At 49.9% G+C, this 254,015-nt stretch overlaps 15 protein-coding genes and 2 long non-coding RNA genes across 25 annotated transcripts; 8 read left to right on the forward strand and 9 right to left on the reverse strand.

Annotated features, from left to right (window-relative positions):
- Positions 1 to 3,608: 3,608 nt before the first annotated feature.
- Positions 3,609 to 11,374, reverse strand: BLCAP (BLCAP apoptosis inducing factor). Of its 2 annotated transcripts, none has more exons than XM_053958840.1 (2): positions 11,201 to 11,374; positions 3,609 to 5,236 (listed from the first exon to the last, which is right to left on the reverse strand). In XM_053958840.1, the coding sequence occupies exon 2, from the start codon at positions 5,149 to 5,151 to the stop codon at positions 4,888 to 4,890; it is 264 nt and encodes an 87-aa protein (XP_053814815.1). In that variant the 5' UTR covers positions 5,152 to 5,236; positions 11,201 to 11,374; the 3' UTR covers positions 3,609 to 4,887. The 2 variants fall into 2 exon arrangements, with proteins under 2 accessions (XP_053814815.1, XP_053814816.1); XM_053958841.1 differs by lacking the exon at positions 11,201 to 11,374 and adding an exon at positions 10,731 to 11,012.
- Positions 11,375 to 14,076: 2,702 nt separating this feature from the next.
- Positions 14,077 to 19,548, reverse strand: PIGT (phosphatidylinositol glycan anchor biosynthesis class T). Of its 2 annotated transcripts, none has more exons than XM_053958164.1 (12): positions 19,344 to 19,548; positions 18,778 to 18,955; positions 17,731 to 17,858; positions 17,147 to 17,247; positions 16,903 to 16,989; positions 16,564 to 16,651; positions 16,392 to 16,489; positions 15,950 to 16,115; positions 15,660 to 15,828; positions 14,958 to 15,224; positions 14,756 to 14,839; positions 14,077 to 14,623 (listed from the first exon to the last, which is right to left on the reverse strand). In XM_053958164.1, the coding sequence occupies exons 1-12, from the start codon at positions 19,531 to 19,533 to the stop codon at positions 14,371 to 14,373; spliced, it is 1,809 nt and encodes a 602-aa protein (XP_053814139.1). In that variant the 5' UTR covers positions 19,534 to 19,548; the 3' UTR covers positions 14,077 to 14,370. The 2 variants fall into 2 exon arrangements, with proteins under 2 accessions (XP_053814139.1, XP_053814138.1); XM_053958163.1 differs by having other exon boundaries at positions 14,958 to 15,123; positions 15,660 to 15,860.
- A 1,841-nt stretch (positions 19,549 to 21,389) lies between these two features.
- On the reverse strand, positions 21,390 to 28,294 carry DBNDD2 (dysbindin domain containing 2). The gene is made up of 4 exons (XM_053958165.1): positions 28,152 to 28,294; positions 23,299 to 23,454; positions 22,765 to 22,908; positions 21,390 to 21,984 (listed from the first exon to the last, which is right to left on the reverse strand). The coding sequence occupies exons 1-4, from the start codon at positions 28,192 to 28,194 to the stop codon at positions 21,776 to 21,778; spliced, it is 552 nt and encodes a 183-aa protein (XP_053814140.1). The 5' UTR covers positions 28,195 to 28,294; the 3' UTR covers positions 21,390 to 21,775.
- Positions 23,377 to 31,485, forward strand: LOC128796486 (uncharacterized). The gene is made up of 3 exons (XR_008433824.1): positions 23,377 to 23,467; positions 30,036 to 30,113; positions 30,201 to 31,485. It is a non-coding gene; the product is annotated as an uncharacterized LOC128796486 (long non-coding RNA).
- Positions 31,486 to 32,489: 1,004 nt separating this feature from the next.
- On the forward strand, positions 32,490 to 37,719 carry LOC128796485 (neuritin-like). Its single transcript, XM_053958168.1, has 3 exons — positions 32,490 to 32,615; positions 33,038 to 33,185; positions 35,667 to 37,719. The coding sequence occupies exons 1-3, from the start codon at positions 32,573 to 32,575 to the stop codon at positions 35,890 to 35,892; spliced, it is 417 nt and encodes a 138-aa protein (XP_053814143.1). The 5' UTR covers positions 32,490 to 32,572; the 3' UTR covers positions 35,893 to 37,719.
- Positions 37,720 to 39,718: 1,999 nt separating this feature from the next.
- SYS1 (SYS1 golgi trafficking protein) lies at positions 39,719 to 42,228 on the reverse strand. The gene is made up of 3 exons (XM_053958167.1): positions 42,041 to 42,228; positions 41,337 to 41,404; positions 39,719 to 40,764 (listed from the first exon to the last, which is right to left on the reverse strand). Exons 1-3 carry the CDS (start codon positions 42,200 to 42,202, stop codon positions 40,524 to 40,526), a joined length of 471 nt encoding a protein of 156 aa, XP_053814142.1. The 5' UTR covers positions 42,203 to 42,228; the 3' UTR covers positions 39,719 to 40,523.
- A 6,037-nt stretch (positions 42,229 to 48,265) lies between these two features.
- Positions 48,266 to 65,597, forward strand: SDC4 (syndecan 4). The gene is made up of 5 exons (XM_053958884.1): positions 48,266 to 48,405; positions 61,922 to 62,063; positions 62,931 to 62,983; positions 63,225 to 63,408; positions 64,655 to 65,597. The coding sequence occupies exons 1-5, from the start codon at positions 48,331 to 48,333 to the stop codon at positions 64,804 to 64,806; spliced, it is 606 nt and encodes a 201-aa protein (XP_053814859.1). The 5' UTR covers positions 48,266 to 48,330; the 3' UTR covers positions 64,807 to 65,597.
- Positions 65,598 to 76,618: 11,021 nt separating this feature from the next.
- On the reverse strand, positions 76,619 to 90,361 carry RBPJL (recombination signal binding protein for immunoglobulin kappa J region like). Its single transcript, XM_053958927.1, has 12 exons — positions 90,308 to 90,361; positions 89,902 to 90,194; positions 83,871 to 83,996; positions 81,890 to 81,960; positions 81,531 to 81,646; positions 80,521 to 80,695; positions 80,021 to 80,158; positions 79,412 to 79,521; positions 78,279 to 78,419; positions 77,814 to 77,969; positions 77,515 to 77,618; positions 76,619 to 77,112 (listed from the first exon to the last, which is right to left on the reverse strand). The coding sequence occupies exons 1-12, from the start codon at positions 90,359 to 90,361 to the stop codon at positions 76,839 to 76,841; spliced, it is 1,758 nt and encodes a 585-aa protein (XP_053814902.1). The 3' UTR covers positions 76,619 to 76,838.
- Positions 89,881 to 105,479, forward strand: MATN4 (matrilin 4). The gene is made up of 11 exons (XM_053958885.1): positions 89,881 to 89,945; positions 99,110 to 99,226; positions 100,141 to 100,710; positions 101,055 to 101,177; positions 101,652 to 101,774; positions 101,875 to 101,997; positions 102,133 to 102,255; positions 102,715 to 103,128; positions 103,473 to 103,625; positions 104,415 to 104,519; positions 104,687 to 105,479. The coding sequence occupies exons 2-11, from the start codon at positions 99,154 to 99,156 to the stop codon at positions 104,743 to 104,745; spliced, it is 1,866 nt and encodes a 621-aa protein (XP_053814860.1). The 5' UTR covers positions 89,881 to 89,945; positions 99,110 to 99,153; the 3' UTR covers positions 104,746 to 105,479.
- Positions 105,480 to 106,942: 1,463 nt separating this feature from the next.
- Positions 106,943 to 110,970, forward strand: LOC128796879 (veswaprin-c-like). Its single transcript, XM_053958928.1, has 4 exons — positions 106,943 to 107,050; positions 110,246 to 110,321; positions 110,475 to 110,636; positions 110,811 to 110,970. Exons 1-4 carry the CDS (start codon positions 106,943 to 106,945, stop codon positions 110,813 to 110,815), a joined length of 351 nt encoding a protein of 116 aa, XP_053814903.1. The 3' UTR covers positions 110,816 to 110,970.
- Positions 110,971 to 121,755: 10,785 nt separating this feature from the next.
- On the forward strand, positions 121,756 to 134,928 carry KCNS1 (potassium voltage-gated channel modifier subfamily S member 1). Of its 2 annotated transcripts, none has more exons than XM_053958947.1 (3): positions 121,756 to 122,108; positions 127,041 to 128,033; positions 132,631 to 134,928. In XM_053958947.1, the coding sequence occupies exons 2-3, from the start codon at positions 127,068 to 127,070 to the stop codon at positions 133,084 to 133,086; spliced, it is 1,422 nt and encodes a 473-aa protein (XP_053814922.1). In that variant the 5' UTR covers positions 121,756 to 122,108; positions 127,041 to 127,067; the 3' UTR covers positions 133,087 to 134,928. The 2 variants fall into 2 exon arrangements, with proteins under 2 accessions (XP_053814922.1, XP_053814921.1); XM_053958946.1 differs by lacking the exon at positions 121,756 to 122,108 and adding an exon at positions 123,590 to 123,850.
- LOC128796880 (basic proline-rich protein-like) lies at positions 122,227 to 123,001 on the reverse strand. The gene is made up of 2 exons (XM_053958929.1): positions 122,862 to 123,001; positions 122,227 to 122,815 (listed from the first exon to the last, which is right to left on the reverse strand). Exons 1-2 carry the CDS (start codon positions 122,999 to 123,001, stop codon positions 122,227 to 122,229), a joined length of 729 nt encoding a protein of 242 aa, XP_053814904.1.
- A 3,536-nt stretch (positions 134,929 to 138,464) lies between the features above and the next one.
- STK4 (serine/threonine kinase 4) lies at positions 138,465 to 184,216 on the reverse strand. 2 transcript variants are annotated; one of them, XM_053958691.1, is made up of 11 exons: positions 184,138 to 184,216; positions 181,516 to 181,596; positions 180,513 to 180,641; positions 178,549 to 178,663; positions 177,856 to 178,020; positions 177,423 to 177,590; positions 176,729 to 176,866; positions 175,923 to 176,051; positions 173,429 to 173,615; positions 161,105 to 161,262; positions 138,465 to 141,559 (listed from the first exon to the last, which is right to left on the reverse strand). In XM_053958691.1, exons 1-11 carry the CDS (start codon positions 184,167 to 184,169, stop codon positions 141,401 to 141,403), a joined length of 1,461 nt encoding a protein of 486 aa, XP_053814666.1. In that variant the 5' UTR covers positions 184,170 to 184,216; the 3' UTR covers positions 138,465 to 141,400. The 2 variants fall into 2 exon arrangements, with proteins under 2 accessions (XP_053814666.1, XP_053814667.1); XM_053958692.1 differs by lacking the exon at positions 184,138 to 184,216 and adding an exon at positions 181,740 to 181,791.
- Positions 184,217 to 184,286: 70 nt separating this feature from the next.
- TOMM34 (translocase of outer mitochondrial membrane 34) lies at positions 184,287 to 188,596 on the forward strand. Its single transcript, XM_053958955.1, has 7 exons — positions 184,287 to 184,427; positions 184,502 to 184,601; positions 184,731 to 184,883; positions 185,500 to 185,660; positions 185,905 to 186,049; positions 186,678 to 186,804; positions 187,546 to 188,596. Exons 1-7 carry the CDS (start codon positions 184,313 to 184,315, stop codon positions 187,642 to 187,644), a joined length of 900 nt encoding a protein of 299 aa, XP_053814930.1. The 5' UTR covers positions 184,287 to 184,312; the 3' UTR covers positions 187,645 to 188,596.
- Positions 188,597 to 191,442: 2,846 nt separating this feature from the next.
- On the reverse strand, positions 191,443 to 201,877 carry PABPC1L (poly(A) binding protein cytoplasmic 1 like). Its single transcript, XM_053958565.1, has 15 exons — positions 201,685 to 201,877; positions 200,815 to 201,008; positions 200,260 to 200,375; positions 199,376 to 199,515; positions 198,533 to 198,627; positions 198,147 to 198,284; positions 197,564 to 197,659; positions 196,519 to 196,785; positions 195,962 to 196,052; positions 195,479 to 195,673; positions 194,428 to 194,567; positions 194,010 to 194,103; positions 193,101 to 193,231; positions 192,202 to 192,291; positions 191,443 to 191,636 (listed from the first exon to the last, which is right to left on the reverse strand). The coding sequence occupies exons 1-14, from the start codon at positions 201,875 to 201,877 to the stop codon at positions 192,208 to 192,210; spliced, it is 1,974 nt and encodes a 657-aa protein (XP_053814540.1). The 3' UTR covers positions 191,443 to 191,636; positions 192,202 to 192,207.
- A 3,160-nt stretch (positions 201,878 to 205,037) lies between these two features.
- Positions 205,038 to 220,587, reverse strand: YWHAB (tyrosine 3-monooxygenase/tryptophan 5-monooxygenase activation protein beta). 3 transcript variants are annotated; one of them, XM_053958490.1, is made up of 6 exons: positions 220,522 to 220,587; positions 211,089 to 211,389; positions 209,949 to 210,072; positions 208,814 to 208,977; positions 207,382 to 207,477; positions 205,038 to 206,919 (listed from the first exon to the last, which is right to left on the reverse strand). In XM_053958490.1, exons 2-6 carry the CDS (start codon positions 211,380 to 211,382, stop codon positions 206,863 to 206,865), a joined length of 735 nt encoding a protein of 244 aa, XP_053814465.1. In that variant the 5' UTR covers positions 211,383 to 211,389; positions 220,522 to 220,587; the 3' UTR covers positions 205,038 to 206,862. The 3 variants fall into 3 exon arrangements, with proteins under 3 accessions (XP_053814465.1, XP_053814464.1, XP_053814463.1); XM_053958489.1 differs by having other exon boundaries at positions 220,457 to 220,545; XM_053958488.1 differs by lacking the exon at positions 220,522 to 220,587 and adding an exon at positions 218,871 to 218,976.
- Positions 220,588 to 220,685: 98 nt separating this feature from the next.
- On the forward strand, positions 220,686 to 224,791 carry LOC128796630 (uncharacterized). 3 transcript variants are annotated; one of them, XR_008433853.1, is made up of 3 exons: positions 220,686 to 221,641; positions 221,790 to 223,569; positions 224,644 to 224,791. It is a non-coding gene; the product is annotated as an uncharacterized LOC128796630 (long non-coding RNA). The 3 variants fall into 3 exon arrangements; XR_008433854.1 differs by having other exon boundaries at positions 221,790 to 223,213; positions 223,404 to 224,791; XR_008433855.1 differs by having other exon boundaries at positions 221,790 to 222,255; positions 223,056 to 224,791.
- The last annotated feature ends 29,224 nt before the right edge of the window (positions 224,792 to 254,015 follow it).

The following is a 254,015-nucleotide window of genomic DNA, read 5'->3' on the forward strand; positions in this document are numbered from 1 at the left end:
TGGCTGCTCCCTCTTCCTCAGACTGGTAAGTGACTCAGTCTTATCTCCTTAAAAGTTTAATGCTTTATGTTTTGTTTGTCTTTAAAACAATTAAGTGAATGAGGGATTATCTCGTGTGTGCAGGTCCCTTGGTCTCCGTGCAATGTGGCCGTGGCTCCTCCAGCCCTCAGATCTGCACCTTTGGTGTTGCTGTTTGGGAATGGGATGGCCATGGGGGGTGAAATGGATGAGGAGATGGGTGCTGGGGGAGGCCAGGGTGCTGCTGTCCAGCCTGACGCTCGGGAGGTGCAGGGGAACTGAGGTGGTTTGTGTGCAGGGGATGAGGGGACTGGATTCAGGACTTCCAAGCCCTGGAAGCCCTTCCTATGGCACTGTTTGCTTCCTCTTCTCTCTGTCCTGTCCTCAGCCTCAGTGGCAGCATCTTAAGAGGGTATTGGGGTGGGGCTGTGGCTGCCCCTGAGCAGCCCTAGTGAGGAGGCAGGGGTCCTGTGCTGTGCAGTTTGTGTTGGCAAAGGGCTCTAAAATGGCGAGGAGGAGTTGTTTGACTTGAGCATCCCCTTCACTTACCCAAAGCTCAGTGGTAGCACTCCCCAAGAATGTGGACTCCTGGCTCCCACAGGATAAATGCTTTTGAGTACACAGGGTCAGCCCTGAACTGCAAATTCCAAGTGGTGCTGAGGGTCTGGGGTCTCTCCCACAGCCTAAATGCAGCAGAAGATCTCCTGGGGCAGGAGCAGGGTGCTGTATGTTAAAGGTTTGGCTCACAGCAGGACTGTCCCCCTGTGTCAGGCTCTCAGGTTTTGCTGGCACTGCCACCAGAGCTCCCACAGTGCCTGTTACTCACTGGTAACAAGGGGTGGACAGGAGGCTGCCAGCATGTGTTCACTCGGAGGACACAGCTGTTGTCACTTGGATCTCATCTGGGTGGCACCTGAGCCATCTGTCCTCCCTTGCCCTACTACCAGAGGATTTGCCTTTGCTGGAAGAGTAGCAAAACCCTGTTGCCAAGGGGTAATCTTCAGGCTCTGGGGGAGGGCTAAAGTCCTTACCTGACTGTAGCTTACCTCCCACGGCTGGGAAACCACCTGGTGTCAGAGAAAAGCTGTAGGGCAGGGCTACCTGTGACCCCCAGTGATGTTTGTGGTCTGCCTGGCTCAGGAGATTGGCTGGACCAGCCTGGGTGACAGGATGAGGGGACAAGGCTGGTGCTATTGTCAGTGGGACTGTGCCTCCAGACTTGGCTGCCTCCCTGAGCCCACTGGTGGGTGCTTCCAGCCCAAATGGCTCCTCCATGGGATCAGTCTCTTTCCTCTGGCTGCTGCTGTTTGTAAGGCCACATTGTGGGCTTGTCTCAGGGTGAGCAGGAAGAGAATTCCAGGCAGGAGGCACTAATCACCCAGCAAGATCCCTGGATGAGAGGCAGATGCTGGGAGAGCAGGCTGATTCCTACCTGCACCCTGAGCAGTGCTGGGCAGCTCAACTGCCAAGTATCAGATCCTAAGATGATGGGCTATCATGGATATCAGCCAGATCTAAAGCTTAAAAAAAAAAAAAAAAAAGCAAGCCTTGTGGTATTCCAGCTGCTCATCCTGGGGATGCTCCCTCTCCCTGAGAAGGGTTGAGGAGGAGTATGAAAAGCCCCTGGACCCTAAAGCTGTACTGAGGAGTCCAAGGACTGCCTCAGCCAAGCTGCATCTCTGTTTCTAAGGATTGGAACCTGGGCTGGCTTTTGGGTTTTTTTTTTTTTTTTTTCCTTTATTGACCCTGCTGTGTCACTGTTCTGTTATGTGACCTAGAAAATTATCTCTCCCTCATACAGAAAGACAAAGGAACAGCTTAAGGCTCCAGCTCTCTGTATCCAGGGAGCATGAGGCAGATGGACACTCTGTAATTCAGCAAGGTGATGACACTCACTCAGTGCCAAAGTGTCAAGTGACACTTGCGGGCAGTGTCCAGGCTCAGTGGGGCTGTGCACAGCAGTGGTTGTGCTCTACATCCCACTGCTTTAAGCCACTGGTGCAGCTGCCCACCTGTGTGGTCCCCACACAGAGACACCACGGTGCCCCCAGGATACCCAGGGACAGAGCCACCCCACTGTTCATGTGGCAGAGAAGGGCAGAACATCTCGTGTGAGCATTTTTCCATGTGGCTGGCAAACGCCTGGCTGAGCACTCTGGCTGTGTCTGTCCTGGCTCAGCCCCATCTGTGGTGCACAGACAGGGAAGCTGTGATGCTGCTTTTCAGAAGCCATCGGGTTTGACCTGTTCTGCAGTCACAGGCTGGTTTTTCAGTCTCTTTATGGAGGATGAACCAGGCATTAGCATGGGATGTGAGACTTGGTTGGGTTCCTCCTTCTGCCCGAGGCTTTCTGTCTGACCATGACAAGTTGCTTTACTTTTCTATCTTTACAATGAAGATGGTATCTCAGGGCCCTAAGGAGGGTAAGAGAGTGTGCTGGAGAGTGCTGTGTGCACATCAAAGAGTGCTCCTTCTCTGCAGTAGGGGTGGGAGGCTTCTAACCCATTGAAAGCCGTCCTGCAGCCTCCCTCTTTTGAAGTGCTTTTTATGAGCTGGGTTTCATACAAGGCAAGAGCCCGCAGCTGTACCTTGTCTTGAACCCCACATACAAAGCCAGGGCTTCCTCTCATCCAAAGCATAGTCTGGCTTCGTGGCTAGCATTTATTTAAATTGCTGTGAAGTGCAACTTGGCTAGTGAGCAACAGAAGTGTTCTCTTGACAGAACAGGATGCATTAGTTTAACTACATTAAAACTTAGAAGTTGCTCAGAGCACAGCTGGCCATGGGTGCCCTCCCCTCTCCTTTCCATTTGTTATTTATGCCTGAGTTGATGTGACAGCTACTGGGGTTTCCCTCAGCCTGACAGGTGACAGAGCTGTCACATCTATTTTTGATGTGGCACATGGTTTTCTTTAATCATGTAAACAATAATATGCCCTGAACTCTTTCCAGCTTGGACCTGGTCTTCAGAGCAAGGGATAAAGCCAGTCTCAGTGCCAGCAACATAGCTCCCACACCCTTTAACACTCTCAGGTGCTTCTGGGCACTGTTGGATCCCAGTCGGTCTCTTCCCACTCTACACAGGGGCATGGCCAAGGCTGGGGAAGGGCTCACACCAGCACGTGTGCCCTCCTGGATGGCTGGTGGCAGCTGGGCTGCCCTGAGCAGAGGGACAGGCTGGGGTGATGTGGTGTCATGGGATGGGCTTACACCACGTGGGCACCCAGCAGACACTTTTACTGTCGGCGCTGGGGATTAGCGGCTTCCAGGACACAGCTCAGGGGTTTAATTTCCTAAGCAGCAAGAAAAAGGGGAATCTGTCACATAAGTGCAGACACGACACAGGAGGTGCTTCTGGTTATGATGAGGCTGTTTAGGAATTGCCAGTCTGGCTCCCAGTCAGCCCCATGGTGAACCTAAACAGTCAAGAGGAGTCAGTACTGGGAGCTACAGGGCAAACAGGCTGTGCCTCTTGCTGGAGACTGTTGGGGGTTGCTGTGCTGGGAACAGAACAATGCAGGGACACGTGATTGCTGGGCTAAGGCATCCACAATGAGCAGCCAATGCATCATGCTGGGCAGGAGGCCATAGACCAAAGTTTATAAAGCTTTATTAAACATTTTGAACAGCTGTGCAATGAACAAACAATACTCTGGAAGTTTCACAACCTCATAGCTTGAACTGCCTCAGGACAGCAACAACCACTTCTGCTGCTCTCCACCAGAAGACTGAAGGAAAGACAAACAGATGGCAAAGGGGAGGGAAACCTTCAAAGTTTAGAGGTAAGTGTTTTGTGTCAACCTCTAAGGCTTCTCACAAACCAACCTCTGCCCCAGGCTGTAGGCCTGACCCACCAGCACCTTGGATTCTTGACATCCTTCTGCCAGGGAAGCTGGAGACACCAGGCATTTTTCAGCCTCTGCCCTTCTCTAGTCAGTAGCACCAGCACCTTCTGTCACCTCTGGCCCAAAACCATTATCTCTGAAAATGGCTGAAGCATTTACTGCTTCAAGCCATGCCTCCACCTCATGGATCCTCTCCTGCCCTGCCCACACCCAGCCTTTCAGGCTAGCATGAGTTTTGTAGGGTAAAGTTCACAGTGGCTTCCAAAACTCTGTGTCTTGCAGCATGCTGGTTCTTTCTCCCAACAGTCAATACCTTGGTAAACCTGGGACATATAGGAGGAGGGGAAGAGAGAGTCTCTACTGCCTGTCAGGCTTTATAAAAGCAGCAGCATAACGCATAACTGAGGCTTTCAGGCTGGGATCTTGGAGCAAAGAGTTCAGAAAGCACTTCGGCAGTGCACACATCTCTTTGGCAGGCTGAGCAGGAGGAGATGACTCAATTGCCTCTGGCTCCAGCAGCTTTTGGCCAAGTCCATTTGTGAGCTGTTGCACTCGCCCTTGATCAGCAAGGTGGGAAGGCTGGCTCCCCACAAAGAGAGACTGAGAGAATCTTGTAGCTATTCAAGCAGGATCAGTGGGCCAAGAGCCCTGAGTTAGACCACCATGGCCTAATGCAGACAAGTGACACACAACCCCAGCACTCCCAGCTGGGCAGGGGCCAGCAGCTCAGGCTTCCAGCAGTTCTCAGTTGAGAGGGCTGGTGTCTGCTCCCGGTGATACGGGAAAGGAAAAAAAAAGACTTCTGCTTCTAAAAAAGCAGGTGGTGCTGCCAGAGTTCACACAGTAAACGAGCTGAATTTCACAGGCAGAGTGGGAAGAATTTGCCACTCCAGTCCACGCACAGTTACAGGAAATAGGTTGTCCTTACTCCAGTCCCACACCCAACACCCCCCTCCTCCCCAGCCCCACCCCTTTTTTAAAAAGCAAAATAAGAGCCCTCAGCAGACTGGAAGATTATGATTTTCTAGGTGCCCACTATATTGGGATCATGAGCTGATTCTGGCAACTGGGATCCTGTGCAGTGATACAAGAAGCAGTTCCCCCAGCAGCTGTAGCAGATGAGGAATAGAGCTGCCAGGAAGACCAAGGCACAAATTGTGCAAGGTTTCCGTTCCAGGAGAAAACTGAGCAGGTAGAATCCCATGAACATTGAGTGACTGAACCACAATGCTGGGTTGAGGGGCTTGGGTATGAGCAGGACAGGTAGTAACCACTGAAGGCAGTACATCGTGGCTGGCTGGGGCCTCGCTGGCAGTAGCAGTCAGAAGTGCTCCAGAACAGGCTCCAGCAACTCTTCCGGAGGGCAGGCTGCTCTGTAGGGACGAGAAAATGTCAGACTCTCAGAGAAATGCAGGGAAAAAAATCAAGTGACATTCTTCTAAAGCTTCATTTGTTCCAAGCATCATATGCTGATGGTTGAACTCCCAATACTAAATTCTAGTGTGTCTTGGAGCTGGTAGAAAGCTTCCTGCTTTCTGAACCACCCAGCTGGGGACAGGATCAGCTAATGCTGGTATGGAAGTGTATCCTGTGTCCTCTGTTCCTCAGGCCTTCATCCAGGCTAACAAGTGAGACCTTTTTAGCACAGCGCAGGAACAGAAAGGGAGAGGTGGAAATGGGAAACAAGCTGCCACAGCCTTCCCTACACACATCAATCCAACACAGTCCAAAGGCTTGAGAGATGATATAAAGAAATGCAGTTGAAGGGTAATCATTATTTGGTGCTACAGAGAAATGCTAAGGAAGCATTAGTATAAGGAATTGTTCTGCACACAAACAATAAAGTCTTCCAGCTACACATCAAGCTACCCAGGAAAGCCCTAGCAGCATCCAGGCTGTAAAACAAAGGGGAGGACAGTCCCAGCTTAAAGATTTATAATCCTTGCCAAACAGCTAAAGTCAGATAAGATAAAGTATGTGAATAGACCAAATGGGGGGACAGGCTCAAAATGGCAATTTCCATAAGTGCTGTAAGCACAGGATTTCCTCACTTGGATTATTATAAAACCCTCTGGAAACTGAGCTTTAAGGGCTTTCCTAGGCAGAGATGGCAGCTCACTACAAGTCCAGAAAACCTGCTCCTACCTTTAGCAATGACATTAAGTGTGTGCTTCGTTTTTTCCTTTGAAGCACTACAAACCCCTTCAAGAATTTCAAATGGCTTTAAAAACAATAAATGCCTCACCCCCAAGAAAAGTCTGGTGGGGACAGCTCCTTGCAGAAAGCCTCGTATCTGCAATTACTCAATGGAGCAGTGCTCCCTCAGAAGGATGAAAGGCTCAGCCGAGCCTGTTAGGATTACAGCTGGGGGGTGGGAAGGTTAGTAGGATGAAGGAGTGAGAATGTAAACAAACAGCACATTCCACTGGCTCCTGTCGGCAGGAGAAGGGATTTCCTGGCAAAGGGAGGGAGAATGAGGGATCGCAGGGAAAAGCCAAGAGAAAACCACACGAGATTCTCTTCCAAAAGAACACTGAGGTCAGACTTGTCTCGCAGGTAGCAATGGGCTCTGCTGTCAGCAGCAGGAAATGCTGCCATCCTGAGCAGCACGATCTATTTTACTTTAATGTTAGCAGGAAAATGCAGGCAAACATCCCCACCAGCACAAACATTATGTGGGGAAGTACATTGTGCTGGTGCTCCTGCAAGGGAGTGTTCTCCAGCAGAGAGAGCAGCTGGAGTTCAATTAGTAAAACTAAGCTACAGCTCAGTAGCCAAAGAGTAAGGAAAAAGTTATTTTATGCTGCAATACAGATAAAGGCAAGTCATAGGAATAAAACCCCCAGTGTTAGTCCTGTTTTAGGTAGGTCACTCACTTGTTTCTTTAAGGTCAAGTCTAGTCCCAAGCCTTTTCCCCATCTGTAAACTGGAATTAGCTATTACTCATTTCATAACAAAACATGCTGTCTGCTTGCCTTTGTGAATTGCTCAGATGTCTCTGGAGTAAACAATACCACAGAAGTACTAGAGAACTTTTTTCCAGGGGAAGAGCGGAGAGAAAAAGATCTAACAACAAATATTTGAACAGGAAGGGAATTAAACCCCATCACCCAACTTTCCAGTTCAGATTGCTTTGAATGCAGCAAGTTTTACTAAATCAATGATCTGCGGCTGCCTTAATCCTCCTGAAATGTTCCCTTCTTGAAGTTTCCTGCATTTTTTTTCTCACAAGTGCTCCAAACACCGAGCATTAAAAATCACTGCTTAAATATCATGTTATGTTTTTGCTAGATCCAGCCCTAAGTTGCATCAGCTCGACTTCTGTGGCAATTTGTGTCACCTGTTCTCGAAACTTTAGTTTAAAGTGCCTACTTTGCTTTGGGTTTTCTGTCTCTAGAGTAAAGAAATGGGTAAAGAATGTGTCTGTTAAGTAGCACAAGGTTGAAACAAAGAACTAGAATTTTTCAGAACTAATGTCACAAATCTCTCAGCTTTAATAGGGTCATGTGTCACTATTGAGCCTTTAACCCCCAACTTTACAACTGACTACAGTTAGAAAATAATTATAATTTGTGTTTTAGCTACACTTTGTATTTCATAGTCTGGCCTCCTCGCTCCTACAATGCTCTTAACAATAACACTAAATACTGAGTTGATTTTAAGTGTCTAAGCTTTACTTGTGCAGTTCCTACAAACACAAAGCCATCTCACAACAAGTTACTCATTTTTAAATACTAGTATTTCCTGCAAGAACCAGTTGTTTGTAGCAATCAATACAACCACTGCAGAATAAAGAACCATTTAATAGTAGTTATTTTTACTATGAAGTTTCAATGCCAATGCCCTTCAACCTACAAACCTCTTGGATTTCTGCCAAATGCAGCCATTCAAACAGCTGCTCTTTGTATCCGTAGTCAGCTTGCTTTTATTCTCACGTCTCCCTTCACTACCAACCAGTTAAAGGCTGAGGACCCTTTGCTGTATCCCACAGCTGATCCTAGACCAAGTACTTACTACTGGAGGCTGCTACAGCTCTGTGTCCCTCAAGGGACTTTCCACCAGTAAGATATGTGCTCTTCACTAGAGACTCTCTGTAGAGCTGGCATTGAGGCTGAGTTCTCTTTACACTCTATTGATCCAAGAGAAACAGCACCTCCTGCTATCAGCTCTTCACTGAGCAGGGAACATTCTCCTTCATGCCCAGGACAGGCAGATCCTTCTGAAAGCCACAACAATATTTGGTTTTGCCTAGTTTCTCAAGCAAGGTGAAAATTACAAATTAAAGGTTCCTACCTAGTTTTCTTTGTCCCCTCGTCACAATCCAAGCCAAATGTTCCAGAGCAAATAATAACCTGTCACCCAACAGAACTGGTTTCACAACTGCATCCTGTTTTCCCTCAACTAGCTGCTCATGTTCTCCCCTGCCTGACTCACCTCCTGCCTCAGCCAGCCCAGTGTCCTGCTATCCCCAAACCTGCTCCTGTGCTGCTCCTCATGTCACCTGATTCGGTGGCCACTCATGTTTACCTGATAGCTCCTTCCCACTTCCTCCTTTCAGCTCACCACAGCTCCTGGAGCCACTTGAACTCACTTCAGACCCCTCAGCAGCAGAGCTGGTGATGCTCCCACTGTGGCCCAGCCTGATCTCCACGTGCTGCCAGAGCCTCCTCCTACCAGTTCCTGCAGGCAGAGGAGCAGCCAGGGGAGGTTCACTGCACACCCCCTTAATAAGCAAGCACCAATGCTTTTCCACATGTTATTAGCTGGCTTCCATTGCATTCCCAGCCCTCCTGGCTGTCATCTTCCCTCCCAAAAACATTCAGGTCCTACTGGTGTATGTTTGTGCAAAGGATTTTGGAATTCCAGTGCAAAGGCAGCAGCAGACCTTTCCCAAGCAGAAACAAAATTTCAATTATGACAGGTCTAGAGTGAGTAGCACAGTGCACTGCTTTGCAATGGATCAGTCACGTTTTGGAATAAATCCATCTGAGGAGCTAGCAAGCTGTTCCTTCATATTCTACAAACTAAGTCAGCAATTAACACACTGAGAGATGTTCCTACACCACAGGTTTGACACATCAGTATGTCAATACCAAGTCTGTATCTTTCTCAAGAACATTTGAATTCTTTAACAGTCCATTTACCCTGGAAGGGGAGAATAATCAGCCAGATTTCCCTAAGCACTTCCAGGGTAAGCTTGCTCAGACCTTACAAAGGCAGCCTTTAAGCCAGTGCTGTCCACAAAGAACTCCCCCAGCAGATGCTACAGAAAGACTTTCCCAGGCTGAGAGCTGAAAGGTCTGCAATAAAACACTGAGTAACCTTTTTGTTGGGGTGTGCTGGTATCATCCTCCCCCTTTCCCAAAAGCTGAGGTCTCTGCTTGTGATGAAAAGCCACACTGGTTAGATAAAAGTCTCTCAAGTTATCCAGTGCACATACACCAAATAGGAAGCCTCAGGGATGTGTTTCTTACCTACAATGCTCACCTGTCTGCTCAAAATGGTTTCAATCAAAAACCCTGCCACAAATACTAACTGATGTGTGTGGGCAGTCCTTCACACTGCCAGCGTGTGTTCAAAACCAACTCAAGTATCACACAGCACCCAAAACAGCTGCTGAAAAATACACATCTAAAGCACTGGGACAAAAAGAGACGTGAAGAACTATCAAGTGACAAGTTTGAAGAGTTCAGCTAAGAAAAGCAACAGCAGACCAGCTTCCCAGATGCCAACCCTCTGTCGTAAACCCAAGAACTGCTCAAACTTTAAGACCTAAATTTGCAGCAGGGATTAACTTCTCTAGGGTTTTTTTTAGCCTTGCCACTATTATTTCAATTTTTTTAAAAGCTTTATCTGCTGGTATGACTCAGCTGGAAAGAGTGAGTCTATACTTTTTGGCAAAGGCCTTACCCTAGTCTTGGATCATGCCTTGGACACTTGATGTAGACTCAGAAATGGTGCAATGTAATCACAACAGTTTCCAAAAAGAGCAACAAATCCTTTCCTAACCAAGACTTGGGGTTAGTGCTGATTTCTCAAGCTAGACACAAGCCAAAGCAATTCACTTGGTGAAAAGTGGAAGCTGTCTGTTGAACCACTCTTTTCAGCACTTCCAAAGCTGCCCTCTGAGCTTCATTCCTGATGGGGGATGGATGAGCTTTTGTCCAGAGGCATGTCCACTCCATTTGGACTGCAATGCCCTCACAGCACCAGAGTGAATCCTTTTCCACCGATGAACAGGAAGGCACAGGAGAGATCCCAACTAAAACTAATTGTTTTTCTCAGAGTGCTTGGAATGGGCCTGGAAATCATCAGGAATCAGAGAAGCAGAAGCTTAAGTCAGCCAGCTCTGTGATGGGAAGAGATGTCAGCAGTCACAGTTGTCATCTGAAGTATTACTACTTTCATTTGTACTAATTCATTAATTTTAGAGGTCCTCATTCCCACCTTCTACCTTTAACTGCCAAAGATCACAACTTCCAGGCCCATTCCAAGCACCCTGAGAAAAGTAGCTTTAATTTGGACCTCTTATCTACCTTTTGTGCCTTCAGCAGGCTTCAGAGGTCCAAATACAGCCTGATAAAGGTGAGTTTTCTGCATCTCAGATCAGGAAAGGCAAAAATGCTGTTTGAGCAGCTGTGAGGAGTTATGACCTACAGTTTGGAAAGACAAAGGTTACTGCACTACGACAGTATGACAGTATTTGCAAGGTCCATTGAAATGTTTCGGTACCAGGGAAGTATGGGAGAGTTCAGCATGAGCATGTTGTGAACTGCGTTCAAGAGCTTGTTTTTCCTCTTCTCTTGCACTTGCACGTTTGGGATGTCACGAGCAATGTTCGTATGACAGAACAGCTTGTAAACTCACTTTGTAGCTGGCTCAAAGCATGTACGGGTGCCCGGGGAGGATGCCTGGCCGGGCACAACAGCGCTGCAGAGCGCTGTATTCATAAACTATCACAGAATATCCCGGGCTGGAAGGGACCCACAAGGCCCATCCCAGTCCAGCTGCCTGGACAAAAGCTCGTCAGAGCATTGTGCTGCCCTGGGGAGAAACGGGCCCGGGTTTCCTTTCAGAAGGCGCTAACGAGAGCTACGAGAGGTTCGTGGCCGAGAGCAGAAGGAAGGGAGGGGAGGGCACACACAGTGCTGTTATTTCCATGCTGGCACCGAGCTCAGGGTCGGTTGAAGCCTGTTCCATCCCGGCGCACGCAGGGCTACGAGCGCGGGGCTCCTCGGCGGCAGGGAAACCTCCCGCTTTTCCCCCCGACCCCCGAAGCTCGCAGCGTTCCCCCGCTCCGCCGGCTGGGCCCCGGCTGCTCTCCGGCCCGTACTCACCGCGCGGTGCCGCCGCCTCACGCCGCCCTGCCGGGGCCGCCCTTAGGAAGGAGGGAGAGGCCTCCCGGGAGCCGGGGGACGCCCCGCTGCCCAGGCGGCCGGGCGGCTGTCCCCGGGAGCGCTGCCGGCCCCGGTGCGCTGCGGCTCCGCCGGCGGGGCGGGGGCGCGGGCAGCGGCCGCTCCTCAGGCGGGTCCGGGCAGCCCCGCGCGGCGGGAGCGGAGCGCGGCGGGTGCTGCGCCTGCGCGGACGGCGCTGCGCCTGCGCACGGGAGGGCGGCGCTGGGAGCCGGCCTCGGCCGGATTCTCGTTTTGTGAAAAGATTTTTGTCTTTATGGGTTCTTGTAGTGAGCCACGCTTGGGCTGTTCAGCCTGGAGAAGGGGAGACTAAGGGGGAGACCTCAGCGCGCTGCTTACAGCTTCCTCACGAGGGGCAGCTCCGATCGCTTGGGGCTCTCATGACCAGTGACAGGAGCGAGGGAATGGCCTGAAGCTGTCAGGGGAGGGTTAGGCTGGATACTAGAAAAGGATTTTCACCCAGAGCGTGGTTGGGCACTGGAACAGGCTCCCCAGGGCAGTGGTCACAGCTCTGAGCCTCTCTGAGTTCTAGGAGCGTTTGGACACCGCTCTCAGGCACAGGGTGGGACTGCTGGGGTGTCCTGTGCAGGGCCAGGAGCTGGACTCAGGCATCCTGAGGGGGCCCTTCCAACGCAGCATATTCTGTGGTTATTATTAAATTGTGTTTGCACGCTCCACTGCACCTTGTGCTGCGCTGCCTCAGAGCCACGGAGGACAGCGGGGCTGGGCAGGGCAGGGAGCACTGCAGGCCATCCCTGCGCCCCCCTGCCCCGCTGGGTCCCCTCGAGCACAGTGCTCTGCATCGTGTCCAGGGGCACGGGGATATCTCCGTGGCAGCCTGTTCCAGTCACCCATGCAGTAAAGGTCTTCATGTTCAGGTGGGACCTGATGTTACCTCATCCCACTGTTCAGCACCACCGGGGAGAGCCTGGCTCCATGCTCAGAACACCCTTCCTGCAGCTGCTCACAGGCATTGATAAGCTCCCCCCTCAATCGTCTCTCCTCCAGCCTCAACAGCCCCAGCTCCCTCAGCTTTTCCTTATAAGAGAGATGTCATCTTCACAGCCCTCCCCTGACTTGCCTCGGGGAGCTCCATGTCTGTCCTGCACTGAGTAACCCAAGGGAAAGAAAAAAAAATAGTCCAGGAAAAACAAAAACCCCAAAGAACAAGATCTGGCATTTTCACAACCATTTAAAACCCACCCAGCCACAGTTGCAGGGCCACCCACATTTCCCACAGTTTTCCACTTGGCTGGCCTGTGCATTTCTGATAGTTATGATAAGATCTGCTCTCCCAATGGCCCAACAAGAGTGTATCCAGCCCAGCATAGTTTCCCTCTGCTCTGCCATTATTCTGGGCTGACCTCTTTATGGGGTGTTTAAAATTCCTGGTTTATGGCACTGCATAGGAGTGGCCCTAAAGCCTTTGGCTGATGCCAGCTCTGATGGTTCATAGTAAAAATAACTACTAGATGCCAGCTGATGATTCCCATGGCACTCAGGGGACTTTCAGGACCCCACCCAACACCAGCAGCAAGCAGGCTTCACCCGGGGAACTGGGCTGCTCTGAGCTGCTCCAGCACATGCTGCTGGTTGCAGTCTGCAGGATTGATACTGGATCCAACCTGACACAACTTGAGGTCTGCAAATCCTTTTGCAAACTGCAATGTGAACCCTCATGCCTCAGACTGCTGTGGGAGCTGTCTGCTCGCTTGGGTTTTGCTTGTAGTTCTGGCTTTCTATAAAGAAATTTCATTTTGCACTTGAAGCCTGGCTGGCAGGGCTGTGAGCTCCCAGCCCCGTGGCATCTTTTTCAGCAGGCAGGAACAGAGAGGGATGGTCCAAAACTCGTATTTCAGCAGGCTTTGCAGGCTGCATGGAGCCATCCAGTGGAGTGGATCTGTAAGGAGCTGCAGAGTAAAAAGCACCTCTGGCATGGAAGGGAAAGGTAATCCCAGGCTAGTGGGAACAGCTTGTTCTGTGCAGGACAGGAGGCCATGGGGGTTTTATGGCCTTTCTGTTCAAGCAGAAGCTTTTAAAGGACCTCTGGCTGTGCTCTGCTTTGGTTCTGGGGAGTATTTCTTCCAGTGATTTCCCTGTCCTTTGTTTAGCTGGCTGTAAGCAGTGTCTGTTGCAATCACAAAAGCCACATCTGAGATGAAGAGGGCATACCCCTGAAAGCAGCACTGTCAGAGGCCAAGCAGCACCACCACTGACCTCCCGCTGCCCTGTGTGAACCACAAGGTGGTAATTTGTATTTTGAGAAAATAACTGAGAAACACAGTGGTGCCAGTGTTCCTGCATTCCCAGCCCAGGGCTGGCTGCAGCTCAGCACTTGGGGTCTGCTGAGCCAAGGCTCCCCAAAGCTCCAGGGACACTGTGGGTGCAGAGGAGAATCTTGTGCTGTGGCAGAGAGGTGAGCAGGTGGAGGGTTTCAAAATCCTCCAAATAGAAGCTGTGAGCAAGAGCAGGTTTTTCCTGTGACAGAAAATAAACCCTTGCTGTTGGTGAGGGGGCAGACATACACTGTGCCCAATAATTAATTTGCAAACTGGCTCCAATGTGGCCAAGTGTGACAGGACACATATATGTGAAACATGGCAACTGTGAAAGGTGAGATGTTAGAGCAGATGAATCCCTCTCTTTTCTGCAGATCAAACCCCCTTGCCTGGTCCTGCCTGCATCAAATCCCAGCTGATCCAGGCAGTGTGCTACAGACTTGGCAGCTCAGAGTTGACCCTTAGAGGGTCAACTCTGCCCATGAGCTGAGAAAGCAAAACCAACCAGGAGCAGCACAAACATACAAAACACTCCAGTTTACTTCCAGCAACCATTCCCAGCATGTAAGTTACACCTCTCCCAAGCAGAAGTCTTTTACTTTTCCCAGTCCCACAGCAGTGCAGTTCAGTAGTCAACGGGCTTAGAGCCATTTCCCATCTTAGCAATGGAAGTGATCTCTCGGCTTATTGGATCCCAAAGAGAGTTCCCAGCAGCAAAACAGAACAAGCTGCTTCCAGCAAGACAAGAGGCAGCAGTGCTCTGCTGTCTGTCTCCCCACAGAGCCCAGCAGGCAGTGCTGGCTGCCCTGGCTCCTCTCAGAGTGGGGGTACCCCCCTGAATTTTCGGATGACGTTGGCCAGCCGCTTGGCCAGCCCGCCCCGGCTGGGCTCCTCCACATGGAACGTTCTGGTCAGCAGGTTGTAGAAGGAGCCGTAGCACACGGCCACCACGGTGCAGGTGAGGCAGATGACATTGTAGGGCATGCTGAAGTCTGGTGTTGGCAGGTTCACCAGGAGTGGCTCCGTGTACAGGCGCACAAAATAGCTGGAACCATCGGAGGAAGGAAACCTGGAGAGTGGAAGAAGGAAAGGCAGGGTCAGCCTGCACAGGACCAGTGCTTTGTGCTCACCAGAGAGGATGAGAGCAGCCACAGCCCACAGGTTGTGGCACAGCCTCGCTTCCCAGCACCAGCACACTCACAGCGAGGTGAAGAGAGGGCTCTGCTCCACATCCACGTCCTTCATTGCAGTGACACTGGGCACCAGGGCACTGAGCACAGATGAACTAAGGGCACAAAGAACACGCCAGTGTCAGTCCTGACAGGAAAGACATCTCCAGAGACCTGGGCAGTAAGTCTTATGCAAAGCCCAGAAAGAGATGAAGAGCTGAGGAATGTCATTACCCGACATAAAAGCCGTGATTTGGGTCAGGTGGGTACTCTGTCCACTTCAGTAAGGCCCTCTCAAACTGGATTGTGATCTTGGTGACAGAGTTGGCTGGTAGCTGGATCAGCATTTCCAAGAGGTGAGGCCGTCTCCGGTCCTGGGCTGGCTGGTAGTGGATGTAACCTAACCCCAAAGAGATTTCAGCAATGGCACCAGGGGAACCTTGTCCAATCTCACATTGCCTGGACATCTCCCATGAGGTGGGTGCTCCTGCTTCCACTGTCCTGAGAGAGGTTTTCTGGGCAAGTGAAGATGTACACATAGCAAAAAGCATGTGTTAAAGCTAAATTTAGCTGTTCTTTAAAGCTACTAACCCATGACAGTCAGGTATTCATAAGGGAAGGTACAAATCCAAAATAAAACCCAATCATCCGTTTTAAATTGAGCTTCCTGTGCTACAAAAATAATTCATGTTGGTTTAAAGCCTTGTTGGATTATGAAACACCATCCATGTGCCTCTTATAAATAAAACAGACTTAATGGTCTCATCTGCTGTGAGCATTGAACTTGGGGCTAGGAAAACATCTTAAAATGTTTTGTTTCACAATCCAATTTCCCAGTGATCACTGGGGCCTGAGGGAGGGACTAAACCATCTTTGGAATGAGCTGCTCACGCCAAGGGAATTGGGTGGCATGTGCTGCTTGGAGAGTTCACTTACTCGGCTTGTTTTCCTTCCCTTTGGTGATGATAGCCAGGGTGTGCACGTAGAGCCGCAGGTACCAGGGCACAGTCTCCAGCAGGATCACGGGGAAGGCTCGGTAGGGGTGCGTGTTGTAGATCAGGGTGCAGATCTCCCCGGTCTGCAGCCCGTACCCCCCCACATAACGCTGAGCATGGAGTGTGGGAATGGGCATTTCCGCTGTGGAAGAGGAAGGACAGGAGTGGGGTGATTTTCAGCCCTGGAGCCCTGGCTAGTGGTGCAGATGAAGTGAAGTTCTGCTCACTCACAGCTGTCTTGGGGCCGCTTCCACTTCAGCTGCACATTGAGGCTGCGAGATGTGTTGAAGAGCGAGGGGCTCAGCAGGTCATAGACAGCATAGGTTTTCTTGTCTCCCTGGACAATAGCTTCGTGTACTGATGTTGGAGGGGGGGACACTTCCAGTAGCTCCTTTTCCTGAGGAAAGCAAATGGACCGTGACCTTGAAGAAACTGGCAGCACTGGGCAAAGTCCCTCCAGGTAGCCCTGAGCTTTGCCACCCAACAGCCAGCTCCGTGCTCTTGCTAACACCACCAGGCTCATCCCCTCAGCCCTGCTCAGAGCAAAGAAATCACCTCCCTTGTTAGCCCTGAGAGGCCAGGCCATGCAGAGGTTGGAGGTGAGGATGTTTCAGAGCCACATGAAGTGGCTGACTTGAGGGAGCAGGGCATGCTTTCTGGCCCATGAGCTTACCTTGTTCTTAGGGGAAATGTCAACGTAGACTTTGCTCTGTGATGCCAGAGGACACGTGTCAGTCAGTGTGCGAGAGAACATCTTAAAGAGGGACCAGTCTGTGGGAAGCAAGGTCAGGTGGCAGGTCAAGTGCTACAGGCTGGGAGCACTCAAGCACAGCCACCAAGCTTACCTTTCTTTCCTTGGCCACTGGAAAAGAAGTCAAAGACCACAGTGAGGGTCTGTCTGAGCTCCCAGGACAGAGCCAGGCAGGAGGCATCCTGGACAAGAAAGAGACAAGCGGCTCTGATACACCTTCTGGAGGGGGAAGACACCAGGATGGAGCTGGAACTCCACCACGACTGCAAGATTTCCCTTGGGGTTACCAGAGAAGCAGGATGACAGCTGTGTTAGACACAGTGAACCTGTCACTGGTAGCTGGGCAAACCAGTGTGATACCTTGCAATGTGACAGGGGGGGGGTTGGATTTTCTCTTGGGGGGTTCAGGGAGGGAGCTGAGCCCAGCACTTACCCTGCAGATGGGGCGGATGTGCACTGCCTGGGAGTGGTAGCTGCTGTGGAACAAGCGCTCGGCCTTCAGCAGCACAGCGAGCCCAGCCTGCAGGGAACAAAGGAGAAACTCAGCCCCTGCCCTCTCCTCTGCTCCCACTGAGAGAAAGGCCCTGAGGGAACTTCCCAGTGCATGCTCCCAGATTGCTGCTGGGAGCCCAGGTCCATCAGGAGTGGCCCAATTAGGCAGCAGGACTTGTCTTTACCTTTGAGCCACATGGCAGCAGCTTCTTCCAAGGGGTGAGGTTCTCTGTGCAGACGACTTCCCGGGGCAGGACAGCGTAACGCAGGAGATGGTGATCTGTCCCTGGGCAGGGAGAGGGAGGTCAGCAGGCTGGCATTGCTACAGGCATGAGCACAGCAGCAGATCTGTTCCACCCCCAGTGTACCCCACATCCCACCACCCTTTCAGTATGCTTGAAATGCCGTGAGCTCCACCAGAAGATCCCACTCTGTTCGGAGTGATTGGAAAGAATGGGTAAGGATATATCCTAGCAGACCTTTTTTTGTCAGTGCCTTAAATCGTGTAGCCCTCACTGTTTCATAAAACACTTTTCATGGAGACAGATAACGGCCTGGGAGCATCTGCCATGTACTACTTGTGGGTTTCTTCTGTTTAAATCCAAGCCTTGTTTGTAGGGAGAGGAAGTCCTTCCAGGAAGAGGTTAACAGATGCTGTTGTACACACCCAGACCCAGAGCTGTTGCAGCACCTGCACTTGGAATGCTGGTAGTAGCACAGGGCAGAACTGAAGTGAGAGGCAAGAGTGAGAGGGCAGAGCCAGGCTCACCATTGGCTAAACCCAGGGGTTTGAAGGATGCTGTTGGAATCACTGTGTTGGTCGAGTCAATGAAGTTGAGAGAAGCACAGAATATTCCCGAAAGGATGTTACTCAGTTCTTTCCAGGCTTTGTCAACACTGTGTGAGAACAGACACCAGAGATTACTCAGCAGCTCAAGTCCTTGAAACAACAAGTGTTAAGTCAGTAACATTCAGAAAATACAGCGGGGTGACCACACTGGGTTATCGAAGCTGCATGAAGTGTGCAGAGAGACTGCTGGGCTGGCACTCCCCAGCTCTCTTGGTATTTTATTCTGACACATCAGATTTGAAGGACACACAGCAGGGACTCACAGGCATCACACAGCCAAGGGACATGGTGGTGGGCACAGCTGGTATGAAAGGAGAGAGGCCAGGGGAACAGGGAGCATGCAGGAGGTGATGTATGTGAATGGGGAAGGGGCTGTGAGACCCAAAGCAATGCCTTGGTGCAGCTCCAAAGGCTGACCCGACCAGCAGACAAGGAATGGGACACTTGCAGGGAGGAGAGAGCTCTGTGAGTCCCCTCAGGGCTGCTGCAGCTTGAACAGGGGTGGTGTGCTAAGGGAGATGGTGACAGGTATTGGATGGGAGTCAAAGGAAGTGAGTCATGGATGAGAGGTCAAGATATAGCCCCATTGTATTAGTGCAGTAATCCACTCTGAACCCTCATCCCCCATGCTGTTTTCTCCCAATGACACACACACCCACTGCTTGGTTACATCAGTGTTATTTCTCTCTGTGCCACCGCTAAGTGCTTGTCATCACAGAGCCCACAGGGGAATTACTTGGGCCTCTAGTGAACAAGGATTTGCCCTCAGCACCACATCCTGTGCTGTGAACAGATGGGGTATGTTCTGTGGGTTTTTTAGAGCTACTTCTGGGCTCTTCTTTCCAGGAGACATTTTTCAACCCCACTCACACACCGTGGCTGCCTCAGGAGAGGCGAGCAACAGTTCCTGGGAGCAGTGGCCAGAGAGGGGACCCAGAGGGACAGATCCATGGCTGGGGTACCTACTCGGTGACCGTGGGCTGGAACCAGACCCAGAGCTCAGCGCCAGCGGGTGCCTGGAGGGGCGGCTGCCCCCAGTACCGGGTGCGCCAGAAGCCCTGGGTGAGCGCGAGGTGGAGCTCCCGCACGCCCAGCGCTGCCACCAGCCGCCCCAGCGCCTTCGGGAAGAGCCTGTAGTGAGAGACTGTGGGCAGCGTTAGTCCCTGCCCATCTCATCCCCCGATCGCCTCCCCTGACATCACACCAGGGCCTGCCCAAACATGACATCACCCCAGCACTGCCTCTGCTTGCGCCATCGCACACAGCCCGTTTGCTTCACGGCCCCGAGCCCCCTCGTGTGATGTCACCGCAATGCTCCGTCCCCACAGCCCCGCTCTGCCCTGTCCCTGCTCACCTCACCCCGCCTCTGACGTCACTCGCACCCGTGATGTCATCGCTCGAGGCAAACCATCACGTCGCGCGGTCCCTCCGCGATAGCCCCGCCCCTGCGCACCGCCCCAGCCAATAGCGGCGCGGTCCGCCCCCGGGCCAGCCAATAGCGGTGCGGTCCGCCCAAGCCGGGCCCGCCCTACCTGCGCCCCGCTGCAGGTCCGCGTCCCAGCGCGTGCGGAACTGGAAGGTGGCGGCCACATCGCCGGTGGGCAGCGGGCTCAGCAGCAGCTCCTCCCGCAGCGCGTCCCGCCGCTCCCGCCCCGCGTCCGCCCGCCCGGGCCCGGGCCTTGCCGCCGCCAGCAGCAGCAGCAGCAACGCCGCCGCCGCCATCCCACCGCCCGCCCCGCCCCGCCCCGCGCCGCTTCCGCTTCCGCTTCCGCCCGCGCCGCCAATGGCGGCGCTTCCGGGGTTGCCATGGAGACGCCGTGTGCGCCCGGGCCGCGGGACTGTCCCGGCCTGGCCCTGGAGCTGCTGAACGGAGCGAGGCTGGGGCCTCCGCGGGGACAAGCGCCAGCCTGGCCGGGCCTGCGCCTGCCCCCAGCCCAGGAGCGAGCGCCAGCGCTTTCACAGAACCGCAGAATATTCTGCGTCGGAAAGGACCCACAGGGGTGATCGCGGCCCACCCTGGTGGTGTGAGAGGGGCTCTCCGAGGGCTCCCTTCCGCCACTTTGAAATTGGTGCTGCAGGGGAAGCCCTGGCGCCGTCTCAGCTTGGCTGGTTCCCTGCGGGGCCTGGCTGTGCCCCAGGACGCTGCGAGGGCCGTGCCTGTCCCCGGGTGACTTCCACTTGTCAGCTCTTCCCGCGGCTGGCGGCTCTCCCTCGCTGCTCGTCGCCTTGCCGGAGGGCAGCGCGTATCTCCGGGTGCAGAGCCAGCCGGGAGCTTCCACACCCGCCAGCCCGGGGCCGCCGCCGGGGGAAGGGAACGGCAGCCCCAGCAAGGCAGCGCCGGCGGTGACGGTGCGATGGAGCTCACAGCATCTCCTATTCTCCCGGTGATGATTTGAGTGTGGTGATGATTTGCTCCAGTAGGAAATAAGCATAGAAATTATAGCAGCGTGTGGTTGCCACTTACCAGCTGCTGTACCTTGTTGTTTACCCACTTACTTGCTGAGATCTAAGGTCCTCATGCAACGTTAACTTGGAACTGACAATGTGATTCAGTATTTGTGAAGAATAAGAAGTTACTTTATATCTCTTTTTTCTCCTCTTGCTAATTAGTGACATCACGTAAAACCAGAAAGTCAGCATTCCCAGAAAAAAAAGAAAAAGGTCATATTTACATAATATTGTTCATTTTGTTGGGTTTTTTTTTACACTGGGCAACTCCTTGCAACCGGATACTGGTAGGTAATAAAGGTTTAGATGCATTTTGGAATTGATCAGCCAAATTAAAGGTAAAAACATCCATCCAGAGCTGTTAAGTACCCTATACCTAGGTAGGGAAGTCCCTGTGCTACAACCTGAATAGTCATGAAGCCTGGCCCTTTTTTCTTGGTCAATTTCCCAGCTTAAGGCAGCACATGCAACACGTTCATGCTGCACTCAGATACAGGGCACTCCAGCTGGTCCCACACAGTGTTGGTTGGCACAGGAACAGTGCAGTAATGTCTCAACACCCCCTGGGAAGCAGCTGGGATGAGGAGCATTCCCTGGCTTCTGTTGCTTATCTCCCAGGCTCCTTTGCCCGTGGTGACCACGGCTGTGCTGATGCAGGGGCACTGATTGTGGCAAGGGGTCTGTGGCCAGCTTTGTGCCCAGCTCCTCTTGGCCTGGCCTGCAGGCACCAAGCACAGTGGGCTGTGAAGTGACCCCATGTTGGTGAGTGCAGCACTGGGGGAGCAGCTGCTGCTGTTCTCTGCTCAGCCCATTTGCCTGGGAAGTCCCCACTGTGGTCATGGCTGGTGCTTCCAGGTCAGGAGCACCCCAGCCCTGCTCAGGCCAGCTGTGTCTGTGCTGGCTCTCTCTGCAGAGCTCGAGTCGCTCCCCATCGTGCCCTGCTGTACCAACAGCCCTTCTCTGCCAAGGCCTGTGCTGTCTGTTCCTGCCCTGGGCACAGGAGCCATCCCTGGGCTGTGCAACAGGAGGCACAGTGAGCACACTGGCTGTGCACTGCTCTCCATCCTGCAATCCCCTCTGAGCCCTCATCCCCCGTGCTGTTTTCCCCCAATGACACACACAGCCACTGCTTGGTTAGATCAGTGTTATTTCTCTCTGTGCCATTGTTAAGTGCTTGTCTGGACAGAACCTTTGTCAGTAGGGCAGGGGGAACTGGGTTCTAAAGGATGGCTTTCTGGAGGTGGTGGGGCTGTGGGATGCTTAGCATGTTGAGGGGTGGGGGGGTTGAAGCAGGGAGTGTTAGCAGCAAAGCCTGAAGAGTTAATTTTGGGAGCTTACAACACCCCTTTCCTTCTCTTTTAGCTGCCAGGAGAACACGTGGAGGGAGAGGGGGGGAAACCATCTCTCCCCTCTGGCAGGGCAGCAGTCCAGGATGGGGTTTGCTGGGCACCAGCAGCTTTCCTTCTGGGCTGGTGAGTCCATACAGAGGAGGCTGGGAGCAGGGCAGAGCTGCCTGCTAGCTTCTCACCACCTGCTCTTTGGGACTGTCCTCCTGCAGGTCCTCCTCATCCGACTGCACCACGGGGGTCTCGGCCCCCTCCTCGCTGGTGTCCAGGCTGTTCAAATCCGTGGAGGCAGAGGACGTGGAGGAAATGCGAGACTTGCTCTCAGCTGCGTTGGGCACTTGCAGGGTGATCTCCTCTGGGCACTGGCTGGCATCTGCCCCTGGAGGAGAGAGCAGTATGAGAACGAAAAAGGCTCTTGGAGGTTTATTGCTGCCTGAGCTTCCTGGATAGCCCCTCTGACACTCACTCCTCAGTGGGCTGTGCTCTCCTGACTGCTCCCCATGTGGCTGCTGCAGTCATTCCTCACCTCACACCCCCGGCTTGGCTCAGGGCAGTTGCTGCACATTCCTTCCCCGTTTTTGGCAGTGGAGCCTCTTCCATCTTGCCTGAAACGCGGCTCAGAGCCATGCTGTGTGAGGCTGTTGGCTGCAGCAGGCGAGGAGACTTTGGTTTGACCTCACTACAGTGTGTGAGTGGGGAGGAATGTGCTGGCACCCCTTGCTTTCCCTGCAGACCCCAGCCCAGTTCCCTGGGGTCTAGCTGGGAGGTGGAGAGGTTCTGCAGCCTTCCTGCTCAGCACAATCAGCTCTGCAGCATGGAGGGGACCTTGGGAGTTGTGACAAGGCACTGGGCTGCTCCAGAGAAACCTCAGGACAAGGGAATTGGACTCACACACTTTGGAAAGTGCCTGGACTCTTCTGTCTTCTGCAGCACAAAGAATTTACAGGGGTCTGTATGTCTGGGCTGTGGAGGTGCATACTGATGTGGAACAGCCCAGTGTGAGGATCCTCCAACTTCACAGACCCAGCACCAATGTCTGCCTTTGGGTGGGCGTGGATCTGCCCACAGGGTGGCTGGGGCTGAGGAATGAGTCAGTGTGGGCACTGGGGGCAGGAAGGGCTTCCAGCCTGGCTCACAAAGGGCTTGGGACTGCACATACCTGGCAGAGACCCAGCAATGCTGCTCTCCTCTGTCCCACAGCCCAGAAACACATCCACAGTGTCCTGGTCTGACAGGTCCAGCACGTCCATCTGCTCCAGCATGTCCACGTTCACCTCCATGGAGGAAATGCTGCCTAAGGGGGCTGCAGAGACAGAGGCCAGTGAAAAGGTGAGTGATAATGCCAGGCAAAGGGCACCATCAGCTCCCTGAGGTGGGAGACCAGCCTTTCCACAAGGAACTGAATTCTACTTGCTGATAAGAGGTCCCAGAAAAATCATGGCTGTGTCACTGCAGTCCTTGTCCCTGCTCCAAAATGCAGCCAGACTCTACAGGGCACCAGCCTGGGTACCCATGTGCCTTCAGTTAAGGGGTGTGAGTAATCCACAGCACACCCACACACAGCCACTGTGGTCCATCTTGGCTCAGGACATGCACGTCCTGTTTAGACCGGGGATGTCCCACCAATCTCCAACCCCTGTGTCACTGTCCCCTGAAACACCCCTGGCCCCATGCTGGTGCCCACAGCACGTACGTCTCCGGTGCTCAATCTGCAGGTGAGACATTGGGAAGAAGAAATCCACATCATGCTGGAAAACCTCCTCAAAGAACTTCTGCCGGTCCCGCAGTTTCAGCTGCTGCTGCTGCATTTGCTCTGCATCCAGGTTCCGCTGGGCCTGCTCCATGTCAGCTGAGGAGGAAAGGTGAGGAGAGTTGGAGCAGGCAGGGCTATCCGAGCCCTTCTACCTGTCCCAGCTCATCCCTGTCACACTGCATAGCTGTGCTGTATGGTTGGTGGTTCCCTTCTGCTCTGCTTTACCAGCACGCGTTGATTTAGTCACCATGGATAGATGTTACACTCCAGAAAAGCAGCTTCACCAGCACTTGCTGTGCTGGAGCCTCAGATCCCTCCGCTGAGGTGCAGGGCAGCCAGGAATGGGGAACTGTGCTCACAACTGCTGAAGGGAATTATCAAGGGGGAAGGGGAGCTGGTGTGAGATCGGCCGCGGTTTGCACACTTTCAAGTTTCAGTTTCCCTGCCGCCAAACAGAGGGTGTTTGTGAATGCTAACGAGCAGGGGAACTCCCAGGGTCAAGAGCTGGCCTTAGTGCTCCAGGCTTTCTGGGCTGAAGCATGTATAAGGAATGAAAGGAACTGGCAACCCTGTCACCCCTACCCGTGCACAGCCCTGCCTGTGCACACCCCCGCCACCACCGTCACTATAAATGCAGCTGCACCCACGCTCCAGGCTCCTGCTCACATCCCCGCTCACAGCCAGCTTGGCTTCTGCCTGCACAAACATTTTCATTCCTGTAATTCCTCCAGCAGTTCACTGCCGGTGCTTGTGTCCCCAGCTCACGGGAGGGAGTGATGGGAGCCCTTGGGCTATTGTTGAAGGAGCTTGTTGCTGCATTCCCGGTCTTGGTAACTTCCTTTTGGGCTGGGTACCCAAAATAGCAAGGACCCAAGTGGCACAGAGAGGCTGTGGCTGGTGGCCCCAGCTGTTCCCAGGCTGGTGTTTGACCTCAACCATTCCACATTTCCTTTCTGCTGCACTTGGCCCAACCAGCACAAGGAAAATGTGATTATTGGAGCAGGCAGTGTAATAACCAAGGAAACCAAACAAACATCCTGTGCTCTGCCTGAGCACAACCCAAACCCTCTGCTCCTCCAGGCTGGGGAGGAGGGAACAGAGGGAGCAGCATCCCCACCCTGTCTGTCAGGAACAGGGGCAAGGACAGCAGGGCAGCTGGCTGCCAGCAGCATGGAGCAGCACAGGAGCCATGTAGGAGAAAGGTGCTGATCCTGGTGAGATGTCATGGAGATCAATGTCACATCTTCCTGAGAGCTCTTCCAGGGCTTCTCTGCATCCTGTGTCTGGGGCATCCTCAGTGAAACCCCATCATCTGCAGGTGCCTGCCCCGGCGGGCTGGGCTGTGCTGGCAGCACCACGTGGGGATGCACCGTGACTCAGGGCGACTCACCACACACTCTCTGGAAGAGGCTCTGGTCCTCTTCTGGCTGCTCAGCGTCTTCCTGCAATGCCTGGGGCAGCAATCCAGGCTGCCCGAAGGGCTCTTTGCTTTGGTATGTCAGACCAAAGCACTGCTGCCTGCTCTGGTGCCGAGGCTCAGTGCAGGGCCCAGGATGGTGGAGTCGGCCCTCCTGGGAAAGCCGACTCACCAGGTGGCTGTAGCCTGGTGCCGCTGGGGTACAGCAAAAACCTCTGGCCTCCCTGTGCTATCTGCAGAACAGAATGAAGCCAGGGACAAGGAGGGGGTGATCAAGGCTCTGATTATGGAGCTGTCTTCCTTCAGCAGCTGGCTGTCCCAGGCAGAGCTGTGCTCCCCAGCCCAGCTGTGCTGAATCCATGGCAAACTGCCGCAGTTCACCTCACCGAGGAGAGCCCATCGGGCTCCAGCTGTAGGGAGGCTGGGCTCAGGGCAGAGGCTGTGCTGGCTCTGGGATTCAGGGTGACAGACCAGCTCCCCACGGGATGTCCTGCCAAAAGGACCTCAGTGTGGAGGTAAGGACCAGTGTCCAAATCCTTCTGCAGCGCAAATACAAAGTAAACCAGAATGCTCTTGGTTTCTGTTCTGAGTGCCATGAATATGGCTGATCTGGGCTGTTAATTCTCTCCCCAGCACGTGACCGATACTCGGAGTAAGTGTGCTTGGGGAGAGTGATGACGGCTGCTGGTGGCAGCATTCCTGTGGGCGCCAGGGTTTCTCTTGAGGGAGAAATTAGCAGGACCTGTTTATGAACTTGTTTTCGAGCTCTGGTCGGGGAGTTGGGCACGAGCACTGAGATCCCATTATGTAAGGAACGCCGGCAGCGGGAGACAGCAGCTGGGGCTGTGCTTGGCCCTGCCTGACCCGTGACCGCGGTGAGAGTCGGGGATGGAGCCTTCCCCCCTCGCACGGCTCTTCCGGGCCCAGGGGGAGCGAACAGCCCTGCCAGTGTGGCTGCCCCTCGGCAACCCTCGCCGGGGAAATAAAGGAGCGCGGCGTTCCCTGCCGCGGCCCTTCCCATGTGACGGCCGGTCACACTCCGTGGCTGTCAGTCGCGGGGATTGTCTCATCCCGCTGGCATGTTCCCACCGCGGGACACGTTAGCACACACAATGCGGCCCCTGTGCACCGTGGGGGATCTGTCGGTACCTGCTGGTGGCCTGGCTTTTATTACTATTGTCATGGTTATTACTACAGCCCGCTCAGCCAAGGGGCTGGAGGCTGATCAGCATTCAGAGCCAGGCTCTGCCCCGCTGGCTGAACCGCCCAGCGCGGCTGCGGCGGCTCCGAGCGCCCCGCTGCCTTCAGATCCTTCCGGCTCTCATGGCTTAATCGCCAGTGCTGCTTGGAACTGGGGCCAAACACTGCTGCAGAGTTTGGGCGGGCAGGACAGGGCAGGAGTCCCCGCAGGAAGGGCAGGCAGGGATTTCCTCCTCACCTGCTGCTAGGCAGATGGCCGCAGGGTGGCTGTGGGCGAGTACGATGGCCCCCAGTGGTCTCTCTGCCCTGCCAACGCACACCAAGGAGCCACCACCCCTCGCGTTGTGTGGGCTTGTGGCCACGCTGTGGTGGGGAAAGGCATGGAAGACTTGGGAGGTAAAGCTCTGTCAGCACTCCCATCCACACCTTTGCCAAAGCAGGCTTGGGAGAGGAGCAACTCCTGGGATGCAGTTTGGATGGGGCAGGGGCCAGACGGGGCTGGATGGTGCTGGGAGTACCAGCTCAGGGTGGTACCCAGACCCAGCTACCTTTGCACTGGGAGGGAATGTGCTTTTCATCCCTCATGACCTTTGGGATCCTGGCACACCCCCTCTGTGCTGGTAAATAGGAGGGGTGTGTTTGGGTTGGGAGAAGGATTGTTAGTGAAGGCACAAGGCCAGGAGAGGATGGGAATGGCCTTTTCTTGAGGCCGCAGCTCTGCAATATCTTGCAGAGATTTCGAGGGATTTTAAAGAAGGTCCTGAAAAATAATGTGGGATGTGGAAAAGAGCAGCAGGTGCTGGCGAGTTGAGCAGAGTTTAAGTGGGAGGTTGCTCCAAGCAAGGGTGATGAATGAAAGGGCTGGAGTAAGCTGGTTTCTGCCCTTCTCCCTGAGCTTTCCTGGAGACCAAACCCCTGACTCTGCTCCTCCAGAGAAGTCCTGTATGCCCCACTGCCCCCAACTTGCCAGAATGCACATTCCCCCCTGCCCAGGTTTGCAAGGAGGTAGGTGGGGGTACAGTGCAGCTCCTCAACTGCCTCGGCATCTTCTGGGAGGCTGTGCAGAGATGGCAAGGCTTTCCCTGTCACCCTGCCCCAGCACGACCCCTGCAGAACAAGGATAACTCCCAAGGGCTTTCAGCTCCTTCAGCCTTGGGAGCAGCGGCTGGAGAGGAGAGCTGGGAATGCCCAGACAATCACGCAGGGTCAGGCCATGCAGAGATAGGCTGCTCAGACGCCGGCTGCCTGAGTGTTAATGCCCTGCACAGTTCTCCATCGGCACGTCTGACCTCGTGTTGCAGCAGCACAGCAAAAAATAACCGTAGTCCTGATGAGAGGAAATGCACCGGGCGAGTGCGAGGGAGGCAGTGGTTTTGGCAGGGCTGCTTGCTGGGAAAAGCAGGAGCGGGGGGAAATGGAGAGAGGACACGGCACCTCGTAACCCCTGTGTGTGCCGTGGTTTCATCGCCTGCACTCCTCCGAGCGATCTCCAAATCCCCTGCGTCTCAGCACTAAAAATATCCTTCCCTGCCGCCCGGAGCTCTTCCCCGGCAGAGGCTGTGTCATAAGACCCTGCTATTTGCGGGGCCCTGCTTCCTTTCATGCGAGGAGAAGCATGAGAACGGAGCAGCGCGGTGCCCGAGGCACGGCAGGCACGACCCGGGCACGGTGCCTGGCAGGCTGCCCCTCTACGAGCCCCGCTCCCCCGGCTGCCGCTCGCCCCGCCGCTCGCCACGGAGTTCGCTCTGCCCAGCATCCTCAGCCCTGCGGCTACGGGGGGATCCGCTCCTTCCGGGAGCCACGGGACTCTGAGGGCTGCCGATGCCACTCCAAAACAAGCCCGTGACCCAACAGGTTCCCGAGCTCTGCCACTTCCCAAGCAGGTGTCCCTCAAATCCCCCCGCTCTCCGAGCATCCCCGTCCCAGGCACGGAGCTCCCCGCGCAGCCCCTGCCCTAAGACAGCGGGGCCGGCAGCAGGTTGGTGCAGCGAGGGGCGAGGGGGCGACCGGCACTGGAGGCTCTTGGGGCGGCAAGTGGGGCACAGCCGCTTTGCCAGGGGCATCAGGTGGGCGCTGCGGAGAGGGTGGAGGGGATGTGGCACCCGAGCCCTGCCCGCCCGCCCGGCGCGGTGCCCCTCTCCCATCCCGCCGAGCCCACCCCGCGGCCGGCACTTACCGGGCAGCCGCCGGCTGCGGCTCTGCGCCCCGGGCCCCGACATGCGGCTGCTGCGACCGGACCGGGCCGGGCCGGGCGGGGGGACGGGGATCAGTGCGGGCCCCCCCGCCGCCGCCGCCGCTCTCCCCAGCCGCGCTGCGGGGCGGCGCTCGGCGCGGCACGGGGCGGTACCGGCGCGCCCATCACCGCGGCACCGCGGCCGCGCCTCCCGCCTGCCGCCCCGCCGGGGTCCCGCACCGCCGCTGCCGGGGCCGCCGGGAGTCCTGCGGCGGGAATAGGGTCTCCCGTGCACAGGGAGAATCAGAAGGTCCCCGTGAAGGGTCGCCGGTCTCCATGGAGCGCAGGGTCCCCTTGCGCGGTACCCGGTGCTCTGCGTTGCCGGGACTCACGGAGTGTCCCCATGCAGTGTCCCTGGACCCGAAGAAGGGTCCCTGCAGAGGGTCCCTCCCCACCACAGCCGCCCCAGCAGAGATCAGTGCGCGCAGTGGTGGGCTGCAGGTGCCCTGCTCCGGCAGGAGCTGTGCCCCGCGTGGCAGGAGGTGGGCAGGGGGAGGCGGGAGAGGCAGGGGCTCTCTGCCTGGGCAGGAAGAACAGTTACCATTCATGCTTGCTTTTTCTTTGCTTATCTTCTCAAAATGCGCAGCTCACGCATTCCCGCGGGAGAGAGGACAGCATGATGTATAGATAGGCCCTCCCCATCTCACTCCTGGCCTCGTGAGACCCTTATCCCCGGCAGACCCCACTTTGGGGTGCTTTCTCCCACGTTCAGCCCTGCACATCAGGGCTGCTCCTTGGCAGGGCCAAGGACTTGGCCGCCGCCTCCTTCCTGTGTCTCAGCAGGGTGAGTCAGTGCCTCGCCGTGCCCAGCGCCAGTTCTGCCCGGAGCCTGGTCAGTGCCAAGCCGGAATGGGGGACATCCACTGTGCCCTTTGCTGTGACTGGAAGGGAGTTTCCAGTGTCTGTGGCGTGTCCCGCCTGTCCCGTTCTCAGTGTGCTCCTCTCGCTGTCTGCATAACAAAAGATAACTGGGTATTGTTTGTGTCCCAGATCTATTTTGGCTACTGTTGCTCTGCTGTCCCCCCTACATCTCCTAGGACCTCTTGCTGCCGAAAACCGGCTTTGTGCTGGGTACCCGGAGCCTGGACCCTGGGGCTGGCTTCAGCTTTCATGGTGGTTTTGAATTTTGTCCACGTAAATGTTTATCCCTATCCATAAGCACTCCCAGTCCTTCCTGCCTGATGTTTGCACGTAGAGTGGGATGCACTGCAGTTTGGGGGGACCAGGCTGGTGTAGCACGACCCGGGGCTTATGGTTTCTGAGCAGCTGCATGACCAAATCTCTGCTGGGTACCTGCCGGCGCTGGCTTGTTCACAGCTCCGTGTGGCCTCCGGGCAGCATCGGCCTGTCGGCACCGTCCCTACTGCCCCCCTGCCCTGCCCTGGCCGGCCCTGCCAGCGGAGGGGCGAGGAGGCAGGGCCGGGGAATTAGCTCAGGTCTCTGCTATGTGACACGTCTGTGTCTCTTGGCACCAGGCACTGCTGCGAGGCGTGGAGGCTGTTTGTGCGCACACGAGTTTCCGGAGCACCCCGAGGTCCCCAGAGCTCACTGCATCCCGAATCCCGCTGCGGGGACGGCCCATGTGGGTGCTGCCCGTGCAGAGTGACACGTTCCCAGATCCCTCGCTGTCGCGGCCCCTTCATCCTGCCTTGCCGGGAGGGCGTTGGAAAAGCACTGATATCATCGGCACAGAGCCTGACTCATCCTGGCTCTTCAGCACAAGCCGTGCCGCTCAGCGGGACACACATTTTATTCCAATTAAACCATTGCAGGCAAGCCAGCTCTACATAATGATTTTTTTTTTTTTTTTTTTTTTTTTACTCGTAGCAAAGCGTGCCTGCCCCGGGCCAAAAGGTGAGAGGGGACAGAAGTGACGCTGGAGTCAGTGGGGAGTCTCCACCTCTGGTACGGAGCCCTAAGAATAAGTCTTACCAGAAACCTGCAGGGTCTGTGTTGGCTGCCGCAGCATCCCTGCCTCCCTTGTGCCTCCAGTGCAGGCTCACAGCACTGTCTTGTGTCGAGAGCCCTCGCCCTTACCGCAAATGCCCAGGTCACGAGCCCAGGTCGGAATGTCACCTCTTCTCCCCACGACACGGAGTCCAGCTCCTGCCAAAAGACCCCAGGGGGAGCAGCATCAAAGTGCCCCTGTCACTGTGAGAAAATGTAAGGTGACTTGTTCCTCCTGCCCTTCCTGCTCAGGTTTTTCCCTTTTATTAGAGGTTTGGGAGGTGAGTCAGGGAGCTGCGGGGTGAGGATGGAGCTGGGGAGGAATCGGCAGCTAAGGAAAAGGCAAACCAGTTCCAGGCACAGGTGAATCACTTGCTAGTGAAAATACATCTTATTCTCTGGGAGGCATGCGTGGATGGGCTGGGAGTGAGCTGCAGCTTGACTCCATCAGAAAACTGTGGAGTCAAGAAAAAAAAACAAGGCAAGGCAAGGCAAGGCTGCTTTTCCAGTAAATGAGGTGATACATTGCAAGGGAGCAGCCTGCAGCCGGCAAAGCTCCAGCAGCCCGTGGTCCTGTGGCTCCCTTAAAAGGGGAGATTTTAGCCTGGGACAGCAGGGAGACAGAAAAGCCATAAACACCCTCAGAGGAATGTGGCTGCCGAGAAACGGGAATCTCCGCATGCGAGGCGAGGTGGGGGGAGCCTGGATGGGGTTTGCACCACCTCTCCATGCCTGGAGCCCGCCGGTTCCTTGGCCATGCCCTGTCCCGAGGGAAGACCCCTGTCCTAGTGCTAACAGTCCCTGTGTGGTGCTGGGAGAGGCTCCTGCCAAGCCCCGGGGGTGTCATGTCCCCATGTCCTCGGGCCCCACGCCATACAGACATTCCTGATTGCCAGCTGCTGGCACGAGAGCAGGTAGAGCTGGGAGGTGCTGTGCAGGCAGCAGGACACCAGCCTCGGCCCAAAGAAGGAGCAGGCAGGGCTGGTAGAGGGTGCCTGTCCCAGAGGAATTTCCGCTTCGTCCTATCCCACTTCTTTACGTGCAGCTGAGCTATTCTGCACAGACTTTGCCCTTAGTGCCATGGAGCGACTCTGAGTGTCCTGGGGCCTCATGCAGGTTCTTGGGAAGAGCCCTTGGGGCTGGCTTGTCCCTGCAGGTAGCTGTGGGCATGTGGTGATACCTCTGGGCCAGGCTCTCCCTGAGTGTCCCAGGCTGGTGGCAAATGGAATGTGCATCAGTAGCCTGACTGAAATGACCATGCTGTTTGCTTTTCTTCCAGGACTGATGAAGCTGCAGCACGTGGCACTCATCTCTAAATAAATGCTGTAGTTCGTTGGGTTTTTTTGTAGTTCGTTTGTAGTTTGTTGATCTTTCGTAAAGAGATAGTCTTTGGTTTTCACAGCCCAGCTCTTTTTGCATTAGATTTGGGTACATGCAGTGTTTGCAGAGTTATGGTTTCCAATTGCTCCGGGTTCCTGGGGCTGGAGGTGTCTGGGTGTGGTGGCACAGCTGCCCCGGGGATGAGGGTACCCGTGCACAGAGGGGTCCCACTTATGAGGGTCCTGGCACTAGTCATGTTCACGAGCTGGTGCAAAGCAGTGTCCCCAAGAGCAAAGCTGTCACCAGCAAAGAGAGGGGTCTGACATGACCAGCCTCCACAGCAATGCCACCAAAGCAGGCAGGAAACTTTCTGTTCCCCTTCTTGCTGGAGCCAAAGGGATTCCTGGAGCAAGAGCTGGGATCAAGCCTCAGACATACAAGATCACAAATGATGCCACAAAGGCCATGCAGCCTTGGGAATTACTGAGCCAGGGTCTGGGTAGGAGGTTTTGCAGCCGTAGGCGCTGATGTTTAGTCCTTTGACCCTTCAAACGTTCTGGGTTTTGCTTCCCACCCTTCATCTCCTGTGCTGTTCAAGAGACTCAAGCCAAGCAAAGAGTTCCTCACCCTGCCCGGAATCCTGCTGCTGGCAGCGGGCACTGTCCCATGTCCCCAACTTGTGCTGCACCTTGAGTGGGCAGCGGGGGCTGTGGTGGGCAGGGGGTGGGGGCCTTTAGGGTGAGGGTGCTGCTACCGGGGTGCCGTGGGCGCTGGTTCCCGGAGGTGGATGCAGAGTGTGGGCAGCGGTGGATGCTGGCAGAGTCCCGGCGAGATGCGATGCGGGGAGGTGCAGGGCTGCGGGATCGCGGGGCTGCGGGGCGAGGGGCCGGGGGTGCCCCTGGACGCTCGATAGCCTCGGCCCAGCCCCCTCCTTAATTAGCTGCGGCCGAAGCCGCTCATTAGCGGCGACTGGGGACGGGTGCCCTCCCCGCGGAGGCGGGAGGGAGGGGAGCGCTGCCGGCCCCGGTGGTGCGGGCACCGGCACTGGCACCGGCACTGGCGGCGGAGCGGGGCCGGAGCCCGAGCCCGGCGGAGGGATGGGGCAGCGGCGGGGCCCGGCCGTGCTGCTCCTCGCCCTGGGTGAGGGGATGCCCGGGCGGGGTTCGGGGCGGGGGGACCGGGTGGTGTCTGGGGTGTCCGCGGGGAGGGGGCGATGCGGTGATGTGTCCCCTTCTTCCCTCCCTCTCTCCCTTCGTCCGGGCGGGGTCCGCGCGGCTCTCCCCGGCGGCTCCCGCTGCCAGAGCCGCTGGCCGTCCTCCCGCCAGCCACTGTCCCCCGCCCCGGGCTGGGGGTGCCGGTGTGGGGATGGCAGCCCGGGCTGACTGGGCTCGGGTCGCCCCCTGTCCGCCGGGCTCCGGCAGACCCCGACAACGCCGGGCACAGCCGGGGGGCAGCGGGGGCTCGAGGCTGTCCTGCGTGGAAGGGGCCACTCGCCCAGCCGAGGCACCGCGGGGAGGGGTCCCCAGAGGTGCCGGTGCTCACTTCGCCCCCCGTGCTGGCAGGGCACCTGGCCGGGCTGCTGGCAGCGGGACCCGCCTGCGCCGACGCTTACCGCGGCCTCTCGGACTGCGTCCTCAAGCTGGGGGACAGCATGGCCACGTACGAGGAGGAGGAGGGCATCGAGCTGCAGGGGCTGCGCCGAGTGTGCAGGTGAGTATGGTGCATGGGCAGCCTGGCTTTTGGCATTGTCCCTGTCTGAAGTCTCTGCTCTCCTGAGTCCCGTCGTGCCTGCACACACACATGTGCTCCACACCTCACTCCGGTTTCAGATTGACACAGCGAGCTTCTTTTCTCTGTCTGTCCACCCATCCATCTCCTACTTGTCTCCCACCGGAGTTTGTATCCCTGGTCCTCGGCAGCAGCTCCAGCCCCCAGCACTGATCCCATCAGCCTCGGCATGCCTGCAGCAAGGAGGAGCGGGGCTGGAGGGACCCGACCCTCTCTGCACCCCAGGAAAATCTCCCCTGGACCGCAGGTTCCCGGCAGTGCTCTGCCCCAGTGCCCAGCGCTGCCGGGAGCAGCCTGCACCGGGCACCACGTGCAGCCCAAAACAAGCTTTCTCCCTCCCTGTCTAGACCCTTCATCCTTCAGGCTTGGATCTGTCCCAGTCCTGGTTTGCCCGAGTTTGTAGCAGTGTCCTGACATGACGATATTGGGAGGATGTTAACTTTAACAAAACTGAAGAAGAGCTGGGCAATGAGGGGTTGTGTTGGACAGATTTGGGGAAAGGTCTGCTTAAAAAGCAGACGAGGAGAAGCAGCAAGGTGGATGTAAAATGTTTGCAGAGATAAATGGAGGCAGCTTTGCATCTCCAGAGTAAGTTGTGGGGAGTGAACAAGGAAGGAGTTACAAGGAAATGCAGATAGAAATGAAGGGGAAACTCACGTGCCTGGGGGAGGTGGAAACCTGGCAGAGCAAGGTGGAGGGCGGAGTGCCCGGGGGTGATGCTTTCTGAACTGCTGGAAACCACCCTGCAGGCTGTGACCTGCTCTGTGTTCCCCCTTCTCCAGGCTTTGGACAGAATTGATCCTTTTCGGTTTGTTTGGGCTTTTTTTAAAGGAGGCTTCTTGGTATTAGAAAACACCTAAGCAGTCAGCACAGCCCATGCTGCTGCTGGCTGTTGGAGGAGAGATTCCTCTGCTGAAGCTCATGTGAAACACGTGAGTTGAGTTTTTCCTGCAGCTCAGAGGCACAGACCACCACCGAACAGGTCCTGGGATCTTCCCTGGCAGGAAGCTGATGATGTCCCAGCTTCCTGCCAGGAAATATTTCTGAATTCTTTGCCTTTGATGCTCAGCCTTATCCACTGCTGCTGGCTTTTCTGGAGCTGGTCCCCTCTCCGGGAGGGTGGGTGAGGGATGGACAGGGAGCCAGGGGCTGCTGTGGGGGGCTGGTGGTGTCTCAGCTCAGTGTGCAGCGCTGCCCCAGAGCCGGCTGGCAAGGTGCTTGCCAGCAGCCCGCCTGCCTGAGCAGATGGGGGCTGTGAAGGGTGAAATGCTGGGAATTGCCATCCCAGCTGAAAGCAGATCCAGGCTGGAGCTGCCATTCTCCTTCACCTTCCTAAGCTTGTCTTGCCTGAAGACATGGGTCAGGTTTAACTCTTACCTGTCAGAGCTGCCCGCTGCAGATCGGGAGCAAGCGCCGGAGGTTGCCAGGGTTGGCACCAGCTTTTCTCATTATCTGGGGACGTTTATTCTGCCACAGTGACTCAGTTTAATGAACTCCCTCACAGCTGGCGCTCTGACGTAAGCCCCAGCACTAAGCAAGCAGAGTGCTCAGGTTTGCCTGTCTGCACAAAGTGTCATCTCCAGCACAGTGCACTCAGACAGCACCCTGCTGTCCTTTTCAGGTGCACAGTGTCCCCTCTCAGCCAGCTGGACTGCATCCCCTTCCTGACGGGTGACATGTGTGCCTGGTGTGTTGGCAGACACAGGGAAGGTGTCAGAGCAATTGCTCCTGTCCTCTAGGCTCCTGTCTTCCAGCTTGCAGGGAGCTGGGCATGGTGCCCAGCCCCAGCCCATGTGGGACAGGACAGCAGAGCAGCTCCTGCTTTATTCCTGCAGGACCACGGGTTATCTTTGCCTGTTTTGTCTTTTCCCTCTGGTACTCTCCAAAAGCCTCTTTCCACTGAACAGCTACTTGTGAAAGTAATACCCAGCAGATAAATAGAGATGATTCTAATGAAAACACAGTGAATAACTCCTCCTGCCCCTACCTGTACCTCAGGAAAAGCTGAGACAGCCTCTGGGAGCTCTTGTCCTTCTCCATGCTTTGTGCTCCCATTTGCCCTTGACTCTGCTTGGAGAAAGTGATGAATGAGATGTGCTGGGCCTTTGTTTGCAGCCTGTGTGAGATACTCAGGGAAACATTTGTTGATGGAAAATAATGGATTTTATTGACTTCCAGAGAAAAGGCGGGGGGGAAAAAGGAATAAATAATTTCAGTGTTTTGAGATTTGGAGTTTTAGCCAAGATGCTCTGGCAGATGATGGAGGGGATGAATAGTCTGGGAAACTTGCACAAAGCACGAGGGTTGTTGCTGAGGGCAGGCTCAGGGCAGCAAGGCTCTGCCTGGCATCCTGCACTGTGGGAGTGCAAAGGGACTGACAGTGTGGTATCTCCCTGGCTGCAGGTATTGGGATGAATTCCACACCTGTGCCCTGACAGTGCTCTGGGAATGTCAGAAGGAAGCAGCAGCTGTCTGGGAGATGCTGAGAAGGGAGTCCCGAAAAAACAAATTTCAAGGCAGCTTGTTCGACCTCTGCAGCCCCAGCATGGCCCAAAGCTCTGCCTGGACCCGTGTTCCCAACATTTCCATCCTCAGCATCCCCCTCATCGTCACTTGGCTGAACTTATAAACTGCAGCTCTGTGAGTATCCCAACAAAAGTGGTGGCAGTGTGTGGTGTGGCATCTTTCAGATCTGTTTTCCAAACCTTTGAGGAATACACTGCGTGGAGCTCAGAAACTCCTGGCTCCATCCTGTGCCTGTGAGACATGGAAGAGCTTGGCAGCATCTCCAGGGTGTTGAAATTTCTCTGTAATTTGGAATAACTCCTCTCCCACTTCTGCCTCAAGGCACAGGCACAGATCTGGCTGTCGGGAGATTTGGGAACTTGTAAATACAGGGCACAGGATTTGGGGAGAAATGATAAATTCTGGGAAAAGGACGAATGCTGGCTACTTCTGCACTCTTCTGTGGCAACTGAAAGGAACCCTGTTTATTTTGCTGACTCTTTCCACCAGATCAACTCTCCAGGGTTTTGATTTGGGCACTGAAAAGATGGGTATTTTTCCCACTGCTCCATGAGGTACAGGGGATGGTGTTTGTCCTGTCACAGGCTGAAAGGAGGGAGACCTTACTGCTCTGTACTGGCCTTTCTTCTTTGAGGACATGGTAAAACCCCCTGCTGAACAATAATCAGAGTTGCATGACTTTTCTTGCACATATCTGAATTCCTGAGTAACTTCTGTGTTATGTGTAAATCCCTTTTCTATGGACAGAGGTGAAAAATATTTGGGGGGAGAGAGAATATCAAGCTAGGAGGACAAAAGGGATTTATAGCAACTCTTCTGCTTTAAAGCTTTCCCCAAGGTACGTGTAAGCAGCTGTGGGTAGAAGTGTGTAATTCCAGAGTATTAAAGTTTGTTGTAGAGCCAACAGCGTGGCAGAAGTTATTTGTCCTGGCTCTTGCTCGACAGCACAGTCTCCTCTTGTCTCCTTTGTGGCTCAGAGTGTCGTCAGTTTTGCAGCTTCAGTACAAACATGGAAGCATTTGGAAGTGTTTGCAAGTGATTTCTGAGCATGTTGGAGAACCACAACAATAGGATTGGCTAGCCCAAGGCAGTCTGTGCTTTAAGGATGCTGATGGATCTCTGTGCCCTGCCTGGCTGCACAGGGCCATGGGGCGTGTGCTCACAGTGTGAGCAGGGAAACCAGGGCCCTGCTAACTCCACAGATCTCACCAGATGCATTCCAGGCAGTGGGCAAGCAAAGGGTCTTTTTCCTAACAGTGGTGTTGGGTCATGCTGCTTTCCTGTGGCATTCACATGTTCTTCCTCTTACCTTCTCTATCCCTCAACCCTCTGCTCCTGCAGCAGCAGCAGGAGATAATGAAGAAATTGGGGCAAATTCCAAGAAATAAGCCAGGGTAGAGCAGCTGGTGTTCAGACAGCACTTCAGTGCATGAGTTGTTACTTATGTATTCAGTACTCAGCATCTGGGGCACAAAGCCTTAGGGTGAGCAGTGGAGAAAGGGTAAATCAGAGCATGGTAAAACCTGGAGTGAACCACTCAGATGCTTCATTTCTTTCTTTCTACTCCATACCAACAGCACTGTTTGCTGTTTGATCCTGTTCCCCCTTCCCCTGTTAACTTTAGTGACTGGGGAAAGCTGAAGTAGGGGAGAGTCATGTACAACCAAGACTGGAATATTTTGGCTCCAAATTCTGTACCTGTTCTTTGTTTAGAACAACTGTTTAATGCCGTTGGGAAAAGAAGTAAGCACAGCCCCCTAAAATCCTACAAGTCTTGCCTTCTCTTTGAATTTGGCAATTCCTCTCTTAAAATTTTCTACATTGAAACAGCTTTGGAGAAAGGAAAGTAAAAGAATCAGATTGGCAAGAGATCTTTTTGCAAAACCATGGATGCAAATGGCTGACTTCCACTGCCACTGTCTCTGAGAAGAACAGGTCTTGGGACATATCTTCCCTGGAAGCAAATCCCTCAACTATTGCACACAAAAAAACCCCAAAGATTCATTAATAAACAAAGACCATCTGCCACTGTTCTGGTATGGAGCAGCAGATTTTTTTTGTAAGCCAAAGGTGCTTCTAAATCTGACTGAAAGCATGTGAGAGAAAACTAGGTCTCACAGTATGAGAGTGATGAGTTTCCTCAATCAGTATTTCATTTTTAGCAGAACTTCCTCTATGACTAGGACAATTAAAGTAGAAGTCCTTAAAAAAAAAAAAAAAAGTAATACACAGATTCATTTCTCCTAGGCAGTCAGCAGCCTTTCAGAAAGATTTCTGATCCTGCAGCACACTTCATGCTGATGCAGTGCAGCTCCTGGGATGTCCTGCAGCCTCAGAGTTAAAGCCCCATTTGTCAAGGATTCTTCTCATGGCCTTGCTGTGAGTTTCTCCAGATACAAAGCTGTCTCCAGATTTCCCCACCCAGGGAAGCTGCTGAAGTAGTTACAGCATATCTCGTGCATTCAAAAAGAAATAGGTTAAGTATTCTTTAGTCCAAAGGCTTCACCTCTATTCTTGCAGGGGAACAAAGGTGGCAGCTCTGTTAATACAGACCCACAGCAGCTCTGGGAGCAGCTGGAAGAACATGGCTTTGTCTCCTTGCTCTCAAATTCACTGTAATTATTCCTCAGTTCCCACTTCCCTCAAGAACAGCCCTGAACACGGGAGTGCACACAAGGCTTTGGTGTGGTATTAAGCCTTGAAGTAAACCTGCAAGCTTTCCCTGTCCCTGCAGGACTGGGATGTTCTTTCTCAAGAATAGCACCAAGAAGCAGCAGAGGACAAAATGACCCTGAAGGAGTCTTAAAACATGACTAACAGCACGCCAGTACTTGTCACCCCGAGGCAGCACTGCCCTCTGCTCCACACCCTGATCCCAAGCACAGCACTCTCCCTGCTCCTTTCTGAGGGAGATACTGGCACCTACTGGACACCAGTTTATATCCAGGCTGAGGTGACTGGGAGAAAGACAAATATCCTTGTACATGAAAAATGAGCAGATTTTGAGAAGGGATGGACTGTCTTGCTGCAGGGCAGCCCTAAGAAGTGACCTCGGGGTGGCCTTCCAAGCTGGCTCCTGTCCAGAGAAACACTTGTGTAAACTCTTCCCTCTGAAAGGCTGCTGCTGTTTGAAACTCTGCTTACGGGGGCTTTGGTCAGGATGGGCTCCTGGTGAAATCCCCCAATACAAAAAGTGCTGGTTACATTTGTTTAGACAGAAATCCTCCTTTGGAGACCTGCTGAGCTTGTAAAGCAGCAGGATGTCATCCTGCCCCCATTTACAGTGTCTGACTGTGAGAGCAGGGATTGAAATACAGCTCAGCTGCCCAGTTACAGAACTCAAAAGAGCAGCTTCAGAGAGTTTATCAGTCTCACATCATCCTACCACTTTTCAACAAACTGAATTAGCAAACGATTTATGCAAATAAAAAACTTACAAATATTAACATACAAAGGGAAGTTACTGCAGCAAGATGCTGCACAGGAGAAAAATCTGTCTCTAGACCTGGCTTTGCCCTCGTTTGGGGTTGCACAACATGGCCATCCCTCAGTGGAAACCAGGCAGGATGTGGGGCTGCTTGCTTGGGCCGATGGATCTGGAGGAATCACCCAGCTCTGGACCCCCAGCAGTAAGGGGATGTCCCTGCCTGGTTAAGTTTATTTGAAGGACCTCTAAATATTCAAGAAATAACAACAGTCTCTTACTTCACATCACTCTACCAGGCAAGACCTGTTGCTGGACTGCTGAAGCCTGATGGGAAAGCCCATCCAAGGGGGAAGAGCATCATGGCTCCAGGACACTTTTGCAGGTTTCCCCAGGGCAGCTCCAGGCTCAGGCTGGACATGTGGAGATCCTGGACTGCTGACACTCCCTCTGAAGTGGGGTTACGCCAGCTGACTTCCCAAGACAGCACTCAATGATGCCTTCCTTTCAGAGCAGAGGTATGAAATGTTTATTGTAGGAAATTTTATGTGCCCCAGACAGTGGGCACCTCACAGCCAAGTGTTCTCTGGCTGCATCCTTCTGTTGCCATGATACAGACACTCGTGGTATTTCTTGAAGTGCTCAGCTTCCCAGGAGAGCCGTAACACTCACAGCAACATTATATTTTTATTATTACAAAAGATTTCTTCAGCAAACTGCTGTCTGTCACCTCTATGTATCAAACATGGAAACAGCAAACAAACCCATCTAACATTACAGGTTATTATTTAGTGTCTCAGCTGGTGATTCAGGTAAGTACAACTATTGTCTTTCTCCCCATCCATTCACTTCCTTGACTCTTTCCCAAGCAAAGCCCAAAGAAGTCACAGATTGGAAGCAGCAGCTCCCAGCCCCACTGCTCACCGTGCCAGCTCCAGCAAGAAGAGCTGACCATTGTGTTACCCATTCAGGCACTCCCACATCGTTAAATTCCAAATGCTCCTCACGCACCGAGTTTTGCTACCTGGCCTTTAACAGTCTCATGAGTGAAGAGTTTAAGGGCACACTCTCCATACAGTCATATTAATACTTTGTGTTAACAAAATAAACATCTGCTATCTGCTCCTCCCCCGCTGTCAGCCGATGCCAGAGGAGACGCTCACTCTCATGCAGTCACCGAGGTCCAAAAAAAAAAAAAAAAAAAAATTCATAAAGTCTAAACAGACCTGCTGTGCTTCTTCAGGGATGATTATTGGATGCATTGTGCTGGGAACAACGAGCAAACGCAGCATGTTGTTGCCAGAGGCAGTCTATACGTTGGATTTGGGGGCGGAGTTGAGGGGGATCTCCCGGAGCTCGATCCTCATGCACAGGTACTCCCCGATGGCCGCCATCAGCGCCGTGCACACGATGTGCACCAGCCACCACGTCAGCGTCGAGGGGAAGCGCGAGTTGTAGGCCCAGCAGCCCAGGAGGTGGAAGAAGTGAACGGTGACGGTGAAATCCAGGCACTGCTTCCCTCGGCGGATGAAGTACAGCAAGCCCAGAGCGCTGCAGAGAAAAGGCAAGAGGTTAATGAACGCCACCAGACCTATGGGAAAGGTGCTGCAGCAAGAGCTATCAGCAGTTGTCAGGGCTGATTATGGAGTGGGTTTAAAACTTCTTCAAATATTTTAAGAATAGGTTGTTTCTGACCTCTCTCCTGGCTGCTGCAGCAAGACTTACAGACTTGCAGCTTTTAAATTACATGATGGCAGGAAAATGATATTTTAGTGCAGGGATTTATAAACTATCTCCTCTAGTAATCTCTGTTCAGTGGCAAAATACATTAGTGTTTATAGATCAGTGTTTGCTGAGATCCGTTAATTCTAACTTTTAGTAAAATCTCCCACAAAAGCAAATCTCATTCTCAGCAAGGAAACTGAGGCAGTGAAGTGAAATGACTTTTCCATGTTTTAGAAAGCCAAGTCATCAGTTCCCAACTGCCCTCGGCAAACATGCTTAAGAAGGCACAGGGATTTTGGGAGATGTTTGGAGAGAGGCAGTACACCACACTGAATTCTTTCACAGCTTAATGGTACGAAAGGACAAGATGCAGGTGCTCCAGCTAGCTGCAGACTTACCAAGTGAGTGCATTGAGGATGAAAGCCATCATGGAGAGCCTCCCCGGCGGGGTTGAGAAGCCTAAAATCTACATGGGACTATTAGTAGGAACGCGCGGCACAAATCGCAGCCCGAGTGGCACAGCCCTGCATGGATCAGGATCTACAGGAGGAGCTGGACATGTCTGTCTGTCTGTCTGTCTGTCCGTCTTGGGGCACCTACGGGAAAGGTCTGGTTCTGTGCTGAGGGGAACCACCTAAACTGGGGGTGGAGGGCGTGCGTCCATACTGGGGTTATTTCTAGGGGCTAGGGGAGCTGTCTTTATACCGGGAATTCTATCTCTATAAGGGGGTATCACCTACAGAGCGAGGTGCTCTCTCCCCACAGGGGCACCACCTGTACAGGGCGTCTGTCTCTTTATGAGGGCTACCACCCACCACACACCGAAGTGCTGTCTCTACCCCGGGTACCAGCTATTCAGAGGGACGGCTTTACCTCCACACTGGGGCACCTACACCAGACAGCAGGTCTGCGTACTGGGGGGCTTCTACACGGGGCAGGGGAGCTCAGCGCCCACACCGGCGTGCTCCCTGGGCGGGGGGCTGTCCCTAACACCGGCAATGCCCACACGGGAGCGGGCTCTGTCTCCCCCAGGAGAGCCCCAGCAAGTCCCCCCCGCTCCAGGGGCCTGTGCCCACGGCGGCTTCCCGGGGCGCGCCCTCACCTCGTCGCTGAACACCTGTTGGAGGGAGGGCCCGGTGCTGCCCAGGGTGCCGAGGAGGGCGAGCCAGAGCCCGAGGGAGCTGTAGTATCCCGCCTGCAGCAGCACCATCTGCGCCACGATCAGCGCGGGGTCCCACACGTAGCTGCGGAACTGCGCCGCCATCGCCCGCCCGCCGCCCGCGACGGAAGTGCCGCCGCCGCCGCGCCAGAGCGCCCCCTGGCGCGGGGGAGGACCCGCTGCCGCCCCGAGCCGCGCCCGCTGCCCCGACCCCGATTCCGATCCCGATCCCGATCCCGATCCCGATCCCGATCCCGATCCCGGTCCCGATCCCGATCCCGATCCCGATCCCGATCCCGGTCCCGATCCCGGTCCCGATCCCGATCCCGATCCCGATCCCGATCCCCGCCCGCTGCCCCCGACTCTCAGCTACGACCTCCGGCCCGGCTGCCCTCTGTGCCCAGTGTCCAGCCCCCGCTCCCTCACAGCTGCCTGCCAAGGGCGTCCCCAGCCCCGTCCTGCCCTGGCTCGGTGTAACCTGGATAAAAGTTGCTGAGCAGACGCAGAGTCCCTCGTGCTCCCCCGTACCCCTCCTGTGATCAGCTCTTGGCTGCGGGGGCTCGGTTTGGTGGCCTCAGTGAGCCGCGGTGTTTGCTTGGCTGCAGGTATGAGAATTGTCACTGTGTGCATAGTGAAATTCCCAAGGCTGTGTGGGACAGCAGAGGATTTTGGAGATAAGGCTTCCCCAGCTGCTGTCCCTGCCCGTCTGCACTGGTGTCAGTGTGTTCAGTAACTTGGCTGAGCAGCCCTTGCTTAAGACACAAATACCAACCATACAAGAAATTATTGTCCCCGGGTATTTCCTTTCATTTCCAGGCCAGTTCCTGTAGGGGCCGAGGCTCTTGGCAGCTGCTGCCCAGCTGTGCTCTTTTTAGCTTTAGGCCATCGGGTACCAGGATGTTGTTCTGAGTCCTGGTGTGCCCTGGCAGCACCTTTCTGTTACAGGGCTGGGTTGGCTTCTTTTGGGAGCTTTCTTCTGATACGTGCTGATTTCTTCTATTCAGCCTCATGAAATGGCCAAGTGCCAGACACCCCGTGCTCCACTGTACCCTTTCTGTGATCAGCTCCTGGCTGCTGGGGCTTGTTGTGAGCTGTCCTGCTTGCTTGGCTTCAGGTATAAGAATTGTCACTGACTTAATAGCAAAATCCCCAAGGCTGTGTCGACAACGGAACATTTTGGAGATAAAATCTTTGCTGGAAAAAGGAGAGGAGGCACCCCCGGGCTGTTTCGGTCGATGGGGGAGTTGCCACAAGAGTCTATTTCACCTGGAAAAGAAGAGAAGACATAAAAAGGGGAATCCAGGTTCCGAGGGAGGTGGTAGGCTCACATCAGTCGTGGGTGTGGATTTTACTGGCTATAGGAACACAGATTATGATCTCTGACAGGCTCTCATGACGTTTTTTCCATGCCTCTTATGGGAAGTTCCCTATGCAGCTCTGCTGTATGTTTTCCTTTCCTCATTCTGTGAATTTCTGTGCTGAGCCAGGTTTGACACATTTTGTTCCCTGTTCCCGGACTGTCTCCTAGGAAAGATTGTGCAAGGCAGAGGCACATGTCTGGTGGACGTGGGCCACTATTGCTGGGTTCTCACTTAAGCCTTTGGAGAATTTATTTTTGCAGAAGCTCCAGCCTTAGCCAGTGCAGAAATGAACAGGGGAAAATCCTAGGGCTGTCTGTTGCCACCACATCGCTGAGCATAAATTGTGACGCTCAACACTTCCTCTGCTAATTCTTAGTAGAAATTGGTTTCCTTTCCTGAAATCTGCCGTGTTTGGGTCTCAGAGACAGGCAAGCCATTGCTCAGATATAAATTCTCACTTACTTCTTTCTTTTATAGTCCTTCATAGGACTAACTTGGCCAAAAAATGTTGTCAGTTTAGACAAAGCTGACTAAAACTCCAAGCTGGTGTAAGGTAGGACTCTTGGTATCATTGCTGGGTATCTTTCCCCAGCCAAATATCTGACTTATCCAAAAGCCCATGCTATCACACGATACAAGCCGGTGTTTTGGGAGGTGTTGACTTGAATTGCTTTGGAATTTGAGGCTCCTCCCTGCTTGGTTGCTGCCCTCGTGACTGAAGGTATCGAATAGCCACAGCAGCAGCTGAGCCTGAGGTGTGATTTGAGGCTCCCTCCTGCCCTGGACAGGCAGAGTGCCCATATGGACATGGGCAAGTGCTGTGCTACAAAGACATTTGTGCTGTGACTCAACTGCAGCCCAGTTTGTGAACTTGTTTCCTGTCTGACTTTGTGACAGCATCTTTCATGGTCGTGTTTGTTTGTTCCTGCTCCTGATTTGGCTCTCTCTCCTCTCCAGGCTGCTCCAGCATAGGGGAGGGAAGCATGTGTCCTTCTCCTAGAAAAGAGGGTGTTCTCCCTAGGGGGTGCCTTGCCCCCCAATCCCACTCTGTGGAATAAAGTTTAAAGTGGACCTGGAAAGCAAACAGTATTGGGGAATGAAACAGCTTTCTTAATTTCTCATTTCTTCCCCTTTAGTTAAAAAAAAAAAAAAAAAGTTGGCGACAGCTGTGAAGGAAATGTGTTAAAAAGGATGTTGAAACACAGAGACCATGATTTCTAGGGTGCCACAGTGGGTGCTGCTCGCCTGACTTCTGGTTAGAACGTCCTTTTTAACCAGTGACTGTTCTGTGTGTGCCACCTGCGTGTTGTGAAGAGCAGCTGGTGGGAGGAAAAGTGGCGATACGCCCAGGACACAGCTGATGACTTGAGGGTGTACCCAGATCACATGAAACTATTGTGGTCACTTCTTTATCAGGAGTGTGGAAAAAGAATACCCTATTTAGCCACAGATTCTTTACATAAAAAATAGCTGTTTTCCTCCCCAGGAATCACTGCCTAAAACAGGAAGCTGTTTATTTAGGTGGTCTGTATTTTACCAGCTGGTGTACAAAGGGTGGTGCTGTCTGAATGACCTTTGCTGGAGTTCATTTCCCTCTTGACTGGAAGGTAGGAGTTGTGCTAAGGTCACCTTTGCTGAAGGGATGGCAAGGCTAAGAGCACACATTTCCAGGATAATTCAACATTAAGTGGCTCAAACCATGGGATGAGAGTTTTCAGTCACTCCTCTTCCTCCACCCACGTGGTGTGCAGGTGTGTTTTTCCAAAGAGTTCTGTGAATGGACTTCGGAAGTTGGGATTTTTAAAATTCTGCTTAAGGTTTCTTGTTGCTTGATAATCCTACTCTAACCTCTTTTTAAAAATTTGCTGTAGGAACTGTGCTGAGCTTGGCTGGAGAATCTTTTTTCCTGATTAGTGCCACAGAATTTATGATCAAGTTGTTTAAAGGGCCCTGTGTATGGTCTTCTCAAGACTATCTAGACATTTCTTAATGTGCCATGTAAAAGTGAGATTCTCTTCACAGTGTTGTATTTGGACACTCCATTCCACTTCCAGCATGTTTGTGTTGTTGGTAATGACAGCTGTTTATTTTGATTTTCAACATGAGGGTTAGGTCATCCTTCACTGTTGAGCACTAGGTTAGGAACAATGGTGGCCAGCCTGTGTTATTTCTCTGCCAACTGTAATTTTTATATGGAGAATGCAACTGACACACCTTGAATGCGAGAATTCATTGCCCAGAAGAAATGTGTTTTTCAACATGCATTTTATTTTGCTTCTGCTTCTCTCCTTTGTGGTGAAGTTTCAGGAAAGGACATTTCAGTGGTGCATTTTTGCTCTCTGGGCCCATTTGTCCTGCTGCTCTCTCTGAATGTCATATACCCATGGATTTTCTGCATTATTCCAGAGAGGAGAATGTCAGAGGAGAATGTCATGAAAGGAAACACTTGAATGGCAAAACGAAGGCAGCTGTAAGGCCATGAGTTTAGAATTATATTATGATTTTTATGACTGCATTTCCTCTTATTCTCTTGAGATACAGTCACAGAATGTTTCCATGTGTGTGAGGAAGTAAGGTAGATGTACACAATGCACTTTAAAAATGTCACCAGTAAAGTTACAGGAATTTGTTCTCAAGGTTGAAAAGTACATTAGGGTTTAGTTTAATTTTCTCTTCTGTTTCCAGAAGCCCAAGATCAGCTTGCCTGAAGGATTGTGCATGCAGGTGTGAGATGGATGGACAGTGTGTGTGGTCCCTGGGCCAGACTGACTCCTCTCCATCCTATCACAGCAGAATTTCCCTGGGAGGGAAAACACTGTGCAATGCAAGGTGATTTTTTGGTGGAAGGGGTATGTGTTGAGGGGTATGATTACCAGGAGCTCAGCATATTGTTCTTGTTTGGAGAGGAAGTTAACAGGTGAGCGAGCAATATTTGTAGCCACAATACAGAAAGCTGGTTTTGAAAGCATCTTTGTGGTGGTTGATTTACCTGGAAGGACGTGTAGGGAGGTCACGGCCACATGCACACAAACACAGGTGGCATTTAGAGGGTTTGGGGGCATGGAGACTTCTGGCCACCTTGTGCTGCTGAGGCTGTCTCCTGTCTGGCAGATGCCATGGTACAGACCACTCTGCACATTTGACCCAATCTGTGTGCTCTTGTTCCTCACCATCTACTGCTCCCCACCTCTGCTGAGCATCCAGAGCTGGAGATTTATGGGAGCTGGACTCCCTGGCTGCCCCAGCAGTGATTTTTATCAGTTCCTCTGTGTGACGAAGTAAGGGTAATAAGGAAGGGTAGTAACCCAGCCCGCAGCACAAATCCATCCCTCATGGCCTTGGATGCTGAGGTGAACTAAAGGGTTAGTGACACATGGCTGTCCTGAGCAGAGCAGGTCAGCAAACTCCCCCACAGCCTGTTTCAGGTTGGTTCCTACCATTACCCACATGTGTGCTGTCTTCAGATTTTAACTGTTTTTTTAAGCCCTGAGCAGTGCTCCATGTCACTTCGAATTATGCCAACAGGCTCCACAGCCAACTCAGCACGGATCCCTCCTGCCCGTGGTCATGTGCATAGGCACAGTCCTAGCAAACACTGAGGACACGTCTGGATCTCAGCTCACACCCTCTGCAGCTGTTTATTCCCAGAGGAACAGTTGGAAAAACTGCTTCACCTTAAGGATCTTTTTGGTTGGAGGTGGGACAAGGGGAAGGCTACAAGATCTCTCGGGTAACTTTGTAGTGCTGGAGGAGGCTGAGAGCCAGACCGAGAGGAGCTGTCATTTGTACCTGGCAGGTGGGATCACGGCACATATGCTTTGCTATGCATTGCTTTCCTGTTAAGAAAATCTTTTATTCTCTATAAACTAGAACCCAAGTGCAAATTGATGTGGCTGCAGCGTGAGCACAGGGCTGGAGCGTTATGGTATTTCATAATGGTGCCCCTCGGGTTAAGGGGCTGAAACAGATATTGTCAAGCAAATTCTTATGGCCGGGCAAAGTTATTAATGTGAGAAGAGAAACGGAAGTAGTTAAACTGTGCTGTTGGGTTTCCCCCCCGCTTCTTTATCAGTGTGGGTTTTTGCTCTTGCCGCTTACACAGAAGACTGAGGGAGCGGTTTCGTGTTCCATCCCCGACGAGAGCCGAGTGATGCAACACCCGCCGGATAACCGCGGCGGCGACACGCTGCCAGGGACAGGGTTTTCTGTAAATGTGAGATTGTCACTTGTGGAATGTTGCAAAAGCGGATGCTGTGTGCCCGCTCCCCCCACTTTCTCTTTTCCTCTTTCTTACCCCCGCTTTCCCTTCCCTTTTTTCCTTTCTCCCCCTTTCACTTCTTGCCCCCCTTTCACTTCTTCCACCCCCTTTCGCTTTCCTCCTCCTTTTCACTCCTCCCTCCCCTTTCCCATCCTTTTCCTCCTTTCGTTTTCTCCTGACCCCTTTCTCACTTCCTTTTTCCCCCTTCCCTCGCTTTTCTTCCCCCTCCCCCTTTCTCCCCGCCGCTCTCTTTTCCTTTCTCCCCTTTCCCTTTCTCCTTTCCGCCCGCTCCCCATAACGCAGTGACCGTGGCCGCCGGCAGCGCGGGGGTCCCGGCGGTGCCCAGCGGGTTGCGGGGCCGGGTCCCTCGTTGTCCCCGCGCGGTGTCCCGGCCTCCAGCCCCACGGTGTGCCCCGGTGTCGGTGCGGGGCAGCTCGCACCCCGGTGCCGGCGGGTGCGCGGCCGGGCATTCCCGGCGGGGCGGGAGCAGCGCCGCTCCGCCCCCGTGCGCTCAGCCAGCCCTATAAGGGCGGCGGCGGCGGCAGGGCACGGCCAGAGCTCGCTCCGGTGGGACCCGCCGCTCCTCTCTCCGTGTGTCCCGGCACAGCCCAGCCATGCCGCTGCCCCGCGTCCCGCTGCGCGCCGCGCTGCTGCTCGGCCTCCTCCTGCGAGCCGCCGCCGCCGAGTCGGTGAGTCCCGCCGGGCCCCCGCGGGACGGGGGGGGAAAGGCGAGGGTCTGCCCCGGCAGCGAAGGGCTCCCGGTGCCCGGGGGGGTGGGTGACCCGCGGGCCTCGGGCCCCGCTCGCCAGCCGCCTGAGAGCCGGTGCCACCGCTGCCCCCCGGGCGGTCTGCCCCCGCTGCTTGCCCTTCTCCGGGGAAAGGGAAGGGTGGGCGAAGTAGGGAGACGGCCGTAGGGCCGTTCCCGTTCTTCCTCCGGTTCCCTTGGCTCGGACGCTGCTTCCTGTGGCAGATGCCAAAGCAGCGTCGCGCCGGCCCGGCCGTGCCCGGTGCCCCGCTGTCCCCGCTGTCCCCGCGGCTGTGCCGCTCCTCACGTCTCCCGTTCTGCTCAGGCTGCTGGGCTTACAGCAGTGCAGGGGACCCGGCTACCTGGTGGGTATGAGCTGCTCTCCATTACAATTTTAATCTTCAACTTCTGGTCGTGCAAGTCCTTTAATTATTTTTTTTCTTGTGCGTGTGGGGTGGGTTGGATGCGTTACAGTACCTGGATAGGCTTCCCAGCCTTATCTGAGTTTGGTTGTGCTGGTACCTGGTGTCTGTGGCTATCAAACCTTCCTCGCGCCCACATGGGAGTGAAAAGTGATGCATTACCCTGGAGAGTTTAAAAATCTCTTAAACATATAATAATGAGGTGAAACATTTTGGATGCTTCAAGCCGGCACGTGTGGGGTCTTCGTGGTGGAGCAGAGATCTGGGGATTCTGGCTTCCCTGCTGTTTGTTTGTTTTTGTGTGTGACCGTCTTGCTGATAGTGCAATCAGGGCAGATTCCTCTGTTAGTGTGAAAGAGCTGCTGAGATTAAGGTAACTGCAGGAGATGAGGGATTCCCAAAGTAGGTTTAATCATCCACATTGGTTTGTTTTGGACTGAAAGCTGGGTGGGCAGATCAGAGCTGATAAGGCTCTGCTGCTTTCTAGTAGGGGCACAGGATTGGGGGGTTGCTGATTGTAGAGCAGGAGTCTCCCACGGGGAGCATCTGTAGTAATTGTCAGCTACTCTCTAAAACCAAGCAGCCCAAATCCACTTTACTCTAATCTGGCGTGTTTATCCCTGCCATTAAGCACGTGAATCGGTCGTTTGGGAACTGGCCCAAACTGGTAGGGCAAACCTTTGGGGCAGACAGCATCTGGAAGTTGCACTGACCATGTTTGGTATGAAATGCAACTTGGTGTCCCTGGGGACTGGACTGGTCTGCAAGCATCGGGTTTCTGCAAAGACAACAAATTTTGCACAGATGTGGTCTGTAAATACTTTTATAGAATTTACGTGGAATATTTATCCGTGTCTTCTAAGCTACCTAAGATTGAGTGTATACTTGAGCAGTAACACTGGCCTACTATAAAGCCTAATCCAAACAAATTGTTTGGGTTAGAGGCTGCCAGGGAGGAGACAAGGATGACACACGGTTTGGGAGAGTTCTGCTGGCCCTCCTCCCATATTTTTTTTTTTTAATAGCACTGCCAAAACGTGCAGGGCTGCACAGCATGTGGCTCTTGGTTTTTCTATGCGGGCAGGGTGAAGACAGGTAGCTGTTTCTTAACAAGATGGGGATTGTATTTCTTGTGCTTATGTAAGAGCATGGATGTTGAGAGTGATTCGGTGCTTGAATATTTCCCCAAGCCTGTACAAACAAAAGTGCCTTGGCTCTTTTCCCCTTGAGCAGCTTTCTGGTGTAAATGGGATTTCTCCGTGTGAAGCAATCCTGGATGTGTAAGAGGGTGGGGAATATTACTGAAGTGCCTCAGTGTGACGTTGGAGCTCGGGCTGTGGGTGGGTGGGTCGTGTTACAACAGCCCCGCAGCTTTGTGTGAGAACATTCCCTTCTTCCCGTGGGGCCGGGGGGCTGGAGCTGATGCCTGATGTCACCAGGTGGTCCCCAGCCCTCTCCGCTTGAGTGCCTTGGAAAGCAAAGGATGTGTGGGCAGGATGCTCCCCTCTGTGCTGTGCAAGGATGGGCTTCCTGCAGAAGATGCTTGAGGGGGGATGGACAGAAAGTCACCAATGCATCCAAGATGTGGGATCAGTGGAGTTAACAACGGCCGTGAGGTCTGCCTCGCTTGGGCAGAGTGGTGTCACTGAGCTTTCCCTGTGCATTTAGCATCCAGCAGTGCCCCTGGCAGCACGGGAGGGAAGCAGGGGGTATTGCCCCATGGTGAAGGTATTCCCTCTGCTGCAGGCTTGGGCTCTGCTCAGTTTGTCTGGGCTGCAAAAGGGCCGAGTGCCGGGAGCCCAGCAGGGCTGTAACAGTGCTAGTGGGCTGCAGGCTTGTTGCAGTTGTCCTACTTTTGTGCCTTGAACTATGCAGAAAAAGTCTTCATGCAGCACCACATCGTGTTTGTGTGTCCTCAGCAGTACAGAGGAACACAAATCCAACCCAGAAGCTGCCGGCAGAGGATTGCTTAGGGAGAGGTGGGGGAGGCTTCGTGCTGCTTGTGGGCTCTGTTTGCTGGTTTAAAGCAATCGTGCTCAGAGGCCTCCTGATTGGCAAAGCTGGTGTCTTGTTGATGATAGCTGTGTTTGGAAAGTAGTGCAGCATTATTAATGTTAAAACCGGTTTGGCTTGTCCTGCTGCCATTGATCCCCGAGGCCTGTTCTTTCTGCTCTTTGCCCAGTTTCTCATCTGTCCCTCCCAATCAAATCAAGACATTGCAATCTGCATGCTTTACTTTATTTTACCTTTACTTGCCATGTTCACATTTCGAGCAAATCTCTGCTTTGCTTCAGTCTCTCTAAAACACAGAGCAGCGAAATGACAGTGTCTGAAGCAATGTCCCTTAGGCCTTAAGGAGAAGGAGCTCATGACTTCTGAAGTCAAACCTATAGTTGTTGGGATGAAATTACTGTAATGTGTAGGAAAAAAACAACTTCTTTAGCACCTTGTACTGTCTTGAGCTGCATGTGCAGCTCCTGGGGTGGGAGTTCAGGGCTGCTCGGTCCCTCCACAGCTGAGCACCTTGGATGTGGAGGTTCCCATGGGTAGGAACAGTCACCCTGCAGCACTTGGGGCACAGTCAGGGAAACAGCACTGCTGCCCAGCTCTCATCTGTACCAAGTGCTGCCAGCTCCCATGCTGGAGAGTGCTTTCCTGTGCTTCAGAGCTTTCCTGAGCATCTTATGCAAGAGGCATATGGGGGCTGAACTTGGTACTTTTCAGAGTTGTGATACCGGAGGCTCATTCACCCTGGGAAGTAAAGGCTGTTAGCCAACCTGATTGCCCCCTTTCCTGCCCCTCTGATTGCTCTCTTCCAAGGTCTCTGGCACTTTGAGATCCTGCAAAGGCCTGCATCCAGCCCAGCAACAGGGAAAATGTTTTTCCTATGTGTCTTCCCCTCTTCCTTCCCTTCCAAGCCTCTGATAATGGCTGTACTATTGCCTTGAGCTGTTTGAATGGCTTGGGGAGGCCATTTGCTCTCAAATGCCTGAACTAGAGCCTAATGTGACCTTGCCATGATTTTCCTGTCAAGTCATACTGCCTTTTCAAAATGCTTGTGTCCACTTCCACCACAAGCTAGAAGCTGCTAACCTGACTTTCCAATTGATGATGGGGGGTGAGGCACACTGGCTTGCTGCTCAGCTTGCAGGGCTTCAGCACAGCTCCTACAGCAAATTTTCCTTCCCTTTGGACTCCTGGTGCTGGTAAATGCTCTGTTAGAAATATCCTGGTTGCTTGAATCCCCTTGACTATAAGGTACCACTAGGTTGTGTTGTATTTTGTATGTAAATTGTTTTTCCTCAAATGAATGGATTGGTGGACTTAGGTTTAAAGACTTTTTGATTAGTGATAGTATCTGTACCTGTAAGGGTGGCATGGTAGCTGTGGTTCTACAGTCTGCCATGTAAATTACTTGGGTTGACTTGTAAGATTTCTTGATGAAGGTATGGTGGCCGTGTGATCCCACAGAGCTCCCCAGCTGTCATTTTGGCCAGACTAAACGCAACATCCATCCTTCAAAACACTTCCTAGCTCTTGAGTTCACATTTATCCTCTTGAGCCTGCTCTTAGGTCTTGCAGCTGCATTCTCCCCCTCTGCTCAGTACATCCTGTTCCTTTATGCCCTGTAACAACAGCCGGGCTGTGCTGCTTTTGCAGCCTCAAAGGAGAAGCTGATGCAGTTGAAGCACTACAAAACCGAGGGGACAAACCCTGCACACGCCTGACCTCCGGGCTGCTGTTGAGGAGCATGTGTGGCTGTTTGTTTGAGACTCGCTGGAATGCAAATGCTTGAGATTAAGAATTCAAATGATTTGCACTAGAATGAGACTCTTGTGATGAGACTGGGCTTGGTGGCTCTGAATAGACAGGGCAGCCTAGTTAGAGTTTCACTTGTAATAAGCCTCTGCTCTGAGGGGCTGTAAAAGATCCTACACTAACGAGCAGTTAGGGCTGTGCTCCTAGGTTAGTTCAGACTTACTTTTTTTGTATTTAAGCGTGTGCCTGAATGTTTGTCCAGTAAATGCTGCTGGTCAGAGGACCAGCTCTGCTGTGTGTCGCCCTGACTTGCAGCAGTCATGCTCTGACTCAGGTTTCTGGCACTTGGCTTGGCATCTCAGCTCTCGGGGACACTGCTGTCACCCTCTGAGTAACGGCCCTGGCCCCTTACCCAAAGCAGTGACTCAGACTTCTGAGGTGGAGGTGAGTCTCTTCTGGGGCTAGAAAAGGGGTGACAGGCAAAACTGGTGCTGCTGCTTTGCACCCAGTCTGTGCTGCCCTTGGCACCGAAGGCCTTTGCTGCTGCCTCCTGTTTAATCTGGTTGTGGCTTTGGTGGGCAGAAAAGCTGTGGGGCTCTGACGTGTGACTGCTGCCAGCAGCCGAGTTGGTGTTGGCAAAGACAGATCAGAAAATGGCCCTGTCTTGAGCAGCTGTAACTTGCTCTGGCAGCTCTGTGGTTCCTTCATTTTCAGGCAGATACTGTTGGAAACAAGAGTTGCATGGGAGACAGGAAAGCAGCATATTATCTGAAATGACTGAAAGCATTCAAAGCAAGCTAAAGGAGTGTAAAGTCTCAAAAGAGGGCGTTAAACACTTAATCCTAAATCTGGAGAAAATGTCAGCATAGGAGGGGAAAGCATGCAATACATAGCTGTGTGTCTCTCAGTTTTTGAAGGCTGGCCGACTAGAAAAGTATGCTTCTTGTAAAAGTCTTTATTTTTGCTGGAAGTATGCACTCTTGTCAGTTTTAGCCTTAAATCCTTTGAGGCTGAGACTCTGCTTATGAAATGCCAAGAGGCTGTTGTTAGACAAATTATTGGGATAACTTAAAAATCAAAGCAGTTAATTAAAATCTCAGGGAGACACTCCTTGGGGCAGGAAGGAGACTGGGAGACCCATAGCACTGTTACCCAATCAGCTGGTCTTATGTCAGCCAAAACCACGGCTGCTTCTTGCTTAAACAAATCCTGTTCTGTCAGGAAAAGCAAAGCTTTCCATGGGAAGGATTTCTCTCAATGTTGCTCTGCCTCAGCTGCTGAAGGGAAAAAGGTATCTTCACCATGGTTCCTCTCAAGCTGTGCTGCTGTCAAACTTGAATACAAAGAGATGTGGCCTTGCCCACTTACCTTGCTGTGAGGCTACCCTGCCTCCTGCCCTTTAGCTGCTGTTACAGTCGAACTAGAGCAATAAAGAGCAATGGTAACACGCATTAATGCCTGTGAAAGTGCTTGGACTTGCACTGAAGTGGCCTGCACAGCACAGTAGCCAGAAATCTCTGTGCAGAAGGCAGAGTGACTGAGAGGAGTATGGCTGGAAGGAAGGCACCAGGTGTGCTCCTGTGCTGGCCTGGAGAGGAGTGAGACCCAGAGGTGGAGGGGCAGATCCTGACTGGTGTGGTGCTAGGAGGGTGGCAGAAGCTGCTTTAGTGGGCTGATGTCCCACTTCAAAAACAAAGAAGCTCCTACTCTCCTCCAAATGGAAATACAGCCCTTACTGATGTCAGGAGCTTTTGCTTGGAAGATTTTGTTCCCCGGCGAGGTAAATATTTATTGCAAATCCACAGTGTGCAGTGGAGCAGAGTCTGGAGCCAGGATCTTGCAGGAGACTGTTTATGTGCGGGCTGTTCTTGGCGCTAATTCCAAATTTCCTGAGGCTGAGTACGAGGAGCTGGTCCTGCGTGTTGGTTACTCACAGACTTGCTCGTCCAGCCGAGCGTGGGCTCTGCAGCGCCGGGGAAGGAGTGACCAGAACAACAGCTGGGTCCCCCTGCTCTGGCTGTGGCACTGCAGGTGCACAGATGTGGTCAGGAAGGGCTGGAAATCTGCTGCTGGTTGCTCACCTTCTGCTCATAGAGGGGAGGGAACCTGACTGGGAGTTCAGAGCCCTGAGAGGGAGGAAAATGCTTCTGGAAGTGACAGGTTTCCTGAAGTACAGCTGTATTATCCCGAATAGCATGTGCTGTGTCTGCTGCTTTCTGGGCCCAAGCCAAGCCATAAGTAGGCAATATCTTCGTGAAGAAACAAACAAAAAAATCCCCCCCAAGCCCCGTGCACTGAAAACCCAGCCTCTGGTGCTGCAGCTAGCCAGGAAAATCCCTGCTGTTGAAATGTTTGTTTGTATAAATGCTCACACGGGTATGGCTGATAGCGTAGCAGCAGCACTCCACTGTCTTGAGTGCTTTTGTGCCGATAACTTCCTCTGCTGCTGTTCTTTGCTGGCACCTTTGCCAGCAGAGCAAGGCTTGAAATAGCATAACTGTGCTGGCAGAGCTCAACGGCCTGGGCTAAGCCTAAATCTTTGAGCTACTACTTCTGATTAGATTAAAATGGATCGTGGGAGGGGAAGCATTTGTAGAGCGCAGCGTTGGGAATCTTGACTGTACAAACAAGCTGAGATTAGCTGCATGGTGAGCCCAATAGGAAGGGCACTCTTTGAAGTTGGGTGTCTGCCTGGCTTAATTTTGCCAATGCTCTGGCATGAGGGAGCAGAAAGATCCCAAAAAGGCACATCACAGATTTCTTGCCAAGTGGAAATTCTGCTTATGTGCATGTTCGGGGAAGCATTGGGGTATAGCTGTATTCTAGGAAAGGGCAGTGAGGGCAGGCTTCTTCCTGGCATGCGGGGGAAGTGTGACATGTGAAATATCCCAAGTTTGAAGAGTCAGCATGAAAAATCATCCTTGATGGAAAAGCTGTTTGCTGGGGCACTTATATCCTTTTTTTCTTCCACAGACAAGGGTGCAATAGAAACATTTATTATAGACTAGGGCAACTCAGAGTGAGTTGTGAGCTGGAAAAACTGTGAATTCCTTTTTTAAGCTTGAACAGAATTTTTCCAGCTTCTGAGCTGAGCTCTGGACAGTGAAGCATATGAACTACTTATGATTAGGTTTGTAAATGCCATAAAAAATAATCTCTTTATGAACTAGGTGTGTATCATGGCCTGTGACCGGGAGAACCCTTCAGGGGTGTGAAATGTCTGTCACAGTTGTTTTCCTCTTGAGTCACCTGAGAGCTCCTGCTTTTTCCTCCTGTAGTTTTCCTCCAGACTTTTTTCATTTGCTTCAGGGCAAGTGATGGACACACAGCCATCTGTAACTGTCTGCTGAGCTTTATCTCCCTGAGCTGGAGTGGGGAGTGGTCATCTCCTTCCCAGTCATGCTCTGGAGCTGGGAATGGAGTGTTTAGAGCAGCTCTTTTGCCACCATTGCAGTAAACATACCCCAGCATGTGCCTGTCTGGCAAAGGACCCGATCTTTATGGCTTTGCTCTTGGCTGATAATCAGGCAAAAGCAGTTAAACAAGAGTTCATTCCTTTGTAATCTCTCTGTCCTGCTGCTGCGTGGCCCTGCATGGTGTGGGCTGGAGGGAACAGGCTGTGTGTAAGCAGGAGCACAGCAGCTCAAAGGTAGCTGGGGTTTGACTTTAAGTGCAAGGAAGCCTATTTTGAGCAGGCAGGGCCTGGGAGGATTCATGCCTGCTGCAGGGGAGGCACCTGTGACAGCGAGTGGCTCTGCAGGGCCGGGATTACAGTCCTTGCTCGGGGATTATGGCTCTGCTGCTGCACGAGCCCCCAGAGAGCACACGGCTTAAAGAATCACCCAGGGACTGGGCCGGGGGGGGAGTGGGCCAGGCTGGGGCTGGGATAGGGCTGGATGTGCCTTCTGCACGTGGGCTGTGGAGGGTGAGCACACTGGGACATGGAGACCTGCTTGGACGGGCACTGGGCAGGCTTCCCTGAGCTCACCTGGAGCAGGTGATGCTCTAACCAGCTGAGCAGTTCCCCAGCCTGCATGCTGCTTCTGCTGTCTTATTAAGCAAAACCCTTTATTTTTTTTTTTTTTTGCTATTGAGAACAATTAAAAAAAAAAATTCCCCTCTTAGGTAAGAGGCACAGGCTGTGCAGTAGCTGCTGTGGGTACTGGAGCTGCCTGCAAGCCCTGGGCTGTACTCCAGTCTGATTTCACCCTTTGCTCAGAGCCATGGATTTACCATCATGGGTCACTGTGGTGGGAGTGCTGGACAGTGGCTGTCAGAGGAGATGGGCAAGGCTGCCTGTGGCCCTGCTCTGGGACTGCTTGGGAAGTGTTGAGCAAAGGTAGTATTTAACTATGTCTGGAAGCCTCAGGTGATCCTGTCATGCAACTAAATGCAAACATATGCCTGGATAGGAGCTGTTTAACTTTTGTCCCTTGGCACAAAGGCCAGTGCAGGCCGTGTGTGCTGCAGGTTATGTGGGACAGACTGACCAGGAACGGGTGGTAAAATGATACCTCCAGGCATGGTCACAAGGAGCTGGCACAAGTGGATTTTTTTTTTATTTTACTGTGGCTGGTGTGTTAAGGGAGTTAGGTGTGACTTGAGTTGAAATGTTGATATTTGCTTTGCTCTCAAAACTAAAATGACTTTTGTGTATTTATTTTCTTCTCCCTTACATGGAGCTGAAGCATGGAGTGAGAGAAGGGAGTGAAGAATATTTTGGGAGGGAACACAGACCCTTCCCTTACTTGTCTGGAAGGAGCTGCCTCTGCTGGAAGCTCATGTCACTTCTAATAAGGTGTTTTAATGCTTATTCAGATGGGAAGATAGAGCAGTCTTTGCTTGTTGTCACTGCTCACCTCTCCTGTGGAGATCAGCTCTGGCTGTTTCACACTGATTTGAGCTGCCCTGTTTCCAGTGCTGTGTGGCTCCTCTGCTTTTGGGGGCTGTTGGGGCATCAAGGGGGTGAGCTCTCTCCTAGCCCCTGCTCTTTCACATGCTTGGCCTGAGCTTTAAAACCTTCCTAGTCTGTGGGCTCCTGTAAGTGAAGTGACCTGTATGGAAATCCCCTCTCTTGGGCTCTGTGGTTTACAGAGCTCTGCATCCTTGCAGCTGCTCATGTTGTTCAGGAGCCCCTCCTGGTTATGCTGATAGCTGTGCATTGTGGTGGTGTGGGGTGACACCTGTCTGTGACAGCACGGGGTCTGGGGAGGATATTTTGTGTATTGCTGCTTGCTGCAGTGGCATGAGGTGATCTGTACCACTGACCCCGAGTGCAGAGCACCTGAGAAGCCCTGGGAACAGCTTACACCTACCTGTCCCTGCAGGCTGCACAGGGTTAACAGGTCTGTGCCTCTGCCCTCTTTTGCCACCTCCCAGGCTGGCCCAGCTCCATGTGCCTTTGTCTAGGAAAGGTTGACTTTCACCTTGTTCCTGTTTACTCCCAGGTTTATGTACACGGTGCTGGGGAGGGAGGCCAGGAGCGAGCGCTAGGTCTCCATGCCAAAATTATAAACTTGATAAAGGGCTCTGTACACTGTGAATGCCCCAGTCCCTGCAGGTCTGACTCCCTTTACAGCTTGCTGGCTGTGACCCTTCAAAGGAGCTTTTAATGAACGCTGTGTTTGATCAGAGACAAGGGACAGCTGTAAAAGCCAGTTCCATGTTTGGAAAACTTTGTTGCTGTCCCAAAACACCATTTAGTTTTTTTTGAAAGGGTTTGCAAAGGTGGTGGTGAGGACATGTAGGCTGGGGCAGGTGAGCTGCCTGGGTTTGTTATTTCCCAGAACTTGCCAGTGGCTGGGGAAATTCACACATTGCACAAAAACCTTGTTTGCTGCCTCAATAAATAGCTGATCTTGCTTTGAGAAGAGGTGAGTGGTATTCTGAGGCTGTATGGGAAAACCCCAGGAGCATGAAATGGAGTGGGATGGGTTAGGGATGGAGCACAGCAGGGCTGCCTGGGGTCTCAGGAGTGTTATTCCTGTGTCTTCAATGAGCAAAGAGTGTCTGGCTTCATCCAGTAGCGCAGCCTGTCTCAAAATATGAGGCTTCTGTGCCCAGCTTTTCCAGGAATGACACTCACAGTTCACGTGCCTGATGTGCTGGTTGTCTGGGCAGGGAATAAACTCTCTTTTTTTTTTTTTTTTTTTTTTTGCCACTGGCAGGCAGGAAAAGCTTCTGCTCCCCAGCATGCTGTTTAATCTCCCTTCGTGCTTACTGGGGATAAAGCTGCTTAACATGAGGAAGAAATCCTTGAACTAGACTCCTGCAGGAAAGGTTGATTCTTGTACAGAGCCCTCCTAGAGAGGAGCATATTAATTGTAGGACTCCAGTTCAGCTGCCAGGGTGAGGTGGGGCTGTGCAGCCGCCCTGACTCTCCCAGCAAGTCCCTGGCCTGGCTCCAGTGCAGGGACAGCAGGTGGTGGAAAGCAGGCTCAGAACAGCACAGTTGCAGAAGGTGTTAAGCTGGATGTGGCCAGGGATGACTTGGCAAGGGCTGACCATCCTCTTGTGGTCATCTCAGAGCTTTTCCTTCTTGGCCACAGCCTGCAAACCCAGAGGAAGTACAGGCACCTTCCGAGGTGCCTCTTCACCAGGCGGCAGAGCTGCAGGGAGGGTTGCGTGCTCTTGGAAAGGGATGTACTTTTTTTAAACAATACTCCAGGGAGCTCTTTATGTGGCACTTGAGAAGCCCCAGCGCTGTTGCTCTGAAGTCCTGTGAAGGTGCCTGTGTGCCCTCTCACAGGTGTGTGTGTGTGAGGAATGTGCCTGCTCCAGACCTGCCCTGTGAGCACTGCACTCCAGTGTTAACTCTTCCCAGCCTGCCCGTGCCCCAGCTCCCAGGCAGGACCTGCTTCCTAGAAGTACATGCCTTTAAACCTGGAGAGTAATTGTGGAGGTGCCCAGCAGCCCTCTGACTTCCCTGTGGGATGAACCTGTAATGCAAGGCCACTGCCCACAAGAAAAGTTTCCTGTATGGTTTGCGAAGTTCTTGTGGCCTCCAGGAACTTCCCCATCCTTGCTCAAGAGGATGATGAAGAATGATTTCAGGGAACGCTCCCATATAATCTTATTTATGCTTGTGAGTCAGTAATTTCCTTCTTATGTGCCCTGCTGGTAAACACTGTCTGTCCTGATTTAAATAGGGATTTTTGATAGCCAGGCCTGGTGAGTTGCACAGCGTGCACTAATCACTGTGGCTGTGTGCCACCACTCAGCTCGTGGTTGGGCTGATCTGATATGGCCAGTGGGCTGTCCAGTCACTCCAGGGCTTAAACCTGGGTTTTCTTGAGCTGCCCTTGCTTGGACATTACTGGCTGTGACTCATGGTGAAGTACAGGGTGAGCTGGCACTGGGGTGTGGCTCAGCACAGCACTTGCCAACATCAATCTCTGCCTGGTACGGAGCTTTTTGGATCTGCAGCAGACGTAGTCCCCAGCCCCAGGAATTGGGTTCTTCCTGCACCTCATGAAATGGCCAGAAGGTGCCCTGGGAACAGCTACTGCATGCTGGCAAGCAATTTCCATTGCAGGGCTGGCTGTGGCTGGATTTCACATATCTTGAAATGAATTTGCCTTGGAGCAAGTGATCCATAAAGTTAGGAATGCCTGATTCCAGGCTGGGAGAGGATTCCTTCCAAGCTGCCTTTCCTCCCGGCCCCCTTCCCAGCATCTAGTGCCAGGCTTGGCACAGCAGAGAGAAAGGGTCTGGGAGGAGAGCTGGCCTCAGCACTTCATGCCCTCTGGGCTGTTCATCTGCTTATCCTGTAGCGGGGTTGCTGGGGAAAACAAAAATGCCTCAATAAGCAAGGAAAAGCACATCCAGTGCCACTGCTCCTGGTGCAAAAAATGAGAAACATCTTGTGCTTGTTTGTGGCCAACCCCGTGTGCCAGTGGGCAGGGGAATGGGGCTGGAAGCAGGGCTGGGGGAGGGCAGAGGAAGCTGACACATGGCTCGTGGCTGATTGTTTGCCTTGGTTAGAATCAATAGCGGATGTAATTCACCACCTCCGGGCTGTGGGATGGGCCACACCTGGCCAGGTGAGCAGGGGGGCTGACCCCAGCTGCTCAGGGCTCGGTGGTGCTGCCATCCAGCTCTGAGTGTCCCCACGAGTCTCTGATCCTCCTCACCCCAGGGAGGCTGTAGCCCGGTAAGCTTGTACATTGGGAAAAACCCTCAGATGTGCAGGACTGTGCAATGCTCTTCTGGGTAGACAAAACCTTTGTCAAGACTTCCCAGTTGTCCTGTGAGGACAGCATGAAAGAATGTTGTCAGCTTAGCCCCCAGCTAAGGGACCTGTCCATCTGCATTGTGCCCCTTGCCTCGGGGGAAGCGGTTGAGACCCCCTCCATGGTGATGATTTCATGTCTCTGGAAGCATCTGGAGTCTGTGGGGTGGTGTTGAGCAACCCCAAAGCTCATACCTGTGGTACCCTCACCGGCCTGGCCCCAGGGTGAGGAGAAATACTTCTGGGAAGTTGCATAACTTTGGTGAGGGCAGGAGATTTGGGCTTGTGGCTCCTTCAAGGTCCAAGTGCAAATGAGCTCTGGTGTGCTCATTTTGTGTGTGTGCACAAATTGCCGTTGTGGCCAAACAGCTGATAGCTGGGAGGCTCTCCAGCTTTCCTGCTGTAACTGCACTCCTTGGGCCTTTGGATCCTGCAGATATTTTATGGGTTTGTTTGTTTACATGCTTTTAAAGAAGGTGATGCAGGGGAAGCTCTTCCTTCGGGCAAGTCATTACTGATAGCAGTGCTCTTGAACTCAGCCTGTATTGCACTGCAATTCAGCTGAACTGACAGACCAGCTCTTAACCCTTGGGTGATAAAATAGGCTTGTTCTCAGTATAAAGAGTGGGGAATTGCTTTGGCATGAAGCTTTGGTGCTATGCAAAAAACTGGCCTACACCCATCAGGCTTTTTTCCTGGGAATTACAAGTCCTTCCAAACTCTCCCTTATCATAAGCTGAAGGCACTGCTTTTCCAAATGCTTTGCCACAAACTCCTGACTGAGATCCTGTTGTGATATTTTCACCCTGTGTGTTTGGGTGAACCTCTTCAATCTACAGCCCTCAGGAAATTCCCCTCCCAGCCTGGCTCTCACTTCTGTTCTGAGAAATTCTAGGGAAATTCAGCTGATAAAGATAAGGCTTTTGGTAGAGAGGAAGTTCAGCATTTAATATTTTTCTGGTGGAAATGATGTGCTCAGGCTCTGAACCTTCTGTGAAATGCTTCTGGAGAGTTGTTCATATTTAACATGTCTCCACCCCCATTTACAGGTGAGAGAAACTGAAACCATGGATGCTGGATGGCTTGACTACCCTGCCTCTGGGGACTTGCCAGATGATGAAGACATTGGTGATTTCAGGCCTCACTTAACGTCTGATGGCTTAGATATAGATGAGACATCTGGGTCAGGAGGTGAGTGGGGAAATGGATCTCCCTCAGCAGCTGCTGTGAAATTTCTTTCAGCACCAGCCCTTGAGTGATGGGCTAAATCACAGCCAGAGCTCCAGAGAAACCACAGTGTCAGGTGGAGATGAAAACTGTGACTCGTAGTCACTCAGATGAGAACAGTGAAAGTAGTGGTGCTGTGATGTTGAATCACTTGGAGAGGACAGATGGAGTCCAGCCAAGCTTGTCTTGCTGCAAATGAAAAGGCCTTGTGCTGGCTGGATCTTTTTCCTGTTGAACTCCAAAGAACTGCTGAGAAACTTAAAAAAAAATAATCTATTGTTGAGGCAGTGTTAAAAGGCCTAAAGTTAATGTCTCGGTTGAGGCCAAACAAGGTAAAGGACTAGCTGGTGTTCAAGTGAACTCTCTGTGACATGCAAAGCTGCCTGCCCAAACCAGTTTCTGTAGCTCTGTGTCCCTTTATGTGAACATTTGTTCTCTAAAAGTAAAAGAACAGATGCTGAAATCAGTGCCTGACATGTCTGGGCAGATCTGGAGGGTTGGTGAAGGATCCTTTAGGGATGGGTGGTGGGAGCAGTGCCCTCCATTGGCATTACCTTATGTAAGCTGTGGCAGACCTGCTCTGCAGGGCCAATGGGTCCAGCTGAAGATCCCTCCCAGTGGAGAGGTGTTGGTTTCAAGATTACATCTCGTGGTCTTGTGCAATCCAAGTCATTAAACGATAAATAGAACCAGTAGATAAGAGGGGCTTGTAGAGGACAAGAGTCCTAGTATGTGCAGTTGCTGGTATTGCAGGAGGGGTCTGAATCCTGTAAAAACAATGTAATGAGACAAAAATTAAGAGTCCTTTTTTTTTTTTTGCCCCTTCTGCAGACTACCCAGACTCTGAAGATGGCTTGTATCTGACCACCATGGATACCCCTGTGGTAGGTATTGCCCCAGTGTGTCTTTAAGCAGCATGTAGCTCCTCTGCTCTGTCTGTGAAACTTTCTGAACACCCTCCCTGCTGCAGGACGTGGCATCAAGACGAATCCACCTGCATGAGCAGGCACAGTGTACTCGCAGTGCACTGAGCAAACTTTCTATTCCCTGCACACCCTCCTGGTTTCAGCTGTGGGTAGGCTGGGTGCTGCTTGCTGATGGGTGTGGTTTGTCTGTGTTCTGTAGATATCTGACAACTATATCCCTGGAGATACTGGGAGAAAGATAGAAGGCGAGAAGAAAAACACAGTGGTGGACAATGAAATCATTCCAGACAAAGCTGGACCTGTCGAAGAGAACCTGTCCAACAAGATCTCCATGGCAAGCACAGCCAACAGCAGCATCTTTGAAAGAACAGAAGTCCTTACAGGTAATACTTCACCTTGTCCTGGTAAATCATTAATGCTGAAAATCAAAATGCTTTCTGTTGTCCCCTGTTTCTCTGGGGAGCAGCTCCCTGCTGACAGGGGAATGAGTTGCTTTACCTCTGTGGCTACCTGTAGCAGGGTGGCTTCTGCCTCCCAGTCCTTAACAGCAGAGCCTGCTGTTGTCTTTGCTGGGGTAAACAGCTTGTTTTTGAGCCTGCCAGCTGACTGTTGGCTTGACTCATGTGGCAGCTGCTCTGCACCCAGAGACTGCCTCAACAAGAAGTGTCTCTGGTCATAAAGTAGTGACATCATAGATTTTCATATCAAATACAGGCATTTTTCTTCCAAGGTCTGCCTTTTCTGAGCTTTGTCAGGAGCCAAGCAACCCTTCTAAGGGATTCCAACTTGTGGTCAGCTGTAGGAATCTGAGTACCAATGTCTAGAGCAAAGCCAAGCGACTGCCTTCCCCTCAACATGTGGGACAGGTCTCAGGTCTGTCCCCAGCAGCATATTGCTGCTTCAGGCACTTGGCCTGATGGTCCAAGTATAAACCCAAGCCCTTTGTGCTGGTCTGCAGTCAGAGAAGAGATTGGAAGAGTGAATTGCAAACCCATTTAACAAAGAAGATGATTTAGTGCAAGCAATAGGTGTCACAACAAGGAATAAACTTCAGTGAAGTCTTGTGGCCATGCTTGGTGTGAGGAGAGAGGAAATCTTAGTGGTTTTTTGCAGATTTGTGGGTTTTGGTTGTTGGGGTTTTCTGATTTTTTTTTTTTTTTTTTTTTTTTTTTTTTTGAGGGAAGTGTTGTTGGTAATTGGATGTTGATCAATTGAAATACAGAGTCCTCAGGGTGTGCTCACACAGGTTGTTAACAAAGCATTCAGATTGGAGCTGCACCACTTTCCTTCTGTGGGTTGTGGTGGGGCTTTTTTGGGTGGGTTTTTTTTTGGTTTTTTTTTTGTTTTGTCTCTATACAGGGAGAACATCATCTTGTCAACATTTCTTTTTTGGACTAAACTGGAAGATTAACTCAAACTGGTTAATGTGGAACATGTGATTATTCTGTGGTTGGACTGGAAGCAATCCTGGCCTTTGCCAGTAACATCTGCTGTTGCTGAAAGTGCCAGCACATGCAGTGACAGGCACATGGACACTGACTCTGGAGGCAGCTCTGGGGGCTGTTACTCTTGAAGCAGTGGTGGTTTGGAGTTGTCCAAGACTTATTCCAGTCTCTCTTTCCTCCCCAGCTCTCATTGCAGGAGGAGCAGTGGGTCTCCTGTTTGCCATCTTCCTGATCCTGCTCTTGGTCTATCGCATGAAGAAAAAGGACGAGGGCAGTTACGACCTGGGGAAGAAACCCATCTACAAGAAAGCCCCCACAAACGAGTTCTATGCCTAAAGCTCAGCAGCACCTTGTGCCCATCAAGGGACAAGCAGACTGTATGGAAACACTGTGCCCTCAGATGAGATGTGCTGAACAAATGCTTTTTTATTTTTTGGATTGAATTTCAAAGTGGCTTTGAGAAAAAACAAACTTCCTTCGTGACCCTTCCCATCCCACTCAGCTAACAAGGGCCCAATGAAATACAAAGAGTCTGAAAAAAAAACCTCAGTGTATTTTTTTTCTAAGTTAGTGTAAAAGGAATAAAGATGCCAAATTTTCTGCTTGGTTTTATAGAGGGTATATAAACACAAACCAGACTGTATGGAAGCAAACACCATGTGTTTGCATCCAGTGTGCCGTGCTGGGATTGGCTGCTTCTATAGAAGATGGCTTTTTGTATAAATCTTGCTACTAGATGTCTTGCAGCAGGCTGTTGATGCAAAGCATTTTTGTGGAGAACTATTTATGAATCTCTTACACTACAGATAATGTTGCCTTATCAGGGAGTAAAAGGCCCACAAGGGCTCAATATCCCTGAATGCCATAAAGGGCCTATGGGAATGTCTTCCCCAGGAGACTTCTGTCTCTTCCTGTTGGCCCCAGGCAAGGGTCATTAGTCCTTGAAATCAGGACAGCCAGTTGTGTTTGGCTATGGCAACACCCTTTCCTTGCCTGCAGTCTCTTACCTTTTTTTAAGGATTGCTTGTAGGATTTTTTTATAACAAAATTTAAGAGAAAATAGCCTAATGTTTATATAAAGTTTGTAGAAATTGTTTTGAAATAATAAAAAAAATCTACTTTTTTAATTTCCTCAGATTTATTTTTTCAATCCCTTTGTGTTTCCTTTGGCCGGGCATTTCTCTGGAGATGCTGTTTTATATGATTTATATTCTGAACTGAAGCAGAGTTAGCTACAGAGTGTTACAGGTTTCTTCTAGTTCTACAGCAGCTACTATAGAGGGTAAAGATATTTATGGTTTTCTCATAACTTTTCTAGGAGTTTTTAAAATAGAATTATTTATAGTTTCTGAAATGGCTGCTTTCTCATTTGGTAACTTTTATCCTTTTTATGTAAAACACTGATATAATGAGTCTCTGTGAAAACTATTTAAGCTTTATTCTGTGAATTTCAATTACAAATTCAAGGCAATAACTTCTGTATGCAAAGTTGGATGCATAAATATGATTGAAGTAGGGAAAAGACAGGAGTAATTCTAGGCTGTAATATATTACAATCAGTCCTATAGAGCTATATATTATATATTTTACTGAGATATATACAGATGAGAATGAAAAGGCTGGAGTTAATTCTTCAGCAGCCTTATGGTGTGGTGTGCAAGAGGCTTTTGATCTTGTTTGTGCTGCTGTTTGTCCAATGTCTTGTGTAGAGCACCAAGGGCTTGTGCTTGGGAAGGAGCCCGGGGGCTCCGTGGCCGTGTCCAGCTCCTGCAAGCAGCTGCAGCCAGGATGTGCTGGGCTGGATGCACAGAGTCAGAGCAGAGATCCCCACCTCGAGCTGCCCTTGGGAGCAAGCTCTGGAAGCTTGCAGAGTGGAGGTGACAACTTTCTGTCCCCTGCGGTGCTGTGCCAAGCCCTGCCTCAGGGAAGGTGGATCTGAGCTCTGCCTGGGTGGCATCTCCCACCGGGAAGCACGGAGCTTTCATAGGGGCAGGCTCTGAACTCCCCCACTGTGGCTCTTTTAACATCCCCTGGACATGGCTCCTACCTCCACTGAGGGTGGGACCAACCCCCCAGTCTCCCAGAGCAAAGGGTGCTGTGTGTCTGGTGCCACTGTGTCAGGAAGGTGTTACAGAACCACCAGCAAGTTGGGTCCTCCTGCATCTGTGAGTCTGTGATGTGGTGTGAGATGAAAATCTGTGTGTGGGTCCCCAGAATGAGCACTTGAGCAGGCAGCACCAAGCCAGGCAGTTGCAAAGGCTGGTTGGAAATTTTCATGCCTCCTTCCTGAGGATTTGCTGTAGGCTTGAGGCCAAATCCAGAGAGATGATAGAAAAAAATGTGTGAGGCAGGAACATGTGTTGAGACATCGGGGCAGAGGAGAGGTCCTCCTGCGGGTGACTCACTCGCTCCCAGTACAAGTGTGTTCAGGGAAACTGTGGGCTCTGGGAGGCTCTCAAAGCTGCACAGAGTTCACAGGAGGCTCTGCAAAGGAGAGGGAGGACTGTACTGCCTGTGGACAGCACTGCCAGGCAGGCAGGAGCTGTGGCTGCTTCTCGGGATATTCAGATTCTCTTGTGTAATTGCTCTTGGGGATTTTCCACTGTTACTGGTTTTGTTGTTTTTTGGGTTTTTTTTTTTTTTTTTTTTTTTTTGTTTGTTTTTGTTTGTTTGGGTTTTTTTTTTCCTCAAATAAATGGTACTTTCTAAAACTGGCTTTTTGGACTGTTTCTGATCTGAAATTACTTTTTGGAGCTGGCTAACCAGGAGCTAATGTTTGTGTAACCACTTGGTTTACTGAAGGGAGAGGCGCACTGGGACCTGGCGCGGTGGCCTGCGGCTCAAAGGGGCTTTGTCAGCAGCTCCTGAGTGCCTGCAATGCCCAACCCATGCATGATTCCCATAGCACCAGCTGCCCTGGGTCTCTGGAGCTGCTCAGCTCCTCCAGACAAGTAAAGCAGAGACAGCACAGTGCCATGGGGTGAGTGTCCTGCCTTGTGCTGTTTTGTGATGACACTTGGAGAGCGCTGTCCCCTTGTAATCGGGAGGAGCAGAGGGAGGTAGAAAGAGGCCTGTGCCTGTCCCCTCAAATGAAAGCAGTGCACTGGGTGTTTTGCTTAATCAAGTTTCAAGCCAACCCTGTTTAAACCAATGTGGGCTTTCCACTAGGTGCAGAGCTGATCAGCTGCTCTGGGAGCAAGTCCACAGGTGCCTTCGTGCTGTTTGGGATTAAACAGCTGTACTTTTGGGCAAGCTCTGGAGGAAGCTGCTGTTTGTCCAAGCTCCTCTGCTCTGTCGGTTTGGTGCTCTCAATGGACAGGACCCACCTCTCTCCCCTGGCAGGTGGGAGAGCAGAGGCTGTATGGGGAGCAGGCTGCTCACTGGGAGCAGTGCTGAAGCTCCTCAGAAGTGCTGTATTTAAATGGATTATCATCCTCGAGAAAATCCGATTCCCTTCTCCCTGGTGGGAATTCCTGCTCCAGGTGGTTTGGATTAGCGTGGACAGAGGAAACAAATTGGGGCTAGTACACAGGCTCCCTCAGGGTGAGTGAGTAGCACGTGCTCTTCTGCTCCTTGTTGTCTGCTCTGTGCCAGGTGTGCTCTCAAAGGTCCTCTCAGAGTCTCATCCAGTGCTAAGAAAAGCAGAGCCATGTGCTCCCAGGGCTCTCCTGTGCTCCTGGGAGCTGCTGTTTGTCAGCACATCGCTGACGTACTCCTGCGATCTCCGTGTTCTCGTGGCTGTGACAGGTTCTTGGAAGTGCTGCTTGGAACAACCTATGTTTGTCACTTTTTTTTTTTTTTTTCTTTTCCCTTTCTTTCTCTCCTGGGCTTCGTCTCTTGGTTGCAAGAATGCTGTGTACTTTCCAAAACTGCCCTCAGTGTAAAAGTGCCTTGTTTTTGCAAAGCAATCTGGACGGGTAGTCTGCAGATCCCCAGAGCACAAGCCTGGCTGCCTGCCTGTCCTTGCAGAGCCCCAGTTCCTGAGATGGATTTGTCACCATTCCCTCCATCTGCCTGTACCTGGTTGTGTGCTGAGAGGTACCAATACCATGAGAATTCCTGGTCTTCTTCTCTGACCTCACAGTTGGCACTTTTTGGTTTTCTTCTTAGTGCTGCTCTGGTTTTAAAACCAAAAGGTTCAGGATTTGCTTTATCTGGTTTGAAAATAGCTGGAACCCTCCCAGGTACTGATGTGATCGAGCAGCCAGGGAAGTTCTGCCATTCCCAAATGCTCCCTGAATGAGGGACATGGAGGAGCTGGAAAATTAGATGTAACCTTGCTGACCCCCTTTGCTTTATGGCTTCCAGGGGGTTTTGAGGTGATGTTTGTGGGTGTTTGGGTCCCTTGTTTTGCAGTGTGAGCTGAGGCACTGGGCTGTGTGCCAAAGGTGCCAAAATGGCTCACAGCAGTGATGTGCTGGTGATTGTGGTGCCTGTCCCCAGCACCTCGAACCTGCAGAGTTTGGGAGGGCACAATTCCTGCACCCTGGAGATGTGGTGTTTGCCATGAGCCTCCCCCAGCCCCTGGGTACCGAGTCAGGTGCACAGTTGGGCTCCCTGTGGCTGCAGGCAGGGTCAGGGTGAGCACAGGGATGGGAGTCCTGGGTACAGCCCTCCCCTGCCCTCTGGGGCTGGAGTGGGGCATCACTGGCTCCCAGTTAGCTGAATAAGCTGGGACTGTGTGGGAGGTACCAGAGCAGGTTGTCTTTGGGGCTGGGGTCTGCCAGGTGAAAACTTTCCTTCCTCTGGTATCACTGGGTGCAGGTGACCCTTTGCTGTAGGGATGTTCTGATACCTGGGGCTAAAACCTGTCAGTTCCTCCTTCCCTGTCCTCTGTCCCATCTTGCTTGGTGCCAGTCATGGTGCAGGTGGTGATGCCCAAAGTTCGGGTCCCTTTGGGGGCTCCAAGCCTGTCCCCTGTGCCAAAGGGGCTCTTGGAGGGTTGTGTTTCATAGAATCAGAATATGACTTGCTTTGAAAGGGACCTCAAAGTCTGATCCTCCACCGCCCCTGCCAGGGGCAGGGACAACTTCTACTAAACCAGGTTGCTCAGGGCCCCATCCAACACGATTTTGAATGCTTCCAGGATTGGGACAACTGTAATTTCCTGGCAGAACACTGCAACATCCCCCCAGCCCCCCCCACCATTATCCTGCTCCCCCACCCATTATCTCAGCTCCCGGTTATCCTACCCCCCCCGTTTTCCCGGCTTCCCGTTATCCCAACTCCCCCTGTTATCCCGGCCCCACACATTACCCGCCCTCCCTCCCGTTATCCCGGCCCCCCCATTATCCCAGCTTCCCCCCAGTTATCCCGCCCCCCCGCCCCGTTATCCCGGCTTCCCGTTATCCCGCCCCCCGCGTTATTCCAGCTCCCCCAGTTATCCCGACTGCTCCCCGTTATCCCGCCCCCCCCCCGTTATCCCAACTCCCCCCGTTATCCCGGCCCCTCCCATTATTCCGGCTCCCCCCGTTTTCCCGGCTCCCCGTTATCCCGGCTCCACCCGTTATTCTGCCCCCCACCCGTTATCCCGGCTCCCCCCGTTATCCGGCTCCCCCCGTTATCCCGGTTCCCCCCCCGTTATCCCGGTTCCCCCCGTTATCCCGGTTCCCCCCGTTATCCCGGTTCCCCCCGTTATCCCGGTTCCCCCCGTTATCCCGGTTCCTCCCCCGTTATCCCGGTTCCCCCCGTTATCCCGGTTCCTCCCCCGTTATCCCGGTTCCCCCCGTTATCCCGGCTCCCCCCGTTATCCCGGCTCCCGCCCCTCCCGTCCCGCTCCCGCGTGTCTGCTGCCCCCTCCTGGGCACGCCCGGCACGGCAGCCCCGCTCTCCCCGGCTCTGCCCCGCTTCCCGCTGCCTCCCACCGCCAAGGGGATCATTCAGGGGGCTTCCCGCTGCCTCCCACCGCCAAGGGGATCATTCAGGGGGCTTCCCGCTGCCTCCCACCGCCAAGGGGATCATTCAGGGGGCTTCCCGCTGCCTCCCACCGCCAAGGGGATCATTCAGGGGGCTTCCCGCTGCCTCCCACCGCCAAGGGGATCATTCAGGGGGCTTCCCGCTGCCTCCCACCGCCAAGGGGATCATTCAGGGGGCTTCCCGCTGCCTCCCACCGCCAAGGGGATCATTCAGGGGCTGTCCCTACTGGTTATAGGCTGCCCGACCGGCCCCGCTGCGGGTGGGAATTCCTCGGCGGCGGCGGCTTCTGCAATAGGACCGCGCTCTGCGGTGTCAGTAATGGTGGTGAATCCTGCTGGATGCGGAGTTTGTCTTTTTTCTTTTTTCCCCTTTCCCCCCTTCTTCTCCCCCCCCCCACCTTTTTTTTTTTCTCCCCCGTCCTTCTCCCCCTGTCCCTTTCTGCCCGTGGGGTTTGCCATGGGCAGGGATGGATACGAGTCTCCACGGATGTCCCCATGGATGTCCCCACGGCCCTGTGAAGGTCCGGGGTGCTGAGGGTGTCCCCAGTGCCAAAGGCACTGGCTGACCTGCGGGCCCTGCCCTTGCTGCTGCAGCGTCGCCCTGCTAGCCCTGGGAAGGGTGGAGGCTTGGGGCATTTTGCCCAGGATTGGAGGGAAAAGACCTGGTTTTTAATCACAGGCTGGTTATTTTGGGGAAGCGGGGGGTGCAGGAGATGGTCTGGCTGCTCGAGGCCCATGGAAGGGAACAATGGAGCCACTGTGCAGCCAAACGTGCCAGCTCCCGTCAGAAAGGTCCAGCGAGGGGTTTTCAGCACGTTTCTATTCCGCTGCTCAGGTATAATTACACGGGGGAACAAAGAGCCCTTCAAAGCCACCCGCTCCCCCAGCACAGCCCGGGGCTGTGGGCACGCACACGTGTCGGCTCTCGGCAGGGCGCGAGGGTCGGTGACCGTGCACACCCACAAAAGCAGCCCACTGGGGCTGGTGACATTGGGCAGGGGCTTGGGAACAAACTCTGGCTGCATCCCCAGCTTCCTTGGGAGCCACAGCTGCAGTGGGGAGGCTCCTCTCCCAGAGCCACACTCCTGGTGAGCACCCCAAGGCAGAAAGCAAAGAGCAAATCTCACCCTGCCTCTTGGCACCCACCCTGCTCTTGCTGTTCATTTAGATATTAGGTTTATGAAGTGCCTTTCCTTCTCCCTCTGGCCAAATCTGCTGCAGAGGTGAGGGGCACCAGTGGGACAGCTGGGGCTTCACCCCTAAGCTGTCCCAGCCTGATCCAGCCAGGGCAGGAGGCTTGATTTAGGATATGGGGCACGGGGATTCTTGCAGGCAGCACCACCACGCAGCCGGGTGCCAGTGTGCTCCATGCATGGTACTGCACAGCCCTGCCTGCTCCTCACAGTGCTCTGGGCAAAGCCATGCCAGGGTCCTGCCAAGCCCCACAGCCTTGGGGCTGTGCATGAGCACCCAGGGGTGCTGCTCAGCCCATCCATTGGCAGCTCCACCGATGCCAAATCCCCCCTGTCCTCACAGGGAGGGAGCTCCATCCAGTTATTTCCTTCTCAGTGCTGATCTGTTACTGCCTGCCTGGTCTGCACCCTAATTACTGCAGCACTGCATGGAAATCAGGGCCGTGTTTTCAAGCCCAGTTGTTTATTTAAGTTGTTTAAAAAGCTACTTTCCTTCCCTAGTGAATCCTGAGAAAACGATCCATGTGTTTCTTTTGAGAGCAGGATGAAAGGAGCTTGCCCTCCATCCGGCCCCGCTCACTGGATCCCCAAACCCCCCAGCAGTGCTGCAGCGTGGGGCTGACCACAGGGAGCCGTGCCCAGCACTGACCCTGCACCCCTGATCAGGCCACCAAACCCCAGCTTCAGCCTTGGGGCAGTGGTCCAGCACTGCAGCCCTGTGGGACACTGCTGGCCCCTGGGCTTGGTCCTTCCCTGAACTGCAGGGAGTCCAAAGCTTGACAGGAATTAGCTTATTTTCAGCTTGCTTTTAGGAAAAAAAAAAACCCAAAACCACTGACAAAAAGGAAGCCTCATTTTCCACAGGCTTTTTGGCTGCATGGGCAGGGCTGAGTGCCCAGGGCTGTGGGCACAGAAGCGTGGCAGTCTCTGCCCCTGAACAGGCCATCTCGGGCCCAGGGCTAATAACAGCCACTCCTGGCATTGCTGGTGACACGGGCACCCACGGGTGCCTCGGGCTCGCTCTGTCCTTGATGCTGTTTGGGTTTATTTCAGAGCCTGGCCAGCAGGGCCACACGCCTGAGCAGTTCCCGATGTGCTTGAAGCCTCTTGAGCAGGTAATTGTAATTCCTCAGCAACCCAGCTTGGCTTATTTTGGCCCCAGCATAGTTTTGCATCCTGAGGCCCAGCTGGGTAATTTATAGCTCTGTCAGAAAAAGGATAAAATCAGCACAGGGTTTCTGGGCACTGTGCAAATCTGTGTGCTGGGGCCAGGAGTACCCTTGGTGGGATGCTCAGGGACCCAACTGGGGTGTGTGGGTAGTGTTGGGAGCAGGTTGGTAGGAGAGGGATTTTATGGCTTGTGATGCAGTAACTGGCCCCTTGGTTCTGGCTGGCTGGCTGGGTCCCTTTTGTGCACTGCATCAGCCCTGGGCATCAACACCTTGGGGGCAGTTTTCAAGAAAAGGTTTCTCCCTGCTCCTTTCCCCTGGCTGATGGGCAGAGCAGCATCCCCACATCCCCTGCTCCTGAGGGCCATTTACACTGAGCAGTGTGGGCCGTGGGCCCCCTGGCCCTCCTGGAGGCTGTGCCTGGGGGTGTGGGGCAGGGACAGCCCCAGGCAAAGGGCTCAGAGCAGGGGAGACAGGACAGGCTGCTCTCAGTGGGTGTCTCCAGCACTGGCTGCAGCTGCTCATCCTGGTGCAGATTCCCTGGTGATGCTGGCCTACACTCTGTGCTTCTCCACAGGGGATGGACAGGGACCGGGGACAATTGCCACACTCCTGTCAGGGAGGTGACCAAGTCACAGCACAGCAGAGGGAGCTGCCCCGGGGCTGTCCTTGCTGCAGCAAACACCTCACTGGTACAGAACAGCCCCACGTCTTACAGCCCCCTGGCCAGCTCCCCCTTCGCCCACCCCTTGCACTCAGGGGTTGCAAAACCCCTGCTTTAACAGAGTTTTTCTGGTCTTCCTGCAGGTGTTGTTACAAATTACCCTACAAGCAAGCCAGCCCACCTGCCACCTCAGTGCCAAGAGTGGTGTCACCAGCTGGATGTGGGCTGAGCGAGCAGGGAAGGGACATTGCCCTCCCCTTTCTGAAAAACACTCAACCAACCCATCGGGAAACCTGCTGTGTGATGTGGGGCAAAGTGCAGTGCAGTGGCTGGTTAGAAAGCAGCCAAACGATTTGACTGGGACAGAAGATGTCCCCCGGAGGTGCCCAGCGTGTCTCCCGGGCTGGCCTGGGCCCCGACGGGCAGTCGGTGATGATCCCTGGGCTGGGTTCACTAGATGGCAGCAGCTTCTTCCAAAGAGCACAGTGACACAGCCCGGGCAGGGCGGGAGACACCCAAAACGGGCTGAGTGTGCCTCTGGGATATTGTGTCATGGCGGGAAAGCCAGGATTTCCTTTTCCTTTTTGATGTTTTTAAAGGTAATGCTCTCCTCTAGGACCTGAAGTGGCTGCTTGATGTGCTGGGGCTGCTGGCAGCCCCAGCTGCACCCTGGATGGTGGGAGCAGGGGATCCCCATCACCTTCGTGCCTCACCATCACCTGGAGATGCTCGTGCCACACCGCATTTTACACATGAATTACCCCCTGCATCCCTAAAGCATTCGATGCTTTTCCTAAATCCCCAGCTCTTGGAGCCATGTAAAGGTTTTTTCATGCTCCATTTTTTACCCTCCCATGTTTCTGGCTGCCTGGGGGACAGGGAGAAGCTCCAGGCAGAGCTCAGGAGCGCAGAGCGGAGCTGTCAGACGGGCTCCGCGGGCAGCCCAGCTCGCCAGAGCCGGCGGGCCGTGTTTCCTCCCCGGACACACGCTGGCTTATTGTAGGATCCGGCAGAGACAGGCGCTGCTGACTCCCGAGCGAGAACATGCAACTGGCTGGCTGGCGCCTGTCCGAGACATTTGTGTTAATCAGCGATTATGCAAATAAACAGCTCTGCCACGCTCCCAGCTCCGCCGCGACGTGGAGCATATGTTCCTCGTGGCAGGCAAGTGTCCCCTCCAGGAGCTCAAAGCGCCTCGTTCCCAGTGTGGGACCTGCTGTGAAAAGCAGACGAAAGGCAGCCTGTGGCCGGTGGGGGAAGGCAGGAGCCCCGGGAGGCCCCCCAGCCCGCCGCTGCCACCTCTCCCCTTCCCCCATGTGGCTTGAATTACTGCGGCTGTTTGCTTAATCCATCAGGCTTCAAGAATGAGCCACTCAGTGCTTTCTTGGCCTCTCCATCCAGCAAAGTGCTGTAAACATAACAAGGCAGGCTTGTTCCAAGCCCCTGAAGTCAAGAAGCAGTGCTCCTCTTGCCCTTTGCGTCTGGGTTGGTGCTAAATATAACCCAGGGTGCTTTCCATTCATAAAATGTGAATTATGCCCTGGCCTCTGAGGGAGGGGAGCGGGTTGAGGAGCTGAGGGCTCTGGACACTCCTGATGCAGGCAGCAACCAAAAGGCTTCACCCCATCCTTTCACAGCCCTCCAGCTCTGCACTGAGTAGATGGGGGAGGAAATGCTTTTGGGGGAAATAAAGGGGATCCTCTGTTTGCGTTGATTAAAGTATTTTCTTGCATCTCACCCTCAGGTGCATTAGGGCTGGGGTGGATTTGCTGGGGAGGTGAGTGCAGGGCATGGTAAGTGTGGGCTGATGGGGTGGCCCAAGCAGCAGCAGCAGCAGCACAGGGGAAGGCCCCACTGCCCCCACAGCTGTGTGAGATATTAGAGCATTTTCCAGAAATGGAAGCACTAGAGACTTGTACCACTGCTCCCAACACCTAATGAGCACATTAGGACTTTGCCACCTGCTGGAGGAACTTGCTTTTGGATCCCTAGTGGATCTCCACGTGATCACCCTTCTTCTGTCCTCCAGCCTTTTCCTCCACCAGCCCTTGGCTGTTGGCACATGCTGTAATATTCTCCCAGTTTTCCCACAGCAGCTCCAGATGCAGAGATGTGTCTGCCTACAGCTTTTTACCCTCAGTGAGGTTCCTGTTTTGGGAAGAAGGAACCCCATCTCCTGGTGGAGTTTAGGGAGGTGCTGTTCCCTGGGAAGCCCTGGGTTAGGATGCTGGGGACCCAAGCTCTTGTGTTCCCATGGGAGCCAGGGACAGCTACAAGCTGCAGAGGGAGCAGGCCAAGACTCCAGGCATGCCTGAGCATCTCCCTGCTGGGTGGTGTGAGGATGCAAGTCCTCTGCAGCCCCAAATTCAGCACCTGGAGCCACAGTGAGGCATGGGGTGCACACAACAAGGCTGAGGATGGACTGCATGCAGGGCAGTGCTGCATCTGAAACACTCCAGATCACAGAAAACACGGAGGCAATCCGGTGCTGCTCCAGGGATGCCCATGTGTACATCCTGGGGTGCTGCAGGTCACAGGGGGCTGTGCTTCCCCTGCTCTCCTGCCCACTGCCCCGAGGTCAGGGTGGGTTGACTGCCACTGTAGTCTGGCTGCTGGGTTGTTTCAAGCCCCAGCTCAGGAGTGCCAATCCAGAAGGTTTCCAGGTACACCATGGGCCTTTGGATGCCATGGAGATCTAAATAAAGCCTTTAACACCCACTCTGCAAAATGCTCGTGTCCAGCTCCAGGAAAGCTGGCTGCTTTTTATGGCATCTAAATCAGCAGTTTGCTGCTGATGCCAGCACTGCATTTCTGCGTGTGTCTAATTGTGTGAAACAACAGAGCTTGGCAGAGCCACGCCAGCTAGGGAGGAGCTGGGTTTCACACTGAAGTTTTCTCTCTCTTTTTTCCCTTTTTCTTCTTAAATAACCCCATTTGGGCCTCCAATAAAAAACCAAAACATCTGGTGCCGGGTTTTTGGCTGCTGGGAAGCAGCTCCTGCTGAGCTGAAAAGCACAGCAGCGATGCAGGGACTCCTGGTATGGATCAGTAACACTTAAGGTCGCATTTGGGCATTATCCCTGTCCCTCCTGGCTGTTGAATATATGGACTGAGGACACTGGGGGAGCTGTGGTGCTCTACGCCAGCATGCAGGTAAATCATGCAAGTCAGTAAAAAGGCAATTGAATCAGTGAAGAGTCCTTCAAGCCTGATTTATTGATGCTCTCATGTGAGATCTCAGCAGTGTAAAATGCTGCTGTGAGAGAGAGAAAAATCAGTAAATCACAGGAGCATGGTGTGTGCTCAGTGAGCAGGGAGGACTCTTTGACAGGGCCCCCCAAGCCCTGGATGAGCCCCCCAGCATGGCTCAGGGCTGTTCCCCTTCCCTAGGCCAGCGGTGAGGCCAAGCCTGTGCCCGCCCAGCCTGCTAGGTCTGCATGAAGAGGTGGAAGTTGGTCCTGGTAAACTCCTGGTGGATGCTGTCGAGTAATTTGTCTGAGTCCTGGGGAACATCTGAGAGGACCTGCTGGCCTGGGATGCAGCTCTGCTCTGGGGTGTAGGTAAATGTGAACGAGCTGGAGTAGATGAGGCCATCATCCCTGATCAGCAGGAGCGGGACCGTGATGGGATATCGCAGCCACCTCCAGTCACTGCCGAAGGCAGAGACGTCAGGGACGACACACACAAGGGACTTGGGGCTCCTGGCAACAGTGCAGGAGAGGAAAACCTGCATTAACAGGGGAAGGTCCTACGCAGGAGCAGCCAGCAGTGAGCGACTGCACTTCTCCTCCATCCTGGAGCTCAGTGTGAAGCCTCCAGCCAGTCTTTCATTCCTCTCTGCTAGGGTTGCTTGGTTGTTTGCAGTTCCCTGAAATCCCTGTTGTCCCCACCCATGGTTATCCCCAGACTGCAGCTAGGGCAGAGAGCTGGCACCAGACTCATTCCAGCCTCTGCTGCAGTGCTCATGCTTGCTCCTGCAGGATGGGCAGTGCAAGTGTCCTTGTCCCCAAGGTCTGCAGGCACATCCTTCCCAGATCGGCCCAGCACAGCCCACACCTGGCTGCTGTTCCCTGCCTTCTGCCCAGCTCCCCTGTCCATGTTACCTGTACATTGTCTCTGCTTCCACATCTCCGAACCAGACCTTGAGGTGTGCATGGAAATACTCCCCCTGCACCTCCAGCATGGCCACGTCCCCACCACCTGTGAGCTGTGACGGGCAGAGAGTGTGGCAGGGCTGTGTGGGTTATGAAGCCAGACTCCTTCTCCCACAGGATGCTCCGTCTGTGCATCTCATTCCCACAGCATCCCAAAACTGGGAGGTGCCACGGGGGCGCAAGGGCTCAGGAGCAGGTGGCACGAGGCAGGCAGGTGACAGAGAGGGGCAGCCCGTGGCTGTGCCTACCTGCAGGGCAGCGATGAGCGGCACGGGGCTGACGGGCTCGCGGACACACGCCAGGCTCTCGCTGAAGGTGTACTCCACCGTCTCCGTGCTGATGATGGTCCAGCACGAGCCGTCGTTCAGCAGCTCCCGGTTGGCTTCCTTCGGGCACGGAGATGCCTGTGGAGAGTGTCAGAGCTCCAAACGCTGCAGGGGAGATGGTGGGGAATGGGGCTGGGATGCCTGCCTTCTGCCCTCAGTGTCTTGGTTCCAGCAAGTGACTGCTTTGCTCATGGGGAAATGGGGATCGTGATTCCTTTCCAAAGACCTCAGTTCCAGTGTCCCCATTAAAGTTTTGCCATGATTCTGGCCTTAGTTTGGATGCAAGACCCCTCCCAGTGACACACTCGCCAGGCCGACACAACACAGGAGTTTGCAGAGATGACAGCAAGCACCCTGGGGTCCTCACCTGCTCCTGCACTGCCATACCTGGAACTGGATCACTTTGTCTGTGGAGAGACACAGGTACATGTGGTCACTGCCTTGGAGCTGGAAGGCACACTTGTGGAGCTGGGAGATGGGCTCATCCACGTCCAGCATGGCATACTGCTTCATCACCTTCCGGATGATCTGCGGGTGGCAGCATCCCGGGCATGGATCCCCAGCATGGATTCCCGGGACGGATCCCTGGCACTGATCCCCGGCATGGATCCCCAGCATGGATCCTCAGCACAGATCCCCAGCATGGATCCCCAGCATGGATCCCCAGCATGGATCCCAGGCAGGAATCCCCGGCACTGATCCCTGGTACAGATCCCCAGCATGGATCCTCAGAACGAATCCCCAGCATGGATCCCAGCATGGATCCTCAGCACGGATCCCCAGCATGGATCCTCAGCATGGATCCCTGGCACGGATCCTCAGCATGGATCCCTGGCACAGATCCCCGGCATGGATCCCTGGCACTGATCCCTGGCACTGATCCCCGGCAGGGCCCCGCCGCTCGGAGCCATGGAGTGGCCAGCTCTGTGTGCCTGACACCTATCGCTGGCCGGGGGACTGTGTACAAATCACGAGCAGGACGGGACTGTGAGGAGCTGTTTATTTTCCAGCATCAGCCTCATTACATGGTTATGACAATGGGAAGATGCCAGCAGCTCACGTCCCAGGCAGCAGACTAAGAACTTGATGTTACAACTTTAAAAACTTTTTGACCAATCACATAAAGCAAAAGCATATTGGCAGTAGTTCTGTCCAACCACTATAAGCACACGTACCTTTGGTTAAAACAATAATCACTTATTTCAGGTATTACAATACCTGCTTGTAAGCCTTAAGATACAATGCACAGAGCTCCATTATTAAGCTTAGAACTTCCTAATATCTTGCTAGATATACTTTTCTGTAACTTAGGGAGTTATTCTAGGCAAGTGTTAATACACTGACGATTGTTCTGTTTGTCCTTACTTTCTACTTCTTGTATAATTTTTCTGCTGACAAATCTTATGGCTACTGCTTAGCTCTAATCGTAGTTCTGCTGTCTCTGAGGCTTGCCTTTTGCAACCTGCCCCAAACCCTCTGATTTTAAGGATTCCCACAACACCCGCAGGGACGGAGCTTACCAGGGGCGGCAGGGTGACGCCGGTGGCCGTGCAGACCAGCTGGACCACGGAGCCGTAGCGGATGTACCCTTCCCGCAGGGGGAACTCGCTCCGGGCGCAGCGCTCGTCGGCTGGCCGGGAAGGAGAGAGGCAGAGTCACCGCCCGAGGGGCTGGTTAACCTTGCTAGGCACGGCTCTGGCTCTGCTCCCGCTGCTTTCTCACTGCTTTCTCTGCTCGTGCTCACTGCTTGGAGAGACCACCATTCCTTGGGAGCCCAGCCCGGGAGAGCAGGATGGGGATGCAGTACCTTGCAGGGACACCGCTGGAAGCAGCGTGGGCAGGAACACTGTTGGGCTGTGGTCTCTTCCAGGCAATCCCTTGCTTGGATTTGTAAACCTCCAGACCAGTACAGCCCTGGTCACAGACCCTGTGCCCTCAAAGCCAGTGGGAAACGTCCAGAGACACACCAGGAACGCCAGGCAGAGGGGAGACTGAGCCAGATTCCTGCATCCCCAGGCTAATTCCCATGCCTTTTGCCCCCAAGAACTGGCTTTGCAGGACGGGAGAGCCAGGGCTGGAGGCAGGCAGCCCTAGGCATGGTGGCATCAGTGTCACCCGAGGGTCCTTACCCAGGTGGAGGGTGAAGGCTGCCCACTGCCTGGCGCTGGCGATGAAGGCTCCCCCCTCCACAGACAGGTACCGGGTGCTGACGGTCTGGGAGCGCAGGCGGTTGAAGAGGGACACTTTGGAGCCTGAGGAGATGCAGACTGCGGGGAGAGGTGGCTGGGTTAGTGCTTGCCAGGACTGAATATGGCTCTGTCAAGCCCAGCGAGGACAAGCCCTGGTTCCTGGGGTACCCAGCAGCCAACACCCTCCCCACAGCCCACAGCCTTCCCCTCTGCGTGAGTGCAGGTGAGGCCCCTGGCGTGGGGACCACACTGGCATCAGGGCATTACAGCCCGTGCTGGGTGAACCATTTGGAAATGAGACATCACGGTGTGAGATACATCCTCTTTTGGGAGCTCCCATGGGCTTTGGGTCCAGCCTGGACCACTCCAGAGCCAAGCTGTGAGCAGAGAGCATCCCATGCTGGGCTGGCACCCACCTCCCTCCCCACAGAGCCACTCACGGTCTGTGTTCTTCAGCGACTGCTTCTTCTGCGAGGGCTTGGAGATGACCTTGATGAGTTTGCTGTGGAAGGTGCCGATCTCCTGCCCGTTGCTGAAGAAGAGCTTCAGGACCAGGCGGAAATGCTTGCGCTTGTCCGTGTCCGAGATGTACAGGGCCTTGGCACAGCTGAACCCCTGCCAGGGGCACAGAGGGGCTGCCAGCAGCTCCAGCCCAACCCCACCAGCCGTCCTCACCCTCCTCACCACCCCACGAGGACATAATAGCGCCCTTTCAACGAGCCCCGGGTTCATTTAAAGGGAGAAACGACCAGAGATGTTATTACAGGTGGAATGAAGAGCTGGGGATAGGCAGAGGCTTTATTTACACTGGGGGCAGAGTATTCCTTATGGAAATGAATGTTCATGTGTGATTTATCCCACATAACATGAGAAATCACCCTGGGTTTATGGTTTCCCTCATCCTGGCCGATATGCTGTGCTTTAGCAGCAAGGCAAGCACTGTGGACAAAGGCTCTTTCTGTGAGGCTCCTGGCCTGCCTCAGACCCCGTGCTCTTCAGGGACCCCAGATAATGCTTTTTCTCCCTTTTTTCCCCTCCAATCAAAAGATGCCAGAGCTCTGCTGAAGGTTTTGAACTTTGGGATCAACTGGGGCAGTTTTTTTAAGCTGTTTATCTGCAAATGAAGGACCAGGCTTTCATTTTGTAACAAACAGCAGTACTGCTCATCAGGAGAAGGAACTGGGGCTGAGGGAGCTGTGCAGATTTTGACAGGCTGTCGACCTGAAAAGATGGTTCCAGAGAAAGACAGGGATCTTTGGGCTGTCTGGATTGCTGCACATACCACAACAGGCTGGCAGAGTGGGAGTGGGGAGTTATGGCTAGGAAGAAAGAGCTGTAACATCCTGAGGATGGGGAGGGTGTGACATCCCAGGGTGTGGAGTGATGCTGGTGACAGCTCAGCCCCTGCATGATGGGGATTCCCACAGCCCCAGGGAGCCACGGGCTTTACCTTTGCATCTGGCTGCTCCTCAAAGCTCAGCTTCTGGGTCTCCATCAGGCTGCTGCCCATGTTGTCCAGCCCCATGTACCCACACACCCGAAATCCAGCCTCTCCCAGGTCCCTGGCTGGAAGAGACAAAGGAGAAGCACCTTCCAGCCCCCTGCACAGGCTCAGCTTCTCCAGGAGCAGAGCATGACCAAGCCCCAGCCCTCCCTGGGTCTGGATTTCAGGGGGCTCAGGTTTGAGCAGGAAAGGAGTTTGGGGAGCCAAAATCAACATAAACAGATTCCCTGTCCCCTTTGCAGAGGCAGAGGGCAGCTCTCCTTGGTGCAGGAAGGGAGGGAGGAGAGGTCCAGGGCTCTGCTCACCTTTTATCTGCTCCTGCTTTAACTTCCATCCTGGCCCGCTCAGGTAAACACAAGGTGGGGGGCAGAAAAACCTGCAGAGACAAGAGGGCATTTTCTCACTGCCCTTCAGCACCCTGAAAAGGTGCTTGGGAGTGGCTGGATGGCTGTGCTGAGAGCAGAGACCTTCACTGGGGATCACCAGCACTGGGGGCAACCCTGCACCCCAGGAGGCACGTGATGCTCAGCGAGGGGCTGGGGACACTCTGCCCTGCACCTCCTCCAGTGCCTGGTTCCAGCCTCAACAGCTGCCACATCTGGTGGTGCCACTGGTGGCCATGATCCCACCAGTGACAGGATGGCCCTGGGATGGGAGGACAGGGATCCTGGCACCCCCAACTCCAGCTCCCCCAAAGACAGGGAGCCATCAGACCCTGCTTCTGCCTGACTGCCATGTGGGAGTTTCAGCAGGCTGGGAACAGAGTTTGCATTCACAATCAGTTCTGGAGCCCAGTGCAAATAAATCTATAGCCAGGAGTTTGGAAGCCCATTTTCCTGTGTTTTATTTGGGTTTCCACTGTCTTTGCACTTGTGTGACTGGTGTAAATTCATCCTCTATTCATACTGGGTAAAGCACTAGCAGAGAAAACACCAGTGCAGGGGGTTGGGTATTTTGGAGCCCTGGAGGTACAAGTTTATTTAAACAACTCATCCACAGTGCAGGCCCCTGACTCCCATTATTAAGGAAAACGGCAGCAACACCTTCAAACTTTAACCTGGGAGCTCTGTGCAGGTTTTTCTCTCCCTTTTCAGACCTACCATCTGATTTTCATGCTCTTCCCTTGCACGGGGTCAGCAGCAGAGGAAAGAGGCTGTGATGAGAGGGCTCTCTCCTGGCTGGAAGATTCAGCCCTGAAATAACTTTTTTACCTGTGGACCAGCAGCTCCTGGCAGGAGACTGGATGTGGTGAGAACTTTGTAGGCACAGCCAGCCCATCCCAGGGCTGTCCCCTGGGGTCGCTGGGGGCTGGGTGGTTACACCTTGGAGGCTGAGCTCGTTGCCTCATAGCTATTCCATACTCGGTAATAACGGAGCAGTATTTATATCCCAAGGATTAATGGAGGATTAATTACATTGCAGTGCCGCAGTCTGATGTCACTGCCAGCGAGTGGCAATTTTGGAGATTCAAGCCAGAACCTCAAGGTGTTTTTGCAGTGTGGGAAGGATTTTCAAAAATAGCAGCTTTTTGGAGACCACTGGCATTGATGGAAACGCCCCAGTCCCTGCTGTGGCCATGCAGATTTTAAGACAAGAGTTACAGGGCAGTTAAAACTCTAGCCTTTCCTTCTTGGGGGATGAGATTTGAATAGAATCTTGACTTCTTTTACTTTGTCTTTCTTTACCACTTCATGGGAAGAACCTACCCACTGGGAATATCTTGCTGGGATGGATGCAGGTTGGAACTAATACCTTTCTTGTGTTATTCAATTCATGGAGACTAAATGATGGCTTTGGATGTAAAGATGTCATGAGTGAATGCAGAGGGGATAATTTGCTTCACCAGCTTAGATCTGTGAAATCCAGCAAGGCTGAAATCAAGCTTTAGGTAGCTGGGTTTAGAATTGGCTATCAGGGAAGATGGGACTATCTCCTGTGGCAGCAGCTCTCTGGCCACAGAGAGAAACACACAACTTTCCCAGGCATCGTTCTGGGAAGGCTGTGAGAAGATCAGAGAAAAGAATGAGAAACAATTCTTATCTTTACTTGCTGCATCTGATATTGTGAATATGTGGAATGTGTTATGGAGATTTTTTTACCAAAGGGTGGTTTCTTAATTGGCCACTGGTGATGGTGTTTTGATTGGAGGACCAATTAGGTCAACCTGTAGTGAACTAGGGTATAAAAGAATGGGTTTCTTAATAAATAATAATCAGCCTTCTGTGATATGTGGAGACAATGTAACTAATTGCCCAGTCCTGGCCCGTTGTGCTGATAATCTCCCACCTTTTTTCGTTGCCGTAGGACTTCTGTGCGACTTTGGCGTGCAGGATCAGCACTGTCTGGTCTGCTGGCAGCTGCAGGTACCTCCTCACGCTGTCCTGGAGCAGGCTGGCTTGGTACGGGTTGGGTCTACAAGACACAATTTCCCTGGCACCGTGGCACCAGAGCCAGCTCCTGCCCAGCCCTGCAGGGAGCAAGGAGCCCCCTCCATGTCCAGCCTGATGGGGTGGGGAAGGTGGAAAGGCTTTCCCATCAGAAAGAACTGCAGCTCAGCTGCTCTAAGAATGGGGCTGGCATTGAAAAACAGAAAGTTTGGATAACGGAATAACTTCATCAGTTTGCCACCAAACACACACAGGGCATTTCTAAGATTTCCAGCCCCATGCAATGGTGGCTGTGCTCTAACTGATTATGAATTTCTTTTTCAGCCTGATGTGCTTGCTGCTCTCTGGCTTTTGTGTGAGTGGGACGTGATGCTGCTGAGCTGTGAGTGCAGCTGGGGAGCTGTCATGCGAGGTGGAGCAACTCGTTGGCTTCTGCAAGGGATGTTGGGTAAAAATAGCTGCATTTTTCTCTGAGACCTAGGGAGTAGGTGGTTCTGCTGATTGTTTCTGCTCTATTAACTAGAATGAGTTCCCAGGCACCTGGCATTTAACTCTGCTAACTCAGTAGGTTGGGTGTTAACCAGCTGGAGAGAGATGAGGTGGGTCTGAGATGCCCTGCTCTGCCACCTGGGACACGTGTGCAAGGACTGGGGAGTGCAAGGGGGGAGAGCTCTGGGATGTCAGCTGTGGAGGCCTTCTGTGGTGCTGGTTTGCCTTCAGAGGAGCTGAGACCACTCTCTGACAGCACCAGCTCCTGCCCTGCTGAAAGGCCCTAAACCCCCTGAGTCTGGGACAGGAACATTCCCTGAGTTTGGGATATCTGATTGGATAACATGAAACCAGAGGAGAGGGAAGAGGAGATGCCTGTGTAGGAGTCCCTCCTTGGCACATCTGTCAGTGTGGCCACTTGGAACATTGATCCTACTGAGAAGACTCAGCCTGGTTAATGACTCTCCTATCAGAGACAGAGGTAAAGCAGAGGCCAGAGAAGGCTGTGAAGCCCCAGCCACAGTGGAAAACACATCACAGAGTAACTGTGAGAGAGCATCTGGGGGCTGAGGGCAGCACTAGGGGATGACTTGGAGGAAAAGGGGTGACAGTAGGGGGATCAGCCATGGCCACCCAAGGAGGAACTTGTAAGAGATCTGCAGGGGAGCATTCCCTTTAAACACAGTCTCTCTTCCTCTTAAGTGGGCTAGAAATGGAGAAAAGTTGAGAGCATAAATGGTCAGATGTGTGAAGAGAGGTAAGTCTGGTCCTGCCATCACCCCAAGGCAGGCTCCTCGTGGTGAGCTCCTCTGGGCTCAGAGGCCAGAGCAAGCTCCCAGGGAAAGAAGCTACAAGCAGTCACCCCAAGCAACCTGCTAGAAGAGTTTGCCTGCCACCTCTGCTCTTCCCAGTGCAATACTTTAAAAAGGCTGTGCCCCTTACAGCTTTTAGCACCCATGTTGCAATTCACTTTAAACACATCTCACTTCAGGTCCAGCTTTCCCACCCTTGGATGGAGCTGATGCTCTGCTGTTGTATGAGGAACAAAAACACATGTCCCACACAAGCAAATACATACCCAGTGTCTTCTCTGAGCAGTGCCATGGGGAGCTGACACTTTGCACTGCACAGACATGCTCTGTTGCTTACAGAGGGGCAATATAATCTCCTGCCCTCCTTGTTCCCAGTTCCTTATCCTAGATGTGTTAGCTGGATCACTAGTAAACATAAATCAACAGAGCCCTGCAGAATCAGATTTACAGCCAGGGCCAGTGTCAGTGTCACCCACAGCATTAACTGCTACTCTGTGCCTGGAAAATGAATGTTTTATGGCCATTCCTGACTGCAGAGCACAGGCTGCCACCAGGCTCTGCTCCTGTGGCAGTCCCAGAGCTGCTGCCAGCACAGGGCTCTGGGCTTAGCCCTGGCTCACCCCACAGCACTCTTGGCAAAGCAGGAGGAGCTCCTTGGCCAAGGCTGTACCTGTTCTCTCCATCGAGGTGCTGGGACACTCCTGCTCCAGCACACTGAAGCAGAGTTTTATCAACCAGCATCCCACCAGTAGCTGCTTCAGGGTGGGTCACTTAGTCTTGCTGAAGTTTCACTCCACTTTCTAGCCAGTGATTTGTTTATATCTTTGCACAGCCAAAGAGATCCCATAAGAAAGTTATTGAATCTTTTTCCATAATGGCAATCTGCAGCTGTTTCACTCCTCTGCTGCCAAGCAATGGTGTGATTTCAGCTTTGATCCGCCTTTGCTATTTTTTCCCTTCATATAAAAGCACTATTTGGGAATCTCTCAGCAAAAATCTGGGTTGGTTTTGGGTTTTTCTTTTTTTTTGGTTAGTTGGTCGATTTTGTTGGTTTTTTTGTTTTTCTTTTTTCAGAACAACTGATTATGATTGGGATAAATGTGGAAATGTATCAAGGAAATTGGCCTGACCCTGGATACCCTTTTACACGAATGCAACACAGTGTTAAATGAGTACTGAACCTTGCTGGCTCTGTTCAGGAGCATTTCACCCTCAGTTTGTCAGAGACAACAGGCACACAGCAGGGAAGAACCAGGCTGGGTGTGTGAATTTTTTCCTGGTGAGTCTCATCGTTCAGTGTGCTGTGTAAAATTAGGAGTATAGCTTTGGGTCCTTGTGTCTCAGCTGCAGAGTCACATGCTCCATCCCTGCTAGTGTCACCAACGCAGTCACCAGTGCCCAACCATGTAGCTTGGGGTCTCCCTGTGGGGCTCCTCTGCCATTAACCCCTTGGCAAAGTGTGGAACAGCCTGGCATGGAGGCCAGGCAGTGGCAGGGAGTGTTCAGGAGCAAATTGCCAAAACCCGTGGATTAAGACGTGTGCTGACAGCGTGGGCAGCAGCAATGCCTGCTCTGCAGAGCCTCCCACAGCACTGGCTCAGGGCAGGGCCAGGCTTGTGCAGGTATCACTGCTCCCTGCCATCCATCCATAATTCCAGAGGCACGTGGGTCACTGCCTGGAGCTTATTAAAGAGCCTTCTGGAACAGCTACCCACGTGCTACCTACTGCTTCAAGGGGGAATGTGCATGCCAAAGGCAGGTAAACAGATGGGAGCTCTTCAGATTTGATGTCCAGCTGGAGGAACAACTACCTAGAAACTCGCCTTTCTTTTCTTTGTCCATTCTCTGCAGCCCTTGCCTTCCAAATTTTGGGGCTAAATTGTGTCAGTGACGCACTTCTGAACAGTGCTTGCCATTCTGCCCACAGAGGCGACCACCCAGCATCCATCACGTGGTATAAGTTTACCTTCAGAGAGTCAAAGGGCTATTGCTAAAGCAGCTCAGTATGCCCACTTGGCTCCTTCTGGCACCTACAGCCTCCTCAGGGTTACAGAGAATTATTCACGCCTTCTGACATTTATTATATTAAATTATTAAAATGCTTAGGTTGTAGTGCAGTGTTAGTTCAGTGTCATGTTAGCAGCACCACACGGGCTGGGCTCTTACAGCTCTCACTAAAAGCTGCCTTTTCAGAGCCTGAGGTCTTGGCTGGGGCTCAGCTGCTCTCCACACAGTTGGGCATTATGTAGTAAAAGGGGGGGGGAGCAAGGGGGGGTCCACCACCTTTCTCCCACACTGATTTCTGTAAGCCTTTCCCCTTCCCTGCTCAGCCTGGCACCACTTACCAAGGCTTTTCCTTTGCTTTAGGTCAGGATGTGCCTCAGGAGAGGGTGTGAGCGCATTTGTGGTACATCTCTAGGGTGGCTCTGCCCTGCTGCTTGAGGTGGGAGAGACCCAGGGTACCCCAGGGGGATTTGCAAGCCCTGGCTGGGTTGCTGTGCCCTCTCCCATGGGAAATGAAGCAGAAAAGGAGGAGACTCTGTGTGTTTTCCACAGGAGACACACAGCTGGACCACCTTGCAAAGGGCTGTTTCATGTGGGCACACAGGGAGCCCAGGCAGGCGCCGAGAGGCTTTGGTAAGGTTGGACCCCACAGTCCCATTGCTGATTTTAGGAGAACTGATGTTTAACACCACAGCTGAAAATTATCCCTCTCCCTGCCAGCAGCAAGTGTTTAGGGGCATCACTCAGTGCTTTGTCCTGCCTCCAGCTGGGGAACTCTGCTCCACACATCACCTTCTGTGTGCACACCCTTGGGCAACCGCAGCAGAAGAAAAAGTGCTTTACAGGCACTGGGAGAAGCAAACTGGCCTCTGCCCTGCTCCTTTTCAGTTCAATGAGCTCCACCAGCTCAGGCTGCTGAGGAAAGGATCTGATATATTTGGTCCCCTGGGAATGAAAGTACCCAACTCTGGAGACCAAAATACAATCCCGGCAGCTATTGTTTAAAAACTGGGTCTTCAAATCACCTCTTTATAAAAGAACTGTAACTCACAGTAACAGTGTCCCCAAGTGCAGGTAGCGCTGAATTGAAGTGCAGAGACTTAATTTGCTGCTTTTCCCCCCAAAAATGGAGCTGTGGTTTGCCTCGCTCAGGACACAGCTGCCCTGAAGCTTGCTGGGGACTTGCTGCCACAGAGGGCAACTGTTCTTCCCTCAGTTTGGGGAAACCAAACATCCTAATAAAAAATATCCATTTTAGAGGTCTAGGTTATATTTTGTGCAGATTAGGGGAGAAAATGCCTGCAGTGCTCTTGGGTATGGAGTCAACGCAATGTTTATGCAAAAGGAAAAGCCATTAGAAATCACAGAAATGAGAAGCCTGCAGTTTCTGGCTTCCCTCATTTTTCAATACCTCCTTTAATCCAGACCAACCCAACCCACAGCCCTTGTATATGCATGGGTATTTATAAATCCTGTATTTTCCTCACTGCACACACAAGTGAAATTCAGCCTTTTCTAGGCCTGGGGGATTTATCGACCACACCAAGGGCAAACAGCGGCCGAGAGCAGGAAGCACGAAAAGCCTGTGGCAGTGAGCTCTGCAGGGAGCAAGGGCACCCCAGCAGCACCAGCACCCCCAAAATGCCCAAGTTTGATAATGCAGTATTGGCAGGTCTGCTAGAAAATTCAGACGGTGGGGGTGATTTCCTGGAGTCTCCTTTCTCTGTTCCTCGTGTGCAAAGAGGAAGGGAAGTGCTGTTAAAGCGCCACAACACAGTCCTATAAAGCACTAAAGGTGGTTCCTGCCACCACCACATTGATCTAAGTGCTGGGAGAGGTGGAGGACTGGGAAGGTCTATTCCAGGGTTTCTAAGAAGCCTCTGCTGATCTCCAATGCACATCAGTTGACCTTCTTGATGGAAGCTTAACCTGAGGCTCTGCAGCCCTCCAAGCTCTGGTCTGCAGTTTCCCGGTTCTAACTCACCTCCCCACATTGCAGCCACTACCTGCTGATGTTCCTAAACTTCCAGGACCCTGTAGGTCAAGTAGATATTAAGTTTAGACTGTCCTTTTTCCATGAACTTTTGAGTTTATGGGGCTCCCAGGTGCATTCCCCCAGCAGGGGAAGAGACAACAAAAGGGTAGAAAAAAGATTTAAAAAAAATAAAATAAAAATATAACAAAGAAAAAAAAGCAAAAGGAGAAAAAATAGATAAGAGAAATAAAAATATCAAAAACATAAAAAAGAACAATAAAATAGAGAAAATAAAGAAAAAATAAAAAGAGAAATAAAGAGTTAAAAAAGGAAAAATAGAGAAAAATAAAGAAAAATAAAAGGCTAAAAGCAGCAGGGCCCTCCACGCCGGTGAGCCCACGGCCGGCCCGGGCCGCGCACCCTTCGGTGCCGGTTCCACCTGCGCGCAGCTCCCGCGGGGACGCGCTCGGCGGGGCGGGGGCCGGCGGGAGCCCCCGAGCCCCCCTGCCGGCACAGGCGGCTGGACCCCCCCTCCCAGCGCTGCCCCGGGGCCGGGCCGTGCCCGCCCCGCCGCCCCCCCGCTCCCCCGCCCCGTTAAAGCCGGCGGGGCCCCGCCGCTGCTGCCGCCCCGCACCGCCCGCACCGCGTACCTGAGCCAGCAGCGCGGCGGGGAGCGGCTCCGCGGCCGGCACGGGTGAGTGAGGGGCTCCGCGGGCACCGCCGCCCCTGCGGGAAGGAGAGGAGAGGAGGAGGAGGGTGAGGAGGGTGCGGGTGAGTCCGGTCCCGGTCCCGGTCCCGGTCCCGGTCCCGGTCCCGGTCCCGGTCCCGGTCCCGGTCCCGGTCCCAGCCCGCCCGGCGGGGCTGTGCGCAGCGCCGCGGAGATCGGCAGCCTCCGGGGGAGCTTTTCCCTGGAGCGGGGCTGGCAGGAAGGGGAGCGGCGATGCTGGGCGTCAGGAGCAGAAAGCAAAGCCGGGAGGAGGGAAGGAGCATAAGCTTCGCCCAAAAGGATTTTTCCTCCCATCTGTGGGCCGGAGCCGTCCCGACCCCCGGCCGCACGGGCTTGGCCCCCGCAGCGGTGCCGGGGTACGTTCGGTGGGGCAGCCGGGCCATGGTACCCGCTCGGTGCCTCGGTGCTGTGGGAGCGATGTGAACTTTCCGCGCGGTCGGCATGGCTCAGGCTGCCTGCCCCGCTAAGCTTTTGCCTACCTGTCGGGCAGGTCCCTGCTTATACAACCGAGGATCTCTTAGCAGACAATAATAAGCTCTGGTACACCTGGGCAAGGCGTACTGAGCAGCTGGAGATCGAGATCCTGCAGAATGATAAGCTCAGAAGTGTACCCTAAGTTTGTTATGCACCGTTTCTGCACGACTGGAAAATTGGGTCTGTGCATACTCGTTTGCACAAGCAATCACCCACCTTCAGCTTATCATTCCAAGTGTTTCACAGGATAAAATTAGCTTTGGGCACTTCTGTTCCAAGCAATTGCATGGGAAAACTTGTTTGGAAAATCAGATTATTCTGCACTCATCGTGTTTGTGTGGACACGCACTCGAGTGAGCTAAGTGGAGCTGAGCAGATGCACGGTGTGGTGGTATGTGCTCTGCTGGGGCTTTGCCCCTCGTTCTGCAGGGACAGCCTTTGCTGTGGAGCAGAGAGCTGCTGAATCCATTCAGGAGGCAGGCTGCAGAGTGGGAACTGGTGTGGTTGAGGAGGCTGGCAGGGAAATGGGACTGTCCCGTGTCAGTGGAAGCCACCATGTGTGCAGTGGGACTGAGGGGAGCAGGAGTCCATGAGAGGGACCTGTTCTCAGCCCAAACTCTGAGACAAGGCACGAGGCTTTGCCTCTTTTGCTTAATCACACTGGATTTTTGCTTCACTTAAACCCAGATTATTTATAAAGTTATTATGAAGTTCTCCCTTTGGGACCCCTCCCTGTGGGACCCTCTGTAGCATCTCTTGATAGTAAAGATTTTTATTTTTTCAAGGATAGGAGCAATTATCCCAGGCAGTGAGTGTGCAGGTTCTCAATAACAAGTAGAAATTGCATTTCACAGGCAGAATTTCACAAGCAGATTCTTGTGATCTCTGCAGCAGTTCATTAGATTGCTGTTGATAGCAGCAAAAAACTGTGGGGAAATCTCTCAGATCTCAGCCCTGATATTTGCCACCAGGATATGGATAAATTCAGCCTCATCCAAAATGCAAACTTCCCTCTGGAAACCACACGACGGATCTTGGTGTTTGCAGTAAAACGACACTTTTCATCAAAGCAGGCTGGGTATTGCTGCATCCAATGGGAAAAGTTGCTGTTGATTTTTGTGGAAGTTGTAACTTTCTTTTGTTGTTGCAGAATTAAAGAAACCGTATGTGCTCAGTACAAGATGGGCTGGGAGCTGCCCTGGTTGGCAGCCGTAGCAAACAGAGGAGCTGTGGCCAACAAGGCAGCCCGTTGTAGCAATCTGTGGTCACAGAAGATGTTTGTGCTCCCATTGCTCATAACATAGCGTTTCCCTTGAGGTTGGCATTAGGGGTTAAAGGTTTTCAAGAGAAGTCTTTGTTTAAACATCTTTAAAGTTTCCAATAGGGGCCCCTTTGTTCGCTCTGGAGCAGCGTGCCTGCCTTGTTAAAAACTCAGCACTCATAAAATGCCATTTACAAATGCCTGATGAATAGGGCTGAAATATGGAAGGGAGATAAGTAACGTTTCTATCTACACCACACGGGACTTACAGACAAGCCCTACCGTGAGTGAATAAATGGGACCTAGAAAAAACACAGAGAAAAAAAAAAAAAAAAAAAAAAAGATGGAGTGATGCTTATAAAGAAACTTATAAAAGTCAGCTACTCCCCCTGCACCACTTGGGCCCTTTCATGCCAGATGTCTCCTCCAGCTGAGCCAGGAGGCTGAGTGGCTCCTGACACTTGTCATTACCTGTCAGTAATCGTGTTTTCTCCACTCTGGGCCCAAACAGTAGCAAATTGAGCACTTGGGCTCCATCAGGAGCTCATGCAGCTGCCATAAGGGCTCCACTGATCTGCTGGCCACAGGGACCCTGACTTTGCTCTCCATTCCCTGCTGTGGGCTGGTGAGCATCACCCCCTGTAGGTACTCCCAGCACAGATGTACCTTTAGGTGCCAGGTAATGTTTTCAGCTCTTAGAAGGCTTTGGTTCTCTCCTGCCTTGGCTAACTAGAAAGGGTTTTAAACCAGCTCTGTTAAAACAGGAAAAGGGAAGAGGGGTGTGCTCAGGAGAGTCCAGAGACTGGTTCACAGAGATGGCAGCATTTCCACGTGGGATGCTCCAGACTGAGTCTTACCCTGTGTCTGAATCTTTCTTGGTTCTCAAAGCTTGTCCTTCCTGGCATTTTTTACTGGAGTCAGAATTCATCTTCCCCATCAATATTCTCTCTTTGCCTGTCTGTCTGCAAACTTCTGATCCTCTTGCCTTGCAAGCTTCTGCTTGCACACAAGTGCATCCCTAGCCCTGGTGCTCCTTAGGGAAATCCATAGGGCTCAGCTGCTGTCCCTTGCAGGGAGGTGGCAGTACCTTAGTTTCTCTCCAGACTTCAGCTTTTCTGTCTCTGAGCTGTGTTGTGCTTTGCCAATGTGTAAGTTCAGGAGTCTTTGAGGGTAGTCTGTGGACCCATAGGAGTGCATGCTCTATGGCAGGAACCAGTGGGAGCAGATCTGTTGACAGCAGAGATAACCCCCTGTACAAGAGTCTCTGTCTGGGCTGGAAAATTAGGCAAGCTCCAGTCATGGAAAAACACTGCCTTTGGGAATTCAGCTCATACACCTGCAGCTGGACTTGGATGGCTTCCCCAAAGTGTTAGCTGCTCTTCAGCGTGGGCAGAAGGGAGGCCACAGCCCACTGTGCTGCTGGTGAAGCTTTTCTCTGCTGCATCTCCTAAGGGGTGATGGCATCTCGGTCCTAGATCTCCTGCTGCCAGAGAGATGTGGAAGCTGCTGTGAAGTTAGGTGTGAGACATTTCCTGTGCTACCTTTCAGGTTCTCCCTGTGAAAAGTATCTACACAAAGCTTGCTTTTCTGTTCTGAGGAGGGACAAAAAGTCCCCGCGTGCCTTTCTGCAGCTGCCAAACGTTCCTCACTTTCTGCTATTTCAATTAAACACATAGCAGGATAGGTAGGATAAAGGGGAGAGGCACAAGAATATTCTCCTGGAGTGTTTTCTTATGCCAACACATTGAGTCACATCTGTAGAGTGAGAAATATGATATAAAGACTTAGAGAAGGAGGTCAGGCAATGGATCTATGATTGCTGGGCTGGAATAGCAGGCAGTCTCTGTGGTTGTCTGTGCCATGTAAACTTCCTGGAGGTCAGCTGGGGATAGTGGTCCTAGCAGATCTGGGAGACAGATGTCCTGCTAGTAACTATCACTCTCATACCAGCCCTGCTGCGGCAGGAGCTTAGCTGACAAACTCTGCACCAGCCCAGTGGCTGATCTGGGCCATGACTTTTCCTTTGTGGTTGAACATGCATATTTCTGGCGGAAAAAAATGCTAACACCTTCCTCCCAAAACAAGAACTTAGGCAATGGATTGCTGCGTCAGCTTCTGGATGCCCAGGACATCCTTCTCTCCAAAGTTTGAAGTCTCTTGGCCCAGCTCAGCTGTCCTCCAAGGACCTGTTTTCAGAAGAGCATTTGCTTTTTAAAGAGAATCAGTAAGGTAGATCTGTTCCCTGTTGATCACTCTTCATCAAAATCAGAGTATTCCAGTTTTGTTGACAATAGCAGTTAGGCGATGGGCTGACTTTGCCTGTTGTGCAGCTCAGGGGACAAGTGTAGCCTAAAGGTCTTGAGTGGGACAGAGAGGAACAGAGAAATGGCACCAGCAGTCCTGAAACAGGAGCCATCTCCGACATGATTAGCTGAACAAGGAGATTTGGCAGATGTGTTTTCCTCTAGCTGTGTTTTCCTCTTGGCTAGATCTTTAACATTTTAATTTGCAAGTGAATGTGGCTTTTATCTGTGGCAGCTGTTGCTGAAGCAGCCCAGGTACAGCTTGTTTCAGTGCAGGGTTGTCTGGGCAAGAGGCTTTCCTGCCCAGTGTGTGGCAGAGCACTGGGAGATCTTTTAGAGATAGATTGATGGCAGAGAAATACCCCCCCGCCATGTGCTGTTGTGGAGAATAGAGGGGGATGCTTTGTTCATTGCTACACCCAGCATTTCCTTCCCAAGGGGACTGCAAATGTCATGTCACAGTATAAACCTGCCAGAACTTGAGTCCACGAGCTGTGAGTCAAAGACATCTGTTACTGCAAAAGGACCTGGTCAAGAAATGTCTTCGTCCTGCCCTCCCTGTGAATATACACGAGTGAGTCCCATAAAATGGGGAATAGGCTTTTGTGGGGAGTAAGCAGAGCAAAAGAGAGGTTCCTTCTGCATCCAGCAAGGTTTTCCTGTTACAGCACTCCTGCTGATTTGCTCCTGTTGGGTTTGGAGCCTTGATGTGCTGTTGGATAAATACAGCCTTGTTTTTCAAGCAATGTGTCCTTCCAGGTGGCACTTGGCCCAGTAAAGCTGCCATAGAGTTGTAACCAGAGAGCTCGGCGATGTCCTGGAAAGAGTCTGCTCGGCTTCTCCCACACGTGTTTGGGAAAAACCAAGGACACATCAGTCCTTAAACGGGGGAAAAAAACCCTTTGGGCTGGAAATTCTTGCCATTTCCATGGTCTTGATGTGCTTTGGTCCCTGAGTCTTCCTTGCTCTAAAAACTGCATTGCTGTCCTCTCTGATTTGCCTTTCGTCACCCAGCTGCTGTGGGGGGATGAGCACTGAGATTTTGGAGCTGTGATTGAGTGTAAGGTCAATGCTGCCTATAAAATAGTCCTGAGGGTGGATTCAGTGCTTGTGAGCAGCACTGAGAGCTGGGCATCTGCAAGCAGAGAGCACCTTGAGACTGGGGATTATGCTGGGAGAAACCAACCTTTGGGCAGCTCTCCAGGAGAGGGTGGATCCAGCTCCAGGCTGTCCCAGGCCTCATTCTTTCACACTGCTTGCAGGTCTCGCAAATACTATGTGCCAGCAATTCATCCATGTTTCTAAACAAATTTTGGTATTGAGAGGTGCCTCCAGGATGATGTAAGTTGTCTGCATCTCTCCAGGTAGTTCTGGTTGCTTTGTTGTCCCCTGGGGCAAGGCACACTTCCGTCTTCCTCCCTTGGTCCTACATGCATTTTTGGGCAGCCTTTCCCTCAAGCATGGACCAGAAGGATGATGACTTGCTGTCCTGCTGAGGACATCACAATTTTTCTCCCCATCCTCCAGCTTGAGGGTGCTCTTGCTGTCTTTCTGCTGTTGTCGTGGCAGAACTCAGGTGTCCTAAGTGAAAGGACTCAGGGCTGGGACTCCTGGCCGTATTTTGATTGGGTTTTTTGACACTTTCATCAAATAACACTGATGGAATTGAATTTCTCAAAACTGCCTGGATGGGTCTCTGCAAAGAAAAGCTCTGCAGAGCAAAGTAGGATGCATGGAGAGGCAGATGAGGAGGGTGAATCTCAGCAACATCGTGTCTAGGGCTGCTCTACCATTGGCCATGACTTCCAGCACAAAAATAGGTGCTGTTAGCACTTGTGGCATAAGTGCCCTGCACCCTGCCATGTGTGCCTGGACCTGTTGTATGTGCCTCCTCCTTGCACAGCCCTGCTGCATGGGACAGCCTTCTGCCTTGGCTGGTGCTTGCTCACAGGCTCCCAGCTCTTCCCCACTCCTTGCAACTCATGGTGATCCCTTGTCCTGACTTGCAGGGTCTGGAGGCAGCGTGGCTCCATAGCCTTGGTCCACAACCTGCTTTCCTCCTTGTGACACTATGGTCAGGGCATTTCCTGGGCTGTGAACACATCGCCACCTCTCCTTTCCCCTTCTGCTTCATCCCCTCTGCAGCTCAGTACAGAAAGCCCCCATCCCTGTAACAGCAAGGAGGGCAGGGAGCTGGCAGCACTCCTCACCCTGCTCCCTGCCATGCCCTGTCCTTTGGCCTTGTCCAAGGCAGGGTGTGCCCAGGTCCACCCTGCCACCATCTGGATGAACCAGAGGGGAATATTCTGAGTATTTCTGTTAACCTGCAGCCAGGAGAGAGCTGCCAAGGAGGCCACGCTGAAACCTGAAGCGGCTGTTTTTCCTGAGACTCAGCATTTGGCAGGGAGAGCAGACGGACAAGCGGTGGAGCAGGGATGCAATTGCCCTGGGGAGCAGCATTGCCAGTGGAGGTGCCCAGGGAAGGTGTGCTGGCTTACCTGTTTGTCTCTGGGGATCCATCTCCATGTCCTCCTTGGCTGAGATCACGTGTAGAGTCAAGAGGAGGTGGCCCTTCTGTCCTTACGTGTGGCTCTCCCCTTGGTCACCCTCCTTGCATCATGTACTGACCATCTCCTTCAGCAGTGAAAAGCAATAACTGTTTCTCTCACTGCGTTGCTCAGAAATGTCAGGAATGGTCCAAGTGCCCTCTCAGCTCATCTGCAGGGTTCAGCTGAACCAGCCCAGGCAGCAGCACTCACCTTGCCTGGACCTTTTTTCCTTTATAGCTCAGTGTTATCTCAAGGTCTCTGGCGTTGCAGCCAGCGCCGTGTTTGCCTTACCCCGCAGCAGCTGCCTGCCAGCCGCTCGCTTCCCACCCATGGCCCTCCCACTGCTGCACGGGCTTGGAGGGGGTGCTGTGCACCCCTCAGGGTGTGAGCAATCCCTCTGCAGGGATGCAAGTCAGCCCCAGGGAAATGAGGGTAGAGGGAAGTTGCCAAGTGTGGGATGGTGGGAGAGATACTGGGGGACATCTGTCCCATCGTCTTTGCTGCCCCATCCCTTTGCTCCTGCGGCAGGACTGGGCATTAAATTGAGTCAGGAACCAGGACTCTGTCCCAGCCTGGTCTCTGCTGCCAGGACAGAATATGACTGAGCTGCCATGCCCTGCCCTGTCCAGGCAGCATCAGCCCTTCCAGCCGCGGGGAGAGCCAAGACTTCATCCAAAAGCTGAGATGATGTTAAAAATAGATCAGTCGTGAACTGGTTTTCTCCTTCTTGGTTCCTGGCCCAACAGCTCATTCCTCCCTCTGGGCTGTCTTTGAAACTCTCTGATGCTGTGAGACACAGGCTCCATAGCAGCCCGCCACTGCAGGGAGGTGTGGAGAGAAGAGAGCTGCAGAAATGTTCTAGGTGGCATGGCTGTCGCAAAAATATTTAGTGGTTTGTGAGTGCTTTCTCCCAGGAAAGAAGCAGCACTGGAAAAAGAATCTGCTAAATAAATGGGGAAACAAAGCTGGGGGTGGAGCACTGTTTGTCTCTCTGCTTGCATGTGGTGAGGGGCACAGGTGCCTGAGCAGTCCTGGCCATGAAGCACAGCTCACCTCTGCCCCCTGGAAAAGACCCGTCAGGCTGCTGTCCCTGCTCATCCCCTCAGCCAGAGCGATCCCACTGGTCCTGCACAGTTGTGCAGGAGCTCCTGGACTGCAGCGGAGTCACTGTGTCCCGGGCTGGTCCCGGGCTGGTAGGCTCTTGCCTCCAGGGAAAGGCCACGTCTCTCACTTTGAGACTGGTGTTCTGGATCCCAGTATCCTCTTGTACCCCTTTTCTGTCCTCCTAATTCTTTAATATAGTTTTCCAGGTGTGAACACTGAGTCTCGAGACAGTTTTAAGATGCAGCTGTGAAACGTATTATCAGTGTCCCTGCTATCAAAGACATGGTGTTCAGGGCTGCACGTAACCACTGAGCAATTAAACAGCAACCCTGGTGATGAATTACAGCTGAGACCTCCTGGGGCTAAATAAATACTGGCTGATAACTACCGATAAAATGAATTTTTGTGTGTTTTTTCTTAAAAGCACCCTTCCAGTATCCGAGCCCAGTCCTGGCCCTGCACATCTCCTGGGGAGAGTCACATTATCTGTGGCATTTCCATCCCTAGCACCTTGGGTTTCCAACCAGAGCTGGAATAAAAATAAACTAAATAAATCCATATCCCTGCAGGAGCCAGGAAAGGCAAGGCAAGACAACACAGAGGTGGGCAGGGAGGGAGAGAAGTGAGAAGCTGAAGTTTTGGGTAACAAGTTTAAATATCTTTTCCCCCACTGATCCCACCCTAAAGACATGAAAAAACTGTTGCAGTGCAGGGTATCCCTTGGAAAAACCTTTAGGACAGGGAGAGGTGCAGGGTGCTGGTGGCAGAGTGGTGGGGACCCCGGGGTGATGTGAAGGGGAGCAGCAGGCTGGCAGTGCTTCACCAGCACCTGCCTGGGGGGAAAGGTGTGAGCCCACCTGCACAGACATCCTTACACCCTCTGCCTGCAGAGGCTTCTGCTCTCCCCAGGGAGTTTGGAGACAGGCAGAGAATGGAACTTCTTGGAAAAATGATCTTTGCCAGTGACTTTGAGAGACTTCTGAGCAGGCGTCATCTGTGCTGGTGTTTCATCTGGGGGCTTCTCTTCCCGTGCAGGAGTATCAGGAGGGCTGGTGCTCTGCATCCCTGCGTGCAGCTTTCCCACTCTCCACTGGCTGCAGAGAACAGCCACACAGTCAGGGAAAAAGCATTTGGCTGAACATCCCATCTGCCTGGTTTGCAAGTGAAAATAAGTCTTGTTCAATGGCCAGCTCCACCCAGAGCAGAAAATCAGACCCTTTGGCAGTGTTGCTACTGTAATGAAATTGAGATGTGCTGAGACTGCCAGTCCTTGGAACAGGAAAGATTCCATGTGGGTTCAGAGAAGTTTGGGGATGGATCTGTCAAAACTGCTGCTGGTCAGGGTTTTTGGCACTGCCTGGGGACACCCACCACAGGAGAATGCTGCCCTGTGGCTGAGCCCACCCTCAGCACTGATTGCACCTTGTCTTCTCCCTGCAGCACATCCTTCCAGTGCTGGAACTGTGTGCTCTCCCAGTGCCATCATGAAGCTCCTGCCTGTTGCCTCTCTCCTCCTGCTTCTTCTGACAACACTGGAAGCCAGGCCAAAACCTGCAGGTGAGCCCTGACTGGTGGGAGTGCATATATAGTGAGAATATAGGACAGTGGAGCCCTCAGAGGACATTTTGCTGTGTGACATTGTGGGACAGGCTGCCTCTTCGTTGGGAGCATCCCCAGGAGGATGGAGGATCCCCCCAGTAGTGGGACACAAACTTCCTGGCCCCAGCATGGTGGCTCTGGGGCTGCTTGCTCTGGGCACCTCCTCACCTGTGACACAGCCCTGCCCAGGGCTTGTCACCCTCCAGGCCATGGCCTGTGACCTTGGCAGGAGGCACAGCTGTAAGCTGTAAGAGTCAAGTCCTTGTTTGACTCTCCAGGTGCAGGGGACAAAGCAAACCCAGGGGTACCAGCCTCTCTTTGCCCAGGAGAGAGAGATCTAAATCAATTTTAGTTTAAAAACAGTGAAGGCACCAAATGGAGAAAGGAGCAGGTATGTCTCAGAGACCTTCAGAGCAACTGAGATTGGCATCATCCCAAAGGGACTCAAAGTGTTTCCTTATGATTAGGGCCCGATTCTCCCAGGCTTGGGTGCACACAAGCCAAGCAAAATCCGTTCATTGGCATTTCACTTGATGAACACTCTCCCAGTAGCATCCTTATGCTCAGGAGAAACTCAATCTCTACCAAGTGCGTGCCCTTAGCTTTGCCTTTACTGTCTCATTTTCTGCCCTTAAAAAAACACAGCCACAACAAGCCACAGCCAGGGGATGTCTCCCCAGCCTGCTGACCCTGCTTCCGCTCTGCCACCACCTTCTGTGCATTTACTGGGCAGTGGAAAGGTGCTGGTCTTTGGGGGCCGCCCAAACCTGCTCTCTCCATCCCTCATGAGCAGCCCCCAGCCAACGGGCAGAGATCTCCCTGCTCCCTGCAGACAGCCACAGGACTGAGCCTTATTTTTGCCTTCTCCTTAGCACTGAAGTGCAGGACGGGTCCCCTGGACATCGTGTTTGTGATCGACAGCTCGCGCAGCGTGCGCCCCTTCGAGTTCGAGACCATGCGGCGGTTCATGATGGACATCATTGGCAACCTGGACGTGGGCCCCAACGCCACACGGGTGGGGGTGATCCAGTACTCCAGCCAGGTGCAGAACATCTTCTCCCTCAAGACCTTCTTCACACGGGCAGACATGGAGAGGGCCATCAACAGCATCATCCCGCTGGCCCAGGGCACCATGACGGGGCTGGCCATCCAGTACGCCATGAACGTGGCCTTCACCACGCAGGAGGGCGCGCGCCCTCTGCACAAGAGGATCCCCCGCATCGCCATCATCGTGACGGATGGGCGGCCCCAGGACCGCGTCACCGAGGTGGCCACGCAGGCCCGGAACGCTGGCATCGAGATCTACGCCGTGGGAATCCAGCGGGCAGACATGAACTCCCTGCGGGCCATGGCCTCCCCACCGCTGGAGGAGCACGTCTTCCTGGTGGAGTCCTTTGAGCTCATCCAGCAGTTTGCCAAGCAGTTCCAGGACAAGCTTTGCGGTGGGTGAGAGCCGCTGCTGCTGAGTGGCAAGGGGGGTCCCTGGTGTCTGCTCCTCACCCAGGCCAGAAGGTGACCTTCAGAGGGGTGTTTGGGGTGGCTGCCCCTGCCAGAAGCAGGGTGGATGGGGAAACAACCTCCCCGGTGAGGTGCCAGGACAGGGCACTACATGGTCTCTGTGTCTGTGTGCTGGAAATCAGTGGTGAGCACTGGGCTGGCAGGGCTGGGGCTATGTGGGGCTGTGTCACACTGGCTTCTGCTGCAGAGACAGGGCATATGCCAGAGCCAGGGTCCCCATGTGTCTGGCATGCCTGTGGGCCACTCTGATGCCCGTTCTGTCTTGCAGGGGTGGACATGTGCGTGGAGCGGGAGCACGGCTGCCAGCACAGCTGCGTCAGCACCCCTGGCTCCTTCTACTGCGAGTGCAACCCAGGCTACAGGCTCAATGTGGATGGAAAGACCTGTTCCCGTAAAAACCCTTTTTATTTTCTGAACTTTCATAGGGAGCTTGTAGTTATGGGTCCCATGGAGGGAAGCTGGAACACAGCAGAGGATTCATGGAGGCCAGCAGCAGCCTGGGTACTCTGTTCACTGGGCCCACTGCCTCCCAGGTCTGTAATGCCTGCAGACATTCAGCATTGCTAAATCCTGGCCACCTCTCTGCAATGGGACACTCGTGACTTATGTGGGCACAACCAGCTGCCTGTCAGCTGAGGGGGTCCGGGCAGTGAGTACCAGAGGGTTCACACCCCAGCACCAAAGTGCACAGTGCTTTTCCCTGGATTTTAGTGCAATGCCATGTTAGTTGGTCTGACCACCACACCAGAACGTTTCCTTCTTGTTTCACAGTGCTGGGAGCTGCTTTGAAGCCCTGGAGCAGTCCTGCCCTGCTGCCCCAGGGAGGCTGGGACAGGAGGGTGATGGGTGTCTTGTTCCCCCGCAGCCATCGATGCGTGTGCGGACGGGAGGCACGGCTGTCAGCACCACTGTGTCAGCGTGCAGGGGTCATACTCCTGCCGCTGCCGGCCAGGTTACTACCTCAGCCACAACAAGAGGAGCTGCACGAGTAAGTGACTGCCTCCCTCCCTGTCCCTTCTTCATTTGCTTCCCGTTCTCTCTCTCTTCTTGTCTTTTCCTTTCTGCCATTGCTCTCCTTGTCTCCCCAGTGATTGATTACTGCAGCTTTGGGAACCACAGCTGCCAGCACGAGTGTGTGAGCATCCCTAACGGGCACTACTGCCGCTGCCACAGCGGCTTCACGCTCCAGCCCGACAGCAAGTCCTGCAGGGGTAGGTCCCTGCGTGCTGCACGGCACAGGCTGTGTCTATAGCACGTGCCTTTATGTCCTGCCCAGTGTCCAGGGAAGGGCTGTTCCCGGACCATCCTGAATGGGAATAACCCCATGCCCTCGGCTTGTCTTCCAGCCACCGACCTCTGCAACGGGGTGGATCACGGCTGTGAGTTCAAGTGTGTGAGCACGGAGGGCTCCTACCACTGCGTGTGCCCTGAGGGCCAGCAGCTCCAGGCTGATGGCAAGACGTGCAGCAGTGAGTACTGGGACACAGCCCTTGACATTCTCCTTATCTGGGCTCTGTGCTCCTGGAGAGAGCTCACCTGAAACTGGATTGGGGGGCTCTGTCCCCACTTGGGACTGTAAGCTAGGCTGGAAGAGGGTGGAGAGCTAGCTCTGGTTGGGGAAACACCCTGGCTGCTGTGGGGATGGATGCTTGTGTCCTCAGAGACATGGCCCAGAGGATGCAACAGCTTTAAGGAAAGGTTTGGGAAAAGAGAAACTTAGAAAAGATTTTCACGGGGTGTTGGGGTGTCAGTGGAGGTTTTTGGGCTGAGTCCCTTGGGCATAGTCTGCTCTCCTTCCCAGCTGCAGTTCCAGGGTGTTCCCACAGTGTCCTGAAGTCCCAAAGCTCAGCCCCCAGCCCCAGGCTCCTTCATTCTGACAGTGGCCGTGGCCAGGCTGCTCCTCTGTCACCTTCCCCCTGTGCCTGCAGAGTGTGGAGCTGGGCATGTCGACCTTGTGATGGTGATTGATGGTTCCAAGAGCGTGCGGCCCCAGAACTTTGAGCTGGTGAAGCAGTTTGTGAACCGTATCGTGGACCTGCTGGAGGTGTCCCCCCACGGCACGCGGGTGGGGCTGGTGCAGTACTCCAGCCGCGTGCGCACCGAGTTCCCCCTCAACAAGTACCACAGCGCGGATGAGATCAAGAAGGCGGTGATGGATGTGGAGTACATGGAGAAAGGCACCATGACAGGCCTGGCCCTCAAGCACATGGTGGAGCACAGCTTCTCTGAGCTGGAAGGTGCCAGGCCTCTCTCCCACAACATCCCCAGAATCGGGCTGGTCTTCACGGATGGACGCTCTCAGGATGACATCTCCGAATGGGCCAGAAGAGCAAAGGAATCAGGTGCAGGGGGGGTTGGGAACCCCAAATTGCAGTGTTTTGGGCATCCTGGGATGGTTCCTTGGTGTGACTGTCTCAGGGAAAAGCTGCAGCATCCAGCCTTGGGGAGCTGCATCCTACAGCAGACGTGCTCTGTTGTGGCCACAGGGTGCTCTGAGCAGCATCCTTCATGCAGCAGCCTCCACCACCACAGTGCTGCCACACTCCTGCCTGTCCTTCCCAAATTCCTGCTGTATATTTGGGAAGCCCAGAGAAAATCCTACATCGTTGCCTTTGCTCCTTCTGGGTTGGGGCTGCTTGCTGCGGGGTGGCCAGCGCAGTGCTCAGGATCTGTCCTTGCCACGCAGGGATTGTCATGTTTGCCGTGGGTGTCGGAAAAGCTGTGGAAGAAGAACTGAGAGCGATCGCCTCCGAGCCAGTGGAGCAGCACTTCTCCTATTCAGCAGACTTCACCACCATGACCCACCTTGTGGAGAACTTCTCCCTGAACATCTGCCCAGGTGGGTGCTCCTGGCCACACCAGGGGACTTGACCCCAAGCCAGGGAAGGCCCTTCTGTCCCCACAGAGCCAGTGGGGTGGTTTGTGAGTCTGTCACCCTGTGTCAAGTACCCAAGGCTGAGCAGGGCTGGTGTGAGCCTAGACTGTCACAGGATCTCTTCAGTCTGTTGTGGGTGTAGATGTGGGTCTCTGGGAGGGATTTGGAAGAGGAGAAGGTGAAGCTGAGGGAATTAATAAAAAAACTAATTAAAGGAGGGGTTAATAAAAAAGTATTAATGTGCTCAACCCCCCCTGTACCATTGCATGGGCAGAATTTGGGAGTGGCACTCTGCCTTGCGGGATGCTCTGAAGGTGGCCTGTGCACCTTGTTCAGACTTGTGTACCTCGTTCAGATCTGTGCTTCTGCTGCTGCTGGGTTACTGTGAGGGTCTCCCTGCCCAGGGACAGGCTGGGTCTCCCCAGTGCCCTTGAGATCCCCACAGGGCTGCAGATACGGAGTCAACATGCCCCCTGCTACCCCAGCTTGAAGGCAAAGTGGAGCTCAGCACTGGCTGTCCTTGGCACACTGTGACCACGCGTGTGACAGCTCTGTGGGATGCCTGGCAGAGAGCTTGCTGGATCAGCAGGGCAACCTGACAGAAAGCAGAGAGGCTGAAAGAAGGGGGCAAAATGGTGGGGAGAGCCCTGAGCCCCGGTGGGTGGCTGCAGGGACAAGGGACCTGTCTGGGAGCAAGGGAGAGCGGGCACCGTGGGGCCATGGTCTGACTGCAGCCAAACCCCCCTGTCACAGAGGAGGGCAAAGGGGAGACGGAGATCCGCAGCCCGTGCGAATGTGAGGCGCTGGTGCAGTTCCAGACCAACACCGTGGCCATCCTGCAGAGCCTGACCGAGAAAAATATCCTTTGGGGTGATGCCTGGGCTTGTCAGGGTGCTGAGGACAGAGTACACATGGGGGAGGGAGGGGTAGGTAAATGGGAGGGGGAAATTTTAGGCTCTTTTAAGGGGATGAAGCCCTTTGCCCAGCAGACTGTGTGGATCACACTGTTTCCTTAGCACGTTCACTTGCTCAGATGACAGCCAGACTTGAAGACTTGGAAAAGCAGATTGCCAACAAGAAGTGATCCTGGCAGAGGGCTGCAGTGCTCGGCGGGGCACGGGGATGGATGTACAGTAGCTACATGACATTGTTATTGCTAGGTTATCGTAAAGCATCAGTGTTTGTTCTTGTATTGCAAAATCCCCAGGGGACTGTACTTAAAAAACCTAAAAAACCTAAAAACACACAAAAAGGAACTTGAACAAAGCCCCTGCTGCAAAGCCAAGGGGTTGAGTTGTTGTTCCTTGGCAGGTCTGGGGTGAGGGAGAGCAACTATGTGGGCAGGCTGGTCACTGGACAGGCATGGCACCTGGTGTCCCCCAGAGTGACTGGGATGGCACAATCCCCCTGGACCCTGGCAGACTGCTTTGCAAGAGAAAAAACCTACAGTGGTGTCACCCTGAGAGCTTCTGTTGTCTCTGCTGCCAAGTGGTGGGGCAAGGACAGCTGGGTGGTGCAGGCAGCACAGGGGATGCCTGATGCCCAGCTGGCTCCCAGCACGGTGCCCAGGTGGGCTCTCATGGGAAGATGGGCGGCAGGAATTCTTAGATCCCTTTGCCCTGGTTTGGCAGAATAGTTTGGAAATTGGTATTAATCTTGTTTGGTTTTATAATCACATAGCAAAATGGTTAATTATTCTTTCTATCAGTATCTATGTGTGTGTATATATATATGTATATTTAATTTTCAGAGCAGGGTTAGTGCTATTTTTAAACTCTTGTTTTATATAAAGGAATTTCTATTCTGACAATAAACACCCAGAAGATTTGTATGACATGTCCCTCTCCTTTCAGCTGGGCTGCAGGGTGACAGATGTACCTCTGTGTCAGAAGTGGAGTCTCTGGCTTTTGCATCAGCTCCTGTCCCCAGGATCCAGAAATCCTTTGGGGAAATCTTTGTTCTGAAGCACCCCAGGGTGCTGCAGGCCTGGCCTCAGCTGGAGGGAGCCAGTGTGGCACAGACCCCGTGTCCCCATGGGCAGGGCTTGCTTTGGAGCCTCTGCTTGTGGGAGCACAGGGAGCTGAGAGCTGAGCTGGGCATGGACCCACAGCCTGGCCAAGGTGGCCATTGAGCTGCTCTGGGGCAGGTGCTGAGGCAAAGGGACACCCAGGATCTGCTCCTGATGGATCCCTGCAGACTTCACAAAGAAACACCCCTGACAGCAGGACTCTGCTCGGGGCAGTCTATGTTCTTTTTATCCCTCAGCACAAGAGTGCATTTACTTCCTTTCAGGGCATAACACAAAATTCCCCTTTGAAGCTGCAGCTCCCCATGAAGCTGCAGCCCCCCCAGAACCCATCCCTGCCTCCAGCTCTGGGGTCCTGAGCACAGGAAGGACCTGGAGCTCTTGGAGGGAGTGCAGAGGAGGCCATGGAGGTGCTGCAAGGGCTGGAGTCCCTCTGCTGTGAGGAAAGGCTGAAAGAGTTGGGGCTGCTCAGCCTGGAGAAGAGAGGGCCATGGAGGGGCCTCACTGCAGCCATGAAGGGCTTGAAGGGTCCCATAGGAAAGAGGGGGACAGAGTGTTCAACAGGGTCTGTGGTGGGAGGAGAAGAGGGGATGGCTTTCAGCTGCAAGAGGTTGATCTGGGTTAAAATGAAGCTGTTTTTTTATACTGAGGGGGGGTGAGGCACAGGCCCAGGCTGTGCACAGAAGCTCTGGATGCCCCATCCCTAGGAACATCGAAGGCCAGGGGGACAGGACTCTGTCTGGTCTGGTGGGAGGTAGCTCAGGTTTGATCTTCAGGGTCCATTCCAAGGCAAACCAAACAGGATGGTACATTTCCTAGACTGCACGCAGCAGAGCTCGAACAGGAAATGCTCAGCTGAAACTTACAGAAAAGGGCTGGAACAGCTGATAGCAGCAAACAACCATTGGCCCCACCGCCTCACCTTCATCCCACTTTGAGAGTATCTCTGTCACCAAGTCCCTGACATTGTCATCAGTCCTGAGTGGTTCCTGCTACCTGGATCTTGCCACCCATCCGTGCAGGATGCTCACTTTTGTCCCAGTGAAGGTACAGTGCCATTCCATGGAGGTGGAAACCTCTGAACTGCCTGGGTGGGCTGGAGCTCTGTGGGGATGGTGTGGGACAGGGACCCCACTGTGAGGTTTTGCTCCCTGTGCAGGCTGCCACAGACACTGAGGAGGAGATGGAAATCGATGTGGAGATTGATAGAGAAGAGAGTATGGCCATAGATGTTGAAGAGAATGGAGATTAAGTAATGGAGGTGGATGTGGAGGAGGAGATGGAGGAAGAGATGGAGGTGGATGTGGAGGATTATGTTGAAGACATGGAAGTGGATGAGAAGGGTGAGGAGGAGGAGGACATGGTCTTGGGGTGAAGACCCAGCCCAGCAGCAGGACAGGCAGGTGCTGGCCGTGCCCTGCCCACAGGCAGGGTGGGTCCCCTGCTGCCAGGCTGGGGCTGGGCTGGGTGGCCCCGCTCAGGGACACGGTGCCCGGGGGGGGCCCTGGGGTCTGGTGGCACAAGCACCACCCTGTGCTTGCTTTGGGCCACCCTTTGGGTCCCACTGCCTGGGGCCCTGCCCTCAGCCCCAGCCAGGCTCAGTGCTGGCAGCAGAGTCCCGCTCTGCCAGCGTGTCCCAGCCTGGGGGCACAGGGAACAGCCCTCTGTGCCTGACCGGGGTGACCGTGTCGCTTGCTTTTCTTCCAGGACTGATGGAGGTGCCGGGCAGGGATGCCATCCTTCTGGATATATGTAGAGTGTTCTTCAGTAGTCTTCTGTATATGTATTTTAGAAAGTGTTGTTGTCTTTTGTAAATATGTTTCATACATAATTGTTATATATATTCTTATGTAAATATGTTTTATAGTTTGTTGTTTTTATAGGGATTATTACAAGTGAAATACACGTGTTACAACAGGAACAGGAAACTTGTGGCTCTTCTAGGACCAAAAAATCTCCATTTTTTCACATTCCTGCCCTCTTTTGTTTTGCGTTGGCTACAGACTGCATTTCTAATTTGTGGTTTTCTCTTGCTCTGGGTTCCCTGGGCTGGAAGTGTCTGGCAGTGCTGGGTTGGGGGTATCTGTGCACAGAGCAGGTCCCACTTAGAGGTCTGTACACACTTTGTATTTGTAGAGGCAGCTCCCACAGGGTCCATTCCCGTGAGATTCCATCTGGGATCGGGGCCGAGCCTGCGTGGTCCTGCAGCGCCTCATCAATGACACTTCACTAGGTGGCACCAGACACCAGCGCTGGGAGGGTGAGGCTGGGCTGCGGCCACCCTCTCCTCCCGGGCACCGGGGCTGAGGGGAGCTTCCTGAGCCATGAGCCGGCCAGGGGTGGGTGGGTGGGTGGATGGATGGATGGATGGATGGATGGATGGATGGATGGATGGATGGATGGATGGATGGATGGATGGATGGATGGATGGATGGATGGATCTCACATCAGGCTGAACACTTTGCATCACCTGGTGGGGCACAAGCTGTTCCTGGGGTGCTTTGTGCGCCCGGGTAAGGTTGGGGGATCAGGGGCTGCTGGTCTCCCTCCTTTCCCTTCCCAGGGAATACAAACTGCAGAGCCTTGCTCTGGCTGGGAGAAAGCAGCATCTGCCACAACACCCCCAAACATTGCACAACCGGGGCCTTGCAGCTTGGGAAGGAGGGAAACAAAGTGGTTTTCATGGAGAAGAGCATGAGCCGCGTGGGATGGGGACTGCTCTGGGGAGTGCTGGGGCAATGGGTGCTGCACAGGTAACAGAATGCAACATGAGTACTGCAGGCAATCCTGTGCCCAGAAATGCTGGGTCCTGGTTGTTTCATGCAGGTTTGTGACAAAAACAGTTCACACTTTCCCCCCTGCTCTGAATAAAGCACTATAGAATGTTCTTCAGGTGAATTTCTTTCCCTCCCTCATCCCTCCCATCTTCTCTGCAGCTTAGTCCAAGCCTTGGTCTTTGATATTTTCTCCTCCCTTGGAGGCATAAGTCCAAGCACGACCTCAACCAGATTCTGGCACCAGCTGGGAGCACAGCAATGTCCTCTCCAGCCCCAACAGCAGCTGAATGGCAATGGATTGCTTAAAAATTATTCCAGTGCTTGTATTCCTCATTAAAAGTGCTACATTGTTGGTGCACAGGCCAGAAAATCTTTTTGCATGTTATTTAATAAATTACTTCACAAAGAGCTAAATGCAGCCACAGAGTCAACAGGGAAATTGGACAATAATTAACAGATATCAGGTTAGTTGAAGTCAAGTTAATGGGGCCCGTTGTGACTTGAGAACAGAAGTCTGAGCAGGAAAGGACACAGTGAGACACTCACCGTGCCCTGCATGGAAAGTGGCAGCTCCAGGGGCTGGATCAGTGAAGTTCTGGGGGTGTTCAGGGGCTGCACAGAGCATGTAGAGGTGATACTGGGCTTTTGCTGCTCTTTGTCCCTGCCTGCTTGCGAGATCAGGGGCTGCCCTTTGCAGGACTGGGGGAGGTTGGCTGTGGGAGCCTTTCCCTACCCAGGCATTCCCAGAGCACATTTCCAGGACAGCTTGGGCTCCTGCCAGCCACAGAAGTCCCACAGAAATATTTCAGGAACCCCTTACGCAAGCTGAGTGGGACATTGACCAAGCAGTGGGAAATGGAGTAACTTCCCATTGCCCAAGGGCACCTAAAGAAAACAGATTTACTTGGAGGCCAGGGCAGGGTTACAATTTCCTTGGGAGGGAGAAATGGGTGGTGGAACCTTTGCCATCCAAACAAGGGATACAGCCCCTAATCCCTACAGACGTCAAGAGTTAGGGCTCAGACAAGTTGTCCTTGTGCTGCATCATGGCTGATGACAGGTCTATAAGGAGTGGGTTATCCTACCCCAGAGGGGTCAGCCACTTTCTTCCAGCACCAGCCTGCTTCCTGTATGGCAGAAGCCACCAGAGAAGACACTGGGGTTCAGGTGACCCCCCCCAGAGCTTGAGAAAGACTCACCTTAGGCTAAGCCAAAGCTGTTTTCCCTACACCAACTTATACTCCCAGTAGGGCAGGAGGATTTGGGGCTGGGGCAAGGTACCTCTAGGAAAAAACTTGAAGGATCATTCCTGGGAAGGCACTGTCAGTGTCATGCTGATTTGGATCATGCTGTAAGGTTTGGTTTGCAGGACCACGTGCAAGCAAAGTACAGAGGGAAACCCATTTAACAGACCTCCAGAGGAAAACACAGTCACCACAAGGGCTTCTCCTGAAAAAGGATACCTGGAGAAGATACCTGCCCAGGAGAAAGCAGCTCCACTGCCTGCCAGGGTGGACAATGCCCTGGCACATCTCCCCTTGGCTTGTCCCTCAGCCCCAGGTGTGGCTGCAGGGGTCAGTTGTGCAATGCAGTAGCTGCTTTTTGAGCAACCAAACAATCACATTTGAACCTTGCGCAAAAGGCTTTTCTGGAAAACACAATGCAACAGGCAGAGGAAAAAGGTACCAACATTGGCACGTGCCCAGCCCCGCTCCCCACCCCCCTCCTCCCCAAGGGTTTAAATGTTGGCGTCCCCCACTTCTCACACTCGCACCTCTCAGGGACACGGCAGCATGAAGGCGGTGGCCGCCCTCCTCCTGGTGGGGATGCTCATCCTCTGGGCAGAACTGCCAACAGGTAGGAGATGTCCGAGGATAAGGGACGGGGAGGAAAAGCTCAGGTGCGGCGAAGGAGCCATGTTTATGTGGGAGGGGAGAGGGGTGTTTGCCGGGCAGCATCTGCCCGGTGCCCCTCAGCTGCCCTGGAGCCAACCAGTCCCTCCTCCCGCAGGCAGCGCCTGGTCCTGCCCGCCCGTCCGCTTCACCTGCGCTATGCACAACCCGCCGAACCAGTGCCTCATCGACCGGCACTGCCCCCGCGGCAAGAAGTGCTGCCGGTCCTTCTGCGGGAGGAAGTGCATCTCCAAGCCGCCCTCCATCCCCGTCTCCTACGGTAGGAGCTCCGGAGCCCCGCCTGCTCACGGGCAGCAGAGCTGGGCTTGATGAGGTGGCTCTGGGCAGGGGGCTGTGCCCAGCTGCCAGAGCCCCCCGTCAGGCTGGTGGGGTGACTGACGGTGGGCTGGGGTGAACACCACACCCAGCATCTTTCTTTCTCTCCCTTTCCCAGTGTGAGCTCCGGCTTCCACGATACACTGAGGGTCACCTCAGCATTCCCATCCCAGCTCAGCTCCAGGATCACTCCGTGACAGCTGCTGCACTGTGCTCTGTGCCACCCGCTTCCTCTCTCCCTCACTGCTCTTTTAACAAATAAAAAAGGCTTTTCCTAAGGGCGTTTGTGACGTGTGACTCCTTTCCCCACCTCCTCTCTCCATCCTGGCAGACAGTCCCACTGCTGCTTTCACCTCAGAATTCCTTCTTCGGGGGAAAGACGATGAAAACAATCTGGCTTCACACCTGCAGTGTGGTTAGGGGCAGACTTGGGGGACAAAATCCATCCACACAGGCTCCAGGAGGGGAGAGCAATGGGAAGGGACTGGACCAAAACATGCCAGGTTGTTTTTGGAAGGCTGCAAGGGGCTCTGGAGAGCAGTGTGTCCTCCAGGCCCTCCCAGCTGGACAGGGTCGTGTAAGGGGACTGACCCTGCCTGCCCAGGGGGACACAGAAGGCAGAGCCTCCCTATGAATACCCTACTTGGGGCTCATCTGGAGAGCAGAGGAGGGGGTTACACAGACCCAAACCCCAAGTGGTGCTGAACCCCTCACTGAACCTGAGCTGGTGGGGAAAATTCAGCTGAAGAATCTTGCCTGGGAAAGCCTCAAGCCAGGGCAATAAAATCATAGCTCCAAGGGGCTCCTGTAATTTTTGTACAGCTGAGTGCTGGGGACAAAACTTCAGGATATGCCAAGAAAGATCAGCAGAAGAGAGTGTGTGCAGCCTGAGGGACCTGCTGGCCTCCGTGCAGTGGCAGAACCAGGCACTGCCACCATCCACCGCAGGGGCAGAGCATCACCCAGCCTAATGCTCAGAGGGGCCTGCCAGCCCTCCCCAGCCCACTGCTGATGCCAGGCTTGCTGAGAATGTCCCATTCTCAACAACCAGTCCCAGCCCAGATTGGGGAGGAGCTTGGTCTGTCTGCACACACCGAGGGAACAGAGAGGAGCTGCTGCTGTGTAAAAGCTGGGCTAGTGATCCCCATGGCCAGGCACGAGCAAAGCACCCGCTGGCCAGATTTTAAACCACCCACAAACACGGCAGGATGAAGACTCTGGCTTCCTCCTTGCATGGTCCATGGGAGATGCTGGAAGCTTCCTGGCCAAGACTGGGGAGAGCATCTGCTGGAGCGAGTCCTTCTATGGTCACATCTATGTAGGTGACCTCTTCTCTGTGGAGCAACTGGAAGGAGGCAAGACTCAGAAATTACTCTGACTGAGAAGGAGGAAGTCCTATGGTGAAAAAACCAACTCTGCTTAGCCTGGCCGTGGGAGGACTGAGAGAAGCAGAGAGCTCATGCGGCGCTGGGGAGGCTGGAAACGCCCGGTGATCCAGCAGGGACAGGCAAAACAAGAACTGGGAGCTCATCAGCCAAACTCAGTGTAAAATCAGACATTGCTTCTGCCCAGTGTAGGGTCCTCGCAGGGGAAATCTCTCCCTGACAGCAGCCCAGCCCTCTGCACAGGGAGAGCTGTGCCACACAAGCCGTGGGCTGAGAGAGGCTGAGCCCCGGCGCTCCCGCAGCCATCCCCGCATCCCGCACGGGGCTGGCGGCAGCCAGGGCACAGCAGCCTGATTGCACCTCCCGCGGTCCTTAGTCACAGATCACAGCCCTCCTCCTCCGTCAGCACCAGCTATTATCAGCTATTAAGCAGGCATTTCCATACAGCCGGCTAATTTGATAATGCTGCAATTATCTTGGTTTGTTAACAAGATTAGATTGCTAATTGGTTTGATTAAGCACAGAGCTCCAGGCATGGGGTGCCTCTCAGCTGGCCCTGCATAACCTTATGGATGCCGTGCCCAGGGCAGCAGCTCCTCTGCAGACACAAGGAAATGGCAGGAAGGGCTCATCCTCCCAAAACCTGCTGCCTGAGGCCTCCAGATCTCCCTGTGAGAGGTCCCTCTACCTGCTCGGAGACAGCTTTGCTCATGTCACCACTGTCACCCAGCTGCTGGCCCAGAAAGGCAGGAGGACGTGATTTTGGGCCAGAGGATGCTCTGGGGACATCTAGTCTGTCTCAGTCCTGCTGCTTTCTGTTTTGGAGCCGTGCAAGTCAGAAATCCCAGAGGCAATGCACCAACTGTGCCTCCACCTGCAGCGGTGTCAACAAATCCTCTGCCTTTCTCTTGCCAGGCACAGGTCCCTGCCTCCCGGGCACAGCATTTCCAGCTATCACCAGCTCTGCTGGGGAGCCTGGGGAGCTTCCAGCACTGGATTAGGCTCACCTCTACCCCCTCCATGGAACAGCACCCACCTGGGAGGAGCTGGGCAGTGCACCAAAACACACAGAGGTCAGGATCGCTGACTGTGGCAAGTTCCTGGCAGTGTGCATTGGCTGAAATCCTTTGATTCAGGTCTCTGGGGAGGAAGGGAATTTCCCTCTTTGTCCTAGGTAGGTGCCAGCAAGACAATGGGAAAAGCAGTGAGTGTTTTGCCAGAGAGATTCTTCCCACATCACCTGTTTGCTCAAAGCCAGAGCAGCCTGGAGAGGAAGGTGTTAATTTTCTCTGCCTGGGGGCTCAGGACTCAGGACTTCTCCTGGGACAGGCTCACCAGGTCTGGTGCTGGGAATGTGAACAAAGGCTGCACCAAGGGCCCAGCTTTGAGTCAAAAGCATCCATCATGGCACATCACAGCAGCAGCACCACTGCAGGGCGGGCAGCAGGTCTGGCTTACTCCATCTTCCCTCAAAGCTAAGGTTTTCAGGCCAGTCACTTTTGGACAATTCCCAAAGGAAACATCCAACACTCCCCAACATCCCAGGGGATGGAATCCAGAGTGTCTCCTTGGGGATCCATCAGCATCACAGAGCATCCTTGCTCCACTCAAAGTCCTTTGTTCCACTCTGAAATGTACACAGGACAGAGGATGGAGAAGTCAGGTCTCACCCACAGCACTGCAGACCATCTTTAATATTTTCTTGAGCCTCCCCCTGCGTACATTATGGTCTGGCCCAGAAGACTGGGTGGTTTGGGTCTGAATACAGAACAGTTTGGTTCTCAATGGTGATGTGAGACCTTTTCAAGAGATTATTCAAACCAGCCTAATAAGAATTACTACAGCTTTGACAACCTTGGAAAGGGGAGGGTTATTTAGCTAGCCTGGCCTAGGAGTAGGAATCTGTAGTCCCAGCAGGATCTCAGCAATCACATTAGTTCCAGAGGAGAAAATACCCTGGGCAGAGCAGATCCACTCAGCAGCAGCTCTGCCCATGGTCAGGAGCTGTGCATAGCCTTCCTCATTCCTGCTGAGGGGCAGTGATATTCCAGGAGGGAAAAGGAGTCAATAGCATTCTGTTCCCCACCATAAAAGGAATAGACACACACCTCTGCAGAAAAACAAACCATCCTCACAGTTAAAGGCTAACAAATGTACGAATTCACTCTGCTCTTTTGTCTGTGGGATGGTTTATACAAACTCAGCTCCTCACCTGCACCTAGACCCTCTCCAGTGGCAGGGAGAGAGTGGCCTGGGCCAGAGCTGTCTCACACCAGCTGATGCCCTCCAGCACTTTCTTTCTGAAGACACAGGAGTGCTTTGTCTTACATGGCCAGGATCCTACAGTAACCTTTCCCAGTGCCCTCCCACCCTGGCCAGTGAGCAGCAACACAGGACACCAGCTCGCAGCGTGCTGGGAGGGCAGAGGGGAACCCTGGAATTACGGAGTGGAGGGAGGCAGTGTCTGCCACCAGGGCACCTTTAGAGCAGGGATGGAAGCTGTCCCTTCTGCCTGGCTCTGGCACATCACCCCAGCTGTGCACTGCCCCAGCCCTCTGCACGGTGGGGAGCCCCAGAGCTGTGGGGGCTGGCAGGGGATGGAGCCAGGGCTGAGGGATGCCAGAGCAGCCCGTTGTGATTTCTCTCCTGCCTAAAGTGCTGCCAAAGCTCACAAGCTGCTTGTGACGAAGGCCTTCTGTCTGGCAGGGAACAGCTCTGCCTGGCCCAGCCAAGAGGCAGCAGAGCTGTGCTGAGCTGCTTGGCTCCATCCCCCCTCCATCCCACCAGGAATCCTCAGCAGGCTGCTCTTTGCTGCAGCTGCACAAGGTTGTGCACACCCAGGAAGCCTTTCAGATGCTGGCAGGACTTCCCTGAGCCAGGGAGCCAAAAGAAAGGCAAAAAAGGTGAGGCACTGATGGCACCCTGTAGCTGAGAGAGCCCTACATGCCAGCAATCCTTTTCCCCATGCAGAAAGAGAGGAAAGGAGACATCTCCTTCCTCTGCAGCAACCACACTGCATGAAGACACATGTGAGGACTCAGCAGGAGGCTGGCAGTGGCACAGGCAGGGCAGCTGGGCCTCCTTGTGTCCCATGGCAGGCAGGGCAGCTGGGCTCCCTCATCCCTACCCTCACTGTAGCCCCATCTCTCGGCAGGGCACTCCTTCCACAGTCCCTCAGAGAGGCTGATGTCTGTGTTCAGCCAAGCAGCTGGGATGTTCCACAAATAACAGCTCTGGTAAAGGCTGGTGAAGCACTCTGAGACTCACATGAAGCAGTTTGCAGGGAGGAAAGCAGCTCCCACAGATGCCAACCCTGCACCAGCCCCTGCTTACTCATCAAACTGCAGCACAGATCCCACCTTGTGGCCCACACATGGTTGTAAACTCACCATCACTCCCAAATCCACCAGCACAGGACCAAAGGTACCTGCACACCCCTCCCAAATGGGGCTGCTCACCTGCAGAGAGCCCCTCTCAGCTGAAACCAGTGTCTCCTTACAGCCAAGTGTTCAGGAAGAGAAGTGTGGATGTTTATGCTATAGGGCAGCCCAACGAGCTTCTCTCTCTTCCCAGCTCCAGCTGCAGAAGGGAATCCATTTCTCAGCTCCTTCAGGTCCCACCAGCAGCGTTGCATGGGGGAATTCCTGTCTCTTCAGCCCTGCCTGTGCCAAGGCACACACAGATGCTCCTTTCCCTGACATTATGTAGGTTAGTAACATGCAATGTGATGGCAAGACACAGGGAACCGCAACACGATGTCAATATTTAGCTTCTACACATTTGGCTAATTAGGAAGCAACCTGTGATTCCCTGAGAAGGAGGCAGGGCTGCTTGAACCCCTCCCTCCCCTTCTGTATGTTCCCCGTTCAGATGGGATAAACGTCAGCTCCCTATTTCTGGAGTTCGCTGGTCGCAAACGGTCTGTCCCAAAATGCTATTCCCAGGCAGTGGATGTCAGAAATCATTAGACTAAATAAAGCTTCATGAATCATTCATGAGGCTGGATTTCACATTAATCAGGGAGAGATGGGCAAAAGCAGAGCACGGCAGAGCACCCTGTCGCGTTCCTGCACAGCCGGGTGAACGGGAAGCTTTGGACCTTCGAGGCACAGATCAGAGATGTGGTGCCAATCAGAGGAGCACTTTGGTCCCAGCACGGTCAGAGCCTGACCCAGCAGAGACCGAAAGAGGCAGTGCACTGCTGCCCAAATGCCCAAACAGCTTTCTGCTTCAGGAGCTCCTGTGACTCGATGGCGTTAATGAGCCCCAGGGCTGCTGCTCCGAGCATCCCGAGATGCACAACTGCTTTCTGCAAGAGCTTGGGAATCCTGTACTGACTCCCTGCCTCTGGGCACGATGGCCTCTAAAAATAGAAAAATTCTTTCATGAAATGTCATCAAGAGGCTCTTTCCAGGGCTCAGGCAAACGGGGCTTCTGCCTGCATGCCATGCTGCATCCCAGCAAACCAACAGGCATCTTCTTGGGACACAAATGCTACTTCCACTGCTCCAAGAGTTTGGAAAGAAGGTAGATGTGTTCTCTCTTGGTACCTGAATCTGCCTAAGAAAGGCAAGCCCTGAACTCTGTCAGGATCAATGAAAGAATGAGGGGTGCCCTCAACATTGCAGGTGGTGGAAGAAGGTAATGAAAGGTGGAATCCTGTGTGTATATTGCAGGAGCAAGGGCCTGTGTCTGCCCCAGCCATCCAGACTCAGCCAGCAAGCTCTCATCCACATGCATCCTGCATCCTTCGCTTCTCCTCTGCAGCTTGCTCAAATATTCCTGGTAAAAACCCTCAAAACTACAAAACTCTAGTGCCAAGCAGCGAGGATGGCTGTACAGCAGGGAAAAATCCATAGCCAGCATAGCAAACCTGGGCTCTGACATGGAGACAGCAGTGATTCTCCATGCAGCAGCAGAGGAATATCTATCAGGAGACTCAGGAGCTGTCAGACACCCTGCTCCCCGCTGCCGTGGCTCTGCAGCCTTCCCAGGCTGGCAATGAGTCACCAGCCCTGAACCACAGACCCACAGCGTGGCTGATCCGCTGCCAAGGGCACCTGAGGGGCTTAGGGGGTCCCCTGCCAGTCTGGCCCCCCAGAGGCACCCAGTAGCCCTGGCTGTCACGTCACCCCACTCCCCAGTGCTCCAGCATCTCCACCCCCACATCTTCCTCCTTGGACTGAGGGGTCCTGCCCATGCTGTGATGATGTCTGAAGGAGGGAGAGGCAGAGATGGGATGGAGGAAGCTAGCAAGTCCCTGGCATCCTTCAGAGCCTCAAGACATGAAGACTGAGCAGAGCTCTCTCACCACCCTCAGCACTGCCTGAACCTTCTGCAGAGAGCCCGAAAGACAACAACCCTGCAGAGACAGGAGAGCAGACCCTTCCCTGCACCCAAGGATCTCCAGCTGTAGTTGTCCCTGTGTGTTCATCCCTGTCAGCACAGAGGCAGCTGGAGGCAGAGCTGGAATGGGAGCAGGGTGTTCACCCAGAGCCTCAAACCACCAGGGCACTTCCAACTGCAAAACTACCATAGTGATAATTCACCAGCAATTTATAGCTGTGAAATTCTCAGCTGTGTCATCACAGCTGGGCAGAGACTGCAGAGCCCCAAACCCAGTCGCCACTCTCTGTCTCCAGCTCTGGTGGAGAGGCAGAGCCTCAGGGCAGGTTAACTTCCACCAGTGCTGGGCCCTCACCTGTGGGATGAAATTATCCACAGGATCAGATAAATCTCAGGGAAATCACCCTTTAATTGACCCCCTTATTGCATGAAAAGACTGATTTCCAATTTGCCTAAATACTAATTTATAAGGCATTTCTGTGTGTGGTGCAGCAGGTGGGGGCTCCACCCAGCCTGGCCTTGCTGGCAGGAATCAGAGGCCACCTCTGGCTCCCTCCATGGCCATGGCCATGGTCTTGGCTGTGCACAGCTATCAAAAGCAAAGTGCAGGGCAAGTGTCCTCACTGCACGAGCCTGCGGAGAGTCAAAGCTCGGCTGCACTCTTGGTTACTTGCACCATTCTACCTGCACTACTGTAAGATTTAATTGCAGTTAAAGTTGTGCTTCCATCTTCACCTGTCTCTCTCCTGGCAGAGAATCCAGGAAGTGAGCCCATGCTGCCTGTGCAAGTATGGCCATGATGACTGGGTTTTGTGGCTTTCTCTGTAGTGGTAAATGAAGTGTGGCCAGACTGACCCTGACACCAAAGATGGGTGTCAGGGAACAGAGTAAGTCCTGACATTAACCTCTCCTCTGACACCATGCTGCCCTTCTGCCAGCATCCCTACCTGTGGCAGCTCCTAGCTCTGCTGGGAATGGTCTGGAGAGGGCTTGGCCCATGGGAAGCCTTGGCCCGATATGCTCCAAGAGGCTAATGATGAGCCTGGGAAGAGCCTTTGTTTTTGATGAATTCAGTTTTGGTAATGTGTCCTGGGTCTTGGAGGATGGTGAGACAACTTGGAGCAGAGACAGAGGGGATGCAGCACGTGGAGATTGGAGGCTGCTGTAAGATGGAGGCAATCCATATGCTCAGGGCATGTGGGAACTCGCCAGATAGTAAATCAGTGCTCTGAAATGCCTGACCCTACACTGCAGCATCTCCCTGCTCCCTCACCAGAGGCTCTCCATCTCTATAAAAAATAGCCACTGCATTGGTACAACTCTCCAGATTTTCTCATGTTTCCTGTTAGAGTTTCAGAGTCCAAACTCAAGTCAAGGTCCCCAGCAAGTTCAGTGAATGTTCATTAATCTTTCCTGGCTCAGGCACCCAGTGAGCTCAGTAACACTCAAGTCCAGAAGAGTTCCAGGCTGTCAGAGGGATGGGCTATTGCAGGCCATACTGAGAGCCTGCCCCAGGCCTGCTGCAGATGGATTCCAACAAATCACCTTTCTGCAGGGGGCTGGATATGCAGGTGTGTCCAAGGGCTCCAGAGACTGAATGAAGCTAATTAATTTCCAGCATGGAGCAGGCTGATATCCCCCTGTCAGCAGTATCTACAGACACCCTGTGGCTCTGGGTGGAAGATGGGAGTTGTAGGGATGGAATCCCATGGAATTTGTGTCCCCATTTTTCTCCTCCTGCTCAGAGGATGCTGCCATCACAGCTTGCTTTCTCTCCTGCCCCCCCCCCCCAACATGAACTGGCTCCAGGGAGAGGCATGGAAACTGGGACAGCTGACAGCACAAGAATGGGAACAGCCAATGGCATGGGAAGGAAAAGCCCAAGCCCCTCTGGCTGAAGCAACCCCCTCCCATAGCTCAGGGAACAAACGCACCAGCGAGCACAGAAACCACCAGGAAATAACAGCATTAAGGAAAGCCCATGTATTTAGTATTAAGTCTTTGCCACTGAGAAACACAAGACCAGGCTTTTGCATCTGCCCTAATTTAGCTCTTTCCCTCTGGAAAGGACAAATTGTGAAATGCTTTGTGCTCATGTCCCCGGCATTAATCAGCCCCTGTCAGCCGCCAGCTCCGCGAATCCCCCTGCACTCGCAGGTGCGCTGCTCTATCCCACCCTCCCACGTGGCAGGTACCCAGCGGCTCCAGCCTTTCACAACAGATATCCAAGGGGCTCAAAAGTGCTTGAAGATTTTTCTTTTAATTAGAGGAGCTCTGGAGACATGCTATATTCATATGTATTTCCTGCTATTTTTTAATTTATTGCTACATCAGCTATTAAAAAAAAAAAAAAGGCAAAAAGAAGAAAGGAAGGGAGCTGCCACAAGCTGAGCGCCTTTTGGGATGACTCACTGCAGCACTGAAATGGCTGCTGGCTTCAGACTCACCCTGCCTCTGCGATTTGCTTCCAGACTGCAGAAGAGACCACGGCAAGAGGTTTTGCCCCTTGTGCCTGCGTGGAGGATTTGCCGTGTGGTTATCGACATAATCTTCCCCGGCCTTCGGCGGGCGGAGACTTGCCTTCCTCAAGAGAGGAAGATGGGGGGAGACATGAAAGGAAGAGATGGCGAGGCATTTCCAGCTGACCTGATTTTCTGCTTGTTCCCATCTCCACATCACTGCCGGTTAGCTCAGGAGTGGCAGTGAGGGCACAGGGCTGGCCCGTGCCGTGGGGAGCTGCGCTTTACCAGCGCCATCGCAAACACAGCTGTGCCAAGGAACAGCCCTTACACCTCAATTCGCTGGAAAACAGCCTTAAAGTGGGAGTCATCCTTTCCTGCCACAGCTTACCAGTGTCAGTGTGAAGGCAGGCCAACAGGCTCTGGTCGGCTCGTGGCAGAGTCAGGCCTTTTGCCTCTGAACTTGTGCAGAAAATTCACCTCAGGTGCCATTGATGCAGCAGCTAAGTCCGCTCTGAAGGATGCTGTGATGCCATCACAAACCTGCACGGGGCCTCTGCAGGTGAACTTCCCTTCTCTGCAGTTGCTTCCAGCCAGAGCCTTGAGCTGCAGCAGGAGACAAGGAGGTATCTCCTCTCCGTGTCTCTCCAGCTCCTTCCCAGGGTAATCCTTCCAGTCTGGGAGCAATAAGGACAGAGCCCTGTCAACTCCTTTCCCACTCAGGAATCAGCTCCTCCACATGGCCCAGGGACACTCAGCAAATCTCCTTGTACTGGGAGAGCTGATTTTGGGAGGGACAGGGCTGAGGTCTACTCTGTAGTAGAGAATAAACAGGGCTCTGGTGCAGATACCAAGTGCCAGATGGAGTGGGCACCCTTGCAGCACCAGGCACAGCTCCTTCCCTGAAAAATGGCTGGATGAGAACTATTTTCAGAAGGGAAAAGAAAATTCACCCTGATCACCATATGTCAGTGACAGGCAGAGAAAGCCCCACGTGGGAGCCAGCCCTCCTCCTACCCTGTGGGCTGCACCCCGCTGGGGCTCAGCACCCACCATCAGCCAGGCTCCCAGCTGCCTGGAGCAGACAAAGATGGGCATGTTTATCTTGCAGCTTCCAGGGATGCTCAGCCATCTCTAATTGCCATAAAAATAAATGCTTTTTGCTTCATATCACAGAACAGAGGAATTTCCCTCTGGTTTTTTTTTCTTTTTTTTCTTTTTTTTTTTTTTCTTTTCTGAGGCCTCCCTCAAAGTCATCCCTTCCCCCTCCCTCCGCTGCCTCCTTGCCATGTAAACAAGCGCAGGCACACACAGTCTGACACATCACACACATGGAGACACGCTGATGGCCCTGCAGCGGCCAGCTCTGCCTGGCACAGGGACAGGACTGGCAGCACACGCGGGAGGCGGGCGTGCGGGCAGGGGGAAGGATGCTCGCCACCAAAAAGCGCTCTCAGTCCGCCTCGTGCAAGCCTGGAGAAGGCTGAGAGCCCTCAGGCTCCAGCCCCTCGGACTATAATCAGCAAGCCGATGGAAGGGATGCAGAGGGTGCTGTGAAGTCTCGCCCCGTGCGAGCCGCCTGTCTGACACAGCTGCTCTGTGCTGCTGCCGGAGCAATGAGCCATCGCTGCGGGGACATGCAGCCCCGGCCGTCACCCTGGGAAGGTCCCTTTCCCATCCTCTCCTTCCCATCCCTCTGCTCCAGCAGCTGACTTCCAGGGGAGTTGGTGCGCTTGCAGTGCTCCCCGGGCTGGCTGGGGATGGCCCCGGGCGGCGGCGGCAGCTCGCTGACCTGAAACCAGCGTGTGCCATGCCCGGGGCTCGCTGCCTTCACCCACCTCCCAGTGAGCCTTTGAGGAGACTCCGAGGAGCTCAGCAAGCCAGGGGAGCGCTTCCCCGCGGGGCTGCCCCGGTGCCCCACACACTCCCAGTTCCAAGGAGCAAGATGGAGATGGATCGCATGGAGGGCGACTGCGAGGGCAGGGGCGCATCGTGTGCCCGGCGCAGGGCGGCACCGCTGCCCGGGCCCTGCTCGGCCTGAACGCGCTCGGCACGGGACAGCCCGGCACTCCCGGCTCCGGGGGCTCAGCCCCAAGGGCAGCGCTTGCCACCCGGGCAGCTTCGCAAAGACCTGGGGTAGCCCAGGGCCGGGTGAGACGGGTACCCCCAGCGCGGCTGCCACAGCCATCCTGCGAGCTCTCCCGCCTTCCAAGGGACTTCCAGCAGGTAGGACTTCAGGAAAGCCAGGGGTACCCTCGCCTGGTCCAGATTCCCGGCTCGGTTCCGCTGTGGTGGTGCCTTCGCAGGGGACAGCGCCAGCCTCGCACGGAGCTGTGCCGACCTGTCAGCCGGTTTCGCCAAAATCAGGTCTCTGGTCTCGTCCGATGGGTTCTCCCCGGGCATCCTTAGCCCTGTCCCCTATACAGAGCTCGGGAGGGGCTGGTGGGAGGCAGAGGCAGCCACGAACCGGGCACCGGCGGTCTGGAACCGGGGACTGGAAACCGGCATAGGGAACCGGGCTCTCCCCGACTGTTCCCGCGCCGCGGCGCCGGCGGGCGGCCGGAGGGCGGCACCGGGAAGGGCGGCGGGCGGGACCCCCCGGCCCCGCGGAGCTTCTGCCGCCGCCGCCGCCGGCCCCGCAGGGCTCGCGGCTCCGCGCCGGGCGCGCTCGCTGCGGCGGGGGCGGCGCCGAGGCAGGTGAGCGGCGGCGCGGGGCCGGGCTCCGCCAGCGGGGTGCTGCGGGCACCGGCAGCGCGGGGACCGCGGCACCGGCACCCGGGGCGGGCGGGGACGAGGGCAGCGGCATCCCGGGGCGCAGCAGGGACCGGCATCCCGGGGCGGGGTGGGGACCCGCGGCATCGGCATCCCGGGGAGCTGCAGGCACCGACATCCCGGGGACCCGCGGCACTGGCATCCCGGGGCGCGGCGAGGACCTTAAGATCGGTAACACAGGGACCGGGGCATCTGCAACCCGGGTACCCAGGGTACCAGAACCCCCGGGCATTGCAGGGGTCAGCACCCTGGGGTGCGTCGGAGACCCGGGGCATCGGCATCCCGGGGTGAGAGGGCAAGCGGAGCAGCGGCATGCAGGGATGAGCGGGGAAGCGAGGCACCGACATCCCGGGGTAAGCGGGGAGCCGCCGTGCCAGCATCCACACCCCGGGATGCTGCTGGGTGCCGGGTCGCAGGGACACTCCTCCCCGTCCCTCTGCGGGCGGGTGTAGTGGAGTCCCTCGCCCCGGAGCCTGCCTTCCCCGGGGGCTGCATTCCCCTCCCCGGGGAACGGAGCACGGAGGTCCCTCTGGAGCGCTGTGCACGCGCAGCGTGAGACCCGGCAGTGGAGGCTGGCACAGCGCTGGGCTGTTGATAATCACCCTCTCCTGCACCCGAGGCGAACAGGGGGTTCCCCCGTCATCTCCATCTCCAGCCCTGAGCATTTCGGTGGCCTCTCAGCATACAGCAGCAGCTTGTGCTCTGCCTGCAGGGAGCAGCCAGTAGTGGGAATCCCCCTTCCATTCTCCCCACTGCCTGCCTGGCAAACCCTCACACCGCCCAAGGCAGTCCTGAGCATCTTCAAGCCGATGAGAACGAAGACGCTCAGCAATGGGGATGGGGCTCTGCAGGGGCAGTTTTGGATGACCAGAAAGCAGATGTCTCCCCAGTCCTGTCCCATATGGGGACACCCTGCAGGAGCTGGGATGCCACCCAGCCCCACTGGCCCCCTCAGGTACTCAGCAGGGGACCCCCAGTCCTACCCCAGTCCCATGGATATCTTGCACAGGATCTCCTCAGTGGTTTGCAGCCACCACCCCTGCACACCTGGGACATGCACGGTCACAAGTCCCGGGTGACAGAGCATTTAGGGTAGGCTACAGGCAAAGGATAAGAGGTTCCTCCTCCTCTACGCATTTCTAATGGCTCCTTTGAGACAAGCCACACAACTCCCTGCTGGGAAGCCTCGCTGAGCTGTAAGTACAGGGTTTTTTATTTGGACTGTTAATCTAAATCCATTGTACCTGGTTGGAAAAGACCCTGCGTGCAATGCTCCCTGCACTTGCTGCATCCTCACTTGAATGTCTATTAGCACCTTCCTTCCCATTCCCTTGAGTTCCCTCTGCCAGGTAGAATAAATATACATAACTTCCATTTGAAAGCCTTTGAGAAAAAAAAAATATGTTGTCAAGGGAAACTCTTCTAGCATTTCTTATAGACATGCTTGATCTGTTTTATATTTTATTTTTACTGTCACAAATGCATATACCAGGGATTTTTTTTCTCTACAAGATAGATATTAATTTGAACGCCCAACACCCAGCTCACACTGGGCTTGTGTAATTCTGACGGTTGTCTCAAAATAGCTTACAATGTATTTCAACATCTATCAGAAAGAGACTGGCTTGATCTGTTCCTTTTTTCCAATCATTCATGGAAATTTTGGGTCAACTAAAGGAAAATTTTGCAAATTCACTTTATCCCAGACAGACACATTTGTATTCTCTGTCCGTCAGGCTTTTAAATAAAAACCACCCAAGCTTCCCAAAGTAAGCTTCTGTTTCCCAGCTGATACCCTGCAAATGTGAATAGGGTGCACATGTGCTTTGATGGTCCAACAGGGGAGATCACACTGGGTCCCAGTTCAAAGCCTAGTTTTGTTCTAAAGCTGAGCTTAGCTGTTCGTGAAACAAATAGGCAAGGGAGTTATAAAACTATTAATTGCTGCTTTAGATTCCTAGATGAAAGCTGCATGTGGGCAGAAATTATTTGGTCTATTCATAAGCGAACATCATAAAGGAACATCTCTGGCAGTTCGTGACCCTTCTCCTCGCTCTGCTTCCAGTGCAGGAGGGATGGAGGGATTTCCCTGGGGTACAAAGCTTGCAGCGTCCTGACACCCACCTTTTAATTTTGAGCAGGGAGAGAGGTAGGAGCCATCCCCTTCTGGCTGTCAGGGTTTGGCACATCTCACCCAGAGCCACAGCTGTGCACTGGGGATGGTCCGGCTGAGCTGGAGTAATGCTTCAGGCTTGTCCTGCCATCCTGGGCTGTCCTGTGCCCCAGCCCAGCCCCCAAAACACCTTGCCTTTGATTTTGGTGGCCTGACCTGTCAGAGAGGCTGCTCTATAGGGAGGGTGCAGAGAGAGTCTGAGGCTAGTTTTGGGATAAGCTGGATCCCACAGATGCATCTCCAGGGCCCCCCATCTGTGTGTGTGTGCTTATAGCCTGAATGCATGAGCATCCTTCTGGAAGGAACCTGGATTAGTCATCCCTACCCCACAGATGGGCTGTGTGATGTCTTCTCTGGAAAAGCTAATCTGACACTGAAATTCCAATTTATCCCTGAAAGAAGGGTTTACACCCGTTCTTCTCCCTTGCTTTTGGCATAAGCATTAAAAATCCTTCTCCTTCTTCCCTCCTGTTTGAAAGGCAAGACATTGAGTCCATTAGGCTCTGAGGTTTATCACCAGCTGGTTGCCTCCTCCAGACGTGGTGTAATGGAAGTGCTGGTTGTGCAAGCTGTGTCTTTAAGGAGCCCTGGCCGGGAGATGCAGTGGAGTTCGCAGATGCCTTTGCCAGGCTGTTTCACACAAATCTGGCATTTCCTGCACCCACAGCCCTGCTCAGCTTAAAAACACCTCCGGGGCTTAACCATGGCTCCATCACCTGTTCCTCTGCAGCTCTGCTCTGACCTACAGATTTAGATGTCACCGTGTCCCCCAGGTCCCTCCCAGTCTGACAAACCTTTTACACCGAGGTTCTCGGACTGGAAAGCAGGTAGAGCCCTGGTGTTTGCCCCATAAATCCTGTGAGACAGCTGGTGAGGAAGGACTCATGCGACTCCCCTGGGTGGTGTGACCCACCTCGTGTCATTGACCTGGCCTTGGCCCTTGGTGGCTGCTGTGGGACCAGGCTGTTCTCTGTGGGGTCTGCTGGCACCTCAGCATCACTGCAGGGGCTGCAGCCTTTTTTAACTCAGCTCTTGCTGCCTGTTCATGCTCCGTGTCCCTGCAGCCCCTAAAAGCTTGGAAAATTCTGTGGGTGACATAAGACAGGAAAAAATGTATTTCCTCCACCAAGAGAACAAAGCAGTGTCCCTCAAACCCCACCACCCTGTGCCAGGAGCAGGGAGATCCTGTGAGTACAGGGCTGGTCCATGTGTCCCCTGGTTGTTTTGATGAAAAAGGTAGGTGGAAAAATCTGATTTCAAGGTGGTGCATAAAGATCACGATGCTTTTTATTTGCCTTTTTGTTCTAAATTTCTGGTCAAGACAGGTAAATGCATCTGCATCTGGGAATGCTTCTCTTTCTTTGATGCTTTAACCATTTCTCATTAGAAAATAGATTTTCTGCTGCACAAAAAAGCCCAGCTCCCTGAAACTTATAAATCCTGAAAATGCAATAGAAATCAAAACTCTGGGTTTTTACTTCCCCATTGACATACAGATTTTATTCAGTCATCAATGATTCTGAATCATGTTTTTGTTGCATTTCAACATAATCAAAATAATCTTAATATTTTACATGGCAGAACACACAAGAGGAAACAAAACAGGCAGATGAATTGTTTTGACACTTCTTCCTCTCAAATTCTCCCTAAAATCGACACCTTCTGTGACAATACTTTGATTTTGGCAAAACTGCCTGTGCTGCTGGAAAGATTGCACCATCTAAGGATTTTTTGACCAGGTCTAATTAGTAGCGTAGGTAGTGGGGCTACAAAGCACTTTGGCAGAATCACAGCAGTGGTGATTTGACAAGATCTAATTTTTCCTCCGGGAGACTCTTTGGGGAATAAATCTTCTTTTCAGTGACTAATTACCTGTTTGAAGGAGAGCCCCATGGGTGAGGTGCTGGAGGTGAATTAAACTGCCTTCCTTAGGCCATTAACAACCTGCAAAGGGAGAAACTTTAGGAGGTAAAAAAGCAAGGAAAAGTTTCACATGGAAAAATCATTGGCTTTTCTTTTTTTAGCTTCCATACCACAGGAGAACAACAGTCTAAAGCTGTTTTTCTCCCCTTCTCTCTTCTTGGTCCTCACTTCTCAAAATGTAAACATCCCTCCTCACTCCCCAGGGTGCTTCTCTCCCTCCCCCCCCACCCAGGAGCACCCAGGTTTGGGGGATCCCTGTGTCCCCTCCAGCCCCGCTGTCTCATCCACAGGTGGAACCCACTCCTGCTCTGCTGATCATGGTCAACAAGACCTTAAATTACTGGGGTCCCAGTTTTGAGGAGGACGTTATCAACATCAACGTGGGGGGTCTGAGGAGGCGGCTCAGCTCCAGCGCCCTCTCCAAGTTCCCCGACACCCGCCTGGGACGGCTGCTCTCCTGCGACTCGGAGGAGTCCATCCTGCAGCTCTGCGATGACTACGACGTGAGCGCCAGGGAGTTCTACTTCGACCGAAACCCCGGATTCTTCCTCTACGTCCTCCACTTCTACCAGACGGGGAAGCTGCACGTCATGGAGGAGCTGTGCGTCTTCTCCTTCTGCCAGGAGATCGAGTACTGGGGCATCAACGAATTCTTCCTGGACTCCTGCTGCAGCTACCGCTACCACGAGCGCAAGCTGGAGAGCCGGCACCACAACTGGGATGAGGAGAGCGAGGTGAGCAGCGTGGACACGTCCCCTGATGAGATCTCTGACATCAACCACGACCTGCTGCGCTACAGCACCCTGCGCTGCGGCAACCTGCGCAAGCGCCTCTGGCTCACCATGGAGAACCCCGGCTACTCCATCCCCAGCAAACTCTTCAGCTTCGTGTCCATCAGCGTGGTGCTGGTGTCCATAGCCACCATGTGCATCCACAGCATGCCCGAGTACCAGGAGGTGGATGAGAATGGCAACGTGCACGATGAGCCCATCTTGCACAAGCTGGAGTATTTCTGCATCTCCTGGTTCACCTTTGAAGTATCCTCCCGCCTCCTGCTCTCACCCAACCCCAGGAAGTTCTTCAAGCACCCGCTGAACCTGATTGACATTGTCTCAGTGTTGCCCTTCTACTTCACCCTCCTGGTGGATGTGACCATGGGCAGTGACTCGGAGCTGGGCAACCTGGGCAAGGTGGTGCAGGTGTTTCGGCTCATGAGGATATTCCGGGTGCTGAAGCTGGCTCGGCACTCCACTGGACTGAGGTCACTGGGGGCCACCTTGAAGGTAAACTGGCTCTCAATCTCCTTATCTACTCCTTTAGTCTAGTACCTGGTAGGGCTCAGAGTGACCTGCTGAGCAGGTAGCAGGCCAGCCAGCAGCTGCTGGGTCTGCCAGCACCAGTGTGTATGGCTCAGGGCTACTCCTGTCCCCACTCTGGGAAAAGGGGAACCCTCCTAAGGGCATGCTGCCAGCTGACCAGAGGCCAGTGTCCAACCCCTGGTGTCTGCCCATTTAGGGAAACAGAAATCCTGATCCAGCTGAGTTGATACTTGAATGCTTCAGGATACAGTGAGGTTGGGACTGGCACAAAGCAGCAATAGAAAAGCAATGGGTGAGCTGTGTGGCTTGGGACAACCAGCCCCAGGCAGGGTCTATGACCTCAGCAGAGCCTGGGTTTCCAGCAGCTGCCCCTCAGTGTGATGGAAAACTTGGCATGCAGGGCTGGGGGAAGCTGGTCCCAGGACCATGTGGTCCTCAGGAGGAAGGTCTGGAGGAAATGCTGATGAAGTGGAGGACCAGGATTCAGGTATACCTACAAGTGGCATCCCTGCAGGTCTGGCGAGAGGGTCGACATCACCCATAACATGCCTCAAGGCTGTGTTTCTCCAGACCCCCACCCACAGTACCCCTGGCCTCTTCAGACAGACCAAGGGCAACTTGAAATCTGTCATGCAATCGTCACTATCCTGGTGCTGCAGCCAGACCTCTATCACTGCAGCTCAGTGCTGAAGGAGGACCAGCTTTCACACCCAGTGTGGTTCTGCTCACCCCCACCACCTCTCCCCTCCACCCCCCTTCTGCTGAGGGCCATGTTCTGGAATCTGGGGAGAAGGAAACTCACCTCCTGTGCTTATACAGAAAATCCAGCCTGGTGCAGAAGCCAATTAAACTCAGCCTTTAATTATCCCTGGTTCTTGGTGATGCATGAATAGGAATCCTAAAGATGATCCTTGAGCCTGCTCAGAGTGACACATGCTCCCAATGCGCCACCACACATGGGGCTCATGCTGGGCACGGGGGGATGATCACCAGGGCAAACATTGCCTCTTCTCGGGGCAATTGCACAAATATCCCTGTGCTTTACCCTGCAAACAACTGCTGTACCACACGAATGGCCAAACAAGCAATCTTTGTAACAGAGCCTGAAATTCAACCAAAGGGCCACTCTTCTCCCACTCAGTGCCTGGCATGGGAGGGAGCTGTAGCTCCTGGTGCTGCTCCCTCTGAAGGGCCATGTCAGGGATGAGTAGCTGGGGACGCCCTGTTTTTGCTCTGCAGCAGTGACAGGGCTGGCATGGGGTGTACTGGCATCGGCAGGTCTCGGCTGCTGGGGTTGGACCCATTCCCGTGGCTGAGTCATGGAGGAAAGCAACTGCTGAGTGTGAATGGGGGTGAGGATGGGCAGCAGGAAAGGTCTTCTGCCAGCTTCTGCTGTGACGCAGGATCAGCCCTGCCCAGAACTAATCTTGCAGAGCACACAGAGCATCAAAATATTCCTGGCATCCTCAAAACCTGCTGAAAATAAGAGTCCAGGGTGGGTTGCTTGAAATGAAGATGCCTGAAGTCCTACCTGCATCATACTTGCTTCTGAACACTCACCTTGAAAGGGCACTGACAAGTGACAGACCCAGGTAAAACTGCTGGTGAAATTTAAGGAAACTTGCACACGTGGAAAGGGTTCCCTAAGTCCTGCTGGTGCTCCATCCAAGCATGAACAACACCTTTCAGCAGAGCAGGCACTGATGGACTCATGTGCATATTACTAAGCAGCAGATGAGATCTGGGGAGCCGGCAGCATCCCGGCTCTGGCTTCTGACGAGCAGCTGATTCACCCAGTGACGTGCTGGAAAGTGCCCCTTCCTGGGGACTCCGTAGCCAGCTCTACGTGGGGATGAGCAAAGACACAAATCTGATGCAGCAGCTTGGCATTGTGATTTAGTGGGCACATAAATTACAATGTCTTGTTAATAATAATTTACTTCCTATTGCGAGAGCAGAAAGCGGGAGCAGAGCAGTGAAGGCTGTTAACAGCCAGGAAGCGGGAGTGATGGCTCTGGCAAGCTGAGTGATTGTTCCTCTGCCATGAAAGTGCTAGCAGAGGGAATTCTGCCATTTGTGCATCGTAAACCCTGAACAGTCCTCAGATTGCTTGGGGCCTGATCCACAGCATGTTTAATTTGAGGAGAGGCTTCCTACACATCTCTGCTCTTCCTGACATCCATTACTGCTATTGCAGCTCCATGGGTGTGGGTTTGGATCCCCTCTCCCACTGGCTGTCCATAGATGTTGGTCCCTGGGTAATTACAGAACATACAGGGATTTTCAGGAGTTGCTGTCTGTCCCCTCAGGGGCCCAAATACATAAAGAGGTTGGAACTCTGCACATCCCATGTCACCCTGCTGTCACTACCATGGGCTGTCTTTGCTCGGTCTCCACACCATTTCTGGCAAGACTCAAAGTGGGCTCATCCATTCCAATTGTCTTCTGCTGTACTGGAGGAAAGATCTGCAGGAACCTGGAGAGACTGCTGCTTGGAGGGCTTTTTGCTGGAGTCTTTTATTACCTAGCAATTCCTCCCCCAAGGCTGGCTACTTGCTAAGCCTGCAACCCACCCAAACCCTGGTTAAAACTGCATCCTACCCAAACCCTATCCAAGCCTGCATCCCACTTGATCCTTGGCTAAACCTGCATTCCATCTGAGCCCTGGCTAAGCCTGCATCCCACTCAAACTACGGCTAAAACTGCATCCCAGCCAAACGCCATCTGCAGCTGCCTTCCCCCTCAATCAATGAGCAAACCAGAAGTTTTGCAGATAAAGGGCTGCAAATAGGTGGCAGCCAGTGCCTGAGGATCAGGGAGGTTTCTGGAGCCTTCCCTGTGCTGCAAACCCTGATCCTGTGTGTAAATTGAAGCAGCAGGAGCTATGGAGCTGCTTGACTTCCCCTTTGCCTTCCCCCTCCAACACATCCCAGGGCCAGAACTGATACTCTTAAAAAATGTATGAGGCTATTCGGTGCTGCTGGTCCCCAGCTGGGATGTACAGACCTGCTGCTAACTTCCAGCCAGGAGCAGGTCTTTCTTGGCCAGGTGATACACCCTTGGCTCTGAGCTGTTTGTCCTCCTCGAGGAGCTCCCTTGGCACTGCTACAGGGCATTTGCAGCCACAGATGAGGGAGGGGAAAGGGAGGAGGAGGAGGAGGAGGAAGGGGAGGAAGAGGACGCTATTTGGTGTTACTGGAATTATCTGAGAAGCTTTTGCCAGCTGTCTTAAGCAAAGTCTCCTCATTCCCTGCCATGAATCTACCTCCTTTTAAGTCTCATCCTGACCACAGAAGCCTTTTCCCACATCTGCTGCTGTTTGCTTTGCTCAAATGTTGTTTCCTTTAGCCATTATGTGGTCTCCTGTAAAGCATTCCCTGCTTGTTAGGAGACTGGGAAAAAATCCCCACAGTCAAAACTCTGCTTTCCTTTCCCCAAAAGATGAAGAGCAAGCTGGCAGGTCAGTGGGCAGAAACATCAAAAAAATTCCCTTATGGCAGTCAGAAAGTGATTGGACAAGGCATGCTGGGAGGATGGTGGTGGCAGTCTGTCCCCTAGCAGTCCCTTCCTGGCATGACTTGCTGCCTGGTCCTCCAACTGCCCACTGCCTTTTCCCCCTGGGCTTCTGGCACAGGTTTATACTTTGTTCAAATATTAGGAATATAAAAAGAAAGACCACAGCACAAAGGTTTAGGTTGAAACCAGAGAAATGATGTCTTCTTCAAGAAGCACTGCCTGCCACTGCCATCAGAGCTGGGTGTCCCATGGCTCTATTCCCATCAAGGCTTCCAGACCCCTTGGGCTGTACCTTACCAAGCTGGGGCTTGTAGCACCCTGTAGGATGGGTGCTAAGACCAGCCCATGCTGACACTGGGTGGGTCCCTGCTCTGCCCTGATGACCAGGGATGGTTGGTTTCATGTCAGCTCTGATGTGATGTTTCTACAGGTGTGTAACAAAGAGTTTCATGAATGCTGAGGCTCAGTGGTGTTGGGGTACAGGAGGGACCCTGGGGCTCAGGGGTCACCAGGGAGCCTGGGCTGAGACCCGGGTAAGAGCTGAGCTGAGCCTGCAGCAGAGACCACGTCCTCCCTGCGAGCAGTGCCAGCGACTCAGGAAGGTACAAATTGCTTCTTTTAGTGGCTGCCTATTAGGTGGTTTCTGGGGACCTGCCAAGATAAAAAGAAAATGTGCTAAATATTGTTAGCTGAGATCAGGCCAGAGTGAGTGCTGGAGGCAGGGGAGCAGCCTCTGCCGGGGATCCCTGGCTGGGGAGCACAGCTCTGTCTTCCCTCCCAGCACTTGCAGCCTGGTGGAGAGCAGAGAGGCAGCTGTGGGTGCCAGGAATGATTCCTGGCTGCACCACTTGCTCCAGATGTGAGTCACTTCTGCCCCATTCCAGCCCACCCCCGGAGCAGGACATCCCACAGCAGAGGTGGATAGAGGCACTGAGCTCCCTGGTGGAGGTGTGCAGGGAGTCTGTGCAGGGCTGTGTTTGCACTGTGGGATATCTGTGTCCTGGTCAGTGGCCCCCACTGACCAAGGCTCTGCTTTGCCTTCCAGCACAGCTACAGGGAGGTGGGGATCCTGCTGCTCTACCTGGCCGTGGGGGTCTCTGTCTTCTCTGGAGTGGCCTACACTGCTGAGAAGGAGGAAGACGTCGGCTTCGACACCATCCCAGCGTGCTGGTGGTGGGGCACGGTCAGCATGACCACCGTGGGCTACGGTGACGTGGTGCCCGTCACCGTGGCAGGGAAGCTGGCGGCCTCGGGCTGCATCCTGGGGGGCATCCTGGTCGTGGCACTGCCCATCACCATCATCTTCAACAAGTTCTCCCACTTCTACCGCAAGCAGAAGGCGCTGGAGGCGGCCGTGAGGAACAGCGGCAAGAAGGACCCTGAGGAGGCGGGGAGCATCTCCAGCCGCGACCGAGACTCGGAGGCTCTGAGCGAGACCTCCCTGGACAGGGGCAGCCCCGACCGCCGTGGTCTGACCCCCGGTGCCCAGCCCAGCCCCTGACCCCTCGCACTGCAGCCCTGGGCCATGTGGGACCTGCCTGCTCACGGTGAGCACGGCACCGGGACACGGCGGAGGAGCCGCGGCTGGCATCGCCCCTGCCCTGGAGAGGACAGGAGGGGTTGGAGGAGATGCCCAGTGGGTGCTGGATGCTTCCTGTGCCTGCCTGGATGTGTTTCAGCCTTCAGCTTGCTCACCCGTGGCTGAAAAGAGAGGTTGTGGTGCTGGATATACCCCTACCAGAAAGGGAGGCAGAAAATAAGAAATACAAGTGACCCCTGATCAGGCACTGCCCCTGTGTATGGAGAGGGATTTTCCTCTGCCCTAATGTTTTGTGTTGTCCAGGGTGAGGTTAAATAGCTCAAGGATGAGGCAGCCCTCAACCAGGCTGGCAGCCCTTACAGATCCTGTGCCATGTCGACAACTCCAGCCCCAGCCTTGTCCTACCCCCAGCAGGAAACAGGCTCAAAAGGCTCAACTGCCCCTCCAGCCATAAAGGAAAGGGGCCTAGGAATGAGTCTGTATGGGAGGAGAGGCAGTGTCCAGATCAGGGTGAGCCCCATGGTCCCCAGCCCCTGCAGTGGGATCGACTGAACCTCACCTTCTTTGCATTGCTAGGATTTATCTGCTCTCCTGCACCACCACTGCCGGGACCCCCAGGGACCTGGGGCTGTGCTGGGAGTGTGGCACATGGGGGAGGGACACTGCCCACACACCCAGGGATGGCCAGGATGGCAGAAGGAACACTGTCCCCTGAGGCAGCAGCACTCAAAGGGGTCAGGCCGGGGGAACTGAGGAGCCAATCCCAGTGGGGCTGTCCCCCAAGCCCTGGTCTCCCTTAGCCTTTTAGCCTTTAGGCTTTTTCCCTCCCTCTCTCAGGGCCAGGCAGGGCCAGGAGGGCTGTAAGGAGGGGGTCACACTGCCCCAGGTGTCCTCACAGGGAGCTGAGCTCCTCGGGTGCCGCTGCACTCACTTTCCCTCAGTCATTCCCTGCAGGGAAAGATCTGGGGCAGAGGGGACCTTGCACTGCTTTTGTCACCGCAGCCTCTGAGCACCTCACAGCCACGCAGGGAGGTCAGCCTGGAACACCAACCCCCTTCTGCCTGGACCCCCAGCCCACCTGAGCACTTTTGGGCTGCTCCCAGCACGGCATTAATTCCCTACAGAGCTTTTCCTTGCCCTCCCATGCCCGTTCTCTGTTTGGAAATTGTGCAGCTCTGTGGCACACAGAGGAGTGCACCCAGCAATGCCTGTTTTGAGCAGGAGAAACGTGCATCCCACAATCCCAAACCACCTCAAGCACACGCTAAAGGCTGCAGGATGACCCCAGGTGCCTGGATCATGGGTTTGCTGCTGGTTCTCCTGGCTGGGTTTCAGCACAGCTGCAGTTGCTGGTGCTGGCTCTGCCTGTAGCAATCTGCTGGTCATGGGCAAGGAAAGCCAAACCAACACTGGTGCAGGTCCAGCCTTTCTGAGCCCAGTGGGACTCAGGGAGGGTCCCCAAGGAAAGGTGGTGTGGGATGGGAGGGTGCTCACTTCTGGCATCATCAAGTCTTCCAGTACCAACTCCATGGTCCACTCCATGCTTATTCCTGCTGGGAGCTGGGACTGGAGAGCAGCACCCTGTGCTCCAACCAGCTCCTGCTGCACTGTTACTTGAATACAGGAAGGAGTTTCCCCTCCTCAACATAAATATTCCAGTAGCAAAATGTATTCAAATGTGAAGAGTAAATTATATCTATTAATGAAAAAGCATTATGCAAATAATTAGGAGCATGTAAATTAATTTTCTATCTATGCATGGGATGCATACTGTATATTTTATTAAAGACCTCAATGACCTGCTGTGGATGCTGGTTTCTGTTTTGTGGCAGCTGCATGAGCTCATGCAGGCTTGAGCCAGGGCCGGGTCAAGGTGAGCAGGAGCAGCCAAGCTGCTCCCTCAGTGCTGCAGGTCCCTGTCAGCCAGCTCCAGCCCCACCTTGGAGCACAGCAGAGTTCCCACCTCACCCCTGCTCTGGATGGTGTGCTGACAGCTAGTCCTCGTGCCTGGCCCACTGCTGTCAGCCTGGCTGGAGCAGTTTGAGTAACCCACCTTCCTGAGGCTCAGCAAATGAGGCATTCATGGGGTGTGAGGGGATGTGTTGGAGCTGGTGGGCTCTGGGATAAGCCACTCAGGGAGCCAGGCATCACAGCTGGGAGGGAGGAAATCCTGATGCTGCATGTGGCTCTCTGATGCTCTGAGATGAGGGGATGTCTCTAGGCTGCTGCTCTGCAGGGGCTGCCTGGGGAGGGCACGACTTAACCACTGCTCTTCCTGTGTCAGGTGCATTATCCTGCTGGGTGTGACAGGGGTAAAAACAGAGTTTAATCTTTATTCCTTTGAGAGCTTTCCCATTAAAAAAAATTAAAATCCACATGCTGCTAGTCATTCCAAGGCAAAAGCTCCCTTACCTTGGGGGCTATAAGCAAGGCAGGATCTCCTGTGAGCCCCTCTGCCACATGGCAAAGGCACATCAGAGGGGGCTGGTGCACGAGAGCCCCAAGCTAGGGTTTGGGAAAGCCACGAAAGATGTTTTCTTTTTTTAGCCTCCTGCTCTCTGTGAAGACATCAGGATTTGTATGGCTCTGAGTAAGAGCACTAGGAAAATCCTCCCACTGCCGTGCAGGCAGATCTGGCAGAGCTGGAGCTGTGCAGAGCAGGAAGAGCCGGGTGCAGGAAGGTGCCCAGCAGCAGAGTGGGTGAGCACAGCCCACGCTCCCCAGTGAGGCACGGCTGTGCAGCACTGGGCTGCAAGGACGGGCCTCACTTACTATTTCTAAGGCAAGTAGGAAACTCATGTTCTTTTGCTAATCCCTAATCAGTTTTCCTGAGTGGCTGCATTTTCATTTGATACAGTGGGTAAATCAATTACACACTTTATCAGGTTATTCCTACAAAGCTGCTTTCCACATTCACCAAATGATTGACTAAAGCATGACTCTCTTGCCTCCAGGGAATGGTGATTAAGAAGTGACCTTATTAAGCTATTTAATGCAGCTGAGAATTAGACAACTCTGCTCAAAGAGACAAAGTAAACTTCATTACCTTTGTTTAAAACTTCTTTTCCTTTGCCAACTTTCAGATCCATGACTACCCTGAGCATGGTCTGTGCACTTGGATGGTAATTAGAAAACCAGGAGATTTTAAAGGGCTTCACCTATAAGAAGGAAAGACTCCTCACTGGTGGTGTTTCTGGGATCTCTCCTGCTCACAGATTCCTACAACCCTGCTGACCTCAGCAAAAATCAGATCTCATTGCTTGAGCACACTGCTTGACATGTTGAATCAGTGTTACTGCTATTTGCTGAACTACCTAAAGAGATCAGTAAAAACAAACAGTGCAGTAATTCAGTTTTTTTTTTTTTTTTTTTTTTTTTACAAAATAATGCTAAAACACTTTTGCCTTGTAGTGAGACAGCCCCAAGGTCTGCATATACTTATGGGTTCACTTCAGCCATTACCTGAACCCAAGCTGCTAACTTAGTTGTAGGAAAAACACAAAATCAAGACTTCTATTCTAACCATCTGAGAAAGCCAAATGAGCAGCCTTGGAGGAATTAAATTAACCAAATGTGCCTAGACAGGTTACACCATTTCAGGGAATAAAACCCACAGGTCAGGCATGCAGGGAGGCACAGCACCAGCAATGCATGTTGACATCCAGACCTCGAGTCTGCTGAGAGCAGCACAGTGGGAAAAACTGCCCCACATTTCTTTCAAGATCATGCTCTCTGTAGTGAAGGAATGATGGACCAGAGCTTGTGAGCCCCTCAGGCTGAGGAAAACGCACCCTACAGCTCAGCTGTCTGCTGACTGTGCACAGACAGGTCTGCAAGAGGCTGCTGTCACCACTCAGGATGGGACTCAGGGACTCTGGGCTCCCTCCACGTCCTGCACTGTATTGATTTGGACAGCAACCACCTAGAGGGGAGCAGGACAGTCCTTCGTAGATGGAATTGAATTGTTTTAAAGTTTTCAAACACATTGGCTTTCTTCCTGGGCTCTTAAATTAAAGAGCAATTAACTTTCAGTCTGGAGAGAGCTGATGGGTATTTCCTGGTTTGAATCTTCAGAATTTTGCCAAAATGATTAGTGAAATGAAAAACTGTCAACTCTCGAGGCAGGGCTGTCAGCCAGTGCTCAAAGCATTTATCCAAGCTCAGACTCTTTTGGCCTGTGGACAGCAGGAAATGGTACAAAATGAGGGTGTAGGAAATGAGTAGCTGGGCAAAAAGGACACTGGCACAGCAGCTCCTGTACCTTAATGCTAATAATTATTAAAAACTGCTGGTGCTGTGGGCTTAGTGGAGAGCTGACTTTTTCCCTTATGGGGGAGAACACCAAGGCTAACCATCAGCCCCAGCTTGTGGGAACCTGTTGCTGGGTTTGCCAGTCACATGCAGAAGTTTGTGCAGCAGGTGCAGTGCTGCCAGCACGGAGGGAGTGCACACAAACACTCCCCTGGAATGGCTGCACAACCCTCCCTCCCTTTGTTCTGGGGCTCCACAATATCCTGGTAATGTTGCTGAGAAGATGTGAGAGCTCCAGGCTTCCCCAGTTACTAGAGAAGCCCGCAGCCTCCCTCCCTTTGATTTCCAAGCTCCTTCCCAACACTTAACAGCTCAGATCTATTTTGTTTCTTCCGGAATTGCTAACCAAAGCTGACTCCTGAATGAATTCTGTCTCTGCTCCAGTTAGTCATCCCTCCAGGACAGATTTAGTAACTGCTCAGGGAAACCACATCCAAGCCAACAGTTCACCATTGGAAGGCAGCACCCACTCACTGTCAGCTTCATCTTTTTTCTGAGCTAGAAAGCTCAAAGTGCAGCAAGTGAGCCAGAATTAGGAGTGAGCCTCTAGCCTCACCTGTTGTGTAGGAAGGTGGATAAATTGGTATGTACCTAGCCCCAAATCTGCCTGCAGGCTCAGGGAAGCTGCTGCAGAGACAGCAAGGACCTACAGCAGAGCTCAGCATCCCCATCTGCCAAAGCACCTCATGGGGCAAACATCCTTCCTGCATGGCTGGAGCTCCAGGCAGGGCTGCCTGTACTCCTCCCTGTTGGAACTGCCTGAGCATCACCTCCTGAACCCCCACAAAGCTGCCAGCACATGGAGCTGCCCCTCTGCTCAAGCAATCTCACCCCGAGCTGCAGCATTAGTAATGCTTCAAAACGTGTGTCTGACATGTTCACTGCCTGTGTTCCTGAAAGCTTGTGCCCTCCTCCAGAACGTTGCATAACACTGGCTGACTAGAGGTGCATCATGTTAAAACTTGTCCTGGTAAACAATAACACCCCCAAGTACTGCAATGCATAAATATGAGACACAACACTGATGCTTTCAGGTAGGGACAGTTTATTTGCCCCTTTGAACAAATAAGGCAAGATATTTGAGAAAGATCAAACAAAATCTCCTGTATCAAACTGAAAGGAATGCAATAAAAGTTACTGTTCCATACATATACAAACTAAAGACCCAACACTATTATATACAAACAGCCAGATCTTACAAAACAGCATTTCAAGTCAGCAGTTTATGCCAGTGTTGCTAATTTCTTTGTTACAAAAAAAGTTAAAGCTACAAACTTCACATTTGTAAGTCTGACATGACTGATACCATCAGTATCTCCAGGTTTTAGAAGCAAAGAGAATGGTTTGTCCAGAACCCTTTCCAAATGCAGATGGAACCACGGAGCACATGAATGCAGCTTCTCAGTTAAGGAAGTTTTTTGCTTAAAACTTTGTCAAAACATCCTTTCCTTATGGTACCAGCCTTGGTCATAGCTTGGAGGACTCTGAGGAATGAACAGTTTCTGTGCTCCCAGACATTTTACAAAGGGACCAAAAAGGGAAATATTTTCTCCAACAAATTGAAAATCAGTGAAGGAGAAAATAATTCCTCTGCACTACAGCTCCAAATGCAAGAAACATCATTAAGTCTCACCCACTGCAAGCATTTTAGAAAGGTTCAAGGACAGTTAAGCCATTGGACCAGTTTTAGTTATTTTGGTTTGTTTGCTATATTTTAAGACAATCACGTCAGCAAAGCAGAGTATTTCAAGAGTGCTTACATTCAGTTACAGCAGGCACAGGTTGCATATTCTGTAAATAGACACCACCCCGTGGTGTTTCACCTTAAAGTTGGGGTTTCTAATGCCCTCTGATCTCTACAGAGTTATCTATACAGTGCAGAGGAAAAAATCCTTCCAGCAGAACAGGCTTGACCCAGGCCACACAGGCAGTGCACAATTTACCATGTCACAGATCTCTGTGTCTGTCACACCAGAGGTGCTGGGCCAGATCCATCCAAGTGACTTATACAAGATCCAACACTGAGCAGAGAACTGCCTGCTAAGCTGGAGGAGTTTCTTTGATGCAGAGGATGCTCATGAGAATTGCTCATCATGAAGGCATGGCTAGGGCAAAGCCTATTGCACAGATTCCGGATGAGCGCGGTATGAGCCCTGATGTTCCCCAGCACCTGGGGCTGTCAGATTGCTGGCTCTCCCAGGATGTACTCCTCCTGCAGCACCCTACATACACTGCTTACTGCCTCCCTCTTCCTTAGGGACAGCTGTGATCCCACTGCATTATCAAACTGAGACAAACCCATGCAACGAGCCCTGCAGAGGGTAAGAATGGCTTAGTTCCTTTCACAGCTGTGGAGCAGAACTGTGAGCAGCAGCCAAAGAGCCTGCTCCAGTGGGGAAACAAGACCCTACAGAAACATGAAACAAACACATCACCTCTGTAGCAGCATTTGATTCAGGAGACACTGCTGTTTAATCATCTAGGTGATGTACCAAGGCCTGGTTCAGAAGCACGATGTGGAAACTGTTCCCTCTATCAGAACAAAATAAAAAAATACTGGTAGAAACACTTGCTCTGCCCAAACATTCCATCATATGCTAGGCACACCTAAAACTACACAGCTGTGCTGTTAGAGCCCACGGGGCAGAGGCATTGCTGAGTCCCTGCCCTGCAAACAGGCTTTGTTTTACCCTCCACTCTGATGTGAGCTGATTGAACCGTCCTCACAGCGACTCTACGTGCTTGGGGCATTGGGGTTGATTGAGCTATGCTGGGCAGGGATATTAAAAAAAACAACACAAGAGCATCCAGAGGAACTGGAAGAGACTGAACCTCTTCCAGCAGGACATTGGTAATTGTCTTCTCATCCAGATCAACTCTGCCTTTGCTCCACCACCATGAATGCACATCTTTGTTAATTTAACAGTCTTTACTTTCAGTTTGACTCTCCTGATGCGCTAAACCTTGCAGAAATGTGAAGGATTGTGAAATCAAGTTTTTATTCAAGCATCCAAAGATGTAAATTTGAAATGAAGCCTATAAAATATTTCACAAGCTGTGGAGATTTTTAAGTCCTCTTAGACACAGCTGAAGTACCTAATTCCTGAGAGAGGTTCACACAACTTCCACCCATTCAAATGCTGTTTCCTTTTCCCAGCACTGTTCTCAGCAGGGTCTCCCTGAAGGACATTTCCAAAAAGACAGACAAAGGGGTATCAGATCACTGACTGGCTTTTGGTTTTAAGTGGGTGTGGATTTTAAATTACAGAATGTAATTTCTTATGGAGGCACAACATGCTATATCTACTTGTGTAAATTCATGAAGTACACAAAATGAGGACAAAACTGAGGTCTTGAAGATATCACACTTGCTTAAAGCACACAGTGTAAGGCATGGGGCTTATTACAGGCTTTTTAAAAACTGAGATTTAAGTTTCTTTCAAAAGGCTGGAACAGTTTGTACATGTTTTCATCTGCTCTCTTCAGTGACCTAAAACTTATCAGTACCTTAACAGTAGAAACAGTTAACAGCTTGAAATTGAGTCCGTGCATTCACAAAGGAAAACAAAAACAAAAAACCCACAAAAGAATCAGCTGTTACAGACAACCATCTGTATTAACTTAAACCAAAATAGACTCCTGAAAGTTCAGTTGAAAAGAGAGTGAGCCAACTTTCATTAGCCAATTTCTATCTGGTTCCTCTGGTTTAAAAACAATCCTCCTAAAAAATAGTAACAGAACTCTTTTGGAATGATGTTTTAAATATATGTCTAACATTAAAACATACAATCAGGATTTTCCACATGATGGCATTCCTGAGTTCACAAAGGTGCTATGGAAAAATAAACGAGCAGAAGTATTGCCCTCTATTTTGCTAGCATATTTCAATAGAAATCAATCTGTTCAGTAGTCATAAAAGCAAGGGGCTGATTGTTTGAGGATGGAAGAACGTTCTACCCATGGCTCAGAAGTTCTGCTGCCGCCGCTTCTTGGCTTCGATGGCATCGAGGATCGGCTGCCGCTTGGATTGGTACTTCTGGCGAATCTCCTCGATCTCCTGCTCCATCATGGGGTCCAGGGCAGAGAGCCTCTTCTGGAGCTCATCCACGCTCCAGGCCTTCAGCTAGCAGGGAGACAAAAGAGGAACAGACACTGGCATCAGTGCAAGCACCACCCACACACCTGCAGGGATCCTGCTGCTCCTCTGACGGCCACGGCGCATCTCCCAGCAGGGAAAGGCAGAAAGAGCTCTGCTCCAGGCTGCTGCCCTCAGAGAGAGGGGTGTGAGCCTCAGGACACTGCTTCTGCTCATTTCACAGGTACATTACATGCTCTGGTTGCTGGCAGTGGGAGCACACAACCAACCAGTGAATTGCTTCCCCCATGGAGTTGCTTTTCTAATGCTTTGTTTTGCAGGATTAGGACAGAAATGCTGCACTGAGATGGAAGGCAAGCAAAGTTCTCTTCTCCTCCCCGTTCCTTGCAACTAAACCTCCTTATGCTAAATGACAAAAGGAGACATAGGGAACAGGAAGAAAATAATATCATTGACAAAAGCTGCATGTGAAAAAAAAGGCAATTATGTACAATCAGGCTGAATCTCAGTCATGGTGAGGAATTCAGGCTCTGCTACACCAGAAATCCCAGAGCACAAACACACACCAGGTCACTTTGGGTCAGCCTTGTACTGATAAAATATGCAAGTACAATTTGTATTTTCCTGTACATGTGAAGATGTCAGGCTCATCTGGACAACCTCCCTCTCCCTGAATTCTCTCTCTCTGCCTTACCTTTGTTTAGTTGGCTGTCTTGTCTGTGGCAATTTGCCAAGAACTGGCACAGGAAAGTTTTGCTCTTTGATTACAGATGCCAAGTGTGGCCTGGGATAGTCTAGACTGTCCACAGCTACAGCCTTTATGTAATGTTATAATATTATAACTGGTGCAAAAGCCAGGATTTTAGTATAATGTTAAAAATATGGATGATGGAAGTGTTTCAAATGTTTATTTAAGCACCAGTCCTCTCCCCATCCAAGACCAAGCAACCACAGGAGAGATTATTTTACAGGCATTCCAGCAGGACAGAAATGACTGTGCAGCACCTGCTATCACTAAGCACCTGCTGTGGATGCTAAGAATATGCAAAATAATTTGGGTTCTTTCTTGTGCACAAAGAACTGTCAAATTTTTTTTTTTTTTGCTTTCAACAAATGTCATAATTAAGTGACTTATCTTTATTTTCATGCAAGTGGGCATGTTCTAGTTTAGCTGTTAATTAATCAGCTGTCATGATTACTCTTCAAGCCATTTCTGAACCAAAACACGGAGTGAAATGTTTGCTGCCTACTATAAGGCAACAAATGAATGTTTAATGGCAGTTTGCTTCACTCCTTAAAACTAAGATATGGAACTCCTGATGCCTTTTCCTGAGGTGGAAGAGATACCAGTCCCTAAATCATAAAGTCACCTGCTACTTAATTTCTCACAATGTCTTTTGAAGTTCTTTAGCATATCCTGCTAAACAAGACCTTTCCTAGTTGCTGTTTCAAGATCACAAATCCATTTTAATAATCCAGACACACATGAAACAACCTTTCTGCCCAGGGTATACAGTATTTCAGCCTTCCCAATCAGGCAACTGTTCATTAGAAAGACAAAGCACTTCCTCCACGAAGATATATATTATTTATACACATTAATGCAACTTTAACAGGCAGCAGTTTAAGCTGATGCATGGCACCAGTTGCCTTTTCACACTAATTTGTTAAGGAGCAGGTAATTATTCAACATTCCACTTCCTCACAGTCTAGGGAATTGAAAAGTCAAATAAAAATGCAAAACATAAGAAAATATTAATACAAGTACTGAATACATATACTAAGCAGCTACACCTCTCCCAGTGCTGGACTGCTTAAAGAAAGTATTGGAACAAATCTAAAACACCTTACTCAAGGTGTAAGCCAACTCTTAGATGTGAGAAATTGCCCCAGGGCTGCAATCTTCCAGGGATGCCCTTTGAGCCTTCTCTGCCTTCCTCCTGAAGTGCTGCTCAGAGCCAGAAACAAAGTGCCTGAGCTGGCAGAGCAGATGAACAGAGATGGTTCTCTGGAACACATGGCAGTAAGAAAACACTGCCCTGCTGTGTCCTTGAAGAGGATGGAGCATCAGGGGACATCCTCCGTGGACACCGACACACCGAGTCTTCCTGCAAAGTGTAAGAGCTGCTTGCCAAGGGACACAACAGCTTTGACAATTCCAGGGACTGTGTTTGTCAGGACAGATGGCTGAATGGTGTGGAAGATGCTGGAGCACAGCTAAGTCTGGAGTGGGCAAAGCCCACAGATTTATAGTAGTATGAACCAATGGGAAGTGGGTTACCTGCAGAGCAAAGCGGCTGCTTACGGAGCTGACCACGGGTTAAACACCACGGGGATGGTGGGAGAAGGAAGGGAGGCAAGTGCATGTGCCCAGGAATCTGGGAGCACAGCAACACCCTGTGTGCAGAGCCGTGTCAGTGAGGATGAACGACTCGCAGAGTTTTCATCTGGAATAATGGCACTCTGTCTGGGAATGCCACGCTACTCCTGGAAGGGCGGAGAAGCCAAAGGGCGACGCTGGTGCAAGGTCCAGGAGGTGACTGCTCAGCCCAGATGAGCTGACGGGAGACTGGCAGGTCCCCAGTGGGCAATGAGAGCCACACAGAGCAGGGGACACCCAGCCCTCTGCTCCTGCTGCGACAGCAAGAGCCTGGGGACCTGGCCTGGGCAATTATGAGCCTGTCCTTCTGCTCACACACACATCTTCAGAAGGAAAAAAATACAGCAAACTGTTCAAAATGTGATGGCCTCCATTTCACTTTGCTGCCTGGCATTTCACTGTAAGGCAATGCCACAGACAGGCTTTCTCCCAGAAATGAAGTTTTAGACTCCAGTATATCTCTTTCTGCACCCCTGGGACACTGACATTATTCTCTTAGAGAAACGCCAGGAGCAAAATAAGACAAGAAGGACAAGGACAGCATCTCATGACAGACGGTTACCCGGGGTAAAGTCTCAGTGCTGAGCAGCTGCAATTAGAGCTGGCTTTAGCCACGGGCTCAGTCCCATTCCTCTCCTCACTTCTCAGCATTTCCTCTGCTCTAAGAAGTCTAACTGTCTCTGTAAAAGCTATCTATTTTTGTCCATGCTGATCAAATACCTAAGACAAACTTCTAAAGGAAGAAATCTCATTTCAAATGTAAAGCTGGATAAAAAATACTTGTTCTAAGGTTGGCCAAACTAATCTATCAAAACGGTGAGGAGGCAGCACATGAAACTCTTCCAGCAAGCCTGTATGTTGAGAAAGCTAATTTTTAACTGTTTGATTAACAGTTGTATTTTTACTTGAGGTTTTGAGAATGATCTTAACTCTGTAAAAATGCCCAACTGAAGACATATGTCAGATGTCAGAGGTGGAAGTGTTCATCTGAAAGCCTCGCACCCACAGCCATTGGATGCTGTTTGTTTTCTTCAGACATCACTGACAGCAACATCTTGTTTTAATATGCTGATGATTTCTACTGTACAATTCAGAAGGACGTACATAATTATATCCTTTGGAAGGACATAACCTACAGCCTTTCCATGCCTACACAGTAGTGATGGACAAATCAGGAACAGATCACTTGAAATACAATTTCTTCCTCAAGGAGAAGATTTGTAAGCTATTCATGACATTCCTTTGTCAGCATTTCTGACAGATTTGCAGACAGCTACCCCACTGAATAATGTTCAACTCAGCAAACTGCTTCTGAGTTGCAGTTCTTTCAAATCAGCATTTTAAAAACGGGGGGGAAAACCCCACTTGCATTTCTTACAGTCAGGTAAAGTGTCACAGGAACATGATATTCTATTGAATGCAAATGAACCTAAGCAGCAAAAGGAGAATAAATATAAGCTCTCTGCAGACATAGCCACAGGTTTGGCATTCAAGGGCACCATGGTCTGAACTTTATACCTCTGCTGTTCTGTCCTAAACAGAGGTATAAAGTTCACAGCCCAAAACCCTGCCAGCATGGCAGACTTCTGTTTCACATAAAACAAAACAAAACAAAAAGAAACCCCAAAAAAACAAAACAAAACAAACAAAAAAAAAACTCAAAAAACCAACCAAAACTGTTGTAAAACACAAAGCCTAGAGAATTAACTCAGCCTTTGCCCAGTCCCCACAAAAACTAAACAAAAAACCCAAATGGTGAAAACTTTTTGAATTAGAAGCTGATGTAAACAATTCACAGTCCCCTTAGTACCCACAGCCCGCACAGCGAGGAGCACCTGTGCTGGTTTCCCTACAGCAAGGGCTGCAGCTTGCCCAGCTTGGGACTTGGCACATCCTCTGGTCCCTCAAGAGCCCTTGAGCAGCACAAGGTCACCACTGCCTGGACCAGCCTGCACCAGTGACATAAATACGGTCGTCCAGCGACCCCTGAGTCACTTCAGCCACCATTCTTATTTGCTCCTCTGGCAAAACCACTGCCAGCCAAATCTCCTTGCTGCATGAATTACGAGCATCAAACAGAAATGAGCTGTTTCCCAGCAGCTTTCACACATTTCTCTTCCAACAAAGAGTTTTGGCCAAGCTCTAGCTCACTGACTGCACAGGAATCAAAAAATATTATCCCGGGGCAAGTGGAAAACATACTTCTCCTGAAACTTTCTTTTTACTCACTGACACTGATTTTGATCCCTCTATTTAGCACAAAGCCTTTTCTCTGCATGTCTGCAAGGTTTCAAGCTATCTGGGCTTTGCTTTTAAATACTGTCCTTCAAGTCCTGAGGCTTGTGCCAAACAGGAACCCTCTATCCCCTGCGTGGGGATGCAGTTTTTCTACCATCACTTTTCAAATGTGCAGATGGACCCTGACTTCTGGAACAAAACTGGAATATGTATGACACTGGTGAGATGAAGTTACTTTCCTCCTGGTGAAAGCATCTGAACAGTTTTTCAGGAGGAGAATATTTTCAAGTCTTGGTACTACAGCCAATCCTACAAACAAAATTAGGAAGTTGTTCTCTTCTTCCTTAGCCCTCCAGACATATTCCTCTACCATAATTCCTGTGAGTTTGAACACTTGTCTTCCACGTGCCCAGGGTGTTTTCCGAATATCCTCCCACTCTTACCAAGAGCCTGTGGCTTTTTAGAAAGAAAACACCCAGCTGTAGCAATTGCTCTGCCTGCCTTTCACCCAGAGATTCCAGGTGGCATTTACTGCTCAACATAACTTGATGTCAAACTTTTAAGTTTTATATAGCCCTTAGAAAAACTGGCTTTGGCAATTATCACTTCATAAGGGGCGGTGGGAGTTTGAAGACTAAAATACAGAAGTAATAAAATTGCAGCTTCCCACGCTACACGGGGAAATAAATTCTTAGTAGAAAAGATACAAGCTAGATGGGAGCTAAGGAAAAACAAATTAATTGTCTATTTAGCACAGCTTTTATTGTTATAGTTTCCTTTTAAGCCTAGTTTTATGCTGCAATCTAACAGTTCTTGACTGCATAGCCAGTGATCAAAGCCTCCCATAAAACTCATCAATCCCATCAGCAGGAAGCATCATTTTTTGTGTGTATTTAGACAGGGAGAAGGGGTTGAGAAGGGGTTTTACCCAAATCAAGTTACCCAAGCAATGCTAAACATTAAATGCCAAATAGGAGTTTGCTGTTAGAGATAATGAAAAGCATTACCACAGTAATAGAGTAGCAACAGTCTGCTTTGGAAAAACAAAACCAGAACCAACTGGGACTACAATTGTGTGGAAGCCCCTCAGGGGAGGCTGCTGATGATCACACTCGACAGCAGAAGTGGCTACATATGAGACAAGTATAAAACAATTCCTACAGGTTCAATTAAATGTTCAGGTGTCCTTTAGGAAGGGAGGCTCTTCACAAAAGAGAATAATTAAACTCTTGCTTTGCTTGACCTTGGCTATCACCCAGGCTATCAAGATGCTTCCCTGCTGATAAAACCAAGGGCACACTGACACTTCCTTCTCCAGAACCCTGCAGATCAGTTTGATGTGTATCCACCTCAACTCCTGAACTTTTCTGCTATCACCTCCTCAAAGAGAGTTTTATTTTTGGGAGGAGCTCTCCCATCAGATGCCACTTGCTGTGGCTGTCTGTAGCAAGCAGCCTGGGGCAGAGCTCAGCCTGCAGCACACAGGACTGCAGTGGTGCTACAGGGAGCATAAGCCAGGGAGGGGTGTCAGAACTCAGGGATTCATCAATGTGAGCTCTGACAAGTGGAAGAGCTGAGATTATCCTGGAATTAGCTTTCTGTAACTTGAAAAACTGGTTAAACAAGGTATCCATTAAATGCTCATATCAAATATACTCTGAGGACACAGATTACTCAAAAGTACTATGCACTTTTTTTAAACCAGAAAAAAAAAGTCCTCCATTTCCCCGGCCAAAATTAAATTGTAGTAAGGTACTTTCTCAGGCTCAGCAGTGCTCCAGACTTTAGATCTTGAAGATGGTGATATAAATTGGTGTTGGAATAGCATGCCATTTTTTCCCATAGCATTTTTCCTGAAATGCTGCCTCAATATCACTTGGCATACTTTCAATCACTGCTCTAAAAATTAAGTGACTCGTTCTCGTTTACATTTCCAGCACAAGAAAGCCTTCATGTAATGTATGAGCAGGCATTAACTATTTATTCATTTTAAGTTGTTAAATGCAAAGGACACAAGGACCTACTGGCACTTTCTGACCATTTTTCCTCATCCATCAGGTCCCTGCAACTTCACAGATCTGTCAAGCAGCCATGCTACAGAGGGGCTGCAGTAAATCAGAACAAGCCCTTGTGCCTACACAAGCACTAATTATCTTGCTTTTCCTCCCTTTTAGCATCAGCATGTCAGTGAAGTTTCTCACTGTTATGAAAGCAGTGGATGAAATGCACTCATTGTGGGATTTCATGCAAGATTAAAAACACAGATATTAATCTTTCAAAAGATTTGAAAAATAAGTCTCAGCAGCATAAGCTTCTGCTTTTAATGCACCTTAATTATTTAGGCAATATACTGGCAAAACACATCACAAGCTGCAGCATCCAGCACCAGCCAAAACAGCTCTGCAGCTACAACTGCCCAAAGAAAGAGAACAGGAGCTGTGATCAGTGCACATCTGGAGACTGCTCTCAGAACAGTCACCTCACCTGAACAGCAGATAGCTTTCCACATAGAAACAACACTTTCAATGAGATCATCAGATGACCCAGAGGTCAAGTCAGCTTAAGCCAGTTAAAATATTTCAGTGCAATCACAGCATCACTTTTGTGGAAGAAAAGATGGACACTACCACACACGCAGCTTTTGATCCCCAGCTGAACTGGAAAAGTGCATCTTAACAGAGAGTTATATCAGAGGGGACCCAGGGCCTCTCAAGTGAAGTGTTTGGGATTGCTCTTCCTCACTTGCACAGACGTGGAGCTACTGAAAGTGAAGCACCTTGTTATTATGAATGCCAATAAGGATTCCAGTTAATTTTCCATGTAGCTCTGCTTACTTGATTAAAATAAAGGTTCACGACCCCAGACCATGGTATCTGTACTACCCCTGCAGAATTCCTGGAGGGCCATGTGTGCCATCCTTCTCCTCGCCAGACACACTGGGAAGATCACATCTAAACTGGAAACTGCCTCTGCAGGAATGACAGCTGCCAAGACCTCTCTCCCCAGCCTGGCACCCTGAAGGCTTCTCCCAAGCAGGCACAGGATCACAGCTCAGGGGCAGCTGCCCCTCCGTTCCAGCCTCACTGCTGGGGTCTCACCAGTGCCTGCTGAGGCCACTGCTCTTCCCTAGCAAGAACTGCCACAGCTTTGCTGCTCTCCCCTATATCTTATTTTAAGCTACATTTACACCCATAATGTTCGATCCTGCTGGTTCAGCAAGGACCTTTCTCAACCCCACCTTGAGCAGCCCATTCCTGTGGCCGCTCTGGAAGAGACACACACGCCCTGGACACACAATGCTCCTCACCAGCTCAGAGGCACCTCTGCCTTCCCACCCTCCCTACGCTTTGGACATTTCCCCCCATCCCTCAAAAGCCTTTAGGAACCAGAGAACAGCTTTGCTGTTGGCAAGGTATCAGGAAATTCCCAGTTTCAGAGGATTACAGCAAACATCCCGTGAACACCACAGCCAGGATCAACAGCCCTGGGCTGCTCTTAGCCAAGAACTGCACTGCACTAATCCCTGCTGTAATCCTTACGAGGCCCAGGGAAGTTTTGGAAGCCCAGCCATAGAACCTCTGCAAGCTGTCACTATCCTCAGCATTGTCCTGAAGTATTAAGGAAGAAAAACCATCCAAAGTTCTACTTGCTGATATGAGTGCTGAGTGATCATTTAAAAAATAAAGCTTTTTAAAAAAAGAACAGTTCATTTAAATTCCTTCTAAGCTCCAAGATTAAATTTCCTTTTTTAGCCTTAGTGTCAATTATGAGTGTGAACAGCCCCATTCACTTCCAAAATCAACCCAAGTCCTGTTCACACTTAGTGTAAATAAAGGGAATGACAAATGGTATCAGTGTTATTCTGCAGCACCGAACTTCAAGAAGTCCAAACCTTGAAATCCTTTAGGAACTTAGAAAGTGGCTGACTAATCCTATAACCACAAAGGCAAGTTATCTCACTGCTATTCTTTTTTCAGTAACTGAATTAGAAACCAAGCTGAAAGGGCAGCCTGTCTGGACAAAAAAAAAAAGAAATAAAGAAAAAAAAGAAAAATAAAAAAAGAAAAAAAGGAGCACCATTTGCTTTTAAAAAGCTCTTGCTCGCCAGAGGTTTGATTAAATAAAAACAGCAGGGTTTTTTTCCTTCTCTAAGTGATTATGATTTAATTTTCTTAAGTAAGAGCACAAAAATACCACTGAACATGCAAAAATAAATCATGTCATTAGGCCATGAGGATCTGGCAAGCTGCACAACTCAGCTATAAAGTACAGAGCTGACCAACATGGGGTTTTTTCTCCTTTTTTTTTAAGAACAATCTGTCAGAAAATGCTGATTCCTTTAAATCAAACAAAATTTTTTTACACTTCTGAAAAGTTTAACAAAGTTATTCTAGGAAGGGTACATATATCCATAAAGGAGCTCCCTTCCAATCCCAGGTACCCTTCAGCCCCCTCTCCCTTGCTCCTAAGGGCTTTTCTTGCTGAAGGATTAACAATTAATTTATTCATTAATTAACAATTAATTTCTTCTGAATAAAGCAGAACAACTGAAGAGGTAAGAATACCTGAAGTCAGAGTGATTAATTAATACAATATTTCTCAGTATGCAACACAAATGTAACTGAAGTGGTAACCAATTAATTAACACTAATTCAGTACACGAATACAGCCTTTATTAATGAAGTGGAGTAAGAAGCATCATTAACATATCTGAAGACTTCACACACTCGAATCTGCAAGGCACAGTGAAGTCTTAAAACACACAGTTTCAGTTTCAAAGGCTGAAGACTACATCATCCATGGCAAGCAGCCATTATAGCTTTAAATAACTTGGGCCTATTTATCTTAAGAGTATTAAACTTTATTCAACAAACATTTTTGAGTCTTAGTCTCCCATTTTAGTTCCAGCTCCATGAGAGCTGCTGAAAGGGGCTTGTTTTCAGGAAGACCCCACATTGTCTACCCAAAAGTAAGTCTTATTACAAAACCTTGGTCCAATGCTGCTCTGCCTCCCCTGTTTCACTCAGGGAAAGGAGGAAACAGCTGCAACTTGAAGGTTAAAAAGACAGGAGAGAGAAAATGAAAAGCTTTCTGAGGAAAGACTGAATTACAGAGATTTCTAGAGCATTCTGGAAAAATGAATAGCTACATGTCCATGCAGTTGTCTTTAAAACCAGAGGCATGTGTTTAATATTTAAGAGGCAAGTATTTTTTGGCACAGTCCCCAAGTGAACCACCTCCACAAAATCTGTCTTGAATTAACCTGCACAATTTGCTAGGAAAGGTTTCCCCAGTTGTTCACTTGGGTATCCATTTACAACGATCCTGCGTGATGGCAGGACACAAAACAGGAATTAAAGGAAGGAATGAAACACTTCATTTCTGAATAATATTCCTTTCAGACTGTATCAGTCTGTATGTATTAAGCTGCTTTTCTCCCTCTTCCTGAAGGTGAAAGCTTTGATTATGAATCATAAAATGGTTTGGGTGGGAAGGGACCTTAAATCCCACCCACTGCCACCCCCTGCCATGGCAGGGACACCTCCCACTGTCCCAGGCTGCTCCAGCCCCAGTGTCCAGCCTGGCCTTGGGCACTGCCAGGGATGCAGGGGCAGCCACAGCTGCTCTGGGCACCCTGTGCCAGGGCCTGCCCACCCTCCCAGGGAAGGATTTCAGCCCAATATCTGATCTAAGACACCCCAAGGTTACACCCACACCAGTTACACTGGCAACGCCTCGATGCTCCTCGAGGTTTTAAAGTAACACAAGAAGAGGCTGCACAAGGTCAAATGCACCAGGTCCAGCAGTCAGAGATGAGGTACCTTTGCTCCTCTCACAATTCATCATTTCAGGCACTTGTCCAGATGAGACCCTGCCCACTGGAAAGTGTTCACAGAGGCCTGATGGAGGCTTCATCCTTCCACTTTTCCAGATGGCCCAGACTCCATCCCCCAAGAGGCAATCCAGAGCAGCTATAACAGACTCTCCGTGCAAAGAGTCTCCAAAAGGAGCCCTTTTTGGTACAGATGAGAAAAACCTGGACAAGTGCGTCTTTTTAAGCTACATTACCCTTTGCAAACATTTGCACTGACAGATGAGCTGGAAGAAGATTTCAGAAGCATTTCAAATAGATCTCGTTTCAGCAGCAGAGTTCTTTCTTTAAGGGAGATGCTGTGCCAAGAACACATCCAGCCCTGAAAACAGATCTCAAGGCACAACAAGGCTCAAACAGGTTTTTCTAAAGAATTCAATGTGGTCAGAGAGCATTTCTCCAGCACCACACCTTCAGCTACCAATTCCTCTGCCCTTTTTCCCAAAGCAGAAATGCATGTTGCAGCCTGACTTTAACCATGCAGCAGCAGTAGAACAAACCCAATAATCAAAGATCCAGGATGAAATTCTTTTAATTACTTAGCTCATCTGCAAAACTTTCAGTCAATGTCCTAGCAGATTAAATCTACAGTAGGCAAGGGGCCTTCCAAGATAGTCCAGGATGTTGAATTTACAAGTCTGAGTACTCTGATATGAAGTCGATTTCAGGTTACATTATTTCAGTCTCCATTAAGGGCTATGACCTAAGCAACAAACTACAGCAACTCATTCTACTTCCCACTCACTGCAGGTTTCATCTAAAAGCCTCATGTCACAGAAGGCCTGCTATATACAAAAATATAGCAAAAAATGAAAATTTGACAGCAAGTTGTGGCAGTAAGTGCTTTGCAATCAATGTCAGTTTGCACCAAAGTGAAAGCAGGCGGTGAGCAATGACCCTGTTAGCAATCGGGAGAGAGCAGGAATCTGTTCTCTTCCCCAGCAGAGAAAAGAGTCATGTCTCTGAAGAACCTTTTTCAATTTTAAATATTGCTAACAAATTTTAAAACCAAATGGGGTATATGCTTCTTTTGTTGTTGTTGTTATAAAGGGAATGTGGAAAGGTTTATAAAACCTACGTACACAGAACTCGCTGTGAATCACGTTGGTGGTTTGACACAGCCACAAATCCTATGAGGTTTGCAGTGAGGTTCAGAGTGTCTTCCTCATGCAAATGTTACAGAAGATTCAAGACTACTTAAACAATAAAAGAGAGAAACAAACTGCTCCTGGGATTATTTTTAAAAAGATTGTTTGACTACAAGGTGACAGAATGAACCATTTGTCCTTAATAAAGATGTCACAAGTTAAAAGTATTTGCTAGGAAGAACATACTAAATATGCTGGAAAGGTAATGCTTAAAAGAGAAATAAACAATTAGCAGAGCTTTAAAAAATCTTGGCAGATGGCTGAAGAGAAAAAAAAAAAAAAAGGAAATTCATTCAAGGAATGTCAGTGTTATGAATCAAGACAGGTGACATTTAAAACCAATGAATAAAACATCAGGAAAACCTGTCTCTTTTTATAAATCATACTTCACAGTGGAACTACATCTAAGTAATACACTTCAAGATCCTCCTCAATAAGCAGGAGATACCATGGGGGTACAATTCAGGTTTGAAAGTTAATAATTGTCTATCCTGGACTGCCTCCTGTTGTCAGAAAAACAGTCCTTTTATTCGAGTTTGTTTCCCTCCCTCTCACAAAAAGGAGCAAAAAAATTGTAGCCTTAATGCTCTCCCACAGAAAGAAATCTTTGTTTTAGATCCAGCACAGCAGAAACAAGTACCTCAAGGTTTCTTGCTTCCCAACCAGGAATCTGCCCTAGTTCCATACTGCCTAGACAGAGATATCCATCAGCCATCCCAGATCTGGCTTTATCTCTCAAACTGATAAATGCCCCAGCAAATAAGTTCACTTTATGTTCAAAGTAAAACTATTGGAAAAAGTCAGTGCCTGAGAAGTAATTTTTATTCCAGTCACCACTGGGAAAAAGGAGAGTTCATGATAGATGAAAGGAAGAAACACTTGGACAGAGAAATCCCTGAAGATTCACTCAAAGTGTTTGGTTTAGTCTTCAAAAAATGTTATTGAAAAATGCTCCACTTTAACCAAACTTTTTTATTCTTCTACACAAAACTATACGTATTCAGATGAATTTTTTGAACAATCCATCTTCATTCATCACACAAGGGTCAGAGAAACTTGCTCTCTTAGAAAATAAAGAATATAATCTAAGTTTCATAATAATTCAGTAGAAGTCACAAGATTATTTGATTTTCAATGATGTCATTTAAATGACCTACAAATATGCACACTTGAATACAGCTTTTTTTTTTGTTGTTTGTTTGTTTGTTTGCTGAGACTTTCTGGTGTCTCAGTAACCAACTCAAATTACTCACTTGAGTCATTTTTCTGGGAGAAAGGAGAAACAGAAAGATTAGTGCAGAGGCCTGCATCTGACACCTTTACCAAGCTGCTTAAAAGGCGGAAGTAAAAAGAAGATAAACCTAAGAGGATCACAGCAAAGTCAGGAAACACTATAAAATGATAAATTATAAAAAGTCACACACCAGCAGCTTTCCCATATAATGCAAGTATTCCTAGCAGCTGCCTTAACCCTGTATTCTCAGCATGCCTTCTTCCTACTGCTAGCAAAGACCCAAAGACCAATTCCAACAAAATAAGGGCCAATTATTCAGTCTACCATCATTTTCAAAGCTGGCAACTGCACAGAAAATACTCTCAAGTTTTTAATCGATTGAACTTTTAAAAGGACAAAAGGTAGTAAAGCTATAAAGCATCAATATTAGATTGCTAACAAATGCTATCCAAATGGATGTTCAGAGAAACCAAAGACGTTGAATGTTCCAGGTACTGGCAGACAACGAGCTGTTCACAAGACAAATGACACCTTCACAGACAGAATGCAATAAATTAGAGACTCTGGTCATTGTAAAGCAGCATGTGTTTACTGTTATTGATAAGCAATAAATCACCTGCCCTCCAACAGTTCCTCCCTATAAATCACTTCCAGTGAAAGAAACAGATGGTTCCAGTGTGCAGCCATTCTTGAGCAGAGCTGGGAGAGGGACTGAGCTGTGCTGAGCCATGGCCACGTTAACTGCAGCTGTGCCACGGGGTGCAGGGGAGCAGCAGGAGCTGCAAGTCCCTGCACCTGAGATTCCAGCTGGACCTTGGCCAGGTGGTGCCAGGCTGAGCAGCAGCTGGTGCTCCAGAGGGCATCCTCAGTGCACCTCCCTGGCCTGGACTCCAGCCCACTGCCATCCCTCGTGCCTGGACCACACCTGACACACACAAGCAGACTCTGATCTGCAGGCTGCTCTCTACCTGTAAAATACAGAATAGAAAGATATAAAAAATATACCATGGTCCTAGTGCTCTGGCAGCCTTGCTCTGAAAGAATTCAGCTTTCTATACACTTTTCAGCAACTCCAATTTCTTGCTATCATACCAATACCTACCCTGTCTAACTGGGAGGAAACAGATTCACGTTCATGTTTTCACTGCAAACAAACAGCCTCTTGTTCAGGCTAAACAAGCTGAAGACACCATTAGACCAACACACTTTCCTTTTCTGTTGGTAAAGATACCAGAAGTGGGTTTACTTATTTATTTATTTATTTATTTTAAAAATCTGTTTCCAATGTAACATTTTGAACTACTAAGTAAAAGCACAGAGATGAAGATGTGAATAATAACAGAATATCCCAGGTGAGACCAGCATAATGAATCACTGTCTCTAGTAAACAGAAAATTTTATTTTTCTTTACTACTTCAAGAAAAAATAATTATACCTTCACTCAGGGAAGAGGAAGGTTTGCTTTTATCTACGTTATTCTTGTCAAAAAAGAAAAATCTAAGCAGTAGCTGTTAAAAGCCCTGGCTAGAAGCTGCTTACAGACAGAGAAAATATCAGTTTCCTATCAAATAATTATAAATGGACATCCAGTTATTCAGCTATTTGAAGAAGACTGCAGTTGTGATACCAACTCCTGCAATTTAAGAGCTCCAAAAGATGGAAATATACTTTTAGAAACGGGACTTAATTAAATTTTAAGAGTTTCCTTGATTATTTGTTTCAACCACTTGTCAGACCACTGGCTTGGTGAGCCAACATCCAACTCCTGCAGCTTCCAGCTCCAAAGAGCCCTGGGCAGGACTCAGGGTAAGCAAACAGAACCAGAGGCCACAACAAGTGGTGTGCAGACAGTTCTGCAATGAAGATGTCTCATTTCAACACTGGTCTATTTTAAGGAGCACATTCCACAGAGAAGTCACACATGGACAGCAAATTGTGGCACTTTGGAAGCAGCAGGTCAAACAGCTGGGAAGAGGTCAATAGGTGGGGAAGAGCTGGGTGTGATCCCACAGCTCCTGAAGCTCCTTCTCTGCCCATCCCTGACAGGCAGGTTGTGGAGACCAGAACTGTTGCTTCTGTCTGGGGGCTCTGCCTGTGCAGCCCTGGAAGAAGTGGCAGCTGATGAGCTCTTGCATTCTTCCTCCCAATTAGAGGCAATTAACACCTCCTGCTCATCCTTCTTGATTTTGCCCTGGAAAAGTTTCCTAAGCCACAGCTCTATTGCTTGCAGGACAGCCCGCCCCAGCAGCAGAGAAACAGATGACACTGTGCCCTGAGAAGTGATGAAGGCTGCTTTGGAATGCAGGGAAATCACAGCAATCTTTCCTGTCCAAAGAAATCCTCATCAGCAGCCAGCGAGACACTGCTCAGAGGGAGCTCAAAGGATGAGCTAAGCCAGAGAATGGCACTCACAGCATGGACACACAGAGCTGAAACACAGGCTCACTCCCAGCACACTGCAGGGGGGTGGCACTGTGACCAAAGGCCATGACAACTGTCACCTTCCACAGAAATCTGACAAACAGGCCACATCTACTGCTTCCACTTCTGCACAGCCTGACATTCTCAAGGCTGTATGTTAGTTTTATTTTCCCAAGGAGAGAAGCTCTGCTCCAAAGTGTTTCTGCTTCAATGAGAGACCCTGTGAATGCAGATCCTCTCCATCAAGCCAAGGAGAGAGAAGGATGGACCCATATCAGGAATGTTGATAATTGCAGGAATGGGAAAGGTCTGACTCACCAAGACCTTGCAGATGCAAGCAAACCAGGGTTTTCTCAAAAGAAGCAGCACACTTAGGAAAGAGACATAAGCCTTGATTCTGGTTGTTATCTTCCTTCCCAGCAGGATGGAGATTGCCAGTGCAGGAAAACCAGGGGTGCCAGCAGGGGAATGGCACTGCCTCCCTTCAACAGCCCAGCTGCCTCCTGCTGCTCTGCCAGGGCACAGAGAGCAGCTACAGAGCCAGGGAAGTGCCTGCACCAATGCAGCTCTCGACAGGCAGCCTTGCACAGGCAAGGAGTGGCTGGCAGATCCACAGGTGCTGGAATCAAAGAAAACCTTGGAGCAAACAGCTCCACTTCCATGGAGACTTGATGGCCTGCAGTACTCTTGCCCTAATCTCTGTCAGAAAGTTCATGTCCTACTTGACTTCACATCCAAAACAAGCCCACAGGATAGCAAAAATTCACTGATAAATGAAAAAAAAAAAAAACAACCCAAAAACTTAGAATTACAGCAAAACCTAAATTCAACACTACAGGTATTAAAAAAGCCCCACAGCCCCATCATTGTGGCAAAATTTGAGACTGACCAGGGCCCAACTGCCCCTGATTTTTGCCTGTGGAACCACACTCATGACATAAAACTGAGAAGGTTTCAGTGTTGTTAAAGCTCCCATAAGCCAGGAGTGGCTGGCACCTGCTAATTTGCTAACAAAACAGGCTTTCAATAAAAGGATTACTGATGTAATACCAAACATTCATGACTGGCTGATCCACAAATATGTGCTGCAATCGGTTTGGCAACACTGAGGGCCTTTCAAGCAGGGCCAGAATAAAAACAAGTGATTCTACTTTAACCACAAGTGATATTAGAACACTGATGTGCTCAGAGCAGTTAAAAGGCTTTTAAAATAGGAATAAGTAAAGGATTTGTTGTGTCTAAGGGGCAGGAAACACTACACAACTAATTTTCCTATATGTTACAGTACTACTGAAAGGGTGAAGTGAAAAAATGTAGGACGTTGTCTAAACAAATCTTCTAGCATTATTAAGTCTGTGCAACAGCATGTGACTAATGTTCACTGGCAAAATTCAATGCAACTACAAAAATCCTGAGATCTGATTATGGCAATTAGGAATTATCCATACAATGCAGCCTGCCTATTATCAGCCTACCCCTGCAGCAATCTCTGCTAAGAGTTTTTTATGTTCTTCCTAAAAGCAAGAATTTTTGCCCATAATTAGTATTTTTCTCCCCATGTTAAATAAATCATAATGTTGTTGAAAATATTGTTTGCAGTCAAGCAGGGCTTAAAAGATCCTTGCTCAAACATGAGAGGGGATAAACATTAACAGCATCAAGCACTGACTAATCATTTAATAACAACTTCCACCTCAGAAATCCAAGGCTGGAAATACTTTTCTGGAAATGCTCTGGATTAGTGCCATCTCTGACCACAACCAGAACACAGCCAGAGCATCACATTTAGGAGGAATGGAGTTCATCACCTTTCAGAACAGGATCTCTGGGTTCTCAGCTCTGCAGTGGATGGGGTTGACTCAATCTAACCCTCATCTAATGTGACATTGTCATTGTGATATAAATAGTGTCTTATTTGCCTGATTCAGAACAACAATGTTAGTCAAGAAAAGGTCAAATGGTTTTGCCACAGGCAAAATAGAGCAAAAATCTTTTGTAATTTAATATTGCTTTTTTTTTTTTTTTTTTTTTTTTGGGAAAACAGGAGACTCCAGGTGCTAGTCACACAGGAAGGAAGGAGAGGAATACAGAAAAGAAGAGAAGGCATATTTATCTAGTCTGCAGTAGCAGAAAGCAATAATATTTCAATCATTTCTTAAGGCCCAGAGGAACAAAGATTTACCTGGCATCTCACTGATCTCATCTCTACTTGGAATGCTGCAAACTGTAGAAAAAGGCTGCTCAAACCTGCCTACTTTGGCAATGCAGAAGTTATAGCTGCAGGCAGGTCTAGGACAGGTGTACTGGATACAACTGATGAATGCCTTTTTCTTATTCCACAGTGCTTATTACATTGATGCTTTCAATTAATAAATCATTAATAAACATGACTTTTACCCACAGATAGTCATGAAATCAATCATTTTTTAGCCAAATGGGAAAAATACATGATTTTAAGTCTTTGACTACATTATACAATATGAGCTTGTACCAACCCTCAGATAAGGGCTATAGAAACACCCACATTATTTATTAAGGCTGCTTTCAAGCAATTTTCTCATCCTACAGGAAAAAAAAAGTAGCTCTGTTCCAAAATTTACATGCAAGGCAGGCTGGTACATTCATACACAACTGAAAAAGAGAATCACAGAGCTGGGAAGTGAAATTTCTACAAATTACTTCACAAAGGTGCCCCAAAGGCCGATTTATTGCTCACTTTTATTGCTTCCAGCACAGTGGGAATCTGTGAACATGGCAATACTGCAGTACTAATGGAAATCAGTAAACAGGTCACACATGTCACAAGAGTTGCTTTTCATCTTCTAAAAATATTTGTGGGTCCTGCTTGCTGGAAAGGCAGCAACCTTTGCTTGTGTTGTCTGTGCTGGCTGGGGGTACCCTGCACCTACAGCTCCCAGGGTGCCCAGGGGAGTGCATCCCACTCAGAGGAAATACACTGCTAAACTTGTTATCAACCAAATCAGAAAGTAAAATAATTACAGCAAATTTTCCCCTGGGCCATCCTCTGCAGACTACAAAAGACTCTGAAGATCTTCCGAAGCAGCCCATGTCTCCTGGGAAATGCCACTCATTAAAAACCAATTGTTTATCGTTCAATTAAGGTACAGCAGGAGGTGAATGAGATAAATGAAGTTTCTGACTCGACTGGAATCATGTGCTGGGCCCAGGCCCTGTGAGACACAGGCAGCTTGAGGGTTATTTTTGCACAAAACACGTTTATGCAGTGGCTTTATGCCTTGAGACCAAAGATAACAAAGATAACAAAGATAATAGTGCAAAGAACTACGAGGGAGGGAATGCAGGAGGTCCCCTCAGCAATTCTTTGCAGCCTGAACAAGAAAATAAGAAAAGCAGGAGCAAAGGCAACAAAATAACAGCAGTAAATCTATACAATCTATAGAAAAAGAATGGAAAGCTCCAGCTGCTATTCCAGCCTTGAAGGGAGGCATCTCCTCGAGCCGTGAACAGCAGAGGGAATTTGCTTTGCACACTTTGGGGGTGAATATCTCCAGCTACTGCCAGAGTGACAACCTGAGCCACGGGCAGCACGAGCAGGCACTGGAAGGGCACACAGAGCAAAAAGTGCTCGCAGTGAAAGATCACTGCAGGGAAATGAGGGAACAACGTTCAGCATCTTCTGCCTTTTTGAAATCAAACATGAAATTTTACATCCACACACACACACACACAAAAAATTATATCAAATTTATGAATAATAGGTCTTTCTTTGAACTTCTGAAAAGTTCCTGAAACTTTTGAGCATGTCAGCCTCGGGAAGGAAGAATGAAAACAAGGATTTGAAATGAGAAATGAAGATGAGCTTGATGTTTGTATAATAAAACAAAATCCAGAGCCAAAGCTTGAGAAAAACAAGGAAATTCAATAGTTCTAACACTGTTCTTTGTCACACACTAGACACTGAGGATTTGCATTTTCCAACTGCCATCTGGAATTATTTTTTTTAATTTTAAATGCATAATGGGGAAGTAAAGCAAGACAGCTTATACCTTCATGTCCTCAGGCTTTTTTGTTCCTTTGTTTGCTTTTAAACAAGGAACGTTTACAGATAATGACTGGCTATGATTACTGAGAAATACATAAAGAAAATGAGTTTTTCAAAATGCCCCATCCAAATGCATTAGCAATTAGAACCTCCTCAAGTTTCCATTAGTCTGTCAAAACAAGAAATAATCTCATGGCAGCTGACTAAAATTCTTAAAGATTGTCACATTGATTGAATTTCAAAGTATAGACTTACAAATTCGTAGTCTCCATCCTGTGGTACTTTCCAATCAGATGAATTTTTTGTCTGGCCAGAAACATTCTTCCCGAAGCTATTGATTTGATTCTCCTTCTCTTTCTGTTCAAAGTATTCAAGGAATGATGGTCTGGCTGGCTGCATTGTTTCATCCCTCCCTGGAAATATTAAAAATAAGAAAAAAACAGTTGTTTTGAAAAATACAGTTTCGGTTATACAGCCCTACATCATATCCAGAAGTAATTTAATTTTTTTAGCACACACTGAATCACACAGTACTGCTAAAGTATTTGCTAAAATACTATTTTTCAGCAGCTCTTCCATCATCAAACTGAGGGCACAGTGAGAAAGGTGGGGAAGGAAAGCTGAAAGCCCAGCACAGAAGTGATTACAGTGCTGGAGGCCTTGGCCTCTAGACCTGCAATCCATCCCTGCCAGCACACCCCAGGTGAACAACTTCCTTCATGCCCTGAAAGCCAGAACTGAACAGCTGCTGGCGAGACAGGCTGGGCTCTTCCATCCCAGCCAGGTTCCAGGCACTGCAAAAGAAGCAAGCTTCAAAAATAAACAGTGCTGTTTTACAAGCAGAAACTCACCTTTACATTCGTGAACAGAACAGGACAAAAATGAGGTTTTCCTTATTGTGCCACAAACACCTTATAAATACCACAACATTTGCCTTGGGTAGAAGTGGTCAACTTTTCTATATCTTTTGGGCAGAAAGGCTTATTTAGCTTTCAAACTTGTTTTTTTTTCTTTTTATAAATGGTCAGTAGGTGTTCAAGTTTACTGCCCTAGTTTTCTTTTTGTAAACTAGATCTTCTGAACCAACTTTCTTAGTAGAAGAAAGGCTTAGACTTAAGACTCAAACAAGCCAGATACACACATTAACCATTCAATTCTAGGCTGTAATTAAGAAACTTGGGGTAATAAGAAATGGGAGGGCAGCTTCATTGGTAGGGTGATGACAGCACAATAAGGAAGTAAGTGATGAAATGTCAGAGTGTGAAAATGCTAATTCCCAACACAGACAGCAAAAAAAAAAAAAAAAAAAAAAAAAAAAAAAAAAAAAAAGCCAAAACAGGAAGAAAACATGAAATTTAACCTCACAGCAAGTCAAAGTTATAAGGCTTCCAGCATATCTCCAAGGGAAGATTTCTTCAGTATGCAACCAGTCCAGCACCAGATGCTGCCCAGGCTCTGCACACTTAAACTGGGCTGTCCTGAGTTTCAGCACAGCTAATTCCTTAAGAGCCTCAGTCCAAACTAAGAGGCAGGCTTGCACAGCAAACGTGCTTTAACAGGGCTGCAACACGGGACCATGAGAGCTGCAGGCACAGCTAAAGGCTGCTCACAGCTCAATGCCACTGCACTGCTCCTGCTGATGAAATCACCAAAACCTGTGAGCAGCATGGCAGCAAGCACTGTAACCCACTAAATGGTTTTGTTCTGTAACACAAGGTTCTCTAGAATAAGTTACTCATACTTGAAACATATGTTTTAGGTGATGCAGAAACCACAATGTTCAGAAAGCAGGACCAGAACTGGAGTTAACAGAAAATGGCATCAGAACAGCCTAAGTCTGGACTGCAGAAATAAGTTCAGTGCTGAATGCCATACGTTTGAAAGAAATATAAACTGCCAGGCAGCCAACCAATCAAGAATTTAGAGCTTCAAAAAAGCACACAGGGGATGTCCTGTGATGGGTTGGCAAGGTCTGTGCAATGCAGAGACTCTCCCACAAGAATCTGTACAGAAGGCAGGCTGTCACAAAACAGTCCTCTCTAAGGACATTCAGCAGCGCTTCCCTCTTGAAAAAATATTAGCTGCTCTGGAAACTCATTAAGATTTAATCACAGAATATTATTCTTGCATATGAAATTGCCACCCAGTAATCCAGAACTTCCCTGGCAGACTCTGTCTGAACCTCAGAAAAGTGGATGAAGTCCTTGGTCAGCTACAAGATACTCTAGGAAATCATTTGTTTATAGACGTGTTAAATACGGAACAAATTTCTACAAAGTATGAGAAATCTTGGCAGGATGTTTGGGTTGTGATACCGAGATAAGTGTGGTTCTGCACATCCCTAAATGTCATGATGCATTTTGAAAAAGCCCTGCATCATTCTGTCTCTCCAGGGCCAGCTAAAAGCTCAAGCATGAAGTGCTGATACGTTTGCAGCACTGGAGCAAAGACAAATTATTATACTCCTGGCAGTAGTTCCTCTTTTTTAAAAAACAAAACTAAAAAACTCATCATACATAATTAGATCAAGAAAGACACCTTCAGACCAGCAGCGTGAAGGTCAGGTAGTGAACACGTCTGCAAAGTGGAGAACAGCTTTGCTGTTGGGAATAATTACTGAAATACAATCACAATCCAATTACTGCTGGGTGATAAAACATTTATTTAGAACGAAGTAAACACACCCCTTGTACTCTGCTGCAGCTCAGCCTGCTTGAAGCAGGAGGTAAGTTATTGTGGACAATCATGGCAATGTTTAACACCAACTAATTTTGTAGAAAGAGAGGAATTCATAACTAGCCAGGCTAATCTATACACAGCTCACTGACAGCCAGCCTGGGTCTCAATAATTCAGACTTCCTAGGGGGAAAAAAGGAGAAAATCTAAATCATGTTTGTATTCTGTTTTGAAGATTACTGTTTGCTGCAGAGGAGACTGTGAAAGCAAATGCTTCACTCCACTGACATTGGCTTATTCAGTTCTTGTCTATTTACTTTCTAAAAAACTGTTCACTCAAAACAGAGCTTATTTCAGGGTGCCATGATTAAAATAATCATGCTCATTTCCTCACATCTTGTGTTTTACCAAGAACTGCAGTATTTGCACTTGGCAGAAGGGATGTGCACAGTCCCACCTCTCCAGTGTGCCCAGGTCCCACTGGATGCCATCCCTTCCCTCCAGCATGTCAACTGCACCAGGGCTGTTGGTGACAAAAGGAAGAACAGGGAAAATTATGTGCCTATAGAAAATTTTCTTGCTGCCCTTGATGTCCCTGCCATATCTAATTCTATCAGGGTTTTAGCTTTTCTAACCTGATCTCTCGCTGCTCGGACAATCTCTCTGTATTTCTCCCAGGCTACCTGTCCTTGCTTCCACTCTCTGTAGGCTTCCTTTTTGTGGCTGAGTTTGTCCAGGAGATCCCTGTTCATCCATGTAGGCCTCATGGCATTTTTGCCTGCCTTCCCCATTTTGAGGATACATTGCTCCTGAGCTTGGAGGAAGTTAGCTTTGGCTATGAGCCAGCTTTTGGGGCCACTTTTCCCTCCACAGCTTTATTCCATGATACTCTACCAAGATTCCATGATACTCTACCAAGAGGCCAAAATCTGCTCTCCTGAAGCGCAGGGCAATGAACTTTCAGTGTGATCTCCTCTCTGTCCCAGTGAGAGGATGGGGGGAAATGAACTGCTGCAAAGGGTAACTTGGCTGGGCTGAACAAAAGGAAGGAAGTTTCACAGCAGGGATGGCTGTGCAACAGAATGGGACTGGAGTGACTTTGCAAGGCCTCCAGCAACCAGATCTGACTTTGCACTTGTCCCATTCCAGGGACAAGTGCACACAGGGAATCAGCCAGATGAGCACCAGAGCTCCCTGCCCACCCAAGTGCTTTTGTGGCACATGCTCTTCACACCCACCATCAGACACCTCTCACCCTGCAGCCACCTTAGGCCTTGCAAATACAAGCAACATTTAGTCACCAATTTAAGTACATTTAGTCATCAATTTTAGTACATTTAGTCATCAATTTTAGTACATTTCCATACATCAACATATAACACTGCATCTTAGTGCTGCTTTGTTTTTTAACTGATATAAAGCAGAGATTGCTAACTGACAAAAAAATGGGGGGAAAAGAGATGGTAATATAAAAGGAGAAATAGCTGTGATGCAGATCTAAGATATCTGAAATTTTAGTTGCTGCTATGATCTCTGTAGGGGTGTGGATGCAGCAAGATGGACAGAAACATTCCCAGAGACAGAAAGACATTACAGCAAATCAATTATCATCCCGGCACAACTGAACTTCTTTTTGTCAATCTTAGCACTTAACAGCAGTGTCATCTTTCCAAAGATGACCTGCTATTAATTCAACACAAGAGTCACACCACTATATCTTTAAAATTTTGGTAACAGGCAGCCAAAGACAAAAATCGATCACAGCTATTTGCAGAAGCAGATGCTGCTGAAAGATGACACCGCACCGAACGCGTCCGTGCCAAAAAGCATTTAACTTCCTAATTTTATAGGGTTAGGCTAAAATATGAACATTTGACAGAAAGTGAGATCACAACTGTGGTACAGAAGAGCCTTTTATGAGAAGGTCACCCCGTGGTGACAAGAAAGGCTTCACTGGTGCATCTATTTTGGAATCTAAAGAGTTGCTTATGAGGATGAGCCATGAGAGCTCCCTGGAGCCATTAAAGGTCTATCATTTAGATATGCAGTCATCTTTTAGGAGCTGTATTAATTACACAAATGGAACACCACAGCTCTGCTGGGGCTGGTCCAACTGACTGCAGAATTGCAGGTTCAGAATGGCTGTGCAGAGCAGGGAGGGCTGCTCAGAGCTCAGCCTGCATTCTATGAAGAGAAGAAGCCCTCCATACAAAACTCACAACTGTTTGCTGGTTTTAAAGTCATGCTTAAAAAGTATAAAAACATCAGTACCATTGTGTCAGAGAACAGAAAAAGGTGTGAAACTAGTGGGTCCAAAGGTAGAGAATGCTCTAAGTTGTGCACAAGAAATATCCCTGTAAATTTCTGTGTTGTCCTTCAGCACTGGAAAGCAATGTCCAACTGCACATGGCAGTGTGCAGGCTGGGACAGTCCCTCTCCAAGCACAAACAGCCCAAAGACAACTGAGAGGTACAGGCAGGGCTCTGCAAGAAGCCAGCACTTGGATCCTCTCCTCTGCCAGGCTACAGCAAGGGCCACTTGTAAGGAAAAAACTGAACAACAGTCCACTCCTTTCCAAAAACTGTCACCTGTCTGAGTAGCTGAGGGAATGGAACAGGTCAGTCTTAGGGGCTGACTGCAGCATACAAAACACCTCACATGAAGCAAAAGATGACAAAGCAGGTGTGGAGAGCCTCCAAGTCATTTGCATTTCCATATGATGCTGCAGAGAAAGCAGAATGATAAAGAAGAAACAGCCCAGTCAGTCAAACCAGCAAGAGATTTACTTTTCATACCCATCAGTAAAGAATATCCATGACACCTGATCACTTGCTATCATCTCGCCCCAGAAATCAAGACTCATTTCGTTGATTTTGCCAAATTAGCTCTCACAATTGAACATTTTCAGAAGCTTACAAGCTTCAAAAGATGCTTTCAAAAAGAAAGGGAGATTTACAGAGACCTTCTGTCTATGTGAACAAGCTTGCTGAAATGAAAATTTCTCCTTTTCTCTGAAATTAATCTTCTCTACTCAAACTTGACATCAGAAGAATCCTTGTTTTATTATTCTTTCCTCTTGAAAGGGATTGCTAAGGTCTACCTGGGGTGAATATTCTGGAGTTACAAGGCTTGTCATGAGAGGGAGAGCAAGATAACCTCAGGAACACATTTTGTGTGCACTTTACTCAAGGCAGTTTACACAGTTAATAATCAAATACCTGTTCTTGAAGTCACAATGATCAGATTTCCTCCCTATACCACAAAAATTGGAGCTGGAGTTATGGCTGGGCATAGTCAGGAGAGAATGCTACAAATTAATTTACAATGAAGCTGACATAAATCAGCAACAATGATCAATTACTACATTAGTGATTTCCAACTAAAACATGATCCTTGGTATATGTATGTGCATTTGACAAAAATTCAGAGGCTGCAACCTCTACTAAGCCTTAGTCCTTACTAGTCTCAGTAAGCTGCTACTTTATATTCAATTATGTAACTTTAAGACTGAAAATACTTACTTAGGATGCACAAAAAAGTGCCTGATGGCCATGTGTAAGCAACACTTTATTAATATTAAATTTCAAATGGAACTGCAGTTTTCTTTGCTTTGGGCTATTTTTTTAGAGATCACAGATGAACTTCAGCAGCTGGACAGCATAATTTGTACAGTCTGAAGAGGACTGAGTCATTTTAAGCATCAGAGCAGAGAGATGTCAAATTACTGAACCTTAGCAAAAATTGCTTCATCGTTAATAAGTTCATCCCATGGCAAGAGGAGCTGAAATTTCCTTGCATTAAAAGCAGAACATGTGACACTTTTTATCTCTTTATGAGGACAAGTCTCCCCATAATTATGGCCTAACTCAAATTAAATCAAACCAAAACACTCCCAACAGGTTCTGCTATTAATAAGAAACTCCTAAATGGACATAAAAATCAACCTAAATCTCTTAATGAATAAGGTGTGAAAGACTTCTAAGGAGAAGAGCACCAACACTTACCCAAAGCTGTAACATCTATAGTGAGAACCCTTCCAAAAATAGGGGAGGAAATCCTCACAGTAATTTAAGGTGCTTAAGGTCAGGTTACCTCCTTTTATATCTCCTCTGCTTTAAATCTCAGACATGATTATAAATATAGAGCAGCTTTCTTCCTCCATCACAGATTTTCAGTGGCCACCTCACGTCTTTCACCTCATTAGCTTGAATTGCTAATTTGGTCCAGCAGCCACGGCACGTGACAGGCAGCGAGATGTGAAGGTGCATCCAGAAAGAAGTGAACATTTCCTATTCTGCATCCTCTGGGCTCAGCTCCTCATAAATCTTAGTGAGAAACAACCTCATCAGCAGGGATGTAGTCTTCACATCCAGCACCTGTGGGTAACAGCTCAGGCTCCCCAGATGGCACAGAACCAAGTAAGCACTTCCTAACTCCCTTTCTATTCATAAGCCAGAAACTCATTTGCTTATCTAGAGAGAACAGAAAACAACATTGCAATGAACAATTTTTCCCACTGAAGCTTGAAAATCTGCTGGTAGAAACAAATTTGGTTTTGAACTTCTGCAATGAAGGAATTTAAGAGTTGACACTTTTCCTTATTCTTATGCTTAGGAGTAAGGCTTTCTCCAGGATTTATTTTGATCCAGCAGGGAGTGAGTTTATTCTTAGAAGAGACAGGTAGGCTCCAGTTTGCCTGGATGTGCAAATGCACAAATGTGCATGGGACAGAGATGTACTTGCTAAGTAATTTACTACTATTCTGTCTCTTGGCTGAGTCTCCTGAAGCACACTGCTTCCTGCACAGTGCTCAGGGCCCTGTTAATCACATCTCCCATCTTCTCCAAGAAAAATGCTTCTGTCCAGAAAAAAAAAAAAATCCCTACTTTCTATCCCCCACCCTACTAGATACAGGAGTATTCAATAATAAACTGTTAAAACCAGCAAAAATAGCTCTGTTGAACACATACATCCTTTCTCCAATTTTAGTATCTGTGACAAGATAAACAGATAATTAACTTTGTCTTAGCAATGAAGCTTTGTCAAATGTGCAGGACAACCAAAGGTAGACAAGCATCCCCTCGGATCCTGGGTTAACTTCCCTTCATTCTCCAGCCTGCACAGAGCCAGTATTTCAATTGCTAGGGCCAGTGTTTAAAAAGAAAAACAAAACACACAACAAAAACATCACAACAAAATGACAGCACACACAACACCTCCCATCCCTCAGAAATGCTGTCTGCATGTTCATGCAGCTTAATACTCTTAAGCAAATTTTGCTGGCCACTGCTTATGTCAAGCTTGCCAGCAAGGCTGCTATTAAAAGTCAGAAGGTAACAGGAACATTTCTCTGTGCAGATTTGTATTCTCCACACCCCAAGAGTGGCAGTAGGATGATTCTTACAGTTCGAGAACAATTTAATCAATGTAGGAGTTTGTATAAGCAGCATGTTATTTAAATGCATTATAATGCTGGGAGTGTTTTATGGTTCAATTATGACTAAATGGATCAATTTGCTTTAAACACAGAACTGCACCACTGGACATTAATAACACTAAGTAGTGGGAAGCTGCTGCAAAGAGGTATTGCTGTCCACGGAGAAAACCAGAGGCAAACTAAGAACCTTTGGCCAGTATCTTTGACGCACACATGATGTAAATCCTGACAAGTCGTGGAGTTATTCTCCATGGTAGCTGCACGAGCAATTTGGATAACGTGCCACTGCACTTTTCTGCACAACTAATGACATTATCATCTATGGCTACCTCAGCTATACACCAGTAATACTTTAGTCAATTACAATATTAATGCAATCACATAATCCTTCTGCCACCCATTCTCATTCTGCTGCTCACATTGCAGGTTTTACAGTCATTGCTTTATGTGAAAAATCTCAGGTTAATTCATGGGGAAAAAACGTTTCCTGAGTCTTGGCAGAAACATTTCCCTGGCTTAGGTTTAAGTGTCACCCACTGGATGTCTCACACAGCCACCACGATGACAAGTTTGCTCTGAATCATTTGTCAAATAGGAAATTGCCAAGTTTGCATCTTAGCTCATTTAATTTGCTAATGAAGCCCAATTCCCCCTCAAAAGGGGAAATACTTTTTTTAAATGACACAACCATGCTTAGCAGTGTGGGCATGGTAAAAGCAAAACAAAACCCAAGCCACCTCAAACTGTGTAAGAATGAAGCCTGGATTTTTTTTTTTTTTTTTTTTTCTGAGCATTTACAAACTCTAAAGAATTTTTACCAGCACATTACATTATCAAGGTAGAGACAACAGTGTTATTAAAGCTTCTGGTCTACCTCTGCAGCAGATACTGTACTGAATGTGTGCCACATGAACAAAACCCCCACACCACAACAAACCCTGTCTCCAGATTCCTCATTCATCTCAACCCAAACACCAGACAGCCCAACTCACACTACTGCTGGCAGTTCTGCATTCTCCAATATAATTCACCAATTATTTCATGCTTAAACAAGCAAGATGTACTTTAACAGAGAAAATAGGGCAGACTGTAGTACTAGACAAACTAGATCCAATTTCACTTGGATCTGATCGTATTGCAGTGTTCAAGGAAGTCAGCATTATTATAAAATTACGTTCCACTCTTTAAATCAAAGGGACAAATTCATGCCAAGATTCCAGTATCTAAACAAGTACAGCAAGTAAAGCAGAAAAAGGAAGAGTAAAAGCATAAAGAGTAAAAAATGCTTCAGTGTTTACTAGCACTATATATTCTCTCATAGAAAAATTTAAAAAGGACATTTCCAGACATATTAACAGCTCAAAAGTTATTCCAGCTCTCAAGCACAATGGAAATGTCTGCTATTAGAAATCATTGCTCATCTATAGTTCTCCAGTTTTCCTGGAATAGTTTAACTGCAATCCATAAGAAATCTTTCAGCAATCGATTTAGAAGTAAAATGTGTTGCAGCACAATTTAGGATCTGCAGTCTCAGGCAATCACTTGAGTGCTTTCAGAATGTGTAACTGAATGGCACAGTGACATTTTAAATCATGCCTGACTATTTATATTGAGTGCCCAGAATAAAGCCAAGCAAATGAAAGAATTTAAGCAAACACAATTACAGCTCAATTGACTGCAAAACAAAACTTCCCCTACAATGTAAAATACTGGAATTTAATATTCCTATGAGCTAAGAAGTCACAGACTGATTTATGCAAGAACCACTTTCAAGTCTACTGAAAGTTGTTTGCACTTTCAAGGCTATTGGAAGTTGTTTGTTAGAGATTTCTAAGACAATCCTATCTACAAAACACTGAAATACAACACTTTACACACTTTTTACATTAAAAAGAAATACAACCAAACAAAAAAACTAGTTAAGACACAGATTTATTTTTTTTAATTAGAAAGAAGGGCTAGAACACAACTTCAGAAACCTGCAGGACACCCAGGGAAGCTATAATGCCATGTAAAAAAAACAAACCAGAAGATTTTTATTGACTTAAAAATAGGTTCTATTGTGAGTCATAAGACAAACTGCCAAAAAAAATATAGGTGTCTTTAAAAATATGATTCAATGAAGCTCCTTAAAGTCAGTTGTTCTCAAACAGCATTATTATATTTATATGCAAGATTACAAAAAAGCACTTTCTCCAGAGGGTTCTGCAGCAGGCTGATGAGCTTTAGGGCTAAATGCATTTAACTGAATGTTATGAATATGTAAATGACAAGCTGAAAAATGGAGCTGCAGGGAATTCTCACAAAGGGCAAGCTGCTCAGAGACACTGCCTTGCAACCCCAAAACAAACTGAGAACTGCTCCGTGCAGCAGCCAGCATTTCAGAGTTACACCACCAATGGAGGAGAAAAGGGTGTTAAGATAAGGTTATCATTCTCATTAACATCAGATTTGCTGGAATGAAGCTACAAGCAGGCAAAATGCAGAATAACCTGCAGCAGAGAAGGCTCACTAGGCATCACTGTGTGAAGCACGGGCATGGAAGTGGTCCCTGTGCCAGCCACCACCTCCAGGACCTCCAAACGCCTCCAGAGCTGCTGCAGCACCTCTGCCACACACCTGGCTGTGAACACCCTGCAAGCAGCAGCTGAGGAGCAGGGAGTTTACAAGGAGCCTGAAGTCTAAGGAGGGTTTAAAATAAAACCTCCACTTTCCAGTCACGGAGCTCTGGAGGTGTCAGAGCTTGTTGTGGAGCTCCCTCTTGAGGGTAGAGGCTGCCCTGTGGAAAAGGCATCGCTGCATCACTGCTCAAAACCTGAGCATGTCCTTGCTAAAGAGATACTATCAAAGGCATCCCCTCGAGCCTCTGAACAGCACACACAGCACTAGGTGCTTTTGAGTTACAAGCACTGCAGCATTAAAAAGATACCGAGAAGATAAGCACATGTCAAACACTGAAGATAAAACTCTAGAGGTGCTTCACTTACACAGTGCTGGCAGTGCAGGAGCACCAGACAGCAAAACCTCTGATACTGTGAGCCATGAAATGGAACAATACACGCTGATGATGAGAAACTATCAGTGCTGTCTGTTAGTAAAGAAACTGCAGCTTCACCAGGTTTATTTAGTACTGCTGAAATGTCCCTTTCTTTGGATGAGATTTTTGCTGCTCTAAGCCTCCATCCATCTCCTTGCTAGACCAACCTTGTTCCACCACACCACTGTCTTTGCTGCCCCAAGCTGCTACATGGACTGACACCTCTGGCTTTTAATGTGCTGAATCATGTTTATCAAAATTTGGAAAAATCTTTAAAGGGATTCTGCTGAAATCTCCCTCTCAAACCCAACATTGTTTCACCAACTTCAAAGGGCCCTGACAGAAAAGAAGCTTTCAGCACAGAAATTCCTGAGGAAAGGATTTTTCCAAACTCCTGTGAAGAACAGCTAAAGGCTCAATATCAGATGGCCAAGGAAGTCTTTGGAAGCAGTGCCAGAGCCAAAAGAACAAGCCTTGCATGTGATGATCATACTTGAGTACAGCTAAGCCCTCAGTCAGCACTTTCTCCAGTCCTTGAGCAAACAAGCATCCAGGCTGGCCAGTTGAGTCATCCCTGACTACCTCTGCCTCAGGATGGGAGGTTAACAAACCAGTGGGAATGGATTTCTATGAGAATCCATAATTCAGAAAAGATTCCTTTTCTTGTAGTCATGCTTTTCTGAGAAGGCTCTCCCTGCCATTTCTTTAATCAAAGAATCATTTTTAACCCTTTTCCAGCTCAAGCTGTAAGGTCTTCCACAGACTATCAAGTCACATAATTTTAAATCTTACATCCTCTGACAAGGCTTGTGGCTTTAGTAAGCTCTCCTGTTTTAGGGCAGCGTGGATTTCAACTCGAGTGTCTGAAACAGCAGCACAGCTCACTGGGCTGTCCTCAGTGACTGCAGGAACACTAAAGCAGCACACCACTCCAGAGAGATGCCAACCCCTCCCACTGTGTGTCCTGCCATGATGATATTTGTCATTTCATAAATCTGTCTCTTCATTGAACGCAACACTCCTAAAACACACTTAACTGCTTTCAGAGGCCAGGTTACAGCCACATCATCATCTAAAGCAACACACATTTTGTGATTAACCCCTTGTTAGAGTCCCCCTGTACATTCTGTGAAAAATACAAAACCAGCAATATAGAACTGACAAAAAAAAAACCCCAAATTACTAGCTAGAATCAGATCTTACTTGATTATACAAAAGCTTGTGGAAATTGTGCACTTCAGCATACAAAGCATGGCTTGAAACTTGGACCTAGAAAGGCTTCTTCAGAGGGCACTGGCCTAAGTGTTTTGGCTGCCTACAACCAAAAGACACAATAATCTACCAAAAATATCAAAGCAGGTTGAGAATACATATCACAGCCCACATGAAGCTTTAAATAATATTCTAGAAGTCAGAGATGTTTCCTTACTTTTCATGGTGCCCTCCTCCTCTTCCTCCTCGGTGTTGATGACCATTGTGCCCAGCTGGGACTCCAGGGTGCCATCGTGTTCTATCATGGTGTTGGCTCCATCACTCATGGTGCTCACAGCTCTGATTGTGCCAGTTTCATCTCCACTCGCCCTCACCATGGTACCCGAATCCGTCTCATCCTCCTCCTGTTCAAACATGCCACAAACAGAGATTTTACAGATGGTGGTGAAGTGCCATGAAGAATGATTGTATTTAAGGACACTGGCAAGTCACAGTAATTCAGAGGTTTTTACAGACACACACGGAAACAATGTTTGGTTTGTGCACTTTGTTCTCTCCCTGTCATCTCCAAACAGGTAATGAAAAGTAATGAACACTTTTCTGCCAACATGGTAAGTAAGAGAACAGATAAATAATCAGCAGAAACTTCTCAGTGCAAGTTGTATCTCATTTCTGAGCTGGTGAAGTGTCTGTAAGAGTAGATCAGAACACTCAATCAAATCATTAGTGTTTCTATTCATGCAGGCAGCTCTGAGAGCTGACCCTAACCCACTGTCTCCAGTGGTACAGCTCACTGAGGGGTCACCAGTTACTTGACAGCACCAGGCCTAAGTCTGGAGAGTATGTGGCAGACACACAGAAAGAAAAGCCCCTCATCCTGTTCTTTTTCTATTTCTAACATTTAGGTAGTTTTACTCATTATAAAGTTCAGGAGCACTGAAAAAAAAATTAACTACATTTGCAAAACTTTAAAAAGGATTCGAACATATTATCAAAATTCAGTAACTTTTTTCAATGAAAATTACTTTTTATCTTTCCATTTGCTTAAAGGGACTAATAACAAAAGTTGGAATTACTGCTGCCAAGGCTAAGGAGACTGATTCTGTAGGAAAACACAACCTCTTCAAAGCAATTCTGGCAGAACAACTTCCTGGCAGAGTTATGTTAGCCAAAGGTGGCAGTTTCATCAGGTGGTCTGTGCTTCACTAAGTGTGTATTGTGACTAGGACTTCATGAAGAACTGGGTCAAGATTTTCACAATCCATTTGGTTTCTTCAAAATGTGGACCAGCTATGCAACTGCATGAACAGAATTCCCTTTCCAGGCTTACAGCAGAGTTTCTAGGCATCTCACCTTAGATGAGATGCTCATGTTTTGTTCTCAGGATGAAGTTCACAGTCTTTATGTGACCATGGCCTTACTGATCTGTGTTAGTGTTAGAAGGAAAACACACAGGTGTTGCACATCAAGTTGTAATACTCCATCTCAATGTCATGGGAAGAGAGAAGTCACCTCTCCACATTCTGGTGCTCCCAGCATTTTACCTGCTGTGTCAAGAGCATCTATAAAATTTACTTCCCAACCTCAAAACCAATAGCAAGAGAGGAGAAAACTACACAAGACGTTAATAGAGGAGAATTAATTTTGTGTGGAGTTGAGTGGGTGAGAGGAAGTAATAAATTTGTTAGCTACACATCATTTAACAAAGGACTACATCAGAAGTTTTCACATCACTTGGGAGGTGTTTGGGAAGCTTTTCTGCTAGCAGACATGGAGTAGAGAAGCTTCAGGAAAACACACACACCAACAGAGAGGACTCAACTCCACCACACAGACACCACCTCTCAGCACTGTGACCCCAGATCAGTCAGAAATGAAGAAGGGACAGCAAAGACAAAACTCAGGGTAGGGACAGTACTCTTAGAATTGACATCATGGCAGCGTGACCAATAAAGTAACTTCCACACTGAATAAATACCCAGTCCTAGACTGCAAAACCAGATGCACAATGTGTTCAGCACAGATACCGTGGACCATGCTGCTCAAGTGTCACCCCTGAGCAGGGCTGGCATACAATGCCTTGTGTTGCCCATTTCATTTACTCAGGCTGAAGCAGGCAGAGGCTCAAAAGCCAGCTTTCAACATGCTTCCCAAATTGACATGCTGTAACCACTGAAACACAGAGCCAAACTGAAATTCACAGCAAGCCCTGAACACTTCCCATGCCCTCACCTCAGGCTTCTGTCGGTTGCTCTTGTGTAGAAGAAAGTTTCTATAAGGGATGTTCTGAAGCACAATAGTAAAACAACACAACAGACTTATATCACAGTGCATCAGAGATGATATTATTATTCTATACAAGGAGAGCAGTCTAAGACCTGAATCTACAATGAAAACATTCTCACTACTGCATAAATAATATAATCCAGCTGGAAAAATGAACCAAGTCTTCTGCATACAGCACTTTGTAGCCCAGCTAAAGCTACACTATAAGGTGAACAGTGCCCCACACATGCTGCCTATCCCACTCAAACACAGCTTGAGTAGGGACCAAGCATCAGGTTACACAGTCATAGAGTAGAAAACTCCAGCACTAAGTCAAATCCACTGGCAATTGGACAAAATATTGCAAAAACAAAACCTGAAGCAGTTAATTCTTATGAAATGAGCAAGAGTTTGGACTTTGCACACTGCTGCTATTAAATACTCACTGAATTTTCTTCATCCTCTTGATCGAGTTCACGCTGTTGTGCCTCTTGGCGTTTCAGCTTGATGTCCATTGCTTCATTAATCAGGTCCCGCAGAATTGATACTCCTTTGGCACTTTTAACAAATGGATGCTGAGAAATATTTTAAAAACAAATAAGCACTGCATCCAAAGCAGGACAGAACAGTAAAACACTGTTACTATGGCCTACTTCAAATCAAATTAAGGTTTAACTTGAAACATTACTAAAATAAAGATCCAGTTCTTCTGTTTGGCACAGGAGGGAGACCTTCCACCCTCCAAACAAGACCAAGCTCCAAGGGCTCAAATGATATGAGACCTTGGGCTCATTCACCACCCACAGCTCTACTTACTTCTTTCCTTAGCTTAGCTGTCAAGAACCAATTACACAGACCATTACCATGCCTGGAACATTCTGAGCAACCACTTTCACTTAGCCTGCCCTGTTTTGTGTTTTAAGAGACAGTTTCTTGGCAGTGTTGGTGGGAATTTAAAAGAAAAACAGCAAATCCAAACCAAACAAAACCAGCAAACCAACAACAAACTCTGAAAGTCAAAACAACAGAAAAAACACAGAGAAGACAAAGGAAGTTGAAGTCAGACTGGTTCTCAGAGAAGAACTGAGAAGTTGAAGTTGAGTGTGAGCTTTTTAAAATGAGTTACTAAAAAGTAAAATCTGTAGTGAGCAGGAGCAGCAAGAAACGAAACCAACATCTCAAGAGTCACAAAGCACAGCCTACCCTGGGCAAGCCTCCCCCAGAGCTTATGTTCTCCCAAGAAAAGGCAGACCTGCAGCAGCTGTGTTGCAGTGGCTCTCTGCTCCGGGCTCTTCACAAGACACTGCTTCACAAAGTCTGTAAAATTGTCCGACCACAGCTCCGGTTTCCGGAATGTTGGAGGTGGATTGGTAGGAATCATGAAAATTGCCTGAAAGCAGAAGAATATTTCAGATTTCCACAACCAACAATTCAACATAAACACACCTAAACACATGCTGGTACTAAAGAACAGTGGACTTTTCAAGGTGCTGCCTCTGAGGAGTTTGTGCCAATATTACACACAAATCTGCTCACAGGGATCACGTAGCAGGAAAACAGCCTTTTCTCACTAGGTGCTCACACCTGGCTGAGCCATTATGTGCCCCAAAAGTGTGACTCTGACATTTTTCAGTCTCTAAAATTTGTGCTTACATTTAAAAAAAAAATCCAAAAAATTATTTGGATAATCCAGCTGAAAATATCCTTCATGTCCAACACAGAGCACCAGCTATGTCTTAACAGAAGAGGACTGTGATTTTTTTTTATTCCCATGCAGACTCTTCTTGACAAAGACTTGTTTTTCATTTAATCAACAGTACAAAGAACTGACAGAAAACAACTTGTTCTATACATTAAAAGCAAGATTGCATGCTGATATAGGATTCAGCCAGCTATGATATCAAACCTTTTCCAAACAGCAATACATTTAAGGCCACAGTCCTTACCCTCATGGGATGAATATCTGCATATGGTGGCTTTCCTTCAGCCATTTCTATTGCAGTGATTCCCAGGGACCAGATGTCTGCCACACAATTATACCCAATTTCCTGAATCACTTCTGGAGCCATCCAAAATGGGGTCCCTATGACTGTGTTCCGCTTTGCCATGGTGTCCTGAGGAGAAAAGGATGAAGATCCAGACAATGGCAACTGTATTAGCCACAAACAGTCATTAATGATTATTAATGACTGACATTACTTAGTTGTAAGAGCTTCCACAGAGGAAGATCTGCTCTAATCTGCTGCTGGTTTAGCATCTCATGTTGATGCAAAGTGCTAAAAACCAGCCATGAGCAATTTGTCCAGCTCCACAATCCCATCACACACATAGATTTAAAAGATAAACTGAAACGTACACAGCCACCCTGGTTTTACTTACTGTAAGTTGTCCTGCCACTCCAAAATCAGCAAGTTTAGCATGTCCCTCTGTATTTAGCAATATATTTCCAGCTTTGATGTCCCTGTGTATTTTCCTCATAAAATGCAGGTACTCGAGTCCTTTCAGAGTCGATTGCACTATTGTAGCAATTTCCTCCTCTGTGAGCTGAAGAAGGGAAGAGTTACTGCCAACATACCAGTGGCTGAGACACAGCACTATCGTGATTTGGTCTGCATTTCACTGAGATTCACTAATTGCCCCTAAATTGCCTTCACTAAAGGTTGCCATACCAATGGGGAATTAGTTAGTGACTTACAGCGTTATGTAGCAGAATTAGATCACAACCAGCATACATAAACACACTACCACGTTTCATATGCCATAACCTTTTCTCAGCTAGCAATTCTTATCCTGAAATAACCAAAGTAAGGCAAAGTAGGGTCTTACTTGGAATCAATCTGGGTTTTTAGGAAAGCAAACACACCAAAACCTGCTCCACCAATTAAATTGTCCAGAAAACCAAAACTCAAACAGTTTTCTCGTTTTCAGAGTAACAAAGGACCTGCATCTCAAATTATGGCCAACGGTTGTGTCAGGCACTGAACACTGAGAATTATGCCCTAACTACTCAGCTTCCTTGAGCTGCTGGACACCCATATTCCCACCCCTGCACTCAAAGGAGAAAGGACGTACAGTTTTATTTCGTAACCGAATAATGTCAGACACAGATCCAGCACCACAGTATTCCATGACTATCCACAGGTCTGTGTTCTTAAAATAGCTGCCGTAGTATTTCACCACATGAGGACTAGGAAAAAAGAAGGATAAAACAAAGGGTCAAACACCAGTAGCCAGCATCACTGAATAAGCACAATACACTGCAGAGACCCTAAGTACCTTTTAGAAACTCAGTGCTGAAGTGCCACTGAGAAACCCAGATGAGAAGTATTCTAGAACACCCTGAATTCTGCACAGGGCTCCCCAGTCCTGCCAAGCCTGTTCCCACAGCAGGGCTGATATGACCTGCCAGTAAGTCACTCCAGGGAGCTAAACTGTCCAACAAATCCCACGGGAACAAGGAGCGATCAGCCCTCAGTCTGGTTCAGCTCCCTGAACCAGGTTACAGCAGGGTCAGTGCTGGGGCAGGACAAGAAATGGGAAACAGGCCACAGCAGCCCCTGGTAAAGGTACTACAGAACATTTGTAAAAAGCAGAAGCATTCAATAAAGCCCACAATTTGCTGGAAAATAGCTATCGTGCTCATTAAGACAAATGTTCCCCCACTACCACGAGAACCTACTTGTCTCTTCGATTTAGTCCAGGATATATTTTAGGCACAACCTAAGACTCTGTCTCAGTCAGCAATCTGGCTGCCCAAATAGCAAACAACCTAGTAAAGTACACTGCTCAGAAAAACCATGTGTCCTCTGGAAAAGGTAAAGCAGAAACTAACAGAAAGACTGTCCCTGATTTGCTGGGAATGGAGCTAAGGAATAAAAGCATGTTTAATCTATTCTCTGCTGAACATTTTCTAATGAAAAAGCTTTAAAACTAGTAAGTCAGTCACACTGCACAGTGTCCCTTAAGGCTTGCACAGAAAATGTGATGCTGCAGTGATTCACTCCCTCTGCCGTTCACATCTCTAAGGTCTCACTTCAGGCCTTACAATACTAATATTTAATTTAAGAGAAAGTAGTAATGCATTTCAAGTTACACAGTAAGATTTTTCAGGAACAATTTCTTTTCAAGGCACACTCTGCTGCCTGCCCCTAAGTCATCATTTAACTACAGTGAGAGTGGAATGCAATAGAGTAAGTGACTTGGACCACAGTTTTATACTGCTCGTATAATTTATTTTAAATGGCTTTCCACGCAGGAAGTCCTTCAAAGTAGTGTTTCCTAAGGCTAGATTCATAACACCAGAAGAAATTAGTGTATTTTAAACCTTCAGCCTTGGACTTTGAGAGGGTCTTCCCTACCCACAAGCTCTTCACTGGCTAAGTCACTGCAGCATCTCTTCCTATAAAAACACGCACAAAGGGGAACAACGACCATCAGCCCACAGAGCTGCCAGCAGGTTGTTCTGGGGGAGCTGAGATCAGCAGCCAGCTTGTGCTGCAGCAGAGCCTGCAGAGGCAGGACAGGACCAGGAAGGACAGTCCTGCCACACGAGCAGGTGACAGCACGGAGGTTGCGCACATGCAAGAGCAGTCATGCGTTAGCGGCTCTCATCCACGTGCCCTTCCAAAAAGAAACAAAAAACCTCCTTCTGACAGCTTCCTATGCCTTGCTGGGAAGCCACCAGCCCTGTGGGCACGGCAGCTCACAATCAAGTTCCCACTGCCCAAGAAGTGACGGTGCCCGGGCAGGAGGCAGCGACTGCTCACAGGGCTGGCTCTCGGCTGGCTGCAAGCGCAGGGTACTCCACTCAGCTCAGTGCTCTCTCCTGCTGCAAGCTCCACTTCTGCTGCCTTACCTGTGCACTACCCAAATGGCCAACTAAGGTCACTCAGTTGATACGAGGTAACTTGATTGTACAAGTCCAGCCTTTTAAAAAACATTTAAGGCAACGTCATGGCTCTTATTTGATTAAATGGTGGGTCATGGGTGATGCTTTTCCTTGCATCCTAATAAAGGGTTTTGCAGCACACACTTACCTGTCACACTGTTGCATTATGGATATTTCCTTGATGATTTCTTGCAAGTCAGATTCCACAGGAACTTGTTTAATTGCAACAACTTGACCCGTTTCTTTATGGATGGCTTTGAACACACTGCCATAAGAACTAGAAAACAAAACATTAAACAAATACTGAATACAGTATATTTTAAATATATAATACATAATATTTTAAAAATGCAAATGTTATGGTTTTGCTTTTTGTGAGTGTAATCATCAGGTAAAATATTAACTATCCTTTTATTAAAAATATTTTGCATTTAATATTAATAATCAGCCCACTAACTTCTAAACACTGTAATACAAATAAGTCAGCACACTGAGGCAGTGAGGGAAGGGCACACCACCATTACACTGACCATGGCTTTGGAATGGCCTTTCACACAAATTCAACAACTAACATTTCTTTTTTTCCAGCAGAGAGTACAAGCTGAGCATCAGTAAGAACTACAGCTCTGGTCAGAGAGGTTTGCTTGCTCCTGTCAGATACTACCACTCTTATTTCCAGCTTCTTTACTTACAGCAGCCAGGCAGATTTACAACTCAAGTCTTTTCAAACTGCTTAAGGCAGTGAACACAGCACTGCAGGAGTGTTCCCATGCTGCTCTGCCACACCAAAGGGCACAGCATCACCAGTTCACTTCCACCAGGCAGATCTCCCTCAAGAGGTACCAGGGATGAACTACAAAATCTCTCGAGTTCCCACAGAGCTCTACCAACTCCAGGCTGGGATTTTTCACGAACTTTTAAACTCCCTACTGCTGACCCATAACCTACTATTTGGATTAAGCTATTGCATTCTTGGGAAACAAATTCTTTATTCTGTTATTAACCAAACAATGCCACTATGTCAGTAACTACCTTTCAGAAACAGGACCATGACAAAAGTGAAACATCAGAGTCTACTGAACACACCTCCATTACACAGATGTGTTTTCCTAGAAAAATGTACACTGAGCCCACTGGAACACAACACATACCCTTCTCCAAGCTTCTCCAGGACATCAAATACTTCTTCAGGTTGTTTGGTTAAACTGTCTTCGTCTAACTTCTTCAGCTGCCTGTATGGGTAAGAAGAGAGAAATTATTACATTTAATTTTATGGCAGTTTGGGCTCTGCTGAAACAGAAGAATAAATAGCACCACTTAAACATACAAAAGGTTTGGCATGAAGTAAATTGATTATGAAGTAAGTTTATTTCACCTGATGAGGAGACTGAATATTATTAGCATCCAATAGCTAAAAAGGGCTGGGAATTACAAAGAATAGAATGCAGGCACACAAATCTACAGCTCCTCTTGGCAGAAATCAGTTTCAGGATCTATATGCTGGTGGTCACATCTCAGCATGGCACAGTCTTGAAACCATTGAACATATCTGCTGAATTTCAATATGTGGAATGGAAGGATACCTACCAAAAAAAGGGAACATCATCTTCCTTGATGATTACAGTAGGTGTGGAATACATTTGTTGGGAGGCAGGAGGCAGTACTACTCTCACCTGTACATTTTTAACATCAAAACTTCAGATCTTAACTTCATGGACCTGGACATTTACTAGGAAGAGTCTATCAGGAAAAAGGATCTGTATATGACTCCCAGGATCTTAATGCCATCCCTCTTAAAGTATTGCTAATAAGAGTCAGCTAAAATAATTTCTAGGAGTAAGAACCTGCCATATGCTGTGATTCTTCACGTGGCCCCCCTTTCCCCTAGTACAGCTTTTAGGGAGATACCGTACACAAAGCAACAAGAAGCTCAATCGTATTTGTTTGAGTCTACACTGGAGAGCTGTTCATCAAACCTCCTGAAACAGCTACGGACTACATAACAAAAAGGTCTGAAAACAGTATTTTATTGTCAGTGGTAAGAGTATCCAACAGCCCACAAACAAGTGCTCTTTCATTTTCACACGAACTAAAATAAAATCTGAAACAACAATAAACAAAAACAGAAAAAATAGCCAACAAAACCCCCTCCAAACTCCCTAAACCAGCTCATTCAAGTTTTTTAAACACAAAAACTTAAAAGATTCTCAGAGTTTTTAGCACTGACTGGTGTTTAAAGTAAAACACGAGTGGTTGCCTGCAACTGCAAATCACTCCTGAAAGCTCTTACAGCTGCTGCTAAAGATCAGGACTCCAGTTACAGGAATACTAATTTTTGTACTAAATATATAACTTTTTAACCCAATTTCTTCAGAAATAGAACGAAAAACCATTCATTGATCCCTGGCTATTATGTTTATGCACAAAAGCCACACGGGAGGAGCAGCTCACGCATGGAGCACATACAATGGCTTCCTGAAGCAGAGGAAACATTATATAGAAGCAGACTCAGGAAGTGGTGAAATACTGAAAGTAGCTGCTAGCTTCCCTGCTCAGATAAGCATTAAACAGAATTTACTTGTCCCTGTGAAAATGGAGAGGGAAGAAGGTGTGGGAAAAGGGGAAAAGCAAGTAATACATGCACCAGAAAACACATAAGCCACCATTTCCAAGGAGCCCAAAATGTGGTGATGCAAGAGGCAGACCCTTCTTGTTTGAGGCCGAAATTCTACTAGCATAAAAGGAAAAAAAAAACCACTTTTCATATACCAAACACAACAACCAGACAACGACTGCGCTTGCAGCAAACAGCCTAATTTCTGCTACAGACCATAGCCCAATTACTTTGCGTTGTCCTGCTCCATCGAGTGCACTCACTGCCGTCTAACACGCTCTGCCGTTCTCCTGGATGTTTATACCACACAGGTGCAACAGCAACACAAACCCAATCTCACCTCTGTTATTATTCAGATCTAATCTTAACATCTGCCCTGTAAACGCCGGCATAAGCAATTATAGACTAAAACGAAGCCTGTTTTGCTTTTTAACAGAATATACATCACTGTTTAACCAAACGGGCCAGTGCCACTGGGGACCAGCGCCAGCAGCTTCCTTTGTTCGCTGCCGAAGCGTTCCCCGGGCCCCAGCTGCGAACCACTGATAGGATTCTGACACTGACACTTCATTCAAGCTGCCGCCGACCTCCAGCTCTGCCCCGCAGCCCCGGCCCGGCCTGGCAGCCCGAGATAGGGCACTCACGGCTTCGTCTCGCCCCGAGCCCCCCGAGGGTCCGGGCTCGGTGTGCCCGTTGTGCCCGGGCACGGCGGGAAGGCGGCAGTGCCAGGGCTGGGCACCGCGCCCGGACACGGCACCGGGGCACAGACCCGCACAAAACTCACCCAAGGAGAGACGCGACGGGAGAGCAAGTGACCGGGGCTTTGTCAGCCCATTGGCACGGGCCAGCACACCTCGTACAGCCGCGGTAGCCAGCTCCCGCAGCAGCGCAGGCAGCGCCTTCTCCCCGGTGCTCCAGTTTAAGGCGTTTCCCCGCCCCTGAGCGCGGTGCTGTCCCAGCAGGGACCTGCAGGCGCTGCCCGGTGCCACGGACCGCTGCCCACGGCCCCGCGGCTGCGGGCAGCGGCAGCGCCCCGGAGAACCGAGGGGGCCGGAGCTCGGCGCGCCCGCAGCCCCGCTCCCGGCCCGAGCGCCGACAACAAGGGGGTGACCCGGGCCGGAGCATCCCCGCTCCCGGCAGGGACACACCCCGCGCTTACCGGCGCGGGTTCCGCAGCTGCACCGTCTCCATGGCGGTCTGTCGGTGAGCCGGCTCTGTCGCTCACTGCTCCATGGCACCGCTCCGCCGCCGCTTCCGCCCGCCGCCGGATGCCAGCGGGGAGCGCCCGCCCCGGCGGGAGGGCGCGGCTTCCCGGGCGCGGCGGCAGCGGCGCGATGGCCGCGTCCCCCGGTGCGCTGCGCCGGGCCGGCAACGAGGAGTTCCGCCGCGGGCAGTACGGCCCGGCCGCCGAGCTCTACTCCCGGGCGCTGGCGCAGCTGGAAGCCTCAGGTAGGGCGCGACCCGGGGCGGGCGGGCGGGGGCACCTCTCTGAATGCCGCCTGAATCGCGTGTGCCCCGCGCAGGGGATGCCAGCGCCGAGGAGCGCAGCGTGCTGCTGGCCAACCGCGCCGCCTGCCACCTCAAGGACGGTGCCTGCAGCCTCTGCGTGGCCGACTGCACCAGGTGAGCGGCGGCGGGGCCGGGGACACCCGGCGGGGCCGGAGGGAGCGCTCAGCCGCTTGCCCGGGGCGGGCGGAGGAGCGGCGGCAGCCCCGGGCGCGCTGGCTCACAGCGCTCTCCCCTCCGCCGCAGCGCCCTCGAGCTGGTCCCGTTCGGGATCAAGCCCCTCCTGCGGCGGGCAGCGGCGTACGAGGCTCTGGAGAGGTACTCGCTGGCCTATGTGGACTACAAGACGGCGCTGCAGGTGGACTGCTCCGTCCAGGCGGCACACGATGGAGTCAACAGGTAAGGAACGCTGCCCGGTGACCGCGGCAGGGAGCACCGAAAGGCTCGGGAATACGACAGCTGGATGCTGCTGCTGGAACCGTGCTCATTCCTGCTGCCCTGGCACGACCAAGCTGGGTCCCAGGCCTGGCTATGCTCCCTCTGCCTGCTAGTGCCTATAGCTCCTTTCAGGGTGCTGGTCGAGGTCTGGGAATGATTGCTGTGGGACTGTTTTTGCTTTGCTCAGTGCCTGGTTTAAAAGAAATAACGAACTAAAGTTCAGTACCCTATCCTTTAAGCCTCTCTATATTCACTGTGTTTACAGGCTGCTATAGCCCTGTCCTCTTTCTGGTGCCCTCTGCTTGCCAGACCAAGGAGTGAAATGCATGTCTCTTGCTCACCTGAGCAGTCACAGCCCCAGCCTGTGTCCCGTTGTATTTTTAGCCCTGCTAGTGTGAAGATAATCTTTTTGCAAATGTCCTGTCTGTGGAATAAAACTAGCTGAGATGCACGTAAAGAAATTAGCAGACAGAGAGATGCTGTTCTTAATACACAAGCCAGGTTAAAAGTGATGTGGCTGGCTACTGCGTGGCCCAGCCAGCCAACAGTCAGGGTGACTGGGAGCTGTCTCTTCCAGGATGACTAAAGCCCTGCTGGAGAAGGATGGTGTGAACTGGCGTCAGAAGCTCCCACCAATCCCCACAGTGCCTGTTTCTGCCCAGACGAGGTGGAGCATTCCTTCTGCCCAGGCCCCTGGGGCAAGCACTCCTCCTGCAACTGCACCACAGGGAGAACGAGGTGGGAACCAGCCCTTGGGCTGGGCAGAGAGCCCTTGGGTTCCCAAGGGCGATGAACAAGACAGCTGCTACACCTGCTTGGTGTGTCTGCACCCAGGCCTGGTTCTGCCACAGCCTTTTTGGTTAATTCTGGTTTCTTTAATGTCTCTCTGTCTTGCCTCTGGTATGGGGATATTTGTTTTCTGTGAGGCTGTGATGTTCCTGGTGGTTTTATAGAGTTCTGTATCCTTTCACACCATTTCCAGACGAGACTGCTGCTGGCATGGAGAGGGCTAGAATGCTTAAGGAAGAAGGAAATGAATTTGTAAAGAAAGGAAACCATAAAAAAGCAGTTGAGAAGTACAGTGAGAGTTTAAAGCTGAACAAGGAATGTGCAACTTACACCAACAGGTACTGTTCACCTCTTTGCCCAACTATTTCTTGGCCCTGTATAAAAGCCACCATTGTATTTCCTGGCAGAACTGTTTAATGTTTGCTCCCGAACTAATGAATAAAACAAAAGCACCCCCTCAGGTTCACCCCAAGTGAAGCCTCCCTTGTAGTATAACATTCTTTGATTGGGTAGTAGAGAACCCCTTGGAGACATTCCCCTCTGGGCTCCCTTGACTGCTTTGTCTGACAGGACTCGGGTATGTTGAGTGGTCTCTGCTCTCCTACAAACCTCAAACTGCAGACTGCTGTTCTTAAACACTCAAAGTACTTCAAAGGCAGTTGCGGCAAGCAGAGCAGGTGCTGCACTGGCAGAGGCAGGGACCTGCATCCTCAAAGTGCAAGTGCAGGTTCTTTGGCTTTAGGGCAGGTTGCTCTGAACATCTTCCTTTTTGCTTCTTCGAAAAACCATTTGCTGCTTTTTTCCCTCTCTGTAAATGAAACAAACTTGAGCTCAAGAATAAGACGACGTAAGACACGAGGGTGGTTTTGGAGCCCAGCTTTGTGCTGCACTGGCAGCTGCTCTGTGTGTTGTGGCAGTGGATGCTGCTTTCAGCCAAAGGTCTCTGAGCAGGTGTGTGTGTTGCAGAGCTCTCTGTTTCCTGACCCTGAAGCAATACAAGGAAGCAGCACAGGACTGCACTGAAGCTCTGAAGCTGGATCCTAAGAATGTCAAGGCACTCTACAGGCGTGCTCAAGCACTTAAAGAACTGAAGGTAAGTCAGGAGTTTCTGAAGGGCTTTAGGCTAGGACTGGATGGCTGCTGATACATGATCAGAGCCAGAGATACGCTTCAGGGCTTGTTTCTGTGCTAGATAACCTCTGCCATCAGATCTTTAAGGACTAAGAGTCAGACATCACACTTTGCTATTTGAATCTCATGAGTTTGTCAGCATTAGGTCCTGTATCTAGAGATGCTGAAGGCAACTGCTTTTCACAGAATCATGGACTATGCTGAGTTGGAAAGGGCCCACAGGGACCCTCAAGTCCAACTCCTCACCCTGCACAGCACCAGCCCCAGCAGTGACACCCTGGGCCCGAGAGTGTTGTGCAGACACTTCTTGGGCTCTGTCAGGCTTGGTGCTGTGACCATGGCCCTGGGGAGCCTTTTCCTAATACCCAAACCTCCCCTGACACAACTTCAGGCCACACCCACAGATCCTGGCCCTGGTCACCACAGAGACCAGTGTTGTGTTGAACTTTATCTTTTTGTCTCATGAGGAATGCTGGAGTCAGTACTGGAGTACATATTGGTGTTGGACTCAACACATTTGAGTGATGAAATTATCTTCTCAGCCCTAGTTTGAACATGTTTTAGAACAGCTACATCAATGCCAGTGCTTGAGCAGTTACAGAGAGGGAGTCACAGGCTTAACTGTGCTGTCTTTGCCTCTGTAGTGTTCTGCCTTAGACTGCCTTTTTAATGCACTACGCCTTAAAAAATACTCTCTTTCTAGGATTACAAATCAAGTATTGCCGACATCAAGAGCTTGTTGAAAACTGAACCAAAGAACACAGCTGCACTGAGATTACTGCAAGAACTGAACAGAGCCTAGGGTAACCAAGCAACAAGGAAAGCTTTCTTTTCCACTGCAGAGAAAAGCTTTCTCCCTTCTGCTGTTGATACAGGGACCAGTTGAGGCAGGATTGGTGTTGAAATCTATCTTCCAGTGCTGCTGGGATATAAGAGGTTCTGTACCAGCACAATGATTGTTTAGACATAATCTGTATCAAACTCTATTCAGCTGGCTCTATGATCATGCATAGTTTTAATGCCCCTCCCCAAGAGGCATTTAGGTTATTTTTCCTGGTTGAAGTCAACTTGCCTCAAACTATTGGCCTCAGGGATTCTTTACATGTTGGCTAAGATGCACAGAAGTGGCTGTTCCTGTCTGAAGAGCTACAAACAGAGGGGTTTTAATCCTTATTCAGGTGACAGTTTTGCTGCATTTGTGCTGCTATTACTGAAAGAAAGTCGCTGCAAGAGCTGCTGTAGTTGCCAGAGCACCACATACCCTTCGTGTGACAGGGGCTCAGTTACTTGCACAGGGCCAAGCTTGTTCCCTCTCCCCCTTCATGCCTGCTGGCCCTCAGCTGCGTTCTGCTGCTTAGTGTGGCTGGGCAGATGTCTACAGTAGCAGCTTTCTTTAATTATTCTGCACATTTAAGAAAATAGCAGCAAGTTAAGCCTGCCTTGTTACACTGTGCACTGTTCTTTCAGATTCTGGGTGCTTAAGAATTTTGCAGTGGTTTTTTTGTCTTGTTTTTCTTTAAAAAAAAAAACAAACTTTAGCTCTGTGCCTTTTGGAGCAGTTGCTGTGGGGTGTTACAGGGAGGAAAATATGCAGTAACACCCCAGCTGAGGTCTGGCTTACTACTTTAATGCATGTTTAAATTTATCCTGATCTGATATTGATGGCACTGATTTTAAATGGTAGATAAAAAAATACTTGGAGTTACTTTGTGAACTGTTAAAACATATTCTCATTAAAGCCATGTTTATTTTCACTCTAGGACTGTGTTTTTTTGTGATGGATGGAAGAGGGGAAGGGAAACACTTGTTTAAACCATTTCATACTGTCCCCTCTCTTTGTCAGAGGACTTCAGGCACTGTACAGGGGCCTTGCTCTTTCAGACAGTGACCTCAGCTCATAGTTGCCATTAAAGTTAGAGTTCAGAGAACCAGAAAGCCTACAGCTCCAGGAACACTGGGGCTGGGAAAGGCATGCCAAGGAGAGCACAGCACTGCATCATGGTTTCCAACCATTGCTCAGCCTTGCACTCTGCCTCAGCTAGTTAGATGCTGGGCAATGCTAGACCTGATCCAACTCATAATACAGAATAATAAGATCAGATAATAAGAAAAAGCTAGCTCTTGGTCAGGGTTCAAAAGTATTTGTTTCCCACCTTGCCTCTCCCAGCAGTGTTTCAGGCAGGTACCCCGCTGACCTGAATTTTGAGAGCAATTGAATAGAGAGCAATTCCTCTAATGCCATTGAAGACAAAGACCTCTTACCTTAGCCTGACATTAAACAGCTTTTTGTGGGTCCCAGGGTTGTACTCCATCAGCTGCAATGTGCCAGGGCTTGGAACAAGTCCTCCCTGAGGGGCACAAATTGCTCCATTCACTCCATTCCTGCTTCTAAGCATGGCAGCTCCATTGATCCCACAGGCAGCCCTTGCCCAAGCTCTTAGCAGGTGTGATGGATTTCAGGGTGGGGAAGCACACAGCAGTACACAGATAGGCAGAGGAGGACTAAGAGTAGGAGTTCAGAAGTAGGACTGGCTTCACTTGGTTAAGAGCTATCCTTTTGGCAGCCCTGCTGTTAGCTGAGTGACAGATACCTGCACTGTTCAACAGCAGCTCATTACAGCACCCCCAAGCAGCAGCAGTCACCATCTCCTTCCCCTCAAAACAGCAGTTTTGTTTGTGCCTGACACCAAAGATTGCCCCAGCGGGACAAAGGTCACACACAGCAGTAAGACACTACTGCAAGCTCAGGGTCACTTCTGCTCCCATCTCCCCTTCTACTCCTGCTGAGGTGCTGCTGCCTGTGCTGGACACTGCCCAGGTGGGCAAAGGTAGTGCTGGCCACAGGGCAACAGAGAGGGTTTGTCACAGGGACACACCTTCAGCTGCCCCATTCAGAAGCAGCAGCTGTTCCAGACTCATTTGCATTGCTGCCTCAACTCCCCAGAGCCTCAGACCTCACCAAGGACTGCAGCCAGCGAGCCACTCTGAATAATTTCTAGTAGCATCAGGGATCCAAGTGCCAGCTTCACCTTTTCTGATTATCATTTCAAAACCTCTTGTCCTTGTTCACATCCTTTCAGAGGCTATTCTGGTATCTCTTGTGTTCCTGGGCCCCACTTGGCATTCCCTCTGGTTTTAAAGAGGGCTCACCCAGCACAGCCATCTGGCACTGTAGGTGGTGTCACAGGCACACCTGAACTGCCCTGTTAAACCTGAAAAATGGCTGCAGCCAAGCTAAACAACAGCAGAATGAAGGTTACCTGTACAGCTCCATTCCAGCTCTCTTTATGTGCATTACACTCATGCAAGTACATGTTTTTCCTCTAGACACCAAGCAGAAAAGCTTCCAGCCTGTGACACTCAGAGAGAAATAACAAATTAGGGTCCTGTATATTAAGTGAATTAAAGTCCTTTATAAGTGTCTCACTGAGGAGATGATATCTAAACCATGAACAGTTCAGGCTGAGGCATCCACTAAGAGGAAAATAAATATTTAAGGAAGTCAGAGTTAGAACTGGTGAAATGAAGGTGAGAAAAAAAGGAATGATGAAAAGCCCCAGTGAAGAATCCCAGTGGAGCAGAGCAGACCCCATGCAGAAACAAATGTGTAAGTGGTTCTATTAAAATGCTGGAAGGAAAACAAGAGGTAGGAGGGGTGACTCAGCAGGGAGCTGAAGTGAGAGTATGATACAGCACTGAAGGAAGATTGAGACAGCAAAACCAGCATGAGCTGCACAGAAAGAAGGTGGGTGGTACTGGTGGAGGTGTGCTCCTGCCAGCTCGAGGAAGCAGTCAAGTGAGGTCAGTACATCACCAGCCTCAAGCACTGAGGAGTCTCTGGGGACTGAAATTCCTTTCCTAACTAGGAAGAGCAGAGGATTAAGGCCAGGGTGATGACAGCAACACAGCACAACACAGCAGTAACAGGTCCCAGCTCCCCCTGAAGCAGGAAGTGTCCTCATAGGACACAGTGCAGAAGTCATGAAGGCTTGCAGGCTCTTCAATGACTCCTGGGAACCTCTGGTCAGAGACACACATTGGAAACACAGCTTTTTATTTACAGCTACTCCATGATACCTCAAAAAGTTGATCTTGTGCACCACAGACATGTAGACAGACCCTGTGGTGAGCAGCAGGAGATACTTGAGGCCATTACTACAGGTCTACAAGGTTCATTACTGGAGGAGAACAGCAGCAATCCCTCCTGTTTTGCTTAAATCCATCTTCCTAGGGAATCAGAAAGGATTAGAGGAGCCTGTTGGTTGGCAATTTGTTAATGCAGTGCTGTGTGTCCCTTCTGTCAGCTTTCCAGACTGACACCCCAGCAGCATCACAAACTTCAATCACTGATTACTGCAGCCTGAGTCCATCCTTCCACCTGTGAGAAGCAAAGTATTGGCTCTCTTCTTGCCAAGGGAACTAACCCATTTGTGGGGGTGGAAGTATCAGTTCTTTTTTAGTGTCAACTACATGAACAAATAAAACTACAGAACCCAATACATTCAGTAAAATGATGATTCATCAGCACTCATCATTTTCTGGGCAACTGACCCAGGCTGGGTTCCACACGACATCTCAAAAGGTGTTTTCAGTGGTGAGAAGAGATTTAATGTGAAGATTTTTACAGGTGCAGGAGGAAGCAATTCTACAGGGGTTACAATACACAAACAATAGGGTGGGGCATTTGAAGACAAGCCAGGGTCACTGTATGGGCATGATTCCAACAGCATGGTGGGGTTCCTGCTCCTGTTCTTCAACAGCAGCATTCTCAGGGCTTGCTCTCAGTCCCATAGTCTGCAAGAAAAAGAGAACCCACATATGTAATTGTCAACTGCTAAAGGAAGATTTTCATCCAGAAAACATGAAATTCACCTGAACTTGGATTAACAGTTACTTTGATATCATAAGTCAAGAAGACACCTGAAATATCTTCAAAGGGGTACATAAAGTCTGAATTGCTTTATTAGTGCATCTATCCCAGCCTCAGCAGCAGGGCCAGCTCCCTGATCAAGCACACAAAGGATATTTTATAGGGTACGTACTGTCAAGGTTCTGCAAAAAAAACACTGGGAATTCCCAGGAAAGATTGTTGGTTTCCACTACACCTACAGAAAAGCAAGGACCTTTCCTATGTTCCTTTCTGGTAGCAGAGTCATTGCCCTCATCAACATACAAAGAACCCACACAGGACTCTGTGGTACAACTAAGAATGCAGGATGCAATTCAAGAAATGGAATATTACAGTCAAAGACACTGATATTGCTCATTAAACCTGGCTTGGCATGGATGAGAAACCCAATCCCCAATTTCAGAGTAAGAAACCAGAGACTTTGAGCACACCAGGGCTCCCAGCACCCACCTGGAGTCACGGCAGGAACGCCCCAGCACTGCCCTTGTGGGATGTCTCAGTGCTCTGGTGTGCCTGGAGAACAGTGACTGCTTCCTCGATCTGACAACAGAGCACAAGGGGGAGAAGTTGAGTTGCTCCAGTGTAAAACTGCACTGCACCAGGAACTCAGTATTTTGGGTCCCAATGTGGCCTCCACACAGACCCACTTTCAAAAGGTAAAGGACTGGATTACAAAATCCAAGCCTGCTGCTTCTGACTGATCAGCCCAAAGACCTTTTCTGTCTCTTACCAAGGGAAATTCTGGGGCATCTCTCCCTTATTATCAAGTCAGAACTTGCTAGACAGAAGTCAGATTTCACAGGTAAAGCTACCTGACACCACCCAGCAGAGCCCAGGTTCCTCAAAAAAACAGGAGCGGAAGGGTGAAAGCAGCTCCTGTCTCCAAGGAACAGCAAAAAAGACGCAGTCAATTCACTCCAACTACTTTGATGGGAACCAAAGCTAAATATTCACCAGAATTAAGAAGGAAACTGAAGAAATACTGCAGAGAGGCAGCAATTTGTCTGGTTTCTATTCTGAGGAAAGAGCATCTTCCTGGCTACTTCCATGCAGACATACCACCCTGCTTTTCCCCCTCTTGCTTCCCAGCCACCTGCAAAGCACCCTGAAGCTTGGCCTGTGCTTTCAGGGAACTGCTTCCAGCTTCTCCTTTTGCTGAAGGCAGGCAGACATTCAGGCACTGGGTGTGGTGACATCAACCTGGGGCTCCTTTTTCACGTGAAATAAAACCAGCAGCTACTTGCTCTTCCTACAGTGATCAATGTCCTGGGCTGTGCTCACCTTTCCTTGCAGCAGCAGGTGATCAGCCCTTTGGAAAGGGATTTGTTTGGGCACTGAGTCTGTCCTACCTTGGAGCGCAGGGAGTCTGGGGACTCCAGGAGCAGCAGCAGCTCGGAGTTGTCTATCTCCAGCAGCATCCCGGTGATCTTGCCGGCCAGCGAGGGATGCATCACGTGGATCAGAGGGTAGAGGCGCTCGCCTGCTCCAAACACCAGTGAAGACTTGAGCACTGTGTAAGCCCCCCAGCATTTTCAAACCCACTGCAAGCCCCCCTGCCTGCTCAACCAAAATGGGATACAAGGGTGGTGATGGTGGTGGAAAAACCACTGCTCACAAGCAAAGCTACTCCAGCACGTCTCAGCAACAGGAAGCTGCTGGGTGAAGTCAGCAGCAGGCACAGGGCAGTGGAGCAGTGCACATCTGCCCACCTGTGCACAGGTGAAAGTGCCAATTTCTGTGGAGAAGTTTCCTCCTGGGAAGAAAGAGCTGGTCTGTGATGTGCTGGTGCTGTGCTTTGGCCAGGCCAAGCAATTCTGTCCCACGCCAGGCACTGCCTGCTCCACCACAGAACACCTGAAACCCAAGGGTTGCGTGGCACAGCTGACCTTAACCCTTATGGCCACCAAGCTGCTCATCAGTGCCCAGGAGTACAGGATGGTTCAGAGCTCAGGAGAATTGCAAATGCCCTGGCATGGCCCAGCAGCACAGGCAGGCTGGATGGAGCTCTGCCTCTCTGCAAAGCTTCACCAGACACTCTCTCACAGTCAGGCAGCTCACGCAGACAGGGAGTGGCTTTACTGCTCCATCCAGTTCCAACACAGACTGATTTTTTTTTTTTTAAGCAGCATAATATCAGAGCAATCCCACAAAGCCTTACAGCTTCTACCAGCAGCTTTTTTGCCCTGGTGCATGCAAGCTTAAATGCCCCCAGGGCCCTGCAGCTGGACCTGCTCCAGCAGAACAGCCGTGGCACCCACCGATCATTTGCTTCTGCTCCTGAGGGGGGGCTGCTGCAAGCAAGGATGCTGTCAGTGGCTCCTGCCCCTGGACATGCACAGCAGGTTCTCCCACCTGGAGGAAAAGCAGGGAAGAACAGCAATCAAAGCCTGGAAGGGATGTGAGGTATCTGACTTGCAGGAATGGTGCTCAATACCAACCACAATGGGGCATTTCAGCCTTCCAAGATGCATTATCTATTTGTATTCAAACACCAGCTTCCAGAAAAGCTGGAGTCAAGCATTAGAGCTGTGTGGCTACTGGATCCACAGCCCCACAGCCCCTGGGAAAGGTCCCCACAGCACCACTCACAGAGCATGGGGATCCCTGGGGTCAGCAGTCACATTATCCCAGGGCAGGACCAGGAATGTCACATTTTGGTAGCTGCAGAGCACTTACCTGTGGGGCCACCACGGGTGGCATGTGCCCCATGGGCTGCATGTTCCTGGCAGATGAGGAGTACTTGTACTGCTGGGTACCCCGTGGCAGAGCAGATGAGGAGGGCACCCGGGTGCTGACTGTCTGTGTCCCGATGTTGGCTGCAATGGGGACAAGAACATTTGTGAGGAGGAGTCCTTAAATGCACACCTGTGTCAAGGAGGCTGAAGCAACAAGGACAGTGTGCTTGGTTGGAGGGCCTGAAAAGTCCTACATGGGCTCAAAGCAGCCCCCAGGTCAAAGGCAGCTTCCCCATGACAGGCAGGGCACTGCTGCCCTTGGGGTGGGGTGCTCTGATGTTGTGCAGAGGGCAGGAGAGCTGGCAAAGGCACCCACACCTCATCATCTCCCCTCCAAAAATCCATCTGCATCAGCAGCCAGAGAAGGGGAACGGCACCCTTGTCTCCCAGCTCATCCTGAGGGGAGGTGAAGGCAGAGAAATGAGAGGACAACGACAGAAGGAAAAGGGACAAGCCACAGACAGCCCCTCCTGGTCCCACTGCTCACTTCAGCAGTGACAAAGATAACTCTGGGCAAAATCCCACGAAGATGGGAAGGCTGTAGGCAGTCACTGCCCCAGATGGTCATGTGTGGAGGGGACACCCCAAGAGCCAGGGCCAATCTCAGCACAGCCAGGCACTGGGGATGCCAGCAATGTCTGGTTCTCAGCTCCAAACCCCTCTAACATGAGGCTTGGCATGGGCAGCAGTTCAGCCAGAGCCTGTGAAATCCCCTTCCTGCACCCCAAAGACCCTTTCCCACCCTCTGCCTTTGTCCAAGCACTAAGCCCAGGTGCTGTGGCTGCATCACCATCTGCTTTAAGGATCATATTCAAGGTAACAAGACCAATCTGTACACCAGAAACCTGTACCCATTACCTGAAAGATCCCAACCTTCCCCAGAAGTTACATACTCAGTTCCTACAGACATTGCTCCAACTCCATCGCACCATCAGAGCGCTCCACGAGCAATCCCACAAACCAATCCATCCTGACTGGAGACCTGAGCTCACAGCAAGCACCCTTGCCACCACGGTGATGTCCCAGCTTGATCTCCTGGGGGTCCTTCTCGCACTCACCCACTCTGTGGGCCTGGGGGGGCACACGGGGCACCTGGGTGGAGGCCTGTCTCGTGGTGCTGATGTTGGACAGCAGGCGCCGGGGCGGCACGGCAGCCCTCAGGATGGGGGTGGCTTCAGGATACACTGCTGCACAGAGACAACACACAGAATGAAGCTGCTCGGCAGCAAAGGCGTGGAAGGAGATGTGGGGAGAGTGGCTGTGGCTGGGGACAGTTCAGGAGCACCTCACCTCTGGTGTCACTGCCAACATCTCACCTCCCGGTGCCCATCACCACGACCCTGCACCAAACCCCTGCACGCTTTTCCAAGATAAACCCTCATTGTTACACACTTCCTGCTGCTTTTAAAGACCCTCAGTCCCTGACTGAGCCCAGCTGGTGCCAAGAGCCCACAGGCTGAGACAGGCAGACTCACAGGGAGGCCGGGAGGGCTGCGCACTCCAGCGAGTGGCAGGGCGGACTGGGACAACAGGGCTGGGGCCGTAGAAGGCAGCTCTGGTTTGTGGCTGGGGAAGAAGAACACATCCAACGTGACTGGGGAGCTGAGCTGAGCCAGAACTAACCCAGAGCCTCTTGGTGGCTGCTGCACACAGGCAGACAAGCCAAAACCATGCTCTGCAGGGTGCCAGAGCACTTCAAAGACCGACCTCCAGCCCTGCTGTCAGCATGTCCTCCAGCAGCTCTACTTCATGCCTCCTCAGGAGCTTCTGCACCCCTGTAACCCTTCTCCCTTGCTCTCCAAGCTTCCCTCCCACCAAACTCCTCCTTGCTTCCTCTGAGGAACAGCAGTAAGTATGAAATCCCCAGCCCATTTCCTGGAGCACCTGCACTCCACCCTGCTGCTCACATGGAAGCCCAGGCAGATCCCAGGTTCCACAGGGTGTGCCCAGATCTGCACAACCCAAGCTCTGCTTCTCAGCCCGACTGCCACCCCGTCCCTGTGCAAGGCTGCCATTGGGGAGCAGGACTCACCTGAGGCATGGGGGGTAGGAAGTACCCTGGGGGGGTCTGGAAAGAGCCCAGGAGAGGGCCAGGCAGGGCCCTCATGGTGGCCAATCTCTGCATGTACTGGTTGGTGAGGATTGCTTTCCGCTCCTCTTTCCTTTGAGCGAGCGCGACGTAGAGAGGCTTGGTGCTGACAATGCGCCCGTTCATTTCTGTCACAGCCTTGGTAGCCTCTTCTGGGGAGGAAAAACATACAAACCCAAACCCTTTGCTGCGGCCACCCTCTGTCATCACCTAAAATAGATTAGAACAAGACAGCTGAGTCCACAGATCACTGCAGCATCCACAAAACACAGTGTTGGGGGTGGGGGCGTGGGATCCAACCACAGGCACCCCATTTCAGCCCCCACACCCAGGGTGGGATGGATGGGACTGCACCTCTCACAAACAGATTTCTCTGGGGAAAGGCAGGATTTGCTCAGGCAGTAGGTTTGGAAAATGAAGATGGCAGAGTCTGGACCAGCCTGAGATCAGGAGCTTGTGATCATCTGGGGGGAATCTGTGCCTCAGTCTCACAGGGCTCACGGGCCAGAAATGCTCTGGTGCTGAATGCTGCAGGAGCCAGCAAGGGATGGGGATCAGTGGGACTCTGTGCCCTGACAAGGGCCAGGCAGCATCTGTCCCTGGCAGGTTACAGGTAGCTGACCTTAAAGCCAGACCATCCCTTACATGTTGCCTTCCAGATAATCCTGACACCAGTGCCAGTGAAAAGAGTGACACGTCCCTGGTGTTCCAAAAGGCCAAACACCAGCCTGTCACCCCTCTGCCCCAAGAAAGGTGGCTTGTGGGTCATTTTCATTTGTACCAGTGTCACAGAGCAGCTGGGCAACTCAACAAAGCTACGAAATATTTTCTCCTCAGGACAATGTGAGGTGAAGCAGCAGGTCCCTTACACCTGGCTTGAGATACAAGACATCAGCAGGGAAGGGAAATTCAACAGGATGATAATCCCTATCCATCCCCAAGGGCTGAGTGCACCAGTTTACTGACCACAGGAGCTCCAGGCCCTCACCTTGGCACTGGTGATGGTGCCATAGGGGGAGAACTCCTTCCTCAGCCTCTCGTCATCTATCCCATCATCCAAGTTCTTCACATACAGGTTGACCCCCTGCACACAGGTGGAAAAAAAAAAGCAGCTTGGGATCCCAGAGTTTACAGCAGTTTGTCACACTGGTTGCACATTTCACCAGCAGCTAAGTGGAGGGTGGGACATCCCACAGAGACATCCCCTGCAGGAGCAGTGACATGGAGAGGGGCCAGGATTGTGCATAAACTCCACTCAGAATACAAACACCCCAAGAGAGCACCCACACCATCACTGGGAACCTGCTGAACCTCATGAAGCTGTCTCATTTCCAGATTAATATTTCTGGAAATTAGCAGACCCATTTGTTCACTTCTCGACATCATCCTAGGTTTAAATCTCTCTCTTCTTTCCTGATATTGCTTCCCAGGACATTCCCAGGCAGTGACTGGAGCCCTAATTGCAGGAGGTACCCACTATGCTGATCTGCTCTGGAGAGCTCTGTGCTGTCCCCAAGCTGAGAGTGTCCCTGCTGCAGACGTGCAGGATGGAGCACCCTGCTCTCCCTTACCTGGTACCTGTTCACCCGCTCTTGCTTCATCTGCTCAAATTTCCTCTTGAGCTCGCTCTGGCGCTCCAGCCGCTTCTGGGCGCGGCCCACGTACAGCACCCGCCCGTTGATCTCCTTCCCGTTCATGTCAGCCACCGCCTGCCAGGGGAGGGAAGGGCTCTCAGCTCAGCAGGAGCCCATGGCCACAGCTCTGCTCCTCACCCACCGCCCCAGGGCAGTCCCACCTCAAGCAGAGACCCGCTCCCCCTTGCCAGGTCCTGCCCACCCAGGCACCCAGCGCCAGCTCCCAGACAGGCGCAAAGCTGGTGAGGTTCCCCCTGAGGAGAGGTGGGAGCATCACCAGGTGACAGTCTCAGGAGAGAGATGGGCAGTGAGGAGCCTCTTGCCTTCTGGGCTTCTTCGTGCTTCTCAAAGTTGACGAATCCAAAGCCCTTGGAGCGGCCATTGCTGTCCATCATGACCTTGACGCTCAACGTCTTTCCTGCAGCAGGGAAGGACAGCACAGTCTGAGGGGTGCCCTGTGCTGGGCACAGACTGTGCTGGGGAACCTCCATGAGAGACCAGCCCAGCGAGGACACTGGGCAACCATGGCAGCATGGAAGAGCCCAGCAGGAGGACAGACAATGGGATCCCCAAGAGGCAGGGACAGGAGGCTGTGAGTTTTGGTGAGGGTGATCCCTCCAACCTGGGCTGCTGCTCTCATTGCCCTGGGCTCTTCAGCTTCTCCAGCCAGTGCAGTGAGTTCCTTTGGCTAGAAAATCTCATCTCCTTTACATATGAACACATAGATTGGGTTCATATGAAGGATAACAACAAATTACTTGGGATGACACTGACCAAGCGTGGCCCATGGATTGGCACAACACTAAAACCCATCACAAGAGGCATTCTCCAGTAGTGGATAAACTGAAAAGCCTGTTTTCCTTACATTCAGACTCAACAATTCTTATTCCCAGGGTTTCTGTAACCAGACAGCATGCTGGTAACAAGACAACTTAAAAAAAACCATACATTTTTCAAGACCAAGTACAAGTTCTCCTCTGTCACAGCAGGAAAGCACATGTAACATCCTGACAAATGAAGTGACTGTAGTCCTTTTATGTGGGGGATGTTTAAACAAGTCACATCTCACCAAGAAAAGGGGCTTGCTATTTCAGCCAAGCACTCCCCCAACTTCCTTTTAGGTTGCCCCAACTCCAGTTTATCAGACACAAGGATATTTCACTCACCAAATTTGGAGAATATTTCCCGCAGTCTGTCATCATCCATGTCATCCCCAAAGTTTTTGATGTAGACATTGGTGAATTCTATTGCCCTAGACCCAACCTCTGCCTCGCGCTCTTTGCGGGATTTGAAGTGTCCAACAAACCTGTGGGAAGAAAGGAATAGGCCTCAAACCCTGCATGTCTCCTGCAGAGGGAAGATGGACTCGGGCACACCTGTCTCAGTGCAGGCCAAGAGAGATCCCATCACCTCAGGCCATGCTTTGCTCACCCACAAACTCACCATGAGTTTCACATACAGCAACTTCAGCATAGCCCGCTCTGGTGCACATATACCCAAACTCCCCATTGTCACTGCCAAAAGAAGGGATTTGTCACCCCAGGAGACATCAAAAGGATGCCACCACCACAAAAGACCCCAAAGGATACCACCAAGTGCCAGCTCTCTTCCTCCAAAGCATTCTCAAACACTCTGGGTAGTCCTTGCCTCTGTGGGATGTAGAGAGTGAGGTGATGCAATGCAGAGAGAGGAACAACAACAAAATCTCTTCCTGCCCAGATTATCTGATGGCAACAGCCAAGATCAAGGACCAGCTCCACTTTGTGGGCACTCATTACACCGCCTCAGCAATAAAACCCAGCCTGGGGTTGGACTCTTTCCCCACCATCTGGGAGCAGCTCCAAACCACTATCACACTTCCCCCAGCACCCACCAGAAGTGACTCACTGTCCCAGAGAGCAGCCATGCCCAGCAGGGATGGAAAAGGGAAGAACACAAAGCAGCAGGAAGGGGATGCCTGAGCAGGGCATGCTTTTACTGCCGATAGTGGACCAAGGCACGGGAGGAGCAGAGCCAAGTCAGAGTCCAGACTCTTCTCTCTGGCACTTACACCTTCCTGTCATTGAGCAACATGCCATTCATGGTCTCAATGGCCCGAGTTGCTGCCTCATGTGTCTCAAAGTGGACGAAGCCATAGCCACGGGATCCATTTTCATCACAAACCACCTACAAACACAGCACGAGGGGCAAAGGAAGGAGACAGACACTGTTTTTCTCCATGTTTGTACATGAGTACATCACAGGAAAGCCCAGCCCCATTTTCCAGGGGCATTTTCCCTCCCTGACATCCTGCTCCCACTGCAGCTGAGCTCTTTTGGGATGTTGGCAGCAGGTCAGGGAGGTGGGCAATCCCAGAACCAGAACCATGGGCTGCACTGAGCTGGGACAGGACGACACATAACATCTCTGTGCAGGGACTGGGGGAAGAGCTCCCATTCTGAGGGGATACACAGCAAGGCCTTTTGGCTTCAAAGCAGCTGGGAATTTAAAGGAAATGTTGTGGGAAGTGAAATGTGAAAGGGAATTCCAGCTGGCTGGAGCATGCTTCCAAGAGTGAGGCAGCTCTGCAGCAAGTCCTCTCCTGCAGGGCCCTGGGCACACCTACCTTGCATGACAGGATGTTTCCAAAGGCAGAGAATGTGTCATACAGGGCTTTGTTGTCAATGGAGTCATCCAGGTTCTTGATGAAGACGTTTCCAACCCCTGATTTCCTGAGCCCTGGGTCCCGTTGGGACCACATGATGCGGATGGGTCGGCCTTTGATCACCTCGAAGTTCATGGTGTCCAGGGCTCGCTCAGCTGCAAAGAAGGGGGAGGAGAGGGGAGTAACAGAGACAGATCTCCCTCACATTCTGCAGCAGCTCAGACGGGCACAGGAATTGGGGACAGGGGCTTGTTATCCTAAATGGGATAGGCAGCTTTGCCTCCCCAGCCCTCCAGCCACATCACTCTTTGACCAATTACTTTTTTCTCTCTCCAAAATATGTCTGACTCCTAATGATCAGCCATTTCACAACAAGCTCCAGTCTGGCAGATGCCCAGCTAATTTACCCAGTAAGGATTTTGGTCTCTAGGGCAACTAAATCAACACCTTCCCATCACTACAGCCTCACTTCAGCGTGGAACACCTTCCAATTACAGTACTGTGTCATGGCAATGCCTGCCAGGAGAGTGGCCTCACTTTACACTGCGAGCCAGTGGGCAGCTGGATACCCCAGGGGAAGGTTTTGGTGTCCTTCTGTGATGAAGAAGGAGGGAGGCAACTCTTGCAAGTCACTTTCAACCCCTCACCAGAGCCCAGCAGCTGCATCCTTTCCCAGACCCTCAGAAGAGATGGAAGCAGGATGGGTCACCATCAGAGAGCAGACTGGGATTAGTTAGAACCAAGCCCCAGAAGCAACGCAGCCATTGAGACAACTGCTCCCCCCAAGTCCCCCTGTGAGGCAGTTCCTCAGAGCTGGTTACAGGAACATACCATCCACAGGCTGCTGGAAATTTATGTAGGCATAGCCCAGCGACCGGCGCGTGGCCACGTCCCGACAGACTCGGATGGACATGATGGGCCCAGCAGGGGAGAACTTCTCGTAGAGCATGGCTTCGGTCACATCTGGGTGCAGGTCTCCCACATAGAGAGAGGCTAAGGGATAGCCAGGGCCACTGGCATTCATGGTCACCCACAGAGCTCAGCTGCAGAAGGAGAAAGACCCGAGGCTGCAGGGCACAGGTTCCAGATGGCCTGCGCAATCACAGACCCACGCTGGGGCTGGCCCCACTGCAGCAGCACAAGTCAAAGCAATGCCCTTCCCTTCCCACCAGCAGCACTAGGATCAGGAACATCCCAAGGAAGCTGCAATCTCGAAACTTTCTGGGACGTAACAATTTTGGTACAAAAGTTGAGCTGAAATGATCTGCACCTCACAGCCCTTGCACACCCTGGAAGGATGCAGAGGGACACACTACACACACACAAATTTGCTCCTTAAAACATGCAAACCACAAGAGAAATGAAATGGAGTTTAATTTCTCAGAAGGTAAACAGCCCTTCCCCACCAGAGACTTCCATTTTAACTCCTTAATGGCTCCCTCCAGCCACAGCAGACCCAAGGAGTGAGGGTTTGTACTGATGGCCAGGGAGCAGAACTGCAGCCCACGTGCTCCCTGCAAACAACTCCATCTCTAACAAGGCAGATGCAGGGTTTTAGCCACCCCTTCCCACTTTCTCAGCTTGTTGACTACTGTTCCCTGAGCAGGCAAATTGATGCTCAGCCTCTGCCTGGTTTTAGTTGAGTATAAAAGTTCTGTGTGAAGACAACAGTCAGTGCCTGAGACTCCCAGGCTACTGCCTAGGAACACAGAAATGCAGGTCCTGCCCCAAAAACTTATAAATTCATCCTTGGGGCTCTTACCTTAAAGCTCAAAAGTCCTGAGACACTTGTTTAGACACCTATAGATACCCAAAATTAACACGCATATACAGGAGAGGTGCATCGAGCAATCCCCCGGCCAAACGCAGGTGCCCACGGCGGGGAGCCCACGGCAGAGCCGCGCACCGGCTCCGTGACACAGCCCCGCTCCTCGCACCGCCCAGAGGCCCCCCCCAGGGCTCCCCCAAACAAACGCGGGGTAACAGAGCAGCCCCAGCGCCCTTTACAGGCAGCGGGGCAGGGAAGGAAGGGAGCCCAAACGGGGAGGAGGCGGCCGGAGCGACGATGCGGGGAGCGGCCGGGCAGAGGCGGCACAGCCCCGCCGGGGAGCCCAGGGCAGCGCACACCGCCGGACACGGGACGGGGCTGCGGAGGAGCGCTGCTCGCCCTGCCCGAGCCCGCCCGCCGGCGGGGACCCCCGGCCACCCCCGCCCCGGAGAAACGGCCCCGGCAGCCGGAGCTGGGCGCTGGGAGCCCGCCCCGCACTCACACCGAGCGCTCGCCGTGGCAGCACCGCTCCACTGCGGCCGCCGGCACCGCCCGCCTCTTCCGCGGCGGCCCCGGGGGCGGGACGGGACCCCCGCCCACCGCCCCACCCCCGGCCAGGTGCGGCCCTGCCCCGCCCTGCACCCCTGCGGACGGGGCAGGGCAGGGTCCGGCCGGGCAGCGGAGCTGAGGGGCTCAGGGGTTCAGCAGGTGCAGCTCCTCATCTTTGCGAATCGCAGCTCCTGCGCATCTCGTGCCTTCCCACACGAAGGGCCGGGGAATTGCGCTGCGTGTCACCCTGGAACACTGACAGCGCGTCCCACCCACGCGCGTTTAGGAAATCACATTCACCTTCTGATATTAATTCCCTGAAGTTAAGGAGTACAGGCAGGAGCCGTACACAGCTCGGTTACAGATCACTCGTCACCGGGCACTCACGCATTTCCAAACGGCACAGCAACCTCCCTCAGGACACAACAGAGAGCCAGGGAATATGGCCTCTGCCATCACCACCCCTTGTCTGTATGGCCCGGGAGTTCTGTAAGCTCACTTTCATCCACTGAGGTCACACCCCAGCTGTTCTGGACGTGATTGTGCTGCTGAAACGCTGGGTGAAAGCACACAGGAACCTCGAGCCGCAGGCAGTGGAATTCCAAAGCAGCTCCACCCCATCCTGCACCCTCGGAAGGGTCAGCTGCGAGGCAATCAGGAGAACCATCACCTTCGCAAAAGCCTTCTGGTGGTTTCCCACACCAAGATGCCTCACCCGAAGGTCAGATCAGCATCAGCACCAAGAATGAGAGGCTGCAGCAGCAACAGTTGGATGAGTCAAACATGTTGAGTGCACCTGGACTCTTACTGTGGCTGGGCCAGCTGCAGTGCCCTTTCCCAGAAAGAGAGAATTAAATAAAAAATGGAGACACCTCAACTCATCACTGCTGTAGAACAGCCTCCTCAGCTCATGATTTCCCCAAAAAAGACAGCAAGGATGAGAGATGTTATGTGAAAGGACTAAGACAGGAGGTGGTCTCTGAACAGGAGTAGCTAGCAGATGCAGGGATTTTTCTTCTCAGAGCTGACAATGCCATCAGCATGAGTCAGACTGGGAGTTGGTGCCCACTGTAAAATAATTTGTGTGGTATGTGCGTACATTTAGGTATGTCCATAAAGGCTGAAGAAAATGACAAATTAGCAATAATTACAGATATTGAGGGACCACCATGTAAAGCCATGGCACAGGCCAGAACAGTGGTCAAGCTAGAGCTGGTTACATTTTGTCCTAATGACTTCATTGGTCAATCAAGAGCAGCCAAGTGACATTTTCCACTGTGCATACTTCTGTGTTGCCACACTCTGGGAGGAGGACCAAGCTTCCTTGAAGCTTTCAGGCTACCTGGCACCTGCTGCCTGGCTACTGCCCTCCATCCCTTCAAATGCTCTTATGGCCAGTGCACCTCTGCTATTTTGCACTTTTGGTGTTCCTTTAGCACAGCACACTGTGAGACAAGCAGAGCTGGGTGTGCAGAGCTGAGGTATTCTGTGTACAGAGCAGGTATTTAAAAGATTCCCAAGAAAAATCTCCAAATGTAACCAACAGACTTTTTTTTTTTTCCAGTGTGTTTGACCCTACAATAGGCAGTGACTCATGGCAAGTTAAATGGTTATTTAGAGGTGCATTTAAGCCCTGCCATGGCAATATATTACAAATATGCCCTTGATGAAAAAGAAGAGAAACAGTGTTTTCTTCTCCAAATCTGGGAGGGTGTGTGGGAGAGTTTCTCTTTAAAGAAATGAGTAACTCAGTATTTGTAAACCATGAATCAACTCACACAATCCACAAACTGAAAACTGAATACAAGTGGTGATTTTACTACCACGGGTTTCGGCAGTACTACAGCAAAGATGACAGACAACCAAATGATAAAATTTTTTTTTTATTATTCACTTTTGAATTCTTTTACACTTTCCTGATTATTTTGTGTAAGGTGAAACTAGAACTGTTTAAAAGACATACACAAATCTAGTACATCAATAACCAGGTATTTCTTTTTGCTATACTATTCTCACAACCACGTGTGTGCTAGGCAATATAACCGTCACAGAAGCAAACTTTAGGCAGAATACTGGTCAGTAAAAACAAAGCGAAAAGAGCTACCAGATATACAGACAGGCTCGGTTCCACATTCACTACTGCATTTATCAAGCGCCAAGTATTAACTGCACAATTTGTTCAGCTAGTAGAGGGGAGTTTTAAAATCAGTGCATGAAATTCTCTTCAGCAGACAGATGGACAAACAGATGGATCCTATACCTAAGTGGAATGTGAAGGCAGGGGATGATACCACGGGACTGATAGGTGACAATTCCTAATCTTTTCCACTGCATTATTCACACAACTCTTACTAGGTTTTGTTTAATGGGACATGTTTGAAACATGACAAGGTGAGGACGTTTGCAGCTCAAATATTACAAGCATTACAGATGTGTAGGTCTGCATTCCAGTACAAGATGGGAAATCCTGAATATTTGAGCCAGTTTCCTGGTACTACCAAAGAATGGCAGACAAGAGCTGAAGAATACAACAGCACTGGCAGCTCTCAAACACCCAAGGAAGAAATCTGTCCTTGGTGAGGTGCAGGCCTCATCCACCATCCTGACATCACCAGGAACCAAAGAAAGGATGATGCATATGGGAGTCCAAAACTGCTTTAATGAGTTTAAACAGGTGAAAGGGTCAAGGATGAACAGAGTCCAGTGGGAGAATAAAGTGAACTAAAAGGTTGCTCAGTGGATTACTTAGGAAGTTTTCAGGATAAACTGAGAATGGGAATACCATGGAGATTTTGATTTACCTAAGAGTAAAGTAATGCAAAAGTGGCAGATCACTTCATGGTATCATTCAAACTAATAAGGCCATTCAAAAAATTGAATCTTCTCCTATTGCAAGTCCATGGCAGTGAACCAAGAGTTTTTACTACTGAAGAATATCTAAGTTGTAACTAGGTAAAAGTTATTGCTGTGGGAAGGGGCTTAGTCATGCATGTGGTATGAGCATGAAAGCACTTTGAGAAGTCAAACCCCAGGTATCTGCCAGTGTAAAGAGTTTGGAAATCAAGCTGCTAACTCCCCTGTTTCCCTCCTCCCCAAAACAAACCCCATCCCCAGAAAGACAGGATTGACAAAGTGAGCTTTTGACTGAAAGTGGTGCCTCAGACTCGGTTACAAATGTCTACAGAGTGTGCCTGTTCAACTACCTCATAGCAGTGTCCCTAACTGGAATGCCATACATTGGATTGTTTTCCTTCCATGCCCCAGTGTCACAATAGAATCTCTATAACTTTCTGTACAACTTTACAACAGAATTGTACTTCAACTATTTTGGTGCCAAATTAAGCTCGCCAGAGTTACATAATTGATGTCTACTTTTCTACCAATAAGAGTTTTGTAAAGTCAATTGCAATCACAAAACCCTTTATTATTATTATCATCACAGTGTTCAGTTAAAAATATAAACACGGTAATCGGAACTGTAAATGTTCAGAATAGGAAAGTTCGGAATGCCATTGGAATAACCGACCTCCGCTCTAGTACACAAAACACCAACCAACCGGTTTTACCCCACAGACAGTTTTTGCTACGTTGAGGTTGTGAAAGTCAATGTACTATTCTTTTTGCTTGTCGCACAAAGGGATTATGTGTAGGATACAGGGTGACATTGAACATATAGTGAAGCGTGACAGCCATTAGTTCTCTCCCTCCCCAGCATCCCCTTCATCTCCCTGGTTTTCCGACGTCCATAGCTGTAAGGAAATACAAACACTTGTTTATGCTGGAAGCACAGTTAATTACAATTGTCAGGAAAGGGAAGACAGCGTAATTAGTAGTAGCTGTGCAATTTTCTCAGCTAAAAGCAATGCAGAACTGAACTTAATAGTAAAGCTGAAGAATAATAAACTAGAACATGAATAAAAGATAAGCAAGAAGCTAGCACAAGCTGGCAAGTTCCACATAAAACTGTTGAGAACAAACTCCACTCTGTGTTACAAAAGGAATCTGAGTTTGTTACAGCAGTTAACAAGTGATTCGTAGTTTGAACAAGCAAGCCTAACTGGTCTGGTTACAAAAAGCATCGCAGTTAACACATGCAGTTAACGCCTCAGAAAAAGCTTTTAACGGCACAGAACCGCATCAGCTTTCAGATGCTGAGTCCCACTTGAGAGTGCAGCAGCCTAGAGTGCAGTGGTTTGCCCCATGGTACTCACAGTGAGGTTGTCCCTAAGCAGCTGCATGATCAGGGTGCTGTCTTTGTAAGACTCTTCATTCAGCGTGTCCAGCTCTGCTATTGCTTCATCAAATGCCTAAAAACATAAACACAGCCCTTTCACACTCAGCTTTCTGAAGTCACTTCTGCTTATAAAGAGCTTAAAAACTGCCACATTACTATCCACATTCTATAAAAAAGCTTCCAGTATTTTAGTTTCCACCACAAGAAGAAATGTAAAAACAAAGTGAGCACCAGATCCTAGACAGCCAGGGGAAAACAGAAGTCTTCAAGGGTGTCCAGATAAAAGCCCAGAAAAACTTTACTAAATGCCAATTCCAAGCACTGAAGAGACAAGAGCACTCTATGTGTCATGCTGAAAAATGGTTCATATAGCTTGAAGTCAGGTTTAAGACAACACTTAAATAAGAGACTTTCATTAAAAAGGAAGGTCTCTCTGGTCTAAAGAAGCAGTGAAACACAAAGGTACCGTTACTTGAATGAGTATATATTTATATATATTGTACATGAGTCAGTAAACAAGAAAATGGAACACAAGATTTTTCGACAGTGGGGAGGAAGGTTTCCAATTTCTTTTCAAAACAGCAGAGGAAATCAGGTATGTTCCACTAGAGATTAACAAAGCCATTCTTCCCATCCATCCGTTACACATGAAAATCAATACTGTGAGTCTGAGAGCCATAACTGCTATTTCTTCATTCAGGTCTCAAAGAGATGTAAGCATTTTGACTAAAAAAAGCAAGAACAGCAGCAGCATTTTACAGCACAGTGTCACTTACTGCTACAAAGTCTTCCTGAAGTGCATATTAAGAACACAAAGATTCACCTAAAGCCCTGTTATTCAAGTTACTAGCAGACAATATTCACAGACACAAAAAGCTCCATTTAGAAGACTAATCCTATTTTAGGAAGAAGGCTAAGGAAAAAATGACTGGCTATTTGTTTGCCACAACCCATCACAAAAGCTCTTTTTGGTCTCTGGAGAGCAGGGCACACATGCATATGGATAACAAGGACATTTAGGGCTACAAAGATGGGCACACAGACAACACTTCATGTACTGGCTAAGTGCTCCACTCTAAATAAATATTTCACTTTAGAAGCGCTGAATTAATTCAAGTGTTTTCAATTTTGACACAAACGCATTCTAAGAGAATTAGGTGGACATTAAACAGAGGCAATTTGTCTTCCCTGTCACTGGAACAGCTGCAGTAGCAAATTAGCCTTACCCAAAGCTAAGCTAGTCCAGCAAATCGACTTACCTGAAAATATTCTACAATGACAAGCATTTTATGACAGCATTTTTAAGGAATTTGATATGAAAAAGCATAATCATCTACAAAGTGCTACTGTAACCATGTAATTACCTCCTCAGCCTCCACAAAAATTGGTGATATGAAGAGTCTGCTTACCGTCTTTGCCAGATTACAGGCTTTTTCAGGAGAATTTAGGATCTCATAGTAGAAGACAGAGAAATTTAGAGCCAAACCAAGTCGAATGGGGTGTGTTGGCTGCATCTCTTTCTTGCTAATTTCAAATGCCTCCTGATAAGCTTGCTGGGAGTTTGCTACCGTTGCTGCAAGAAGCAATTACAACCACATAAATACACAATACATCTCTCTACTTTCACAGGGGAAGCAATTATATTCTTAGCCTAGACTACCATTCCACCAGAAATTCATACAATTACCTAAGCACAGACACTTATTTCAATGTTTTTACATGCAAAAGCCTTCCACTTGCCGAACAATTAATGCTGAAATAGATTTTTAAATAGAAACGTAAAATAAAATGTATTCAACAAATTCCAACCAATGTGAATGGACATAAAATTCTACTTAAGTGTTCTGGTTTCAAACATTCATTTCCAGCCCAGCTGAAGAAGTCATAGTTATCAATAATAAATCCAGACAAAGCCATATGGGGGGGAAGAGGTAACTAAACTGCTGCACTTAGGTCATGAACTTTGTGTTACAGGTTGGGGTTTCAGGGCAAAGCTAACAGTTCCTTCCTGGCTAATGAGCAACAATAAGCTCCATACTGACATCAAGCTAAGTTTGCAAGACGTGGACTACATCAGACACTCACAGGAATTCAGACAGTTCAGCACTGCTTTCCCATTTCAGAATTTATTACTTTAGAACCCAGGAACCCAATATCCCATATTTGTATGGATAAATTTGCAAACAGTGAAGACTTGAGCTGAATTCATAGTTTAAACATGAGATCAAACAAACTAAGCATTTTCTATGAGAAAGAAACCTACATGCTCCAGGAAAATGATTTTACACTGTCACATATGCTTGAAAACTAGCTACTGTGGTCAGGGGCTGCAAGATGAGTTTGACTGCATTCATGAACATCCGGCAAACAGTTTCATTAATTTCAGTGAAGTCTTTCTCCAAAAGTGACTTGCACTGCACCTATCTTCCTAACTACAGAGCAGCAGTGAAAAGAAATAAATACGTGATATTGGGGAAAATAATACAGGTGGTTTTTATACTTGTTTCTGCTTGGTCCGCAGAGAGACATTTCATTTCTACTTACTTTGCTTATTGTCCCCAGATGCCACCTCTGAGAGGTATCTGTAGTAATCACCTTTCATTTTCAAATAGAAGACCTTGCTTTCTGGCTGCGTGGCATTGACAATAAGGTATTTATCCAGGAGTTCCTGAGAAAGATTTTAAAAAAAAGGGATGTTTCCTGAGTCACAAAAATAATGTCTGAAACAGAGCCTTTGTTACAATGGTGAGCATGAACTGTTCAAACAGTAACAATGACTTCTGTCATGACTTACGCAGACTCATGTGTTAATCACTTTGCCTACTGTTGTCTAAACTCTGGGAAAAAAAAAGATAAACTACTCATAGCCTAATCTGTGGAGAGCTGAAAATGTGCTATGTTGATCCTACCCACAATTCCCTCCTGCAGGATCTGAAGGCTATCAGGGCTTAAGCCTGCTGATGCAAACCAACATCCATGACCAAACTAATGAAAAGCAGCAGCTGGAAATTAGCACATCTGGTCACTTTTACTGCCACAAATTTGAATTCTATGCAGAGCTGTGAAATTGTCCACAATAAACTGATTCTACCTCCAACTTCAGCTGAGAAGTTTGACAGTGGCATAAGCAGCACACGTGCACTCAGAAAGAGATGCAAAGATTGACTGCACTGACAGCATCTGCTCATGACTGATATTAAACAAATGCAACAACAATAAAAGGAATTCCTCTTGTCTGAGTGACAGAAAGAGCAAAATCAGTCTGGGAGAAGAACTACACACCTTGTCCATTTAAAAAAAAAGTACTAAACAAGACTCAGGATGTCAGTATTCATTAATTAAGGAATTTAAACAGCAGGCCTTTTAGCAGGATTCATGTCAGCGCTCCAGATCTAAATTTGTTTTCATGGTGAACCCCCTCCAGCCAGCAGCCAGGGGTCTTCAACATGGCCTTGTTTGCTTTTTGCTGCTAAAAAATATATACAACAACAAATTATAACAAATTCCCTCAGAAGCAAGATAAATGACTTAGTTCCTTTCTAGGAGCTAGAATTGGACCCAAACTATGCAAAATTATTGCCCTGCTAAGGTGCTGCAGTGTCTACAGCATTACTAAAATTCCTTAAGCCTCTCTGAAGAATGCTGCAGTACTAACTACTGTTATTTTTGCTGTTGGATTATTACCAGAACATCATTGCAGATATCCTGCAATTCAGCCTCAATTTTCTCACGATATTCTTTTCCCATCTGCTGTTTCTTCTCGTTTCTCTCTGTTTTCTGCTCGATGCTGGAAATCACACGCCAGGACGAGCGACGGGCACCGACCACGTTCTTGTAGGCCACGGAGAGGAGATTCCTTTCTTCATTGGACAGTTCATGTCCCTGCTCAGTGACAGCCTTCATAGCAGCAGCCATGTCATCGTAACGCTCGGCCTGCTCAGCCAGCTTGGCTTTCTGTACCAACTCACTTTTATCCATGGCTGTCCTGCAATTAGCGAGGAACAAAAAAGAGAGAAAAATGTCTCGATGGTCTGCACTGGGAAAGCTCATGCTGAAGCAGATCTTACAGTCAGTAATAAGAGGGAAATCTATCAACTGTAATAAAGTAATGCAAAGGGTTTCTTTTAAAAAATGTATTTGACCTTTTGCCAATTATGTATAATTTCCACGTGTAAATGACTAATGACAATCCTGAAGATATGAAAGCATCATTCTTCAAAATGCAGCAAAAGTCATACTGGCATTAAGCACAGCCCTATGTGAATCTCTCCTCTTTCCTTTACCAGCCACAGCTCAGCTGGGGAGATATTAACGAAGAAACTGCCAGGTTGCTGGGGCTTTTTCAGGTTTGTTTGTTACTGTCTTGTTTCTCTCCACTGCAGTATAAGAGCAGCTACTTAGGAGCACTGAAGCACTGGACAGCTCCTTCTGACACTGAAGATTTTTGGCAAGTTAGAGGAGATGTTTCTGTGGGTTTACATAAACCATACCCAGGAAAGCCGTAGTTGTTGGCAACTATGGCAAGTACATTTATAATGTTCTGCCAGAAAATAACGTGGGTTTTTCTTACATACGCATCAACATACACATAATGGACAACTCTACACAGCTAGGGTGGCTGCAGTCTCAGGTTTTCAAGACCTTTTAAATAACATTGACATTCATAAAATCTGAATGGGATGTGGCCCACACAATTTGGTCACTGCTACAAAATGAATTGCTTATATGGAAATAACTTGTTTATAATTTCTGATAATGCAGTTTAGCAACCATAGCTGTGAAAGCACATCACATGGCCACAGGGTCACTGAAGAGCTTATGCCAGGGAGAATGGCTGACAGAAGAAAGTAAAGGAGTTTCTTTGCCTTTATCAAAATGGTCTTCAATACTTCACAAACTTACAAACAACCCAAATTAATCTGTATAATGTCTCTAGGTGTGCAGGTTCACTTTTGGACACATCCAGAACTGCTATTCTCATCAGTATTGAGCAATAATTATCCTCTCCCACTGTCTAGGTAAGTTGTCAGGCTGAGATTTAACAGCCAAAAAAAAAAAAAAACTTCTAAAAGAAAAATAAAAACCAAACAAGAACAGTAAGTTTACATTTGTATTTCACAGAGTTCTGTTCATTACAGAAGCACCTACAGTCCTATTAGAAAGAATCAACACGCTGAAAGAGATTGCTGCAGCCTTTTCTCGGTCTCTCATCTTTGAAGATTCCAGTCTGACAGGTTTCTGATGGAGAACATCTTGCACACACTGCTCAGCTTGTATTTTACTCCAAGGATCACCTACCACACTATTATAGAGGAAAACCAGTCCCCTGTACCAAATCCTCAAACAGGACAATAAGACACAGACCCAAATTGCAATTGTGATACATTCCCAAATTCATACACTGCTCACACTGCCGAGGATGAGTCCTAACTACAAAATCATTTTGACATGAGCACATTCTGTACCTCCAGCGGAAGATATTCCACTTTAGCAAAATAAAAAAAAAAAAAATCACCCAGTATATCAAGTCAAACATTGTTATTTCACATAAAAGCTCCTGAAGTAAACCCAGCAACCAAATGTACCTGCTCTGTATCTGCAAGTCACACTCACCCCTGCTTGTGTTTGATCCTTTGTAGATTCTAAAACATCCATCTTCATAAGGCACTCAAAGTAAGGACATGGAATACTACAACCAGCCTCCTGGAAAGGGATCTTTTACTGGTAAGTAAAGCTGGGCTCTGGTTCAGCTGCATTTCAAGTGCTGTGTTTAAACCAGTGGATTCTGGGACCTACTGAAAGGTGCCACACAGACTTCAGATCAAAGTCCTCAGATTTGTTTTCATGACAGGGTGACTGTGGGCAGCAGTGTGACAATTTGTGGTAAGGCATGATTCATTTGCCTCTCTCTTCCCCAGTAAGCTTTTAGCCTGGGGATATTACCATTGGTTTCCACAGGCTTATCAAACAGATCGCTTCTGATGATGGAAAAGGTTAAGTGGGATTTGTGATGTGCTTTGTTTCTTCCTAATTTGAAGGCTATCACAGCACCAATGCAGAAGGAACCCAAGGAAATCATCGGGCCATTTCCCCTTGTGACAGCCCATCCCACGTTTCCCTGTTGAGTCTATCAAACCTTGTAAACCATTCCCTTAACTCAGCACTATTTGCAGACTATGTGCTTAAGGCAGGAAGTAATTTGTGAGTGGTATTTCTCTAGTCACTCACTAAAATCTGAACATGAGCAAAGTACACCTGAAGAATGCTTTTTACATTACAAGAGCCAACTTTAAACAACACGACATTGAAACTAAACAGTTTCAGAGCACTTTTAGTTTCTTCATTGTCTGCACAGCTTCTAGAAGTATTTCTGCTGCAAACATCTTATCTTCTCCTCTTCTTCTCATGGAATGTGATTGTTATGTGGAAGCAGCCTGCTTGTTGAAATGCAGAGGCAAGTAGCTCCAACAGAGTTTACATTTTGCCATTGAAAAGTCGCTTAGTTTTATCTTTGATCTGCACTTTGCCAATAGTGGTCTAATCTGTTGGCAAGTCATCTGTGCAGAATTCTGTTTACAAACAATATAGTTTAGTTTTGAAAGGGTGCAGAGATTGCTTTATCAAGCTCACTGACATATTTATATTTAGATGCAAGACAGTTCACAGGAGTCAATGGGTTCATATAAGGACACATGAAGGAAATCACAAAAGGAACTGCACATGAAGGAAAACACAGGGGCACAAAGACCTAATGGATAAAAGAGATCCAGAAACCAGTTTAACATATCAATTATACATGTAAAATACCAGCACAAAGATTAGACTGTTGCTTCTCATCAAGCAACTTTCCTCAGCAATGTAACTAATTTATGCCCATGAAAGTCATTTATGCATATATGAAACTCAAACTCATCACTAAAGATGGAGCTCCTGAGTACTTCACTGGCTTAGTTCTGACAAAAGAATTCAGTGTACACAGGCTTGAGTTTAGTTAATTTGTGTTAATATCTGTACTGTTACCAGGCTTGCTATGAAACACAAGTATTACTCATTAACATAGATTTAACAGAACTTAAATGCAGTAAGAAAAGCATTGCCCACACCAAAATATCTGCCAATGACAGTAAGCCTACCATTACTACCTTCCCAGGATGCTGCATAAAGGAAGACTTAAAATCCTCATTTGATTCTCCATTGCTTACCTTGTTAGAAGCTTGGAGAGAGCTTTGCAGAGCTATGCTGGCTTGAGCTCCAAAAGAGGGAAGTGTTTGCCAGAAGGAAAAAAGATACAAGGAAAGGAGTGATGTTTGAAAAGGCAAAGAAGCAACTATCAGTTATAACTGGTCCCTCCCAGAGAGGAGATGAAAGCCACATTCTAACAATGGACCAGTGTGCCACAGTCTGAAACAAGCCAAGCCTAGAGCTAAAAATACACCTAGGCCACACACAGAAGCCATCTACCAAAGGTTACCTGCAGCTAGGAGCAAAACACACAGAGGTGATGAACAGGAGGCTGACAGGAATGGTCTATTCTAGCACTGATAAAGCCATGCCATGGTGGCAAAGGGAAAAGAGGGAAGATGGAAAAAGGAGCAGAGACGTGCAGATCACAGCCATGGAGGAGTCCTGAAAGTTGCCTGTTCTAAGCAGAAGATTCTGATATTAGATGCATTAATACAGTTCAAAGTCTTAAGACGCTGTCTTCTTAAGCATCTGTCCAACACAACTTAGTAGCCCTTGAAAAAGGAGTGACTGGACATTGTTCACAATAAGGAATGCCAACCACTGCCCAGCAGTCACAGCCAATAGCACCAGCTGCCAGAAATTTAAATCACCTGAAGTCCCACACTCAAAATGTAATTTTTTTACTATTTTTTCCCTCTATCTCCCATACAGCCTAAAGCTCTTTCAAGCTCTCTTACAAATGCAGAACAGCATGTATGCAGGCACTGTAAGGTAGAAGTGCTTACTCACACTCCAGAAAAGCTTTACACCTGTGTGGACAAGACTGAAACATATCACAAAGCATCAAAGGTAAAGGCCAGAACCTGCAAAACTCATTAGTTTGTAGGTGCCTGCATCTTTCAGTGGAAGATGCAGTGAGAAGGGGATGGTGTGGCCAGCCTGGGAACAGCACCTGGGGTCAGTACACCCAGGGATCTTTCAAGAGTGGATGGACACACAGAACTGGAGGTTTACATCCCATTTACAGCTGGGGGGTAAAACACGCAGCTACTGTTCTTCAGAAGACTGCAGGATTTTGAGAACTACAGCTAACTCCTTAGCACTTATTCCATCTGCTCTGTAGCCTTTATTGGTTCCCATTCCTATGGGCTCTTCAGGACAAAGCCAAAGTGAATCAGAACTAACTGTGCTTAAAGTCTGTAAAAATCAAATGAAAACTAACACGGAAAATAATCTGGCTTATATAACATATCGAACTGACAGGACAATACTAATAAGCTTACGTTGGTCTGAAGTCTGCTGCTCTTGATGACCTGTTCTTCTGATGCTAATTAAGTCATCGATTTTTGTGCACTGTTTTTCTCTCTACAGCAAACATGAGTATCTATCAGACAAACACTTCCACTTTGTAGAAAAGAACTGGTGAGAAAGCAGCGTAGTTATTGGTTTGACATACTGGTTCCTAACATGTTGAGCAGAGCTGCAAGTTAACAGACTTGCATATTTCACTGTGAGAAAGGAATACAAAACGAGGTTTGGTGAAATGGGAGGCAATCATACTTCCCAGTCATAAGCTCTGTAAGTCCACTTAAATTCTAACAGAAAAAGCAGCAGACTGGTACAGGATTTGCAGTTCAATATTCCAACAATATGTGAACACACCTTATTTGATTTCTGGACAGGCAATTCATTCTGAAAATAAACATTCACATGAGGTGAGTGGTGCCTCAAATTACAGTTCTGTAACTACAGAGAGTAAGAGCTCTGGGGACATTATTTCTAAAATAAACAGAAAATCATTCTCCACTATTCATGTACACACATGCTGACACAAGTATCTGCATGATGGGGATGGCATTCCCTGTCAACTGGACAGTGCTTCCAACATTTCTTTTTTACAGGAAATGGAGTGCAACTCCTTCAGTTGAGTGCAAAGAACCTTCCTTGCTTTCCTGCAGCATTAGGCATTTCATTTTATTAGTTGTGTTTCTCTAGATGGTTCCCTCAAAGGCTACCATGGGTTGTTAAATTACTGATTAGAAAATGAATGGCTCTGGTAAGATCTGAACAGCAAAATCTTCCTGTCAGCAGCTTGGGTATAACAAGTTCAGTAAAATATCCTGCAAACATAATGAGGGAAAAAGGAACATGACTTCACAGCTGTGACATTCTTGCTGACCTTGTGCAGCACATAACTTCAGCCTCCTCTGCATCTACCCTGGCCTTCGGCTCAAATCTCTATGCAAATGTTGAGATAAAATTAACATTCTATAAAGCCATGCCTCACCCTGCTCTGGCCATCTGCTGCCATCATTACATGTTGTTTCGTAAAACTGAATAAAATGACACTCAATGGCTTTCAGTCTCCACAGCGAATTACAAAATGCCTATGACCACTACCAAAGTATGTGGGGACACTGATATTGTATGGACATCTTAAATTTAGTGAGAGCAGCCTTGTTCTTCCTAATGCCAGGCTGAAAAGCAGAGCTCTGCTCCTGCCTATGGCCCTTTTCTCAGGACAGCTGCAGGTGGAGACATGCTGGCACTTCCACAGCACAACATCCCCACATGGCAACACCTTTTTGTTCCAACCAGGAGAATTGGTTTTGGCTAGAATACAGGTGGAAATTGTGAGTAAACCCAAAAAAACTTCCCCCAGGCATAAAGTTCATGCCAAACTGATGTATTCGTATCACAGGTAAATCACTTTTGTTAATAATAAACTGACAGTATTTACATTACAGGGTGGGGCAAGGAATGTGGCCATATAACAGACACCCTACTGTAACGCCTGGTATTAGGATACCACACGGATCAGAGTAGGAGCTTTTACCTCATTAACCAAATAATTATTTACTGAGCTCCTCCTCATCCGAGTTTATTCACATGCATCACAAAAAGCTGCATACTGGCACAGGCCTGCTCAGGAAAAAATAAAACGACTCAACATCAAAATAGCGGAGATCAGAACATGCGGTACTGACATAATGAGGTTGAGAAAACTGCACCAGGCCCATCTGTGCAAGGAGTCTATCACTTTATTGGTACCGATTTAATAAACAAAATATGATACAGGGGATATTTCTGCAGTCCTTTAATATGAAGGGAGAAAAAGGCACCTGTGTTCTTGTTTTCTTTTCTAGACCAGATTATATCTCATTGTTGCTTTAAAATAAAAATAAGCTCATCTTTTTTGATATATAAAAGTATTACAATTTCTGACTGAGGTGTCCTGCGTTAGTGAACATGTGAAAACACAAATATTCCTACAGCCACTGAAGATACTAAACATTACAAACACTGCCAAAGCCTCTGTTGTTTTTCCATGGGAATTTAGCTTTTATGGTGCTGCATGATGTGTTTTTTGTTCTCCTATCACTGGAAAATGTGTTTTAACTATTAATAAGGAATCTGTCTGAAAGCAACCAATTTATATTGTGATCTTTGTGTGAGATGCATTTATGCCAATACGGTGATTGTGTGCCACTGTTATTTCAACATCCCAATTAATACCTGGTTATACATACCTCAAACAAAACCCAAAGCCATTACATCTGGGCTACTGCCCAGCCTTTTTGTAGGCTGGGACTGGCTTGAACCAACCTTCTTTCCCTCTGGGGTCCTCCCTAAACGCATCTGTATTCCCAAACAGACACGAATGATCAAAATTGGAAAATAACAAACGCATTTTCTTTTGTAATAAAGCGCTCATACATGGCCATGACCACCTACGTGGGCCGGCTCACAGCCACCGGCACGGCCACGGCAGCCGCGCTCTCCGGGCTGGGCACGGAGCTGCCGGCTTTGGGAAGGCGGAGGCCGGCCCAGCCGTGCCGCGCTGCGGGCTCGCTCCGGGCAGCGCCGCTCCCGGCGCGGCGGGGCTCGCTGCGGGCCCCGGGCGCGCAGCCCTTCCCGCCGGGCGGGCCCAGGTGAGCGCGGCCGCGCCCCGGGCACCGAGTGACTCACCGGGGCGGGGCAGCGCCGGGCGCACGGGGAGGGGCGGCGCCGCCCGCCCGGGCCCGCCAGCGGCCGCCGGGCGAGGGTCACACCGTTACCCGGGCCGGGGGACGCAGGACCGGGGAGGCAGAACCGGGGACCCTCCCTCGGGGACCCCCGCACGGCGCGCCCGCCGCGGCCTGCGGCTCCCCGCGCGGGGTGGGGTGGAGCGGAGCGGGCCGGGCGGGCGGGGGCAGGCCGGGGCGGGCTGCCCCCGCGGGCCGCGACGCCGATCCCCCCCCAACGCCGATGCCCGCCCCGATGGCGGCCGCGGCCCCTCACCTGGCGGCGCGCGCGGATCCCACGGGCGGAGGCGACGGCAGCGGCGGCCGCTCGCACGGACACGCGCACACACCCTGCGGCGCTCGGCCCCGCTTCCGCCGCGCGGCACGCCCCTTCCGGCGCCAGGGGGCGCCACCGCCCCGCGCGCCGCCCCGGCGGGACGGTCGCCATGGCGACGGGGCTCATCCCGCCCGGCCCGGCCCGGCCCGGCCCGGCCCCGGCGCTGCGCGGGGCTGAGCGGGGCCCGCGGCTGCCGTGTGAGCGCACCCCGAGCGGGGAGAGCGCCCGAGACGCGGCCCGTGCTGCGCTCACGCCTCGGCGCCCGCCGCGCTGCGCGCTCTTTGTCTCCGCGGAGCTCCCTGGTGCCGCAGGAAGCGCTGGGGTGGGAGTGCAGGGGAGGGGGTGCTGCGGCCTGGAAGTGCAGCAGTTTCTCCGGCAGCAAAAGAAACAGTTTCTGGTTTTCTTGCCATTTCGCACTCCTGTTCTTTGGCTGGACCTCACGGTAGAAGTCACAGAATCACAGAATTGATTAGGTTGGAAAAGCCCCCTAAAATCATCGAGTCCGACCCATGACTGAACACCTCCATGCCAGCTAGAGCATGGCACTAAGTGCGGCACCCGGTCTTAAACACCACCAGGGACAGTGACTCCACCGCCTCCCTGAGCATTCCATTCCCAAGGGACACATATGGGACATATCCTCGGAAAACAGGCAGTGCGGTTATTCTGTGCACCCTCAGAAATAAAATTTGACAAATGCTTTGAATTGCAAAATCACCTTTAAACGCTGTTTTAGTAGCAGCTCTTCCCTACAACTTCAGTTTTCACTGAAAAATCAAGATCCTTACTGACTAGGTAAGTTTTATGCAACTAATAAACTACATTTTCTGAGGAAATGGCAAAAGAGAACATTTTTGGGGCATGAGGAGAAGTCTCGCTTGGTGTCCAAAAAGGAATCCAAATAAAAGAGTTGTTTTGTAATCCGTATAATCCTTTTGGATAAGAGGTGACAGGACAATTGCACTGCACCCAGATCTCAAATTTATGGCAGCAACACTTGTCAAAGTGTTATTATTTGGGCTCAGTTCAATTACAGCATCCCGGAATCCAATTTTCTCTTTAACTTTCAGATACAGTCCCGGGCCCATCAAAGTGACTGTCAGATTCCTTTTTGGTGATGGAAGGACTTCATTAATTTCCTGCTTAGTCTCAGTCCAAAGGTTAATTACTTTGGAAAGTCAGAAGGAAAATTACTTGGCACCCACAAGTTATCTTAAGCTGCAAACACTGATTCAGCTCCATTAGTTGCTGTCATCACTCTCTTTTCTTTTCTAGGCAAAGCTTGTTTTTTACCCCTGATCTCCATAGTCCTTATCTTCTCAGTTTCTATTTGGGCCATTCCCAGTGTTCTTGCTGAGGCCTTGGGGGTGCTGATTCACGGCAGAATTACTTGGTTTTGACACTCCTTGCCTGCATATCTGTGTATCATACTCAGTTTGCAGAGGTGTGCTGTCGACACCTGTTCATTTAGACTCCCTCACCCTTCTCCCCTTCCTGCCTGTGTTATCACAGCTCATGCCTCTTACTTCCAGTGAGGTGCCCTGAGCTCCTTTCATACAGCTCCTCCAATTTGTCCGCACAAAATTCTCACCATCACCACTGAAGTGCTCACAATCCTTCTCAGCTGGTATTTTTGGACCATGCAATCTCCACCACAACATCCAGGTAGGGCAATTCCATACTGTGTTGTCACAGAGGTGAAGCATCACCCTCTGCTGTCACAGAGCTCCTGCAGCTGGGTCCCTGCTGGGCCAGAGGCCACTGAGACATAACTGTGTTAATGACACAGATCATTCCTCCCTGAGCTCTTCCTACCCTGGGGCCTTCCCAGTCCTGTGCCTGGTCTGCTGCTAGAGATAAGCAGGGCACCCTGCAGCTCCTCCAGGGATGGTGAAGGCTGGAACCTCACCATCAAGACCTCAACTCTGGAAAAGCTTGCACCAGCAGTAAGTGGTTCAATGTGTCACCTTTCAGAGGAGGAAGTGCACGTCAGCTCAAAGAATCTGAGACAGGAGATACCAAAGTCTGTGCAAGAACAGGCTGGATCCATGAGGAAACAAGCACAACAGAGAGACCAACTTGCCTGGCTCTCCAGCAGAAAACGTCCTGCTGTGTGTTTTTCCAAAGAGCCACATTTCAGGTAGATAAGTGTGAGGTATAAATGGAATTTGGCTTTAGCAACAGGTCAGCGTTAACCCTGTCACTGCCCTGGGGAGCACAGAGCAGCTGCCCTAAGAGAGTGCTCACACTGAGCTACAGCCTCACAGACAGTAAATCCAGAAGGGAGGAAATCACGGGATTTGCTCCGAAAGAGGAGACAGCTCATGGCTGAGGTGGAGTCCCTTTGCTGGAGGAGTGGTTCTTTACAAGGACTGTGAGACCCGAGCCCTTCCCTGGATACACCACAGGCTTCACCCTTCAAAGGAGGCTCTGCAGGGCTGCAAGGACAGCTTGTTCCTGTCTTTTGCAACTGATTCACTATAGAGAGAGAACATCCGTCTCCAAACCACTTCTCTTGCACTAAGTTAGTACTTGACATCAATAGCAGGTAAATGTGGAACAGCTCTTTGACAAAGATGTCGGTTGCCAAACGGAGGGCTGGCTTTATTCCCCGTGCGAGCAGCAATGTCAGAAGAAGCTGCTCCCAGCAGATGGCACAAGAGCTCGAGCTGCTCCAGTCTCTGCTCTCGGCAGCCTGTACCTGCCCTCAGGTGTGCGGCTTCTGGTACAGGAAAAACGAACCTGAGATTTGTACTAAAATAAGTGCATAAATCTTTGTTCAGAAATGCCATCCTGACGAGTCCCTCAAATTTTGTGATTTTTTTTTTGTTTGTTTTTGGTCATTTGTGTTGAAAGCAGTAGGTCTCAGCTGCTGTGGGTACCAGAAGCAAACAGTTGATGGCACTGCATGATCGCTGTCCCTGCAGCTGATGTCTCCCTGCAGCCTGAGTGAGTGAAAAACGAGGGTATTTCACTTCCATGCTGTGGGAAAGACACTCACAAAATGTAATCGCCACCTATTAAGTATATTGATTTCTTGAATGTTCTGGTACTCATTTTCCCAATCTTCTTCTCTGTGTGTGAGAGTGGATGATTCCTGGTTGTTCTAGAGCTGTCTCTCACAGATCACTAAATAGTGGATTAGGTGATGGATCCCACATGGAACTGGTGTAGTGCTTTATGGCAGCTGACACAACTGACCTGCTGGAGCTGACAGCTGGGATGTCCACCAGAAGTCTCATCAGTATATGAAGAATTTCATCATTTGTCAATGCTGGTTGTGATGTGCTTTGAATCGCACGTGATGGCCCTAAGAGGGAGACTTGTAAGGAAGCAACAAGTAACATTAAAGAGCAAAACAGTATTTTTTAAATTAATATTTCTGCAATAGGAAATTTTTAAAAGCTCCAAGGGAAAAAACTTCTGCAAAACATCTTGTATTTTCTCTGTGCATAAGCTGCTTGTGACATTACAGACTACTGTGATGAAGTTAAAACTAGAATTAGGTTAGTTAGAACTAAAATTACAACTAATCTGAGCTCAGGCATAAACATCTTGCATAGGATAGAACTATTAATAAGTTTAATTAAAGCAACATTTAAAGCAAAGAGCATCAGGTTTTCCTCATGGTCCCTGCCAACTAAATGCTAGACTAAATGATACTTTCTTTGGGCATCTTTCAGTCCTTCCTTCTGTCCAAGGAATTCAAGTGGTTTATTGCAGCTTCTCTATGAAATGTGATTTGGGCAAAAGTCAAATTGCTGTTTTAATTTGAAGGTGTTTAAAGGTCTGAAGGTGACTTCAGAGAACACAGTTAAGAGCATAATTGCAAAGCAACTTACAAGAAGTAACTGTGGGAGTATGAAAATATAAATGACCTAAATAGTATAAAATAGTATGATGGGAAATGTGGTTGGAACAAATGTCTTGGATGGGATAGGAATTCAGCTCCAGGAATGCGATTTTGGCAGTAGTGCCCCAAACAGAGAATGCTATTTCTGGGGAAATGCACTGAACTCTGGGTCATGAATTAAACTCAGGTAATTTATGTTCTGCTCATAAAAAGTGGCAGTGCAAAAAAACAAGCAGAAATGGAATGGAATATATTGCTGTAAATTTTTGTAGCTGCTGGGACCTGGAGAGTCGTCGTGTGCTTCTGGTGCCAGGTAATGCCTAAGAAAAATTCAAGCCAAGGAATACATAGCAAACCCTTCAAAGCTGCCAACTCAGTGACCCTAAGGAAATCCAGTTTCAAAGCAGCATGTGAAGAGAGGTTTGAAGAGGTGACTTCCCAAACCCTGAACTTTATTTATTAGCTGTTTCTGACAAGCTCTAAAGAAAGGCAAATGTCTTGTTTTTTTGAAATTGCATGGCATGTGTTCATTTTCATAGGAAACTCTGATCTTTAGGAAATACCAATATTATTCCATTTCCCGATTTCTCATTCTTTTCTCTCTTGGTATTTAATACCAGTCTGCTGTGCAGAACTTCCAAGCCAGTGTCTCATCCAAGACTTGGCTGCCTGGGTCCCACAGAGCTCCAGCTTCCTCACAACCAGCTGTCTTCCAGGTGCCTTTGAAGTGGGATTTCTGCTAGAAAAGCAGCTATGGGAGAAATAACCCTCCTGTGGTAATGACAGGTAGGTCTGCTAAAGTTTTGATAAAATTTCACTCCTCAGCATGTGCAAGTCAGTAGGAGATGCAGCCAGACAAGAAACCTCCACTTGGCAGAGGGATGTGTCCCTTTGGGATTTGGTGAGATCAGCTTGGACAAGACTAGGCCCCTTATGGAAAATTGGGAGAAAAATCTCCTTAGTACATGGAGTGGTGGAGCTCCTTCTTTGGTATAATGCATAGGGGAGCCTGGCATGACGTTTTCTCTGGATGTCTCTGGGGAAAGGCAGCTTCTCTCCCAGCAATATGTATCTGTTTCAGGCCATACTTCAAAGTCCAGTCTGGGTTTTTGGTGTTTGCTTTTCTCCTTTTAAACAGGAACTATCCAAAGGGCTAAAAATCTGAAGCTTAAAGAACTATACAAGCTGCCTGGAGCTCCAAAGTGGTTTTTTTAATAATTAGCATAAATGCATTAAATATTTAACCTTCATCCTGTGAAAACCCTGACTTTTAAAAAAGAATTTACAGCACAGGGTGGAGTTTTATCTGCTCCTAAATAGGACAGCGATTTCCTTCCTTCCATTTCTGCCCCAAATCTCAAATTCCAGAGTGCAATGAATCAATTGCAGAGGAGGAGATGACTGTTCATCCACCTCCCTGTGCAATTGACTCTCAAAAACTTGATATTTCTCAGACGAGTCAGGGTGAGAGTTCTGAAGTAGCAGGACTCCAGCTGGATATCTGTTCTTTATTCTGGCTTGTGGTTCAAGGTGTCTTTTTCTTAATAAGCACCCGCCAGTAGACTGTTAATAGTTTAACAGTCCACAGCTTCCAAGGAAATGCTTGCCAGCAGTCAGAGCTGGAAAATAACTCAGAGAATGGCATAGGCCTGATAAAAGGATTAATAAATCATAGCCCTGAGAGCTGTGAGTTCAGTTTTGTCTGACACTGGCTCTATGGATTATTTTGTGCATTCAGTGCTCTTAATTGCTTTTTCTCCCCAGAAGTTTGTGTGCAGCTCTGGGATAGATTTGGAGAGTTTTCCTAACAAACTGAACTAGATTTCTTTCTAAATTATATTTAAACTCTGGTCCTTACAGTAGACACTTGTATTTGAGCTCTACTGAGGAGGCTGAAAAACAGAGAGGGGAAGGAGTGACACGTCTTCTCATGGCAAAAGTAGAATATTTTTGCAGAATAAAACTGCCAACCATTTCAACCTAGCTCTGCTATTCCACTTTTACTGGAATTGTTCCGTCTGTTTCTCTGAAAATGAAAGTCTGTTTCTACTCCTGCCACCTGCTATTTCCATATGAAAAAGCTGTTTGGTTATAATGAAGGTACCATTTCTCCCAAGGGCGAAGTAAGGACATTTCATCACACTGCTCTTCCTGAAATTTCACTAACCAGATTCAATATGTTACTAGATTTGATCTACTTTTTCACAAAGCTTAAAGCCTTTAAGGGAAGCCTCAAGTTCTGTGCGAGTATTTACAAAACAAAATGTCATTTCCCTGCTGAACTGTAAGACAGTCTGATGTGGCAAAACAAAAAAGAGAATCCAAAACCAAGATTCACTTTAGCTTTGAGACTTACCCAGTGACAAGCTTTTGGAAATCACAATGATTTCCAAGCACAGAGCATAATTTATCCAAGGCAGAAGTCAACAACAGCGTAAACAAAAAGTTCCTTCCTGCTGACTTTGATGTGAGCAGTTGGGAGCAGTTGAGATGGCCAGAATTTGGGTTCCTGAGCAAGTCAGCATTTTGCAGATTCATTTGTGTTTTTTAAGAAGCTGTTTAAACTGTCCCTTGACTCCAGGAGAAACTCTCCAAATGAGTCACTTTTGACACCCACCTTTTAATGAACCTCTTGACATCATGAGCATTGTTCTCCTGCTTTCCAGGAACAGAGCAAGAAAACAGTCTGAAGGCTGATACTGGCCCCCCTGAATTTCTTGGAAAAGAATCATGGAAAATTGATCCTGCTCTTAACATTTGTATAACTGACTCAGTATCTAACCCATGACAGAGTGTACTCTGGAGTACGTGACACCCAGGAGTTTATAACAAAATTAGTTTGATCTTGCAGGCCTGGATTCACTGCAGGAGATTCCCAAATGGCTGATAAAGGCTTTGGCAAGGGAAAGAGCAGGGGCTCTGCCCTGGGCCATTTGCTTCACTTGAGCTGTGCCTCAAGTCCCCTTTTCAGAGCAGACGCAAACATGAATCAGAAAAGATTGCACAGTTACAAAGCTCTTTCCAGCACTGTATCCTTGTTCCTGGTAGCCTGGCAATCCCCTGGGCTGAGATACACTCTCTGCTTTGTCCAGGGTTGATAGGTATCATTAGGGATGGAAAGGTACAGGCTGCACTGAAGACTGAAGAGAAGGCATAGCTGAATTTTTTCTCAAATCCCCAGAAAGCCATCAACTGTCACTAGAGCTCTGGTCAGGATACTACAGCTCCTTGGAGACTATCCAGGCTATAAAACACACTAGGCCTCTTGCTGCTTCTTTGACTCCTTTAGGTTCCAGCCTAAGTTGAATCCTGAAGGAATAAAGACTGGGGCCCATAGCAGACTGAGGCTTTCTTGAAAATCCCAATTGACACTTCTCTGTTAATATTAAAGATCTGCCTGCTTTTTTGCAAGTCATCTTTATTTCAGGCCTGATTCATTTATCAAATACTCACAGATCAGCCAAAGGCCAGGGCAGTACATGGGAACATGTTAACACGTTCACTCTTGGATTGCCAAAATATTATCCAATTATCTATGCTAATGCCAGCTGCTTGGAACATGGAAAGCCTTTAATAAAGAAAAAACTGTGGTAAAGAAACAATGAAATGAGAATAGCTGAAGATGTCTCCCCAGGCTGGGTGAGACAGAGACACAAAGGAATCATCACAAATGCACACCTAAACATTTTGTAAACATGAATATATCAAGGGATGAAGTCTTTGTAGCCCCAGGAATAGAGGCAGAGTATGTGATTTTGGTTTAAATAGGTTTTCTGACAGATTTCTTGGAGGAAGCACCACAGAACTGCTGTAAGCCCTTAACTACAAGTACTACCAGCCACTAGATGTCCCAGAGCTGCACTCAAACTGCACCCATCAGCTGCAGACAGAGGGAGGGCAAACTTGGCAGTCTAGGAGACAAGGTATAATTTAACAGAATAACTGATTTGTCTGGAATCAGCACATATATATCCTTCTTTAGGGCTTGTATTGTACCTCTGATGGTGTGAGGAAATAAGGGATCTGAACACATGGATCTGAGGAAGAGTTTCCACATCCCAAAGCTGGTCTTGCTTCATTTATTGTTACCTTAAACAAGAGTACAGCAACACTGCTACCACAACAGGAAAGCAAAGAGGGATGGGAAAGCTGACACTTCAGTGTTAATAAGCTCCTCAGAACAGCAGTATGGAAGAGCAGAAGGCAAATACATCTGATCTTGTCAAGCTGGTCTAACTGTGGGATCTGCACGTGCACATGAAGGTGAAACGTCAAGTTGCTTTTCTTTTCCTGTTCCTCATTTGTGGTTTAGCATCTTTGCTCAGCAAGCTGCAATGATGCAAGTTTCTATACACACATGCACTGTTCTGTGCCCACTGTTTCTCCCTTCATTTAATTGCTTTGTTATCAGTCAGAAGTGTTGTGATTCTGCATTTGACCCAGGAGAAAGCTGTGAACAGCTCGCTCAGGGGAAAAATCCAGAAAATGGCTCAAGCATGGCTTGTGCTCTTTCCACACAGAAGTGGTTTAGAAACATTCACTTTTCTGGCATCCTAATGTCCACAGGCCTCCTTCAACCTATGTTTGACCTCCCTTCACCTCCAGTTCTTGGCTAATTCTTCTCTCTGAACAATCTTTATGATGATCAGCCATATCTGTGCTTGTATGAAGCCTTCTGCAGCACTGAAGTGTTGTGTTAGGGCTCCTGTAGTTCTCTTCTCCGTGTTGCTCTGTTGCTTGATCCATCTGATACAGCCCAAGCAGAATAACTTTGCCTGACATGCATAGCATACCCTGGCACTGCTCTGAATACAGCCCCTCACACATGGTTGGGATTTTGGGGTGCTCAGAAACCCTGGGGAAAAATCCTTAAAGCCCACTGCTCTGCTTCCTGCTTGAAGTCATCTGCTACACATGATTTTTCCTGATTATCAGGGAAAACAGAGACTGTGATCCTGCAACACTCCCAAATCTGCCTCTTTCCTGTGGCACTCACTTGCCACACAATTGCTATTTCTTCTCTGTCAGAGCAGTAATTTAATAACACATACCAGGATCCAGCCAGCATGTCCAATAAAGGAACAGAAGCAATTTAATGTGATTCATGATCAGGACTAATCATGACAGGACTAATTCTTTGGCATTCATTCCTCAGAGTAAAGAGTTGAGGAAAAAAATATATTCTTGATTAGATTCAAAGAAAGTAGAGGAGTCTACAACCTGTTCACAGGCAGAAAGGAAGGGAAATGAATCCACCAATGACTAGTTTTTTTTAGGTGACCTCCTGCACTGCTGGATGAGGACGGAGAAAGGATTGTGTCAGAGAACTGTGGTGCTGCCACTTGCCTCCTCTAAACCATTCCTTCCAGAGTGTAAAAAATTTCAGGAGACAAGGCTGGATGTGACAGTAAAAGGTTCTTGAGGTACTGTGGTACCTTGCTTGCTTCCCCTTGATATATCAACTACTAAGCAGGGTGAGATAGAAATGGGGTTTTGGATGCAGAAAGGTTGCATGGGGGCATCTGCTCTCTGTTCTGGTGCAGAATGGTGGTGTCATTTGTGCTTGGCAGGTCTTGAGGATGAATGAGAGAGAACTAATGAGCACATCAGAAAGAAACCATTTATTAATGCTTCCCTTGCTAGGAAAATCTATCGTGTCAGTCTCCTGTTCCTTCTATCTCACAACTCAGTGACAGTGGGCGACATTTTTAGCTTAGTCATTTTATCAAGGCTGTGAGATAAATCACTGCCCAGTGTGGGAAATGAGCTCAGCAACATTTATAGTAGTGTGGGGTCTCATGAAATCTTAATTTAATGACCTTTGAGTGAGAATAGAGGCAAATATACACCCCTATCAGGCGACCACATCCTGGACTCAATCAAATCCTGCCATCTACTTCTTTGGCTGTTCTGGTCCTGTGCTGCAAACCAGTCCAGGTCTCAGATGATCCTCTCCTTCAGTCTAATGGGAGTGCTCAGAGAGTTCATTTCTGCAGCCAAAGCTTCAGGCAAGAGGCATGAAATGTCTTCCCAGGATGCAGCAGTGCCTGTGAAAGAGCTGCCAGTCACCAGGACTGCCAGGCAGCTGATGGTTAAAGCCATCTAAAGGCAGCCAGGGAGGGAGCAGGAGAGGCTGCAGCCTTGCTCTTCTGAAGCCTGTCTGTGACCATAGGAGCCACAATCACGACCTGTTACAGCTTTATCACATCACATTCATCTGACAAAGCTGTCATTTTGCACTTTGGGCCTGGGGAAGCCCCATGATGGGCAGGATGGCAGCCGAGCTTCAATCTATGCATGATGTGACAACCCTGTCCCAGTGCCTAGGGACCTCCTGTGGCATGGATGGCCCTGTGGTTAATGGCATTAACCCAGGCAATAACTGTAAGGGAGCAGGACAGTGTCCTGGGAACTGCACTCCAAAAGCTCAGTGATGACAAGTCCACAGTGCAGCTGCACAGAGCTTGTGACCAGCAGGCAGCAAGACAAAGCACAGAGTGGGCTCCTGAGCTCAGACTGCCCAGGCTGTTACACTCCTCTAGTTGTCAGAGGACTGGTGTTATGGTCCTTTGTAACACACCCCTTCAGTGCCTCTTTATCTGCCCACTTCTTCTATGGCCCAGCCTCTGTGCTCTTCTCTTCACATATATCTAAATAAAGGAAGAAATCAGAAGAAACAGTGGAGTAGCAGTGATGCCACTATTCCCATGATCATCATTATTTGTCATATCTACCATCAGTTATGGTTTGTTTGTGCTGGGTTTTATCCAAAAACATGGGAATAAGATATTCCTCACCAGAGGGAACACAGAGTGCAGTTTAGGATGTGATGCAACAGGTGGGGGTGTTTCAGGCTGGCAGGGACCATCGCTCCCTGTTTCGCTGTGTGGCAGATCTCTCTGGCCCTGGGCGTGAGGAAACCAGGGAGCCTCTCACCTGCAAGGAAGCAAAGAGAAAGTGTTTGGTGTCAGCTCGGCCCGGTGACAAGGACAGGAGCGCTCCTCAGAAGTGGAGGAGTGCCTTTGCCAGGAAGCTGAACTCCTGGGTGGTGGGACACGGCTGTCAGGAAGCCTGGCCAAATGTCTCAGAGAGCTTGTGACGTGGCACTGCTTCGCCACCACACACACACCATCTGCCACCAGCCGTCCCCAAGCACAGCCTCACTGTGTAGCTGCTCTGCAAAGCAAGGCTGCAAATTAGCTCTGGGAGAAGGAGGCTGGTAGCAAATGCCACCCCACGCAGGAGTGCTGAGTGTGGGCTCTGGAGTGAGGTGGGGACACTGCACGGTGTCCTGGCCACCAGTGTCTCCCATGGCTGAAGCCAGGGGCTGCTCAGTCTGCCCAGTTCACACCTGTCCACAGGGCAAAACGACTTCCTCATCAGTGGCTTCCTCACAAAAGTCTGAAGAAACTTCCCTAAAGAGAGAGAGGAGACAGGTCACAGTGACAGGTTGACTCTGGACTGTGCTGGGGTGGTGGAACACGTGCATGTGCAGCCCCTTGCACCTTGGCTTGAGTAGCTTTGGAGCCCAACTCCCCAGCCAGCACAGGATCCATCAAACTGCTGATTCCTCTGCCAACCTCATTCCTCTTCTGCAGCTCAGGCACCCCTGGTTTCCCCATGAGATGCTGCAGGGCTGAGTCTGCCTTCCATCCACAGCATGGCCGTGGAATGCACACTGGTCCCTGCCATGGGTGCACAAGATAGGCTGCAACTTGTCGCCTGTTCTTTTAAAAGTTTTAAAGTTCTTTTATGTATTTCTACCGAAGTTCTCATGCACTGCTCACGTACATAATGTTTTTGTTATGTTATACATAACATGTTTATATTATAACATGTTTATGTAATTGTTCATAACAATTACATTAATGCAATTGTTTTGCATTCTTCTTTGTGGGAGGAGAGAATTGATAGACTGTTGGTTTGACCAGTGTAGTTGGAGAGGTGGCAATTTCATCCTCCAATCCAATGCCACTTTTTAGAATTCTGTATATTGCGAGGTCAGAAATAAAGTTCCCTCTTTTTACTCTTTTCCTTCTTTTGCATCTTGAGTGGATGTGTGAGTTATTTTGTGTCGTAGTGCGACAGCAACTGATGTTTGCTTTCTATAGGGCCTGTCTCCCAGATGTGGTCCTTTGCTTTCTTTACTGGTAGAACTCCCCCTGAAATAGAAGAATTTACCATTTTAAGTGGAAATTATTATTGATGAGCACTAGGGTGTCACAGATTTTACCTCTACCCTCTCCATTTCCTCTCTTAATTTTCTTGCTGTTGGAGACAGCCATCTGCTCTGCCTGCCCCAGGGCTCAGCCCTTGGGATTATAACATCTCCAAGCAGTCCTCAGTACAGGAAAGCTATGAGCCAGTAGACTCTGTGAGCACCAGAGTGAGGAAGCCTCGTGGGAATGGAGTGAGAAAATAGCAGGCTCAGCCTAATCATCATCTTGGAGCACTTCTTTCACTTGGGAAGCTGAGACCGGCGGTGGAGAGAAGCTGCTCTGTGTAATCACTGCTGCACATGGAGCAAACCTGTGCCAGGCATCTTTCTTGGTTCCCAGGCTGCTTGGCACCTGTCTGCCACCCAGCTCAAATCCAGAAACTTTGCAAAGAAAAAGAATGCCAATCTTCTGAACTGCTAAGTAGTGAGTTCCTTCCCAAGAAGGAAAATGTGGCTTTCAATGCAGCTCCTGTTCTCCAGGGGTTTACAGTAATCAGCTGCAGCCTGACAGCACCTGAGGACTCCAGCAAAGCCCAGATCTGTGACACAGTCAGCAGAGGCTGGACAGAAAGAGCTGGCAGCTTAGGATTGCCCCTTGCCTGTCCTTCTGCAGGCTGGGGCTCCGGTGCAGCTGCACGGGGCTGATAACCTGCTGCACTGCTCCATGGGCACATCACAGAGATGAAGGGATTGAGCCCCAGGACTCTTCATCAAAAGGGTGAATGTCAAGTCCAGCCTGGCCAGGAAAATCAATTCCTTCCTGCCCAAGAGCAGGGTGAGTTTAGCAGGCTGTGCAGTGGACAGGTAGCATTGACAAAGTTGTTTCTTGGAGAGTAGGGTTGAGCTCCACCATCCAGAGCATTTTCCCTCCTCCCTCGGAAACAGAACTGTGCTCCACTTTTTCCTCTAAGAACTTTCTTTTCTCCCTGCAGTCTTTAGTTAACGAGACTTCCCTGCTCCAGAAACTCTAAAAAAAAAAGTAAATTGTTGCCAACTTTCTTCAAGATTCCGTTACAAGGAGTTCAATAAAGCACAGGAATAGATCTAATTTGCTAGAAAGTAGGATTTTTTTTTTCCCTAGAGCTTGTTCCTATTGCCACAGAGAAAGCTCCAACATGGTGATCCACCTGCACATGGGAGTGTGGTAGGAACAAGCCCAGAGGCAGGTGGTGGATCCCTGGCTCAGCAGAGCTCCTGGAGTGCTTGCCAAGGGCTCCGTGCTGCTGCTCTGTTCACGATCACCTGGTGGGATTTTCAAGTAGGGCAGATGTACATGGACTCCATTTCTCTGACCCTCCTGTCAGGTATTAGCTGTACGTGCTGGAGATTGAGTCTGTAAATGATTGATGTAAACAGAAAGGAAAGTTTATACCAAACAAGAAGAGGTGACAAGGAGTGAGCCACAAACAGCTTTCCAAAGAGGGAGCTAGGTGTTTGGGAGTTTTCAGATCCAGGCTGAATGTTGTCCTACTGAAGTGGAAATATGGAAAGTGCCACAGCTCCATACCTGTTCAGGTCACTGTGTCCAGTCCAGGAGGACCTAGAGCCCGCCTGGACTCCCCGGGGAGGGCATCTACATAATCCCATGTTTACAAAATGCCCATGTAGTCCTGGAGCTGGACTCACTGGGATGAGTGCCTTTGCCAGGGAAATATACTCACTCAGGGTGACAGGCTGCCTGCAGTCCTGCACAGGCGTGTAGGACAGGAAACCAAGGAGAACAAATATCCTGTTCAAATACTGGAAGACAGCGTGTAATTACCTGAGCTGGGAGCTGGCCAGGATTCCAGGAGCCATAGTGCTGCAAGAGCAAAAGATGAACAACGTGAGGGAGTGATGGATGGGGGAGGTGGGTACCAGAGAACCAGGCACAGATTTTTACTCTCTTCAGGAAGGCAGCATCTCTGCACTGTGCCCATTGCTGGGGCTTTGATCCAGCAAGGATGGAGAGAGCGATGTGCGTGCCTGCTGCACCCTTCCCAGGCACTCCATTGCCCTGCAGGGCTGGGGATCTGCTCAGGGGATGCTCTGGCCCAGGTAGCCCTTGTACCATCCTCACTCTGTGCACTGGGCATGTTATACCCTGTGCCAGGCCCAAGGTGCATCCACACCTGGGTGCTGCTGGAATGGCACATAAGCATTTCAGCCCAAAGCAGTCCCAGAATCTGGTGGGGAAGATGCAGATGGGTTGGAGCAATGCATCACAAATACTTTGGGACAGAGCAGGGAGTCACAGCCTTCACTGATGGTAGGAAACCCCTGTCACAGGCCTGTGGTGCTTGCAGAGACCAGTCCACAGTTCCCTCTGTGGAGAAGTGTCACCCTCCACCATCTCTTCCTTCCCAACCACATTGCCACATATCCCATCACACTTTTCAAGAACCATTTTTCTCTTTCATCACCAGCCCCAAGTTTCAAAGTTAATTGGGGCTGGTGAGGTATAAATAGATGCTGGACCAGATGGAAACTCTGTCGTGATTTATAGCTCACTGAGCCGTCACATGTTCCACTTGTACTCTGAGCAAGGGCACCATTAATTATGACACTGCCCAGGCAGATCACAGGGGAGGTTACAACAATGATTTTCAAGCTGAGGACTTAAATATAACCAGGTTGTGACGTTTTGCTGAGTGTGCGAGATGCAGACAGGACCTGCTTGTTGCAGTGGCACTGTTTCTAGAGCATTTCTCCAGGAGCCCCAGGGGAGCTCGTGAAGCAGCTATTTTGGTGACTTTTGCATGGACAGAGCCAACATAGCCAGTCCTTTGCAGGGTCCTGCCTTTGTCCAGGCAAACTGCAATAAAGCTGAAGGATATTTTCTAAGCCCTGGGAAGGGAGAACTGTGCATTCCTGGCCTGAGGAAACAAAACAACAACAACAAAAAAAAAAAAAAAAAACAAAAAAAAAAAAAAAAAAAAAAAAAAAAAAAAAAAAAAGAAAGGAGATGTGGGCATCCCATGCTACAAGCTCTGTGTCCTTGGCTCCACAGCTCCAGCTGGATGTGGACCATGATGCATCACCCCCAGGGGCTGCAGTCCAGGCTGATGAGAGCAGTAGAGAGGGACATCTCCTCAGGGGGGATGCAAGGATCAAAGGACTTGCTGGAGGTCATCTGGGAGGGTCTGGTGCTGCACCAGGTCTCCTGAGTTTCAGGCCTCTTTTTATCACTGCCTGTTTCTCCTTGTAGCCCACGCTTAAAACTTCTGTTCAGTTATCCATTGTGAATTGGGATTTTGCTAATTATTGGAAGAAAGGGAAGCTCAGGGCAAAGGGGGTGACTAGTCCTGCCTTTCCCCAAACCCATTCTGCCTCAGGAACACACTCCCCATCACTTGTGAAGCACCCAGTTCAACAACAGTGTGCAGTTGTCCTGATTTTCCTGGGACCTGCTGCTTGGAGGTAAAATAAGAACACAAGCCACATTCTTCTCTTGCTTTTCAAAAGTACTGACCTCTTGCATTCCCTGCACAGTGCAGCTTCAAAATAAAGACACATGTCACACCCTACTGCCAGATATGGAGAAGTCTTTACAAAATCTTCCTTGGGAACTCTTTGCATGACAAACTGAATAAGATGTGCAATTACAGAGCCATGATTTAAGAACTTAAAACCCAGCTAAGCTCAATAGAAGGTATCAGACTTAAAAACAATATGTAGGGAGAATTTAATCTTGCAGGGACTGCAGTTATTTGAGGGGAGAGATTGTGTTTGGGATTAAAAGTCAAATTACTCCACAAGTTTTTATTAAACCTTTATATTTTCAGCTGTACCTTCTTATGGTTGTTTTGGAACAGGAGCTTCATTTTATGATGGGCATAAATCCCCCCAAAATAATTTGGATTCTCTGAAACAGGCAAAACATGAACAAAATGGATTTGGACTTTATCTGGGCTGCTGATGACTTAGAGCCCACACACAAGCATTTCATTAAGGCATGCAATTTTCCAGAAAGCAAAAAGAGGTCTAAAAAAATATCTAATTTCCCTAGTGTCCTAAAACCCCAAAGAAGCCTTGAGCACATACAAACACCCCTCTCTGGGAGCCCTCCTGTTGTGCATGCACACTCCTGCTGGGAAATGCATGTCTGAGCATCCCTGTTTTGAATCGATCCCAGCACTGACACACCACAGAAACATTCACTTGGGGGAGCAACTTCCTGATTATCTTAGAGCTCCAGGCAGCACAGCCCAGCTCCTCTGGGTGGGATTAATGCACTGGCCAGGGCTCTGTCAGTGCCTGGATGGCCACAGCCCTGGACAAGTGATGTGGCTTTATGGTGGTGGGGGGCTGGGGGCTCAGGGGCTGCCGGGGGCTCATGCCTGTGACTGTATCCACAAATTTCCATCTTCCACCAAACACACAGACATCATGTCCTGGTGTGCAGTGGATGTATCTGTGCAAGACAAATGTTTGGTTATGAGTGAGCATCATTGCTGTAGAAGAGAGAGCAGGAGCTGGGACACATGCTTTTCTCCATTGATGTCTCTGATTCAAAGTGGCTTTATTCAGCTGGCAGCCAACTCTGGGACTGGGAGCTGAGCTCAGAGCTGAATGGAGCTGGCTGTCCCCAGCTGCAGGGTGGCATTCCTCTCCAGCTGTATGATGGGTAATGTCATGCCATCAAAACATCCCTGCCTGCAAATATACCTGAGAAAGAAAAAACGAGTGTCTCTGGCTTGATGCAGGTAGTGCTGGCCTGGAGGTGCCTGTGCAGCAGCTCCCTGCAGCTCATCTTTTGTGCCATCACCCAGCAGCAAGTACTCTTCTTGAACAAACCCACTCCTGTCTCTGCATCTCTGCAAGTGGGGTGACAAATGCAAAGTGCTTTAAGGCCCTCTGTGGGAAACAACTCACTCCTGTTGCCAGACCTGAGCATGTGAACATCATTGTATCTACAGGGAATGCAGGTCCATGCCAGGTGAACATGGGTATAGATCACATGTCATTAATGATCCACGGAGACCGGGAGCTGGGAGAAGGAAGGAGCAGTCTGAGACAGGGAGCAAAATACAAAACACACACTGAGGTGTTTGCAGGTCAGATCCACGGCACCAGAAACCCTTCTCTGCTGTGTCTGTGCAGTGGATCTGTGCCACCTCCCCACAGGCCCGGCTCCTGTGCAGGCTGCCGAGACCCCGCCGGGGCCAGGCGCTGTCACAGCTGACACGGCAGGAGGAGGAACGCTCTGCTCCCTGTCACCTCCTGCTGCCGTGCTGCCGGCTCACCCGCTGCTCCATAATGGCTCGCTCTTCCCAGCTCCGTTTGCTGCTTTGCTCTTTCCTACCCAGCTCAGCTGCTTTATTCCTGTGGGGATTCATACTGTGTCCTAAATTGTCTGAGTCTGGGCAATTCCAACTTGTGCCAGGTCCCAAGGACCTTTCCACCTTTGCACTTTTCATTTCGAGAGGATGAGGCAAAGTGGGGCAGCATCGTGCCCCAGGGTACCTGAGGTGGGTACCAGGGAGCTGCACCTCTGAAAGCATCTCGGGCACATGGACATGGGTATTAAACATTATTTGAGGAGTAATGTGGTAACACAGTGCCGTGAAAGTGTCCTTGTCACCATGGTTGTGGTCACCTGCCATCACAGACTGATCCAGGCAAAGGCCCCTTTCTGTCCAAGAGCTGTGCAAATGCTGGCTGCAATCCCTGCAGCATCCTCCCAGGGCAGCACCATCCTCCCTGCCCCTGTCCACTTTTCTGCTGGGCAGCAGAAAGGTGAAGGGCAGGGAAATATTCACCAGGTTCAGGGCTGGCTTCGTACTGGGGAGAAGCCCTGTTCTCTCAGCAGGATGAGCACTTCTAATTTATGGTGACAGAGGGAAATAATTTGATGTATTCTGGTGGCTGTACTCTGCTATCAGCCCGACCCTAACTCTCGTGGTGTGAAGCACTGGCTCTGTGGAGGCAGCTGGCAGGAAAGGAAGACAAGGGCCCTTCCTTCCAGCACCTTTGCCCAAGCAGCACCATCCCTGATGCAGGGCTGCTTACTCCTCCCCAAGCCACCAGCTCCTTCCCAGTGACCCTGGCTCACTCCCACTGCGGTTGCTGCCGTTCTGGGTGATTAATTCACTGTGAGTAATTTTGGAGCAGATGATCTCATTCACGTGGTTCCTGCTATTTCTCTGGCAGAGTGGAGAGAAGGGGGAGAGGAGAGGAGAGGAGAGGAGAGGAGAGGAGAGGAGAGGAGAGGAGAGGAGAGGAGAGGAGAGGAGAGGAGAGGAGAGGAGAGGAGAGGAGAGGAGAGGAGAGGAGAGGAGAGGAGAGGAGAGGAGAGGAGAGGAGAGGAGAGGAGAGGAGAGGAGAGGAGAGGAGAGGAGAGGAGAGGAGAGGAGAGGAGAGGAGAGGAGAGGAGAGGAGAGGAGAGGAGAGGAGAGGAGAGGAGAGGAGAGGAGAGGAGAGGAGAGGAGAGGAGAGGAGAGGAGAGGAGAGGAGAGGAGAAGGAGAGGGAAAGGGAGAGGAGAAGGAGAGGGAAAGGGAGAGGAGAAGGAGAGGGAAAGGGAGAGGAGAAGGAGAGGGAAAGGGAGAGGAGAGGAACATGATGTCCATGGGAGTTGTCCCTCTGTACATGCTCAGGAAGCCCAGCACCACTTTGACGACCACTTAGTGGTACAGTGCTACAGGCAGAGCGGAAGAAAATTTGCTGGCAAATTGGTTTCTCTCAATAGAGAGCAGTTTGATCATTTAGCGCGATAGGAGCTCAATTATGGCTTTGTAACAAGGTCAGCATTTGGGGCAGCAAGTGGCTCCTGTGGCTGAGGAGCAGCCTGGCTTGCTGGGCTCCTGGGGGCTGGGGAGGGCCCCCAATGTGGAATGTGGCACTGGAAGTCTGGGCTCTTGGGGACTGCCAATTTCTGCCCCTGCCAGGGGCTGAGGAAGCTTTGTGAGGAGCTGCAGGGACTCGCTGCAGTCCCCAGTTACCAGTAGGAAACCTCAGGGGATTTAGAAGCCTCCAACTGCCTGCTGACAGAGTCAGAGACATTAAAGAAATCTGTGAGCCCGTGCTTGGAGAGATAGGACCTGCACTGAGGTGGCTGCTCCAGACTGGCAGCATAGGTGATGGGAGAGCGAGGGCAGCAGCACTGCCCTGTCCCAGGATGTACCACGAGCAAACTGGAATGAACCCTATGAAATGGGATGAGATTAACAAAGCAGCTGAATTATTCTAAGCTAATAAAGTACCAAGTCCATATGGCTCCCACTATGAATACTATTAAAGAGAAAAACTCAGGGTAAATTAGGAGATTTGGAACTAAGGCTTTTCTTGTACAAAAGATGCACTGTGGGGTGAGCAGCAGTCTCCTCTCCCTGGCTACCTCCAGGGACGGAGATTTGGTGCTGTTTTTCAGCCCTGGAAAAAAGAGTATATGCTCCTTTTCACTCAATTTCTGCTGTCTTTCCCTTGGAAACCATGCTTGTTGCCTCATGGCAGTGCCAGGCTTGGAGCCATGGGGGCATCTTCCTGCCACACACACGCCCCACCTGCCTGGAATCCATGTGCGGAATTATTTCCCATCCCCAGGAGCGGTGTGAGCCCCCAGCCATTTCTGAGTTGGCCTCCTCTCACTTTCTGATGGGATCCCACTCAAAGACTTTCTGCTAAGGGAGTAGAAAACATGAGTTTGCTCCTGCATTTTGGTGCCTGAAATAAGCAGTAGCCCTGTGCTGTGTTTGCCATGGGAAGGGCTGGGCTCCATCCCTGCATGCAGAGTGGCTCAGCAGGAGGCTGCATTTAAGGGCCAGATCCAAACCACAGCATGCCAAGGACTGTTTATCCCTCCCTCAGCCTGGGAAGTGGATCCAGAGGCAAGAAGTGGCTGCAGAGCTGAGGCAGTGCTTACCAGGGTTCAGAGCACCTGGGACATGTGTGCCATGCAGAAGGGAGTGACAGCTTGTGCCATGGGGTTGACACCAGGCAGAGCAGCTCAGAGTAGGGCAGCAGAGCAGGCAGGACCCAGAGGGTGCTTAGAGACACAATATTTCCTGCCCACTGTGGTGCCTGGATGAGGATGGATATTTAAAGCACATCCTTGCTCCAAGAGGGACGAGAAGAAACCATGGCAGGGAGGGAAAGAGCTGGTTTTGCTCCATCTCCAGTGCCTGGGGCAATAGACGGCTGATGTGTTTAGTTTCTGAATTACCCTGATGAGATGTATAAGCTTGTTATTTGTTTTAATTAATGAGAAGGAAACTGTTAGAGTGCCAGAAAGTGTGAAGAGAGGGGGAGCATAGAGGGGAGATGGGGACATTTGGAATTGAAGCATCCTATTAATATCTCTGCTGTTGAATGAAAGGTCATTAATGATCCAAAGAAAAATGAGCATGGAGAGAAACAAGAGAACCAAATCCCTCTCTGCCTCCCATCACCCACGTTGTTAACAGAACGTCTTCCAAGCCCTGCTGCAGTCCTGCTGCCCCTTGTTCTCTGCTTTTTTTTTCTGCTGTCTTTAATCTGCCACCCTCCCATTGGTGCTGGACGGGGTGGGAGTGTTTCAGGGAAGATGAGAGTTGGTGCCTCATAATACTGACACAAAATTCCTCAAAACTGCACCCTTCTGCTGAGATCCAGAGCAATGTCTCCTGCCTTTGTCCCAGGACCTCACCTGAACACAGCAAGTCTTGATCTCAGCTGAAGGCATCGAAATACCAGCCTTGGAGTGATGTTTGACAGGCAGAGGTGCTGCAACAGGCAGAAAAACCTTACTTGCTTTATTTAGCTAATTTTTTCTGCTCTTTTCGAGGTTTCCATGACCAGTGTGTGTTCCCAGCCCTGGGCTGAAACTGCGCTTGCCCAGGAATTGGTTTGTCACGCCTGAGGTGGAAGCAAACACAGATTAAATTTAAGCTATTTGTTCAGTATCTCAGGTATGCAACTGTACATCATAGATTTGGGAAGGTGACCTCCTGTAGCACAGCGGGGGATTTACTGAGATGTTTGAGCAAATATTACACTTCCTGGCATCCAGCACAACTCAGGATAAAGGAGAAAAAGGTACTGGCTGGCTGCCTCCCTGCACAAGCACCTAAACCCCAGTGATCTCTGTCTTCCCTCAGAGCCTCAGGCTGGAGGACCCGGGATCTCCAAAGCAGGGCCAACCCTGGTTCCTCCTGCAAGAAAGAAAAGGAGAAAAGGAAAGAAAGATAAATGGAAGGAGAAGGGGGGAAATGAGCCTTTGTAGGGTCTCAACTACCTGCTAAACATGACCAGCCCAGGAGATGCAGGATTTTGTTCCAGTCACCATCACCCTGAGAGCTTCATGATATTGGTAAATCCAAGGCTTGAGGCTCTTGCTTGCTGCAGGGAGGCTCCCAGGGTCAGGGCTGGTCTGAGGGCTGTGGCAGTGGTTGGGGAGCAGGCAGAGGAGAGGACACAGCTCTAGGGACCATGGGAAGGTTCATTTGCCCAAGATACTTGAGCAACCAGCAACTTAAAATTTAAATCTGTGTGCTTAAAAAAGAAAAGAAAGGAAAGGAGCCAGCCAGGATTGGTGGTTGCACTGCAAACTGTCAGTGTCTGTTTGTGAAAAGGCTTTTGACTGACAGCAGAGTTGTCAGAGGCATCTGACGTCAGAGCTGCACAGCGAGGTGTCGAGGTATCCGAGGGCACAACTTGCCAATGGCAACAGCAGCATCAGCTGCCTCTGGGTAGCTCTGAGCTCTCCTCCTCCTCCTCCTCCTCCTCGCTTTCCTCCTGGGCTCGATTTTGGAGCAGACAAGCAGGCTGCCCCAGCACTGATGTGTCTGCTGCCTGTGGAGCTCCCAGGTGGAGGAGGAAAGGGGAGATGCTCCCTGGATGCCACATGGCTCCAGAGCTGTTGGACCCCCGAGATGAAGACATCCTGGCACAGGCAGGGCAATGCCCAGTGCCACCTCCTTCTCCCTGAGCCCTGACCTCCAAGGGCTGGGACAGGCTGGGCTCAGCCTGCACCTGGAAAGGGAGTGGGAAGGGGAGCTGGGATCTCACAGCAGCACTGTGCCAGAACAGGGTCTGCCTTGCACTTCCCACACCCCTCCCACTCTTCCAAACCTCACCCAGGATTTTACCCACCCAAGTGCTCCACAGTCCCTTCTCTGGCTTCAGAAAATTCATGAATATGCCAAGTGCCAGAGTGTAACACTAACCCCGGGCCTTCCCACTCTCCTTGCCTGGTTCTGTGCCACCTCCCACACAACCTGGATGAAACCAGGGCTCTACCTGAACAAACCAGGCAAACCAGATGGAGACTAAACCTGGCTCTGCATGCTTTAGCACTGAAAAAAACCCAGTAGCTCTGGCCATGGCAAGAGCAGGGCAGAGCTGGGACAGAGGGGGAGGCTGGGGCGAAGGCAGCACGGATGGCTCATGTTTGCTCTCTTGATGTGAGGTCTTGCAAATGGAAATTATTCTCCAGGAGCATCTGCTCCCCCTGCAGGGGCTGTACCATTGCAGGCATCCTCCAGAGACATCACTGGCACATTGTGCAGATAAATAAATCAATAAAAGCAGTGGCTACAGGAAGGGATTTGGCCTTCTTGTCTTGGAAACACCTGAGTCACCCAGGATAATCACCCTGTGGTCTTGGATGGGTGGGTTTTCAGAGCCCTGAGACACCTGCTTGCTGCTGAAGTGGTTTAGCCCATCTGTTTAATGCTGTGCTAGCTGCAAAATTTGTTTCTCTGCTTTAGCTTTAAATGATGAATTGTTGCCTGAAAGATTATCCTCTGTTTATCTCTGTTCCAGTGACCCCCTTTGCTGCCTCTCCTCTCCCCTCTGCTTGGGCGTTGCAGCAGCGAGGGCAGAAGGAGCAGGAGATGTGATCATTCCCAGCCCTGAGTATCAGGCTGTTGATCTTTCCTCTGAGCCATCTCCATTTCCAGATAAAATTTTGCCTCTTGTCCAGTTCATGGTTTCTCCAGAACACACAGCAGGGTCTGGCACTCCTGAGACTGGAAAGGAGCACCTGGAATACGGAATAGCTGGGATGAGAAAGGTGGGGAGGAGAAGGACACTGCCTCTGTCACTCCAGCACCCCAAGTCCCAGCACTAAGGGCATCTCTGTGGCCCAGCTCAGATGATTTCTTGTTTTCCCTGTGTCCAACAGAATGGTCTCTAGAGCAGGAATTTGCCAGCTTGATTTGCATTTTAGATTAAGTCCCTTAGAAAAATCCTTGGGCCATAACTCTCTTAGAAGGGCCAAATGTTTTCTCTCTGGAATCTGGCATAGCTTGCTGCTCTGTCAATGCAGGAGTGAAACTGTTCAACATCCAAAGCCAGCTGGGTCTCTGACCCTAAACTGAAGGGAGCAGCAACCCCAAGTCCCAAAACCACCTGTGAGAGCTCCCACTTCATTTGTGAGCTCCTGAGAACTGGAGCCTGAATTCCTCTCTATTTCCTGACAACTTGGACCGACTACTTGGGAACCAGGTTTTCATGCAAATAAATTCAGAAAGGAAATGGAGCCATTACAAAAAGGATTGAATCTCACTGAGGAAGCTTTGTGCAAGAATAAAGTATGAAGTGACAGGATGGATTAGTCTTTAATTTGGTTAAAGCTGGGGTGGCAAATCTGCAGAAGGTCACAGTGACACTAAACAAGTGTCTTGTATTAAACCCAGCTCAAGTTTTCATGTCTTGGTAAAAGAGCTGGAGCATCTATAACTAGTAACAGGTTATTTTTGGCATCCCAACCTATTTTGTAGCTCCCAGGAGGACAAAACTGCTTCTCTTTGACTTTGCAAAGCCTGGATTTCTTTTTGTGTCAGCAGGATGCTGGGATCCGCATTTAAATTCTTCTGACACTGCCTGTCTTAACAAAAACTCACAGGTCCAGGCAATTACTGCTCTTCCTTGCTTTCCTAGTCCAGGATAGATAAGGGCTGTGTTCAAAATAACAACACAAAAGTTATGTTGAGTGACCAGCTCTGAGGGGATTTTAAAAACATGTAGATGTGGTGTGTCTTGGGTACATGGATTAGTGGTGGTCTGGGCAGTGCTGGGTTAAACTGGGCTCAATGATTTTATGGGTCTCTTGCCACCTGAGTGATTCTATGATTCAATTAAAAGATGCCACATCTCTAAAAAGCCTCACTCTTTAGTAGACACAGTGGTCCAAGAGGTTATTGCCTCCTCACAGGTCACAGGGCCACAGATATTTGTTCAAGGGCATTTGGGCATCAGCAGCAGAAGCTGCTGCCAGAGCTGGGCCATCAGTGGGTTACTGGCCCCGTTATCAGACAGGTTTCCATGACTCTCCCTCTTCCTTTGCTGTCCCTTCCTGTGCCCAGCTGCACCCACACCATGTTCCCACTCTTCCTGAGGCTGTTTGCCACGTGGGTGCCAGATCTCCAGTTCTGCAATGCACGGTGTGACATCTGCTCTTCCTTCCCTCCTGCTTCTCCCAAATGGAGATAGCCAGAAAAATATTTAAGCCAGCATACACAGAGCCATGGAAATCAAAGTACTTCACAAAATTTACTGTGCTTGACTGGGATTTTGTTTTGAAACAAAACAAACAAACAAAAAATCTGGCAGAATCAAAACATCTTGTTTCAGCGTTTTCAGAAGAAAGAAAACCTTCCTGTTCTATTCTGAAAAGGCTTTTCACTGCTGAGATTGTTTCGGAAAATAGCTAAATCAAGCAGAAAGCAAATTAAAAAATCAAAGTCTCTTGGAGATGGATCCAATTTCCAGATTTTTCCCTAACTGGCAGCCAAGAGGAGCAGTGCCCCTTGGGCATCCCACAGGTGCTGGTACAGCACTGCTCTCCTCTGCCTCCCTGAGTGTTCATGGAGGGGACAGGGAAGAGCAGGGATGTGACCCAGGGCTAAAACCTGGGAAAACCAGGCAAAATCAGGGAAACCCTACTATTGGTGAGGAGCTTATCCTCCTCTCATCAAGGACAAACCTCCAGAATAAAGTTGTGCACTGATGAGAGACAAAGAGGACTCAAGATGTGACAAGAGCAGATGTCCTAGAGGTGTTCAGCCAGTTCCTGCCTCTGCTTGAGGAAGAACTGAGTGGATTTTCCATTGCGTCAATGCACAAAACACCCACAGAATATACATGGGGACAGGAGTGTTCACACAGTTTGAGTCCTCTGCCAGCAAGGTGGGGACAACAGAGCTGGTGCTGCAGCACCCTGCACCCCCCCAGCAGCCAGGTGATGGGAGCAGACCCTTCAGAGCTGGGGTACAGCTCACAGGCTGCACAGGTTGCTGCTGCAAAATCCATTATGGGAGAATTGGCATGGAATTTGGGGCTCTGGCTTAACCCTGGTTTTCAATTACCCAAACATCTCATCTCTTCCTATGTCAGTATTTCACATTTCCTTCAAATATTTGGATGTGTAGGCCCCTCTAACACTGGCTGGCACTATGGAAAGCAGCCTTATTGGGAAGTAGAGCCCCTGGCACAGGGATGTTGGGCAGATGCCTGCAGAGCCATCAGCTGGAGATGGGAAAAGTGTGTATGGGGGGAGCACCTCCTCCTGTCTGCCCAGGGCTCCACATTGCGTGCATTTTGCCTTGAAAAACAAAAATCAGCATCTGCTCCAATAAGTGATTTGCCCAGGGCAGCAATGCATCTGCTGGAGAAAGAGCACATCTGTGCTCCAGGTAAAAGTGGAGCAGTCAGTGGAGCTGGGATGCTGCATGGGAACAGAGCACGGTCCCAATGGCCCTGGGAAACAGGACCTCTCCTGGGGTTACACACCCAGGGTACAGCTCTGCAAGAACTGACACATACAGGGTGAATTTGGCCCTTTGTTCGAGGAAAACAGAAGTGGATTCAAGCCACTGGACCCCCCAGTGCTGAGGAGTGTCATCAGCCTGTTAAGACCTTGGGCAGGTGCTGCTGGATAAACAAAATCCCCATCTCCTTTGGTGATGTGAATTGTAGAGAGACAGGAGAGAAAGAAACTAACAAGGTGCTTACAAAATTTTAAAAAATACAAACAAATCTAAACCTGGACCTCCAGGGAAGGGATTGTGCTGTCCCCCCAGTCCATCAGGGATCCAACCAGGAGCTGGAACAATCTGTGCTGATGCATTATGAGCAGTGAATCCCTCCTGCCCATGTTTCTACATCCCCCACAGTTTTACTGATATAAACTAAAAGCAGTCTCAGACCTTGTAAGACAAGGTAGTTATCTCTAAAGCCAGCCAGCAGCAGATTTATTGACCTCTAAGATGCATTCAAACCATATTTGCTTTCCTATGACAAGTGTCCTGTGTTATTGAAGCAGTTTTTCAGCAGTCCCGAATCACTGCTGCAACTCCATTTTGTCAGAGGCAAACTGAAGATGTTTTCCACTAGAGTCAAGGCAACTCAGCACAATATCTTTGTGAAATGGGGGACATCAAACCATTAATGATAAGAATAGAAGTTAAAAAAGGCCAGATTTTCAGGCAATGATGATAAACACTTCAATAGCTGAACTCTAAAGTGAGGGAGTATTTTTGGCAACAAAAGCAAAATATGGTGAACTGTTTTACAGTACTTTTACTAAGTATTTGAATGAGTAGGACTAATATTTTGAAGATTGGAAGTAATCTGAATGAACTTGAAAAATCTTCCTTGTGAAAAGTGTGAAACGCAGCCTGAATTGCATTAGGAATGCTGGCAACCATGCCCTCAAAGAGACTGAAAAAAAGGGGAATGATTTGATGAGATGGCAAATGTAAAAAAAGAGTTGAAATTAAATGTGAAGAGGGGAATAAAAACAAGACGGGTGAGATAAGAAATGGAGTGATATATTCCAGTACTTGGGGTGAAATATAGTGTCTGTAAAAACATGAAAACATTATCTGGATTTTCACTGGTACTAGCAGTGTATCTTTATAGGCAGATGATAAGAAATATAATAACTCTGAGAGCACTAAAACAATCAATGTAAAAATATATTTCCAAGACATGCTTGTAGTGAATTTCATAGTGTGCTGCTTTAATTTTAAGCTTTCAGAAGATACACATTCTGCCCAGTACAGAATCCCCTACATTTCCTTCTATAGTTTTCCATACTTAGAGATTTAAGGGAGGAGTTACAACACTTGAAGGAGCAGTCTGTTGATGGCATATATACATAAGACATTTTGAAAGGTAGAACACTTTTTTTTTTTTTTTGGGACTGTCAGAAGACAGAACAGAGTTGTGAAGCTAAATGCGAGCTTGCTGATAATAACTACAACAGGTCATTAAGATCTCTGTTTATTTTCAAGCAGATGCAATGTTTTAGGGTATTATGATCAAACATGTGTTATCACTTGGTTGATCAGCACTGGCCTTGCTTTCAGTTTGTAGCTCCACAGTTTGAGTCACAGCTCTGAACTATTTGTCTTGTGTAGTGTTCTATAGACAATCTGTTAGGGGCTTCTTATGTAACATTATTCCTCTCAAGTTCAGCAAAAAAATGCTGCATCGTGAAGAATGTGCATAATGTATAACAAATTTAGCCCCTCTGCTAACTGCAGACAAGTGAATCTTCCTTTCATTTGGGAACAGAGTTATTGCAGCCTGGAAGGAGGAGGGAGGAAAAAGGCAAGGCAAAACAAGAGAAAGGGTTAAAGCAGCTTTTGTGGCAGAGCCATAAACATGGAAATACATTTCACCAAACTCTTGTTAGCATTTAAGGTGAAGAAAAGGCATTTTCTCCCTTCTCCATTGGCTTCTAGTGCCTTGCCTAGCACTGTGGGCAAAAGAAACCTTTAGGCTGAGACCACCCCCAGCCCAGGTGCAGGCACAAGATGGAAACACATTTGAAGCACCTTCAAGTGCTTGCAGGGATTTGTCCCCACAAGTTCCAGTTGTGTTGCACCTGCATCACCTCATTCCATAAATCTGCCAATGTCCATCCAATCCTGGAGCAAATAGATTTGTTATAACTTTTACAGGTACTAAAGCCCATCTGTAGGAAGACTCACAGAGGATTATTTCTATCCTCTTCTTATTAGAGACTCAGCAGACTTGTTTAAAAGAGCTGTTTCCCAAACTGGTTGCCTCCCAGGCTGAGGACTGTGTGCAAAGGGGCTGTAGTCCAAAAGTCACTGACTTCAGCAGCATCCATGGCCCTGGTGGGCCTCTCCTGCAGGGGAGCAGAAATGCTGAGATGAGGCAGGTGGCAGCGAGGAACATTTTGTCCACATGATTATATGCTCTGGCAACTGAAGGACCCAAATCCTAACATTAAAACTAGATTAAATTACCATTCATTGGGCTGCTGAGAGGTCTCTGCTCTAAGGGACATTTATGGCAGAGATTGCAGCAAAACCAGGAGGCTGGGGGTGGTTCTCTCCCTCTGCTCTGCTCTGCTCTGCTCTGCTCTGCTCTGCTCTGCTCTGGTGAGACCCCTCCTGCAGGGCTACATCCAGCTCTGGGGACCGCAACATATGGATAGGGAGCTGCTGGAGTGACACCAGAGAAAGTCCCAAAGAAGCTCCAAGGGCTGGAGCCCCTTTGCTCTGGAGACAGGCTGGGAGAGTTGGGACTATTCAGCCTGGAGGAGAGAAGGCTCTGGGGAGCCCTTAAGCCCCCTCCAGTGCCCAAGGGGGCTACAGAGAGCTGGAGAGGGGCTTTGGAAAAGGATTTGCATGGATTGACAGGACAAGGAGAGATGGCTTCAAACAGCCAGAGGGCAGGATTAGACTAGATATTAGGAAGAAAGACATTCCTATGAGAGTGGTGAGGCCCTGGTACAGGTTCCCCAAAGAAGCTGTGGCTGCCCCACCCCTGGAAATGTCCAAGGCCAGGTTGGATGGGGCCCTGAGCAACCTGGGACAGTGGAAGGTGTTCCTGTGCATAGCAGGGGCATGGAACGAGGTGGTCTTCAGGGTGCCTCCCAACCCAAAGTATTCTGTAATTTCATAAAACCCAAACAAAAGCAGCTCCCAGGTAGCCTGAGCCCCAGCAGCACACTGGGCACGGAGCTCACGTGCCCTCATTTGTTGGGTTTCTCCCAGTGAAGCTCTGAGCTGGTTTAGTGCTGGAGGGACTGTCCAGGGCATGGGCAGATCCCTGCTATGGAATGCTTCCCAGAGTGCCTGGGAGGTGTTCAGCTCTGAGACTTCTGAATGCCAGGTGTGGCGGTAGCTCACGAATGCATTCTTAGCTAAAAACCTAAATTCAGAAACTCAGAATACCAGAAAGAAGAAATGTCTGTGATGTTATGATTCTATGATTCTATTTTCTGTACTCCTTCCAAGAAATGCTGTAGTTGCACAGGTAGCAGAACTTCCCAGTCTTGGCACTGAATATTGTTGCTACAACAGTATTTAAATATTTCCTCTCCTTTCCTCTGTGCCTGTGTGAGTGCGCAGGGGAATCAGATAAAGACACAGCCCTTGGAGTGTCAGTGAGAGAAGCAAGCCTGAGGCTCTCTAAGCCTGGCCTGGGATGGCTGCCATTCTATTAATATGGAATTTGGCTGGGTAGTTCTGAGCCATCTTAATTCTCCAGCCATCATTACTTTGCTTGGTTATCATTCATACATTTCTATGTGCTAGTTTGCTTGGAGGGAAGAGATTGGACATTTAGAGAGGATGAGTCTATATTTTTGGAATTGGAGCTAAATTACCCACCAGTTGAAGCATCATTGTGTTTTACAATAATTGCTGATTAAAATCCAAATGCACTAAATTCCACCTGTCATTCCCAGCATTGCCTCTAGTGTGACAGTGCCAACACCATGAGCTGGTATGAATGAAAGGACGGAAGGAAATGGTTTGTCTGCAGAATTCCATCCTTTTTTTGTCTGCCAAACTCCTTTCCCAAACCCTTGGGATATTTGCCACAAAATGTCTGCTCTGCTGGATGCTTCATAGAATGAAACCCCTGTTGTTCAGGTTTCCAAAGCAGCCATACAGGACAGGCACTCACCTGCCTGAGCTGCACCCCTCTCTCATGTGTGGTCAATCAGCCAGGAGCTTTAAAACACTGATGCTCATGACTGTTGATGGAGTTTCCAGATGGGCTTCCCTCTTTTTTGAGGAACTAGATGAGCTGTTAGTGTACGTGAGCTCCTACTTAAGTGTCTCTTTTTCTCCCAGCCACAGGATGTGCCCAAGTCCATTTTTTCAGATCTCTTGAACTTGCCTCTGGCTGCAAAACTTTTCTGGACTGGATAAACTCCCCAGTCCTTTCCTCCTCCTCTTGTGCCTCCCACACTTCTGCATTTTTGGCCTCCTTCTTGCTTTTGATCTTCCATTCCCTTTGCCCAGATCTCAAGCTTTTCCTCACTGTGCCTAGCCATTTCCCAGCCTGGAGAGCTGGGGACTAGCACAGGCCCTGGGGAGATGGTCTGTTTATTAAAAATCAGGGAAGTAGATAAGCAAGTACTTGGTCTTAACAGCACTTTCTACATGCAGGTGCTCCCTCTTCCCTTTTGCATGTGAGTGAATATTGCAACAGAATGTGTCTGCAAATCACCACTACCCTGCACTTCATCAGTCTGGGTCTGCATTTTAGTCATCAGAAGAGAATCAGCCTGATTTAATATCCTTTTATTCATCCTGGCTGGCTGAACCAAAAAAAGCCTGACCCAAACCCCAGCCCTGAGAAGGACACAGTGGAGCAGAAGATGGTCTGCTGAGTGTCCAGCCCATCCAAACTCCTGCTGTCGGGGGTTGGAAGTCACTGAATGGGCTGAACCTGTGCAGTTTTAGTAGATACCAACAGTAAAGCCAGAGTACAGCACGTGCTGTGAAGCCTTGAGTTCTCTTGACTCAGGAGAACCCTGGCTAGACAAATGTGAGAAGAAGCAGGGCTAGCAAGGGACCCAAGGCTGACGGCTCAGTGTCTCATTACTCATCCTCTGGGCTCTGTCTCACTAGTCATTTAGCACCTTTGTGGGCTTGTTTTTGATAGCTAGAGAGGGCGTGAGAGAGATGTGACTAAAACAACAGGATCTCTGCTTTTAGATGGGGTGTCAGGTTTAAGTAAGTGCAGAGCATTGTGAAAGGCTCCACACAGGTAGCAGCCTGGCTTGCTCTTTAGGGCATTATGAGGTTCAACTGTGCACAAACCAGAGCACTCCTGGTTTGCCTGGATCCCAGCCAACAAAGGATGTTGTAAAAACCTGTCTGGCTTATAATTTCATTTTGCTAAGGTTAGAACATTGCTTCTATTAGTGAAAAGCAGAAGGTAATTTTGAGATTATGGCAGGAAATCTACAGTCAGTTCCTAGCTCCAACAGAGACTTTCCTTATACAGTGTTGGGCAAGCCAACCAAAACTCTTGTGCTTTGTACCCTGAACCTGTATTAATATTTCTGTTCTTTGTCTTGGCTTCTTGGACAGTGAGTGAGCACTTGGGGAAGAGAAAGGCTTTCACTCTGTATTTATACTGTGCCTGGTTCTTTGAGGCATCAGCCTGCAGCATTCCATACACAAATAGCAAGAAAGAATAAATAAGTTAAAATGTGTATTGTTATGTAAGGGTACAACAACCAAGCCCAGTGAAGCTGTGGTACTTGGTGTTGGGCATGTGAATACCTCTGAGCATCACCCTGGACTGATGCCATGCCATGGCACCACAGACCCTTCTCTGGTGTTTAGTCCCTGGTTCTGTGTATCCATGTTCAGCACATCTCAGCTCCTGCCCTCCAGCCTGTCACTGCACACCCCGAGCTGGGTAATAACTAGCATTGACTCCATGCTTCTCAGAAGGCTGATCAATCATTTTATTACACTATACTTATTAAGAAACCCATTGCCTTACAGACAGTCTGATACAGGTGGAACCAATTGGTCCTTCAATCCAAACACCATCACCAGTGGCCAATTAAGAAACCACCCTTTGGTACACAAATCTCCATAACACACCCCACAGGCTCACAACAGGTGCAGCAAGTAAAGCTAAGAATTGTTTATCATTTTTTTCTCTGATCTTCTCACAGCCTTCCCAGCACAATGCCTGGGAAAGTTGTGTGTTGCTCTCTGTGGCCAGAGAGCTGCTGCCACACCAGCCTGCCCAGAAAGGCCAAGAGGAACTTCTAAGTGGAATCAATTGGAGCCCTGAAGAGCAGGGATGGTCAAGTCTGCATTTGTTTTTGGGTGCTGGAGAACGCTGTGTGCTGCCAACCATGAGCTGCCTGGCTCCAGCATCAGCTTTGCTCAGGGCAGGGAAGGGGTAGCATGAGACAGGGAGGAGCCCAACCCTCCTTGCCCTTAGGAATGCTGTATTTACTCTGAGCAGATTTATGAATGTGTTTTCACTAGCAGGGCTTGTTTCTCTGCTGCATTTGAGCTCCCAGCATGTGGAGTATTTTTTGAGCAAGCAGTGGGCAGAGAGAGCAGAAAGAGCAAACATACACAAATCTAAGAGTTTGGTTTTATTTCCAAACAGGCATACACAGAACCATAGGGAGTACAAGAGGAAGAGGGCAGCATATCCTCTTGCTCCAGTATAAAAATGAACTTCTTAGGCTAACCCAGACACCTAAAAGTAAAGGCAAAAATATAAGCTACGTGACTAGTGGGAAGAGAAAGAGCCAGCAGGAAAAATCTATCAGAGCTTTCCATGGTTCAATCAGTCAGAGCCTGTTTCACTGAGGAAACAATCAATTAACCACTTCCACTAGGGCAGCCACAGACGTGCTGTTCTGGAGGTAGTAAATCTTTGAGTTTATTTGTTCTCAGCTGCACTCTCAGCTTATTTACAACATCACAGAAATCTTCCTCCCTGTTTATCCTCACTTCTGCAAGTCCCTCCCAGGGATCTTTCTGTCCATGTTGATCAATGAAGAACTCTTAGAGATAATTTCCAGCTTCATTGCAAATCCCTATTTCCCTTAAACAGGCAGCCAAAACAAACAGTTTCCTTCAGGCATCCGGAGGGCATTACGCCTTTAACTGTCCATCCGATTTCCAGCTGTCAGTGCATTTTGTCTCACTTTAAGGCAGATGGTTTTGGTTTAGGATGTTTTGGCCCAACCAATAATGAAAGAGCCCTGCAGGACACATATTTGCCCTGGCCCTGAGGAGCAAAATGTAGCAGTCAAATGAGAAGCAGATGATACCAAAGTTAAGGGATGATGTTTAGAGCACTCAGCCCAAGCCACTCTGTGGCAGACGGACGCAGGGAAGGACTCCAGCATGCCTGGTCCCACAGATATAGTAAAGAGGGAGGTGGAAGACAGCCTGGGGAAAAAAAATGCACAAAAGGAGCATTTAGAAAGTGTGACCAAGTGGTGCTGAGTTGTGCAGCTGCAAGGGGTTCAGACTGTGTCTCTGGAGGAAGCTGGCAGACGGATGAGCATGGAGAAGGGTGCATAAGAGGTGGGTGGGGATGATGATGGTCCTCTCAGCACCTCAAAAGGAGGTCTCAAAGCACTAAAAGCAGAAGGGTCTTCAAGTCCTAGTGTGCTGGTAAAGAAAACAGAGTGTTGGAGACAGAGATTCGCTCTCCAAACCAAAGGCCTGTGTCTGCCATCACTGTGCTTCCAAGATGTAGTGAAATGAGCAATTTAGATGGCCACAGCATAAAGCTGAGATTAAACTTCTATTCCTCATTTGAATTTTTTATTGCAGTCTTTAAATGAAAAAAAAAGCAATTGTCAGCACTTTTAGGTAACTTCTGTGCCTGGCAGCCTGGAAGCAAATTTTGATTCACAAATGCCTCTTGCTCCTCTGATCAAATGTGCTGGCAGGACTGGTAGACAGGAGCTGTCTTAACAGTTTTAATGCACCTAAATTTGTGCCTGTAGCTGCTGTTAATGCCTTGATTGGTGCTATTGAAATCTCTTCTTAAACATATGGTAATACATTCCTCACTGATTCCCCTGCCTTTCAAAACTCAGACCTGGAGATATCATTGTCTGTAATAAGTTCATTCTGTTCCTTCTGCTTTACTGCCTGCCTAGCCTAGCTTTGATGAAGTAATTCATATAACTCACTAACTCCAGAGCAAGTTTTGATTAGTTTTTTAATTAAATAACATATTTTCTTTTAGGAAGTCCTGCAAACTCATCTTGGCATCTGATATTCACATGATCTCTGCCATTCTGGATGCATCACCAGTAATGAAGAACCTGGATGTCAGGGCTGAGTGCACTAGTTGGCCTTAATTGCCCCAAAACCCTTAATTTGGGTCACATTTACCCTCTCTGTCAGAAGCTCCATTTAACCTCCAAGCCTGGGGGGCTTCTAGCTCTTGCCTGGGCTGTAGGTGAGACTGTCTCAGACCTGTTCCTGAACTGATGTTTGGCTTTCCATGGATGACTTTGGAGCTGGTGTGTTGATAGGAGCCAGTGCCATGACCTCCTGCTCTACCTCCCATGGCAGGGGACTGTGCCTGGTCACAGGGCTGTCCCTGCCCTGTGCAGAGGCTGCTCCTGGCACCCCTTCCCTGGGAGCAGCCCTGCTCTTGCTGCTTCTTGGCACTGGCAGCCACAAATACAATACAGCTCTGGTAGGACTTTCTGTAGATAGAAAACTTTTAATGGATTGATGTATTAACTGTTTGAGAATGGAGAATACAGGCTGTTTAGCCACACTTTTCCTAAGGGAGATATTGGACTCTTAATATGCATTTTTGGATTAGCACAAGCAGGCCTGTCATTTCAGTGGATGACATTTAGTCATCAGGATGGGGGAACAGACCAAGCACAAGGAACATCTTCCTTTGTTCCCTGAGGGAACAGCAACCTTTCTGTGCAGACCACATCACTAGTGCAAAACACTCTGTCTCATACCATCCCAGGGTTTTGTTGCACTGAATAAATAAGGCTATACTGTGTTTCCTTCCCCAAAGCAGGACTGGGAGATGCTGTGATGTCCCTGTCATAGGCAGCACCTGTGGACAGCTGGCAGTCTTGAGCCACTAATTCTCCATAAAGCTTGTCGGAAAAAAAATGAGACCTGGGGAAGGATCTAAAATTCGCTGATTTCACAGAGCACAGCAGCTTCTATCCCACGGTGTGCTGCAGAATGGGCTTAATGCTGAGCCACAACAGGCACCAGCCTTCCTATTTAATGTAACACACCAAGGAAAACCTCCCGGTTTATGTGCTTTCTGCCTGGGAGCTTGAATACATCCAAATAGTGG

The sequence above is a fragment of the Vidua chalybeata genome, chromosome 17, assembly GCF_026979565.1.
Source record: "Vidua chalybeata isolate OUT-0048 chromosome 17, bVidCha1 merged haplotype, whole genome shotgun sequence".
NCBI classification, from domain to species: domain Eukaryota; kingdom Metazoa; phylum Chordata; class Aves; order Passeriformes; family Viduidae; genus Vidua; species Vidua chalybeata.

Coding starts and splice junctions, on each gene's coding strand:
- BLCAP (XM_053958840.1), bottom strand. CDS start 5,151: ATGTACTGCCTTCAGTGGTTACTACCTGTCCTGCTCATACCCAAGCCC.
- PIGT (XM_053958164.1), bottom strand. CDS start 19,533: ATGGCGGCGGCGGCGTTGCTGCTGCTGCTGCTGGCGGCGGCAAGGCCC. Junction 16,490..16,563: donor CAGTGGCCAAGGAAAGAAAG/GTAAGCTTGGTG, acceptor TGCTTCCCACAG/ACTGGTCCCTCTTTAAGATG. Junction 15,225..15,659: donor AGGGAAGGAAAACAAGCCGA/GTAAGTGAACTC, acceptor AACCTCTCTCAG/GACAGTGGAAGCAGGAGCAC.
- DBNDD2 (XM_053958165.1), bottom strand. CDS start 28,194: ATGTCGGGGCCCGGGGCGCAGAGCCGCAGCCGGCGGCTGCCCG. Junction 23,455..28,151: donor CCGCAGCCGGCGGCTGCCCG/GTAAGTGCCGGC, acceptor TTTCCTCCTCAG/CTGACATGGAGCAGGCCCAG. Junction 22,909..23,298: donor GCAGATTGAGCACCGGAGAC/GTACGTGCTGTG, acceptor CTGTCTCTGCAG/CCCCCTTAGGCAGCATTTCC.
- LOC128796485 (XM_053958168.1), top strand. CDS start 32,573: ATGGGGCAGCGGCGGGGCCCGGCCGTGCTGCTCCTCGCCCTGG. Junction 32,616..33,037: donor CGTGCTGCTCCTCGCCCTGG/GTGAGGGGATGC, acceptor CCGTGCTGGCAG/GGCACCTGGCCGGGCTGCTG. Junction 33,186..35,666: donor GGGCTGCGCCGAGTGTGCAG/GTGAGTATGGTG, acceptor CCCTGGCTGCAG/GTATTGGGATGAATTCCACA.
- SYS1 (XM_053958167.1), bottom strand. CDS start 42,202: ATGGCGGCGCAGTTCCGCAGCTACGTGTGGGACCCCGCGCTGATCGTG. Junction 41,405..42,040: donor AACAGGTGTTCAGCGACGAG/GTGAGGGCGCGC, acceptor AGTCCCATGTAG/ATTTTAGGCTTCTCAACCCC. Junction 40,765..41,336: donor ATCCTCAATGCACTCACTTG/GTAAGTCTGCAG, acceptor TTTTCTCTGCAG/CGCTCTGGGCTTGCTGTACT.
- SDC4 (XM_053958884.1), top strand. CDS start 48,331: ATGCCGCTGCCCCGCGTCCCGCTGCGCGCCGCGCTGCTGCTCGGCCTC. Junction 62,064..62,930: donor TGAGACATCTGGGTCAGGAG/GTGAGTGGGGAA, acceptor CCCCTTCTGCAG/ACTACCCAGACTCTGAAGAT. Junction 62,984..63,224: donor CCACCATGGATACCCCTGTG/GTAGGTATTGCC, acceptor TGTGTTCTGTAG/ATATCTGACAACTATATCCC.
- RBPJL (XM_053958927.1), bottom strand. CDS start 90,361: ATGGCCCGGCTGCCCCACCGAACGTACCCCGGCACCGCTGCGGGGGCC. Junction 80,696..81,530: donor AGGAGCAGCCAGATGCAAAG/GTAAAGCCCGTG, acceptor TGCCCCTGGCAG/GGGTTCAGCTGTGCCAAGGC. Junction 80,159..80,520: donor GTCGCTGAAGAACACAGACC/GTGAGTGGCTCT, acceptor CTCTCCCCGCAG/TCTGCATCTCCTCAGGCTCC.
- MATN4 (XM_053958885.1), top strand. CDS start 99,154: ATGAAGCTCCTGCCTGTTGCCTCTCTCCTCCTGCTTCTTCTGACAACA. Junction 100,711..101,054: donor GTTCCAGGACAAGCTTTGCG/GTGGGTGAGAGC, acceptor TCTGTCTTGCAG/GGGTGGACATGTGCGTGGAG. Junction 101,178..101,651: donor GGATGGAAAGACCTGTTCCC/GTAAAAACCCTT, acceptor GTTCCCCCGCAG/CCATCGATGCGTGTGCGGAC.
- LOC128796879 (XM_053958928.1), top strand. CDS start 106,943: ATGGAGGTGGATGTGGAGGAGGAGATGGAGGAAGAGATGGAGGTGGAT. Junction 107,051..110,245: donor GTGAGGAGGAGGAGGACATG/GTCTTGGGGTGA, acceptor CGCACCTCTCAG/GGACACGGCAGCATGAAGGC. Junction 110,322..110,474: donor CTGGGCAGAACTGCCAACAG/GTAGGAGATGTC, acceptor CTCCTCCCGCAG/GCAGCGCCTGGTCCTGCCCG.
- LOC128796880 (XM_053958929.1), bottom strand. CDS start 123,001: ATGTCGGTGCCTCGCTTCCCCGCTCATCCCTGCATGCCGCTGCTCCGC. Junction 122,816..122,861: donor CGGGGGTTCTGGTACCCTGG/GTACCCGGGTTG, acceptor ACCGATCTTAAG/GTCCTCGCCGCGCCCCGGGA.
- KCNS1 (XM_053958947.1), top strand. CDS start 127,068: ATGGTCAACAAGACCTTAAATTACTGGGGTCCCAGTTTTGAGGAGGAC. Junction 128,034..132,630: donor CACTGGGGGCCACCTTGAAG/GTAAACTGGCTC, acceptor TTTGCCTTCCAG/CACAGCTACAGGGAGGTGGG.
- STK4 (XM_053958691.1), bottom strand. CDS start 184,169: ATGGAGACGGTGCAGCTGCGGAACCCGCGCCG. Junction 178,664..180,512: donor ATAATGCAACAGTGTGACAG/GTAAGTGTGTGC, acceptor CTTTTTTCCTAG/TCCTCATGTGGTGAAATACT. Junction 177,591..177,855: donor GAGTGGCAGGACAACTTACA/GTAAGTAAAACC, acceptor TTTTCTCCTCAG/GACACCATGGCAAAGCGGAA.
- TOMM34 (XM_053958955.1), top strand. CDS start 184,313: ATGGCCGCGTCCCCCGGTGCGCTGCGCCGGGCCGGCAACGAGGAGTTC. Junction 184,602..184,730: donor TGCGTGGCCGACTGCACCAG/GTGAGCGGCGGC, acceptor CCTCCGCCGCAG/CGCCCTCGAGCTGGTCCCGT. Junction 186,805..187,545: donor AAGCACTTAAAGAACTGAAG/GTAAGTCAGGAG, acceptor CTCTCTTTCTAG/GATTACAAATCAAGTATTGC.
- PABPC1L (XM_053958565.1), bottom strand. CDS start 201,877: ATGAATGCCAGTGGCCCTGGCTATCCCTTAGCCTCTCTCTATGTGGGA. Junction 200,376..200,814: donor GAAACATCCTGTCATGCAAG/GTAGGTGTGCCC, acceptor CTGTGTTTGTAG/GTGGTTTGTGATGAAAATGG. Junction 198,285..198,532: donor AGCACGAAGAAGCCCAGAAG/GCAAGAGGCTCC, acceptor CTCCCCTGGCAG/GCGGTGGCTGACATGAACGG.
- YWHAB (XM_053958490.1), bottom strand. CDS start 211,382: ATGGATAAAAGTGAGTTGGTACAGAAAGCCAAGCTGGCTGAGCAGGCC. Junction 210,073..211,088: donor ATATCTGCAATGATGTTCTG/GTAATAATCCAA, acceptor AATCTTTCTCAG/GAACTCCTGGATAAATACCT. Junction 208,978..209,948: donor ATCTGGGGACAATAAGCAAA/GTAAGTAGAAAT, acceptor TGCTTCTTGCAG/CAACGGTAGCAAACTCCCAG.